At 45.1% G+C, this 288,358-nt stretch overlaps 1 protein-coding gene across 1 annotated transcript; it reads left to right on the top strand.

Annotated features, from left to right (window-relative positions):
* Positions 1–53,234: 53,234 nt before the first annotated feature.
* TFG (trafficking from ER to golgi regulator) lies at positions 53,235–208,135 on the top strand. The gene is made up of 8 exons (XM_085622404.1): positions 53,235–53,354; positions 72,504–72,704; positions 96,469–96,552; positions 107,986–108,132; positions 144,425–144,592; positions 145,919–146,050; positions 175,074–175,166; positions 207,326–208,135. Exons 2-8 carry the CDS (start codon positions 72,521–72,523, stop codon positions 207,712–207,714), a joined length of 1,197 nt encoding a protein of 398 aa, XP_085478530.1. The 5' UTR covers positions 53,235–53,354; positions 72,504–72,520; the 3' UTR covers positions 207,715–208,135.
* The last annotated feature ends 80,223 nt before the right edge of the window (positions 208,136–288,358 follow it).

Here is a 288,358-nt window from a genome sequence, read left to right as displayed (position 1 = left end):
TAAGTTTTAACTAAGTTAATTGCTAAAAATAATTTACAGATATTATATCTATTTATTTTTGGAGATTAAGGCATCTCTAATAATTTGAAAGACTGGTGCCCACTGTCTGATCCTATTCAGCCTTACCTTGGCTCGCAGAAGAAGTATTAAAGGATTTGATAATTTTTAAATATGCATTTGGGATTTGTTTATGGCCGAACTTGAGAGTTCATACAACTAAAACATGCCAGAATGATTGTCAGCTGTTCGCTCATGGAGCAACTGTCAGCGTTGCTCGAGCGAACAGCTGCGTGAAGTATGAAGGAGATTAGAGGAAAGATCCTTGGGCTACAACGCGAACCGCTACTTCATGCAGCTGTTCGCTAGAGCAACGCTGACAGTTGCTCCCTGAGCAAACAGCTGACAATCAGTTCTCATTTGGGACCTTGAAGAAGGAGGAGCTCCTGGAAATATTATGTTCTAGAACAATATACACTGTGATGTCATACTTTAACCCCTTCAGTGCCCGCCCCGTGCCGGCCGTTGCATTAGCGGGCGGGGTCTATGACGAGCTGGACTCATCATGGGCACAGCGCAACCGCGGCCCATGACGAGTCCAGCTCGTCATGGGCACTGAAGGGGTTAAAGTGGCTGTGTGGAGTTGGCATTAAAAGATTAACGCATAACGGTAGCCTCCGGTCTTGTAATGAAATCTGCTGAAGCTCTCATGAGTCTTTAAACTTTAAAAAGGAAAACAGTTATCCATTGGGGTTTGGCATGGCAATTTTCATGCTCATCCATCAGCTGAAAACAAAACAAATGAGGACGTGGTCCAAAAAATAAAAAATAGTGATGTTTCACATTTTAATTCTCACAGGAAGCTGTTGATTGAGATTTTTTTAAAAACAGAATGGAATTACACCAAACTTGGCATCAAAGTAGAATTTTGCTCAAGAAATACCTTTTCTTAGTATGGTGTAAATGTATTCAGTAGTTTTTGAAAAATTAGCGTTAGAAAAGTGGTTTTGTAGGCCTCAAATTGAGCCAGCCTGTTAATCAAGCTTTGGAGGAGAGACTTGTCTGGACTGTTAGTTCATGGCTGCTGTATGAACCTGGGTTCGCAAATTATCTGAAAGATTAAAATAAATAAAAAATCTAATCGGACAAGAAGCTTTTTCTTCCATAGTCAAATTTGGGCCTGCAATCCAAAACTTGGGTTCGCTGACCCAAAGCTGTCTGATCGCAATTTGAACAAAAATATTGCAGCTATCATTGCAGGCACTCTGTCCTGGCCCCCTGTAACAAAATGAAGGCGTATAAAGGGCAGAGGCAGCAACCTCTGACCAGTTGGCTATGGTAGAGGGCTCCAAAGTGGAACCTCTGTGAGAATTATCTATTAAAAAACTTACAATTTTGCCACCAGGTTTGCAGACCACAAGGCTGGGTTTGCCGTTGTCCTCAGAACAGCCCCTGTAGTCCACAACCAACAGAAAGAGCTCCCGTACCCTTGCTGAATGTTTGGTATGCATGTTATGGTGTGCATAGCTGTTATCCAGATTTTTTCCCATTTCAAGAGTGGTGCCAATTTAATCGCATCTTCGATGTGTGGAAGACCATCTTCAATATGGGTAGTGATGTTAGCGGTACTTTTAGGAACTGCCAGCAATCTGGGGTGAAATTTGTTTTGGGTGGCTTACAACCGCCCGCAGTAAGTGTACCTTCCAATGCCCACCTCAAAAGTGTCCAAGGAGAGGCATTTTGCTTTGTAAATGAAACTGAGGTCCGCAATAGGTTTTTGTTTGAGGTTCCTAGCAAATCACATAAGTGCCTTGGCTGCACTGTCCAGGGTGAACCCTATCTGTGCCAAGAGTTTATACCATTTTAAATTGGCATTCAGTAAGATCCCTAAATAATTAGAAGTTAGAACTTTCGAAATAAAATGTTATCCAGACTGAGCCTGTGTGAATGAGTATTTTTGGGACCAAAGGTCATTTTTCACTGCGAAATTGAGGTGTGACCATGTTGCGTTTTGCGCCGTTTCCTGTTGCGGGCACTAGGCTGACCCGCACAAGTGAGGTATCATTTTTCTCATAAGACTTTGGGGAACGCGGGGTGGGTGGAAATTTGTGGATCCACGCAGATTCAAGAACTTTCCACCACAGAAATGTGGGGAAAATGTGTTTTTTGTGACAATTTTTTAGGTTTGCAAGGGATTCTGGGTAACAGAACCTGGTGGTTGACAGTCAAGTCACCCCATCCTGGATTCCCCTGGGTGTCTAGTTTTCAAAAATGTATAGGTTTGCTACATTTCCCTAGGTGCCGGTAGAACTAGTGTTAAAAAACTACAGCTAGACACCGCAAAAAAAGGGTTAATTTTCATTGTGAAAATGTGGTGTGTTCACGTTGGGTTTTGAGCCATTTCCTGTCGTGGGCACTATGCCTACCTACACAAGTGAGGTACCATTTTTATCGGGAGACTTAGGGTAATTCAGATTTGTAAATCAACTGTTATTACCTATTGATTTTGTATGCATTTCTGCCTTCCAAATGAAAGACATTGTGTAAAAAATAAGCCATTTTGAAAAATGACCGATAATTCTCATGCTAGTATGAGTATTCCCAATTTCAAAAATGTGCAAATATGTACTGTTCCTAAACTCTATAATTTGTTCCCATTTCAGAAATACATAGGTGTCTTTCATACCGATTTTTCCATGTATACATTTTCCCACAATAATTGCTATATACCCGGAACATAATAAAAAACCATTGCAAATTGCTGCTCAGTTTTTGACTCTGCGTTCGTCGGGTTCTTGGTGAACCTACAAGTCCTATATATCCCCACAACCAGGAAGGTCCAGCAGATGCAACGGTATATTGCTTTCAAAGAGCTGTCATAATTAGAAGAAGGTACAGGTAAAAACATTGTCAAAAAAGGCTGTTTTTTTCAACTAATTTTCGATTTTTCCTATATTTAACTGTTAGTTTCTATAAAGAAACCTTGATGGATCTACACAAATGACCCCTTGCTGAATTCAGAATATTATCTACATTTCTAAAATGTATAGCTTTCCAGGATTGATTATTGCTTTCACACCCATTTCTACCATTAACTGGAAGGAGGTTGAAAGCACAAAAAATAGCAAAAAAAGCTATGTCCCAGAAAAATGCCAAAACTGTGTAAAAAATTTTGGTTTTCTGACAAAAGTCTGTCATTCCCTAAAAGCTGGAAAAATGGTGATTTCAGCCCCACAAACCCTTTTTTGATACCATTTGCAGAGAAAATCCCAGACGCTTTCATTTGCAGCCCGTTTTTCCCATTCCCCCCCCCCCAAAAAAAATGTAGCTGTATTTTGGCTAATTTCTGGGACCCCTCCAGGGAAATCCACAAACCCTGGGTACCTTTACAATCCCCATAATGTTGGAAGAAAAGGACGCAAATTTGGCGTGGATACCTTATGTGGTCAAAAAGTAACAGGGGCCTAAGCGCGCACTACCCCAAATAGCCCAAAAAAGGCTTAGCAGGGGGGGAAAAGGCCTAGCAGCGAAGGGGTTAACTCAGGTTCTGATTCATTGTCTGAGAGGATAGATCTTTTGTTGGACATTGTCTGTTGGTTGGTCTCTAGCACGCAAGAGCACATTTCCTGCTCAATCAATTTTTTAATTAGGTCCTCATCCAGGTTCTGAGGAGTTTGAGCTTTGACTGTCCTTGGACATTTTGGGTTAATATATTCTTAATTTGCGTAAGTCTGAGCAACTAGAAAGGAAGGTGCTCTAAGTTTTAACTAAGTTAATTGCTAAAAATAATTTACAGATATTATATCTATTTATTTTTGGAGATTAAGGCATCTCTAATAATTTGAACGACTGGTGCCCACTGTCTGATCCTATTCAGCCTTACCTTGGCTCGCAGAAGAAGTATTAAAGGATTTGATAATTTTTAAATATGCATTTGGGATTTGTTTATGGCCGAACTTGAGAGTTCATACAACTAAAACATGCCAGAATGATTGTCAGCTGTTCGCTCATGGAGCAACTGTCAGCGTTGCTCGAGCGAACAGCTGCGTGAAGTATGAAGGAGATTAGAGGAAAGATCCTTGGGCTACAACGCGAACCGCTACTTCATGCAGCTGTTCGCTAGAGCAACGCTGACAGTTGCTCCCTGAGCAAACAGCTGACAATCAGTTCTCATTTGGGACCTTGAAGAAGGAGGAGCTCCTGGAAATATTATGTTCTAGAACAATATACACTGTGATGTCATACTTTAACCCCTTCAGTGCCCGCCCCTTTCCCCGCCCTGTGCCGGCTGTTGCATTAGCGGGCGGGGTCTATGACGAGCTGGACTCGTCATGGGCACAGCGCAACCGCGGCCCATGACGAGTCCAGCTCGTCATGGGCACTGAAGGGGTTAAAGTGGCTGTGTGGAGTTGGCATTAAAAGATTAACGCATAACAGTAGCCTCCGGTCTTGTAATGAAATCTGCTGAAGCTCTCATGAGTCTTTAAACTTTAAAAAGGAAAACAGTTATCCATTGGGGTTTGGCATGGCAATTTTCATGCTCATCCATCAGCTGAAAACAAAACAAATGAGGACGTGGTCCAAAAAATTAAAAATAGTGATGTTTCACATTTTAATTCTCACAGGAAGCTGTTGATTGAGATTTTTTTAAAAACAGAATGGAATTACACCAAACTTGGCATCAAAGTAGAATTTTGCTCAAGAAATACCTTTTCTTAGTATGGTGTAAATGTATTCAGTAGTTTTTGAAAAATTAGCGTTAGAAAAGTGGTTTTGTAGGCCTCAAATTGAGCCAGCCTGTCAATCAAGCTTTGGAGGAGAGACTTGTCTGGACTGTTAGTTCATGGCTGCTGTATGAACCTGGGTTCGCAAATTATCTGAAAGATTAAAATAAATAAAAAATCTAATCGGACAAGAAGCTTTTTCTTCCATAGTCAAATTTGGGCCTGCAATCCAAAACTTGGGTTCGCTGACCCAAAGCTGTCTGATCGCAATTTGAACAAAAATATTGCAGCTATCATTGCAGGCACTCTGTCCTGGCCCCCTGTAACAAAATGAAGGCGTATAAAGGGCAGAGGCAGCAACCTCTGACCAGTTGGCTATGGTAGAGGGCTCCAAAGTGGAACCTCTGTGAGATTTATCTATTAAAAAACTTACAATTTTGCCACCAGGTTTGCAGACCACAAGGCTGGGTTTGCCGTTGTCCTCAGAACAGCCCCTGTAGTCCACAACCAACAGAAAGAGCTCCCGTACCCTTGCTGAATGTTTGGTATGCATGTTATGGTGTGCATAGCTGTTATCCAGATTTTTTCCCATTTCAAGAGTGGTGCCAATTTAATCGCATCTTCGATGTGTGGAAGACCATCTTCAATATGGGTAGTGATGTTAGCGGTACTTTTAGGAACTGCCAGCAATCTGGGGTGAAATTTGTTTTGGGTGGCTTACAACCGCCCGCAGTAAGTGTACCTTCCAATGCCCACCTCAAAAGTGTCCAAGGAGAGGCATTTTGCTTTGTAAATGAAACTGAGGTCCGCAATAGGTTTTTGTTTGAGGTTCCTAGCAAATCACATAAGTGCCTTGGCTGCACTGTCCAGGGTGAACCCTATCTGTGCCAAGAGTTTGTACCATTTTAAATTGGCATTCAGTAAGATCCCTAAATAATTAGAAGTTAGAACTTTCGAAATAAAATGTTATCCAGACTGAGCCTGTGTGAATGAGTATTTTTGGGACCAAAGGTCATTTTTCACTGCGAAATTGAGGTGTGACCATGTTGCGTTTTGCGCCGTTTCCTGTTGCGGGCACTAGGCTGACCCGCACAAGTGAGGTATCATTTTTCTCATAAGACTTTGGGGAACGCGGGGTGGGTGGAAATTTGTGGATCCACGCAGATTCAAGAACTTTCCACCACAGAAATGTGGGGAAAATGTGTTTTTTGTGACAATTTTTTAGGTTTGCAAGGGATTCTGGGTAACAGAACCTGGTGGTTGACAGTCAAGTCACCCCATCCTGGATTCCCCTGGGTGTCTAGTTTTCAAAAATGTATAGGTTTGCTACATTTCCCTAGGTGCCGGTAGAACTAGTGTTAAAAAACTACAGCTAGACACCGCAAAAAAAGGGTTAATTTTCATTGTGAAAATGTGGTGTGTTCACGTTGGGTTTTGAGCCATTTCCTGTCGTGGGCACTATGCCTACCTACACAAGTGAGGTACCATTTTTATCGGGAGACTTAGGGTAATTCAGATTTGTAAATCAACTGTTATTACCTATTGATTTTGTATGCATTTCTGCCTTCCAAATGAAAGACATTGTGTAAAAAATAAGCCATTTTGAAAAATGACCGATAATTCTCATGCTAGTATGAGTATTCCCAATTTCAAAAATGTGCAAATATGTACTGTTCCTAAACTCTATAATTTGTTCCCATTTCAGAAATACATAGGTGTCTTTCATACCGATTTTTCCATGTATACATTTTCCCACAATAATTGCTATATACCCGGAACATAATAAAAAACCATTGCAAATTGCTGCTCAGTTTTTGACTCTGCGTTCGTCGGGTTCTTGGTGAACCTACAAGTCCTATATATCCCCACAACCAGGAAGGTCCAGCAGATGCAACGGTATATTGCTTTCAAAGAGCTGTCATAATTAGAAGAAGGTACAGGTAAAAACATTGTCAAAAAAGGCTGTTTTTTTCAACTAATTTTCGATTTTTCCTATATTTAACTGTTAGTTTCTATAAAGAAACCTTGATGGATCTACACAAATGACCCCTTGCTGAATTCAGAATATTATCTACGTTTCTAAAATGTATAGCTTTCCAGGATTGATTATTGCTTTCACACCCATTTCTACCATTAACTGGAAGGAGGTTGAAAGCACAAAAAATAGCAAAAAAAGCTATGTCCCAGAAAAATGCCAAAACTGTGTAAAAAATGTTGGTTTTCTGACAAAAGTCTGTCATTCCCTAAAAGCTGGAAAAATGGTGATTTCAGCCCCACAAACCCTTTTTTGATACCATTTGCAGAGAAAATCCCAGACGCTTTCATTTGCAGCCCGTTTTTCCCATTCCCCCCCCCAAAAAAAATGTAGCTGTATTTTGGCTAATTTCTGGGACCCCTCCAGGGAAATCCACAAACCCTGGGTACCTTTACAATCCCCATAATGTTGGAAGAAAAGGACGCAAATTTGGCGTGGATACCTTATGTGGTCAAAAAGTTACAGGGGCCTAAGCGCGCACTACCCCAAATAGCCCAAAAAAGGCTTAGCACGGGGGGAAAAGGCCTAGCAGCGAAGGGGTTAACTCAGGTTCTGATTCATTGTCTGAGAGGATAGATCTTTTGTTGGACATTGTCTGTTGGTTGGTCTCTAGCACGCAAGAGCACATTTCCTGCTCAATCAATTTTTTAATTAGGTCCTCATCCAGGTTCTGAGGAGTTTGAGCTTTGACTGTCCTTGGACATTTTGGGTTAATATATTCTTAATTTGCGTAAGTCTGAGCAACTAGAAAGGAAGGTGCTCTAAGTTTTAACTAAGTTAATTGCTAAAAATAATTTACAGATATTATATCTATTTATTTTTGGAGATTAAGGCATCTCTAATAATTTGAAAGACTGGTGCCCACTGTCTGATCCTATTCAGCCTTACCTTGGCTCGCAGAAGAAGTATTAAAGGATTTGATAATTTTTAAATATGCATTTGGGATTTGTTTATGGCCGAACTTGAGAGTTCATACAACTAAAACATGCCAGAATGATTGTCAGCTGTTCGCTCAGGGAGCAACTGTCAGCGTTGCTCGAGCGAACAGCTGCGTGAAGTATGAAGGAGATTAGAGGAAAGATCCTTGGGCTACAACGCGAACCGCTACTTCATGCAGCTGTTCGCTAGAGCAACGCTGACAGTTGCTCCCTGAGCAAACAGCTGACAATCAGTTCTCATTTGGGACCTTGAAGAAGGAGGAGCTCCTGGAAATATTATGTTCTAGAACAATATACACTGTGATGTCATACTTTAACCCCTTCAGTGCCCGCCCCGTGCCGGCCGTTGCATTAGCGGGCGGGGTCTATGACGAGCTGGACTCATCATGGGCACAGCGCAACCGCGGCCCATGACGAGTCCAGCTCGTCATGGGCACTGAAGGGGTTAAAGTGGCTGTGTGGAGTTGGCATTAAAAGATTAACGCATAACGGTAGCCTCCGGTCTTGTAATGAAATCTGCTGAAGCTCTCATGAGTCTTTAAACTTTAAAAAGGAAAACAGTTATCCATTGGGGTTTGGCATGGCAATTTTCATGCTCATCCATCAGCTGAAAACAAAACAAATGAGGACGTGGTCCAAAAAATTAAAAATAGTGATGTTTCACATTTTAATTCTCACAGGAAGCTGTTGATTGAGATTTTTTTAAAAACAGAATGGAATTACACCAAACTTGGCATCAAAGTAGAATTTTGCTCAAGAAATACCTTTTCTTAGTATGGTGTAAATGTATTCAGTAGTTTTTGAAAAATTAGCGTTAGAAAAGTGGTTTTGTAGGCCTCAAATTGAGCCAGCCTGTCAATCAAGCTTTGGAGGAGAGACTTGTCTGGACTGTTAGTTCATGGCTGCTGTATGAACCTGGGTTCGCAAATTATCTGAAAGATTAAAATAAATAAAAAATCTAATCGGACAAGAAGCTTTTTCTTCCATAGTCAAATTTGGGCCTGCAATCCAAAACTTGGGTTCGCTGACCCAAAGCTGTCTGATCGCAATTTGAACAAAAATATTGCAGCTATCATTGCAGGCACTCTGTCCTGGCCCCCTGTAACAAAATGAAGGCGTATAAAGGGCAGAGGCAGCAACCTCTGACCAGTTGGCTATGGTAGAGGGCTCCAAAGTGGAACCTCTGTGAGATTTATCTATTAAAAAACTTACAATTTTGCCACCAGGTTTGCAGACCACAAGGCTGGGTTTGCCGTTGTCCTCAGAACAGCCCCTGTAGTCCACAACCAACAGAAAGAGCTCCCGTACCCTTGCTGAATGTTTGGTATGCATGTTATGGTGTGCATAGCTGTTATCCAGATTTTTTCCCATTTCAAGAGTGGTGCCAATTTAATCGCATCTTCGATGTGTGGAAGACCATCTTCAATATGGGTAGTGATGTTAGCGGTACTTTTAGGAACTGCCAGCAATCTGGGGTGAAATTTGTTTTGGGTGGCTTACAACCGCCCGCAGTAAGTGTACCTTCCAATGCCCACCTCAAAAGTGTCCAAGGAGAGGCATTTTGCTTTGTAAATGAAACTGAGGTCCGCAATAGGTTTTTGTTTGAGGTTCCTAGCAAATCACATAAGTGCCTTGGCTGCACTGTCCAGGGTGAACCCTATCTGTGCCAAGAGTTTGTACCATTTTAAATTGGCATTCAGTAAGATCCCTAAATAATTAGAAGTTAGAACTTTCGAAATAAAATGTTATCCAGACTGAGCCTGTGTGAATGAGTATTTTTGGGACCAAAGGTCATTTTTCACTGCGAAATTGAGGTGTGACCATGTTGCGTTTTGCGCCGTTTCCTGTTGCGGGCACTAGGCTGACCCGCACAAGTGAGGTATCATTTTTCTCATAAGACTTTGGGGAACGCGGGGTGGGTGGAAATTTGTGGATCCACGCAGATTCAAGAACTTTCCACCACAGAAATGTGGGGAAAATGTGTTTTTTGTGACAATTTTTTAGGTTTGCAAGGGATTCTGGGTAACAGAACCTGGTGGTTGACAGTCAAGTCACCCCATCCTGGATTCCCCTGGGTGTCTAGTTTTCAAAAATGTATAGGTTTGCTACATTTCCCTAGGTGCCGGTAGAACTAGTGTTAAAAAACTACAGCTAGACACCGCAAAAAAAGGGTTAATTTTCATTGTGAAAATGTGGTGTGTTCACGTTGGGTTTTGAGCCATTTCCTGTCGTGGGCACTATGCCTACCTACACAAGTGAGGTACCATTTTTATCGGGAGACTTAGGGTAATTCAGATTTGTAAATCAACTGTTATTACCTATTGATTTTGTATGCATTTCTGCCTTCCAAATGAAAGACATTGTGTAAAAAATAAGCCATTTTGAAAAATGACCGATAATTCTCATGCTAGTATGAGTATTCCCAATTTCAAAAATGTGCAAATATGTACTGTTCCTAAACTCTATAATTTGTTCCCATTTCAGAAATACATAGGTGTCTTTCATACCGATTTTTCCATGTATACATTTTCCCACAATAATTGCTATATACCCGGAACATAATAAAAAACCATTGCAAATTGCTGCTCAGTTTTTGACTCTGCGTTCGTCGGGTTCTTGGTGAACCTACAAGTCCTATATATCCCCACAACCAGGAAGGTCCAGCAGATGCAACGGTATATTGCTTTCAAAGAGCTGTCATAATTAGAAGAAGGTACAGGTAAAAACATTGTCAAAAAAGGCTGTTTTTTTCAACTAATTTTCGATTTTTCCTATATTTAACTGTTAGTTTCTATAAAGAAACCTTGATGGATCTACACAAATGACCCCTTGCTGAATTCAGAATATTATCTACGTTTCTAAAATGTATAGCTTTCCAGGATTGATTATTGCTTTCACACCCATTTCTACCATTAACTGGAAGGAGGTTGAAAGCACAAAAAATAGCAAAAAAAGCTATGTCCCAGAAAAATGCCAAAACTGTGTAAAAAATTTTGGTTTTCTGACAAAAGTCTGTCATTCCCTAAAAGCTGGAAAAATGGTGATTTCAGCCCCACAAACCCTTTTTTGATACCATTTGCAGAGAAAATCCCAGACGCTTTCATTTGCAGCCCGTTTTTCCCATTCCCCCCCCCCAAAAAAAAATGTAGCTGTATTTTGGCTAATTTCTGGGACCCCTCCAGGGAAATCCACAAACACTGGGTACCTTTACAATCCCCATAATGTTGGAAGAAAAGGACGCAAATTTGGCGTGGATACCTTATGTGGTCAAAAAGTAACAGGGGCCTAAGCGCGCACTACCCCAAATAGCCCAAAAAAGGCTTAGCAGGGGGGGAAAAGGCCTAGCAGCGAAGGGGTTAACTCAGGTTCTGATTCATTGTCTGAGAGGATAGATCTTTTGTTGGACATTGTCTGTTGGTTGGTCTCTAGCACGCAAGAGCACATTTCCTGCTCAATCAATTTTTTAATTAGGTCCTCATCCAGGTTCTGAGGAGTTTGAGCTTTGACTGTCCTTGGACATTTTGGGTTAATATATTCTTAATTTGCGTAAGTCTGAGCAACTAGAAAGGAAGGTGCTCTAAGTTTTAACTAAGTTAATTGCTAAAAATAATTTACAGATATTATATCTATTTATTTTTGGAGATTAAGGCATCTCTAATAATTTGAACGACTGGTGCCCACTGTCTGATCCTATTCAGCCTTACCTTGGCTCGCAGAAGAAGTATTAAAGGATTTGATAATTTTTAAATATGCATTTGGGATTTGTTTATGGCCGAACTTGAGAGTTCATACAACTAAAACATGCCAGAATGATTGTCAGCTGTTCGCTCATGGAGCAACTGTCAGCGTTGCTCGAGCGAACAGCTGCGTGAAGTATGAAGGAGATTAGAGGAAAGATCCTTGGGCTACAACGCGAACCGCTACTTCATGCAGCTGTTCGCTAGAGCAACGCTGACAGTTGCTCCCTGAGCAAACAGCTGACAATCAGTTCTCATTTGGGACCTTGAAGAAGGAGGAGCTCCTGGAAATATTATGTTCTAGAACAATATACACTGTGATGTCATACTTTAACCCCTTCAGTGCCCGCCCCTTTCCCCGCCCTGTGCCGGCCGTTGCATTAGCGGGCGGGGTCTATGACGAGCTGGACTCGTCATGGGCACAGCGCAACCGCGGCCCATGACGAGTCCAGCTCGTCATGGGCACTGAAGGGGTTAAAGTGGCTGTGTGGAGTTGGCATTAAAAGATTAACGCATAACGGTAGCCTCCGGTCTTGTAATGAAATCTGCTGAAGCTCTCATGAGTCTTTAAACTTTAAAAAGGAAAACAGTTATCCATTGGGGTTTGGCATGGCAATTTTCATGCTCATCCATCAGCTGAAAACAAAACAAATGAGGACGTGGTCCAAAAAATTAAAAATAGTGATGTTTCACATTTTAATTCTCACAGGAAGCTGTTGATTGAGATTTTTTTTAAAACAGAATGGAATTACACCAAACTTGGCATCAAAGTAGAATTTTGCTCAAGAAATACCTTTTCTTAGTATGGTGTAAATGTATTCAGTAGTTTTTGAAAAATTAGCGTTAGAAAAGTGGTTTTGTAGGCCTCAAATTGAGCCAGCCTGTCAATCAAGCTTTGGAGGAGAGACTTGTCTGGACTGTTAGTTCATGGCTGCTGTATGAACCTGGGTTCGCAAATTATCTGAAAGATTAAAATAAATAAAAAATCTAATCGGACAAGAAGCTTTTTCTTCCATAGTCAAATTTGGGCCTGCAATCCAAAACTTGGGTTCGCTGACCCAAAGCTGTCTGATCGCAATTTGAACAAAAATATTGCAGCTATCATTGCAGGCACTCTGTCCTGGCCCCCTGTAACAAAATGAAGGCGTATAAAGGGCAGAGGCAGCAACCTCTGACCAGTTGGCTATGGTAGAGGGCTCCAAAGTGGAACCTCTGTGAGATTTATCTATTAAAAAACTTACAATTTTGCCACCAGGTTTGCAGACCACAAGGCTGGGTTTGCCGTTGTCCTCAGAACAGCCCCTGTAGTCCACAACCAACAGAAAGAGCTCCCGTACCCTTGCTGAATGTTTGGTATGCATGTTATGGTGTGCATAGCTGTTATCCAGATTTTTTCCCATTTCAAGAGTGGTGCCAATTTAATCGCATCTTCGATGTGTGGAAGACCATCTTCAATATGGGTAGTGATGTTAGCGGTACTTTTAGGAACTGCCAGCAATCTGGGGTGAAATTTGATTTGGGTGGCTTACAACCGCCCGCAGTAAGTGTACCTTCCAATGCCCACCTCAAAAGTGTCCAAGGAGAGGCATTTTGCTTTGTAAATGAAACTGAGGTCCGCAATAGGTTTTTGTTTGAGGTTCCTAGCAAATCACATAAGTGCCTTGGCTGCACTGTCCAGGGTGAACCCTATCTGTGCCAAGAGTTTGTACCATTTTAAATTGGCATTCAGTAAGATCCCTAAATAATTAGAAGTTAGAACTTTCGAAATAAAATGTTATCCAGACTGAGCCTGTGTGAATGAGTATTTTTGGGACCAAAGGTCATTTTTCACTGCGAAATTGAGGTGTGACCATGTTGCGTTTTGCGCCGTTTCCTGTTGCGGGCACTAGGCTGACCCGCACAAGTGAGGTATCATTTTTCTCATAAGACTTTGGGGAACGCGGGGTGGGTGGAAATTTGTGGATCCACGCAGATTCAAGAACTTTCCACCACAGAAATGTGGGGAAAATGTGTTTTTTGTGACAATTTTTTAGGTTTGCAAGGGATTCTGGGTAACAGAACCTGGTGGTTGACAGTCAAGTCACCCCATCCTGGATTCCCCTGGGTGTCTAGTTTTCAAAAATGTATAGGTTTGCTACATTTCCCTAGGTGCCGGTAGAACTAGTGTTAAAAAACTACAGCTAGACACCGCAAAAAAAGGGTTAATTTTCATTGTGAAAATGTGGTGTGTTCACGTTGGGTTTTGAGCCATTTCCTGTCGTGGGCACTATGCCTACCTACACAAGTGAGGTACCATTTTTATCGGGAGACTTAGGGTAATTCAGATTTGTAAATCAACTGTTATTACCTATTGATTTTGTATGCATTTCTGCCTTCCAAATGAAAGACATTGTGTAAAAAATAAGCCATTTTGAAAAATGACCGATAATTCTCATGCTAGTATGAGTATTCCCAATTTCAAAAATGTGCAAATATGTACTGTTCCTAAACTCTATAATTTGTTCCCATTTCAGAAATACATAGGGGTCTTTCATACCGATTTTTCCATGTATACATTTTCCCACAATAATTGCTATATACCCGGAACATAATAAAAAACCATTGCAAATTGCTGCTCAGTTTTTGACTCTGCGTTCGTCGGGTTCTTGGTGAACCTACAAGTCCTATATATCCCCACAACCAGGAAGGTCCAGCAGATGCAACGGTATATTGCTTTCAAAGAGCTGTCATAATTAGAAGAAGGTACAGGTAAAAACATTGTCAAAAAAGGCTGTTTTTTTCAACTAATTTTCGATTTTTCCTATATTTAACTGTTAGTTTCTATAAAGAAACCTTGATGGATCTACACAAATGACCCCTTGCTGAATTCAGAATATTATCTACGTTTCTAAAATGTATAGCTTTCCAGGATTGATTATTGCTTTCACACCCATTTCTACCATTAACTGGAAGGAGGTTGAAAGCAAAAAAAGCTATGTCCCAGAAAAATGCCAAAACTGTGTAAAAAATGTTGGTTTTCTGACAAAAGTCTGTCATTCCCTAAAAGCTGGAAAAATGGTGATTTCAGCCCCACAAACCCTTTTTTGATACCATTTGCAGAGAAAATCCCAGACGCTTTCATTTGCAGCCCGTTTTTCCCATTCCCCCCCCCAAAAAAAATGTAGCTGTATTTTGGCTAATTTCTGGGACCCCTCCAGGGAAATCCACAAACCCTGGGTACCTTTACAATCCCCATAATGTTGGAAGAAAAGGGCGCAAATTTGGCGTGGATACCTTATGTGGTCAAAAAGTTACAGGGGCCTAAGCGCGCACTACCCCAAATAGCCCAAAAAAGGCTTAGCACGGGGGGAAAAGGCCTAGCAGCGAAGGGGTTAACTCAGGTTCTGATTCATTGTCTGAGAGGATAGATCTTTTGTTGGACATTGTCTGTTGGTTGGTCTCTAGCACGCAAGAGCACATTTCCTGCTCAATCAATTTTTTAATTAGGTCCTCATCCAGGTTCTGAGGAGTTTGAGCTTTGACTGTCCTTGGACATTTTGGGTTAATATATTCTTAATTTGCGTAAGTCTGAGCAACTAGAAAGGAAGGTGCTCTAAGTTTTAACTAAGTTAATTGCTAAAAATAATTTACAGATATTATATCTATTTATTTTTGGAGATTAAGGCATCTCTAATAATTTGAAAGACTGGTGCCCACTGTCTGATCCTATTCAGCCTTACCTTGGCTCGCAGAAGAAGTATTAAAGGATTTGATAATTTTTAAATATGCATTTGGGATTTGTTTATGGCCGAACTTGAGAGTTCATACAACTAAAACATGCCAGAATGATTGTCAGCTGTTCGCTCAGGGAGCAACTGTCAGCGTTGCTCGAGCGAACAGCTGCGTGAAGTATGAAGGAGATTAGAGGAAAGATCCTTGGGCTACAACGCGAACCGCTACTTCATGCAGCTGTTCGCTAGAGCAACGCTGACAGTTGCTCCCTGAGCAAACAGCTGACAATCAGTTCTCAATTGGGACCTTGAAGAAGGAGGAGCTCCTGGAAATATTATGTTCTAGAACAATATACACTGTGATGTCATACTTTAAAGTGGCTGTGTGGAGTTGGCATTAAAAGATTAACGCATAACGGTAGCCTCCGGTCTTGTAATGAAATCTGCTGAAGCTCTCATGAGTCTTTAAACTTTAAAAAGGAAAACAGTTATCCATTGGGGTTTGGCATGGCAATTTTCATGCTCATCCATCAGCTGAAAACAAAACAAATGAGGACGTGGTCCAAAAAATTAAAAATAGTGATGTTTCACATTTTAATTCTCACAGGAAGCTGTTGATTGAGATTTTTAAAAAAACAGAATGGAATTACACCAAACTTGGCATCAAAGTAGAATTTTGCTCAAGAAATACCTTTCCTTAGTATGGTGTAAATGTATTCAGTAGTTTTTGAAAAATTAGCGTTAGAAAAGTGGTTTTGTAGGCCTCAAATTGAGCCAGCCTGTCAATCAAGCTTTGGAGGAGAGACTTGTCTGGACTGTTAGTTCATGGCTGCTGTATGAACCTGGGTTCGCAAATTATCTGAAAGATTAAAATAAATAAAAAATCTAATCGGACAAGAAGCTTTTTCTTCCATAGTCAAATTTGGGCCTGCAATCCAAAACTTGGGTTCGCTGACCCAAAGCTGTCTGATCGCAATTTGAACAAAAATATTGCAGCTATCATTGCAGGCACTCTGTCCTGGCCCCCTGTAACAAAATGAAGGCGTATAAAGGGCAGAGGCAGCAACCTCTGACTAGTTGGCTATGGTAGAGGGCTCCAAAGTGGAACCTCTGTGAGATTTATCTATTAAAAAACTTACAATTTTGCCACCAGGTTTGCAGACCACAAGGCTGGGTTTGCCGTTGTCCTCAGAACAGCCCCTGTAGTCCACAACCAACAGAAAGAGCTCCCGTACCCTTGCTGAATGTTTGGTATGCATGTTATGGTGTGCATAGCTGTTATACAAGTTACGGATTGTAGTCCTAACTAAAACCTATGAATTTTAGGGAGTTCCAGTTTTCACCTATCTGTCTCTATGTCATTGTAACATATGCATAAAGATAGATATGGGGATTTAAACCCTGATTCTGAGTTGTGCAGAATTTGGTTGATTATTACAGCACCTGGTGTGTCTTATTTACCAGACAATGTCATTTTCTGAGTACCCCACCTAAGAATGAGGCATACTTCTCGTTGGGAGAAGCTGAAGCTCGCTGCTCTGTGAGAGTGCTTTAGATTGAGCGTGTTTGTCACACACTCTACAAAGGTAGTGTATATGTTGTGCTGATGTTCAGAGTTGTGCTCTTGCCATGTATTGTTGCTGCTGTTATGCATGAATTTAAAGTGAACAAGAATGAGAAATAGGTGAACTTGACTGAGTCTAATGTATATAAGGATGGATAGAAGAGTGTGAATGCATTGTGGCCTATTTTTGGAATGTTTTGGTATGAGAGGAAAGGTTCTATCCTTCAGAGCTGCAAAGTCAGTGATTCAAGCAGTTAAAGGGCATGCAAGTTTAACCAAATACCCCCAAAGTAGCTTCCAAAGATGTAAAATCACAGATACACTTGACAGTTCACCCAAACCTACTGCACTGTAGAAGAACGGAGGGACATGGAGGGCTAGGCCATTAATTAAAATCATTGATAGAACCTCATGACAGAATGCAATGTTTTTAATTCAAGATTCCATTTGAGTACATTTTTAACTCCTCTCTTTCAATACTGTTTTGGCACCGGGAACATACCAAAATCTTGCGAGGGAGTATTGTGGCCCCCCTTTTGAAAAAAGATTCTAGATTGTATCCAACTAATTACAGACAAATTGCTCTCCTTGACGCCACTGATAAGGTCTTTGCAGCAGGTGTACCACTTAAAAGACTGGGCATTCTCAAACACTGTGGTTCACGGACAACATCGCTATCCTTCAGACTGTCCTTGATAAGTACGTTGTCCTAAAATCACAGTCTATTGTGCATGTATTGACTTTTCAACCCCTTTTGACAGTGTAGATAGACCAAGGCTATGGAAAGAGCTAGAGAGTCTAGGGATACCCTAAGATTTCCTGACAATAATCCTATCTCTGCACACAGCAACATGGTGTAGAGTCAAAATGGGAGAAGAAAGGGGCCTAACTAGTCCAAGCCCCACGACGAATGGTCTAAAACAAGGTTGCCTCCTAGCTCCTTAGTTATTTTCCATCTATATAAGTGACCTACTGGGGTACTTCTCCCAAATTAATAATTTTCCTCCTAAATTAGCGCAAAGTGAAATCCACGCCTAATGTACGCAGATGATACTGTTATATTCGACAGCACCCCTATTGCCCTACAAAGAGATTTAGTCAAATTAAATAGATACTCAAAAGAGAATTTTATGGTCCCTAATATCTCCAAAACTAAAATTCTACCCTTTAGAGGAAGAAGGAACTTTTCGCCTTTTACCTGGTCACTATGAGGTTAACTGATAGAGATAGTGAAAGTATACGTTTATTTTGGGCGAATCTTTTCATATAACCTTCAAAATGCTTCCCATTTTCAGCACCTTAGGTGAAAGGCAGACTCCTATGTCGAGGCATTACAGTGATTCTATTGCTCAGCTGGGAATAGGCATTTTAAATCCATGCTGGAGGTTTACAGCATGAAAATTCCACCCATGTTGTCTTATGCCTTTGAATATATACAGATTAAAACCTGGCAACCAATAAAAGTGAAAGAAGGGACTATCCTTCGAAAACAGCTGAAAGTCTCCCAATCAGTCCCCGAAGAAGCCTTACGCCTCGAGCTTTCTTTAACAAGTATTTACGCTCATGCGATTTCTAATATTATACGGTGGGCCTTTAATCTTTTACATGCAACTCCTGGCTCTTTACGAGATATACTAAAACTCGAGACTTTTGGAGAAGATTCGGCACTTCACACTTTTAATTGGAATCTGAAAATAGCCCTTGAGGTATCTCAATGCACTGTTGCAGGCTTGGTCTCCAGCACATCTGAAGATTTTTTTTAAACGCATGACATCAAGAACAAGCTTTGAACTAGATAGGGAGCAGTGCACACAATTAAAGAACTTCAAAAAGTTTGCAGAAAATTCAGTATATAAAACTCCTGAGCATTATCTAGTTTCAGCTAGAATATAGAGTAAGGCGCTGTATTTTTCTTTTGCGATTAGGAATTCTTCCTTTAAAAGTTTGCTGTTCCAGATGGAAGCTGTAGGAGAGTAGGATATGCTTCACATGGGTACCCCCACTTTTTGCTGGTGTTTCACTGTTTTTCGACCTTAGTCTGGCTGTGGCCCTGCTAATCAGGACCCCAGCCTAGCTGCTTCCTCTATAAAATGGTGTGCATGTACATTAGGTACATATCTAATTGGATTCTGGAGTGCCTTATAAGCCCCTAGTATATGGTATACTATGTACCTAGGGCATAGGTACCTCAGAGGCCTACCAGGGGCTGAAGCATGTATTATGCCACCCCTGGGAAGCACTCCAAAATGGCACCACAGGTCTGCTACTGCAGCCTGGGTAAGGGTGTGCTTGCACCCCTTACAGTGGTATAGGCTACCTATATCACTACCATTGCACACACATATAAAACCTATAAGTCACTCCTATGGCAGGCCTTAACAATCCTGAAGGCAGAGTGCTTGGTTTTTATGTGAGAGGGTATCCCTGCATGAGCAGAGCCCCTCTGCAGCGTTCGGAGTACCTCCTCTGATGCGGTTTGTGGTGCAGCCTGACCATATACTCTTAAGTGCATTATAACCTCGCGGTAAATGCTAACTTTGGGATGGCTGCACAGAAACATGTCGTGTTTGGTGTCAAACGCTTTGGAATACTACCCCCCGCCAGTTCTGGCGGCGGGGGTAGCAATCCACCTTTCTAGAGAGAGAGTCATGTTCACACTGGTCTAACCCGGACTTTCTAGAGCACTGGCATCACAAAATGGATGCCTCTGCCACAGACACGGGTCTGGCCTCCTGCTGCTGACCGAAACTCCGGCAGGGGAGGCCTGGACAATAGGTTTCCTGTCCCAGGGAGGTGTTATAACCTTCCCAGACAGGCAGATGTGTATTGGGGCTGGGCAGGAGTACTCTCTGGTGCTTTGAAGTCCTGCACTGGGGGCACACTAGGTGTCCCTGGGCATAGTCCAGTTCAAACCGGTTCCAGGGGCTAGCTGCCCCTGCTCTGGCGCGAAACTGGACAAAGGAAATGGGTGTAACCACCCCTCTTTCCAAACTCTCCCATAGGTGGGTGCCTAGAGTATGTCCAACCCCCAAACTTGGTATAAGTATGGGAACCCAGTCCTTGCGTGTTTAGATTACCCTGGACGAAACTCTGCAACATATATCCTGAACCTTCAATGTCCTATCCTGACTAGAAGACTGAAGAAATCTCCCTTGGGGTCAAGGAGTGACTCCCCTGCTTGGCAGGCACCAAAGAAGCAACTGTCCGGTCTGCAATTCCGAAGCTCCCGTTGGACGCCGAAGTCTCTGCATCACCAGAGGTGGATTTCCTGACTTCCCCGAGGCTACCCTGAGTCCACAGCAAAGCTGAGGTCCGTGGCTATCGTGGGTGACGAGGAACCGTGACCCCTGGGCACCACGTGCTATTGCTGGTACATCAACTTCCTGTTTATCCTTGAAGTTCTGCTTTGGGCTCCGAGTAGCCCCAGCCTTGAGCACTGACTGCACCGACGATCTCTGGCCTCCACTCCACGCGTGACCCGTGGACTGGGTTCCAGTGCGACCACTCGAGGCTCCTTCGCGATCGCTAGCCCGTTGGCTAGTGGGTCCCCACGAAGGCAACTCCTCTTCTGCTTGGGCTTTCCTGGTTGCTCCAGACGTTCCCTGACTTACCCTTGCTGGGTGAGTCCCTCAGACCTTGCTGGTCTGCACCGACGTCCTTCTTCTCTTTCCACGAGACTTGCCGTTGCCAAGGCTTGTTGGGTCTATTCTGGTCGCCGACACCGCAGCACTCGACATACTTCGTGGGACAGTTCGAATCCGGCTCGTGGACTTCGTCGACGCCTCCTGGACCTCGTGGCTGAAGAGTCAAGACACTCGTCAACTCACCTGAAGCACCCGACATTTGTGGGCATTGGTCCATCCTGCCCTCGGTCACTGGCAAGTAACCCAGACTCTGTCCCCTCTGCTTTCAGGTTCCTTCCATCCTAGATCCAGGCTTGGATCTCTTCGGACTGTTCTTCTCTTCACAGCAGCAGCACTTCTTCACCAGCTTCCATTGATATCGACGACGCGACCCAACACCAAAAGACACCTATGCACCCGGCTTCCCTGGGTGAGGTAACACGAGTACTCCGGTGCTCCCGTGGGTGCTATCCCTAGAACTGCTTAAGTCCAAAAGGGTTTGGTCCTGACTCGATTCTAAGTGTCCCTAATCTTTAAATTTCCAACCGCGACATTGCCCATAGAAGCTAACGGGAACCCGTGGTTGTGTTTACACACTGCACACGGCCCCCGTGGGTCCCCTGTGTCACTACCTTGGCTGGTTCCTTGGGGTCCCAGCGATTCTACAGGCTCTAGGCCTTGTGTCTAGTTCAGTCATGGTTCTTTTACCACTTTATTCGTATATGGTTTGGTACGCCCCTAGGGACCAAACGTGTATTTGTGCTATTACTGTTGATTGCTAACTTGTAAATTAAGTACCTCGAACTCCAGTCTCATAAAGAGACTAGAGGGGTGTGTTTTATCTTAAATACATATATTTTAAATATATACCTGGTGTGGTTGTCCTTTCATTTAATCATTCAAGACATTATAGACTGGTAAAACAAGCTGCTTTACGTTCCTTCAAGACTTAGCCTGAAGGCTGCTCTCCATAGCTACCACTAGGATAGCTTTCAATAAAGGTAGTCTTTAACCTATCGCCATAAGGGGTTGTTTGGACTGATACAAGGTGCCCACTAGAACTAGTGGACAGCATATATCAGGCCAACATCTCACAGAAGCCCCCTGAACATTACTCAAGTATCTGTGATTTGTGCAATGGAGGAGTTCAAGATCTTTTCCACGTTCTTTTTGTTTGTCCTAATCAGACTTTAGTGGAGGCACAACAATGTTTTATAAACCATATACGTTTTAAATACGTCATTCTAACTCAAGATTTAATTACGTTGTGCAAGTCTCCTGCTAATAAATTTGTTTAAGTTTTTAAAGAGTTTCTTAGAATTGTTTTAAAAGTGCATATACTGAATAATTATAAACGTATGTCCTTTTATTCGTCAATTTTAACCTAAAAGGCCTATAATGAGTTTCAAAGCAAACCTAAAAGTTTAAATCCAGTTACTTCATATCATGTATTTGTTGATCTCAGTTGAGGTCTTAATCAAATAAAACAAGCATTGGCATAGCCAATAGGTCTCGCCTTTGGGACCTTATAAGTGTTTAGCCATGCAACAGTTGCATAACTAAATACTTATAAGGTCCCAAAAGCGAGACCTATTGGCTACGCAAAGCGGCCGTGCGGCCGTGAAAGTGAAAGCGATCGCAATCACGATCAAACATCAAAGCGGCCGCGCAAGTGAAAGCAATCGCGGTAAAGCGCGACGCGCGCGCCCGCGCACATGCACTGTAGCTCTAGGCTGGCCTGGTAGCACTTTTTGGAGCCCTCTCAATAAGTCTCGCAAGACCAGCGCATGCGCTGGGTCAGGCGAGACCTAAAAATTGAATATTTGAGTAGTGCGTAATTCGGAATGGTTTCAAGGCACTTAGAAAAAGAAAAAAAAGTTCAATAACATTCATAATCTATTATTATAAACATTTGTTTTAATCAGAATGCAAAATCTTCTTAAACTGTTTCTGACGTAAATGTGCCTTAGGCCTCACAAGCATTAGGAACGTGCTATAAGAATGACAATAGAGCTGGCTTGCTCATTTACCATTTTAAAGAAAAGATATGTATTGCCCCTTTTTAGAAATTAAGCTGTAACAAGGTACCACTGCAGTGTATTTGTCATTGGGGAGATATATGCTAATGTATTTGTCGGAGGGATGGGCGGAAACAGAAACACGGAGGCCGTATAGGGTTAATTATGGATCTCTTTATTTTCGTTATACACTTTTTTTTTTTAGTTGTCAAGTGAGGAGGAAAAGGGGTTATTTCAATATCGGAGTCCAATGTACTACTGTAGGGGTTTGTAAAGTAGACAGTTGTTTCTTCACTGTTCTTTCCCTTCTTGGTTTCTTCAAGGTGTTTCCACGTCTTCAAGGAGAGGTCCCAGGTAGCTTGCAGGGGAGTGGAATAACACAAAGAAAGGATGCGGTAAGTATGGTTGCTCTCTCGAAGGATATTCTGTCACCACACCCAAGTGGAGAAAGTTGTGCAATAGTGAGTGGGAAAAAATTACAAAACATAACATGCATATGCCGTTTGCTAGGCAGACGCTCTCTTATAGCTCCCTTTTCCTACAGCATCGTATAATAGTCTCCTATTACAGCATTGGAGACCCCATGGTTATGATAAAAAAATTTTTTTAAAGGGGGTGCCTTGAAGCGGTGAGTAAATAGTGCACAAAGAAGGTATAGAGAAGAGAAAACAAATAAACAAGCAGCAAACACTGAGGAAGTAAAAGCGGGGCACTAAATAAAATGTGTCCTAGGAGCAGGCTCTAGCTCACGCCCTCTAGTCTTGGCCCAACATCCTCCCTTCACCCCCTTCTCCCGGTACACCTAACGTGTGGTGCCGCAACTCTCCAGAGTTGCGGAGGACTCCTTGCTTCTTCCGGAACCCACCACTCCTCGGACCAGATGTCGGAACGCTCCTCGTCTTCGGTTGTGGTGGCGTCTTCTTGGTCGAGGTTCCTGTGGGTGGCTTCCTTCACCACAACCGCAACGTCCTCTTCCTTGCTTGCGTCCTCGTTCAGATCGGTCCTTTCCCCGACAGCGTCCTTTTCCTGGGCGTCTCCTTCCTCTTCCTGATTGTCTCTCATTGGTGGCTCCATCTCCTTTTCTCCTCCTCCCTTCACGTCAGATTGGCCCTGGGAGAACACACCCTTGGCGCGTGATTGGTCTGGCTTCAGGACCGCTGCGTCTCCACCCTGCAGAAGGGAACGAGAGTCCTTTTTCAGTGTTTGCACAAGTTCCTGGCTCTCGTTGTCGTCATTGGGTCGCGGGACATACGGCGACCATGGGGGTGGAGTGGTAGGGGGAACAGCCATTACAACGCGGTTTTTACCACGCAGTGCAGTTACATCGCATGCGTTACAAAGCATGCGATGTTACAACGCTATGCCATTACAACGCAAGTCTTTACATCGACTTGCGCTAGATGGCGTGCTAACATTACAAATAGTGTAGTTTACTATCCCAACACCTTCCCTACTGTTAAGTGGACTGGAGTTGGAATAGTAAATTACACTTTTTTAATGTTAGCACGCCATCTAGCGCAAGTCGATGTAAAGACTTGCGTTGTAATGGCATAGCGCTGTAACATCGCATGCGTTGTAACGCATGCGATGTAACTGCACGCGTTGTAAAAACCCGCGTTGTAATGTCATACATCCAGTGGTAGATGAGGTAAGCGGTACAGGGGGGTTCTTGGGACGATTCCTCACATTCCCCTCCCCTAACTGTCTTGTGCACAAGTCTTGGTATCAATTAAAAGACTTTCGATACAACCTTTGAGAACAAAGATCTGTAAGAGAAATCTGAAAATTGTCGGCGCCAACCTACTAGCAGCCTCTAATCCAAACATCCTAAGTCCCCCGGAAGACCTAGTCGATGTTCAAGGTCTGACCAACCACTACTTCCACTCCATGAACAGCCTACTAGACAAAATAACCCCTCTACAATGGAAAAGAACCACCTTAAAAGTCTCAAAACCCTGGTATGATGGTAGTTTAAATGAAGACAGACGCTCACTTAGAGTAATTGAACGACGTTGGAGATCTGCACCCTCAGTTGACCACCTCAAGCTATTAAGAATTACCAGAAACTCCTACTTCAGAAAGATCAAAAGATCCAAAACCGACTTCTTCAGGAATCAACTAAACCAAGCCAAAAACCGTCCCAAGAACCTATTCGATCTAATCAAAGCCCAAAACAAGAGTGCACCCAACCACTCCAAGACTATACCTGATAATCTACCCAATTGTGAGGAATTTGCCTCCTTTTTTACGAGAAAATGGGAATCCATAAAGACAGACTTGCACAATGACCTGTTGTTCCTTACGGACATGCAAAAGAATGCCACACTGCCCTTGACAGGTGTCCCAGGTAAATGCTCCACAAAACTCAACCTTAAAAACAAGGTAACCTGGTCATACTTCAACATTTACAGTGAAGATACTATACTAAAAACGCTAACCGCCCTGTCGGATCTGGAACTCAGAGCCGCAGAATAACCAGTGTCCACAGGAGCGAGGATAGTGTCTCAAATCTCCCACAAGGTATGTCCTCAGATCTGTACCATAGAAGTTATAGACCAAAGAGGAATACCCATAAGAAGAGAGGAGACGTCACCCGGACCACGCTATTTATGACATCAAAAGGAGGTTGAGGCGTCAAAAGAAAGCAGGACTGTAGCAAACAAAACAATAAACAGGAGAGAAAGAGAGAATGACAAGGTTAAATATATGAAGGGGAAAATATGTGTAATAGCACTGTCCTATATTAACAATGCTGGTTGTGTGCTCTCTCGAACTTACATAGCGTGCTAATTCGCCAAGCATGTAATAATATCTTCTAGATCAGGCACGTATCAGCAAGGAGTCCAATGTTCCTGAAAAGTCCGGTGTGTAAAGAAAGGGGGAGGAACCTTGACTCAGGTGAGGAAGAGTAACTGAAGTAATTACGGACTCCACAGTAAATTAATGAACACTGTTCGTTGTGCGTCTCTCTCTGAAAACATTAGGTGTGCAAATGGAACTCAAAGCAATCGGTGCTGACCAAAAACAGGTTAGTTCTCTGACCCCGAGTTTAACTGTCACTCAAGGAACACAACCCCTTCACATTAATAATGGGCCAGTCGTAAGCGTGTGCGCTAAACAAATGAACAATAAATAAAAAGTGTCTCTCTTACAGTTGTCGTTGTGGCGGGTCCTTCGCCATGACTCAGGGTAGCAGTGTTTCTCAGAGCTGGCGTGACTCTGAATTGGAGAGGGTTGGAAAATACCAGGAAGCGGGAAATCCTTTTCACAGAATGCGAGCTGTAAATCCTCCAAGGCAGCAAGTTCCGTGACGACTGGGAAAAGGGGAGGGCGGAAGTTCCTGCTCCGCACGGCTTGCTAACGACGAGCTGCGGAGAATCCAGGGTGCAAAGGAAAATAACGCCGAGCGGCTGAAGGCGTTCTTCACAGGAGTGGCGCGGCAGGAGCGTACCACAAAGTATTAAGCGCTGTCAGGTCTGGAACACTCTTGGGTGCATCTGGGGATCGGGTACACGGCGTGGTTAGCTGGAGCTGTGTAAGCCAAGCGCTGATCATAGGACAACGCTCCGTAAACTCTGCTCGCTAAGCAGCATGGGAAGGCACACAACCCCTCCCCCAGACTAAGGGCTTTATGGGACATGTAGTGTGTTGAACGGGTAGAAAGTCAGGAGACAAGAAGCGGGACGGGTAACAGTTCTCCCCCCTAAAGGTCTTCTCACTGGTCGGGGTTTGGAGGGATACAAGGCATGAAATCTCCTCACCAGTAACGGGGCATGAATGTTTTCGGCGGGTTCCCAAGACCTATCCTCTGGAGGTAACCCACCCAGTCTACTAGATACTGCAATTTACCTCTGTGTCTGCGGGAATCCATTATTCTTTTAACCTCAAATTCCTGTTCTCCTTCAATGATGATGGGAGGGGGAGGAGGTTCGGGACTGGAAGGGATGTCATATTTTTTGAGTAAGGAGGTGTGAAAAACAGGATGGATCTGGTATTCAGGGGGTAGATCTAATCTGATGGCCACAGGATTTATAAGACTTTTAACAGGGAAAGGTCCTATGTAACGAGGTTGCAGTTTTCGCGGTCCATCTAATCAGAGAGTTTTGGTGGATAGCCATACCATGTCGCCTTCAGCGTATTCAGGGGCTGGACATCTATGTCTGTCTGCTTGTTCTTTCATGTGCTTCTTAGCCTCTCTTAAGTGTACGGTAGCCTTATCCCATATATCATGGAGTTTCGCATGATGCTCTGATACTGCAGGCAGTTGAGTTAAGGCACGTGGCAATTGCAGTGGCAGCCAGTGAGGGTGGTACCCATATGAAAAGGAAAAGGGCGAAACCTGGGTAGATGAATGCTGTGAGTTATTATATGCAAATTCAGCCAGGGGCAGAGCTTGTACTCAATCACTGGTTACCGTAGATAACAAACAACGGAGATACGTTTCCAAAGTCTGGTTTGTTCTCTCGGTTTGCCCGTCTGTTTGGGGATGATAGGAGGAAGAGAGACGGTGGTCTATCTTCCAGACTTGACACATACCCTGCCAAAACCTGGAGATAAACTGAGGGCCTCTGTCCGACACTATAATAGAAGGCAATCCATGTGGCCTGACTATGTGTTGTATAAACACGTCTATGAACCCTTTTGCTGTTGGGAGTTTTTTCAATGGGACAAAGTGAGCCATTTTTGACAACGTGTCTACAACAACGAGGATGGTGTTGAACCCCTTGGCGACTGGTAAGTCTGTTATAAAATCCATGCTAATGGAGTACCATGGTGATGGGGGAATGGGCAAGGGTTGCAATAGACCTGCAGGAGCACAATGTTGGGCTTTCTGTCTGGCATATGTGGGACAGGTCTTGACGTAGTTACGGATGTCTTCATTCATCCCCTTCCACCAAAACCATTGTTGAAAGAGTCGTAAAGTCTTTTCGCTCCCTGGATGAGCGGCCATAGGGAGAGCATGACACCAGTTAATGAGCACAGATCGGAGTTTCTGGGAGGGGAGATACAGTTTTCCCTCGTGGTAGAAAAGGTGGTCTACTATCGTGTTCTGAGGGTTTGATATCCATTCCTCTTTGTTAAGCAAGTCATAGGCAGAGAGTAGCTCTTCTAAAAATGAGCCTCCTGTACTATCCTTTCTGGTTATTGCTATTTTATGTTGAGGGATGATGAGAGGGGGGGTTTCTCTGTTGCATTTGTCTTCTTTCCCTATCCGAGATAAGGCATCAGCTTTACCTTGTTTCACCCCTGGTCTAAATGTTATAACGAAATCATATTCACTAAAAAAGGACATCCATCTCATCTGTCTGGGGGTGAGTGCCTTTGCGGATTTAAAAAATTGTAGATTGCAGTGATCAGAAAAAATGGTAATGACATGTGGAGAACCCAACAAATAATGGCGCCAATCCTGAAAAGCCCTTTTTATGGCCAGCAACTCTCTTTCGTGTAGTTTTGTTCAGCTGCAGAGAGGGTTTTTGAAAAATACGCGATAGGATGTAGAGTACCGGTTGTGATGTCTCTTTGGGATAACAACCCTCCGACCGCGTACTGTGTGGCGTCAGCTTCGACATAGAAAGGTTGAGAGCTGTCTGCATGTCGTACAATGGGGGCTGACACAAACCTAGCCTTTAAGGTTTGAAAGGCTTGTTCAGTGGCTTCGTCCCATTCAAAGGAGACCCCCTTTTTTAACAACCTGGTGATGGGTGTGATGAGTTCTGAGAAGTGGTCTATAAACGTTCTATAAAAGTTGGAGAACCCCAGAAAGGATTGCACTTCTGGTACCGTGGAGGGACTAGGCCAGGTAGTTATGGCCGAGACTTTAGCGGGGTCCATATGAATTCCCTCAGGGGAAATCACGAACCCTAAGAAGGCCACTTTGTCTACATGAAAAAGACATTTGTCTAACTTAGCAAAGAGATGGTTGTCTTGAAGACGCTGCAGTATTTTCTTAACATGTATTTCATGTTCTTCTTCGGACTGAGAATATATTAAAATATCGTCGATATAGACAATAACAAAAAGATCAAGGTATTCTCGTAAAATATCATTAACAAAAAACTGAAAGGCAGCAGGTGCATTGCATAAGCCAAAAGGCATTACGCAATATTCATATAGTCCATATTTAGTGCGGAAGGCCGTCTTCCACTCATCTCCTTCTCTGACACGAATCAGGTGATATGCTCCTCGAAGGTCTAATTTAGTGAAGATGGTCGCTCTACTCACCTGATCCAGCAGGTTAGAGATGAGTGGAAGAGGGTACTTGTTTTTGACCGTAACTTTAATGAGGGCGTGGTAATCCAGACAGGCACGTAAACCTCCTTCACGTTTTGGTATAAAAAATAAAGGAGACGAGACAGGGGACGTGGAATGACGTATGAATCCTTTTTTGAGCATGTTTTGGAGGTACTCATATAGGTACTTGGTTTCGGGCTCCGTGAGAGCGTAAATTCTACTCACCGGAAGATCTGCTCCTGGAACTAGATCAATTCTACAATCGTATGTACGATGCGGTGGTAACGCGACCGCCTTAACTTCATCAAAGACATCTCGATACTGACTGTAAGTGTGAGGTAACTCGGCTGTGCTAGTCCTCTCAGTTGCACAACAAAGAGGAGAGAGTCCTAGAGCGTTGTCTTGATAGCAATGCAAGACACAAAATTGTGAACGCAAGGTCACTCTACGAGAGACCCAATCAATGTGGGGGTTATGTACCTGTAACCAAGGTACTCCTAGAATGGCACCAAAAGAAGGGGTATCAATAAGATCGAACGCAATGGTTTCTGCGTGACCATTATCGCAAACCATCGTGATTTCAGGGGTTTGATAAGCAAGTAATCCTGAAGACAGTTCAGTGCCATCAACAGCTCGTATTTTTTCAGGCTGAGGTTTTGGTAAGAAGGCTATGCCCAAGGTCCTGGCCAAAGATATGTCTAAAAAGTTTCCCGTTGCTCCGGAGTCTAAGAGTATGGGCAATGTCTTTCTATGTTGGGAAGGCAAGATCAAGACTACATTCAAAGTGAAGTGTTTAGGTACTAAACCCACAGTAGGGGCTACAAAGGATGAGATCTGTACAGGAAGAGGACTCGGAAGAACGATCTCTTTTTCGACCAAGTCTGTTAGTTTTCCCCCAGAGTATAGTATTTCCAGTCTTTGCCATAGGAGTCTTAAACGGCACTTTCATTCTAACCGAACACTCTCTAGCGAAGTGACCCCCTTTTCCACAGTATAAACAGAGGTAAAGTTTACGTCTTCGGTCTCGCTCCTCGTTTGTCAACGGAGATCTCACTCCCCCTATTTGCATGGGTTCAATACCGTCTTTTACTTCTTTTTTCTCTACTTTAGGCAACAGAAACCAAGGGTATTCTCCTTTAGTCTTTTCCCCTCTTCTTTCACTGTGGCGATGATCCAACTTCACCACCAGATCTATAAATGAGGCACAATCTTCGGGAGGATTAACAATTTGAGATAGTATATCCTTGAGTTCATCCTTAAGACCTCTGTAGAAAAGTGAGGTTCTCTTATCCTCGGGCCATTGCGTCTCAGCGATAAGCCTATTAAACGTTGTGATGTATGTCAAAAGGTCTTTGGACCCTTGTTTTAACCCCAACAACTCGTTATCGCTTGCCTGCATGTACAGATGTCGGGCAAAGAGACTTTTCATTCTTTCTTTGAAACGTGGCAAGTCATATAAGACAGGATCGTCCTGTTCCACCACCGGCACTGCCCATAAGGCCGCATTACCTGTCAGATATGAAATAATAAAAGCCACCTTGGCTGCGTCGTCGGGAAAGGAAGCAGCCCTGCATAGAAATTGCAAATTACATTGATTCATAACGATCCCGAATTTACTGCTATCCCCACTAAATCTTTCAGGCATAGCTAACAGGGTAGGAGTTGGGGATACAACCGTCACGTTTACAGGGAGAGTCCCACCCCCCACTGAAGTAGGAATGGAAGAAGAAGGCATAGGGACCTGGAAGTGAGCAGGTTGGATATAACTCCTTTTGAATTTAGGGGTTGTTTCATGTTGTTGTGTTTTCAGGGTGTCTAGTTCAGCTACTAACCGTTGATTTTCGGTTTTGAGTACTCTAAGCTCGGATTGTAAGGTCACAACTGCGGCCGTTAGTTCGTTCATAGTTGTCTCTGATGACACATCCATGAGCGGGACAAACGCCGCGGCTTTATCCATCCTCGCTCGGGGGATATCTACAACGTGGGCTTGGCATTCTGTCGGGTCTGGAACTCAGAGCCTCAGAATAACCAGTGTCCACAGGAGCGAGGATAGTGTCTCAAATTTTCCACAAGGTATGTCCTCAGATCTGTACCATAGAAGTTATAGACCAAAGAGGAATACCCATAAGAAGAGAGGAGACGTCACCAGGACCACGCTATTTATGACATCAACAGGAGGTTGAGGCGTCAAAAGAAAGCAGGACTGTAGCAAACAAAACAATAAACAGGAGAGAAAGAGAGAATGACAAGGTTAAATATATGAAGGGGAAAATATGTGTAATAGCACTGCCCTATATTAACAATGCTGGTTGTGTGCTCTCTCAAACTTACATAGCGTGCTAATTCGCCAAGCATGTAATAATATCTTCTAGATCAGGCACGTATCAGCAAGGAGTCCAATGTTCCTGAAAAGTCCAGTGTGTAAAGAAAGGGGGAGGAACCTTGACTCAGGTGAGGAAGAGTAACTGAAGTAATTACGGACTCCACAGTAAATCAATGAACACTGTTCGTTGTGCGTCTCTCTCTGAAAACGTTAGGTGTGCAAATGGAACTCAAAGCAATCGGTGCTGACCAAAAACGAGTTAGTTCTCTGACCCTGAGTTTAACTGTCACTCAAGGAACACAACCCCTTCACATTAATAATGGGCCAGTTGCATACAGGTGCTGGTCATATACGCCCAAGCTTCTTTTCGTAAGCGTGTGCGCTAAACAAATGAACAATAAATAAAAAGTGTCTCTCTTACAGTTGTCGTTGTGGCGGGTCCTTCGCCATGACTCAGGGTAGCAGTGTTTCTCAGAGCTGGCGTGACTCTGAATTGGAGAGGGTTGGAAAATACCAGGAAGCGGGAAATCCTTTTCACAGAATGCGAGCCGTAAATCCTCCAAGGCGGCAAGTTCCGTGACGACTGGGAAAAAGGGAGGGCAGACGTTCTGCTCCGCACGGCTTGCTAACGACGAGCTGCGGAGAATCCAGGGTGCAAAGGAAAATAACGCCGAGCGGCTGAAGGCGTTCTTCACAGGAGTGGCGCGGCAGGAGCGTACCACAAAGTATTAAGTGCTGTCAGGTCTGCAACACTCTTGGGTGCTTCTGGGGATCGGGTACACGGCGTGGTTTGCTGGAGCTCTGTAAGCCAAGCGCTGATCATAGGACAACGCACCGTTTAAACTCTGCTCGCTAAGCAGCATGGGAAGGCACATAACCCCTCCCCCAGACTAAGGGCTTTATGGGACATGTAGTGTGTTGAACGGGTAGAAAGTCAGGAGACAAGAAGCGGGACGGGTAACACCCTGAACCCCTCCAACCACTTCACAGACCCGCTCCCCGCTAATTACTTAAAAGACTTCATTTCATTGATACTACCCCTCTGGACCAAGATTATAAATAGCTCCCTACTTCAAGGAACCATCCCAGAAAGCTTGAAAACAGGGCAGGTATCCCCTATCCTAAAGAAACCTACAGCTGACCCAGCAGACTTAACTATCGCCCGATATCCAAAAACCCCACTCTAGCCAAGCTCTTAGAAAAATGTGTTCACAGCCAGATTTGCAACCACATATATCAATTCAACCTGCTTAACCAATACCAATCAGGCTTCCGTGCTGGTCACAGTACTGAATCAGCCATGACACACATAATTGACGATGCTCAAAAAATCCTGGACCAAAACGAAGCCTGTTTATTAATCTTACTTGATCTGTCATCAGCATTTGACACAGTTAAACACGACAACTTGCTAGAACTACTGAAACACAGAATGGGAATATCTGGATCTGTGCTTACCTGGTTTACCTCTTTCCTCCAAAATAGATTCAAGGTCAATCAATCCCTGTCCAACCTTGTACCAGTCACATTAGGAGTACCGCAAGGCTCTTCCCTTTAACCCATACTTTTCAACCTTTTCATGGAACCATTCACCGAAGTTCTCAGTCTCTCCGGGATACATTTCCATATGTACGCAGACGACACTCAACTCTACATCAAGATCCATTCACTTGAGGACATCAAGTCTCTCAACACAACGCTACAAAAAACTCAAACAAGGCTGGCTGAAAACCATTTGAAACTAAATTCCCTCAAAACGGAGTTCCTCCTAATCACCCCCCCCCCCAACAAATCATCCACCATCCTTGAATGGATGAAGCACCTAACTGCACTCAAAGGGTAACCTTTCATTGTGGAATCAGCTAAATCATTAGGTGTGACACTGGACAGAAACCTAAACATGCAGAAGCATATCAGCGCCTCCACAAAAGGAGCAAATTTCCACATGAACACCCTGCGAAAACTGAAACCCTTCCTACCAGCTAATGACTTCAAACAAGCAGTTCAAGCCTTAGTAATCCCAAGAGTGGCATATGGGGCGGTAGCCCTCGTCGGCCTCCCCAGGGCAACGACGGCTCCTCTAAAAGCAGCGATCAACTCCGCTGCGAGACTCATCGCATGTTCAAAAAAGAACATCGCACATCTCTCCTGACCTTAGGGCACTCAACTGGCTACCATTTGAAGCTAGAATACAGCTGAAGATCGCTTGTATGACGCACAAGGCACTACACTACAATTCCCCGAGCTATCTAGCTCAGAAATTGGTACTCTCAGCTTGGAACAGAGCCTCCAGAAGTTCCAAGAATCTTCTGCTGAAAGCACAACGTTTTGCCAAGAAAAAAACATACAACCGGTCCTTCTCTGGAACGGCTCCCAGGATCTGGAATGCTTTCCCTACAAAAACAAGACTGAACCCTTCCACTGCTTCCTTCAAAAAAGAAGTGAAAGCGTTTCTCATTGCGAAATTCACGTGAATTATTTACCTACGACTGGACGTTAATCACTAGTAGATATTAGTGAGCACTGTATTTAATTACTAGTTTGTATTATGGAGCACCCAATGTCTGAATCACCTACAACTGTACTTCTTTCTATGCTTATACTTGTCCAACATATGACATGTGAAGTGCTCTGATACTCGTAAGAGTCTTGTTCACGCTATATAAAACCTTCAAATAAATAAATAAAAGGGGTCTGTAGGATATCTGTACAAGTAGTCTACGTTAGCCTGCTCTTTTCCTTTCTTATTTAGAATGGTAAAATGAAATGGTTGTAATGTTAAAAACCATCGTAGGATTCTCTGGTTATGCCCCTTGTTTCGGGACAGCCATTCCAACGGGGCATGATCTGTACACAGGAGGAACTCTCTGCCTTCTAGGTAATAGCGAAGAGACTCAATAGCCCATTTGATGGCTAGGGCTTCTTTCTCTATCACCGCATACTTGGTTTCTAGCGGAAAAAGCTTTCGGCTAATGTATATAATTGGTCTCTTGTGGTTCGTGTCATCGGTCTGGGACAATGAGGCCCCAAGACCGTTTTCTGAGCATCAGTTTGTAATAAGAAGGGTTTTGTGTAGTCAGGACTCAAGAGGAATGGTTTTGAGGTAATGATTTGTTTAAACCGGTGGAAAGCCTGCTTTTCTTCTTGAGGGGGGCATTGGAGTTGTTTCACAGTCCGTACGTCTTTTTCAAGAGCTCGGTTAAAGGAGAGGCTATGTAGCAAAAATGCGGGATAAAGCGCCTGTAATATCCCAGCAGCCCGAAGAAGGCTCTTTGGGCGTTTCAGGATTTAGGAACGGGTATCTGTGTAATGGTGCAACTTTTTCCTCTTGAGGTTTTATATAGCCTTCTCCTAAGAGGTATCCCAGATACCTTACTGTTTTTGCAGCCATTCGGCTTTTGGTAGGATTAATGGTTAATCCGCTTTCGTCCAAAGCTTGGATGATTTGCGATAGGTGCTCTTTAGGTGTTCCTCCCAAGTAGCGCTATAAATTATTATGTCGTCTATGTAGGCCGCTGCAAAATCGGTATAGGGTTGTAGTATTATGTTCATTAGACTTTGAAACATGGCAGGTGCACAGTGTAACCCAAAGGGCAGTACCTTAAATGGAAATTTCCCTTTGGGGGTGGAAAATGCTGTTTTCTCCCTGTCCTTTTTCTCAATGGCACCTGCCAGTACCCTTTACAGAGGTCCAGCGTACTGACATATTGAGTCTTCCCTAGTCTTTCAATCATTTCATCAACCCTAGGGAGGGGGTAGGCATCGAACTGCGAGATTTTGTTTATTTCACGAATGTCGATGCAGAATCGAATTGTCCCATCTGTCTTTGGGACTATCACTATCGGGGAATTCCATTCGCTTTTGGACGGTTCTATAACCCCCAATTCCAACATGTGCTGGATTTCCTAATCTATGGCTTCCCTCCTGGCTTCTGGGATGCGGTATGGACGTAGCCTGACCTTTTTCCCGGGGAGGGTATGGATTTCATGTTCTATGATAGTGGTTCTGCCTGGGAGTACGGAAAACACTGCTTGTAACAGTTGTAGGGTATCTCGCAACTCCTGTTGTTGTGCACTAGGCAGTTCTGGGTCAATGCTTTGTTCTGCCAAAGAAACATAGCTAGTCCCCATCAAGACAGGCAGTGGGCCCTCCCATTTTTTAAACTGATTAATGTGATAGATTTTAGTGTTTTTCTTGTGAGGGTCTAATTTTAGTTTGTAAGTTACTGGGGTTACCTTCTCTATAATCGTAAACGGTCCCTGCCACTCACCCAACAGCTTCTGCTCTGAGGTGGGCATCATTATAAAAACCATGTCTCCTACCTCTAGGGTCCGTGCTCTCGCCTTCCTATAATATTGTCTTTTCTGGGAGGACTGTGCTTGTTCCATATTAGCCCGTACGATTGCGCTCACTTGGTTAAGATGGGTTCGCAAACTAATCACATAATCTAAGAGTGGCTTTGAGTCATCTTTCTCTTCTTCCCATTCTGCTCTAGCCATATCTAATTGTGTCCGGGGTGGTCTTCCATATAGTAATTCAAAGGGGGAGTAGCCCAAACGTTTTTGTTGCCCACAACGAATAACAAACACAGCTAAGGGAAGCATGTCTTCCCACTTTCGCATCTAGATTCCGCAGCTTTTTCAGGGTGGTTTTCAGAGTGTAATTATAGTGTTCCACCAATCCGTCTGTTTGAGGGTGGTATGCTGCTGTGCGGATTTAATGTTAAGCTGTTGACAGACTTGTTTCATTAGCCGAGAGGTAAAGGGGGTTCCTTGATCTGTGATAATTTCCCTCTGAAAACCCACTCGAGAAAAGATGGTAATCATGGCCTTAGCTATTTGTGTCGTGTTAGGATGTCGTAAAGCCACAGCCTCAGGAAACCTCATAGCATAGTCCACTAGGACCAATACATAATGGTACCCGCTACGGGAGGGAAGGAGAGGACCGAGTATATCCATTCCTACCCTAGAAAAGGGTTTGTTAATTACCGGTAGGGGCCGTAAAGAAACTCAAGGGGGTATGTAGGGGCTATTTTTTTGACAGACCGAACACTCTTTGCAATATTTGCGGATTTGTTTTAATATCCCTGGCCAATAGAACCTATCTAGGATAGCCTTCTCAGTTTTATCTGCCCCAAAATGCACCCCCCCCCCATGAGATGACTGTGTGCTAGGAATAGAACCTTTTCTCTAAAGGGTTGGGGTACTAGCAGTTGGACTGGCATGTTTTTCTGCCTTTTTCTGTACAGCAAGCCCTGTTGTATAAAAAACTGGGGACCTACTTGGTGGGAATCTTTCTGGTCTGTGGCTTGTCGCCAGGCTTCTTGGAGTGTGGAATCCTCTCGTTGGGCAGAATGGAAATTTCTATTGTGGTCCCATAGTTCATATTTGGCATTTGTTAGAACCGATGGTGACCAACCCTTCTTTTCTCTCCTTCTCTGTTTCTTGCTTTTTCGATCCTTACCGATGTTCAGTTTAGGGTCTGAGTCCTGGGAAAAAGGAGCTGTTTCTCTCCATTCAGTTCCTTCCCTCAATGTCTCATGGAGTAGTTCATCTAGGTGAGGGTAATCATTACCTAAGACTAGCGGTTCGGGAAGTTTATGGATTAGACCTACCCGTAAAGGAAGAGGGGGGTGGTATATTGATGTTGGATGGCTATGTCAGTCATGGGATATGTCTTACTGTCCCCATGGACGCATTGTATGTTAACCATCCGTGTTGTCTGCAGGCCCCCTGGTACAGTATGAGGTTGCATAACGCTTTGTAGACACCTGGTGTCGACTAGAGCGTTTCTTGGTGCTCCGTTAACCGTCACTCTCCTATGGAAATGGTGGGTGTCTCCTCCGTTGTTGCAATACAAGGCCTGGGTATATCTAACCCCGATGGGCTCTTCTTTTTGTGGACATGAGCTAGCAATGTGCCCAAAAGCTCCACAGTGAAAGCATTGGGGTCCAGGTTGGAATGGTGACCGGGGTGCTATGGGCACGGATCCAGGAATTACAGTTATTGTATCGGGTTTTCTGGTTTGTGGGTAAGCCCTAGGGGTTCTGGGTTGCACCCCACTGAGGTGTTTCCATGACTGTTTTTCCTCGACCCTTTTGCAACTCTTGTGCTGTTAAAAGCATTGGCTATTTCGACAGACCTTTCTAGGGTAAGTCCCACGTGTTGACTGACCCGGCGCTGTATAGGTGGGTGTAATGACGTCAGGAACTGTTCTAAATATATGCTTTCCAGTATTTCTTCCTTAGAGAAGGTTACCGGCTTGAGCCATCTTTCCGCCATGTCTCTTATTCTATAGTAAAGAGCCCTGGGGGTCTCCTGTGGTCCCTCCTAGATCTGTAGCAGTCTAATTCTATAAGTCTCCTTGTCTATATCTAGATGTTCCAAAACACTTCTTTTTATGTTGGGATACTGGGTGGTACCAAGGGGGTTAGCTGCCTGGTAGGTGGCGTGTACCTCTCCAGTCAATAGAGGTCCTGAGTATTGTCCCCATTTATCTTCTGGCCACATAGCAGCCATCCTTTGGAAGTTGGATAAGAAGTCGGGGTCTTCTCCTGAGGTATATTTCTGCAGGACTACTGAGGGTAAAGAGGCATGTTCTCGTGGCTGTCCTAGGGCTTTAGCCAATTTTCCTATTGCATTCCCCTGGGTTTGGCTTTGTTCCGTGAGTGTTCTCTGTAATATTGCTCGTCGGCTTCGGCTACCTCCAGGATTCGACCCATGATTTTTTTCAGTCTCTCTTGTCCATCCACCATTTTGTACACAACAGCCTCCATTTCCCCCAATCCCACTCCTGACATCACTTGTCAGAGTGATGGGCGGAAACAGAAACGCGGAGGCCGTATAGGGTTAATTATGGATCTCATTAGTGTGGTTATGCACTTTTTATTTAGTTGTCAAGTGGGGAGAAAAAGGGGTTGTTTCAATATTTGAGTCCAATGTACTACTGTAGGGGTTTGTAAGGTAGACAGTTGTTTCTTCACTGTTCATTCTCTTCTTGCTTTCTTCTAGGTGTTTCCACTTCTTCAAGGAGAGGTCCTGGGTAGCTTGCAAGGAAGTGGAATAACATGAAGAAAGTATGCGGTAAGTAGATTGCTCTCTTGAAGGATATTCTGTCACCACACCCAAGTGGAGAAAGTTGTGCAATAGTGAGTGGGAAAAAATACAAAACAAAACATGCATATGCCGTTTGCTAGGCAGACGCTCTCTTATGGCTTCTTTTTCCTACAGCATCGTATAACCCCTTCGATGCTTCTGTCGGCCAACGGCCATCGCGAGCACTACCTCTGTAGTGCTGCGCACGTCCGTTGGCCAACGTGGCCCCACCCATTTAATTAAACTGCCGCAGCGGAATTTGCACCACGGTTACGCGGTTAATAGTCTCCTATTACAGCATTGGAGACCCCATGGTTTTGATAAAGAGGAACATTTTTAAAAAGGGGGTGCCTTGAAGCGGTGAGTAAATGGTGCGCAAAGAAGGTATAGAGCAGAGGAAAAAAAAAAAAACAAGCAGCAAACACTGAGGAACTAAAAGGGGGGGGGGGAACACTAAATAAAATGCGCCCTAGGAGCAGGCTCTAGCTCACGCCCTCTTTTCTTGGCCCGACATCCTTCCTTCACCCCCTTCTCCCGGTTCACGTACCGCGTGGTGCTGCAACTCTCCAGAGTTGTGGGGGACTCCTCGCTTCCTCCGGGACCCACCACTCCTCGGACCAGATGTCGGAACGCTCCTTGTCTTCCGCATCTTCGGTGGTGACAGCGTCTTCTTGGTCGAGGTTCCTGTGGGCGGCTTCCTTCACCACGACCACAGAGTCCTCTTCTTTGCTCCCGTCCTCGTTCGGATCGGTCCTTTCCCCGACAGCGTCCTTTTCCTCGGCTTCTCCTTCCTCTTCCTGGTTGTCTCACATTGGTGGCTAACTCTCCTTTTCTCCTCCTCTCTTCACATCGGATTGGCCCAGGGAGAACGCAACCTTGGAGTGAGATTGGTCTAGCTTCAGGACCGCTGCGTCTCCACCCTGCAGAAGGGAACAAAAGTCTTTTTCAGTGTTTGCACAAGTTCCCAGCTCTCGTTGTCATCATCGGGTTCCCGGACATACGGCGACCATGGGGCAGAGTGGGAGATGAGGTAAGAGGTACCGGGGGGTCTTGGGACGATTCCGCACAGTATTGAATTGTAATTGCTGTAGCTTTTCATCCCCATTTATCTGTTCCAAGTCTGTGATGCCTTGAAGTGAGCTGACAAGATAAAGGGGCTGCAGGGGGCAGAAGAGAAAAATGTAAAAAGCAAAGGCTCATCCAGATTTCAAAGGCATTTGGATGGCCTGTGAAGTACACTAGCACAATGCATACTTCAACTAAAAGAACCTGTGTATCCTGGAAGCAGCAGCAGCACGACGGGGTGGGGGCTGAAGCACTTTCAGCCCAATGGGCATTGTGAGCCTGGCTGCATGTCCATTGCCATATTGAATGTCATGCTTTACACGTTTAGGGCTAATAAGCCTGCACATTTTATTTCCTGTATGTTTTTAACGTTATTTTTTTCCCACTGCAGATGCTCTTTTTCCAGATACCTTATGCTAGCTAGTGAATAGTTTATTGTAATTTATTAGATGACTGATAGTGAGGTTCTCATCTGAAGCATAAGATGCCAGAATGGTGCAGCGGCTTTTGGGAAGAACCGACTTTACCAAGCTGTCAGTCTCGAGTAACAACTTAAGGATATAGCCATGCTTGGACCATTGTTTTGCCCTGAGGAAGAGGATAGTTTACCTGCTCCCAGAGTCTACAGAAATATATTGGTTCCCAAGAGAGAGACAAGCTGAAATGTTGCAAATAGTGTTTTTATTGAATAATAATGTGTTTTCTTTAGATTAGAGAAGTGAGATGCTTGCTGACTTCGAACTGAGAAGTCCCTTCTCACCTCTGCTGATCTCCACTTCCGCAGCACAAAGGCTTTATGCCTTAACTATTGATATTTTCTCCTCAGACCCCAATTTAGTTTTCGGAAGAGGACACCTTACTTTATTTACCTAACCAAATGCCTTTTCTCAACGTATCCTTCTTAATTTAGATTAGGGGTTTTCCTATATGGAACCCACTTGTTACATATACTATTTGAAATTCTTGTTAATGTTCTATTTTACCTTATGTTGAAATATTGACTTCTAAACAATTTAAATTTGTAATAATTATGCTAAAGTTTGAATACTTGATGAATTAATCCTTTTAAACTTTCAACAATTCTGCTTGTGTTCCCTGCGGAGCCCCGTTGATCTTCTCTGTTTATGGAAATGAATGTAAATGATTGTTACTAACTGTAAAGATGAGTAGTCAGGTGTAATAATATAATAAGTAGTTTATTACTCTTAAGGACGACACACTCAACCGGAGGCTCAGTGCATAATGAATCTACAGTCAATAAACCAACTGTCAAAACTGTCACCCTAGAACGTCCAGCTGTCAACATTCCAGCTGATGGCTGCCACGCGCAGGAGGGGGGGGGGGCGCGCGAGGTGAGAGGAAGCAAGCTATGTGTAAACAAGGTTAAGTAAACGACACAACACATCTCCTTCCCTTAAGTGTAGAATTGATTGATTGATTGATTGATTGATTAGAAGGACCAAGGTAAGAAGAAGAAGAAAATGTAAACAGATGTCATACACAATTGTCTATTCACAAATAAAGTCCTTATATTTGCTGGGTTTCACCACGCTGCGACCACATTTACTGGTGGTGGCCACCTTTTCCAAAGTGTTTTTCTCCGGCCCCAGTTCATGACTCGGTACCTGACTGTCACTTGACTCTAAGGAACTACTTGTGGCACAAGTAACAGGATAACACTTTTCCTCACTGGGTTCCACAGTCTCTTGGACCTCCACAATCACAGTATCACTACAATTGCCTGGGGATCCCTCAGAGGCGCTTGTGCTCAGTTCTCTGATCCCCCCAATGGTTTCAGTAATCTCTACACCTTGACTGCCTCCACTGTTTTGTCTAATAGATTGTTGAAACATGCTATTATCATCTCCGTCCGAATCGGATGATTCTTGTTGTATCCAATCGTGCTTGTCTAGCACAACCCTTTCCTCTTCTGCTTCCTTTTGTTCTTGTCCAGTCCTGTCTTTTTGTACACCCTCCATTCTTTTACAGACAGACAATGCGGATGCGTGCCAAACTCTTCCATCACTGAGGAGTGCTGAGTTGCAGAACACTTTTTCCACCAATAGCGGATTAGTAAACCTACTTTGTCCTTTCACTACATTACCACTCCTTCTTACGCTCACCACATCCCCTACTCTTAGGTTGAAAGCCTTGCATTCATACTTGCTGTCAAATTTTCCTTTACTCAGGTCTTTTGCCTCCTGAATTCTCTTTCTGTTTCTACTGACCACTCTGACTTCTTTGCACTTTTGAGCCATCCGATATTATCCTTAGATACGGGAGTTCTGCCTCTCATAATCTCAAAAGGATTTACCAAAGTTTTTTCTCCAGGAGTAATCCTGTACCCCCAAACCATTTTGTTCAATTCCTTTCTCCAACACTTTCCATTGTTGTTGGCTAACTGGATGATGCCTTTTATAACCCTATTAAATCTCTCTACGGCTCCATTGCCGGCAGTGTGGTAAACGGAAGTAGTTTTGTGTGTAATGCCGTTCCTGTCCACAAATTTTTTGAAAATCTCAGATGTGAACTGACTACCATTATCACTGACAATTGTTTTTGGTATGCCCTCTCTAGTGAAAATTCCGTCCATAAATGTGATAATTGTAGTGTTCATGTTATCTGTGGTTATGTTCTAGTTTAGAATGTTATTGTTCTTCTAGGATTCTAGGTTCTAGGATGGGTGGTAGCTTATTAGCAGTTGGGTACTGTCTTGTGTGGTTGTATAAGCTGTCCTCTCTGATGGTAATAAATCTACCTGGAATCCACCTGATTTGAATCCTGTGCTTACTTCACACTGGCGACGACTGGGAGTCAGAGGAGGACAGCGTTCACTGATGAAGACAACACTGCCTTGAGACGTTTTAAGGTATTTTATATTTGTGCATGAATGCACCCGCGGCTGTTTAGGAATGATGTGCTCATGATTGCACCAGCGGCTGAGTCGTGCTTCTAATTAATTGTGACTGGCTGGTTATTGCTTAAATGGTCAAGAGCGTTCGACTACTGAGCGAAAAGAATATTTAAAATGTTGCTCGCGCTTTGATTGTGCCAGCGGCTGATTTGTAAAACTATGTATGCGCTGTGATTGCGCCTGCGGCAGATTTTGATGGCAAATGATGTCAGCGCATAATACTATTTCATATGCGCTATCGTGGTGGTAACGTTAAAAAAAAATTTTTTTTGAAAGATACACTCACCCGCTCGAGCCGCATGCCACGTTCTTCGAAGGGAATCATTCTCTGTGTTCACTAACGCGCCTCGCCTTCGCAGAAGATTCCATAAGGGGCAAAGCATCCTGGGAGCGTGATGATGTCACGCGCTTGGCGGCCATCTTAGATTGGTATAACTACACGGGAACTGAGATTGAATTTTCTTCAATTTTGAATCTAAGGCCTCGCGTGTCAAAAGTTATATGTGACACAATCATTTTTGTTTATTTCTCAATGACATCTTGCTTGGGGACTGTGTTACTGCCAATTAATTTAGTACAAAATTAATTTTTTTTTTCTTTCAATTAATATGAAATTTTATGGAAGAAGTCCTTAAGTAATCACAATTGCACCAGTGTGATTGTGGTGTCAGATACACTCGTGCTGTGTTCAAAGTATCCAGCTTATCTAGGGGGTTTCTACTATTAAAATGTCTAATATTTCAGCACCACCACATTTTTTGCCTACAGCCGGAGATCCAAAGATGGAATGGGACTTATGGTATCCCATGTTTTTAGCCTACGTTGAGGTTTTGGAGGAGGAAGGTTGCTCCCCTAAAAGGAAGTTAGACCTGTTGAGGCATTGCCTAGGAGGCCAAGGGATCAAAGAATTTGACAATCTGCCTCCTCTCGAAAGCACTGAAGGAATAAATGTGTTTGAAGTCGCAGTTAAGAAAATGAGCACCAGATTTGGGAAGAAAATAAACATTGTGATGGAAAGATTTACATTTTATTCTCGTGCTCAGAAAGAGGACGAATCCATAGAAAACTATGTGTCAGCTTTACGTTCCCTTGCTGGTTCATGTGCGTTTGATACCATTAATTACGAGCAAGTGCTTAGAGAAACCAAAAGAAACCAAAAGTAAAAAGATACAAGAGAGGTTATGGTTAGGTACTGAATCTTCTTTGAATGCTGTGGTGAATATTGCTAAAGGCATAGAACAATCTGAAAAATTTGTAAGTGAGATCAGAGGTCAACCTCCACCTGTCAATGTCAAAGTACAAGATCCTGTAGCTGAAGTTTCACTCGTAAAGACTCAGTTCACTCCTAAGAGAACTCCCTCTGCTTTCATCAAAAGAGATCCAAGCTTCAAGGATAATAAATTTAATAACAGAAGAAATCCGGTGATCTGCTATAGATGTGGCAGTTTTGAACATGTAGGAAACTATTAAGGATGCCCTGCATGGAGTAAAATATGTATAAAATGTAAAAAGCCAGGTCATTTTGGGAAGATGTGCAGATCTCTACAAAAAGTCAATTGTGTTACCTGTGATGAAGATGAAATTGCAACAGAGTTTAATGAATTTAATTGCATTTCTTGTGTTTCTGAAAATAATTGTAAAGGGTTTCCATCTGGTTCTATATTAATAGATGGAAAAGAAGTTATTATGATGATAGATTTGTGTGCTTGGTATTCCATTATAGGTAGAGATCTATTTACAAAATTGTGGGAGAATAGAAAACTATTACCCCCCGGACATTAGACCTGGTAGTTACTCAGGGCACAAAATCGATTTGGAAGGTTACTTGTGGACAGAGTTGACGTTCAAAGGAAAGACAATTAAGGGTAAATTATATGTAGCCACCAAAGGGGTATCTATACTTGGGTGGCCCCATCAACAAGAATTGGGTATAAAATTAGATCCGAATGCTTCACCACCTGTATACAGTATTTTCAGTGAGGATTGTGTTGACAATATAAAAAAGATGTTTCCTAGGGTATTTAGTGATGAGCTGGGGGAATATGCAAACTTTAAACACAAAATAATATTAAAGGATTCTGCTATTCCTGTGAGACATAAAGTTCGTAATGTTCCCTTAGCATATCGCAATAAATTGAAAGACATGATAGAAGATCTAGTTTCAAGGAACATTATCGAACCTATAGAGTCATCTCCATGGGTTTCTCCGGTGGTTCTTTCCCTTAAAGGCAACGGGGATCTTAGGCTGTGTGTTGATCTCCGTAGCTTAAATAAGGAAATCTGGATCGACAGGCATCCGTTACCAAACATACACAAATTGATCTCAACCTTATCTGGTGCCCGTGTGTTTTCCACTGTTGATTTGGCAAGTGCATACCATCAGATCATGCTACATGAACAATCCAAATGTCTAACAGCTTTCATTACACCAGAGGGTATGTATCAATTTAAAAGGATGCCATTTGGATTGACTAGTGCTGCCTCGGTCTTTCAGAGAATTATGAAAGACGTGTTGGAAGGTTGTCCGGGTGCTATAGCCTTTCAAGATGACATTCTAATTTTTGGGAAAGATTTTGATGACCATGATTGTAATTTAAAAAAGGTGTTGAATAATATACAGTGTAAAGGTCTAACACTTAAACTCTCAAAATGCAAGTTCAGAAAAGATAATGTGGAATATTTAGGCCACGAAATTTCAAGTGAGGGTATCAAACCAAAGTTGGACCATGTGGCTAGCATTGCAAAGGCTCCTGCTCCCACAACAAAAGATCAATTGTTATCATTCTTAGGTCTAACCGAATTTTACAGTAAGTTTGTTAAAAATTATGCTTCTAAAGTATTCCCTTTACGCAATCTACTAAAGAAAAACGCAAAATTTATCTGGGGAGATGAACAAAAACTAGCTTTCGAAGCACTTAAAAAAGAAATCTGTGTGGCTCCATTTTTGAGACCTTTTACTATTGGAGGGGAATGCATTGTAGCAGTGGATGCTAGCAATACTGGTTTAGGCGCTGTGCTTTTGCAAAAGAAATATGGGGAGGAGTATGTTGTATCATATGTTTCAAGAACCTTAAGAGGAGCGGAATTTAATTATTCCACTATTGAAAAGGAATTACTTGCGTGCACTTGGGCTGCTCAGCATTTTAGGCAATTTTTATGGGGGACAAAGTTTCAATTAAGAACTGACCATAAACCACTGATTAATATGTTAGCGGCTGGGGGTGGTAGAACTTTGACAGCTCGCTTAGCCAGGCTAGCTGCTAAGTTGCAAGAATACCAGTGTTCAGTTGTGTACATTCCTGGCCGTATGAACGTTCATGCTGATTGCATGTCTCGCTTGTCCTTAGATGTGGGTTCTGAGAGTACTAATATTTCAGAGGAGTGCGATATAGCATATACCATGGAAGATGTGAAGGACAGTGTAAGTTCGGACGCCATCTCGGAGGAGATATGGTCAAAGGCAATGTCTGAGGATGACATTTTACAAAATGTTGTAAAGTTTTTACAAGGAAAATGGCCGGAAGAGAGGAAGTTGAGCGGTGAGTTGAGCTCGTTTTGGAAAATTAATGATGAACTTATGTTTTTGCATGGGTTTGTAATGAGAGGTGATAAAATTGTTCCACCTCAGAGTATCAGGGAACAGTTAGTTAATTTGTCACATGAAGGACATTTGGGTATGTCCTCCACTAAACGACGTCTGAGAGAATTTTATTGGTGGCCTAGCATGGATGGTATGGTGGACAGGTGGGTTAGAGATTGTATTCAATGTTCAAGGAGTGACAAATCAGTTAAACCTTTATCAGTGGGGATTTCGCCTATTGAGTACTCGCAGGGCCCCTGGAGCAAGTTGGGCATTGATATTATTGGGCCTTTGAATTTTCCTTCTGCTAAACAGGTTTTCGCTGTGGTGTTAGTGGATTATTTTTCGAAATGGCCAGAAGTCAAAGTGTTGGACAAAATAACTTCTAATCATGTGATAGAATTCTTAGAAAACATCTTTAGCAGGGAAGGTATTCCTTCTGAGTTGATTTCTGACAATGGGCCACAATTTATCAGTAATGAATTTGAAATGTTTTTAAACAAATGTGGTATCACTCATAAAAGAGTTTCTAATTACAATCCAATGGCTAATGGCCAGGTTGAGCGCTTTAATAGGGTTGTGAAAGAATCCATACAGTTAGCTATTAAAAATAGTATTGATTGGAGGAAAGCTTTACGGGCTACTTTGCATACATACCGGATGTCTCCTAATTCGGTTACAGGTTGTTCTCCATTTGAGATGTTAAGAGGAAGGAGACTGTGTTCTAAACTCATGCCATGCTGGCTGAAGAAGAACAAGATTCATGATCCTATTTTGGATTTCAAAATAGTTAGAGAGCGTGTTCAAAGATATCAGGATAGGATGCAGAAGATAAAGAATAACAACTGTTCAAGGGATTGCAAAATCAAAGTGGGTGATTTAGTGCGAGTTAAACTGGGTGGCATTGACAAAAGATGGTCTAGATGGTCTGACCCAATGAAGGTAATTGAAGTTTTCAGCAAAGCTGTTAGGGTGCAAGGAGGTAAAGTATGGAATTTTAGACGGATATCTATGTTTAGATCCAAAGATTTTCGTGGTGATTCACTTGTACCTCCAATAACGGAACCTTTGGTTAAGGAGGAGAATGGGGATTTTCAAAAATTTTTAGACACTTTGAGTGGTTCTAATTTTGAATCTGAGGGAGGGTTGCCTTCAAACACTGACATTATGGATAAAGTTGGCAATGTTACTGAACCACTGTTAACTCAATGTACTGCTGCAACATCTAATGTAGATCCTGTTGGGAATCAACATGTTGGTTCTTCAGAGGAAGTGTCTACCTCAGTTGCTCCAAGGAAAAGTTCTCGTGTGAGAAAACCACCTGTTAAAATGAATGATTTTGTTACATTTTAGATATTATTATTTTTTTTTGTTGTTTTGGTTTTCAAAGGGGGAAGGTGTGTAGTGTTCATGTTATCTGTGGTTATGTTCTAGTTTAGAATGTTATTGTTCTTCTAGGGTTCTAGGATGGGTGGTAGCTTATTAGCAGTTGGGTACTGTCTTGTGTGGTTGTATAAGCTGTCCTCTCTGATGGTAATAAATCTACCTGGAATCCACCTGATTTGAATCCTGTGCTTACTTCAATAATGTCAGAGGCTTCGACCTTCCTACAAATCTTTATTTCCGGCCACTTTGAGAAGTGATCAACTAAGACCATTACGTGCACATGTTCTTCTTGCCATCTCACAGGACCCATTATGTCGATTCCCACCCTCTCCCACGCCATGTTGGGACACTTCAATGGATGGAGAGGGGGTCTAAGGGTCGTTTGGGACTTATCTGAATTTTCACATTGTATACAGTTTCTCACAGCTCTCTCAATTTGGATGTCGCATCCAGGCCACCAATACCAATTCTTAATTCTTTGTTTGGTTTTGTTTATGCCTAAATGTCCCTCATGGCAAAGGTCAATAAGTCTCTCTCTCAATGTTGTGGGAGGTATAACATTCCCCTGTCTTAAAACCAGTTCGTTTTCCACGGATAGCTCATTCGTCAATTCCCAGAAGGGCCTCAACTCATTTCTCAGGAATATCTTTTTAGGCCATCCTACCACAATAAGTTTCCTTACTTCGTCTAAGATTTCATCTTTTTTATATTCTTTTTTCCATACCTCCGTTGTAATGCTTGGGAATTCTTCATTGATGCTTGCGACACATAGTTCTTCCTCCTTCACTCCTTTTTCCTCATTCTGCAAAGGCAACCTGCTAAGAAAATCTGCTACTACATTCTTAGTACCAGGCAAATATTGAACTTCGTAGTTGTAATCCAACAGTTTTATAGATAACCTTGCCAACCTTGGTGATGCCTTATATAAACCCTTCACAGTGAGTACTTTTGTTAAAGGTTTGTGGTCACAGCGTAAGACATTTCTTTTCCCCCATATGTACTGTCTGAAATGTTCCAGACCCCACACACATGCTAACGCCTCACGCTCGATAACAGAGTACTTCTCCTCTGTTGGGGTTAAAGAACGGGAGGAAAAAGCAATCGTGACTTCCTTACCATCGCACTCCACTTGTGTAAGTACTGCACCAACACCTTTACCACTGGCATCCATGGTGACAACACATGTAAGATTGTCGTCAAACCCTTTAAGGGGTGGTGCGTCACAGATCTCTTTTTTTAGGCTTTTGAAACTGTCTTCACAGAAGAAGATGTACAGTACATCATGGATTCTAAGGAGCAATTTGAAGCCTGGGGAATCAAATTGCTAAAACCAGCGACCCCCCGTTATCCCGGCCCCCTAAACATTACTCTTAATCGTAGTAAAGGAAGAGCTCAAAGGCGAAATGTTAACATACCTAACACTCATACATTACTCAAAGGGGCAATTGGCGGTAACCCCTCTATAACACAGAAAGAGGGGCCACAATATGATCGGGTAAATGGAATGGATAGGTCTATGGTCAATTGGGGATGGTTGCCAGGAGCACTAACTTCGAAAACAAGTCTCTGACCAACGGAAAACAATTCATCAACTCAAGAGACAAGTAACATACAGGTGCTCTCGTGGAACACCGCGGGGGCAAAAAAATGGTTGGAGAACGGAGATCTCCCAAAAAAATTGGAAAATTACGACATAATAGCTCTACAGGAAACTTGGGCTCTAGAATCTCTCCCATTAGCAAATTATGTTCACTATACAGTTCCAGCAACCAAAACCAAAACCTTTGGTCGCCCAAAAGGGGGCTTGGCAGTCTATATCTCCTCGGAGCTAAAAATGGAAAGTGAACAAATGGATTCAGAAGGACCAAATATTCAATTGATCAAATTGACATTAGGGCCTGCTAACAGATTAAAAATCGTCCTCTTGATAAATACATACACACATCCCTCGGCCAGGAAAAAACTGGTCCATAATAAACAACTAGTCGGAATCATTACCAACATCCGGAGCACCTTTCCCTCGTGGGACTTGATACTCACAGGGGACTTTAATTCAAACCTGATTCATACTCCGGACGAGGACGATTCTACATCAGCAGACAACATATATTGGTCCGTTCCACATCAATTTCAGCCATTGAGGCCAAAAGTGGACCGCATAGGACAAGAGTTGGTAAATGCCTTAGAGTTTCTTGGGCTAAGAGTATTGAATGGTATAACTCCAGATGACTTCCCCCCTAAGTTTACATTCCATGGGGGGAGGATAAGGTCAAGACTGGATTACACAGCCATCTCAGTATCGTTGATTCCATCCCTATCGCATTTTTCGATAGAGTTTACAACCAGGAGTGACCATTCATATCAGCTGATACACTTTAGGTCAAAAATTACCAAACATCAGGTAAATACAACCATTGATGGTAACATACATACAGTGGACCTAAAACGTTTAAAATGGTCAAACGATACAATTGAAACATTACAGTTAAAAGTAAAAAACATGTTAATTACCAGCAAAATCGGTGCCGAGGACAAAATACAAGCATGGGAAAGCTTCACAGCTGAGCTAAAAACACTAATGCCGTCAGGACAAAAGCAGCCCAACGTTCGGGAAAAAACATCAACGTTAGGTCTGCAAATCCTGAAACGTAAACTCAAAAAATGTATTAGGATGCTAAAAAGAACAACTCCTGACACAGCAGCATGGGACAGTGTAAGACAGCTCAGGAAATGTTATAAAAAAGATCTCTGGAAAGAAAAAAGAAAGAGCAACGACAAATTCTGGGCCGAACTCCTCTGTAGTTCAAAGAATTCCAACTCAAAACAGTTCTGGACCATTATAAATAACCTGAATCGACCGGTTACAGTTTTATCCTCAAATATACAAGAATTGGAGTGGGTGAATTTCTATCTAGGAGGTTTTGGGAAGCTCCCTTGACAGAACTAATCGTGGGAAACACCTTTGATCAAGGGGCGGTTCATGTAAAGTCCACTGGGTTATTGAAAAGTACCAGCCCAGTAGGTGTCACCACTTCAAAGCAGAAGGAGCAATTGGACGTGATCATAAATCCAATAGAGGAAAATGTCCCCTTGTCAGAACCAATCGTGGGAAACACCTATGGTCAAGGGGCAGTTCAAGTAAAGTCCACTGGGTTATTGGAAAGCACCCGCCCAGAAGATGCCGCCACTTTAAAGCAGAAGGAGCAATTGAACGTGGTCATAATTCCAATGGAGGAAAATTTCTCCCAGAGATCAGCCACAAGTTACTCGTCCTCTTCGATTGAAGGAGTCAGACGTATAATTAAGAAAGGCAGAAATGATGGCGCACCAGGCCCCAACGGAATTCCTCAAGCAATCTTTAAATATGATATTCCATTTTGGGGCAATCACCTTTCCAACTTATATCAAGAAATAGAAAAACTAAACATCATACCAGTAAACTGGCAAGGTTCGATTTTGACACCTCTATTTAAAGGAGGAGACAGAGCAAATCCGGCGCACTACAGATTGATAGCATTGCTTGACGTAGAGGCCAAATATTATACCTCCCTGGTACTAGAAGAGCTTAAGGCATGGTCTGACGACCTAAACCTAATTCCGGAAAACCAGACGGGCTTCAGACAAGGCCTTGGCACGACGACGAATATTTTAGGTCTCTCGCTAATTACAAACAAGTGTAAGCAGAGGAAATTGCAACTTTACCTCTGCTTTATAGACCTAAAAGCCGCCTTTGACAGCGTTGACCGCGACCTTCTGTGGAAAAAGCTGCGAGCCTGGGGTATCCCTGAAAGGGTTTTAAAAGGCATCCTGTTATTCTACTCTAACACCTGGGTAAGGATTAAGATAGGTGACGGGTCCAGACTCTCAAGGAAGCTGACAACCACTAGAGGCTTGAAACAAGGGTGTGTTTTGGCCCCCCATCTTTTTAATTTGTTTTTATCTGACCTCTCTCCAAGGCTGGACTTTATCAATTCCCATCCACCAAAACTTGGCGAACTGAGAATTTCGCATCTCTCATACGCGGATGATGTGGTATTAATGAGCCAAACAAAGATCGGCCTGCAAAGATGCCTGAATGAAATGTCCGTTTACATTTCAGAAAACAAACTTGAAATAAATTCATCCAAAACAAAAACTATGGTGATTGGGAAAAAACAGTTAAGAAAACAGACAATCTGGCTTAATGGAATTCAACTCGAGGAGGTAAAAAAATACAAATATTTAGGCCTCTATATCGACAACTCAAGAAATCTTACGGAACACAAAAAATATATGTCCCAGAGATCAAGTGCACTAACATTTGCTTTTAGCCTATTAGCTAAAAAGCTGAAGGGCCCCTCTTACAAACCGTTGCTCGCCGTAATGAAGGCAAAAATCCTGCCTACTCTAACTTATGCCAGTGCGGCCTTCCACGGCGAGGATGGAGAGCTCCTAAACCAACTAATAGCTTCCATATACAAAAAAGTATTCCAGATTCCAAGGTCAGCTTCCCCAGCCCAGGTTCGGCTGGAATTTGGCCTTACAAATGAAGAAGTTGGCAGAATGTATGCGACGGTGAAAAACTGGTACCGCTTTAAGCTAAATGCTGCTACCTCAAAAATTAACGAGGCCATCTGGTCTGATCTAAATCAAGACAAATCCTCTCCGTTTAATCAATACCTTTGTAAATCCCTTTCGGCTACATGCACGACAGAAATATGGAATAAAAACTTGCCGTACCAAACGTTTAAACAAGTTGTAAATAAAGCGTCAAAAACTCACTCTCTGCTACTGGACAAAAATATTCTAAGATCAAGGTCGCACGCCTGGATGGTGATAAACCACTATAAGTCCCTCGTTCCGGCGGCTTATCTATGTGAAACTTACTCGATTAATATAAAAAAAGAACTTATGGCACTGCGTTTTGGATCATTACCATCCCTGGCTGAGCAGCCGGCCTGGCAGCATACAGGCCCTAAAACGTGCCGGCTGTGCAAACATCATAAAGAAGACTTTATTCATATAATTTGCACATGTAAAAAACTGCGGATCGAACGAGTAATCTTTCTAAAGACAAGTTTCAACGAAAGAGGTATTAGATCCTGCAGAGCCGCAATAATGGCGTGCCTAAGCCCCTCAGACCCCTCACTGCATAGCAGACTAATCAAATTTCTTAAAGCCTTTAAAAAGCATTGCTAAAAGGGTCTGAAGCTGGGCAAATGAGGTTTAATTTTCTGCATTGAACTTTTAAGAAACAAAATGATTTTATAATTAAATTTCTGTTTTAACTGCTTACTGTAATTTTGTGCTTTTGCTACCTGTTTTAAATTGTTATGGTTTTAACTAACTAAACAATAAACATTACTTTACACTGTCTTCACAGTCTTGTGACCATTCAAATTTGTTCTTATTCTTTAGAAGGGTCCTAATGCAGTAAGTTTTCATAGAAAAGTTCTGTACAAACTTTGAATAGTACTCCACCAGTCCCAAAAATGCTCTGAGCACTTCCTTATTTTGTGGAACTGGAGCATCCTTGATAGCCTTAATTAACTCCTTCTTGGGTTTTATACCATCTTTGAGAGGAAGCAAGCTATGTGTAAACAAGGTTAAGTAAACGACACACTAACGTACTCTAACCTACCAGAATAGGCGGTTTATAAAATGAATTATACTCCTAAGTTTGAGATTTATGAACCCCAGCTCTATCAATGTTGTCTGACGTAGTCAACTTATCAGCAGAGTGCGAATCGAACTGCAGTCACGTAACAAACTGAACACACAGTGCAAGTAAAACGACACGGGTAGACAGACCCCTGCCCGCCGCACACTATTGAGCAGTCAAAGCCCTCCCTGAGCACCAAGGACGTGAGCAGCAGACGCAGACCACATTGGACTGTCCCACCAGCCGGGTTTAGCAGTCGTACAAACATCCGAACATTACCCGTGCCCTCATCCATCCCTTACAGACTCTGGCCAGCTGGGGTCTGCCCCGCAGTGATCGCAGTCACCACCCACCAACACCAACACTTCCCTTCCCCTCAAGAACCCAAGACGATAGCCAGGAACGAGGCGACCAATCACTCTCGGGTCCGTAAATACCAAAAGAAAATTCGCCCATCGTTGCTGGCTCTATATTACGAGGCCGTGCCTGTTTACTGACAGTGTACTGTCTGAGAGAGCCTTGGACGAAACCGCTTAAATATTCAATCGGGACTTCAGCATTGTGTCTACTGCGCAAGGATTGGCTGAGGTGCCGAAAAATGCGCCAACCATATTTCCCCGTGCACATTTCCAGTTTCTCCCACTAGTAGAAAGTGTTCAACCTTAGGATTGGTTGTGAGGTTACCCGGAAGTGCTGAAATCACGGACAAATGACATCCGTTAAAAGACCTGCAACTGGCAACGGATCTTAGGCTGAGTTCACGGACGATTCCGTGTAAGTATCGGACGTTTTTCTGTACAGTTAATCGCTATAAGAAGTGGTTCTGAAACTGGGGTGTGGCCACTTCCCGGGGATTGAAGGGAATATGATTTGGCTAAGAACGGCCCAGGGAAACCAGCAATAGCTTAGTGAAAGGAATCCGGGCAGCCGGACCGCTGTAAGAAATGAATATCTCCATTCACTGGTGGTTTAAAGGAGTCCGTCAAGTGGAAGTTCTGATTAGGGCGGCGGTTCCTGCCACCGGTCTGTAGTGGATTTTATATGCCTCGCCCTTTGACGAGTGCCACGAACATGATTAGGGTAATGGGTGATCTGTGCGGATTGTGTTAGATTTGTGGCGGGTCAGGTTTCTAGTGACTGTCGGGAATATTTTAAGACCCCACTCCCCCCCCCCCCCCCCCCTTTTCCATGACATTCGGGAATAATTTAAGAATTCCTCTCCACCCCAATTGCCACCAGCTCATAATTTAAGACGAAAACTTCGATTTTTCTCTCCATGACTGTCGGGAATATTTTAAGAATCTCTCCACCCAATTGCCACTAGCTCACAACTTAAGACGAAGACTTCGCTTCTTACGTGGCGGGGACAGATTTCACTGAGTTCTTCTCGGTGGCCCCACCCATTGCCTGGATTGGCTCCCTTAAGCGGTGATTGGGTAAAGCCAGTCGTGCGTCACTCTGTGGACTTTAATGGCTGTTGGTCTACTGATGGCGGAAGGTTGGCCGTGCTATTCAGCGCAGCATGCGTTTGCGGTAACAACTGCCCAGTAGGTGTTGGGATGTGTACCCTGCATCGAAGGCATAGAGTGCAGATCGCGGTTTATTTCAAGTTGCGTCCGAGAGCAATATCTTGTCCGTAACGTGACGATCTCGGACCATGCAGCCTGACCGAGTTATGTTAGACGGCCCCTACAACCTACTTGACTTGTGTCCAGCAATCAGAGACGAGGCGGCCAGGTCATGGTCTCGTAGCGTTTGAGATAGGGTCACAAGGCGTCCCCGATCTGCCCGGACAGTCCGGGGGTTTGACCAGCTGCCCCGCCAGATTTCGTCATTTTTGTTCCATGTCCCGGTTGAGAGGCACTTATTGGGTGTTCTAAAGATGTGCTAGTTAGCAGCTGTTATAAGTAAAACATTTGATTAACGGGTATGATGCTGGTTTTTTTACATTTTATTTTCTTAGTGCTTCTGTGTTTCTATGTTATGTTATGTTATGTTACATACATTTGTAATGCGCACTGCTGCCCCAGCTAAGGGGCGTCCAGGCGCATGGCAGGTAAAAATGCAACACCACAGGAAACACAACAGAAAGGAGGAAAGTGAATTTATTAAAACAAAAAGGTTTTTAAGGCTTTACGAAAGACTAAAAGATCATCTAGCAGTCGCAACTCTACAGGAAGGGAGTTCCAGAGCTCGGCTGCTCTGACCCGGAAAGAACGGCCACCGACCCGACACAGCCTGTATCGGGGAATCACAGTGAGTGCATGACCCATGGATCTCAGGGGCCGAGTAGGCACATACCAAGACAAAAGGTCCGCAAGAATAGAGGGACCTACCCCCCTCAGAATCTTGAACGCCATACACAGCACTTTAAACTGAATTCTGGCCCTGATAGGCAGCCAGTGCAGTGATCTCAATGTGCTGGAGGCAGAACAAGTACGGGGTAGGCCAACAATAGCCCTCGCCGCAGCGTTCTGGACACGTTGGAAGCGGGAAACCTCAGCCACATTGGACCCTACCAGAAGAGAGCTGGCATAGTCCAGGCGAGATAACACTGTAGCCTGGACTATCAGCTGCCTGGTGCGATGGTCAAAGAACTTCAAAACAGGGCGAAGCGACCGTAAGATACCAAAGCAACAGGCCGCGATTTTCTTCGTATGGCCAACGTAGCTGAGGGAGGGATCCATCCATACTCCTAAGTTCTTTAATTCCGTGACCGGAAGGGGGGCCAGCCCCAGCTCCATAGGCCACCACCTGTCCCCCCATAGCTCCGATCTCTTACCTACGATCATGATCTCTGTTTTCTTGGCGTTGAGCTGGAGACAGTTGTTCTTCATCCAGCTCGCCACCGCCCTAAGTCCACTCTGAAACCTGGGGGCATCCCGGTCCGCATCCCCGCTGATCGTAACCGCTAGCTGAGTGTCGTCAGCATATGAGACCATAGTCATGCCCCATTGCTTGACGACCTCAGCCAGCGGTCTCACGTAGAGATTAAACAACGTGGGGCTCAGCGAGGATCCTTGCGGCACCCCCTGTTTCAAAGGATGGAATTGGGACTGGAACGGTGGGACGGCAACGCTAAAGAAACGATCGTCTAGAAAAGACCGGAACCACTGGAGGGCAGGTCCACCCAGCCCAATCTCCTCCAGGCGATGCAACAGGATAGGATGCGAAACAGTATCAAACGCGGCGCTCAAGTCCAATAAGACGAGCGCTGCTGTCTGTCCCGCATCCATCACCGTGCGAAGGTGTTCAGCCATGGAGAGGAGGGCGGTCTCCGTGCTGTGTCCAGCACGGAACCCATTCTGGGTGGGATCCAAGATGTTAGCATGGATAAGGTGAGCAGAAAGAACTTTGTTGACATGGGCCTCCAACACTTTGGTCGGCCACGGAAGTAAGGAGATGGGCCGGTAGTTTTCAGGTTTATCTGGATCCAGGGACGGCTTCTTCAAAATGGGAGAAACCACTGCCCGCTTCCAGCTAGCGGGTACCGTGCTTGATTCCAACGAGATGTTAATCAAGGAGTGAACCACGGCCCGTCCCACAAACGACTGCTCTCTAAAAAGAGTCGCTGTAAGCGGATCAGCGGGGGACCCTGATTTGACCTGCAGAGCCAGAAGGTCAAACCCCTCTGAAGTCAGCGGGGGCAGCACGTGCAAGGTGGAAACACCATAGATGTTGATCGGGGGCTCAACCGGAGGCCCTGTACAAGGGAACGTCCGATAGATGCTTTGGACCTGCCACCGTTGATGTAAAATCTGAGTCCTTCCTCTAATTTTGTAAAATGTTCCGGTTTTTGGTTCTCAAGGTCTGGTCATCCTAGTTTGAGAGGAAAAGCGTGGCATCTGCAGCTGTGAGTGTGTGCCAATTACCCATCACGATGGTAGAGTTGGTGTTACACCTGGGCTATTCAAAAATTGGGATGTATCGGTTTCAAGGTGGGGTGGGAGCAGGGCTGTGGCGTCAATTGTCAGTGGGATCTGCCAGCCTACAGAGCTATCTCTATGCTCAATGTAGAGTTATTGTGTAGGGTCCTGGCTTCCAGACTGTTGAGGGTGGTTGGTGCTCTGAGATCAGATGGGATTTATTCCCGGTCGCAGCACAATTTTTTAACATCTAGCTCCTCCAATGAGGAATATGTGCTGGAGGTTCTAGCTCTGAAGCGTGCATTCATCACAATCGGCTAGCAGTATATGTGAGCGATGGACTTTGAACCTACACTTATCCAATGGGTGCAACTGTAATACACAGATCAGGCGGCCAGAGCTGGGGTGTGGAATTCCTATAGCCCAAAGCATATTGTTTGGGGTCAAGGGCAACAAGATTTCATGAGTATTTTGTCCTTGGGACAAGTAGGCCCAATCCCCTGCAGCACAAACCCTTTAACTACCAGTTTATCATCCCGCATTATGGATCAGTAAAGGACACTGTCTGCAGTTAAGGTAATATTTTTGTCCATATGTTAATGCTGTTAAACTTGTATTTATGGTTCATTAATTCAAAGCCTTTATTATTAGTGTGAGCGGTCTAAGTACCTGTTGTAAGCCCCGACTGCACTACTGACAGTGGTTCCAGTATAAAAATGTACACACGTTTTCAAAGTTTGGCAATATGAGGCTATGTATAGTGGTCCCAGAATGCTCTCTGATTTGATGCAAATATTTGCAGAAGCTTGAAAGCAAGATTGATTCTTTGCTGTCAAAATAAAATGTTCATAACAAAACTGAAAGCAGGAAAAAAATAATTTAGTTAGACTACTGTAAAATTTCAGGTACCATTTTCTTTGCTGCATCTTTTAGTAACCTGTGTTGATAAATGCTAGTATTTCCCAAAAATATACATAATGGAAAATTATTGTAATCCGTTTCAAAGAGATTATGGGAAACAAAAATAAACCAGCATTGGCAAAGCCAGTAGGTCTGAAATTGGTGGTCAGCTTTTTAGTTTTATCAATGTGTCTTATTTTGGCGTGGTTTTTGTAAAACTTTATTGGTGTGGGAGCTGCCGGCCCTCACCATTATAACCAACATTGGCAAAAGTTGTTTTTGTTCTAAAAAAGCGCACACTGCCACAGTAGTTACTAGCACTGAACAAAACTACTTAGTGTGCCGATATGCTCCTTGTGAAAGAGCAGAATGTGGTTACTCACAGTGAAGCCAACCGATACAGAGGGAGAAAGAAAGACAGAAATAATTTTAACAAACACAAAAGGTAATGGTCAACAACGCCAGACCAAATTAGGGGCCCAATTATTAAAGAAAGTCTCCAATTTCACCCATGGTATATGTTCTTACATTAAGTGCAGCTTTACGGAGTTTGTGAATTCCCAGGAATTTACAGAAGTGGGACAAGAAATAGTACACCTAGAAAATATTAAACTGTATTTTAGCATGAGCAAATGCTCATTCGAGTGTTTGCAAGTTCATTTTCCCTTCAACCACTCTGGAAGAAGGTTTACATCTGCCATTGTCGAGAGTAAATTTCCAACATTTCTTAGTATGGGCAAAGATTAGAGTTGTTAAACCCTTAAAACATGCAAGACAGTAGGTTTGCACAGACTCAAAAGGGCATTCTAACCCTGGAACTATTGCTTACCACTACCTTCAGCCCCAGTATATAGATCTGCAGATACGTGGCAACATAAGAGGATTAAAAGTATTCAAACACTACAATGGTATGATATCCCTGGCATAATCAGAGAGGTTATGTTCGAGCTCTTATGGGATTTCTGCCATAATTTGTCGCCGCACTACATGGCACCAAAGGGACAAGTGGTTTCTGTTACAGGACAAGTAGATTTATGAAACCACCTACCCCATGGACAAGTAGATATTTGATTAAATTCCACACCCCTGCCGAGTGCGCACAGGAGACAAGGTCTCACACCTATAGAGACTGGGCAGAGGTGCCAGACAGGTTTGCCACTTTGCCCTACTACCAGCGCCTTATAGCAGGTGTTTGGGTCGGTATAGTTAGGAATGCTAAGAAAATATTAGTTTACTTTAAAAAAAATGTCCTGGAAAGTCACTGAAAAAAGGGTAAAGTGATGATATAGCCGGGTAGGGTAATAATGTCTTGCTTTAGATAAAAGAAGCTCACACGTTCACTGGAAAGACAAATAAAGTAGTGTTATAGTTTGGGTGAAAATGTCATTTAAAATGTAACCTTTCTAAACTCAAATGCTGAAAATCACCAGCTATAGTTTACTTAAGCAACTAACTTGCATCCTCACCATACACTGCTTATGATCTCACATATTACATCACTCATGACTTGTTCTGTAACATCATTTATAACATAACTGACATCTGAAGTGATGTCATTGATGACCTCACTATGCACGGTGAGAGCGCAAGTAAGTTACATCCGTAAACTGTAATTGGTTACATTTCCATAATAAGAGCTTCTTACAACCATACATCATTCACTGCACTCCAAATCACTCACTCATGCTTTTGACCCGTTCAGGTAGTTTGTGTTAATATTTTTCTGTTACTCTTCACTTTTTGATTCGCAACAAAAGTTGTACAGATCTTTCTGCCCCAGAAGCTATCTGTATAACCACACGTTCACAATGGCATACCAGAGAATAGCTTATGGGACTTTAACCTCTTTTCCAAAATATGAGACCTTTATTAGTGATCAACTTATACTTTCTGTTCACCCACAGTATATCTGTTTCATTAATAAACCTCAGAGCTTCTTTTTTTTGTCCTTTCCTTTTACTAGTCACAAATGTGAGGACTGTTTAATGAACCCAGTATATGTGAATATTCTTGTGCTTGTTCCATAATACTAGTGTTTCCTTGAGGTGGTGGGCCTTTGGCTTTAAGGGTTAGCGTGTTCTTGTAAGAAAATCTGTTGCGGCCTGTGAGTGGGTGGATATTGCAGATTTGTTGTGTTTGAAAAGATGGGTGGCAGGGTATGTGTGGCTGATAGTGGGCCATTCTGGAAAGGCGAGCTTGGCCTTAGAGTTGTGCCATAAGCTTGACAACGTTGAACTTACTGTCCCGTGACAGTCCCCACTATCAAGTTAACAGTCCCCACAGGGGTTCATTAGCCCCTCTCCCCATTTTGACAGTACAATGGTCGCTGATTTGAAGTAAGGTAACATCATACAGCCTGCCCCAGCCCTCACAACCATGCACAGGCAAGTGCTTCTCAGTAAATGGTAATCTAATACCATTGTCCCTTTTGTGTTTCTGCAGTACAATATGTGCGGTGCACCTCGACCTTCTTTAGTGCTGCAGCATCTTGGAGTGTTATCACTTTTTACTCTTTAATTTAGAATTCTAAAATGGCCATTCGCCATGTAAGAAATTCAAGTTAAAAATTGCTGCTGTGCATTATGATGCAGGCACACCTGTGCATCGCAACATACTTGTGTGCATGTTCTACAAATCACACGCATATGTATCAGTGTTTATGTTGGATTTAAAAAATAAAAAACCCATCACAAGGAGACATGCGTTGACTTGAGCTTTCACCTACTTTGCTAATCGACTCATTGGCAACGTCGCTAGCTCAGCCATTTAGAACAGACACCCATTGACAAAGGCAGTTGGCAGTGCTTAATTTGTAAAATAAGTGCCAGGGCTCTCGTCAGGAGGCCACTACAGCTTGCACCACACATTTTGCTAATGGTAGTAACAACGCAACTACTAACCATCACACTCCTGCAAGTATGACAGTTCAGACTATTTTAATTGCCCAAAGCTATAAGAATGGTTTGGACAGCTGGCAATAGTCACTATTAATGTATATTGAATAAATAATTAACTGTTGTTGTGGTCATCTTTAGGTGAGCAAGAGAGCGCTACCTTGTGGCAGTCTGTCACACGCACCAGGGGTTGACAATTAAGGTGCCGAGCACCGGAAACCGTTGGCTCAAATTATTCCCTGGGAGTAGGCTTGCTTTCTTGTTTTAACAAATGCAGCATTCATGCATTAGATCAAAAACCCATGGTAGGGAACCAGCTGGAGCACACAGGGAGGGTTGTAGTTGTAAAGTGATTCCTAGTGCAGATCAGTACAAGCACTGAAGTGGATGCGGATGGATTCACTAGAGCCACCTATGATTATGTGAGAGATCAGTACTCCACTGGGCTGAGCCAAGACATGATTAAGTACTTGAGCCAATGGCGAGGCTGGTCAAAGAAAGCCAGTGGTTGTAAAGGGAAACCCAATTCCCAAGCTGTTTGTTAGCAGTGGGTCTGTTTGACTGCTGTGCTTTCAAAACCTGTTGAGATGTTCTTGTAGGATCTTTAAGAGAGGAAAGAGTTTGGTGGGATAGGTATACTCTGTATTGGTACTATTATTATTAGGGTGCAAATGAGTACCACAGCCTGTTGTGTATTGCCTGCCTGGTGGGTTAGCATGGTTGAATGGTGTCTAGGTGAGACATAGGATAGGAGACCGATTGGAGACTGTTACAGTAGTGCAACATGCTTAAGAGGAACAACTTCATCAAGGTTTGAGGAAAGTCAATAATGAGCGTTGATCTTACAGATGTTAAGTAAAATCAGATGGTGGTAATAGTTGAGCTGGTAGGAAAAGAATTGCTCGACTGCCGAACTGAACTTTAAGAATAGATTGTCGGGGCAGTGGAAGAGGGGCATGAGTGGCAAGAATGTTACTAGCTCTCATAGTTGACACATTTATATTACTCTGTAGTAAGGTAAAATTACTTTAACAAAACGTGGTAAGGGACATGATCATCCAGTGCAGTGGTTCCCAAACTTTTGACTTCTGAGGACCCCCAGTGACTCGCCACTGGAAGGCGGGGACCCCCAGCAATTTGTATGATTTAAATTTCAAACATTAAAAGAGTAATTTGAAGGAAAAAAAACACACATGTGCACCGGAAACAAATACTCTAATTACTAAGGATTTTAGTATTTTATATTGAAAGAGTTTGCAAAAAAAGGGAATATGTAATGGGAAGGTTGGTGCTGCATCTCTGTGATTAACTTTTACATAGTTAGTTTTATTTCACAGTACAAGGCCCCCAAAGTGAGTGGAAACCCAAAGCAGCCCTGGCAAGTGTTTTCAGACCAGTCCCCATACAGTGCACGCTAAGTGCAGTGAGTGGCCTCTCCCCCCAAGAAAAGTTAGGAATCAATGGTGCATTCTACAACACATTTATCCTTATATATTGAATTGTATTAGCTTTTAAAGATTAGTAAATGATGACCTTAATATGCACCAGGATACAACAGTCTTTGTTGGGGTTTTTCAATGATTCCCTTATTGTCACCCTTCAACAGTGCCTCTCATCTCCCCATAGCACATCTGTCACATTTATTTCATTTGTTTTTATAGCATCTCTCATACCATTGTAGGATGCCAGAGCACTTTACATCACACACATATAGAGACAATGAATCATATGTGTAAATCAGTGTAGAGAAAATGTTACATAAGGCAAAGGGGACTACAAGGTGTAGGATTCACATGTCCTTCATACTGGTAGGCATTTTTAAAGAGTGCTTGTCTGGAAAAGCACAAACTCAGGATTCAGAACATAACACAGTGCTTAGCATCGACTTTAACAATAAAAATGTATTTCCACACAAATAAACCCGTTTAGCAGCATCAGGATAATGAAAGACTGAGAAATACATAAGTTACTAACTTGTACCTTGCAATGTGTAAGCAGCTCTTTTATGACAGTTTATACGTCACTGTGCTAGATTATGATTGTCTCTTATGAGCTGCAGAGAAACAAAAGTATCTCTGTGACAAAAGCAGTCTTATGCAGATAAAATACTGTTTTTAAAATGCATGATGTGCGTTCTTTGCAACAGGCATATTAACCCTCTCTGCTACATTAGATAAGTGAAACCTGCCACTGGACAAAACTTTCATCTCTCTCCAGCAGGTACATTAATCACTGGTGTTATCTTGACACTTTTATTGTTGCTCGAACTGCTAATTCTACAAGGAACTTGGCAGTGCTTTTAAAACTGCTGCCTAGGGACCCCCTGGGCATGTGTCACGGACCCCTGGGGGTCCACGGACCCCAGTTTGGGAAACACTGATCCAGTGCAATTAACATTTGTGGTCAACCCCTTCGCCGCCAGGCCTTTTCCCCCTCCTGTGCCACGCCCTTTTTTGGCTATTTGGGGTAGTGCGCGCTGAGGCCCCTGTAACTTTTTGACAACATAAGGTATCCACGCCAAATTTGCGTCCTTTTCTTCCAACATCATGGGAATTCTGAAGGTACTCAGGGTTTGTGGATTCCCCTGGAGGGGTCACAGAAATGAGCCAAAATACAGCAAAATTTAGGTTTTTTTGGGGGGGAAAATGGGAAAAACGGGCTGCAAATGAAAGCATCTGGGTTCTTCCCTGAAAATTTTATCAAAAAAGGGTTTGTGGGGCTGAAATCACAATTTTCCCAGCTTTTAGGGGATACCAAACTTTTGTCAGAAACCTAAAATGTTTTACAGTTTTTGCATTTTTCTGGGACATAGCCTATTTTTGTTATTTTTTGTGCTTTAAACCTCCTTCCAGTTAATGGTAGAAATGGGTACAAAAGCAATAATGGATCCTGGAAAGCTATACATTTTAGAGAAGTAGACAAAATCCTGAATTCAGCAAGGGGTCATTTGTGTAGATCCATCAAGGTTTCTTTATAGAAACTAACAGTTAAATATAGGATAAATTGAAAATTTGTTGAAAAAAAGCGCCTTTTGTGTCAACGTTTTCACCTGTAACTTCTTCTAATTTTGACAGCTCTTTGAAAGCATTATACCGTTACATCCGCTGGACATTACTGGTTGTGGGGATATATAGGACTTGTAGGTTCACCAAGAACCCGACGAACCCAGAGCCAAAAACTGAGCAGCAACTTGCAATGGTTTTTTATTATGTACCGGGTATATAGTAATTATTCTGTAAAAATGTGTACATGGAAAAATCGGTATGAAAGACACCTATGTATTTCTGAAATGGGAACAAAATATAGAGTTTAGAAACAGTAGATATTTGCACATTTCCGAAATTGGGATACTCGTACTAGCATGAGAATTATCAGTCATTTTTTAGAATGACTTCTTTTTTACACAATGTCTTTCATTTGGAAGGCAGAAATGCATCGAAAGTCAATAGGTAATAACAGTTCCTTTACAAATCTGAATTACCCTAAGTCTCCCGATAAAAATGGTACCTCACTTGTAGGGGTAGGCATAGTGCCCACGACAGGAAATGGTTCAAAACCCAACGTGAACACACCACATTTTCACAATGCAAAATTACCCTTTTTAGCAAAGTGCCTAGCTGTAGTTTTTTAACCCTAGCTCTGCCGGCACCTAGGGAAACCTAGCAAACCTATACATTTTTCAAAAACTAGACACCTAGGGGAGTCCAGGATGGGGTGACTTGACTGCCCCCCACCAGGTTCTGTTACCCAGAATCCCTTGCACACCTAAAAAATTGCCAAAAAAAACACCGTTTCCCCCCATTTCTCTGGTGGAAAGTTCTGGAATCTGCGTGGATCCACAAATTTCCACCCACCCCGCGTTCCCCAAAGTCTTCCGAGAAAAATGGTACATCACTTGTGTGGGTGAGCCTAGTGCCCGCGACAGGAAACGGCGCAAAACGTAACGTGGACCACCTCAATTTTGTAGCGAAAAATGACCCTTTTTAGGCAAAGTGCCTAGCTGTAGTTTTTGAACCATAGCTCTGCCGGCACCTAGGGAAACCTAGCAAACCTATACATTTTTAGGTCTCGCTCTCGAGACCTATTGTCGCCGAGATGCCTCTCAAAGGAGGCAGACCGGGGCACGCGCAGCGATAGCGATTGGGCTCGGGGTCTGTGGACGCGCTTTTGAGACGCGCAGACGCCCACTGCATCCGCGGCTGCCTAACGCGCGCGCACACACCTCGCCACTGCCGCCGCCCCCGCTGTACAACAAGCATTGGCAAAGCCAATAGGTCTCGCCTTTTTTCATTCTGTTTTCTACTGATCTTGTGCAAAATATTTTAATAGCTGAAAGCACCCGTTAATAAAATTCAAGTCATCTTTACATAGTTTTGAATGTGCAATAAAACTTGTAGTACAACGGATTCTCTACTCAGAAGACGCCTCACAAAAGGTAACTTTGCACGAGGCAACGAGTGCTGGTATCACATCTGGTACAGAGGCTCAAATTTCTCGCTCAATCCAACCAAAACGTTTACCATACAAACACCGTGAAGATCTGTTGTGGCGAGGAGGGATGCAAGAGAAGCAGATGCAGAGCACTCTCTTTAATGTGCCTCCTACCCACATAAATATCTTATATTGCATATGCACACTTGCGTTTCTGTTAACCATAAAAAGCAGACTGAGGAATAAATGTCTGGTGCCAAAAGCTCATGACTGAGTGGGAGGCAAGTGTAGGTATTAGAAAATGTTTATTGGTTTTTTAAGTTAAAAAAAAAAACGGTATCGGTCTCCTTTTCGGCCAGAAGGGGGGGGGGGGGCAGCAAGGGACACAGCTCTGCCCTTCCATGCATCTATAACCGGTGTCCCTGAATGATACAAACCACACCTTTGCTGTATAACCGGGACTGTAGTTCAAATAATACACCAGCGCTCACCTGTCAGGCGAATTTTGATGCTGGACCCGTTCCTTCTTGTCCTTGGATTCGACATCCCTCGCGTCTCCGCAAAACAGACAAAAACGACGTATAAAAAGACCCAAAACATATCAAATTCAGCCTGCACCCCGGGTGGGGCGCTGACCAGGGATTGCTGTCCGGCCCTACAGCAGAGCCGCGGATCAGGAAATAAAGGGGGTCACCGCACCCACAACATGTCCGGCCCGGGGCCGACGCGCCCCAGCCTTTGCCGCCGCCTCCAGCCAGCTGCGCTCGCGACACCTCCCCTCCTTCCTCAACAGCGGCGCGCACGTTCCCGCGATCCTGTACAAAACGAGTGGCCGCGCACGTCCTGCACTGTAATCTGCTGCGCGCACCTGAACCAACAAGTAGCGCGCTTGTCTCATGCTCCACCCTCCTTCCGTAGCCTGCAGGAGTCTCTAATGCACTAAGCCCTGTCCCTTCGGCGGCCATGTTAAGAGCAGGCATTTCTCTGCTCGTTTTATACCAATTCCATGCTAGCCAGAAAATGGATCAAACAGCCTTCATAACTTACGGAACTCTTGGTCTCTTAATGTCCTCATTTTGATAAGACACCTACCGCCGAGCTGCTAATACAGTTGTTTTCTTTGGCACACCTTTTCACGTGCGACATTTTCATTTTCCTTTGCAAAAATATTACAGACATAAAAGAAGGCCTTTGACACCAAACTCTTCTGGAAAACAGGCTAGGTTGGTTGTGAGCAAATGTGAAACCCACGCTCTGATGACTGTGAAACAGTGACAAAGCCGGTGGGTCCGGCAGTACGTATGGATGTGATGTGGTGTTGGCATTGTGCCATATGGTTGTTAACCAGATGTGGTGTTACTCTTCGAGCTGCCGACTTTGAAACAGGAGAGCCAAGTCCGAGGCTCGGCGTCGCACCACAGCCTGTGATCTTGGGCAAATCATTTAATCCCTTGGGGTCTGACATTGTGTACTATAACTTCTGCTTCTATAAAACGGTCCAATACTTGTCTAGTTCGTGCTATATAATACCAGTGTAATTTGTAAAAAGTAAAAAAAAAATACATGCCAGGGCTCTCGTTTTTGGACACTGCAGCTTGCACTATTCATTGCGGCTGTCAATGAAAATACCAACTCAACTACTAACCATCACACTATTAAAGAAAGAACAAACGGCAGACCAAGGTCAAGCACATCCAGTCCGTATGTACAGTCAAGTCAGAAGGTGGTGCAGTCACTTCCCACACCCGCCGTCCAGGGGTGTCAATAGTAGCCAAATTCACGAGAGGAAATGCAAGGTGCACTCGTTGCGAAGTCAATACACAAACGTCAAGATTTGTTCCAGAGTTACTTCCTTTTTATTCAGTACATCTTTTAAAACTGGCACACAGCCAACACGTTTTGTTCCCGATTCTTGCCAGAGGGAACTTCGTCATGGCTGCAGGGCTCCTATATGTTCAGCTGGTCAAGTAACAGAACAAGCATTTGCAATGCAATAGGTCTCGCAGTTACGTGAGTTTAAGCTATTGGCATTGTAAATTACAATGCCTTTTATTTAGAAAAGAAAACAAAAATAAAAGGCATTTTTATTTGCAATGCCAATAGCTCAAACTCGCGTCAATGCGAGACCTATTGCATTGTAAATGCTTGTTTAAAACTAGACACCCAGGGGAATCCAGGATGGGGTGACTTGACTGCCTCCCACCAGGTTCTATTACCCAGAATCCCTTGTAAACCTAAAAAATGGCAAAAAAACACATTTTCTCCACATTTCTCTGGTGGAAAGTTCTGGAATCTGCGTGGATCCACAAATTTCCACCCACCCCGCGTTCCCCAAAGTCTTCCGAGACAAATGGTACCTCACTTGTGTGGGTCGGCCTAGTGCCCGCGACACGAAACGGCGCAGAACGCAACGTGGACACACCTCAATTTCACTGTGAAAAATGACCCTTTTTTGGCAAAGTGCCCAGCTGTAGTTTTTGAGCCATAGCTCTGCCGGCACCTAGGGAAACCTAGCAAACCTATACATTTTTGAAAACTAGACACCAGGGGGATTCCAGGGAGGTATGGCTTGCGTGGATCCCCCAACGTTTTCCTTACCCAGAATGCTCTGCAAACCTCCAATTTAGCTGAAAAAACCACATTTTCCACACATTTTTGTGTGGGAAAGTTGTGGCATCACCGGGCTGACACAAATTTCCTACCACCCAGCGTTCCCCCGGGTCTCCCGATAAAAACGATGCCTCACTCGTATGGGAGGCCCAAGTACCCGCGACAGGCAAGGGCCCAAAACGTATTAAGGCAACATGAAAATTGCCTACCTCAAAACGTCCTGGTTTTGCAAGGGGGGTCACCTGGGTTTTTGGCCCGGTGCTCGGCGGCCACCTAGGGGAACCTACCAAACCCACACATTTCTGAAAACTAGACACCCGGGGGATTCCAGGGAGGTATGGCTTGTGTGGATCCCCTAACGTTTCCTTACCCAGAATGCCCTGCAAACCTCAAATCTAGCTGAAAAATTCACCTTTTTTCACACATTTTTGTGTGGGAAAGTTGTGGCATCACCGAGCTGACAAATTTCCGACCACCCAGCGTTCCCCCGGGTTTCCTGATAAAAACGGTGCCTTACTCGTGTGGGAGGCCTAAGGACCCGCCACGGGCAAGGGCCCAAAACTTAGTGAGGCGCACTACGTTTAGGACCCTTGCCTGTTGAGGCGCACTACGTTTTGGACCCTTGCCTGTCGCGGGTACTTGGGCCTCCCACACGAGTGAGGCACCGTTTTTATCAGGAGAGCCGGGGGAACGCTGGGTGGTAGGAAATTTGTGTCAGCCCCGTGATGCCACAACTTTCCCACACACAAATGTGTGAAAAAGGTGATTTTTTTTTTTCCAGCTAAATTTGAGGTTTGCAGGGCATTCTGGGTAAGGAAACGTTGGGGGATCCACGCAAGCCATACCTCCCTGGAATCCCCCGGGTGTCCAGTTTTCAGAAATGTGTGGGTTTGGTAGGTTTCCCTAGATGGCTGCCAAGCCCGGGGCCAAAAACTCATGGGACCCCCTTTGCAAAACCAGGTTGTTTTGTGATAGGTAATTTTGATGTCTCCTCAATAGGTTTTGGGCCCTTGCCTGACGCGGGCACTAGGCCTACCCACGCAAGTGAGGTACCATTTTTCTCTGAAGACTTTGGGGAACGCAGGGTGGGTGGAATTTTGTGGACCCACGCAGATTCCAGAACTTTCCACCACAGAAATGTGAGGAAAATGTGTTATTTTGGACACATTTTTAGGTTTGCAATGGATTCTGGGTAACAGAACCTGGTGAGATCCAAGGGGCCGCTCCCCCCTTCCTGGTGTCAAGTGGGTGGATCCCTGCTTGGGGGATCGCCCTCCTGTGGCGATCCCCAAGCAGGGATCCACTGGGGAGGGGTACCATTGGAAAGGGGAGATTCTCCCCTTTCCAACGATACCTCTCCAGTCTTTCTACGTGCTCAGGGGGCTGAGATAGCCCCCTGAGCACGTACAAAGTGAAACTGAAATGAGCCTCTTGGCTCATTTCAGTTTCAGAGCGACGTGCGCGCCGATCGTCATTACACTGAAAGCAGGGGGGGGGGGGGGGTCTCGGGAGCTGGGGAAGCTCTTCCCCCAGATCCCGAGGCTATTTTCAGTAAAAGGGAATCCCTCTGGTGCCCGCACCAGAGGGATACCCCAGGGAATGACTCATGACGAGCTGGACTCGTCATGGGCACAGCGCGACTGTGCTCCATGACGAGTCCAGTTCGTCATGGGCACAGAAGGGGTTAAAACTGTTTCCATGCTGAAGTTGGAAATGTTCAAGCGGGGGGTGCAGAAAAATTGCAAAAAAGATTGAAAAGTATTGGTGTTCTGAAAAATATGCACCCATAATGCAGGTGTAGAGTGAGTGTTGTAGAGGAGAAATTTGGGCCTTGCCCCTTTTGGAAATGCGGGCAATTTAGGCTAGTCCATTAAAACAAAGTATGTTTTTTTAGGTTTGTGTTTTTTGTTGTTGTTGTTTTTTTGTTAAACATTTGTAGTCACATAAGCCACATTTCCAGTTTTGGCTCTTCTTGGCTTGGGGCAATTAAGTTCTAGTCTGTAACCATTTGCAACAAGGCAACTTCTGTTGTAGACTTAAGGATTTAGGATGGATAACATTATTTGGTTGTTAGCGGGGATTTGACAGTGAGAAAACAAAGTAGACTCTGATTTGCATTAATGTGTAGAGGAAGGAGCACAGGATGAAACGTTTGGAGGTGCAGGGGAAGGCGGATGGTTAAATGGCAGCAGACTGGACTTCGAGTTTATTTTTTTTTATTTTTGGGATGATCATTGTGTTCTTTGTTTTCAATCCCCAGAACTACTGGTATAATGTATATTGTTTCGTATTACAGAAGATACATAAATGGAATGAGCTTCTAGGTAAGAAGCTAACCGTAGAATCCTCACTCCTCTATTGCCAATAGTTGCCTTGGTTATTCTCACAATGTTGTGATCACCATTAGGGGACTACAAGCTTGAGTAAGGAGAAATTATGGCTTTGTTGGGAAGTTGTGGGGACGTTTTAAAGCAGACTACACTTTTGTCAAAGTAGTGCATTTGGTAAAAGCCCGGAGATGTTGCATAGTTTTTGATAGAGAGATAATGGATTAATCTGAAGATTAGTCTCAACGATTTGGAGAATCCGGAGAGAAGGCAGAGCAGGTGTTAGGAAGCAAGACCCATCTTCTTAGTCGACAGCTTCTTGTACTGTTTTGAAGCTTTGATGGTATTGCCTACAATCTTCTGTCCCTGTTTTTTCAGAGTGGTGGCATTAAAGGGCTGCATTGAATGCTTTGTAACAATAGCTGGATTGATTGTTTGAAGAAGATTCTTTGATTACCACATTTGTGATAAGCAAAGTCTTCTGAAATGAATGTTAATGGTGCTGCTTCTGCTCTAAGTTGGGGAGCACAATGAGATATTTCAACATCCTTTTAAAAAAATTGAGCTCTCCAACTCCCCACAAACCTAAAGGCTTACTTGGTAACATTTGGAATAACTGTTTATGAATGTGTGCATTCTATTATACACTCACAAAATAACCATATTATCGTACTCTGGCATAAATCTGCAAGTTTAAAGCAGGCAGTCCATTGCTTTCAACCAAGGCGAGGTGGAATGAACTATAACATTTTTATATTGTCGCATTTGCCATCTGATCAAAGACAGAGGTTAAGTGTCAGTTTTACTTTTTTCACAAATTGTTGCTTATTTTATCCTGGAAAATCGTGTTTGCTTTCTTTTCACTTATTACAGTTGGGAGTTTTTGTTAAGTGAGCGGTCTGACATTCATTGTTGAACAAAAGGCTATTGGATATCATTTTGTTTCTAACACAACAATTAAACAGCTTGTAATTGTCTACTACAAGTATTTCACAATATATAAAGTTTTTTTGGGGGGGGAATTCAGAAGTATGGTGCAAAGCGATTTTAAATAGGAGCAAAACAAATCGGAACACTACTTTGTGATGAACAAATGACAAATATTTGCAGAAACTCCATTTCCAAACATTGTACACTTTGTTTGATCTGTAAAACCACGTCAGTGGGAAATTTTGTGACCATTTCAATGGAAAATCTGCTGATTGCAAATAAGTGTGCCACCACTTCATGATTCAGGTATGTATTTGTTAAAAGTTTTAAAACCTGATTTGTGAAACATTCCAGCCCCCACCCTGATGACAATGTGGTTAATGAACTAAAAGGGAAGTCAACGGTCTTGTGTATCCTATATGTGGCTAGATATGTATTATATGTGAAGCAAAAGTTTTTAGTCTATTAAATCAAAAGTGTTTTTGTACAGCAGACCTGCTGAGTCCACGTATTTGAAGATGCTTTGTATGTGTGCTAAAGAAGATAATGGTGGTTGAGTGAATTACAATATTTGCCCAGGATCACCTAATTTCTAACCAGTTTATGGGTCGAGCATTATAATTGGGTTGAGTAAATTATTTAAGTCGCTAGACCTGCAGGTCTTGTAACATTTTTATGATTTTTCTCAATGACTGTATTCTGCTGTTTGAGGAGCAGCACTTCTACATAGAAAATGGTTTCCTTTAATGCAAAGAAGTACGTTTTTGAGATCAAAACATATTTCTGCTTTTAGCCAATTTTTTTTTTTTTTTTTCTATCAGTGAGGACCCAGCGCCTCCCCAAACATAGCTTTTACAACAAAAATGACCAAGCATTGCCATACCCAAAAGGCTTGGATTCATCTCCAGACTGTGTGCTTTGCCAGTGCTTGTTTTCTTTCTCTTTCAACACTCAGTGAGAGCATGTTCACCTGCTCTCTGTATGCTTATTCTGAATCCTATACCCATTCTGTGCTCTCACTGTTGCCCCCCTCCTCCACACCCCAGAACATCAGTTGCTTCTCCTCCTACTAGTTTTTAAAAACAAAATGAATTTACCTCTCCAAGATGGGTGTTCTCCATCCTGAAACGGTAAATTTAAAAGTAGAAAAAAAATAACAGTAATAGCATCACGAATGTGCATATCACATACTTGAGTGACATGTGCATTCAGATCACGCTAGCTCCACATTCCCATCCAAATGCATAGGTGTGTATGCGTGCTGAAGCACGCACCCCGTCCCGTATAAGTATTGATGCCAAAACCATTGTTTTGCCAAAGCTGTTCAGAATTGCAATGCCATAAGGCCGGCTAACACAGTTCAAAGGCAAGCTTTATTGACTGTGCCAGTGGTTGTTGAAGGACCTACCTCCACAGCTTTAGCATGTGGAATAAAATTCTTGGGGGTTCAGCTTCACTTGGACTGGTGTTCCACCCCTCCCCCCCCCCCCCCCCCCCGTTTATCCTTTACAATGCATAAAATAACTTTTTGTATAAAACATTTGGTAAATTGGGTATTCAGCAAAGGTTGCACAGTGAGCAATAATGAAGATGGCAGCTTGTGCAAAGCTTTAGATCCTGTGGGTCAACTATAATTATTTAAGGACTGAAAAATGTTGCCTACCTTACAATGAAGAGCTCAGACAAGCATATCAACCTGTGGGTGACATTCACTTAATCATTTTATGCGAGTTGTGGATTTTTATTTTTCATTTCTTTCTCTTGGTGGTTAGAAAATTGTATATGGGCAATTGGTGGGTTATAAAAGAAACATATGCACTTTCTTTGTTCTGTGTTGATTTTGCACTTCCATTATTTTACTTGCATATAATGTGCAGTAAGGTTAGGCATTTATAAAAATATATATATTAACCTATTAATTATTTAATAATAGGGGTCTATATATTTTCATTCACTTTATTTCAGCTGGGTAAGACATCACCATGAACGGACAGTTGGACTTGAGCGGGAAACTCATCATTAAAGCCCAAATTGGAGAGGACATTCGGCGAATTCCAATTCACAATGAAGACATAACTTATGACGAGTTGGTGCTAATGATGCAGAGAGTTTTCAGAGGGAAACTGTTAAGCAATGATGAAGTCACAATTAAGTATAAAGATGAAGGTATGTGTATATTATTTGTTCAAGAGTTCAACGACTGGATACTTCCAGTTGAAGCATCAAGAATCGATGAACTGAAATCGTAGTCTATTGAAATCCATGGTTGCCAGCCAGTTATTTACCTGAAGCTTTTTGATGACCAAGCCCAGTGGGGAGCAGACTTGCTTTCCAGGGTCTCGTTTTGATCTTTCTTGTTCAAGGATTATGATGTGTTGCTATGAAACGGATAAGACTGGTTGCTCTGATTTGAAAGATGGCTGTGGTTTACTGAGACAAAATATTTTGTTGGCTGCAAATAAATGTCAAAGGGATTTGCAATCCCTTGTTTTACAATTGTACGAGAATACACAAATATACAAACAAAATGCTTATTTTGTGCGTGTGCGCATACTACTTTTTTTAGTACAGCAATTCAGACTGATTGTAATTTTTTTTTAAGTGGTCCTAAACTTGTCAACACTGAATCACTTATCAAATGATTAGATCACCATCACCCAATTTTGTCCCTATAGGGATACTGGCATTAGAACCCTGTTTTTTGTGTGGAGGGGGTTCAGGGGTGGGTACTTACTACTTTACTTCTGCATTCTCTTACCACCCTGTTCTGGAATTTCTTTTCCCTTTATTCAGGCCTTCTTTCTTCCTTAGCCTCAATCCTCTACTTGTTCTTTCTTCACTTACCTAAAAAAAAAAGAAATAATTATCGTGCAACACAGGGCATGTGCTGTCTGTTCCAATATGTTGTTAGCTTACAGTGGACTTGGAGCCCACCCTTTGCTTACAATTTATTGGCTTCAGTGTCACTCATTTACTGTCGTCTTATTATTATTTAGCTTCCGTAGGCTTTCCTTCCACTTGTTTTTGGCGGTCCCTTGGAGCATGAATGCATTACTTGTCCTTCCATTGCTCTTTTCAAGTGCTGCTTTTTAGATTGAGCCTAATAGTCCATGCATGTATTGTCTGTTGCAAGGCATATTGTGGCTTGTGAAGAACATACAAGTCTTTGGAGCTTGTTCATTTCTTACCATTGGTTGGCTCTCCTTGTCACTCATTTGCCGCTTCTTATTCATGCCCCAGCTCGTCAATCTTGGGCTTGTCTCTCCCAGCTAGCATTGCCTCTTTTCCATCGCTTTGATTGGCTGGCATCTCTGCTTCCACTGCTTGTTTTTCAGTTGCCCTTTTCGCACTCCATGAGAGTACATCTATTTTTGAGTCATATCTCCCATATACCTCTTGTAGGAAGCTGGCTCAGTATATACTATACCAAAGTGTGGTATAGTGTGCACAGAGTCCAGTGAACCCCCAAAGGTAGGCTGAGGTAAAAGTAGATAGCACGGTACTCTCTATTTCTGGTAGTGTGGTTGAGCATTAAAGCTGTATCGGAGGGTATTGTTAAGCATTTGTTGTACACACTCGATCAGCACATGATATCACACACTCCAAGACTGAACTTTTGACCAATTGGTTTTGTATAAAAATATCTTTTTAGTTTTTATTTTCTAGAACCAAGCAAGCCTGGCACTGGTAAGCCATAAATGCATCACAGTAGTAATGCAGATTGTAAACCGTTTGCATTGCAGTTGTATATGCACTTTGATTTGATTACAGTAGAGCCATTAGTAATACAATGCTTTTGATACACTGTACATATACTTTGTATTGGCTTTTTAGTGGAATGTTAAGTAGATTACTTTACAGAACTTTTCGTACACAGTGCAGTATACCTGAATACTGCACTGGGACATTTCCTGTAAACGGGAAAGTAAAAGCGTTTTTGTCTAGTTAGTTTTAAAGGGTTTCATAGATTTTCCAACTCCACACTTGGAAAAGTTTCACAGAAAAACAGTCCATGTTATCCTATGGATGAAAATAGGGTTATTGGTTCAAAGGAAAGTATTCGGTTGTGGGAGTTGGTATTCTGGGGGTAGACTCCGGGGTCCCCCAGGGTCAAGGATGCACTCTGGTTACACCCTCAGAGGCACTAAACTGAAACTGAAAAGATTTAATTACTTAGTTAATTAAAACAGAAACAATGTTCCAAAACATCAGTTACATTGTAGCGTTAAAAGTGTGTATGTATGTATGTATGTATATATATATTCACTGAAAAAACCATAGGTTTCACACATGTTATAGTTAGCTGGACATTTTACTGATAAAAAACCAATGAAATTCCCCCGTTATAGTTACTGCAGGCAACTATAACTCACGCGACCGCAATCCTCTGCTGATGCTAATACTGTATTTAGACACTTATTTGCCCATGTCTTCTTCCATTAAATTTTAGCTTTACATATATTACAAATATTTTTTTTTCATAAAGACACATATGTCATCAGCAGAAGATTGCGGTCGCGTGAGTTATAGTTGCCTGCAGTAACTATAACGGGGGAATTTCATTGGTTTTTTATCAGTAAAATGTCCAGCTAACTATAACATGTGTGAAACCTATGTTTTTTTCAGTGAATTTGCAAGGTTTTTTAAATGCTAAGTTACTTTACGCCATTCGTGGCGTGCGCGCCCAGTTAACGCAGTTCGTTCCGTGCGCGCACGGTGCGCTTCGCGCACGGTGCGCGCACAGTGAGCACGCGGTGCGCTTCGCGCACCGCGCGGCCACTTTACGCAGTTAGTGCCGTGCACGCACAGTGGTCACGCGGTGCGCTGCGCGCACCGCGTGCCCACGTTAAGCGGGATGGGCCATGTACGCACGATGCGCTTGGCGCACCGTGCGCACATGGGGGACATATTTTGCGCATCTTTGTGAAATGTTTTCTTTGTTAACTTCTTATGTTATATGCCATGCAAAAATGGTGCCCTTCGGGCACCATTTGCACACTGGGTGGGGAGAATGTGGATAATTTTTTTTTTTTTACAATTTTTTACCGTACGCGTACGGTAAGCGTAATCGGCGATTTTCCGAAAAAAAAAATTTTTTTTTTTTTGGGCTTGGGGGTGGTTTGGGAACCCCTGTATCAATGCTGGGTGGTTAGGATCTCATGAAACTGCCTCTTTACACATTTTTGGGGTTCGTTTTTGCTGCCCAACTCAGGAAGCGAGAGAGAAAATGGCGGCCGCCGCTTCCTGGTTTCGACCGATTCGAATGTTTACTAAGATCTAAGAGCCAATCAGAATCGCGCTCGCGCACGCCACCGTACGCGTACGGTAAGCTTACGGTAAGCGCACCGTAAGCGCACCATAAGCTGCCACAGATATATATATTGATTTAAAGGCTATTTTCTCAGAATCTACTGAACAGATTTACACCAAACCTACAAAAGGCACTTCCTTGACCTGGGGACTACCTCTCTGCCAAATTTCATTAAATTCTGTTCAGCCGTTCGGGCTGTAGCCCTGTCTAAAGGTCCTATGGAAAAATGCATGGGAAAAACGCGTTTTGGGACCCCCCTTTTATCTCAGCCCCCGCTTGACGAATCCCCCCCGAGACTTTCAGGGTAGGAGCGGAGCGTAGCGCCCCACCTATTTTGAAAAATTCGCGAGGATTCGTCGACCGACGCCAAAGTTATTCAAAATAGAATGTTGCGGATTTTCTATGGAAACGTGGTCCTAACTATAACTACCTACTGGCGACCACCAGTAGGTAATATATATATATATATATATATATATATATATATATATATATATATATATATATATATATATATTTCTCTCATAGTTACGTCCGTTTCTTTAGACCTTCAATTTGGAAGTATAAAATTGATCTGAGGGGGTAATGCACCACTTTTTTATTTTAACAATTCATTAAAATTAATTTATTTCTTTTTAAAGTACAATTGATGATGATAAGATAGACAATGGCCACTAAACGACTGTTACATATTTCATTGTGTCAAGACTTTCTTCTAACTGAAAACATTTTTTGTTACGTGGCAACTAAATTGCGGGTCATTCGAGTCGAGGCATTTTAATATGTCTGGTCATTCGCGGCACTAGGGCGGCCGGGTGCAGAGTGCTGAGGCCCAATGTTATCCAATTGGGGATAGGGGGCTTCCGGTTGGTGGCTGCTGACTAGCACTCCGCTGGGTTGTGGGAGCAAAGCTCCTGGACTTAAGCTCAGGGCGAATGGGGGTTCAAGCTAGCACAAAAGATGAACCCTCAGCGGCACGAGGGTGACCGGGTGCAGAGTGCTGTTTTGGCGTTGGGTGCCTTGTAGTTTTCAGTAGGGAGTCTCCGGTTAGCAAACACACTGCAGGCTCGGGGACGAAGGTCTTCTGGGTGCAACCACCACTCGGAGAGGTAAGTTGGGATGCTGGGGGTTGGTTAGGCAAAGTATGTTGGGCCATCCAAGGCCGTGGGGTGTCGGGTGCAGGGGTGCCTTTTAGGGTCGGGTCTTCTTACCAGGTCACGGTTGGGGGGACCTTAAAGTTTGAGATTGCCGGTGTCGGCTGGTGACTTGAGGCAGGTCACGGGTCACCGGATCTAGGGTCCGGATCGTGGGGGAAGACCTCCATGTGGTGTTGGACCACTCAAACTCTGGCTGTGGGCATCTGGTGCACAGTGGTGCAGACTCTCGGACTTTGCCGGACCTGGAGTCTGTTGGTGAACAAATCCGGTGTTCACGGGAGACAGTCTTGTCTTCTGAAGGCAGGGCAGGTCCTCTGGGTTCTTGAGGCTGCTGACTGCCGGACACACTGGAGTTTCGCTTCTGCAGGTTCGAAGTGGGGACATGCCGGTAGGGCCAGGTCAGTGGACGTCCTCCTTAGCTTCAGCAGGGCTTTCGGTCCTTCTTGTCTGAGGAAGCAAGGTTCAGGGGTGGCCCTAAATCCTAGATTTGGAGGCGATCCAGGTAGGTTAAAGGTTGGGACCAATGAGTCCCTTCCCTGGGGTGGGTACACCCCCTATTCCATCCTCTAGTGGGAGGGGGGCATAAGCCTCACCCTGGTTGTCTGGGTCCCCCATCTGCAAGATGGCGGGGTCTGGGAGTTGTGATTGCCAAGTCCACCCCTCTGGTAGGGGAGGAGAGGTAGAGGTGGGCACACCTCCCTTCCTCACTTGGTTTTTCTGCTGGTTCTCCCGCCCAAAGTGTGGGTCAGAACCAGTGGGGACCAGTTGCAGGAAGCAGCCTTTGACGCTTCTCCTTCGTGGACCCTGCCCATCCTGGGGGAGGAGGCTTGGAACCTCATCCCGGGATGTGCATTGTTTCAGACCCCCGAGAGCAGCAGGCTCTCGACCCAAGTAGGTCATTTTTCAGGGGGTATCTCTAAGATCATAAAATCCCACACTAGCATCAGTGTGGGTTTAATGTGCTGAGAAGTTTAATACCAAACTTCTCAGTTTTCATTGTAGCCATTATGGTGCTGTGAAGTTCATAATGACAAACTCCCAGCACCATATACTCTTAATGGCAGCACTGTACTTACTATGTCTAAGTATGGACTTGGACACTGTAGGGGTACAGGGCTCATGCACATGTACCCTCACCGCTGGTATGGAGCACCCAGCTAGAGGGGTGATTGATCTATGCCAGGGCAGTGGGTTATAGGCATTGCACACAGGGATGGGTGCCATGTTGACCCTTCACTTTATGTAGCACCAAAACAGGAGGGAGGGAGACACTCTCTCTCTCTGACTCCAAGGGTGGCACAATAAGTGCTGCAGCCCTTAGATGCTTTCCCTGATCACAGTGCCCTGGGTATCTGTGGTACTATTTACCAGGAGCTGACCTGTGGCCAAAGAGTGCCAATTGAGTTAGGTCTTCAATGCAGTTTTAGGGAAAGAACATAAGCCCTGGGCACCTGTTTGGCAGCAGCCCAGGGCACACTCAGTCAAAGCACATCAGCAGTTCAGCAGAAAGTGGGGCCAACCATGCAGAGGGCACTTTCTCTCACCTCTCTTCCTGTGTTGCTCTGTCATATACCCCACTCCATGGTGTGCTTACTTGTGACACTCCCTGTTGCATACCCCCTCAGACGCCCTGCATGTTACTTTCACGTCTCCCTCTGTTAGGGACCCATCTGTCATGCCCTCCCTGTTTTGCTTTCATGTGTGCCCCTTTATCCTCCCCTGTTACTTCACATTCATCCCCATTCCTCACTCATGTTACTTCCATGTTCCCACGTGTTTCGACCCCCCCCCCCCCACCCCGTCATTGCTTTGGCTCACCCACCCACCTCCACCCCCCTTTTGCTTCCTTTCCCACCCCTTCATCCACCAGGGCACTTTAATCACTTAAAAAACTAAACAAAGTCTTGTTTAGGTTGAGCCTAGGCAGAGCATGCGTTGTCTCTTTTGAGTTGCTGCATCTGTTATATGGGCTTTGAGCATGCCCACTGTTTTTCATTGGTCCTTTTATGTGTCGTTCCAGAAATCCTTGATTTTCTGTGGTGGATTGCTTACACTTGGACCCCCCCCCCCCCCCCCCCCCCCCCGTTGTGGTATGAACACCCATGGCTACTGGCCCTATTTCTTGTGGGCTTTCACCCCTGGCCATTTGTTTGATTTTTTTTTTTCCTCTGTTTGATTCTATTGCCTCTGCTCTGTTTTAGAGTTGTAATGTTATCTGGCCTTTCTAACCAAACTGGCTCAGCCGAGGCCTGTAAATCGTGTCCCTATCTATTTTCTTGTTTTTTTTCTTTACACTTTCGTCTGCCTCTTTGATGTTTCCCATCCTCAGACGTCCACCACGCCTGATTTAAAAACAAAAAAAATTATTTTGGTGTCTGCACTTCTTGAAAACAAGGAAACAAAAAACAAAGTAAAAATATTTTTGGGGGAGGGACAGTTTGAATGCAAGTAGGCATGGGCTTCAGTGCTCTATTACTGCCCTCCAGCACCGGGACTTTATGCCTCTTGTCGAAGATTCCCTGTTCATTTTGCAGAGCATGCTTGCTGCGCTCTCCTGTAAATCTTGTTTGGGACTTGTACCGTGTTTACAACTCATTCAGTTCTGCTTGTATCCAGCGTGCCTGATGGGGCTGTGTTATACAGCGCGATCAAGGACAAATCATATGATGTGTTTTTTTGTTGTTTTTTTTTTTTACTGAGGTCAGGTCTATAATTGTATCATTCACTCTATTTTTTTCAGTACTCTTCAGTTCAGTTCAAATTCTTTATTTCGATGGTTTAAAAAATCATCATAAAAAGTACATATTATAAAATACAGTAACACATATAATCTATACATTTCATTATTAAAAAATAACCATCGACCAAACTGTTTCAATTCCTATAAAATACAATATTGAATTAGAAAGATTAATCTCTAGTGTTCCTTAATCTTACTGCAATTTTTAAAAAAACTTATTATTGAGCACAAAGTATGCATATCATTAGCTCTTTGTAAAAACAGCAGGGCTACTTTCGTATGACGGAATTTTCCGTGTTTTAAAATATCGACCAGAAACATACGCCTAGGGGAACGATAAAATGGACACAATAATACAAAATGAAGGGTGTCCTGCGGAGACAAGTTGTCGCAGCCGCAGGCACCCTTCTGCTCAATAGTTGCAGTAAAACCAGACGGATAAGATAAAATATTATGCAACAAATCGAGCCTAAAACGACACATTAAAAATCTCTCCTGTTGGTTATACAGCAAGAATAGGTAGGGTTCCATACCCACTGTATCTTTAACTAGGCGATGCACTGCAACTGAACGTTTTAATGTTAAAGCTTTAGTTTCCCTGAGCATCTCCCATTTATCCAGCAGTAGTCTTTTAATTTGTAATTTGCTACTTCTTGAGATTAGTGCAGGGGTACTAAAAAGGGTGTACTGGCCTACAGATTCTAAGGAGATTTTGACATATTTCAGCCATGGGATTTGCATCCATTTGTCCCTTTGCAAACAGTCAGTGAGTATTTCCTTGCTTAGTACAGCATCCGGGTTGACCCAGATGCTAAGCCAAGCCAGAACTGGTCTAATCTTAACCCGACCTGCGATATATGGAATACAGAGTTCAGAATGTGCAATTTCAGCTGGTGTTGCGGGTGGGATCTTCAGGATTCTACGAATAAATTTGTCTTCTTCTAATTGTAACTGTTTAACATCCCTGAAGCCCCACACCTCAGCTCCATATACGGCTTTAGCTATGCTTATTGAGCTGTATAAGCTCATTACTTGCTCAGGGGACCAACGACCCAATCTTTTTGCAAAGTTCATAATTGCACCACATGACGAAACCAATTTGGTACAATGTTCTTCCAGCAATATGTCAAATTGGATTTTCCCGTCAAATAGTAGGCCTAGATACGGAAAGGAAGCTACAGTACCCATGGTATGTGTCCCAATGTTAAATACTGTTTTTTTTGGTTGGTTTCTTGCCTGCTATCAGCGCAAAGGATTTACTCAAATTTACGGAAAGATCAAGTTTTTCCATAAAATTTACGAATCCATTGATCAATGCTTGAAGACTTTATGGTGTCCGAGCGAGGAGGACCGTGTCGTCCGCATACAGGAGGACTGGTATTTGGCGCTGTCCTACCCTGGGACAATCAGTTGCCTGGGCTATGAGTGATGACTCCAGGTCATTGATATATAGTGAGAATAGGAAGGGGGCAAGGATGCACCCCCTGCCTTACTCCACTGGAACATGAGAAGGAATCAGTTTGCCCGCCCTCCATACTATAGCGAACTCTCGCTTAGTGTTCCAGTGTAGCTCTCTCAAGATGTTTATCAATCCCTGGTCAATCCCCAAGGCGTTCATCTTTTCCCAGAGCTTGCTTCTATTCACATTGTCAAAGGCCGCCGCCAGGTCCATAAACCCCATATAAATGGTACCATTACTTGCCTTAGTGTATTTGGCGACCAGTAGATATAAATTTAAACACTGATCACTGGTCGATTTTCCCGCTCTGAAGCCATACTGGGTGTCTACTATTGTGTGGTGCTCTTCCGTCCAGGCCATTAAACTATTTAAGACCACCCGCCCCAGTATTTTGTCGGAGACATCGATCAGTGATATGGGTCTGTAGCATTGGGGGTTATCCTTATTTCCTTTTTTGAAGATGGGTACAATTAGGGCAGTGGACCACGACCTCGGGAGTCCTGTTTTAATGGCTGCATTTATCACTCTCGTTAAGATTGGCGCCCACAGGTCGACATTACTTTTGTACAGATCTGGGGGAGTGCCGTCGGGCCCAGGGGCTTTGTTTGGTGTCAGCCGTTTAATTGCCTGCGTGATCTCCATAAGTGTAAAATCCTGCACCCGACTCCTATTTCCATCCCATTCCCCTTCTTGTTTAGAGTCTTTTGTGTGATTATAGAGACTCTCAAAGTGAGATACCCATTGCTGTGGGAGAATATTTGTACTAAGGACCGGGGTGCTACAATCATGAAAACAGGGTCTGTTCATGATCCTCCAGAATTCACTAAAGTCCCTGTTTTCACCAGCCTCTCTTAAATCGGCCCATAGTTCTGCTTTTAAAGTGGTCTTCCTTTCTCTGGTCTTAATTTTATAGATTTTTCTGTACTTTGCCACTTCCACTATGTCCCTTGGGTTTGCCTTAAGACTTGCTTTTAAGTTTCTTAATGCTCGTGCACAATTTACATCAAACCATCTTGGGTGTGTCCCTGGCTTCCTAGGCCCTTTTGCCACTAATAGTTTATCAGCGAGTTTAGTTAGTTCCCTAAAAGCGGCAACTAGGTCGACTCCCTCTTCTTGGAAATCTAAACATTCATTCACCCATCTTCTCCCCTTTACGGCCAATGTGATGTAAAATTCAGGGGCATTAATTTTTGCCCATTTTAAACGTCTTCCCTGGTCTGTAGGTTGTAAAATGATGTCCAACTGCTTAAACATTTTAGTGTAGCCCTTGTACAACATTTCCATGGACAAAGGGTTATGGTCGCTAAAGGGACTCCATTTAGTGTCCACCTTCCCAATCCAATGTTTGGCAAAGGTAGATATCAAAATGTAGTCTATAATAGACGAACATCCCCTTCCTTTAAAAGTCGGTGTCAAAGTGCCCTCTGGTCCTGGGGTTACCAAATCAATGGTATGTGCTAGTGAATGACTAGCCATTAATTTTGTTAATAGTGTGCCCTCAGAGCTATGCTCAAAATGTGGCCCTTTTCTGAGTGGGCAAAGATCCCAGTCTAAAGTTACCGGTATCAGGCGTGAGCAAAGATGGCAGTTTAGATCCCCCATTAAAAGGACAAATGAGTGTTCCCCACCTTTCCCATGGTCGGTTTCCTGATTTAGTCTAACCTCTAGTACCTCTAGCACAGTATTGGTGCCACTTCCTGAACCAGGGTTGTAGATATTAAATAATTGTACCCTCAACCCCTAGCCCTGAAAAGTTACTGCTTGCAAATTATCTGAGGTCCAAGATGGCTCAGTCACTCTCCCCTTTAAATTAACATCAACATATATTATTAGGCCTCCTCTTGCTCTACCAGCCCTACTCTCTTGTGCTGGGACAAAAAAGGACTTATAGCCCTCCAGATGATAGATATCGGGCTCAACTACCCAGGTCTCCTGAAGGGCTATTATTTGAGAGTCCCTTAGTTGGTTCCAGCACTCTGCGTTGGCTATTTTTCCAGCTAGTCCTGCTATGTTCCAAGACGTTATTTTCACATTTCCTCCCTGTATCTCGGTGGAACTTTTGTCATTGGAATCTAGTTTAGCTACCCCCCTCCCTTCAGGCAGGGGATCATTCCTCTTCCCAGGCTGTGTTTGCGGAGACATTTTTTGGGGATTCGGTATATGCCTTCCCTCAGGTGTTAATTCACTTGTATTCGTGGGCATCCTTAATTCCTTCCCTGCTGGGCATATCTCTACGTTAGTTAGTCATTCATTTTCATCTAGGGATAGGAGGGGAGTAAATCTGTTCTTCCACTGTGGACCGTCCAGACTTAATGATGATAGATGGCTATATTCATGATTCCTTATCAGGCGTCCATCTATCCCTCCTTCCATCCTAGCTAGGTTATGGGCCGAGGGGTACATAGTTCTACTTCTAGGATAAAAATAGCCCAATGGCATGGTCCTTATAGTGCTGGTCATATTTTTGTTATAATTGCCTAATATATACTCCACCAGATTTGGTTTTCTGAAATTTGCGATAATGCAATCCCCTTCAATATCCATCTCTCTGCTGCCCAACCAAGGTACTCTTCTCACATAGATGATTTCTCCCCTTTCCCTCCCTTGAAGGGGTCTATGTATGTTTAGCCAGTTAATGATCTTGTTTTTTAGCTCTTGATATGGTTCCCTTTGGCCCCCCCTGAGTTCTGGAACCCCGGCAAAGACCACAACATAGGGACTAGCTTGAGGAGGTAATTTTACTCCGGGGGGAGAAGGATAAATTTTATCCCTGCTAACAAGGGCTTTCTGCTGTACGTCAACCGGACAATGAGGCGTAACCTGTCCTTGCTGCATCTGGGGTCTTCTGAGCTCATCCTGATTTTTAGGGTAAGAACCTTGCATATGTACAACTGGGCATCTATCCTGTGAGTGGTCTGTACTTATGGGTGGTGCATGAACCTGAGCGGTAGTACATGGCTCGTTTCTTGTGCAAATATTACTTGAAAGGGGAGGCCTATGGGGGACATTCACAGTTGATGTTATACTTTCAGAAGCGATAGGATTAATGATTTCCTTCGGCCTTGTCTGTTTTTGAAGCTCATTGGTAATTCTGTCTAGTTTGCTAATCAGTGGTTTTAATTGGGCAATAATGGATTCCAGATGTTTTTGTAAATTAGTTATAACTGGTTGTAACCATACTGGCGGTCTTAAGGGGCTTGGTACAGCTATTTCTATGACCTCATCCTCTATTGTTTGTTTCTTCCCACCCTTCTTGACGAAATTTGGTTTCTTTAATTGCGTAAGCTTTGAGCCTCTTTTGGGCAACCGTGGCTTACTTAAATTTGGTCTTTTTGCTGCCTTACAGGCAGATGGTTCAGCCTCTGCTATCTGCTGTCCACACGGCAAATTCCCATATGAGATGTCCAAGCTATTATCCTGCAAGCTATCGCAAAGATTTACATCTAGGGCTTGTGGAGATCTGCTTTGCATGTGCATGTGAGTTATTTGTGGGGGGTCATTGACAGGCGTCTCTGGGTACGCTCAATTTCCCCATTCACTGCCCCAATTACCTTCCTTAACATTAAATCTATGGCCGTTGGGGGAGCCGAGTGGCCAGCTGCAATATCAGTATCGGATTGGCTATGTGTGGTAATCAACGGGGTATTTGCTTTACGCTTAGTTGACCTTGTTTTAGGTTTCGCAGCCATGGCGCCCTTTCAATTAGCAACCCCCTTTCTCCCAATATGGTCAGAGCAAGATGGCCAATTATTGATCAGTTTTTAACATTTAGTGCTTGGCTAACCAGACATCCAGGGCACGTCGTATGTAACAATTTGTAAAATGACCGATCATGCACCACAGTCTCAGTGTCCAGTTTATAGGTGCTATAGAGTCTGTACACAAATCCAATTTTAGCAGGTGGTAAAAAGAAGTCTTACATGTGTAGCGGGCCAAATACCTGGAATTTTCGCCAATAGGTGTGACCCTGCCCGGCCTCCTTGTGCCTCTGAGGGCCACAAAGGGCCCGCCCTTTGTCCGGGCTTCGTCCGGCGCGTCCCGCGACGCGGAGGGGGCACCGGACTTTTGAGCGCCTCCTGGCGCGTAACCTGCGTCCGCGGCTTCCCTTGCCGCACAGGATGACGGTAGGTGTGGTCCGCAGCCGCAGCAGGTAATGGCGGTGATGGTGGCAGCGGGAGACGAAGGGGGATCAGCCCAGCAAGGCGAGGGGCCAAAGTCACGAAGCTCCAGGTGAGTGAGGTGCGAGCTCTCCGGACGTGAGCACAGTCTGCATTATCAGTCTGAGGCAACAACTGGACGATGAGGTTGTTACCTTGTAGGTGACTTATTCTGAGCAGGAGTAGATATCTGACGTCTGATGTGTGTAGAATAAGTGATCCAAAATAAGATCTAAAGCGTTATTTTGACATAGTCCAATATCCAATTGTCGAAGGTTAATTAATAAACGATGTGGTATGATAGCCACTGTTAGACTGTGCTGGTAGTATTAAAGTCTGCACATCTTAAGGGAGACTTGTTGCACCAGCTGCCGTACCTTGTTGCGAGTATTCTTCTTCACCGTAGCGTGTCCAGGTCCGTATTCAAATCATGCTCGCGGCTCCTCTGCCAGTTTCACCAGTAACAATCTACGTCTTTGCAAAGCAAATAATGATTCCTGGGCATGTTAGTCTGACACTTTTGAAAACTAACTCAACAACTGACCACTGAAGTTACCAAACTCCTTCACCCACTAAACAGTCACTTAATTTACTTCTCCTCTTTCTACTTTGTAATTCCCCAGAACTGCACAAGAACAAATTGTCACTGAATACTAGGGTTCTTTTGAGGGGAAAATGGAGAAACCACGTTACTTGAAAAAACTGTGTGCCAATTGACCAGCACGCATAACGCTGCAGTGGTTTTTGGTGGTTGGGCAATTATATACCACACTTCGATTTGTGTTCCTTCCTGCCCGTCTGCCTCCCTCACATGCCTTCCCTCTGTCTGCTGTCCGTGTTCCCTTGTCCCCACCCTCCTCCCTGCTGTCCGTGTTCCCTTGTCCCCACCCTCCTCCCTGCTGTTCGTGTTGCCTTCCCTCCTCAGCAGCTCTGTTATGGGTGGTGGTAGCATTCTGTGTGTTCCTGGACAACTAGACAGGCTGCTGTCTCGGAAGAGCATCTCGCCCCCCCCCCCCCCCCCCTTTCACTTTTTGCCGGTTGCCAAGCAGGCAAGTTGTATCCCAGCCATCTTGATTGCATTAACGCTCCAAACAGCCCCCTCCTTCCCTGGGTTTAAAAGCATTTCCTTTTTCTTTGAAAGAAGGATCTTTGGGGCATGAATGTAAATGATGGCATGTTCTGTGAGCATCTATATTCGTTCTGGCATTTCATCACTTCTAAAATATTATTTAACTCTACAGCAGTCTTCTTTCTTGTTTAACGGCAGTTACAAAGTCCTTGTGGTCTGACTCTGAGCATGCTTTTGGAGATGAGCGCAATTAGTTTTATTTAGCCCAAAAATAGTTTTCAGGCTGATTCATTCTGTCTCCAACTCCTGTTATCATATATGTAAGTAAGCCTCACCACCATTCAGATATACAAGGCAAAGTGGAAAACCGTCTAGAAGTAGGCATTTTTTTTAGAGCGTGTGTTTGAGACTTTTGTCTAGCCCACCAGACAAAAAATATTCAATAAAAAATAGATTCACATACATAGTGGAGCTTTATTTGAGCCAGTCGTCATCCTTTTGTCTGTTAATTTGTTATATACATTTTTCTTCCACTGTACCTGATAACATTTTGATTGTGCTCAACATCCTTCAAAATAATCCCCTTTAGTGCCAGTTAGTTGAACTGGCTTAAATACAATAATGCAGTGCCAAAAGGAGTGGTCTGACAAGTCGGTGTGTAGGTCGTATTTTTGCTTGTTTGTGGGGCTTATTTACTGTTGATATCCCAGTTAATAAAACAAACCATGCCTGCAGCAAGCTCAAATCAATGAAGTCTTCCATTGTTTGCAAACAACTTGTATAGCATGTCTTTACCATTCAAAACTTTCCCTATTTACAAGCAGTGTCTACTTTTGTACTTATCTAATTCGCTAATGGGGTATACTTTATTTTGGCGCCACAGGCTTATTTCCTGTACCTGTGCTGGTGTAACAATTTTGTTTTTAATTTTAAAAATGTTTTCCTCTATAAAACTATTTTTTTGTGAGGACCAGTGCACCACCTCGACATCTGCACAGCCTGGCATCAGCACTATCTTGGCATTACCTCCGCATCAGTGCACCACCAACAGCTCAGCCTCCATAACAGCAATTCAGCATCACCTCCGGATCGGTACAGCAAAACCTCTGCATCAGTGCAGCAACGCCTCAGCACACCACCAACTTGGCATCACTTAGTATCACTTGACCACCTCAGCATCACTCTGCACCACCTCATCATCCCTCTGCACCACCTCAGTATCACTTTGCACCACCAGCACACCACCACCTCTGCATCACTGAGCACCACCTTAGTCTGCCCTCGGAATCTAGCATCTTTTAATTCTCCTCTAGGGTCTATCTGCTGCTGGTGTTGTAAATCGGGGACTATTTCCCCAACCCCCACCCTTTCCGTACTTCTTCATGGTTGCCCCCACCCTCTGTTGTGTCCATGTGCTTATTCAGCCCACCTTCAACTGTTTGTGCGCTTCTGCAGCCCTGGATGCCCATGCTCCTTTGTCTCCCTGCTTCTCCAGTCCCAAATGTTTGCCCACCCTCTGTTGTCCATCTTCTTCAGTATTCACGCTTCTGTGTGGTTCTCCAGCCCAGCATGCCAGCCCTCCATTTCCTGTTTTTCAGCAACGCGCACCCATTCTCTGTTGTCAGTTTGCTTCTTTAGCCCCTCCCACCCATACTCCGTTATCCCTGTGTTCCCAGCTCCTCCCTCCCTCTGTTAGCATGCTGGCCCCGCCGCTCCTGACCACCCTGCATTGTCAGCTTGATTCCCCAGCCCCTCTCGATCTCACTGCGCTGTCTGTTTGTTGTCCCAAAACTTCCCACTGTTATTTGTTTGCTTCTCCATGGTCCCCTCGCAGCATCCTCTCCTGCCACCCTCACTACATGTTGCCTCGTTCTTAAACACTTTCCTGCTTGGTAGTTTGGTCGCGTCATTGTTGCTTTCTGTTAACTTAAGTTATTCCAGATTTGTGAGTGTTAGGATCACACTTTGTCCCCTTCTGTTTTCATGCATCTCCTTTAGAGATTCATCTATTCTTGTCTGCCCTCATTTCTTCACTTTTTTTCTTTCACTTATTAGTTTTTCATTACTTACTTACTTTTATTCTTCGTTTCCTCATTTTTTTTAGTATACCTTCCGTTCTGTGTTTTTTTTTTTTTTTTTCCACTTTTCTTCCTTCGTTTATGCCTTCCTAGCTTACTTTTTTTTTTTTCTTTCATTGTTTCTTCACATGCTCCCAGTAGAGATGTGCAGCTTTCAAGAACTAAATGCTCATTATGATGCCTGCAAATCATGCATTTTGAATGTTCGATCCAGAGCTTATCCCCATATAGATCAACATGTTGAAAATTTTCTTGGATTGAGAATTATTTTATGTATTAACCTTATCAACCCCCCCGTGTGTTATGATTATCTTCCTATGCTTTTGTTCTCAAATGTGGGCATAAGTGACAATGGACCCTCAACATGTTTCCACTCTCAATAGTTAGTGGGAAATTGACATGGTGACAACTTGTATCTGAAATGTACTGGACTATTGACCTGTGTTACACAATGAGCAAGATTTATGAATGAAAGAGCTCTTGCACTTAAATTGTTTGAAAGGAGAATAAATTGCACGATGGATTGTGTATCTGTAGAGGGCATGGCTCATGTATGACTATCCTGAGAATCTAAAATATTCACTGCATCTATGCCATTCAAGGGATAAACCATAACCATGGATGCTATTGGTTCTATTCCATCTTTTAGCAAATGTTCTCATTTATAATTCAGTTGTCTTTCATTACAGAGAGGTGCTGCAGAATGTTAAAATGTCACTGTAGGGCACAGTGACTATTTTTGCCAGTTACTTTGTATGCGATAGAGCAACCTGCTGTGCCTTTTTGTTGCATAAATCACTAAATGTTTTGAGAAATTTACAAGGCACCATGCAGAATGCCTGGTCAGAAATTAACTTTTAACTTGGAAAGTTAAAAAAATTCGCTGTAGAAACATAGCTCACAACCATTGTTTTGCAGCATGAAACCTATTATCAATCTGCATCATCGATTTTGCCATCCAGTGGTTGGGTGTGGAATAGTGTCTTGTTTTTTTAAAAATAATTCCTCAATTTAAACCCTCCCCCTCTCAACAGTATGGGTGTTGTCTATCTCCCTTGTCATGTCAGATGATGCCCCAGAAGTTCCTGTGTGTGGCCCCCATCTTCAGATTCTTTTTTCTGCCGTTTGGTCTGGAAGCACACCGGAGGAGCTCTAAGGAATCTTTCAAGATTTGCAGAGAGGAAAGAGAAAAAGTTGACCAAACATCATAAGAGGCCACAGAGAAACACAGAGGAGTGGAGCCTTCTCGACCTCCGACAGGAGACCCCATTAGTTATGGCTACGTGGACATAAAATGCAGAGGAGAGGGGCAGCTAAGGCATATGTAGAATGCCACATTTAAATTCTGCCCCAACTGCCACGACAAGTTCCCACCGAGGGATCTAAACTAGGTCTGTAATCTGTGCCTCTCAAAGGATCAAAACACCAAAGCCTGCACCAGTTTCATACCAAAGCTTTCAGAGATTGAAGCAGAGACTAGTGCAATATGCCATGGCTGGTGCCCACAGACCAAAAGAATCTGAAGGACATAGGCGTCTCCGGTGACGCTGAAGAAAACATCGAAGAAGCAGAGCCAACATAAGGGGAGTCGGACACCGAATGGAGCATTTTCAACACTGAAAGAACAGAGGCTGCAAAGAAGGCAGTGAGGGATGCTGAAAAGACCAAACATCGGAAGGTAACAAAAGATACAAAAGCTCCGAGAGGCACATCTATGTTGAAAAATGACAACTGAAGGTCGGCACAAACCTAAAGAGCTGCACAGGCCCAACCAGAGGACACTATGGAGCAAACTTTCGAACCAACCGTCAACGCCAGCAAAAAGAGGGAGTGCAAGAAAAGGACATTGAGGCAAAGGACAATGAACTGACTGTCGCAGAGACACAGAACGCTCGCTCGAGATGAAAAGACGTGGAAAGGCCAGAAGGAATTTGACTCCCTGTAGGCGTTCTGCATCCCCACTAAACCCTTAAAGACGACCTACCGAACAACTGAACATCAAGGTGCACTTGGCTCTGGATCAGCACTAAGAGGGGCAGGAAGACTTCTTCGGTTAGGAGGATGAACTGATCAAGATGGAGAGGCACGGCCAGCTCGAATGGCAGAATCTTGACGCCACTATCCCTCAGTCTTTGTCCCTGAACGACCTGTCCACATACAATGGGCTTGCCATGAGGACAGCAGACCCGTATGGGGTCCAGATCGAGGAAGAGTGGTAGGAATCATTCCTCTTTCTGGCTGACGCCATTATAATGCAGTCTACCAGTACGTTCCCTTTACTGTATTGGGGATCTCGAGTGGAATGCTTATATTTTTTTCCCCCTCACGGAGTAATTGCTGTCGCAGGTTCCTTGAAAGCTTCCTTACGCATGGATAGATTCAGGTTCGCCTTCTGTGATGGCATTAGGGTTGAGGAGGAAGCCTACCATCAGGCTAACTAGATTTACAGGAGAGGATAGCCTGTTCAGATTCCTTCAATAAAAGTCTAGAAAACTCTCTCAAATTGTCCGTCGGACCTGAGCAACTATTTTAATTATCTTTATTCTCCAAAAAATAGGGATAACTTCTCACATAAAACGGCAGTTGCAGATAAAGGCTGCGTATCAGGGAAATGCTTTACTATCTTAGAGATTTTACAAGAGATGTTATTGATACCTGATATTTTATGATCAGAAAAAGTCAGACTGGGATCCCTTAATCATCCTGTGATTTATTGAAAGCCATTTATATAGTTCTTTATCCTCTTGGAGGTAATGCCTTTTCCACCTTGTCTATAATTTCTTACAATATGAGGCAACATCTTCCAGCTCGGCATTAAAGTACAGACCAAACTCGATTTGTGTAGAATTGAGTAAAGAATTGTTTTTAATCTGGACTATTGTGCCATATTCCGTAGTTCGGAATGAACTGCTGAAGCATCTGACTACATCCCCACTAATGTATGGGATTGAGTTTTCTTAGAAGGTCTCAATATCTGACACCTTGACTCTAGACAAGTTCCAATAAGGGTTAGGTTTCACTAAATGTCTCCTGAGAAAAATGCTCAACACCCCTTGTAAAATAAATAACAAAATGATCAGACCTGTTAATGCTTTTGTTTAATCTGCTTGAAACTACAGTTGGAAAAGATAGGATCTAAGATGTGGCCAGTTTTTGTGGCACGGTCTATATATTGCTTCAGATTTAAATAGTTCAACTTCTCTAAAAGAGTCATATTCTGGGCATCAGCAGCATTATCATTATTCAGGTCTCCCACAGGTGTAAAATTCTAAATAAATATTTGGCCATAACATCTAAAGAATTGTGGAAATCCCTGCATATCCAGGGGGATTTGTGCTGATAACGAAATACAGAAACCTAACGTATCTGTGCCTTTCAGCTCGGTCAGCTTAAATATACAGCATTTAAAGCAATTTTTTAAAGAGCATAACCATGCCCCCACCGCTATAGCCTGGTCTGTATGAATTTACCAGAGACTAACCATCAGATGGGGCAAGAGCAACGTCTGAGGCAGAGTACTGATTTCATCCATATCTATTAGAAATAGTATATCAGTCTCTGCAGGAAGCTGGCTTTTTATGTAGTGTACCAAAACGAGGTCAACTATGTAAAAAGTCCAGACAACCCTTATTGGTTTACAGGGCTTAAATTAATAATCCCAAAAGCTCTTTTGTGGTAGTGTGGGTGAGCAGTTTAGGCTTATCAGAGGGTTGTGTTAAGCATTTGTTGAACACACACACAGTCCATCAATGAGACCCACTTTGAAGACCAATTTAGAAAAATAACATGTTTCTTTATAGAACTTTTAACACAAAACTTTGTCAATAGGTGAGTACTTTTCGAGTTATCAATTTTCAACTCTAAGCACTGTTGTCACAATGTTTTTTCATGCTGTAATGCTTTTCTATGGAGAGGCACATATACTGCATACATGTAGTTGCAAACAAGTTTCGGGGTGTTTTTTAGGACTTTGGTGCTAAGGGGTCAAGGTCATAAGATCCACCAGCAGTTTGGATTTACCTACCTAGTGTCTGGGTGCAGAGGTGTTGGACGGGTTGGTAGCCTTATGCGATACACTGTAGGCAAAGAAGAGGGGCCACCCAGAAACAGGCTGCAGAGGGGAACAAGTCCGGGAGCTCCTAACGTTGGGCTCAGTTTATGAGGGTCTTGGGAGCAAGGGGGTCCTGTCGGTGTTCTTGGGGCTGGGGAGCTCGGGTGCAGTGTGTTTTGGTTGACCGTTCCCATGCATCAAGAGCACTCCTGGTTCTTGGTCAAATTTGTAAAGGAGAACCAAACAGGACAGCGGGGCCACTCTCGATGCCTACGTTCCTCATCAGCTGGTTGGTCTCGCTGGGTTGGAGTCTGGATTGGACTTCAATCAAGCTTTGGTTGCTGCAGGGGGGGTCCAGTACCCCAGTTATTGAAGCAGGTTGGCTCCTGTGGTTCCTGGCATTCCCAAACTTGGTGGGGAGATTGATTTGACCCCTGATAGCATGGTGACCTCATCCTGGGAGGGTGCTGCGTCGGTGGACCCGTTGGCCAGCAGAACACTACGTGCTGCAGCTCTTAGGGATCCTCTTTAGTACCCATGCCCTATGTACCAGTAGTACAATCTGCTAGGGACTTACAGGGTTGCTAAAGGTCTTGCCAATTGGTGATCAAGTGAGCAGTTACCTTGTTTTAGGGAAAGAGCACTGGTTAGTGTGAACCCAGTGCACTTCAGTCAAATTTGCATCAAATACCATGTGAAAAGTTGGGGTGACCATGTCAACAAGCATTGGATAGCCAATAGGTCTCGCCTTTGGGACCTTATAAGTGTTTAGCCATGCAACAGTTGCATAACTAAATACTTATAAGGTCCCAAAAGCGAGACCTATCGGCCGCGAAAGGGAAAGTGATCACGATCAAACATCAAAAGTGAAAGTAATTGCGGTAAAGCGCGGCGCGTGCACCCGCGCACATGCACTGTAGCGCTAGGCTGGCCTGGTAGCACTTTTTGGAGCCCTCTCACGAAGTCTCGCCAGACCAGCGCATGCGCTGACATGCATGCTGATGGTCTCTGCATTTAACGGGGGAGCCCTTTCATAGGGAAACCCAGAGGGAGAGGACAACCAGCAAACTGGGACCAAGCAAGTGACCCTACCGGCCCACAACCCTGCCACAATTTGGGAGGAAAATAGGACGATTGCTCTTGGAGTGGCAGTCAATCACCTAAGATAATTGGATCTCTTACATAGTAAGACTGTTACTGCTTAGAACTCGCTGCCTCCAGGCTCCTCCAAAGACCAAAACCTTAAGAGAACAGGAACTTGCACAGTTGAGAAAAGAGGTCTAGTAACTTAGCAAAAAACAGGCCAAAGAGATGGTCCTTTCAACGGAGGCAGACAGGCAGAGGATTCTACTCTGTGTACTCCCTAGTACCAAAACAAGACTTGACACGTAAACAGATTCTAGACCTCAGATACCTAAATAAGTTCATGCAGACTCAGCACTTCAAAAGAACAGTGCTACAAGAAGTAGTCCTAGTCCTAACAAAGGGAGACTACATGGCCACCTTAGACCTAAAAGATGCCTGCCTACACATGCCAATGAACCAGAGCCACAAGAATGACCTCCGATTCATCCTGGACAAGGTACATTACCAGTTCACTCCTACCCTTTGCCATAAAATCATGAGAAAACTGGGTATACATGTGTACTCATACCTGGACGATTGCATGTCTTGGTGGTATTTGTTTAGAGTTTGCCCTTTCTAGGCAAACCGTAATCGCCATATTACAACTCCTCTGGTTCACCATAAACCACAAGAAATCATCACCACTGCCAGATCAGGTGGCATTGTTTCTGAGCGTGACCCTGGACTTCAGAACACCACACCCATATCCAATCCCTAAGAAAGTGACAGCAATAGCAGAGCAAACTTGCAGGGGCAGCCTGACCGTGAGGAACTGTCATGGAATTGTTGGGCATGATGGCAGCCTGCATTCCCCCCCCCTCCTTCCCCCATACAGGAATGGCTCTGTAACAGATGGTTACAGGCCAAGGGGCGCTGGGAGGATCTAGTGGTTGTCATAGCTAAGGTTCCGAAGGAAGTGAAATGGTAGAACCTGACAAATGTGAGGCTAAGGAGATCTTTCAAATTGCTAGAACCCACGGTGACCATAACAGATGCATCCCGCAAGGTTTGAGGAGCACACATGGACAGTCTGAAGGTCAGAGGACTCTGGAGTCCTACGAACTCAGTGAAGCACATAACTACTTGGGAAGTAAAGCTGGTCCTCCAAGCTCTGAAAGCATTTGAGGCGCACTTGAGGGGATTCAGTGCTTATACAAACAGACAACACGCCTATTTTCTACCTCCGACACTGAGGCACACCAAGTATAGACCTATTCGCGAGTCCAGAAAACATAAAATGCCAAAACTTTGTGTCCAGGTTCTTACCCTACCAGTCCGAGGGAAATTCCCTGTCGATAGACTGGTCAGTGAGATTTGCATTCACTTTTCCATCGGTCTTTTGTCTGGATTCAGAGTCCCAGACCAAAAGAGCTCTACACACCTTAGTCGTGCAAAGTGCACACATGTAGTACCTACATGAGACAAAAGCAATTCGGAAAGGGAACCTACTCTTCTCATTTGCCTTGGCACAATGGATAGTGGAAATTATCCAAACATGCTACACAAAGGCAGGAAGAACTCTACCCACATGCCCCAGGGCACTCAACCAGGACGAAGGCTCCTACCCTAGCCTTCCTATCAGATGCACCCCATGGCGAAATCTGCATGCCACAATATGGTCATCCTCACTCACCTTTATGAACATCCAGTTAAACAATGAAACAGAGGTGGGACAGAGTGCTGCAACACCTGTTGCAATCCTCCATGTTTCAACCCATTCTTCCCAAGGAAACAAATACTGCTAAGTAATCAGATGCACAGTATGTGAACCCCGAAGAGAATTCATGCTGCAAAAAGAAATTACTTGCCAGTAGGAGTAGTTTTGCAGCCTGAAAAGTTAAAGCAAGAGGTGAGCAACACTTCAAAACAAGGAAAGTTCCAAAAAGAACCGGCACCAAGAAACAAAAGAATCTGAAGGTGCTGACCTCGAAATGAAAATTCCAGGGCGCTGTCTGACATAACATGGAGGATGGACCTAATACCAAATCGCACCATGCCCACACTGTTTTTTTTTGTTGTTTTTGAGATGTATATAAGAATGACGAGACACTATTCCAGACCCATCCACTGAATCCAGTACGCCCGGACACATGCCCACGATGCGGGTCACTGGAGGCTCATTTTATCCATATGAATTGAGCTTGTTCATCCTTAACTCCCTACTGGGAGACCATATTTGCTCGCCTAGGGGAGGCTTCAGGTTTGGTGGTTCCCATGGAGATCCGACCGGTATGGCTCGGTCTACTTCCCGCCCCAAAAAACAAGAAATCTAAGTATTTGTTCTTCTAGGATTGGTACTAGCAAAGAGACCCATTGCTATTGCATGGCTTCGTCTTGCCCCATGACCCACCTCCTGCTTGTTGAAGCATGGTTGAGAGCCATGTGCGAATGGGCCACTGCAGAAGCTGTGTGAATGAGCAGTCTGGAAAGATGCAAAACTTGAGGATGATTTTCGGGCATGGTCTTTTATGTTGGATATCATGAATTAGAGTTTGCCCCGTCCTGTTAATTTGTATTTATGTAGGGCTGGTGGGTGGGGATAGATGGATATTTTTTACAGTGAACCCTACGGGAAAATGCTGTCTGTGATTCTCAAAATGTAATTTATTTAAAATTATAAACCCTGAATCCAGTAAACTGTTCAGGCTGCAAAACTATTCCTACTGGTAAGTAACCATTTTTACTTTCTCTTCTAATACCATAGAGGATTTTGTGTACATTGGCACGTTCCACTTAATTTGATTGTATCCCATTTTTCTTGTTTGTCTTTCTTTACATTTCAGATGGTGATCTTATAACAATTTTTGACAGCTCAGATTTGTCGTTTGCTATCCAGTGCAGTAGAATACTTAAACTGACTTTATTTGGTAAGTTAAGTCTTGTACTCTTAAGACCAATAGTGTGGTAATATGTTGCTGTGTCATACCTGTACTGCTGTCTACTTCTTGAAAGTGTCATGCGATATGTCTCACATATTTGTATGACTTCTGCTTGTAAAAAGAATCGCTGTGTAGAGGCAAAGAGCAAAATTAAGTTCATACCTCTAAAATTATCTCCACATATGTATTGTGTTTAAAATAGTGCTATAAAAATAGCTTTTAGTCAATCCACAATTGCTGTGTATTCCAAGTTTACTTCATGTGAACATCCATTGGAAGGGTCCAGCTTAAGAGACTCTGTTCTTTTGCAAGGTGACTTAGTTTGGATAAAGACTTAAATACAATTTATCAGCAGTTAGGCATTGTATTTCGTGATTAGTTTTTATAATTGTAATGAGGTTTTTCTCTGAATGCAACATTTGTTTCGGGAACTGTGTTTTAAAATAGTATTCTTTTGGTAAGTTGTGGATCGTAGTTAAACTCTAAATATTTTTTATGGATCCCTGTAAGCTTTAGATCTATACCTATTGTACTCCATGGACCAGATTGCATAACCTTTTTAGCACAAGTGTTCTTCATTTGTAAGCAGATTACATTTGAGGGACCGCAAAGCAATACATAATGCATGCTTATTTACAAAAACACATCGCAATAGCATAACAAAACATGCCAACAAAGGACCCCACACAACCAGCTCCACAAAATAGAACAGTCTGGCACAACAGGAAAAGCCTCAACACATGAATAGGACCTTATGACAAATAACAAATTCCAGCACAAAAATAAAACGAAGCCACAATGCAGTGACACAAAAAAACAAACCTAATACACCACAAAACTAAGCAACGCTCCGAAACGAGTATGACACCTGATATAACAAAATAACAGCACAGTAACACCAATATCGAAACGATACACTTTCATAACCATGCAACTGTGACTTTATGGTTTGCTGTTTTTTTGTGTCTTTGTTATTCACTGTTTTTTCACTGGTATGGTTGTTTTGTGATCTTATGATTCTGTTGTGTAGAGTTTCTTTACATCAACAAATGATGCCATACTTCCAGCCAAAAATAGCGCATTCTTTTAGAGCTCCAGTCAGTGAGCTAATTAGGAATATGCTTGGATGAAGGGGATGATAGTAGACGGCTATGTGGAAGACATCACTGCCTGCAGACTATGTGTAGGTATTTTGTTTTCTCAAACAATGAGCAGCATGTTCTTGAAGCACTCCTCCAGATGTCTTGACAGCTCACTTATTGCGATGGCTGCAAATGATGGAGTGACCCGAATTGGGCCACCCGGGTCACTCGCGACCACCTCTCAGCCTTTCACAAGAAATGAAGAGTCGGTGAACAGTAGACCATACAAATCAAGTTATTTATTCGTAATTGCGCTCGAGCGGAGTCCAGTCAGACTAGCCTCTTTGGATGCTACAGAGGGGACGGACTTCAGAACACTTGGTAAAACATAAGCATTTCCAACACCCCTAAAGACCTGCCCAGACCGGAGTTTTCCATCTCTGGCACTGATGAACAAAGTAGGTACAGGAGGATGAGCAACCACCTTCAAAACGGGTACATATCACATTTTCAAGGTGGTCTTGTTCAAGCTCAATGCTCTCTAGTGTGGGAGCAGGGTTACGGAAGAGGAAAGGCATGCGAAGGCAGAATAAGCTATTCATTGGTACATTAGGATTCAACCTTGAATACGATAAGCAGCAACTCGAAGCAGCTTTTTGCTGAGGCAGAAAATTGAATGAGACAAAAACGTACTTTCGATCATAGAACAAAATGGCAGCTAAAGATAAAATGGTGCCACAAATGCTAACTTAACTCGCACAATGCTAGGAGTCGGCTAGACGCATTTGCAGTCCAACAATCATCCCAATATTCATTCCACCACAGTTGCACCACAGGCTGGGTTTGATTCTGAAAATCCTAGACTACACTGGCAGCATTAACTTCATCTGTTATTTCTAGAATAGTTTTAGGCAAAGGACTGGAAGATATGTAGCAATGTTGAAAATACAGGGTTCGAAAAATGTACTCGCCCGCTCGCAAATGCGAGTCAATTTCTTCCAGGGCGAGACAGTTTTCAGGCCTACTTGACCGGCCTGGTGAGTGAGCTTTGTGCTAAAGAGCAGTGCCCGTTGAAGGCTCTAGAGGGCAGCTGGGTGAAATGTTCAGGAACTGCCGTGACAAAATGCGGGAAAAGAAAAGGTGTCGATTGGCTGATTGCCACGCGGGCTCGGTCTGCTGAGGCCTAGTTGCAATCAACCAATCAGATCGTAGCTAATCTCCGCACAGTAAAGTGTACACGCTTCTCATTGGCTGATTACAATGAGCCGCAGCAGGATATACTGAAGGAGAAGCGTGTAAACTGTCTTTGCCAACCCCTGTACCCAATTCCCTTGACCGGAGTCAGGCCATGAACGACATTGGTGCCCTAGCGAAGCAGAAGTTCTCCTCCTGCACCGTGGGTGTTTTAACCATGTTTCTGGGAGCCCTGCGAGTGGAGCTCTGCCCGTGATGTAAGCCTGCGCCTTTAGGACAGCTCGATAGCTCTGCGGGGGACCCTACGGTAGGTGCGCTTGGATAGGAACACCGCCGCGGGTCAGGGGTTTTTGCTCCGATTGTTGGGGAGAGTGGCTTTGAAGGGAATTGATGCACAGCGGGTTTATTGTTACACTTGTTATTGTTTCAGACTTCAAGTCTTCTATCCTGGAAAAGCACAAACTTACCGGCAACGTAAATAAACCTAGTTGACTAGAAATTAGACATTAGACCTAATTATAATTACCGTTTGCGATCACATTAGCACTGCGAACTGCCTGTGATCAGAAGGTTGATAGTGCTCGGAGAACCACAGCTAGATGAGGCACATGAAAAAGGTTTGAGATTTCAAAACTGCAAAGCATTCATGGACTCTAATAGAGGGAGGCCAGAGGGCACTCACTGCACGTGCCTCATCCAATGGTAGCTCGCGAGGTGCCAACAAACTGCCTGCGGTGCCCATCAAGGCGCCAGATGGAAGTGCAGGAAATTTTTTATTTTCTCACAGCTTAGATGTTGGATTACCCAGCTCTACAAGGCGGGTGCACCGGCGGGATGCAGAGGGTAAACAGCGCCCCACGATTCCCTTTGTTATCTTAATTACAAAAATATTTAGCTGCATAATACGATCTATAGTAAGGAAGGAGTGAATGGGTGGGTTGGCAAAGATAAAGTCAAAATATAAGGAGGCTGGAGAAAAGTGGACAAGAACGAAAATGTATGTCCACTCCAAATTGTACAACCAATCGCGTCAAATGCCTATCTTTTTATTTCCCTGAGTGATTTTTAATTAATTGTATATGAAGCACGGCTGTTCACAAGGACGATCTGGCTGGCGCAGACTTGATAAAGTTGAAAGGTCAGGCCGTGGAGCCCACCAGGAAGTGCAACAGATGTATGAGCAGGTTGTAATCACTATCTATGGTGTGAAATCGCACTGAAAGGCTTCACCGTCGCTTGACAGACGGGTCCCCACGTCAGCGACCTGAATGACGATATCATGTCACGTTCAAGCAGGGAAGTTTTGTTTATGTGGCCCTAGTTGTGCTTACACAGCATGCCTGGTCTGATAGCTGGGACATAAAATACAAATGCAAGAGCCCGTAAAAACGTTCCAGTCATACAGTTACTTCTGTCCCAAGCCATGGTGCGATCTGCCCTTTCCTAGGCTGTGCTCTAGTATGTTTAAGGTACAGCAGTGTACAGGGTACTGGGAAGAGTGTTTATCCGTGGCCATACTCTAATATGTTTAAGGTACAGCGGTGTACCAGAGTACAGCTAAGTTTTTTTGTTTTGCAGATTTATATAGCGCTTATTCGACCTGAAGGTATTGGAGTGCTTTACATGAGCACCAGTTACGTTACACAAAGACACTCATTTTTGTTAGGCACGGGGAGATTAAGTGATTTGCTCGGAATCACAGGATGCTGAGCCACCGGAGTATGTTTAAGGTACAGCGGTGAACTTGAGTTCTGCTAAGGGTATTCATCCAGGGGCCACGCTCTAGTATGTGTAATGTACAGTAGTGTACCCGAGTACTGCTAAGAGTGTTTATCTGAGGCCGCACTCTAGTATGTTTAACCCCTTCCCTGCTCATGACGGAACCGTTCCGTCATGAGCCACGGTTGTCGTGTGCTCATGACGGAACGGTTCCGTCATGACAATCCTGCCGGCGGCCGCTCCGCCTGCGCGGCGCTGTTTCCCCGCCTGTGCGGGGCGACCGCAAATGGGCGGAGTCATGACGGAACCGTTCCGTCATGAGCACAGCTCAACTGTGGCTCATGACGGAGCGGCTCCGTCATGAGCACAGGCCCGCCGCGCTGCCCCCCTGCCCCCCCCAGCGCTGCAGCGGAATGTCCGCAGCAGCGAAGGGGTTAAGGTTCAGTGGTGTACCCGAGTACTGATCAGAGTGTTTATCCAAGGCCATGCTCGTATCTTTGAAAACATTGCAGTGAGAATGGTAATTAAGCTAAAAAATGTGATCATGTCTTACTGGTCATAGATCAACTGCGCTTCAAATGTTTTGAAGAAAATGTGTATGCAACCAATTTGTGGGTCGAGTACATTGATGTTGGGTCGAGTAGAAAATTCTAGTCACTAGACCTGCAGGTCAAGTACGATTTTTAAGTTTGTCGAGCCCTGAAATACGTAGCTACCGTAGCTGAAAGCCTAGATAAACCTGCACATTAATAGATGCTAAATAGCTTATTTAGAGCCCTTATCATAAGTAGCTTGCTCTACTGCATTGTCCGCACCCCTCCGAGAATAAAGCAGGTGTATGCATTGGGATAAAGGGTGTGCCAAAGGACCTTGTTGTGTGTGAGAATTGTAAGTCATACCCCTACTTCTCCATTTCCAACTGTCCCATTCTAGTGGACACTAGTGTAGTCAACAAAGATGAGTGTATTTAACAAACAAATGCACAAGGTTTCTGCACAGCTTCAAAGAAAACTGTCCCTTCTCCATTATTTTATGGGTAGTCTTTTTACTTGCAGCTTTCTACCTTTTGAAATATATTTACTTCTATGGCATTTTTCACTGTGAGGATTATCTCCCTTTCTTGTCTACCATCGCCTCAGACACTGCTATTTGTCGGCATATAGAATGATGAGCATCACTTACTGAAATCTTACATTTATGCAACTCAAGAGATGGCTCTAGGTCTTGAAGAGCATCATACATGATGCCAGAGTTACTGCGAACCTGAATAAATAACTCCCTATTTAGGCCTTTGCACTTAATTTGTTTTGTTTGGTGACAGGAACCATCATCAACTCTTAACAGAAATGTTCTTGACGAGTGCTAGAGGAGGATTCCGGACAGTCTCTAGCATTAACCACCTGACTAGGACCCTCTGTTCCTTATAACACACTCGTTCGGATTTGGTGATTGTAACAAAGTCCTATACTAGCGTTCCTCCTTAAACTGTACCACGGGATAAATAGAGTAAGCAGATTCACAATGGACAAAGATGTGTGCAACATTGGCGTCTGCAATTAAAGCTGCGAGTGCTACTGCCCTTTTGGGTAGATATGATGAATCCCTTTGGGATTCTCGACAAAGAATAATGAAAGTCACAACCGAGAACACTCAATACTTCCAAGAAATTCTTAATGAGGGTTGCCTGGTATCTAACCCAATAATAAGTGAAGCAGCTGACACATCAGACTCATGGCTATTGTCATGGAAATTGTGCAAGAAGTACTTTGCTCAGACTGACTGGACTCCAACCAGATGCAAAACATTGGATCCCAAATTTGTTATTTTTGGGGAGGATGGGGGGTTTATTGTCTGGCAACTGGAAGTGTGGTGTTCATTACCAGAAGACAAATGGGTCTTGAATATTGTTCAGAATAGATGTTCTCTTCATTTCAAGTTCCCTCCTGCTTCTAGTCCACCAGGCAAAACATTTAACTTATGAAGATCGGCTGCTAAAGGAAGTCTATACTTTAGTTCAGAAAAATGTTGTAGAGGGGAGACCTCTCCAAAAAGAATTGGGAAATGTGTTCCTGATTAGTTTTTGGTTTGGGACAAAAGGAAAACCAAAGAGGAGGATGGACGGAGTGTTGAACATTGCAAGCACACACCCCCAGGCAACTGATCTGGGTTTAATCCATCATTCTTTAGCTCACTCCGCAACCCCAGTTCAGACATAGCCATATGCACATCAGTCTGACCCTGTACCTCGTGGGAACGGTCCCGGACTGCCAAGCCATGTCTTCCCTGGACCGGAATCCAGCATCCTGGGACTGGTTTCAGGCTAACAGCCCTCATCAGCCAGGCTAGCTTGAATCCAGTGGCAAAGTGAGCAAGGTATTCACGTCTGGGCATACCCTGCCAGCTTAGGGCGAACAAAGCAAAACCAAAGGGGATGATGGACGGAGTGTTGAACATTGCAAGCACTTGCCCCCATGAGGCACAGGGTCAAGACTGATTTGCATATGACGGGGTTCAAACTGGAATGGCATGGTGAGTAAAAAAAGGATGGATTTAGACCCAGATCTCTGTACAGGAGTGAATGTATGACATTGTTCTGCATTCTGGCCAACTGTTTTTGCTTTTGTCACCCCGAGTGGGACGGGGTATGCCCAGACGTGGGTCCTGTGCTCTCCATGCCACTGGAATCAAGCTAACCTGGCTGAAGAGGGCTGATACCCCGAAACTGGTCCTAGGATGCTTTTTTCCAGTCCAGGGAGGACCTAGCTTGGCAGTTTGGGCTGGACTGTTCCCATGAGGCACAGGGTCAAGACTGAGTTGCATATGGCTGGGTTCAAGCTGGAATGGCATGGTGAGCAAAACGATGGATTTAGGCCCAGATCTCTGTACTTGGGTGAATGTATGACATTGTTCTGCATTCTGTCCAACTGTTTTTGCAATTTGGAACAAAAGGACCAAAAGATGAAATCGGACCCATAATTTATCTTGGAATGCTGAACAAGTACACAAAGAGTGAAAAAAATCTGACCTGGCACTGCAAGAAAGCAAAGCAAAGCAAAAGTGCCTAAATGGTGTTGACCCTGATGTCACAGGAAACGTGCACAGTACTAAAAGATGCATAGTAATTTGCACTAAAGAAATCCCTATTCTACAGGTGCCTGCCTTCGCCTGACTCGGGCAGATCTAATCTTTGCTACCCTTTTTATTGTTTAAATGCCTCTAACATGATGCTAATATCCCGGTTTGAGCATCACTGACCTAGATGTACAAACATCACACACATGGATGGTCGAATTGTCTATGTGCACCATGCAAGCAAGCTGTACCGCATAAACGATGCTTCATCTTCAGTTGCCAGTCACTGTTTTCACCATAACCAGGGTGGTATCTGCACCACTTTGTTTCCTAATTGGAATTTGGTCGCAAATAACTTTGCCCCCATTGGATGAATCTCCACAAAACTTTCCAGACCTATATCTTTTTCTACAATGGCGGCAGATGGAAAGTTTCCCGGTTATTGGTCAAGGGTGTGCAAAAATAAAACGGGGGTCCTAAAATTAGTCTTTACACCAATGCATAGACTTTTGTATGTTGTGTAGTGCGAAAACTGCTGAACAGATTTTCATGAAATGTGCCAGGATTACATATTATGGTGCGCAGGTGACTTCAAATATATGCCATCCCATGCTACTCCACTATACGCTATTTCAGTGTATGCTACTATACTGAATGCTATTTCACAGTATGCAACTCCACTTTACACTATTCCACTCTATGCTACTCCACCCAACTTCACAACACTATGCCCCTCCACTGTACCACACTATACTCCACTGTATAGCACTACACTGTACAACTCACTTCTCAATGCTACTTTACAGCCCTCTGACAGTCTACACAACTCCGTGTACGCCGCACCACCTCAGTTAATATACTCTATTCTGAGACACTACTGCACTCCACTGCTGCTGTATGCCACTCAACTCGACAAGTCTATCCCACGCCACCCTCCCATAACTTACTCCACAGCATTTTAATCCACTCTGACACACTACTCCACCTTACAACCCTTCCCACACGCTACAATACACAGTGCACTCCTGTGTTACACACACCACCCCACTCTACAACACTTCACTGTATACTACTACCACTCTACGTCACTGTACTCTAGAACACGCTACCCCACTGTACAACACTCCACTCCACTGTGCTACACACTACTCTAGTCTATGCATCACCACTCTGCTACACTCTGCCACTATACAACATTGTACTCCACTCTATGGCCGTACACTACACTGTGCATCCCTCTACTCACTGTATGCTCCTACACCCCAATGTATAGCACTCTACTCTACAACACTTTCCAACACTCTTCGACATACCACTCCACTGTACTGTACAAAATGCCACTCCAATATAGAACAATTTTCTCAACTCTACACTACGCCTGTCCACTCCACGTCACTGTAATGTACAACCTGCCACTCCACTATATAACAACCCTACTCTATCCCACTCCAATGTACCCCACTCAATGTACTCCACTGTGCGCTATTCCACTCTACGTTACTCCATTGTACCTCATTCCACTCTACTCCACGACCCTATACTCTACGACAGTACACTATACCACACACTCCTCTACCACACTCCCCTTAACTCTCCACTCAACGACAGTTAACCATATGATTTCAAACAAATCTTTGTAAAAAATAAAAAAACATTGAAATTCAATCGAAAAAGCAAAGATTGAAGTTTAGTTATAGTTAGGAAAATGTTATTTATTCTTTCTATACAAACCAAACAAACTTTAGAAATGCTCAAGTTATAGTTCTAATTTAAATGTATAATTTATGCACCGCCTTTAAAGTACTCTATTTGTTCTTTCTTAACAAAACAAATTTATTACACAAAGTAGAAATTCTAAATGTATACTTATACCTTTAATTTATAATTTACGCGACACCTTCAAAATAGTATAAATCGTGTACCTCCATACGCTCTGTATTCAACTCCAACCCACAAAGCATTAACTAGAACTTGAACCTTCTCCATGCACTGCTCATATCATTTCATATTATATTAATTATGCCATCTAAAATTATAGCATTTGCAACAACACTTATGAAATTGCAAATCACATCATTTGTGACAACAGAGTAGTGAGTTATAGTTAATGTATACATTAACTGATATAGTCATTTAAAGGCTGTGCATAAATGATAAATTTAGGGTAGAACTATTACTTTAGCATTCCTAATGTTTTTATTGATTATGTGTGTGTATATGTATATGTGTATGTGTGTGTGTATATATATATATATATATATATATAATCTACTGGCGGTCGCCAGTAGATAGTTATAGTTAGGACCGTGTTTCCATAGGAAATCCGCAACATTCTATTTGGAATAATTTTGGCGCCGATTGACGAATCCTCGCGAAATTTTCAAAATAGGTGGGGCGCTCCGCTCCTTCCCTGAAAGTCTCGGGGGGGGGGGGGATTCGTCAAGCGGGGGCTGAGAGAAAGGGGGGGTCCCAAAACACGTTTTTCCCATGCATTTTTCCATAGGACCTTTAGTCCAAGCTACAGCCCGAACGGCTGAACAGAATTACTTGAAATTTGGCAGAGGGGTAGTCCTCAGGTCAGGGATGTGCCTTTTGCAGGTCTGGTGTAAATCGGTTCAGTATTTCCTGAGAAAATAGCATTTAAATCAATATATATATATATATATATCTATAGGCGCGCACCGTGCGCGTACGGTAAAACTTAGCGTACGCTGCCGTGCGCGAGCACGATTCTGATTGGTTGTTAGATCTTAGTAAACATTCGAATCGGTGGAAACCAGGAAGTGTCGGCCGCCATTTTGTCTCTCGCAGTCTTAGGGGGTGAAAAACAAAGGTGGAGAACGTGAAAAGGGGGCAGGGTGGACAGTTCCTGACCCCCTAGCCTTTGTCAGGGGGTCCCAAAAGGACCCCCAAGGGCCAAAATATCAATTTTTTTACGAAAACTCTCGGAGTACGCGTAGCGTGCGCGTACGGTAGAAACTGAAAAATTCCGCGAACTGCGTAACGTGGGCGCGCTGTGCGCGAAGCTCACCGCACGCCCACAGCGCGTGCACGGTGCGCACACGGTGAAAAACCTTTTAAAAAAAAAAAATACACAACTTAGCATTTAAAAAACCTTGCAAATTCACTTAAACCATAGGTTTCACACATGTTAGCTGGACATTTCACTCGTGAAAAACCATTGAAATTCCCCCGTTATAGTTAGTGCAGGCAACTATAACTCACGCGACCGCAATCCTCTGATGACGTCAGATATTACATCACTGATGACATATGGGTCTTTCTGGAAAAAAAAAAAATTGTAATATATGTATAGCTAAAAATTAATGGAAGAAGACATAGGTAAATAAGTGTCTAAATACAGTGATGTAATATCTGACGTCATCAGCAGAGGATTGCGGTCGCGTGAGTTATAGTTGCCTGCACTAACTATAACGGGGGAATTTCAATGGTTTTTCACGAGTGAAATGCCCAGCTAACTATAACGTGTGAAACCTATGGTTTTTTTAAGTGAATTTGCAAGGTTTTTTAAATGCGAATTCCGAACTATAACGTGTGTGAAACCTATGGTTTTTTCAGTGAATATATATATATATATATATATATATATATATATATATATATATATATATATATATATATAATATTGCAATATCCAGATTTCCTCTACAACTAGACACCCTAGAATAGGCAAAATGTATCTAGACCACTAGAAGTATGACGAGGCGCCTGTGGTATAGTACCATGTGTAAAGAAATAGTTTTCGTATAGACATATGGTTGACCGGTGGTCCTAAAACGTTTCACCAGAATTCGTATAGTATAGACTTCATTGGTAACATACAAACCAAAGGCATTTGTTGAGATGATCTTAGGGAAACTAGTATTGACGTATTTGGTATTTGCACTGCTGCACTCTGGCCTTGAATTTTTAGCACTGCTGCACTCTGGCCTAGAATGCCAGGCAAGATATGTATTTCCAGTGGGCATCTTTGAGAATCTTATTCAGGAGTCCGTTGGTGCAACCCCTCTATCCTAAGTTGTACTGCTAAATGTTCCACATGCAACCTGTGCATCTGTAGCAGATGCTCTATGCACCGATTACTATATGGCAGGGTTATGCATGGTATGTGGACTCCAAACTTGAGCCAAATTACAGAACTATTGTTTCCGGCAAGTAAAGTTTTTCTTTTGATCTCATGTTAAGTATTTTAGTTTGATACTCGCACAATTCAGAAATAAAACTAGTTTATGGCTAGATGTCATTCTGTCTTTGCCTGTAAAAATTTGATCATGCCAAAGCATATTTATTGCTTGAATTTCGTTTTTTAAACTTGATTTAACATTTTTTGCAGTTAATGGTCAGCCAAGACCTCTAGAATCCAGCCAAGTGAAATATCTCCGACGAGAGCTAATAGAACTTCGCAACAAAGTGAATAGATTGCTTGATACCTTAGAACCGCCTGCTGAACCTGGATTTTCTGCCAGCCTTCCTGAGAATGGTAAGTCTTTGCTTTTGAGTATTTGTATTCCCGATTGTCATACCAAAGTGCAAGTTGGGAGCATGTGTACATAATTTTAATTCTACATACTTGTTAACGTTAACAAACTTGCTTTTTTTCCCCCTGAAATGCATAGTTATTTAGTGGCCCCGTTTTTGTATTTTTTTAGGTCTCGGCTGGCGTTGGAGCGCATGCTTATAGTAATCAGCTAAGTTTTGAGAAGGGGACTCTAGGAACGCCCCACATTTTCATTGGGTAGCGTTTGTTAAACGCTGGCTTCCCATTGAAAAGGAGGGTTTTAGGTTGCCTCCCTTTGGCTTTTTGTGCCGGCCCACTTGGACTGGCTCTCCTGCTTTCCTTCTGGCGTAAAAGATTTCTTATCTTTATGGGGCCAGAAGCCTTGAACGAACTAGCATGACAAGTACATTTAGCACAGACCAGGGGGCATTTAAGTCTTAGTCGACTCCAAAAATGAAGGCGTCGAACGACCAAAACTATCTGTAAGTAGCTCCCGATTTTAACTCTCTGTCCGTCGTGGTTTTTGAGTGCATATTCACAATGCAGTGCAGTGATTTACTATAAAAAAGCCATTTCCTGCCCTCTTGTGGCGGTTCAAAATGTACTTACTGAAAAAGGTATGCCAGGTTGCAGCACAAAGCTTGATTTTGAAAAGGGAACATATATTTATTTTGCATGTTAATAAGTACGAGTTCATTCTTTATGCGCTTCTGCATTTTTATTTTCCTCTTCTAAATATTAAAAACAAGTAAAGTGTTTGGGATACTCTACCTTTCTAGTGAAGGAGAGAACTCCGGTTTTCTCTCTTGAAATTACAGTTGTAAAAATACGGAGAGGAATATTCCACCCAAATTTTTATTTGTAACTACAACGAAAGTTGAAGATTTCACTGCCTCTTAGCACTTTGACCAGAACAGCTTAGTTTTCGGAGTGCTGCTCTGATGGCTGTAGAGAGGCAGGCCATGTCCCAAATAGGTTATTTGGCACTAAGGTACTGGAATACATAACTTAAGGAGGATACAAAGGGGCATTTTCTGCAGACAGATAGCAACATCGTTAAGAGTTGCTGCGCAAAGCAGAAGGATCGAGTCACCTTGACCCTCCTCCTGTCGCCCCTCGCCTCCTCAATAACCCTCTGAGGTGAAGGCGGCCCATCCATCCGCCTTCCTGGAAAGCATTGATTACACCGAGAACACCAATCCTGCCGCTGTTCGCCATTAAACATTAGACAAAGACAAAACGAAAAAACTGCTCATTTTCTGCACAATAAATGGATTTGAAAAGATCGGCCGCGGGGCCGTCATCAGCGCGTCTTCCCGTGAGATGAAGAACGAAGCGACGAGGCTTTTAAAATGGCCGAAACTTGGTGTTACAGTCCAAAAGTCAGGACATGTATGCGCAGTACAAAGTTGTGTTCACTCTGTACAGAGCCACAGCATCTGTGCCACTGCACTGGCTGCCGCGTGCCTATCCGTGCACAGTATATGCTTGTGTTCACTCCATTCAGAGCCACACGACCTGTGGCACTCCACTGTCTGGGGTGTGCTTGTTAGAGCACAGTATTTTAGTGTGTTCTCACCTGGTGCAGATTCAGTGGCTATGTCACTGCACTGGCTGCTGTATGCTTGTCATAGCACATTATTTTAGTGTGTTTACTTGGTGCAGAGTCACAGCTATGGCACTGCACGGTCTGTCGCGTGCTTGTCACAGCACAGTATTTGTGTGTGCTCACCTGGTGTACTGTCACGGTGGCTATGGCACTGCACGGTCTGCAGCGTTTCTTGTGAGGGCACGGTATTTTAGTGTCACTTGGAGCAGAGTCACAGTATCTCTTCCACTGTACGGGTTGCTATTTTCTCGCCAATGCACATAGCATAGCTGCTGCTTCCTTGCCAGTGCACAGTATTTATTCTCACCCAGTGCAGAGCCACAGTGGCTATGGCACTGCACTGTCTGCAGCGTCTTGTGAGAGCACAGTATTTTAGTGTGTCACTTGGAGCAGAGTCACAGTGGCTATGGCACAGCACTGGCTGCAGTTTGCTTGTCACTGTGTACAGTATTTAAGTGTGTGTACACCTCGTTCAGAACCAGAGTGTATGACACTGCACTGGCTGCCCTGTGCCTGTCAGTGCACAATATTTTAAGTTTGTGTTCAACTGCACAGCCACACTGCCTGAGTCACTGCTCTGGCTGCAGTTTGCTTGACATTAATCTGTATTTAAGTGTGCGTTCACCCACTGCTCAGACATGCGACACTGCACTGGCTGCAGTATGCTCGCCACTGTATGGTACAGTTTAAGTGCGTATTCGCCTGGTGCAGAGTAACAATGGCCGTTACACCGCACTGGCTGCTGTATGCTAGTCCGTGCACTGCATTGTGCTTGTGTGCAGTCTGTGCAGGGGCATCGTTGTGACCTCCGACCCCGGGTCCTCTTGCACACATCTAATGTTTTTTTCTATGAAATAAGTCTAAATGCTATTTTGAAATGCACTTTAATGGCCTTAAATGTATGTATTCATTCTTTCCTGCACATGTCACATCGCAGTGCACTGTAGATGTGAGCTCAATGGCAGCTGGGTGGTGAGTGAGCACTACTGCTTTGCCAGTGGGCACCAGTTCCCTGAAAAACACACCCCCTCCAAACCGCAGGCGTCCTGTTTTTCACAGTAGTCTCTTTATCTCGCTAAGTGTTGTACCCATCTGCCAGACCCATTATCTCGTGTGTGTGTGTGTGTGTGTGTGTGTGTGTGTGTGTGTGTGTGTGTGTGTGTGTGTGTGTGTGTGTGTGTGTGGTTTCTTTTTTTGTTTTTACCTTTTCTGGCTTAACATCAAACAGAATCTATTAGGCTTAACTGCAAATTCAAGCAGATGGATCGAGCACTGACTCGCGGAAAGGCGCGGGAGTTTTCCTGCCACCTAATCTTCCACGCAGCAATTGTTGTTCGCTACTTTGGTCACACAACAACTTGCCTTCTATTGACCCCTTGTACGTGCTCGTACACATGTAAAGGGGCTGACGCTCAAGTTCCCAAATATGTATCCTTGCAAAGAACTGCTCGTGCAACTGAAGACTAGGGGATATTGTGCACAAAGTGTAAAACAGACAAGCCGTGCATGCGAACACACATGTACTTTGCGCTCGCACACACAATGATGTGCACATCGATATACATATGCTACCATAATACACGCAATCGCCAAGAAGCATGCACTTCTTTATCCATACGTGTGGAAGGGAGGTCAAGTGGGAGCTGCACGCGCACAAACACAGACCACTCATAAGATGCAATGGCATCTCCACAACTCCCGTGGGACCTTGCAGCCTCTCGTTTTACCTCAGGGGTGATGCGCCGACTCACATCTTGTCTGCATCGATGGTCTTACATTTCAGAAGTTCTAGTGAATATCATACGTGCACAAGGCATACCCACTTGATTTTGTAGTGTGAATCCTTTCTCTTGACACATAGTGGAGGATGGTGCACGTACACCACACACGGCAAGCACTACGTGCACTTATTGCAAAGTGGTGTAGTTCTTGCTCGGGGTAAGGAGGCCACAGTTACCCCAACACCCTAGTGTGTCCTGCCCTTTACCTGGTACATACAGTATGCAGCCAAGGCTTTTACTACACAACTCGTGCACTTATTTCATCAACCTCTGAAGGATGAAAGACTGTACTGGCCTTGTTAAGAATCAGGCCTGTGACTCGTGGGCTCCACATGAATATCTGAGCACTTATGGAGTTTTCCTCTTACTGTTTACGTGAAATAGAGTTGGTGTGCTGTTCTTACTGTAGTTTGTGTTTGTTTGACTCCTCTGTCTAACACAGGTAACGTGTCCAGGACTGATACATAGTATATAGTATTGTAAACTTTTAATACAACTTTATCCCAGTGAAGAGGCTGCAAAGCGCTTAATTTGTGGAATATTGTTAAATAAAATGTCACTTGTAACAGCAGGAAAAGCATTATTCAAAAAATGATTTATTCCCTTTACCTACCCCCTCCCTCTCTTTGGCTTGACTATCTGACTACCCCCCCTCCCCCGAGAGCATGTTTGCATTATATACTGTTGTGTTGTATACCTAGGCATCCCCCTATTGGACCAGCTGTCTACTAGGCTTAAGGTCCTTATCCTGGTCACCTATCTACATGCTGGTGCTGAAGACCCATCTCTTCTGGGAACATGACCTACTTATGAATTCAGAACTTGCTTATTAATTGCCTCTTTGTATATGATCGCAGTAGCACCACTGTGCAGCACTTTTGACACACGATAAGAAACAAGCATTGAAAATGCAATAGGTCTCGCCTTTGATTAATTTAAAGTCATTAGCTTTGCTAATGGCATTGTATATCCAAGCAAATGGCTTTAACTTAATGAAAGGCGAGACCTATTGCATTTTCAATGCTTGTGTTTAATGCTTTCAAAGAGAAACTGTACACAATCTTCCACTATTTTAACCGGTTATTACTGTTGAGGAAACTGGGACTTTCCTTACGATGTAGTGAAGACATCTGCATTAAGATTCAGCATACCTTCTCAAATGTCATGTTGGGCATGTCGTCAGAGGATCAATCCTATACAAAAGAAGACTTTTAGCTCTGATAAAATGTGCCAAAAAGAGCTAAGATCAAAAGAATCGCCCGCATCTGAGCTCTTGCAGGTAAAATTTGCATCTTATCCATGCATTGTGTTCTGTTTGAGGCATGCACAATTATTTGGACGGTAGGCAGCTTCTAGGACATCTGCATGACATGGCAGAGTGCTACTGTGATTTCCCCCGCCAACCAGAGAAGGTAACATGGGAAATCACTTCTCAAAACACTTTGGTAGAGTTGTGAGAGCTGGATAAACATTGATGATAACTGTACTCAAGTGCCCTTTCTCCACTGCTACTACCAGAGGATGGCATGCTGAGCCATTAAAGAGTAATTACTCTGTGGTTCTACATCGGTCTTATTTCTTTACCCACGTTATGCCAGATATGGTGTTGGAAGAGAGTGGGCATCTTCGTCATTAAAAGTACATATCCTGTACCGGTCTAGGAGACACCAGGAAGTACCTATGTTTAAGGTCAAGCCAACATTAAAAGTACAGGATGCTGCCATTTGATCTCCATACCGCCTCTTACTAAGGTCCTGGCCATTGAATTGGCCTATGTGCGAAAACCAAATGTCCATATCTAGAACGTAGCAGGATAGCATTAAAAAAAGATGGAGACCTGATACCAAGATCAGTTTGTGTGATTCTGGGTGACCGCTTCCAAAGAGGGTAACTGCAATCTCCCTGGTAGTGGATCATTTTCTGTTGAGTATGGCCAGGACAACCCGGGGAGTGCAAATGATCCTTGGACTGCGACGTGTTTCTTAGTTGTCCTGAACCATGTAAAAGACTAGCAACTCCATCTTGTGGCACAGTGGGACACACTACAGGAAGACCTGTCCAAGTGCACTGGTTCCTTCTTTTCTAGGTTCAGACCGTGATATAATGGGAACACCCTCCCAGCAGTATGCTAGGATGCCTCGTCCACAACCTGTGGTCCCTATCGCAGGGCTGAGGAATTTGTATCACCAGATGCTCGAAAAACATTTTCTGTTGAGGATAAGACGTTTTAATGTCAGTTTTCCAACTGACTGCTAGAAGCCCTTACTTGGAGTCTAGATTGATTAGGATTGGCGGGGGATTCCTGATCCCGCCCCCACGTAAAGCATTTCAGCTGGAGGTTTGTGTACTCTTCAGAGAGCTAAGGGTAACTGTCTGCAGGGTGTGTACATCATTTCATTATGTGCATTGCCATTTGTGCTATCTGTTCTGTGTGAACATTCCTTGTGTGATCTATTGTGCAGAAAATGTGTCTGCAGCATCTTTGTGTGTTTAATGGGATATCTGTCTGTATGCTGTGTCTGTGTATATAGTTCAGTTTTTACATTCCAGTTTGTGCTTACCTGTCTTGCATTCTGGACCGTCCTTTGGTGATCTAGTGTAAGTTTGTCACTGCAAGCTTTATTTTTTGTGTATGTATGCCTTTCTGTCACGCTGTAGCTGGAGATATTTTTGCCAGTGCCTAAAGCCTTCCTACTAGTAATGTGGTCCAAGGGAGTTATGATCACACAGAGAACAGTGTATGTTTCTTTTTGAGAAAACGAAGGGACTTCTGCTCCCCACAGGAAGTGCAGTGCAACATTTTCATGCCAGTCACTTGACTTACGAGACCTCAGCGGAGCAAGAGTTTGAGGAGGCGTTTGCACTCTGCTTGCAAGTGGGACAATCCATCCTTGATGTCCACCAATGGATTCCTTAACAAATATGGTTCTTTCATTTCTTGATCGAGCGTGAGGCCTGACTACTTGAGGGGTGACCTGACCTACTACTGGATCGGGTGTTTCTATGCATTTCTCCCCACCAAACTACTCGGATACAGAAATTGCATCAAAAAATCATTGAGAGCCTGAGAGTCATCCAGGTGGCTACAGCTTGACTTTGCTAAGTCGGGTTCTCAGATCTGCTTGATCTACTTTTAAAGTAACACGTCTTTCTCCTCACCAACTGCAAAGCTTCATGAGGGGAATCCTAGTTCAATCCCTTCATCTCATCACATACCTTTAAGGCATTGTTCCTAAATAGATGGCCTTTTAAATATTTAGGTATCTCCACCGACAACTTTTTTTCTTGGCAGCAACCTGAAGTATTCTGCCCTACAGTATAAAACAAAATGGCTGTGGTTCGGTCACTGGTGATCAACATTAACCTATTTACTTACTTTGTGGGTGATGTCACCTGAGATTGAAGTGCTGATGAGCACTTGCAATACCTATCTCGTGGCCTTTGGTGTCCACTGGAACCAGTCTGCTGAACCATATCGGTAGTCTGATATCTGATGGGTCTGATGCACTTTTTCCTTGGTACCAGAACCTGTCCCTGGCTAGGTTGATGCACAAAACACTTGAACCTGTATCCCCCTGTAACATGAAGCTTCTTTCCAGGAAGACTACATTCTTTGTGGCCATGCAATTGAACAGGTGCATAGGTGAGCTTTCGGTTATTTGCTAGTTATAATCGTTCACCACTTTCTAAAGGTGTAGGGTCGTTCTTAGGCCATACCCTTCCTTTATTCCAGAAGCGCTGTTGGAATTCTTGTCCAAATTAAGAATACAATTGTTCGATTTACATTCTTTCCATACCTGTATGCTTCCTCTGCTGAGGAGACTTTGTACATTCAGTATGCCCAGTATGGCTTGTGCTTTTAACTGAACTGAGCCAGGTTCGTCATTCGTCAGACCAAGATATTGTAAGAAGAAATGTTACCACAATATTGACTGTTAGGGTTACAATTGCCAGACAATTTTATGCAATTTAATGTTGGCATGCGTAACTGTTCCCAAATTAATCGGTTGTGGAATAGTGAGCACACACTGAAAAACAAACCTTATAGAGTCTGCGTGTGAAATAGTGAAACTAAAAATTGCAACCTGTGGTTTAGAACATTGAGATATTAGTCCCACAGTATTCAGTTTACACACCATAAATGCTACGGAAGATGCAGCGATTAATGGCCGCAGTTGTTAACGTCCATGATGGTGAAGGGTCAATATGCTCCATGCGGAGAGGTAAAGATTTTAGTATTCTGAGAATTGTATGTCTTCCGTTTTTTTTTTTTTTGTTTTTTTTTTACGAGGGCAACTGTTTGGACTTCACCAAAAGCACGTAACGTTTGGTGGACTTCACTAGCCATGGTAGGAGACTGCTTCACTGGGGCCATTCAGTGGAGAAGTCTGAGCTTGCATATTGAATCTGCATGCATGAAAAAAGAGTAGACCAAAGGAATTAACATGACTTCATCAGATCTCGTCAGAAGCAAGTTTGTGCAAATCCTTCTACTGCTTCTAGTATATTAGTGGAGCAAGATGCATTTTTGGAAAACTGAGCAGGAGAGTATGCATACTGCTGGAGCTGTGCGGTAAGTGGAGCCATAGGGCTGCCTGTGGGGCGAGCTCCGTGCCATCCCGAGGCTGTCAGCTGCACCTCCCTTAACCCTTCCCGGGGAACAAGCATGAAGACGAACCCTGAACACCCTCGTTCGTGTGACGAATCGGTGAAAAGAAAAGCCGTAGCTCGGATCCTCCAGAGAATTACCCTGCTCGGGCTAGTTTTTTTTTTTTTTTCCAGGCGTCTCGAGGAACACGAATTAGAGGGCTGACTTCAAAACGTAATACAATCCTGTACAACCTGTTTTCCTGCCTTTCGGGCACTCTCGAATTAACTTGTTTTGTCTATCCCAGGAAACATTTGCCAGATCGGTTTGGAATGGAACTCAGTAACCCACTGATTCACAAATGCCTCGTTGTTTAACCACTACTGCTTACAAAATAGACACAGTACAACACTGTCCGGGTCATTGAAAAACCTACAAAAGTAGAATATCGGCAGACCTGCTGATCATTCAAACATCAACTTCTCATTATGAAAGTGTATTTTTAAGGCTCTTGGCGTTGAACGTTTTAGGTCTTTTCATTCTTTGTAATTCTAATATTGTACTCTGCTGCCCCCTTGTGGAATTGAACAATTGCACAGTAACTGCAAAAAGCGTATTTTGTTATCTTGTTAGTACTGCTGTATTACATATTGGTGCCTTTCGTATTTTACTCTGATACTAACCAATTAAATCTACATTGCATCCCCCTGGCTTGAACACATGAAAGCTAGCTCTTTACCTACGGCTTAAGAGATCTCTTCCACCTCCATTTGTGCCCCAAGAGCGATACAAATTCTAGTTACTGGCCAGGGTCTAGATGGTGATTCCCTTATCCAACTCCAATGCACGCTGCCACAAATAGAACCACTGCCCAGAACACGCTCCCCGTACACAATCGTCGACAGTTTATCCTATATTGCACTTTCAGCCTCCTTTCAGATTACCTTTTTCTTTTCCTGTTATACTTCCTTGCTCTTATGCTTTCTTTCTACCCAGTTCACTTTTCACTTTCCCCTCCCTTTTACGGTTTCCCCTCCCTTTTACGGTTTCCCCTCCCTTTTACGGTTTCCCCTCCCTTTTACGGTTTCCCCTCCCTTTTACGGTTTCCCCTCCCTTTTACGGTTTCCCCTCCCTTTTACGGTTTCCCCTCCCTTTTACGGTTTCCCCTCCCTTTTACGGTTTCCCCTCCCTTTTACGGTTTCCCCTCCTTTTTAGGTCTCGCCTGACACAGCGCATGCGCTGGTCTGGCGAGACTTATTGAGAGGGCTCCAAAAAGTGCTACCAGGCCAGCCTAGAGCTACAGTGCATGTGCGGGGGCGCGCGCGCCGCGATTTACCTCGATTACTTTCACTTTCGCGGCCGCTTTGATGTTTGATCCCGATCACTTTCATAGCCAATAGGTCTCGCTTTTGGGACCTTTATAAGTCTTTAGTTATGCAACTGTTGCATGGCTAAACACTTATAAGGTCCCAAAGGCGAGACCTATTGGCTATGCCAATGCTTGTTTAGTTTGGTGCACTCGACCCTGCCCATCATCTACCAGAGCTTTGAACACCACCAACACTGACTAATCAATGCACGTTCAACAGTTAAACACATACACTCCTTATAGAGCTCCATAATATTGCATTCTAGCTATTGCAAAAACATGGCTCTGATTAAACACTGAAGTTACGATCAACGCAGTCCTGCCACCCACCGTCCTTGCTCTATGCTGCAACAGATAGCAGGGTAAAGGAGTAACTGTCATTTACAACTCCCAGTACAAGTTCCCAGAATTCATGGATCTTCTGAATACCTGTCTGTGACATGCAGTACAACATGAACATTATCAGCGTTTATAACAGTTCCCCATCAACCATCAAAACTGTCTACCTTCCTGTCAGAATTTCACAGCTTTTGTGAACATCTACGAGATACTGCTAAAAAAAAAAAATCCTATTAATTGGTGACTTAAGCATTCAACTTGACAAAGTTAATTTTCTCACAAAAGACTTCCTTTTACTAATCGACTCCTTCAGCTTCACCCAGCATTCCAAAGGTCCAACCCTCCAAACCTGGCACCCAGTCCCCCTCGTTCTAGAGCACAATCGACCCTCATCAAACCACTCTTTCACTCCAATTTCTTGGACTAACCACGCGCTAATAAGATGCTCTCCTTTCACATCCACATCCCGGGTGAAACTCGAAACAAACTCATGACATTTCTATGGGGAAACTACAAGAACATTCCTTCAAATGCTCTAACTTCAGTGTATTACACATGTCTTAGCAATTAGACAACTAACAATCTTGAACACATCGTTGGCCAATTTTACTTCAAATACTAGTTGGTTCTTGATCTCCTAGCACTTCTGAAGCCTAAAGTCTCAATAAAAAACACACACAGGGCCCGGGTCAATCAACGCCTCACCCCGCTAAAACCAGAAGGCTTGAATGAAGATGGATAAAAACAGCAAAGAATTGGACAAACCAGCCTGTAAACCACATCACACCAAATATAAGAGAAATGCGTGCTGTCAAGAGATCCTTCTACACTGATCTCGGCAGAACATTGCCACACAACTCCTTTAAATCTACACATGGCGATCATCCCTTAAAACACTTCACCTTAAACTCTCTAGCAATGTGCAATAAACTAACTTCATACTTGCCGCAAAAATCCCAAGATGTCCCAAAATAATTTCCAATTATTCCTTTGACTGGTAAATATCCTGCTCCACCTGCCACTTCCACTGCAATTCTAATTCCTTGGAGCTAATCTCAACCAAAGATCTTATCAAGAGAGGATCAAAACTAGACCATCTGGATCATTGCTAAATGCATTGTCTGCCAGACTCTAGAAAATGAACATTGCAGCCATAGCCAAAGATATTGCCTACATCGCTACGGTTTCCCTACGAAGTGGTCACTTCCATAACACTAAAACGCACCATTGCCTTAACCCCCCCCACCCCCCCCCACTCTAAAAAGCTATTGTAGACTCCAACTCCAAGCAACTACCAACACATCCTTTCCTGACAAGATCATTGAAGCAGAGGTAGGCACCCAATTGCTGAACAATGTATAATTCAACAATCTGCTTGTCTGCATTCCGCCTGCTAAGTGCTACTGACTCCACGGTGACGAACACCAGAGAAGGCTGTAACCTGAAGAAACCAACAACTGGCGGACTCATCCTACTGGCCCCATCAGCTGCATTCAACACTGTAGATCACAAAACGCTCCTAAACCACATGAAACATTTAACATTCTAAGAAAAGCTTGAGAATGGCATAAATATTTCCTGCTAGAACCAAAGCAGCAAATAAAACTCTTTTCTACATGTTTTGAAATCTGCTACCATGGTATGTGGAGACCCCAATGGTCAACACTTTCCCCACTCCTCTTCAACTTGTACATGGTCCCTCTAGCCTACTTGATCAAATTGAAAGGCCTTAAATGCCAGTTATATGCAGATGTCACACAGCTATAGTAGACCTAAGCAACAATTCCAAGACTGATGCACTCGCAGAACATCTTCACTTGGTCAAACACTGGATGAGTCTTGGCGACCTTTGTCTAAAGTGACGAGAGAAAGCAACCTAATTACTAAATAATAAACCCTCTCTTCCAAACATCTCTGCCTACTTCACTTGACTAACCACATCCGCCACTAGAAAGGATGGGCAACCTTGTAGTTCTTTTCGATGCACAACTATCTTCAGTGCTTCAAATTAAAGTGATCATCACATCACCTAACTGCTGCTTAAATGCCATCCAAAGTCAGCCCTGTCTAACACTTAAGACAATTGGTCCAAGCAATTGCCCTATCAAGACTATACTATTGCAGCGTCCTGTACCTAAAGCTCTCAAAGAAGGACATTGCAAAACTTCAACATGTTCAATATCGCATTAGAAGGATAATTTTCGGACTGAAGGGAAACTACCATATTTTGTCCTTCGGGCACAGTTATCTTGGTTAACAATTTAACACGGAATACAACACAGAGTATCTTATGTGGAAGCCATCAACCTAAAAACTCCTGGGTATGTATGAGACCTCTTCAAGTTCCATCAAACATCAGCAGTGCTACGTTCCACCTTTGAGCACATGCTGATCATCCCAAAATGGAGACTAAAGTGTTCCCAAAACTTGGAAAAAACTGCACATCAAAATACAATAATGTCGTATGGAATCAGTTAATGGCGTATTAGGTTCGTATTTGCTATTAGTATAGCGGGGTGCTGAAGAAGCTGTAGGCCCTCACTACCCAAGAGTGCCGTTGGTAAGTTGAAGAAACCACTTATCCATATAATCATTAAAAGAAAAACCAGCTAATAACGCACACCCATATTGTAAGTACAAACAGTTCTATATCAAACTTTTGTCTTAGGACCAATATTTGTAATAATTAGACCAGCAATCTCAAAGTCCTTCAAGAATCTGGAGTGTTCCAAAGTTCCATAAAATAGGTTGGAAACGTCAAATCTTCAAAAACCTATTCTTTTTAATGATTTTCAAACTCCTATCCAAATTCGCAACAGCCAACACGTGTTTCGTCCGTATTTTAGAAGTACTTTGACTTTCTCAAGACTGTAGACATAAAAATGCATATATAATCAATCAGCTAATATAAGATACTTACAAATTATAATATTAAAAGGCTGCTAGAAACAGAATCTCTCCGATTGCAGAAATCACCCAAAATGTAAATAGTGCTTAAATACAGATCCAAAGAGAAAGCAAGATAGTGTCAAAGTCACTGAAGTGAAACCTAATGTTATAGAAAAGGAGAAAGATATCCACCGAAAAGATATAGAAATATTAGACCCTTGAGCCTATGTTCTAAGGTATATAATTGAGGTTCTCATAGACTCCCTAAAAATTATCTAAAACGTGTGATTGTGCCATACTCTCACGCCCGTGCTACTAGGACAAACTACACAAAATCATGTGCGATACTGATAAAAGAAAAAATCATATCAATACTCCAAAAGGACAAAATAGCCAATAGCACCCACCTAATGGTTGAATAGTCCAATCCTGACTTGAATAAGCGACATACAGCTAAGGTAATGGTTCAATGAGATGTATCCACGATGTATATGCAAAGATGCCGTCAGTTCTAATCACAAGCAAAAAAAGAATGGCTATATAAATCTACTAATGTGGTCTCCTTATAGATATCAAAAGTTAATGTATTCTAAACTACTGGTGTGTATAAAAGTACTCCTAAAAGGAGAACACCACTATAGAAGGATAAATTGATAATATATATTGGGGATTCATTCTCTCCCTCGTTTGCGAATATTTATATGGGGTACTATGAACAACATCACATTTGGCGATCATGTCCATCTGATCTTACCAACCATATTTTGTATTGGGGTCGTTTCATTGACGACTTCATACTTCTATGGGGGGAGATACAACAACCCTGGATGATTTCATCTGTCATTTGAATATTAATGAGTACAATCGTAGTTTCACTCACAACTACAGCAAAAAAGAAATTGACTTTTTAGATGTTACTTTGTTGTTTGAGAATGGGACATTGGAAACTAAACTTTTTCGGAAAAGTACTGCGTGTAATTCAGTTTTACATGCTAGCAGTGCACATCCCACCTCCCAGATTCGTGCCATCCCATTCGGTGAAATGACCCGATTGAGGAGAAACTGCAGTACTTAACAGATTTTTCATAAAGAGTTAACTAATCTGAAAGCACGATTTATACTTGGGGGGTGGTGGTGGGGGGGGGGGGGGGGGTTATGATCGAACAACGCTTGAGAAAGCACATACTTGAATAAATAAAACAAAACGCACTAAGCTTCACAAATCCAATAAGTCAAACAGCAAGTTATCATCGCCAAAAGAAGTTGCTGTTATTACACACTTCCATTCGTACAGTAATGAGATATATCGAACAATTCATAAACACTGGCATCTTTTAAAACTTGACCATGATCTTGACCCATACCTCAGAAATAAACCCAACATTACATACACCAGAGGGAGGACTCTTGCCATTCTAAACTCTAAGCATACAATACAGACAGCAAATCAACCAACAAGTACCTGGTTACCTCCTAAACCTTAGGTGTTTTTTTTAAATGCACTATGTGCAATGTGTGTCAATTTGCACACGATAAGATGACAAGCTTCAGTTGTAATACTGGTCAAGTATACAACATTAACAATTTTATTAATTGCAACACCAAATATGTTGTATATTGTATTGTGTGTCAATGCAATTTGATCTATGTTGGTAGCACGGTAAGACCGCTTAAAGATCGCATTCAAGAACACATTAGAGCGATCAGGAACAACAATGGAAATTATCCGCTGGCAGTTCACTATAACTTAGAACACAAACTATCAGAAGTACTACATATCCAATTTCATGCTATAGATACTATTGCTGATGATCCTCGTGGTGGTAAAACCTTGGTTCTGAGGAAATTGGAGTCTAAATGGCTTATTAAATTAAGATGTGTGGCTCATTGACTCAATACCGACAGGGAATTGCATGTTTTCCTGAAAGATTGATTACACTACATAGTAATAATATATGATAATGATAATTGATGTATATTGTTGGATTTGTCTGATAAGTTCAAATTACTTCAGAACAATTGAACATATTTGTCAGGAGATATGTCCAGTGTCATCTAATACAACTCACTTGATGTTTGGCCTGTCTTAATATTCATGTATGCATTATGATTTCATATAGAAGGTCTTTTATATATCAATTAAATCATTTTTTTCTACAATTGTTAAATATGTGATGGTGTCCAATATGACCTATGCTTATGATTTGGGACCATTCACTTATTCACGTGGTTTGGTGGGGGTACATACATGGTTGTATATTGACATTTCAAGTTTTTGATTAGTGTAATCTATTTCTTACACTTCATTGGGATGTGCAATTGACTACACAAACAGAGCTAACATCCTTTTATCTGTATTAGGAGTGAACAATCTCTCAGAGAATTTGATATTTTTTCCGGTTTTTTATTCTTCTTGCTCTCTGCTTTCCTCCTCCTTTTTCTTTCTATTTTGGCAACAAACGAATAGTGGTGTACGAAGAATATAACATCACGTATTGTCTGCTTCTTAAATGACGCATGTGACACTGGTGTCCGTTTGTGTTAATTTTAGATTTATTAAGTTGATTACCGTCATTATGTACTTTTTAAGGCGTCTTTTTCAGTATACATGACTGGGGTCTGACTTGGTACCTCATTTAGAATTCTACCGCCATTCTATACGTACAGACTATATATGCGTCTAGCACTTCCAAAGGTACATGACATATTGGGTAGGAATTGCCGATTATACCAACATGGCGCGTGGTGTTCTTTTGGGGAGTCCTGTTTTTATTTCACTGATTTTCACTTGAGCGTAATCGAATTCTCGCGTTAGTGATCTCTTACCTTTAAAGATGGTGGATTTGAATTACGGTTGCTACTTCTTTTTAGCGTTATCAAGCGCTTTTCGATATATTACGACTCATCCCCACGGTAAGGATTCTGGGATAAGCGCCGATTCCGTTCGCGCGTAATTGAATCCTCGTATTATTGATTACTCGCTTTGAAATAGGGTGGGTTTTTAGTATTTGTCTATAGGGTCATTATACGTTTTTGTATATACGATTAATTATTCCTACAACAAGACGGGGATAATTCACAACCGTGTTCGAGTTAACTTATGGGCTTGGCTATGCAGAATGGTTTCTACTTAATGTAAGTTATGGTTTGAGCACCTCATTGACGGCACGATTTATTTTTCGTATGATAGAAAACACTTATATCGTTACATATACAATTAGTTATACATTCTATCTACCTGATTATTGGTGGTCGATTTACACTCAGTTTGCATACTTAGACCCCCTTCTGGCTGTTTGTTTATTTTTGGTGTGTCCAGGATCGTTGCATATTATCCACTCGTCACTTTTGTGTGCTTTGGGACCTAGATTGATCAACATGGACGGCTATAGATCTACGTTGGCATATTCTTGGTGAGTGTCCATGTTTATAACTTCTGCTCACTTTTTTGAGTTTATTATTTTCAATTGTGCCGGATATTGATGCATGGTAATTGCTCACGCTAATTGACAATTAGCGTGTTTTCTTCATTTCATTTACGATTGATTTGTGTATCATACCAATTTCGTTTTGTGCACTCTTGTAGGAGAGAGGTTACGTTGCTACACTATTTGGATTACAGCTTATTAGGATTTTCACATATAGGGATATTAATTTATCCTTGTATAGTTGTGTTCTCCTTTTAGGAGTACTTTTATACACACCAGTAGTTTATAATACATTAACTTTTGATATCTATAAGGAGACCACATTAGTAGAATAATATAGCTATTCTTTTTTTTTGCTTGTGATTAGACCTGACGGCATCTTTGCATATACATCGTGGATACATCTCATTGAACCATTACCTTATCTTGATGTCGCTTATTCAAGTCAGGATTGGACTATTCAACCATTAGGTGGGTGCTATTGGCTATTTTGTCCTTTTGGAGTATTGATATGATTTTTTCTTTTATCAGTATCGCACATGATTTTGTGTAGTTTGTCCTAGTAGCACGGGCGTGAGAGTATGGCACAATCACACGTTTTAGATAATTTTTAGGGAGTCTATATGATAACCTCACTTATATATCTTAGAACATAGGCTCAAGGGTCTAATATTTCTATATCTTTTCGGTGGATTTCTTTCTCCTTTTCTATAACATTAGGTTTCACTTCGGTGACTTTGACACACAATCTTTTTTTCTCTTTGGATCTGTATTTGAGCACCATTTACATTTCGGGTGATTTCTGCAATCGGAGAGATTATGTTTCTAGCAGCCTTTTAATATTCTAATTTGTAAGCATTATCTTATATTATCTGATTGATATATGCATTTTTATGTCTACAGCCTTGAGAAAGACAAAGTACTTTTCAAATTCGGACGAAACACGTGTTGGCTGTTGCGAATTTGGATATGAGTTGGAAAATCATTAAAAAGAATACTTTTTTTGAAGATTTGACGTCTATGCAACCTATTTTATGGAACTTTGGAACACTCCAGATTCTTGAAGGACTTTTAGAGTGCTGGTCTAATTATTACAAATTTTGGTCCCAAGACAAAAGTTTGATACAGAACTGTTTGTACTTAAAATATGGGTGTGCGTTATTAGCTGGTTTTTCTTTTAACCAAAATGGAGACTAGCGAGATTAGGAGGCCAAACCCTAAATGGATTAAGGAAAATTTGAACAACCTTCTTCTAGAAATCAGGCCATTGAATGACTATTCGTCTTCAAAATCCCTCTAGAAAACTGCTACTCAAGACCATTATTCGCCAGTGCTACTTCAGAAGTAGAATAACATCCATTACACCAATCAACAATATCTCACGATCACCTTCCCACTGTCGGTATGTCCCAACGCTCCCCTCATTCCCCGTAAACATTCATGGTCTACTGTTGTCAGTGTTCATCTTGTTACCATAAATCTTGTCAAATATGTAAATTAAAATCAATTTTGCACATACTGATTAAGTGTTACAAAGAATGTAAATCGGGATTTAGAGCATACGATCAATGGACCTGTCGAAGGGGGAGGGGAGGCCTATTTTGTATGTTGTCGAAGAAGTAAGGAGACCATGAGCAACTGCCTAAACCAAAGACAATCCATTTGTTACCCAACTTTTTTACAAGAGGCTTTATCTGAAAGAAACAAGTTAGTTAGATTCCTTACCTTAGAATATCCCCAGGCGTCAAGCTGGATCCGGAAAGATTCTTCGTCAACAGTACCCCTGCACGTCGGTAGGTGTCGTCTGCAGCTCCGCGTCCGTTGTCGGCGTCGTGATCACCGGGATGACGTCGTCGGAGTACTTAGACCCCGCCCTCGCGCGCTGACGTCAGTTCTTCCTTTTTCCGCGCCAGCAAGCACAGATCCGGGAAGACCGTACCCGTAGTAATTTTTGACTAACTTTTGGGACTTTTTGTCTATCTTTTTCGAGTCGACTTCGACTCCTGGTGCCGGTAGGGATGTCCGGGTTCAAGCCGTGTGACGTCTGTCGGTTACCGACCCCCACCATCGGTGTCTCTACTGTCTTGGGGCCAACCACAATGACAAGTCGTGCCCCGACTAGCGGGCCTTGACGTCGAAAGCTAGGCGGGAGCGGACCCGCAAGCTCCTCGATCCGGCAGTCGGCTCCGCGCCGCTCGGAGGAAGTCGAGGGGCCGGTTGCGGAGCCGCAGTCAGCACCGCTCGTCTGGATCCAAGTCCTCACACTCAGGTAAGTCGAGGCATGGCAAAAAAGTTGAAGAAGCGACATTACTCTGCTGACTCCCCTCGCCGGTTGCGCGACTCGGCCGAGGGTGGCACCACCCACACGGCTCCGCAGGAGTCTCATCCGGCCCCACACCCTCCGGTCCCTGGGCTTCATGCAACTCCGAGCGAGATTCAAGACTTCCTCGTAGCCATGAGGACTCTATTCCCAACGCGCAGGCCCACGTGGGATCCCGGTCGATGCCAGTTGACCTCGCGATGACGCCGTCCCTGGTTTCAGCCCCGGTCTGGCGTCGGAGCTGCGCCACTCTGCGCCGTCTCCGGCGTCGATGGGTGAGCCTTTCGCCGATGACCCGGCTGTCATTTCTGCCTGATTACAAGGACACGGATGAAGGGGATGACTGGATGGGGTCTGAGGACCCTCTGGCACAACAGTGCCAGTTAAGTCAGGACTCTGCAGATGAGCTGGGGAGGCCAGTGGTCTAGACACTTCGCCTGACACTGGTTTCGTCTCTCCTCCTTCCGTGGCAACGGAGGAGGGCGCTACTTATGCTGAGGTGCTGCGCAAGGTGGCCAAGGCCTTGCGCCTGGAGCTCCCTGCAGCGGCCGTGAGGACTAACCTCACTGAGGTGCTTCAACCGCCAGTAAGCTCTTCAGAGCCTCTGTTGCAGTTTAATGAGGCCCTCACCGATGTTCTGATGGGCACTTGGTCGAAGTCCTCCACAGTCTCTCCTGTGGATCGGAACGTGGCCCGGCGCCACCGCCCTGCTCTGGGCGACCCCCTGCTTTCTGTCCGTACACCCCACCCCTGAGAGTCTGGTTATCCAGGCCTCCACGTCTCAAACCGCCTTCCCGTCCGCACCTCCGGACCGGGAATCCAAAAGGATGGATCAGTTTCGCAAGAAACTGTTTTCCCTCTCTGTCTTGGGTTGCGGTCCATTAATACTGCATGTCTTTTGGACCATTACACCCACTCTCTGTGGGATACAGTGGCGGACGTGCTGCCCCAGTGTCCAGAGGAGGCTAGGACACGGCTCACCCAGGCTCTTGCTGAGGGGCGTGATGCAGCACGGTATTCCATTAGATGTGGACTTGACACCACGGACTCGCTGGGCAGAGCGATTGCAACGCCGGTGGCGATTCGTCGTCACCCCTGGCTGAGGTCCACGAAATTTTCAGGGGATGTCCAGAGCACTCTCATGGACATGCCCTTTGATGGCCGTTGCCTTTTTGGCGACAAAGCAGATAGCAAGCTGGAGCGCTTTAAGGACTACAGGGCTGCGGTCAAGTCATTGGGTCTGTCGGCCAAGCGCCAGCAAACGTCTGCTTTTTGCCCCTTTCGTGGCCAAGGAAGGGGCGCCCCTGCAAGTTTGTCCAGCCACAGGCCGCAGAACCAGCCTCCACGCGGACGTGGATTCCGCCGTGGCAGAGCAGGGGGACAGAGCCGGTCAGTCCACATCCGCTCCCGCAGCATCTGCCTCAAAGCCTTCCTAGTCCGAGCTTTCAGGCCCATTCCACGCCAGTGGGAGGCAGAGTTCGCCATCACATGCTCCACTAGCGTGCCATCACTTCGGACAGGTGGGTGCTGCAAATCGTTTGTCGGGGCTACTCCCTCCCATTCGAGGTGACCGCAGTACCACCGCATGTCGGGGGATCACTTGCAACTTCTGCAGGAGGTAGTTATGGCCCTCTTGGCCAAGGGGGCCATCGAGTGCGTTCCTGGCCCAGAAATAGGACGGGGTTGTTACTCCCACTACTTTCCGGTTCCCAAGAAGGGCCAAGGGGGCCTACGCCCTATCTTGGACCTCAGGAGCGTCAACGCCTTCCTCCGGAAGGAGAAGTTCAAGATGCTGACATTAGCTCAGGTTCTGGAGACTGGATGGTAGCGTTGGACTTGCAGGACGCTTATTTCCGCATCCCCGTCCTGCCGGCCCACTGGCGTTACCTGTGGTTCATGGTAGGCAACAAGCACTTTCAGTTTACCGTGCTCCCCTTCGGCCTCACCAGTGCCCCTCGGGTGTTCACAAAAGTGATTGCGGCGGTCGCAGCTCATCTGTGCAGATTAGGGGTTCCAGTCTTCCCCTATCTCGACGACTGGTTGTTGAAGGCGGGCTTGCCCCAAAGAGTCGTCTCCCATCTCCAGACAACGGCCGACCTCCTGCATTCGCTGGGATTCTCGATCAACGTGCCAAAGTCGCATCTGAGTCCCTCCCAGAAGCTCCTCTTCATTGGAGCGGCTCTGGACTCGGTGCAGTTTCGGGTCTATCCTCCCAAACGTCGGATTCGGGATATTCAGGCTCTGATTCCGATCTTTCAGCCATTATCCCGAGTTTCGGTGAGGATGGCCCTACGGCTGCTGGGTCTGATGGCCTCCTGCATCCTGCTGGTTCATCACGCCAGGTGGCGGATGTAGGCTCTGCAGTGGGACCTGAAGTTCCAGTGGGCTCAAAATCAGGGCAACCTGTCCGACCACGTCCTGATCTCGGAGGGCACTGCAAGACAGTTGCAGTGGTGGCTCACGGACCGCGATTGGGTCAGTGGCAGATCCCTCTCCCTACCCCAACAGGAGCACCTAGTGTTAACGGATGCGTCCCTCCTGGGATGGGGTGGGGTGACATGGGAGAGGCGGAGATCAGAGGCCTCTGATCTCCGGCGGAGTGCTGGCTCCATATCAACCTATTGGAGCTGCGGGCGATCCGGCTTGCACTGAAGGCATTCCTTCCCTCTGTCCGGGAAAGTGTAGTGCAGGTGTTCACGGACAACGCCATGTGGTATTGCAACAAACAGGGCGGGGTGGGGTCGTGGACCCTTTGTCAGGAGACTCTGCGCCTCTGGACATGGCTGGAACATCAGGGCATCACCCTGGTGGGTCAACACCTGGCTGGCTCTCTGAACGCTAGGACGGATGAGCTTAGCCGTTGGTGCATGATGGATCACGAGTGGCGTCTGAACTCAGATGTGGCGCAAGGCCTCTTTCGGCAGTGGGGAGAGCCTTGGTTAGAGCTATTCACCACCGAAGAGGACGCGCAATGTCATCAGTTCTGCACATTGGAATTTCCAAGGCGGCACTCGCTCGGAGACTCTTTTAGTTGCGGTCTGTTATACGCCTTTCCGCCTATACCACTTCTACCCAGAGTGCTGAAGACCAGGCCCAAGTCATCCTTGTGGCTCCGGATTGGGCACGAAGATACTGGTATCCTGAGCTACTCAGTCTGTCAATCGATCCTCTGATTCGACTGCCTCTTCAGGAGGACCTTCTGTCGCAGCAGCAGGGGACGGTCCTCCACCCGAACCTGTCCAGCCTCCACCTCCATGCATGGAGATTGAGCGGCGGCAGTTGATGACATTTAACTTGCCTCCTGAAGTCTGTGATGTCATTCTGGCAGCCAGGCGTCCCTCCACTAAAACTGCATACGCCTGCAGGTGGAACAAATTTGTGGCATGGTGCACAGCGAAGGCTGTGAATCCCCTTTCTGCCCCTCTTTCTGAGGTTCTCCTCTTTCTTCTTTCCCTGGCCCAGCAGGGCTCTGCTCTGGGCACCATCAAGGGATATCTTTCAGCCGTTTCAGCCTTCTTGAGGCTTCCTGATAAGCCTTCTCTTTTCAAGTCGCCTGTTGTGAATAGATTTTTGAAAGGCATTGCTCACATGTTTCCTCATGTTCCCTTTGTAAGGCCTCAGTGGGACTTGAATCTGGTGTTAACTTATCTGATGTGCGCTCCCTTTGTGCCACTTCATAACTGTCCTCTTCGTCTTCTGACTCTCAAGACTGCTCTCATGGTTGCCAGGAGAGTGAGTGAGCTCCAGGCTCTTTCTTCTAAACCTCCTTTCCTCTGTCCATTAGGACTAGGTTGTTCTGAGGACCCTTTTCTTCCTAAGGTGGTTACTGCCTTTCACATCGGGCAGTCCGTTACCTTAACCACCTTCTTTCCGCATCCCTCGAAAGAGGAAGAGAGGCTCCACCGTCTGGACCCAAAACGTGCGCTCTCGTTTTATCTGGATCGCACAAAACCGTTCCGGGTGGACGACCAACTCTTCGTTGGCTACGTGGGCGCTAAGAAGGGGCAGGCAGTGCACAAGCGAACCATCTCTCGTGGGTCGTTTTGTGCATTAAGGTCTGTTATTCCTTGGCTAGGAAGGATCCTCCTGTGGGGCTGAGGGCCCATTCCACTTGGGTCACAGCAGCTACTACTGCCTTACGACGGGGAGTCCCTCTGCAGGACATTTGTCATGCAGCAACGTGAGCCTCGCTGCACACGTTTGCCAAGCATTACTGCTTGGACAGCAAAGTCCGGAGAGACGACTTCTTTGGCCGTTCCGTTCTCCAGGACTTCCTGGTGTGATTTTGGTTCGCAGACCCACCACAGGGGTCGGTATTGCTGAGGTATCTATTCTAAGGTAAGGAATCTAACGTGTTTCTTTCAGATGAACAAGTTACTTACCTTCGGTAACGATATATCTGTAAGAAACATTAGTTAGATTCCTTACCGCCCCACCCATCCTCCCCGTTCTGCGAACCGATATCTAGGGTTAAGGTTATCCCTTTCAGGGCCCTAGTTTCATGGCACCAGTGTCGGTTTCTTGCATGGCTCTGCGTTCCTGGCGCGGAAAGCTATGTACAGAACTGGCGTCAGCACGCGAGGGCGGCGTCTAAGTACTCCGTCACCCCGTGACTGACACGGAGCCTCAGGCTACGCCTACTGACGCGCAGGGGTAATGCTGATGAAAAATCTTTCCGGATCCAGCCTGACGCCTGGGGATATTCTAAGGTAAGGAATCTAACTAATGTTTCTTACAGATATATCGTTACCGAAGGTAAGTAACTTGTTCGATAAGGTAAGTAAACCTCTGGACAGTTTTGTCTCCTGCCAAAATCCGCAGACCCAGAATGACTCCATATTGTAACCACCCATACTTTACCCCCACCCCGCCAATAGGTAGGAGTGATGGGGTGAAGGTTTTATTTCTAAGTGGCAAAAGTTAAGTATGTTCCTTTGTGCTGAATACTGTGGCACTTTGTTTGTCTCCAGAATGCATGCACCAAATAACACCTCCCTGTTGCGGCATGCCTTCCTTATTTAATCTGGAAAGGTCTCTTTGCAACATCGGGAGGGTCTACTCCAGATGCCTCTTTGTAGAAAAGGATACAGGCTAGAGGAGGAAAGTTATTTGAGTGATATAATACTTCACCTGTGAGATTACCCTTCCCAGATTCATATCTACTTTTATCCAGCTGTTCGCATATCTGACAATAAAATGGATGTAAGGTGGCTTCTGGGCTAAGTTATTCTTACTTAAGGTATGTTCTGCTCACCCTTAAAACAGCTAAAGGGGCGCCGAGCCTCTTCTGCGTGCTGTGGTTTAAAGATGTATTTCCCAGTTTGTATAATTGGTAAAGGTTTTAAAAAATATTTTGTTTTTTATATGAATCTTGCGAGTGTACCCTAGATGCAGGATTATTGGTACAGGTTAATATTTTTTTAACTTTTCAATACCTGGAAACTTTGCAATTGGATAAAAACATTTTTAGATCTGAAATGGAGGTGTGCAGAACAAGTGTACAACCAACTCAAATGTGAGCGGCATGGCGTATAAGCAACCCCTAAAATTGCATCTGATCAGAAATGCAGACTATCAAATGCCTCCTGCACAGCTATTCTTAGGTCGAGCCTAGACAGCGCTTGCGCTGTCTGCAAGACATGTTTTGTATTCTGTGTATTAAAAAAAATAACTGCTTTCTATTGGCTGTTGGCTGTGTCATTCACAAATGTAGCCTTTGTATTGGTGTTGGGTTGTAAAAGCCCCTCCCTTCTCTCCTTCTGGTGATTTCACTTAGTGAGTATTTAGTTTGGCCATCACACTGTGTAGCGTGTGATGGCCCCTGTTTACAGAGACGTGCATCTGTTAGCGGTTATCCTTATCTTAACTGCAGTTTCACTTAAATTCCGACCTAAAAAAAGCCCTGTGCCTTTGTTTGTTTTAACGTGCATCTGTTATGAATCATCCTGATAGTAACTACAGTATGACTTTTATTCCAACAGTCAAACTTAAAAGTGATATTAAAAACCATGGAGCATTTTATTTTACTAATGTTAAACATTACGTGTTAATTAAATAATACGGTAGAGCGTTTTTAGTTTCCTTTTCTGTTGAAGTTTTTGGGGTTTGTTTTCCGTTTTGCTAGTGTACATGGGCAGAGATGCTGGAGTCATGCAAGGTGTGGCTGGAAGTAAATAGCAGTGCATATGCGCTTTTTAGAGCTAGGACCCGGGCCAATTAAAGCTAGTGTTATTAAAAAATAAGTTAGAGCATTTTTAGTTTCTTGTTCTGTTGACCTTGTCGGGGTTTGTTTTCCGTTTTGCCAGCGGACATGGTCCGAGAGGCTGGCGTCGTGCAAGGTGGGGCTGGAAGTAAATCGCAGTGCATATGGACTTGTTTCGGCACCAGCTTTTTAGAACTAACAATGGTGAGCACTGGCAGGACCCGGGCCAATTAAAGCGGTTTCTTTTGGGCTCATTAATACAACTATATCAAATACTCAAACTTAAAAATGATATTAAACTACAGAGCATTTTATTTTAGTAATATTAAGCATTGCGTGTTATTAAATGCTGTTTTTTGTTTTTTTTTCTCCTTTTCTGTTCACGTTATCTGGTTTTGTTTTGCGAGCGGACATGGGCAGAGATGCCAGTCATATAAGGTGTGGCTGGAAGTAAATCGCAGTGCATAGGCAGTAGTTTCGGCGCCAGTTTTTTAGAGTTCACAATGGTGAGCACCAGCAGGACCCGGCCCAATTGAAGCGGTCTGTTGGTGTGATTAATACAACCATACCAAACTGTCAAACTTAAAAATATTTAAAAAAACACTGAGCATTTTATTTGACTAATATTAAGCATTGGGTGTTATTAACCCCTTCTGTGCCCATGACGAGCTGGACTCATCATGGAGCACAGTCGCGCTGTGCCCATGACGAGTCTAGCTCGTCATGAGGCATTCCCTAGGGAATCCCTCTGGTGCGGGCACCAGAGGGATTCCCTTTAAACCAAAATAGCCTCGGGAGCTGGGGAAGAGCTTCCCCCAACTCCCGAGGCCTCACTCGTGTGGGAGGCCTAAGGACCCGCCACGGGCAAGGGTCCAAAACGTAGTGAGGCGCACTACGTTTTGGACCCTTGCCTGTCGCTGGTACTTGGGCCTCCCACATGAGTGAGGCACCGTTTTTATCGGGAGACCCGGGGGAACGCTGGGTGGTAGGAAATTTGTGTCAGCCCGGTGATGCCACAACTTTCCCACACAAAAATGTGTGAAAAAGGTGATTTTTTTTTTTTTTTCCCCCCCAGCTAAATTTGAGGTTTGCAGGGCATTCTGGGTAAGGAAAAGTTGGGGGATCCACGCAAGCCATACCTCCCTGGAATCCCCAGGGGGTCTAGTTTTCAGAAATGTGTGGGTTTAGTAGGTTTCCCTAGGTGCCGGCAGAGCTAGGGTTCAAAAACTACAGCTAGGCACTTTGCCAAAAAAAGTTCATTTTTCACAGCGAAATTGAGGTGTCCACGATGCATTTTGCGCAGTTACCTGTCACGTGCACTAGGCCGACCCACACAAGTGAGGTACCATTTTTCTCGGAAGACTTTGGGGAACACTGGGTGGGTGGAAATTTGTGGATCCACGCAGATTCCAGAACTTTCCACCACAGAAATGTGGGGAAAATGTGTATTTTTTGGCAATTATTTTAGGTTTGCAAGGGATTCTGGGTAATAGAACCTGGTGGGAGGCAGTCAAGTCACCCCATCCTGGATTCCCCTGGGTGTCTAGTTTGAAAAAATGTATAGGTTTGTTAGGTTTCCCTAGGTGCCGGCAGAGCTAGGGTTAAAAAACTACAGCTAGGCACTTTGCTAACAAGCATTTACAATGCAATGGTCTCGGCATTGGTAAAGTTAGAGCTATTGGCATTGCTCATGACATTATTTTTGTTTGTTTTATTAAAACATTTAAAGAAACGGCATGGTTTACAATGTCAATAGCTTAATCTCAAATGCGAGACCTATTGCATTTGCACCCACACACGGAGCCACTGAGTGCTGACCGGACAGAAGCAGTGACTGTGCAGGAGCGGTGACTGTGCAGGAGCGGTGACTGTGCAGGAGCGGTGACTGGGACAGGAGCGGTGACTGGGACAGGAGCGGTGACTGGGACAGGAGCGGTGACTGGGACAGGAGCGGTGACTGGGACAGGAGCGGTGACTGGGACAGGAGCGGTGACTGGGACAGGAGCGGTGTCTAGGCATGAGCAGGAGCGGTGACTGGGGCAGGAGCGGTGTCTAGGCATGAGCAGGAGCGCTGATGGGGCAGGAGCGGTGTCTAGGCATGAGCAGGAGCGCTGACGGGGCAGGAGCGGTGTCTAGGCATGAGCAGGAGCGCTGACGGGGCAGGAGCGGTGTCTAGGCACGAGCGCTGACGGGGCCGGAGCGGTGTCTAGGCACGAGCGCTGATGGGGCCGGAGCGGTGTCTAGGCATGAGCAGGAGCGCTGACGGGGCCGGAGCGGTGTCTAGGCATGAGCGCTGACTGGGCAGGAGCGGTGTCTAGGCATGAGCGCTGACGGGGCAGGAGCGGTGTCTAGGCATGAGCGCTGACGGGGCAGGAGCGGTGTCTAGGCATGAGCGCTGACGGGGCAGGAGCGGTGTCTAGGCATGAGCGGGAGTGCTGACGGGGCAGGAGCGGTGTCTAGGCATGAGCGCTGACGGGGCAGGAGCGGTGTCTAGGCATGAGCGCTGACGGGGCAGGAGCGGTGTCTAGGCATGAGCAGGAGTGCTGACGGGGCAGGAGCGGTGTCTAGGCATGAGCAGGAGTGCTGACGGGGCAGGAGCGGTGTCTAGGCATGAGCAGGAGTGCTGACGGGGCAGGAGCAGTTAACGGGGCAGGAGCAGTTAACGGGGCAGGAGCAGTTAACGGGGCAGGAGCAGTTAACGGGGCAGGAGCAGTTAACGGGGCAGGAGCAGTTGACGGGGCAGGAGCAGTTGACGGGGCAGGAGAAGTGACGGGGCAGGAGTGGTGTTCAGGCAGGAGCAGTGAACGGGCAGGAGCGGTGAAAGGGCAGCAGAAAACGCTTGAGGCACCCAAGGAAGTGTAGGTTTAAAGGTTCAATGTCTGTGACTAGAGTAGGTGCACCTTCTTTCTTCCAAAGAACCAACCCTGAACATAAACATGGGCAGAATTGTCTGATGGGAGGGATGCAGTTAATTTAGAGTACCTGGGACAGGTCCCACAGAGTCACTTTGATCATAAAAGAACTGCACAATCCACACACCCCAAACGGAGGGGCTCGGGGTCAGAGGGCGATGTTTAGAACCAAAATAGGCTCTGGATGGAAAGTGCAGAGCCTGTGGTGGGTGGAAAGGCCCTGCATGGGGCACTGCTCGGCAATAACATTGACTGGGAGCAACTGTTGGGTGGAGGGAGCAGTATCTGTGCGGGAGATCATATGTCCTACTTGATCACGGAGGGGACTTCGTGGGTAAATATCTGAGGTGGCAGGGGCACATAATGGCAGTGGAATGACTGGATGGGACAAAATCATACCTACGGTGGTGACAATTTCTGGAGGGTGCAATCTCTGGAAGGTACAATAATCAAGGGGTGTCATAAGACCCCTTCCCCCTCCCCGGGTGCCTACAAGGAGGGGGGGGGGGGGGGGAATTCTCCCTGGCGGGGTGTTTGGGGGGGGGGGGGTTGTCTGGAGTTTACACCCTGCTATACTCTAGTGGTGCTGGGGGGCGCAATGCATGAGACTATATGTTGAGTGAGGGGGGTGGGTGCTAACTCTGGCGCTCTGTCACCCCTCCCCCCGAGCTCCCACAGTGCCCCGCACGCACGACCCCAGCTCACCCCGGCTGTCTCCCATCCCGGGGGGGCGGGGTCGCTCGCTGTTGCTGGGTGCCCCCCTCCCCGGTGTGAGCCGCTCCTTGCGGGCTGCTGCCGGGTCGTCCGCACTCCTTTCCTGCCGCTATCTCCCAGGGCTCCGTCAGCCGGGCCCCGCAGATGCCACTGCGTTCCCTGCCAGAAACGTACAATTTGACGAAGGAAACGTCCCCCAAACCTCCTGCAACGCTAAGCACCTTAAACCTAGAGGCGGTGACGACGCCCTACCTCTCATTCCCCATCACAACCTTGGCTATACACACACTAAAGTTTCAGTGTTTGAATAACCTCCAGTGCGCATGCGTGGAAAAACCAAAACAAGGAAGGCTGTGGGCGTGTGGCACCTCCAGGGACCGAAACAGCAAGGGCTGTGGGTGAAGCGTGAAGACGGGCATACGGTCACTATGGCAACCAGCTTTTATTACAATAACGAAGATGTGGGGAGGAGAAGGAGAGGATTGGGAGGGGCTTCTCGTGTGGTGGCAGTAATCGAATTTGGGGGTCGTGCTGTGAGTGATCTTCAATAACAAATTCGGAGGATTGCAGACACTTTACACATTACTTCTTAAATCCGCTACACACTTGCATACTTGGGTTCCTTAACATTATTAGTAAAAACAAAATTAATTCGTTGGACCCTCAATGTCAAACAGACATGACCTTCCTTCAAAGCATTTTGATCAACAAATTCTAACAGGAACGAACAACACGGGAGCCAGCAAGGTGAGAGGACGCCATTAACGCCGCCGCCTTTCTCCGAGGCGAAGCAGAAATGCCTCTGAGAAAGGCAGCGGCGTTTTCGGATTCGGGGGCGTGTTTTTCTTTTCTCTCCTCTAGCCATTGGCTGGTGGAGATCATCAGAAAAGTTGAGAAAAACACGCCCCCGAATCCGAAAAGGACGGGCCTGTTCGGAGTGACGAAGGTCTTCTCCAATGGCTGGCCAGCATTCAAGAGGCCAGCCAATGGAGAAGAGGGGAGGGTGCAAGCCCCTCTTCTCCAAAACATTAATTCTCCGACTTCCGGTTCTGCCTTCGGCAGACCAGATGGTCCTCGACCTAAAAACGACCGCCTGTACCAGGGCACAAAACAAAGCCCGATACAAACCCATTTCGAGACAGCAGACACATCATGTGCGCGTGCTCACTCCACTCACTTCTCGCTAGAGGAGAAGTTACGCCATGACGTCATGCCAGGTGAGCGTTGGAGGGGGAAGGGAAATCCTTTAAAGAGTAATTTTCTCTCAGGATTTCCCCTCTCTTTTTGAAACTCAGGAGCAACATTGTGGTGGTGTCACCAGGGCTTTAAGTAGAAGCTTTATCTATATTATATAGATGCCATAGTTGCTGCTTATTTATCTTATGCAACTAACAACCATTGACAAAGCCAATAGTCCTGACTTGTTGTAGGCATGATGCTACTTGTATATACTCCTATATCTGGATGCAATTATAGAAATCGCAAAATACCAGTCTGGTGGCACCCTATGCTAACCACAGATTTTTACCTTACATGTTTTAAAGCCACGCCCTAATTACATTGGCCACGCCCCTTTGAGAGGACCCCCCCCAGTTTGTTCATCCCACTTAAAGCCCTGATCGATCCCAAAACGATACAAGCTTTCATGTGGCTTCTGCCTGCCATCGATGACCTAACATCTTGCAACAAGAACTAAACACAAACATTAACCTTTCATATAAAATGAGAGCGAAATAAATACCCATCTACTAGCCGAACTGTGCAATGTGAAACCAGAAACCCTGCAATAAACCCAGGCTTCCACACTTCCTAGGCAAATGTTTTAATCCGCTGGGCTTCTTGTTTTTTATTATCACCTATGACAGCATCTTCAAATATGTGAGTTCAGGAAGTGCAATTAACAAATACCTCTTGTATTGTTCTGTGTACAATAAGAATCTCTACCACATATAAATTGTACATTCCGCTAAATAAAGCGACATAATCTAATGCACTAAGGTGAACTGCTTCTGCAGGTTAAAGAAATGCACTTTCCTGAATTTTGAAACGAAATACTATTTTTACATGTTTGTTGCATGGGTTACATGCTAAATCTTTTCATGGCTTGGCTTGTGCACGGGCTCTTGGAGCCAAGTCAGACCCCTGACTCCGCTCCCTTTGTTAATAACTTGGCTCGTCCACCAGTAAGATAAACTAATATATGAAAGAGTCTAATTTCTAAAGGTCTGTATGAATGTACAATAGTAAGTTTTGCTTATTACACGCAGAGATTTGCAGCAGACGCATAACCCACTGAGCTATGGCACCAGGTTTGAAACTAGCGAACTTCACACTAATTTGCAATTAGCACGCTGAGCTGTCATACTAGGATATAAACAATTGGCATGCAATGAGCAGATGTGGTCTGTAACAAGCCCATCAACTCTGTTCTTCGACCAATGAGAGCTGCTCTGAGAAAGCGCGAGGGTGTGAACGAAGGCGAGAGACCGAGCATGTCGAGCGAGCTTCTTGAAAACATACCCTACACCTTACACTGGAACCCTGGATGATGCCCCGCCCTGGACAAATAACTTCTAGTAACAATCACTTCCCCCACAGCTCTCCACCCCCTGTCAGACCTGCGCTTCTCCACAGGTAGCAGTCCTTCTTCTGTTCTGCCCTCCATGCCTGGACTCTGTTCAGCCTCCTCCGCTTCCTGCTGCAGCCTCTTCACCCGTCACACGCAGAGAGCTTGGGCTGGCTTTGCTGCATTATCCCGCCTCCATTAGCACTGCAGACGCCACCCCCGGGCCTGCAGACTCCCCCTCCCTGCAACACGCCTTCCAGCGGGCTGCATACTTACCCTCTAGGGTTGAACCTCGCCACAGGGTGGCACACTCCCTTTTCCGGCAGCCCCTCCCAGCCCGGCACGCTCCTCCCCTCGGGGTACTCCCTCCCACAAGTCGATCCCGTGGCAGTCTGAACACTTTCTTCCTAAACTCCGCCATAGATTCCGTGATGAGCCAGACGAGAACTGCTTAAATGCTAAAATGCGAACTTGTCCCTCTGCTTTTCTCAGGCTACGACATTGGTTGGGCACATTAGTCATACTTTTACTTTCTTGCACCCACCCCCACGTGGCTCAACTCAGGACCTTCAAAACAAGGCAGAGCAAAAGGCAAGCACACCACTGCCTTTCTCCGAGGCAGAGCAGAAATGCCTCGGAGAAAGGCAGCGGCATTTTCGGATTCGGGGGCGTGTTTGTCTTTTCTCTCCTCCAGCCATTGGCTGGAGGAGATAATTAGACTTCTTGCAAGCGCCCCCCCGATCCGAAAAGGACGGGGCCTAATCGGAATGACTGACCTCTTCTCCAATGGCTGGCCAGCATTCAAGAGGCCAGCCAATGGAGAACAGGGGAGAAGAGGGGCGGGTTCAAGCCCCTCTTCTCCAAGTCATTAAATCTCCGACTTCCGGTTCTGCCTTCGGCAGACCGGCGGTCCTCAACCTAAAAAGGGTAATTTTGCATTGTGAAAATGTGGTGTGTTCACGTTGGGTTTTGAACCATTTCCTGTCGTGGGCACTATGCCTACCCCTACAAGTGAGGTACCATTTTTATTGGGAGACTTTGGGTAATTCAGATTTGTAAAGAAACTGTTATTTCCTATTGACTTTCGATGCATTTCTGCCTTCCAAATGAAAGACATTGTGTAAGAAAGAAGTCATTCTAAAAAATGACTGATTCTCATGTTAGTATGAGTATTCCCAATTTCGGAAATGTGCAAATATCTACTGTTTCTAAACTCTATATTGTTCCCATTTCAGAAATACATACGCGTCTTTCATACCGATTTTTTCCATGTACACATTTTTACAGAATAATTACTATATACCCGGTACATAATAAACAACCATTGCAAGTTGCTGCTCAGTTTTTGGCTCTGGGTTCGTCGGGTTCTTGGTGAACCTACAAGTGCTATATATCCCCAAAACCAGAAATGTCCAGCGGATGTAACTGTATATTGCTTTCAAAGAGCTGTCGTAATTAGAAGAAGTTACAGGTGAAAACGTTGACACAAGTCTTTTTTTTATTCAACAAATTTTCCATTTATCCTATATTTAACTGTTAGTTTCTATAAAAAAACCTTGATGGATCTACACAAATGACCCCTTGCTGAATTCAGAATTTTGTCTACTTCTCTCAAATGTATAGCTTTCCAGGATCAATTATTGCTTTTGTACCCATTTCTACCATTAACTGGAAGGAGGTCGAAAGCACAAAAAATAGCAAAAATAGGCTATGTCCCAGAAAAATGCCAAAATTGTGTAAAATTTTTGGGTTTCTGACAAGTCTGGTATCCCCTAAAAGCTGGGAAAATGGTGATTTCAGCCCCACAAACCCTTTTTTGATAACACTCGCAGGGAAAAACCCAGAAGCTTTCATTTGCTGCCAGTTTTTCCCATTTCCCCCCCAAAAAACTAAATTTTGCTGTATTTTGGCTCATTTCTGTGACCCCTCCAGGGGAATCCACAAACCCGGAGTACCTTCAGAATCCCCATAATGTTGGAAGAAAAGGACGCAAATTTGGTGTGGATACCTTATGTGGTCAAAAAGTTACAGGGGCCTCAGCGCGCACTACCCCCAAATAGCCAAAAAAGGGCGTGTCACAGGAGGGGAAAAGGCCTGGCAGCGAAGGGGTTAAAAAAATACGGTAGATCATTTATTTTTTTCCTTTTCTGTTGACGTTGTCGGTTTGTTTTCGTTTTGCTACCACTGCTCTTTAATACTTTCAGTGCTCTTTAATACTTTTTATATACTAAACTCCAATATATGGCGAGACCTATTGGCACTGCCAATGCTTGTTTTTATTTGGTTTGTAACACCTTGAAGATTTACTCAGTTATTCCTTTTACACATTTAATACTGTGTAAAAAAATTAAATTTTTTTTTTACATATACATAAAACTACCCAGAGTTCTCTGCTTTTTTGCATAATTTATTCGTCACGCTATGCCTGAAGGGGTATTTTATTTATATATATATATATATATATATATATATATATATATATATATATATATATATATTCACTGAAAAAACCATAGGTTTCACACGTTAGTTAGCTGGACATTTTACTGATAAAAAAACCAATGAAATTCCCCCGTTATAGTTAGTGCAGGCAACTATAACTCACGCAACCGCAATCCTCTGCTGATGCTAATACTGTATTTAGACACTTATTTGCCCATGTCTTCTTCCATTAAATTTTAGCTATACATATATTACAAATATTTTTTTTTCATAAAGACACATATGTCATCAGCAGAGGATTGCGGTTGCGTGAGTTATAGTTGCCTGCACTAACTATAACGGGGGAATTTCATTGGTTTTTTATCAGTAAAATGTCCAGCTAACTATAACATGTGTGAAACCTATGGTTTTTTCAGTGAATTTGCAAGGTTTTTTAAATGCTAATTCCTAACTATAACGTGTGTGAAACCTATGGTTTTTTTCAGTGAATTTGTACGTTTTTTTAAATGCTAAGTTACTTTACGCCATTCGTGGCATGCGCGCCCAGTTAACGCAGTTCGTTCCGTGCGCGCACGGTGCGCTTCGCGCACCGCGCGCCCACTTTACGCAGTTAGTGCCGTCCACGCACGGTGGTCATGCGGTGCGCTGCGCGCACCGCGTGCCCACATTACGCGGGATGGGCCATGTACGCACGATGCGCTTCGCGCACCGTGCGCACATGGAGGACATATTATGCGCTTCGTTGAGAAAGGTAATCTTTCATATTGTCAGATGCCATGCACAAATGGTGCCTTTCGGGCACCATTTGCGCACGGGGTGGGGATAGTGTGGATAGTTTGTGTTTTTTTAAATTATTTTTTACTGTACGCGTACGGTAAGCGTAATCGGCGATTTTTCGAAAAAAAATAAAATTGCATTTTTGGCCTTGGGGGTTCTTTGGGGACACCTACATCAATACTAGGTGGTTAGGAACTGAATACACTGCCCCTTTAGATGTTTTTTGCCTTTGTTTTTGCTGCCCCACTCAGAGTGGGAGAGAGAAAATGGCAGCCGCCGCTTCCTGGTTTCGACCGATTCGAATGTTTACTTAGATCTAACAGCCAATCAGAATCGCGCTCGCGCACGGCACCGTACGCGTACGGTAAGCTTACCGTAAGCGCACGGTAAGTGCACCGTAAGCTGGCTCAGATATATATATATATTGATTTAAATGCTATTTTCTCAGGATCTACTGAACTGATTTACACCAAACCTACAAAAGGCACTTCCTTGACCTGAGGACTACCTCTCTGCCAAATTTCAAGTAACTCTGTTCAGCCGTTCGGGCTGTAGCTGTGTCTAAAGGTCCTATGGAAAAATGCATGGGAAAAACGCGTTTTGGGACCCCCCTTTTTTCTCAGCCCCCGCTTGACGAATCCCCCCCGAGACTTTCAGGGTAGGAGCGGAGCGTAGCGCCCCACCTATTTTGAAAATTTCGCGAGGATTCGTCGACCGGCGCCAAAGTTATTCCAAATAGAATGTTGCGGATTTCCTATGGAAACAGGGTCCTAACTATAACTATCTACTGGCGACCGCCAGTAGATAAAATATATATATATATATATATATATCGATTCCGCTTTTCCCTAGTGCATCATCGCACCGAAGATAGGAACACGAACACTTTGCTCTGCTGTTGCCAGGATTTTCTTTATTTCATATATACAAAAAGGTGCTGCCTCAGACGCGTTTCGGACACTGGGCTGTGTCCTTGTTCACTTAAAAAACGGGGAGGCTTAAACTGAATTTAAAGGCACAGTGTGGGCACAAATGCGTGACGTGCATCGTCATAGTCACAAACATAGAAACAGTACCGACAAAGCATTATATTCTTTCTACATTTCTTCGTCAAACGCGGAGGTGCATTTATCAATCACGATTATGTATCATTAAACTGTATCAATTCATATTATTAAAAGTGCCGATACATGCTCGTTTCACAGTGTTTCTCAGCCAAAGAGCACAAATACTAATGCGTCCACATTTTTTGGTTTTTTACAATGCATCAATGTTATGCAGGACATGAAGCTTTACAAATGTGATGCAATAACAATTCCTACTATTTGTGCAAAGGAGCGCATATGTGCAAACTGGCAAATGAAGTGCAAAAAACAGCATAGGATGAAGTAAAAACGGGTTCAAATACCAGCTAGTATACATAAGTTAACAAAATGCATTAATAAAAAACCGTCATATTCTAGTGCAATTGGTGACTTTCAGGTACAAATACCCCTTCATTTCTGAAGTTCAAAACCTGAGTACGAATATATTCAACTTACTATGTAAATAATCTAAATCGGGTATTTCAAATAATAACAACCTGTACCTATGTACTTATAATATGATATAATGGGGGGAAAAAATGTACATCAATAAAAGCAAAACAGTACTGTTTAAAGTGCAAAATATGCATAATTTATTCGTCACTATGCTTGAAAGGGAAATTTTTTATATATATATATATATATATATATATATATATATATAATTTCCCTTTCAAGCATAGTGACGAATAAATTATGCATAAAAGCAGACCACTCTGGGTAGTTGTATGTGTATATATATATATATATATTCTACTGTTCCACAATTGCCCAAAGAGTGGACGCACTCCCTGTTGACACACTCCAATTGGGGGAAGACACCCATGCAACAAGCGCCATATACTTTTTTGTTTACTCTTTCCTTGCATCACTCCTCATTGAAATCCCACAACTTACTGATACAGCCAACACTGGTTTCTTGGTATCTACTGCTTCCCCAGGGCTCCGAAAAGATTGATTAACTTATTATTTTTTTTTTTTCCTCGCATCTCTTTGATTAATTTTCCATTAAATACAGAATCTCATAATTGCATATGCATACTGAGTACTATTCTTGTCAATGAGAAAGTCCTATACTAGAATAGCAAGTACTCTGTACACAAGTGCAGGCCATATCATAGTGCTATTCAAGGCTCATTGTTTCATAAAATTAAACTGGCAAGTTATTTGGTATATGTAAAGCTCTCGCATAGATATGTTTGCATTAAATTAACACAAAACCAATATACAAATGTCTATCTTGTACTTGACAGATGAGGTGGAGGGTAGAGAAGAAAAGCCAACTGCACCTGACTCTGCTGGCAAACAATCTACCCAAGTTATAGCAGCAAGCATGTCTGCTTTTGATCCCTTAAAAAATCCAGATGAAATCAACAAAAATGTCATGTCCTCATTTGGAATTGCAGAAGACCAGGTGTCAGGTAAGTTATTCTATTTATATGTACACACTTTCTCAAGGTATTCCTGCCTCTGTCTGAACAATACAGAGATGGTAGTGGAAGAATCGGTGCTGTGTAGCCGGTTTCAGTAAAGCCACGCTTATAGCAGCTTCATGTATCTGGGTGCTCTTTGTACTGCTCTGGTTATCTTTGTTTGTTTATGCATGCAAATCTATCAACTATCCAGTGCTGGGGAAATACAAATTATTTCGAAATTTGCATGCAGTGCTCCCTCTTCCTCGGTTTTGAGGCTTCTGTGGTTATCTTATTGCTGGCTCAGGAAATCAGAGCAGCTTGACCCTCGGTCCATCTACCTAACTGGCCAAAGTTTGGGTCATAAAATGAGGCGGAGAGATCGTAAATGGTCTCTGGCTGTTTCAGTGTTATTTGAGTTAAATTAAACACTCCTGTATTAATGGACTACAGTGATTCCCGGCCTGACGATGGGGAATATTCATGCATGTGAATTAATGAAAGATACCAAAGTTGGGATAACTGTAGTTACTGGTATGTAACTTTCTTACTTTCGGATGCATGCTGCAACATCTACAATGCCTAGTATTCAGTTCAGTAGTATCACGTTCAAGCGTTGGTGAATATAAGGACAGTTCTATGATGGAGAGGAAGAGGTTATTTAACAGAGGTTTTAGTAAAAAAGAACTGAACATTTAAGACTAATTCAGTATTAGAACACAGGATCGAAGACCAATATCTTGAGGGTAAAAAATGTAGATTACCAACTACAGACCCTAAAGAGGTTGGGACATGGAACTGGGTAGGCTAAATGTTCAGAAGCACAGTCTCATACCCTTACAGCTGTTAAAAAAAAAAAAAACTTCTATGAATAATTGCATTTTTTTTTTTTAAAGGACAAAAGTAGGCGTTGAGAATACAGTGATAGTTTAGAAAAGTAAGTTAAAATATGTAACAGAAAATTGTACATACTTAATTTTCTTTCTACTAACTTTCATCCTAATGAGGCTAGCTGACATGCAACAGAGTACCTGAATTATTTCCCAAACTTGTAATTCTGGGAGTCCTGTGCAGAGCTGCTGATCTATAAAGTTCTCTGTTTAGCTTTTAAACAGTTTGGTTTCTGATTTTTTAGTGTTGAGAATTTTCTAAGTACAGGTGATAACTCAAAATGCTTTTAGTATGAGGAAGTTTCTTATGATGGACAAAAGTTATCAAAGGTATTTGCTTTTTTCGCCTACATTTTTATTTCAGAGTATGAATACTAGTTTTATCATTTGCTTATATCTGTTTTGCTACTTTCATGTATCATTCTCAAGGTTCTATTTCTTTTAGGACCCCCAAGTGCTCCTGTTGAAGAACGCTCAACCACACCTGACAGCATTGCATCCTCTTCATCTGCTGCTCACACATCAGGAGGCCAATCACAACAGCCACCCTCTTATGCAGGGGCACAGCAGCAAGCAGGTCAGATATGTCAGAAATCTATCATTTGCTAGCACTTTTGAAAAGTACTTCATACTTAGACGTTGGCTCTTCCAAGATGTTATGGGTTCATTTGCCTTTTTAATTGAGCTCAGTTGAGAATAGTATTACCGAACGTTTAACAGAAGCATTCCTGTAATCCATCTAGCTGAATTTTCGTCTTGTCCTGGTGCATTCTCCCATTTCAAATGGCTGAGTAGTATTTCAAATATAAAGTAGTAGTTTCTGCTGGCCTATACTTATGCTTACAAAGAAAGTATCCTTGTAATCTCTATAAATGCAGTAGTATTCAGACTTTATTTTAAATATTGCAACGTTTGGCTTTCACAAATTTGGATAAAGGAAGATTGACTAAGATGAAAAGACCAGTTTGTCAGAATTTACACTATTGTCCCAAGAATCCATCTATTATATCCTACCTTAATTATAAAAGTGGAGTATCATTCTTTCTGAATCAAGTGGATCTTCATAATAGTTTAGAAGAACTGTTGCTGGCTCTGGAGATTCTTGAGCACTGTTAAATTGAACATTAGAATGCAAAAACAGAAGAGCCAGGAGTATGACTGCTGCTACTTCATTACTCTACCTTCAGTCTGGATTTGTGGATCTTGCTTGATAAAGCAGCGGAGAAAGGAAAGCTTATCTGCCTACTTAAGTGACCGTGCTAGGATGATTTCCTTGCAACAGAGACCACTAAAGCCCAGCTGTGGGGAAAATCCTGCATGAGAGAGCCATAATGGACTGTTACTGCCTTCGACCTGAGCAGTCTCCCAACAAGCTGCCTAGATGAAGCGATATGGAACACAACATCTGGGTCCAAGAAAGGCTCTGTCGAACTAGTATCCCTGAGGTGTCCGTACACAAATTCTCAGCCTGTGGAGTTGAAGGAATTCCAACATTGATCCATTGTTTGAAATCCTGTGCCATCAGCTACAGAAGATCAGACTCTGGTACAGTTGGATTATTCATCCTAGGCTCTTATCCTGCTGGGGATATCACAAGTTAAAACCACTGGCACTACTCCTAGCAAAGGTGAGTAGTCCGGTGTCTACCAGACTCCCAAGTGCCCCTGCATTAATGCATTTCAGGTTACAGGCTGCTACCCCTTCTAAATTTATGGGACATCTAGCCTGAACTGGCACCCTAGCCTACCATAGTCTCCAAGTAGTCTGGACACAAGCCCCTCCCTGCGCACACACCCTAAAAGATATGCTTACCACAAAGAATGAACTCTCGTTCTTTAGGGTAGTGGATCCATCAGGCACCCTGAAACAGTTTTTCTTGGGTTTTGTAGTAGTGCAACTGGGTGAATTCCAGAGCACTTTACTTTGGATCATCAGCACTAAATATTTTCATCCCCAGACCTTAAGAGTGGCTAATTTTTCCTTTTAAGACAACTCTTGCTTAAATCTCAGTCTTCCATTTTAGTGCAAAGCATACCGTGAGGACCCAGGAAAATAAGAACAGTTTTGCGGTTGTATAACATGGGCTACGGGCTCATGTTAAACAAAATTAAAGCACCTACTGAGCTGAATCTTTAAATAATGATGTGGTCCTAACGTTGGCTCAGAAGGTACTATGCAATTGATCTGCAAGATGCATACTTTCACGTCCCAGTCAACCGTCATCCGAAGTTCCTGCGTTTTCTGGTGGGAGCCAAGCATTCAGTTCAGAGTTCTACCTTTCGGGTTGAAGTCAGCTCCCTGAGTGTTTACCAAATGCATGGCAGTAGTAGCAGCTGCTCTAAGGCGCCAGGGAATGTTTGTATACCCATACCTCAACGACTGGCTTCTGAAGGGCCATTTCCCCAGTTTGTGAGGACTTACTACCAACGATGTCTAGCCCTTTGCCAACGGCTGTGCCTTCATGTCAATTTCGAAAGATAAGTTCAACATCCTACTCAAAGGATACATTATCTGGGTGCAACATCAGACTCCGCTATAGGAATAGTGTTTCCTTCGGAGGTAAGACTATCTGTCACTCTGAAGTGCAAGCAAATCCTTCACACTACCTTTCCTTTGGTCCGACAGGTTGCCTCTCTCCTAGGGTGGATGGCATCCTACATTTTTTTATCGTCCCCAACACCAGGCTGAGTATGCGTCCTTTACAGCAGGATCTGGAGGACAAGTGCGATCAACTGATTGCTCGATGGGACGACAAGATCCATCTGTAGAGAGCAGCCAGATCATCTATACCATGGTGGATCTGGTTGGAAAACCTCTTTATGGGAGTTTCCTTCCAACAGCCTCCTCCGACACAATTGTTAATCACAGATGCCTTCCTCCAGGTGTGGGAGAGCACATGGGGTCCCTCCAGGCCAGTGGTCGTCCAAAGAACAGTCGTACCACATCAATATGCTGGAGTGAAGGGCTGTTCATCTAGCCATTAAGGCTTTTTTTACTCTATTCAGACCAGCGCCATGCTAGTCCAGACGGACAATATGACCACCATGTACTATCTAAGCAAACCGGGACAAACTCAATCACATTCTCTTTCCCTGGAGTCTCAAGCACTCTGGCATTGGCTCCTAGCAAGGAAACTTTCGGAATCTTTCGAGAATGGTGTCGCTCAAGCATCTATCTTTTCGGGGACGAGACAAACAAAAAAAATGCAGTGACTTCGTGTCAAGTTTCTACCGGCCAGGGTCTAGCGGGAATACCCTTTTGATCAAGTGGTCAGGGGCCTTGTTTACGCTTTCCCATCCCTCTCATCCTGAAAGTCTTAACTAAGCTCTCCCTTCCAAGGCGAGAATGATTCTAATTGTTCAAGACTGGCCACAGCAGTGGTGGTACCTGGACTTCCAATACCTATCGGAATGTCCACACAAGAGGCTGCCGTGCAGACCGGACCTGCTGTCTAAGATAAACGGGAGCATTCATCACTCCAACCTTCCCTCGCTGAACTTGGCTGCATGGCTCCTGAGGCCCTCCAGTATGGGCACTTAGGACTTCCTCAGGACTGCATGGTGTAGGAAGCTGGCTTTGTATATACTATACCAAAGTGAGGTATAGTGTGCACAGAGTAGGCAGAGGTAAAGGTAGATAGCACCTCACTCCATTTGTGGTAGTGTGGTCGAGCAGTAAGGCAGTATCGGAGGACAGTGTTAAGTATTTGTTGTGCACACTCAGTTAGCAAATGAATTCACACACTCAAAGACTGAATTTCAGACCAATTGTTTTTGTATAAAAAAATATTCTTTTAGTTATTTTATTTTCTAAAACTCTAGTTACACCCTCAGCGGCACTAGGGTGGCCGGGTGCAGAGTGCTGTGGCCCAACTTTATCCAATGGGGGGATAGGGGCCCTCCGGTTGGTGGCTGCTGAAGAGCAGGCCACTTGGTTGTGGGAGCCAAGCTCCTAGACTTTAGCTCAGGGCAAATGGGTAAACAAAATAGTACCAAAGGTGCACCCTCAGCGGCACTAGGGCGGACGGGTGCAGGGTGCTGTTTCAACGTCTGGCGCCCTGTTTGCAATGGGAAACCTCCGGTTTGCAAAGGCACTGCAGGCTTGGGGATACAGGTCTTCTGGGTGCGACCACCACTTCGAGAGGGAAGTTGGGGGTTGGTTAGGCACTGTCGGTTTGGCCACCCAAGGCCGTGGGGCCTCGGGTGCATGGGTGCCTTTTGGGGTCGGATCTTCTTACCAGCTCTTGGTCGCGGCTGGGGGACCTTCCGGATTTAGGCTGCAGGCATCTGCTTGAGGCAGGTCAGGGGTCGCTGGATCTCTGGTTAGTATTGCCGGGGGGGGGGACCTCCTCCTGGTCTTTGCCCGCTCGGGCTGTGGACGGCTGGTGCAGAGTGGTGCAGATTCGCGGTGTCCGGCCGGAGCCAGCGGTTGCAGATGAACCAATCCGGTGTTCACGGGAGACAGTCTTTGTGGTTGAAAACAGGCAGGTCCTCCGGGGTTTTCGAGGTTGCAGGCTGCAGGACACACCGGTGTTTCGCAGGAGCAGGTTCGAGGTGGAGACAGGCCGGTAGGGCTGGGGGCCAAGTCAGTGAGCGTCTTCCCCTTGTTAGCTTCTGCACGGCTGTTCGGTCCTTCTCAGTCTTTTCTTGTCATTTCTTCTGGTTTGAGGAAGCAAGGTTCAGGGTGCCCCTGAATACTAGATTAAGGGGCGTTACAGGTTGGTATAAAAGTTGGGACCAATGGGTCCCTTCTCTGGGGTGGGTACACCCCCCATTATGCTACAGTGGGAGGTGGGCATAAGCCTGTCGCTTGTTTTCCCACTGGTTCTCCCACCCAAAATGGGGTTCAGAACCAGTGAGGACCAGTTCCTGAAAGCAGCAAGTGGCCTGGGGAAGCTCACAAAGCCTTTGAAGCTTCCCCTTCATGAACCCTGCCCATCCTGCGGGAGGAGGCTTGGCTCCTCATCCCAGGATGTGCATTGTTTCAGATCCCACAGAGCAGCAGGCTCTCAACCCAGTGGTCCAGAAACCTGTCTTTTGGTGGCAGCTGAAAGCAGCCGCTCAGCCTGAACACTAGTGGTAGGTTAGTTTTCAGGGGGCATCTCTAAGATGCCCTCTGTGTGCATTTTTCATTAAACCCACACGGATGCCAGTGTGGGATTTAATGTGCTGAGAAGTTTGATACCAAACTTCTCAGTTTTCAGTGCAGCCATTGTGGTCCTGTGGAGTTCGTAATGACAAACTCCCAGCCCCATATACTCTTAATGGCAGCACTGCACTTACAATGTCTAAGTATGGACTTGGACACTGTAGGGGTACACGGCTCATGCACATGTACCCTCACCACTGCTATAGTGCACCCAGCTAGACAGGACCTCTAAGGGTGGCACAGTAAGTGCTACAGCCCTTAGAGGCCTTCTCTGGTCACAGTCCCCTGGGTACCTTTGGTACCATTTACCAGGGACTCACCTGTGGCCAGAGATGTCGATTGGGTTTAGGCTTTAATGCAGTTTTAGGGAAAGCACATGGGCCCCGAGTATCTGATTAGCTGGAGCCCAGGGCACACTCGGTCAAAGCACATCAGCAAATCAGCAATTCGGCAAAAACCGGGGGCACCATGCAGAGAGAGGGCTCTTTCTCACACATGGGCATTTTGAAAGAAGCGAGAAGGTCTTCTACAAGTCACTCTTGTGCATTTAAATGGAAGCGTTTCTATTTGTGGTGTGTACACAATGGCTTCCAACCTACCAAGAGGCAAGCGGAGGTAATTATTCAGTATTGGGGGTGTCTTTCATAGATTCACATGCTTGAATATTCCCCGTCGTCGAAGTGGGAGTCCCACGGTACATAACGTTGCAATGTAGTAATAACAGAAGCCGAATAGGCATAAAATAAAGTAAAACCATAGTTTTTATGGATAGACAGCTTGTCACATCTATAACATTACTCTCATTCTGTTTTAGTCCAAAATCCAGCCAATCAGGCGTCCGCACCCTCTAGAACCCTCTCCCCAGAGGCTCAGGCCCTCAAATTTTCTACTGCACATCGTGTGAAGGGAGTCTATCTGAATCCTTTATGCCCCCGAGAACTGATTCTCAGGCATCAAAGACTCCATCTGCGCAGTTTTTACCTCAAACTCCTTCTCTCGTCGGCGAACTCACCAACGCTTCCTCTGTCGACGAGAGCTGCCGTCGTCGCATCTACGTCGACCTCTGTCCATGAAGCCGGCTATGATCCTGTAGTCGGCGTCTTCACCGTCGACGTTGGTATCTGTTAAGGTGAGACCCATTTCATCTACACTGCCTTTAACTTCGTCGATGGCAAGCAAGCATAGAAAGAAGCATACGTCGGCGGCGGTGGCTTCGTCGGCGGCGGTGGCTTCGTCGGCGGCGGTGGCTTCGTCGGCGGCGGTGGCTCAACGACGACTTTCATCGTCGGCAACAACGGCTACGACTCCATCTCAAGATCTGATACCGTTAAAGGCTTCAAGCTCTTTGCTTCAACGACGACATTCCTCTTTGGATACTCTGATGCCAATTAAAGCTCCTTCTCGGCCTCCAGAGGTGCTTTTTTCATCTTACGATGAGGAATCCGAGGATGAGAGATTTCGGGCTGCTCGCAGTCCCTCTGAACTTTTAATAAAATGTCAGGAATCGGATGATGATAACGATTTACAAGAGGACGATTTCTCTACTTGTGACACACACCCAACTCCAGAACTTCCTATGGCACAACTGCCAAGTCTTATTTCCAACCTTCAATATATGTTGGATGATTACAACCGCCGTTTTCCATGTTCTGTGCAGACTTCTCCTACGCCGCAGATACCTCCGCAACCTTTTTCAAATAAGGAAACTGTGGTCACACCTACGTCGGCGACAAGAGTGCAACATCTTGCAGTTCCTCAAATCATAGAAGATGTTGTCGAGGAGCAGGATGATGAGGGTGACAAAGAAGGTGAGCTGGATGACTGTTCCTTTCTTTCTGAATGGGACAACTATCAAATACAAACGCCATCTCCTGCTGATCTAGCTCGTTTGGATTCTCCACCGGTTGACGGTGGTGGTTTTCATTTGCTCATGGAAAGAGCCGCTAAAAGATTCCACCTTCCTATGACCACCAGGGAGGATTGTTTCCTATAAGATTTTAAGGATCAACCTCAAAAGCAAGTCCATTGTATACCAATTATCGATTTTTATCTGGCAAGAAGGCCTCAAGCTGATGCAGACTCCTAACTCCATTCCATCTATCCTTCCTAGGATAGATAAAAAATACAAAGGCCCTCCAAATTCTCCTGCATGTTTAATTTCGTAAACCAAGCCTGATTACATCATTACTCTGGCAGCTCAGCGTCGATCCAGAAACCCATAGTCTCCTTTGTCTGCACCACCAGATCGGGAAGGTCGACGCCTGGATGGTATAGGAAATAAATTTTCTACTATGGTGGCAACTACAGTATGTGCGGCCAGTTCTTTGGCGATCCTGGCCCGTTAAGACTGCCAAATGTGGTCAGACATTTCATCTCTAATAGACCTTATCCCTGAGGCATCTAGGCCAGAGGCTTTAAAGATTCTCCAAGAGGGGGAAAGGATTTCCTCGGAAATTATAGATTGCGCCATTGATGTATCCTTAGCTGGTGCAGCAGTCCTCAGGCGTCGGGGCTGGTTACGGGCCACGTCTTTTCGTCAGGTGGTGCAAACAAAAATACTGGACATACCTTACGACGGTGAATCATTGTTTGGCCAGCATATAGACGATGCCCTTCAAACAATTAAAAAGGACACTGACACGGCTTGTGCTCTTGGGTCGTTACAATTCAAAAAACAGCTTTTTTTGAGGTGCAAGAGGTCGTGGTTCCTCTTCCTTTCGAGGAAATTCTAATCCGTACAGACAAACTCAAAACCGCTACTCGTCCCAGAATCTAGTCCTACAGGCAACAACGTTCTTCCAACTACAGGCAATACAGAGGAAAATCCTCTTGTAGAGGAAAGGATTCCTCCAAGAAACAATGACTCTGACCGCACACCGTCGCCAAATCCTCCTGCTTTTTCGAAACTTGGAGGTCGAATCTCCCACTTCTACTCCAAATGGTCACAAATTACTACCGATCAATGGGTTCTAGATATTGTGCGCAGGGGACATGCATTGGAATTCGTAAAGATTCCTCCCAATACTCCACCAAGAGGTCCCCCTCCTGCTCACCTAAACTCTTCAATCAGCTGAAAATTATATTGAAAAAGGGCGCGATCGAAGTGGTGCCAAAACTACAGCAGGGCAGGGGGTTTTATTCAAGGTTTTTCCTCCTACAGAAAAAGTCGGGAGAATGGCGTCACATTTTGGATCTACGTTCTCTAAACAAGTACATCAAGGCACAAACTTTTTGTATGTTGTCTCTTCAAGAAGTACTCCCTTTTCTATCCCAAGGAGAGTTTATGACAACTTTAGATCTTCAAGATGTTTATTTTCATCTTCCCATACTGCAGAGACACAGAAAATTTCTCGGATTCAGAGTGGCCGGAAAGGATTTCCAATTCAAAGTTCTGCCATTCGGCCTTCGTTCTGCTCCCGAGTGTTTACAAAGGTCCTTGCACCGGTGGCAGCTTACCTTCGTCTTCAAGGAGTGTGAGAAAGTAGCTCTGTATATACTGTTCCCTAATAGGTACAGGGTGTACAGAGTCCACAGTCCCCAAGGGTTTGGCAGATATAACCTTACTCTCTAAAGTGGTAGCTTGGTCGAGCAGTAAGGCAGTATCGGAGGACAGTGTAAAGCATTTGTTGTACACACTCAGTCAGCAAATGGTCTCACACACTCAATAACTGAACTCTAGGCCAATGGTTTATATATAACAAATATATGCTTGTTTTATTTTAGAACCAACAATTGGCATTAAAATATACTTTCTCAGAATGAGATGCTTTATATAAATACTTTTGCAATATGCAATTGACTTTTGTAAACAGTTACAAGTGGTTGCAATAGGCAACACTATTTTAAACACAACAATGCATTGAGCTCAATGGAAATTTCAAGTTATTTGCGACAGATTACTTTTAGGATTACTTTTGGAATTCCAGGACTAGATCCTAGATTCAGTCCTGGGTCAGTACTTAGAATCAAGTGATGAAAGTCGACTTAATTACTGTGATGATTTTTAAACAATATTTAGCTGTTTTAAAAGTTGACACTTAGAAAATATTTCATAGAAAACAGTTGCGATTCTCCTATTAACATGACCAGAGAATCTGGATTTCATTAAAGACACGGAGGCTATCATTATGCATTAATCCTTTTAATGCGTCACACAGACAGCCGCACTACATCATAAACAAGAAGGTTCTAGAATGTAGAGAGTAGGGTACAAGTGGCATGAGGCACAAACAGACTGCCTCTTTTAAATGCAAACGAGTAGATAAAGTCCAGAGATGAGATCCAGGATGAACCAGAAGATGAAGGCAACAAGAGTTCCGGAGCGAAGAAGGCTAGAGAATGGAGATTATCCAGAATTATCTAAAAAAGAAAATAAATGTTAAAATGCTAAGTAGAAAGCAAACGAAAAATTGCAAAGCATCAACTGATATTAACATATCAAAATGCAGATTATAAACATACAAATCGTAAATGAAACCTCAAAGGGTATGGCTAAGGGCGGGATAATGATATCCTCCGTGTCTTTAATGAAATCCAGATTCTCTGGTCATGTTAATAGGAGAATCGCAATTTCATTACAAGACCGGAGGCTACATTATGCATGTTGGTAGCCACGAAGTACCACATCAGACATATGTTCCACAGGTTTACAGTAATGATGAGCAAAGGTTGAAGCATTAGACCAATCAGCAGCTTTAAGAATATCATCCAATTTGCCACCGGACCAGAAGGATTTGCTTGCCATAGCGCCTCTGAGAGAATGAGCTTGGAATTTAGAGAGATCAATGCCGGCCAGATTCATAACGGACTTGACCCATCTAGCTATGGAGGAGGAAGAAACTGGTCTAAAGGGTTTAACAAAAGATAAAAGGAGTTGCTTGGCATCTAAAGGACGAAGGTCTTTCATTCTCAAGTCATATTCTCTCACGCACAATTTCTTACAAAGGTCGAAACGAGGATAATAAATCGAATCGGACATAGTTTTAGTCCTTCTGAACAAGTCAAATTTAACTCCAAACATATCATAGGATCTATAAGAAATATCAAGGCATCTCACATCTGAAACCCTACGACAAGAGATTAAACAGAGAAGGGTAGCGAGCTTAAGCGAGCGATATTTCCTGTTTAGGTAGGTGTTATCTGGCCAAGAGGAAAAAAGGTCTAGGATAGCTTTCACGTCCCACATGTATTGGTATTTAGGTCTGGGAGGTCTTTTAAGTCTAATACTTTTCATAACTCTACAAACAATATTGTTCTTACCTACCGTTGACAAGGGAATGTCCAGCAGAGATGGCTGAACTGTAGCAGTTAATGGACCTATAGGCTAATCCTCTATCGAATTGTTCGACAAGGAAATTAACTATTTTGACCATAGGAGCCTCCAGGGGATCCAAATTCCTTTCCATGCACCAACAAACCCATTTTTTCCAGATGTTATACCTGTAGTGTGTTCCGGGAGCCCAAGATTCCCCGAGGAGAGAAAAAGCTGACGTCGAAAGGCCAGACAGTTCGTTAGATTGCCTGACACTTTCCAAGCAAGAAGGTTCAAATTCCCTAAAAGGATTAGGTGGTGATCTTCTCCGTCCGCGTTGGTGAGCAGACCTTTGTTCGCAGGAATGAGGAAGGGAACGTCGCAAGAAAGTTCGAGGGTGGTCGGGAACCATGCTTGAGACGGCCAGAATGGAGTTATCAGAATCGGGGAACACTGGTCCGATCTGACTTTCTGAAGGACTCTTTGAATCATGGCAAAGGGAGGAAATGCGTAACCCCGAAGGTTCGACCAGCATTGAAGAAAGGCGTTTACTGCCAGAGCACCCGGGTCTGGCATCCAACTGAAATATTTTGGGAGTTGGAACGAAAGTCTGCTGGCGAACAAATCCACATCTAGAGGACCCCAAAAGAGAGAGAGAATTGAAGATGTTCGCATTGAGTTTCCAGTCGGTCCTGTCTGAGAGGAATCTTGAGTTCCAGTCTGCTCAGAGATTCAACTTCCCAGGGAGATATTCTGCCTTCAGAGAAATCTTGTGTTCTAAACAGAACATCCAGAGTTTTTTGGCTAAAGCCGACAAGTCTGCTGATTTCGTACCGCCGAGGCGATTGATATAAGATACTGCGGAAACGTTGTCCATTTTGAGGAGAACTGACCTGCCCTGAAGAGATTGTTTGTTTGAAGCTCATTAGGGCGTATAAACCGGCTGTAAGTTCTAGGAAATTTATGTGGTGGGAAGATTCCGCAAGCGACCATGCGCCACCAGTGTCTTGATCGAGGAGACGAGCGCCCCAACCGTAGAGGCTTGCATCTGATTCCAGGATGAATTCCGGGGCAGAGCCAAAAATCACTCTCCCGTTCCAGGCGTCGAGGTTCTCTAGCCACCATGACAGTTCTGATCTGCCTTCTTCGTCCAAGGTCACAAAGTCCTCGTACCAGAGAAGAGAATTGAGAGCTTTCCCTTTTAATCTCTGAAGTGCACGGTAGTTCAGAGGGCCCGGGAAGATAGCTTGAATGCTGGAGGAGAGGAGGCCTATAAGGCGGGCTAACTCTCTCGGGGTTAAAGAATCTTTCTTTAGGACATACCTGATTTCCTTCCTGATTTTGGCGATTTTCTTGGTAGGGAGAAGGAGACAGCTGGAGGTATCCACCGTGAATCCAAGAAATTCTAGGGATTTTGAGGGAGTAAGGATAGATTTCTCTCTGTTTAGAATAAAACCGAGGCTCTCGATGAGATGTATGGAGACATTTAGGTCTTTCTGAATTTGGGAAAAGGATTGGGACATTATGAGGATGTCGTCTAGGTAAATAATAAGACGAATACCTCTCTCTCTGAGGATAGAAACGCTAGTCCTCATAATTTTGGTAAAGCACCAGGGGGCGGAGGAAAGTCCGAAGGGAAGAGCTTGGAATTGATGGAGAAGATCTTTCCAGCTGAATTGGAGAAAACACTGGTGTTCCGGTGCCATAGGAATCGTAAAGTAAGCGTCCTTGAGATCTAGTTTCACTAACCAATCTCCTTCTAGAAGAAGATCCCTTAAGAGGTGAATACCCTCCATTTTGAAATGTCTGTAAATTAAGTATTTGTTCACCTCTCGGAGGTTTATTACTGGTCTCCAACCTTTGTCCTTCTTTTGAACTAAGAAAAGGGTACTGATAAAGGTTTTTAAGGACCAGGGTACCTGTATAATAGCTCCCTTCGTGAGCATTGAGGAGATTTCCTCTTCGACAATTTATTCGTGATCGAGCAAAAGAGATAGGGGTTTTGGAGGATGAGATTGGAAGGGAGTCTCTATGAAGTCGATTTTGAAACCCTGGACGGTTTCGAGAACCCAGGGGTCTTGAGTTAGTGACGCCCAAACGTGGTAGAAGAGTTTCAATCTGCCCCCAACTTGGGAAGAAGAGGAAAGAGGAAGAGGGGGGGGAAGACTTACTTGGAAGGTTGGAGGAGTTTGGGTTTCCTCGGGACCTGAAGCCTCTGTTGCGTGGTCCTCTTGCTCGATGAGGGAAGAATTGCTGATTTGAGGGGTAGAAGCCTCTACCGGAACCTCTGTAGGACGAGAAGGGCCGCTGGTTACTGCGGCCGGAAGAACGGCCCCTTCTTCCGGCCTGTCCAAAAAGGTTTGTGTTAAAAACACGCCTCGTATTCGATTGAGCCCTATCAAGGGCGGTAAAGGTGGCAACATATTTCCCAATTGATTTGATGACGTCCTCGCCAAAGAGAAGGCCTTTAGGATTCTCTGAAGGTTCTTTAGCCGCCAAGTCACTAAGCTTTGGGTTGATCTTAGAAATGATAGTCCTCCTCCTTTCAGTGTTTAAGCTCGAATTGGCATTCCCGAGGAAGACGATAGCTCTTTGACTATGAGACTCCTCAGCCAGGTCAAGGATTCTGGTGAGGGGACCTAGGACATCCAGAAGGCGGTCCTGGCAGCCCTTAAGTGTTCTCTCCAGACCTCTTCTGGGGTCTTTGCCTAGCTTAAATAGGAATTTAATCCAGTCCGGATCAAGGTTGGGGGTTTGGGAGACCTTTTCGTGAATGGTAGGTCTCGGACACTCTGATCCGAGTGTGTTCCTTGTCTCCCTTTCAAGAGAATTTCTTAACCATCTTTTAATAAACTTTGAAACTTGTTCCTGAGGGAACCATTTAGAACTATTAGGGTGGAAAAGAGTTAGGGGAGAGAACATTTCTTCTCCCAGAGGGTTCAGTATAATATTGTCAGAGGAGGAGGGAGATTCTCCTTCACCGGGAAAGTTAGTCTATGTCTTGGTTAGGATCATCTAAGTCCAAGACTAATTCGTCAAGGGGGTTATCAAACTGTTCTTCCTCTGAATCAGAGTCTGTGTCTGCGACATCCTTAGTAACATAGCGGCTTGAAACGCGGAGGGTATTAGTCAAAGTTGTGCCGCCATGGACACCGGTCAGATTCGTGCCGCGACGGGCAACGTTCTCAATCGAAGCGCGAGGGCCTCCCAACGTAAATGAGGTGCTAGGACCTCCTATGTCAACTGAGGTGCCACGACCTCCCATAGATAAGGAATGTTCGCAGTTTTTGGTTTTTTTTACTTTTTTTACCCTCGGTTACAATGTCGATGGAACGACCATCTAGGTCAGAGGGAAAGGGTCTTTTAGTAGACATCACCTCTTTAAGAGTTAAAAGCATGCAGGAACGCATCTCTTTCTGCAGGAATTCTTTAAAGTTGTCATTGTTATGGAGGGGGAGCTAGCTGTGGCATCGTCAGTCAAGGTCTGACATTGTGTAGGAAGTGAATAAATAAATAAATAAATACATTTAAATTTAGATAATATATATTAAAATAAGTCAATCAGTATAGATAAAGATTCTATTTCCCATATATATATATATATATATATATATATCAGCTTCCAAAATGCGGAGCACTCACGGGAGGTATTCAAAAGTTCTTTATTCGAGCATCATTCACAGAGCAAATGCATTTCGGCGTTTAGCCTTCCTCAGTGCTCATCAACCCAGCTCTAAACACAAGGCACGTTTAAATAAAACCACAAATGAGTTCATTGGGGAAACACTTTGTCATGGCCTGCTCGAATTTCATGGTGTAATGCTAAACTTTATGGCTGCCATGTCTGCGTGTGATTTGCAGCCTAATGGTAGATAACGAATGATGTTTAAAAGGCTGCATTGCATTTTAGATAAAGGGAAAGTCATGTTTGCCAAATGTCACTTACACGCAGCATGATTGATGCCATCCTTCGTGAAGCCAGCCTCTGTGCCTCCTTTTCAATTGCTTGTGCCTTGTAACCATCCCTCGCCGTGCTATATATATATATATATATATATATATATATATATATATAGATATATTAGGGGATACCAGGGCTTGATTGGGGCAAGCTAACTAAAAGACTTTGAGATTTGACTAAAAAGCTCAATTGAATAAAATGGTGAGGGTTTTGTTAGAAAAAAACAGTACGGACGCGATCTCCGGCAACAGCTGACCGAGCGGAGTAACTGACTCACTCCCTCGAGCTCAGCTGATGCCGGGGAAGCGTCAGATTAGAGGAAGAAGCCCTGGGGGATGCCATTGACGCGTGCACCGTTGCCAGGGTGCATTCTTTGAAGTTCGTAGCGCGCTCGCACGGGCTAGGCGAGCGCGACTAACAGACACAAGGGGCAGAAAAGTGAAAAACGAAATGAAAGAGGTAACGGGGAATTAATTAAATAAATTCGGAAGCAGAAGTTATAAAAATTTGCAAGTTCGCACGAGTGGTGTTGAAATTCGACAACCTTAATAGGAAGTCTGTGTGAGGGGTGAAAATGAAGGGGGGGGGGGCGGGAGGGGGGGAAGGCCCATATACAGACACCCGACAGTACAAGAGTACGAAGAAGCGTTAAATTAAAAGCTGTGACAAGGGATACGTTGAAACAAGGAATAGAACAGTATAAGTAGAAGAAGGAGAGCAATAGAATGTTAAGAACAAGGCAATAATATCAAGCTTTCTCCTTCTTAAGGCTAAACATTAAGAAAAAACGACCTTAAGACGGTGAATAAGGACATAATAAAATGTTACTTATCTGCCTGTGAGCCGCATTTAAAAGAGGCAGTCTGTTTGTGCCTCATGCCACTTGTACCCTACTCTCTACATTCTAGAACCTTCTTGTTTATGGTGTAGTGCGGCTGTCTGTGTGACGCATTAAAAGGATTAATGCGTAATGTAGCCTCCGGTCTTGTAATGAAATCAATGATTCCCTATGGAAGAAAATTCAAGTTGCAGGTACAGTATGTTCTCGTTACTTTTGTAATCCAGTACTGGGTACCTAGACTCAGTACTGGGACCTTTATCCAAAACGGGTAAGTAATTACGTTTTCAGATATTATACGATTTTTAAAGAATATTTAAATATTGCAGAAGTTGACACTTAGAAGAAATTTCACAGAAAAACATTCAATGATTTCCTATGGGAGAAAATTGGGTTACGGGTAAGTACAGTTGTAAGTATTTTTCCGAGTCAGTGCTCGGCACCAAGATCCAGCACTGGGAGCTCACCTAAGAGCAGGTGAGTATTTTCGTTTTCGTTACTCAGCTGATTTTTGGTGAATATTTTAAGATTTGAAAAGTCCACACTTAGAAGAAATTTCAGGAAAAAGCCAGTCAATGTTACCCTATGAAGAAAATAGTTATCGGTTTAAAGGTAAGTACTCGACTGGCAGAGTTGAGGTTCTGGGCATAGACTCACGGGTCCCCCAGGGTCAGGTAGGTACAGTTGGTTCACCCTCAGCGGCACTAGGGCGGCCGGGTGCAGATAGTTAGGCCCAATGTTATCCTATGAGGGATAGGGGGGGGCCTTGGTTGGTGGCTGTTGACTAGCAAGCCACGCGGCTGTGGGAGCTGGGATCCTGGTCACTTACTCAGGGCAAGTGGGGAAGTAGCTAGGTGTAGAGGTTGCGCTGCCAGGGCCACTCGGGCGGCTGGGTGCAGGGTGCTTTTGAGCCTTCGGGCGCTCAATTGATTTCAATGGGAAATCTCCGGTTTAGAAAGACTGCAAGCTCGGGGACGAGGATTCTTCAGGTGCCACCACCACTTCGAGAGGTAAGTTGGGTAGTTGGAGGATAGGTAGGTACCCCGGGATTTGGCATAGGGGGCAGCGGGGCGCCGCGTGCAGGGGGGCCTTTTGGTGTCGGGAAATCTTACCCTCTGTTGATCGCGATAGGGGGGGCATCTTGTTCTGAGGCTGCAGGCTTCTTCAGGAGTGTCGAGGGAGGTCCTTTGGTGCCAGACTCGGGGGTCACAGTCGCCGTGGGGTCATCCTCGTGGTCTTTGTTCACTCCGGTCAGGCTTGGCTGGTGCAGAGAGTGCTGGGTTCGCGGTTCCGGGCTGCTGCCAGGGATTAGAAGTAGGTTTTGAGTAGAGCCTCTACTCATGGGAGTCCCAGGGATTTAGAGCCAAAAGGTAGCCAGGTCCTCCGGGGTTTGTGAGGTTGCTGGCCACAAGAGATGCCGGGTTGGAGCAGGTTCGAGGGTCGACAGGCCGGTAGGGCTGGGGCCAAAGCAGTTGGTGTCTTCCTCTTCTTAGCAGCTGCAGGGCAGGTCTTCTTTCTTCTTGCTCTTCTTTGTATTTCGGAATCTAGAATCTGGGGAAGGAAGGTTCAGGGTGCCCCTAAATACTAGATTTAGGTGTGTTACAGGTAGGTGAAGGGCAGGGACCAATGGGTCCCTGTCCTGGGGTGGGTACACCCTCTATCCTGCCTCTCTCCTGTGGGAGGGGGGCAGTAGCCTAGTCCTGATTGGGTAGGGCTTCCCATCTTCAAGATGGCGAGAGCCCGGGGATGTGCTTCACCTAGTCTCCCCCACCTGAGGGGTGGGGTTGGCAGGCTGGCACATCCCCTGTCCTTATTTGGGGTTACCGGCCAAGCTTTCCGCTAGAGTGAAGGGTTGCAGTGGCCTGGGGAAGCTCACAGAGGCGGCATGCCTTTGAAGCTTCCCCCTGCCCATCCTGGGGAAGGAGATTTAGCACCTCGCCCAGGATGTGCATTGTTGCAGGCCCAGGAGAGCAGGGGCTCTCCTACCCAGGGGTCCCGCAACATGTCTGCTGTGTGGCAGCCTCAGAGCAGACGTAGATTGTAGGTTAGGTTTTAGGGGGCATCTCTAAGATGCCCTCTGGGGTGCTTGGTACATTAAATCCCACACTGGCATCAGTGTGGGTTTAATGTGCGGAGAAGTTTGATATCAAACTTCTCAGTCTTCAGTGCTGCCTTTATGGTGCTGTGGAGTTCATGTTTGACGAGCTCTCAGCACCATGTACTCTTAAATGGCAGCACTGCACTTACAGTGCCCAGGAATGGACCTGGGTACTGTAGGGGCACAGGGCTCCTGTTCCTGTGCCCACACCATTGGCATAGGGCACCCAGCTAGAGGGGTGGCTGATGTATGCCATAGCAGTGTAGGTGATGGGCATGGCACACAGGGATGTGCCTAGTCGACTCTTTGCCTTGTCTTGCACCCAGACACCCAGCCTGCAAGGGCAGTGTGTGTGTGTGTGTGTGTGTGTGTGTGTGTGTGTGTAAGGGTACAGGGTCTCTAAGGGTGGCACAATGAGTGCTGCAGCCCTTAGAGGCCTTCCCTGGTCACAAGGCCCTGAGTACCTAGGGTACCATTTACCAGGGGCTGACATGTGGCCAGGGTTTGCCAATTTGGGTTTTTAGGGAAGGAACATAGGCCCTGGGCACCTGATTGGCAAGGGTCCAGGGCACACTCAGTCAAAGTACATTCAGCAAAAAGTGGGGGCATACCATGCAAGAAAGATGGCACTTTCTCACAAGGAGTGCAAATCTTTCCATACTTAGACGACTGCCTACTGAAGGCAAGGTTGTTCGAACTAGCGTCCAAACAAACTGTTATGCAGGTCCCTCTTCCAATCTCTGGGCCTCACATTAAACATGGAAAAATCTCAGTTTCTCCCAGCTCAAAACAGACTGTTCTTGGGAGCCATTCTAGATACCAGGCAAGGGAAAGCTTTTGTCGCACGAAAGGCATCAACGTCTTCGCAATCTAGCGACTTCTATCCATCTAAAAGAGTTAGTTTCTGTCCGACAGTGGAAATCTTTCCTAGGGATGTTGTCCTCATGCATTCCTCTAGTCCCTCACTGCCGCTTGAAAATGAGACCTGTCCAGGAAGAAGTGGACAAACAGTGGGCTCAAGTCTCAGGAACTTTCAACGACTTAGTCAGAGTCACACATCGACTAAAAAGAGCTCTTTTATGGTGGACTCACGAAGAAAATATCTCATCAGGACATCCGTTTGTGGCGGACACTCCACTATTCACCCTCACGACCAATGCATCTCTAGAGGGTTGGGGCACCCACTTACAAGGACTGACCGTGAAAGGCAAGTGGTCCGTTCAACAAAAGACAAGACACATCAACCTTTTAGAGTTACTGGCCATTTTTCTGGCTCTGAAGGCCTTCCGAACCATCATTCAAGGAAGCACGGTGTTGACCCGTACGGACAACACAACGTACATGCACTACATCAACAAACAGGAAGGCACAAGGTCAGTCTTGTTGTCCCTTCAGGCTCCACAATTTTGGAATTGGGCGATTCAACATCACATCGTCCTCACAGCAGTTCATGTTCCGGGAGCGTCAAATCTTGTGGATTCCCTAAGCAGATCATCCACTACCAATCACGAATGGGAATTACACCAACCCACTCTGGATCACATTTTTCAACTATGGGGTCCCCCCAAATCTGGATCTGTTCGCAACATATCCGAACCTCCAATGCCTGTTCTTCTCAAGTTGGCTTCCCCAACCAAAGTCATGCGGGAATGCCTTTTTGATGAACTGGTCAAAAATATGCCTACGCTTTTCCACCAATACCTCTAGTCCCCAAGGTTCTGCAGAAAATGAGGAAAGAACCCTGTCGCATTATTCTTATAGCTACCCCGGTGGCCTCGACAAATCTGGTTCACGGAACTACTGCTCCTGTCTCAGTGCGACCCGATCATTCTTCGCCCTCTTCCGAATCTTTTGACCATGGAACACAGCCAAATCTGTCATCCCAATCCTACATCTCTTCATTTAGCGGCTTGGAACCTGAGCACAATGAGTTTGTAAATTTGGACATTCCTTTAGATTGCAGAGAAGTCTTGGCTAAGGCTAGAGCACCTTCAACGGTGAAAACATATAAACTCAAATAGAAAAGATTCTGTCTATGGTGCAATGAAACGCAAGTACATCCTATACATTCCAAGCCAGAACAACTTTTGCCTTTCTTTTTGCACCTAGCGAATCAGGCCTCTCATACTCTACCCTTAAGGTTTTCCTAGCAGCAATCTCACTATTCCGACAAGATGGCTCTAACTCACTTTACTTGTCAAGAGTAATTCAACAATTTTTCAAAGGTCTTTTTCGAATGTTTCCTCCGATACGTCGGCCACCTCCACCTTGGCATCTAAACATTGTATTGGCACAGCTCATGAAACCACCATTTGAGCCAATCCATAAAGTCAGTTTAAAATATGTTACTTGGAAGACTTATCTACTCCTGGCTCTGACTTCCTCCCGCCGGGTTTGTGACTTGCAGGCGTTTACTACTAAACCACCTTTTCTCCAATTTACTAAAGACTCTGTCCTGCTCCGCACCAATCCGGCCTTTATCCCCAAGGTTCCATCGGATTTCCACCTCAATGAGCCGGATGTTTTAAAAACATTTTTTCCAAATCCTCAAACTCCCGCAGAGAAACCGCTTCATTCTTTGGATGTCAAAAGATGTCTCAAATTTTACCTTCAGAGAACAGCTACTATTTGTAAGAATGACCAACTCTTTGTGGCTTACGGGCGGATGCGAAAGGGTCATCCGGTCACCAAACAAACTATAGCACGCTGGATATCTTCTACTATTGCCTTTTGCCATCAACAAGCGGGAAAACCACTTGCATCAAACTTTCTAGTGCATTCCACCAGGAAGGTTTCTTCTTCTACTGCGCTATTTGCTGGGGTACCTCTTCAATACATCTGCAGAGCTGCAACATGGTCCAGCAGACACACCTTTACGAGACACTACTGGCTGGATGCTGTAGACAACACGGACGCGGCTGTGGGACAGGCAGTCCTTCGTAATCTTTTTAAATAAAGATGAGCCTCTGATGCTTCCCTCCTCGTGTGTGCGTGTGTGTGTGTATTCCTATAGTCTTTTGCACTGGCGGTGTACAGGCAGCTGAGGGGGGTAGCGATGGGAGCTTGCTTCTCTCCCAGCTATGCCTGTTTGATGGTTGGTTGGTGGGAGGAGCGGGCTCTCGGGGCTGCCCACTCAGACATGTATGATAAACACGTGAAACATTATTTCAGATATATCGATGACGTATTCATTGTATGGCAGGGTGATATGGATAGTGCGACCTCTTTTGTTAACTTTATGAATACTAATGATGTCAATCTCATATTGACAAAGTGTGGATTTTTTAGATGTAAAAGTATACATCGAGGATGGGGTTATAGCAACCACTTTACACAGGAAAAAGTTGGCAGGGAATTCTACACTTCATGCAAATAGTGCACATCCACATCACCTCATTAAAAGTATCCCCTATGGGGAATTTCTTCACCTAAAAAGAATATGCAGCACTCAGGAAGACTTGGATGTGTGCATAAAGGATTCAGCAACAAGGTTCAGAAACGGGGGCTATAGTGAGGCCATTCTTACAGAAGCAATAGCCAAAACATCTGCTAGACCAAGGAATTCATTGCTGAAACCCGACACTCAAAAGAATCGCGAGAAAAAAATCTGAGAATACTGAGATCACTACTTTTAACCGACAGGAGAGAAAAATACGATCAATCGTCAAACAAAATCGGCCAATAATGCGCACAGACGCAGTATTAGCGCCTACACTAACTAAGGATCCAACTATAACTTTCAGAAAAGGAATATCCATGAGAGCCCAAATAGTCAGGAGTAATCCGGAGTCTAATTTGAAAAAGAAAAAAACGTGGTTACAATCTAGACAAGGGTTTTTTAAATGTTCAACCTGCAGGGCGTGCAAATTTGGGGAAAATAAATCCAAATACAGCACTCCCTTTCAAGATAACGAGATCACTATTAAAGGCAACTACAATTGCAGGACAGAATTTGCTGTCTATGTTCTGACATGCACCTGCGGCTTACAATATGTGGGAAGTACTAAGCTGCAGGTGCATGTCAGAATTTTGCAACATCTCAGAGCAATAGTTAATAACGATACAGCGTATCCAGTTGCCAGACATTTCAAGGCATGTCATGATAACTTGAATTGCCTTAAGTATTTTGTTATCTCAGCAGTGCCACCTCTATCAAGGGGAGGTAATAGGGAAAAACTCCTTCGTCAGTTAGAATCACGCATGATTCTTGAACTTGACTGTAAAGCTCCAAACGGATTGAACAATACGGAGGATCTTCATAATTTTCTATGACAATATCTCAATATGTCCAATTCTCCATATATATATATTACTATAAAGTTTTACTTAATAACCAAAATGACAATGCAGGGCATATTACAGGCTGAAGGGATACACACATGCACATAATGAAAATACGTGCATGTCATTACAAACTCTCTCTTCACATTGCTGAATAAACCTCAGGCAGCTATGTATATATATTTTTTATCCACACTTATCTATATTTATCTACACTTTTTTACCACGTAAAGAAAATATTCATAGACGTATGCATTAAGGCTCTAGGCTCCAGCACTTTACATTGTATGTTAGGGACGGCTGTCCCACTACATGCACTGAGCAAAAATAAAGAGAAAAAAAGTAAATGCAACATTGAATACAGCCTTTGCACACTATCATGTATTTGTATTTATATTTTTAAATAAAGCAACAATGGTAGATACAAATGCCCTGTATCAGCAAACACTGTTCAAACATGTGGGATTGACCAAACCAGGATATTCTACATTATGTTAATAGCATTAACGCAGTCATATAAATAGGATATATTGAGATGTAATGGGCCAATATTTATCCATATGAAATATCCTGGCTTCAAATAATACACATTGGTCAAAGTTTGGTATAATAATTTTATCGGATTTTTAGTATATCTGATTTTATTGATTATAAAAACGAATGCATTAAGGCAGAAATAAGTCACCATTAAATTGTGGTTTTTTTAATGTATTTTTTTTATAAATGGAGAGAAATATTTATTTATTCATATTTATTGAAACAAAAATATCCATATGATGAACGTTGCAAATGTGGATTATACCGATTGCTGTGAAAAAGAATATTGACAATATGCATGATTACGATGTTTTCTATGTATCACGTGATGCATCACATGACTGGGGAGGTGGCATCACAAAATATAAAAAGAAAGTGGACTAAGTTTTCCGTATGTGAACAAGAGCACGGAGGTGCTCGAAACGCGTCATAACGGCTTGACAAAATAAAGAACCCACTTTGCCACGCATTTTGGAGTCCGGGTCTCTTATCGCCGCAGTGGAAGTTTGGGAGATCGAGTATGTGTGTGTGTATGTATGTATGTATGTATATATATATATATATAATATATATTCACTGAAAAAACCATAGGTTTCACACATGTTATAGTTAGCGGAAATTTTAATCATAAAAAACCATTGAAATTCCCCCGTTATAGTTAGTGCAGGCAACTATAACTCACGCAACCGCAATCCTCTGCTGATGACATATGTGTCTTTATGAAAAAAAAATATTTGCAATATATGTATAGCTAAAATTTAATGGAAGAAGACATGGGCAAATAAGTGTCTAAATACAGTATTAGCATCAGCAGAGGATTGCGGTTTGCGTGAGTTATAGTTGCCTGCACTAACTATAACGGGGGAATTTCAATGGTTTTTTATGATTAAAATTTCCGCTAACTATAACATGTGTGAAACCTATGGTTTTTTTCAGTGAATTTGCAAGGTTTTTTAAATGCTAATTCCTAACTATAACGTGTGTGAAACCTATGGTTTTTTCAGTGAATTTGTACGGTTTTTTAAATGCTAAGTTACTTTACGCCATTCGTGGCGTGCGCGCCCAGTTAACGCAGTTCGTTCGGTGCGCGTATAACGTGGAATTTCAATGGTTTTTTATCAGTAAAATGTCCGCTAACTATAACTTGTGTGAAACCTATGTTTTTTTCAGTGAATTTGCAAGGTTTTTTAAAAGCTAATTCCTAAATATAACGTGTGTGAAACCTATGGTTTTTTTCAGTGAATTTGTACGTTTTTTTAAATGCTAAGTTACGTTACGCCGTTCGTGGCGTGCGCGCCCACTTTACGCAGTTTGTTCCGTGCACGCACCGTGCGCGCACAGTGAGCACGCGGTGCGCTTCGCGCACCGCACGCCCACTTTACGCAGTTAGTGCCGTTCACGCACGGTGGGCACGCGGTGCGCTAAGCGCGCCGCGTGCCCACGTTACGCTGAATGGGCTATGTACGCACGGTGCGCTTCGCGCACCGTCCGCACACAGAGGCCGTATTAGGCACATCGTTGTTAATGGTTATCTACAGATTGTCTTTTAAAAAATAAATAAACACTTGAAGAAAAAAACCATGCACAAAAGGTTCCCTCCGGGCACCTTTTGCACACGGGGTGAAGAAAGCGTGGATATTGGTTTTTTTTTTCTATTTTTTTTACCGTACGCGTACGGAAAGCGTAATCTGCGATTTTTCGAAAATAAACATTTTTACATTTTTTGCCATTTGGGTTCTTTGGGGACATCATAACGATGACTGGGTGGTTGGGAGCTGTCTATCTAGCCGCTTTTACTGTTTTCGGACTTTGTTTTTCCTCCACTCCCCTCAGAGTGCGAGAGAGAAAATGGCGGCCGACACTTCCTGGTTTCGACCGATTCGAATGTTTACTAAGATCTAACAGCCAATCAGAATCGCGCTCGCGCACGTCACCGTACGCGTACGGTAAGCGCACCGTAAGCTGGCTCAGATATATATATTGATTTAAATGCTATTTTCTCAGGAACTACTGAACAGATTTACACCAGACCTACAAAAGGCACTTCCTTGACCTGAGGACTACCTCTCTGCGAAATTTCAAGTAACTCTGTTCAGCCGTTCGGGCTGTAGCTGTGTCTAAAGGTCCTATGGAAAAATGCATGGGAAAAACGCGTTTTGGGACCCCCCTTTTTTCTCAGCCCCCGCTTGACGAATCCGCCCGAGACTTTCAGGGTAGGAGCGGAGCGTAGCGCCCCACCTATTTTGAAAATTTCGCGAGGATTCGTCGACCGGCGCCAAAGTTATTCCAAATAGAATGTTGCGGATTTCCTATGGAAACGTGGTCCTAACTATAACTATCTACTGGCGACCGCCAGTAGATAATATATATCTATATATATATATCTATATCTTTCTTTTGCACTGGGTATTGCTTTGATTCTTGTGTACCTTTTATTATTCTGATATCACTGCTCACTACTCTTATTCAAGCATGCAAATCTATGAAAGACACCCCAATACTGGAGAAGAACAAAAGTTACTTACCTGTAAACTGTGGTTCTCCAGTATTGGTGTCTTTCATAGATTCAAAGGCGACCCACCCACCTCCCCTCAGAGGCTCCCATCATGTATTTGACTTTTATGTCACACTTGTGCTACGAAAATCTGAGGGCCTGAGCCTCTGGGGAGAGGGTTCTAGAGGGTGCGGACGCCTGAGTGGCTGGATTTTGGACTAAAACATAATGAGAGTAATATGTTATAGATGTGACAAGCTGTCTAGCCAGAAAAACTCTATGGTTTTACTTTATTTTATGCCTATTAGGCTTATGTTATTACTACATTGCTATGTTATGTACCATGGGACTCCCACTTCGACGGGGAATATTCAAGCATCTGAATCTATGAAAGACACCAATACTGGAGAACCACAGTTTACAGGTAAGTAACTTTTGTTCTTTTGCCTTGTCTCCTCCACTTAGCCAGGTCAGGCCTAAAATTATCTTCCATAAAGGTACACCTGGCAGCCATTACGGCATACAGGGGGGGGGTCACCTTCTCAACCTTCTTTCTTTCAATTGCAAGTGGTGAAGGATTTCTTGCAAAGCTTAAAGAAGGTTTACCCTCCTATCCGAACTCCTTACCCTCCCTGGGTGCTAAATCTGGTTCTGTCCAAACTCGTGGCTCCCCCTTTTGAGCCTATTCACAAAGCATCCCTCCAATACCTTACATGGAAGGCCGCTTTTGTGATAGCATTCACTTCAGCCCGCAGGGTGAGCGGGATACACGCGCTCGGTTTTAAGGAACCGTACACTTTTTATTCACCACAACAGTCGTTCTGAGGACCCACCCCTCATTCCTTCCGACGGTGTTGGACTTCCACGTTAACCAAGCCATCTCGCTGCCTACCTTTCTTCGTAATCCCTCTACACCAGCTGAGAGGTTGCTTCATTCTCTAAACCAGAAAAGGGTTTTGAAATTCTACTTGGACAAGTCTAAAGCTATTAGGAAATCTGATCAACTGTTTGTAAATTATTGCTCCATCAGAACCGGTTACCCAACCTCGAAGCGTTCCATCTCCAGATGGATAGTTTCATGTATCAAGCTGTCTTATCAGTTGGCACAGAAACCGCTTGGTTCTATTCCCAAGGCTCATGCCACTAGAGGGAAGGCAGCGACTGTAGCTTTTCTGAACAATGTACTGATTGCTGAGCTCTGCAAAGCAGCTACTTGGAGATCGATACATACATTGACGAGGCACTATTGTCTCGACTCGGATACCAGAGCAGGCACTCAAGTAGGCCAAGCCTCATTGAGATTTGTTTCAATGCTTATTCATCTGATAGCTTGATTCACCTCTCATTTGTCTGCAGGCGGAGGATGGGCTTGCTATTCGATTCAGTGTTTGACTATTAATGAGGATCCCCTGGAAGAGAATGATGAGTTACTTACCTGGAATCCTATTTTTCTTCCAGGGGTATCCTCCTCAGTCATAAGCAACCCACCCACCACCCCAGGCAAATGAGATTTTCTGTAAACCATATCTTTTTACCCTGACCCATGGGTCTCTGCAAAGAACTCACCTAACTGTCACCCCTGAGGCATGATGGGAAGCTGGTGGCCATGGCTGCCTTAAAGGCTCTCTGCCAGTTTTTTTATGTTTACAGTTGCTTTCATTTTCTATGCTAGTTTTTTTTTTTTCAATGCAGCCTATAGGCCAATGACTGCTGTTTTGCGGATGGAGTTTTTTGGATTCTACTCATGAACGAGAGCAAGTGATACTTTTCCTCCTGTTGTCTATGTTCTATATTATATGGTAGCAAAAACGGTTTTGTCAGTACATTGATTAGCCTTTTTGTCTTATTGGAGGCTGCATTGATATGTGGAAAAATGATATTTGTGTATATATAGATATAGAGCTGTGTATATGTGTTCATATATAATTTTTTATAGTTTTCCGGGGTCCACGCGCATGGGCGGGAATATTCAGTGCTTATGACTTTGATGAAGATACCCCTGCAAGAGAACTAGGATTACAGCTAAGTGATTTATCCATTATGCCTGTCATTGGGGAAAATTTGTGGCATGGTGTACCGAAAGGCAAATCCAACCCCTTTCTGCCCCACTTTCTCGGGTTCTCCTTCTCATCCTTTCCATCGCTTAGCAGGGCTCTGGACTGGATTCTAGAAAGGGCTATCTAGCCGCCAACTCAGCTTTTCTTCAGTTGGTTGACCAGTCATCCCTCTTCAAATCCCCTATTGTAAATAGGTTTCTGAAAGGTTTACAACGTTTGTTTCCACCTTCTCCCTTTATTGGACCCTACTGGGACCTCAGTCTCCATCACTTTTCTTATGTGCGCACTCTGAGCTCCTGTACAATTGTCCACTCAGGCTCCTTACCATCAAGACTGCCTTCCTGGTGGCGATAACATCTACCCGGGTCAGTGAGCTTCAGGCCTAGTAATCCAAGTCTCCTTATCTTAACATCTACCCAGACAAACTGGTACTTCATACCATAACTTCCTTTCTTCTGAACGTTGTTACTGCATTTCATGTAGGCCAGTCCATTACTCTGCCTACAAAAAGTAACAAGCATTTACAATGCAATAGGTTTCGCAATGACATTATTTTGAGCTATTGGCATTGTAAATGTCTTCTTTTTTTTTTTGTTTGTTTTTTTTCCCCTTCGTGAAGCATTAATCAAATGGTGTAATGCAAAATGGCAATAGCTCACTTTGTTGTAATTGCGAAATAAATAGCATTGCATTTGTAAGTGTGAGTTTTGTATCGTAAATGGTACTGGCTTTTATTAATGTGATATTTTTTTAATCACATTAATCTAATTTAATAAAAATGTTAATACCTACTAATTTTCGCTTCCAGATTAAATTTGAAAGATTTTGACATTTGCAGATTTAGGCCCATGTAAATTTCGACATTCACTAAAATCGTTGTGTTGAGATCATTTTAACCCCCCCCCCCCCCCCCCCCCCTTCAGACACGTGCGGGGATTCCCTTCGCAGCGCTTTAAAGGAGGTGGAGTGTTTCGTATTTCGCAATAAATGAGGGGTCGCACGCCCCCCGCAGCCGAGGGATGCTCTTTACTCTCATGGTCCGGACACAGGCTGAACTTGAGAAAGGCTCTCTCCTAGTTCTTTCAACGGGCCCAATTAGACTGTCGGAAGCAATCAACAGCCGAGCCCTGTTGGGGAGCTCCTGGCCTCTCGCCTTACTGATTGGGGATTAGGTGGTGGGCGGGGAGCAGAGTGCGTCCATCTGATCGAGTTACAGATGAACTGGTGCCTGGTTTGTAGCGCATGTGCCAGGTGCAGCCGTCTGGCTGTGCGGGGGGGCTAAAGCAAGGAGAGGCTCAATGAGCGGATGTGTGCTCCGAGGGGGTGGCGGGGAACGCTGAAGCGAGGAGACCTCAGTGTGCAGGGTAGTGCCTGCAGCCTTTCTTATCTTTAGGGGGGCCATCTGTTTCTAATTAGCATGGCTGTGCTAAGACCATGCAATTAGAAACAGATGGCCCCCCTCTAAAGATAAGAAAACGCTTTGAGACTGCTGCAAAGCAGATGACCTTGTCCAGATCGGCCAGACTAAAGGGAGGAAGGGCAGTGGCCTAAAAACCTCATTTCCAATGGCAGGCCACCGTTTAGCCTAAATGGTGATGCCAGCCAATGAAAATGAGGGGTGGGGCTTCAAGTCCCCTACTGAGATCTCCTTGCTCACGAGAGGTCTCGCAGAGCGAGCAACACGTTGGGCTGCAACACCACGCGAGACCTAAAAAACACTACGCCTCATCTCCAAAGAGGAGTAGCAACTTCACCATCTGGACCCAAAAAGAGCATTGTCGTTCTACCTTGACGCACAAAAGAGTTCCTGGTGGACGACCAATTCTTTGTGGGGTATGTTGGAGCGCAGAAAGGCCTGGCTGTACAGAAGAGGACAATCTCACGATGGATCACACTCTGTATCAAAATCTGCTACGCATTGGCTAAGACGCAACCTCCTTAGGGTTTGCATGCTCAATCCACCAGAGCTACAGCTGCAACCACTGGGTTAGCACGTGTAGTTCCAGTCCTGGACATCTGCCAGGCTGTGACATGGGCTTCTTGTCACACGTTTACCAAACATTACTGTCTGGGCAGTCCAGTCCGCAGAGATGGGCACATTGCCTGTTCGGACCTGCAGGACTTCTTCGTGTGAAATTGGTCTGCAGACCCACCTCTGGGGAGGTATTTCTTTGGTATCTATTCTAAGGTAAAGAGTCAACAGCTAAAATTCTCTATCGGATAAGCAAATTACTTGCCTTCGGTAACTCCTTATTTGGTAGAGACTCTCTTTAACTGCAGATTCCTTACCGACCCACCCAACCTCCCCGCTCTGAACTAATTTCTAGGGACAATGCTTTCTCCTTTCAGGTCCCTAGCTGTTCTTACCAGTGGTCCATGTAATTTGTGGCTTCGCCCTCCTGGCATGGAAAGTCGCAAAAGTAACTGATGTCAGCACGCTGGGGCGACTCTTATATAGGCACCCCGCCTGTCGCTTCTGGCTTGTATGACTCCGATGACGCCACCTACCAGCTCACTGGGGTGCCGCTCAAGAAAAACTTGCGGATTATGGAATATTCTGGAAACTGAGCACTTTTATGTAGTGGGCTTATACCCTCCTGGCTGTAGTGAATGTGTTGCCCCAGTGATGCATACGGATATCCTTAAAGTGTGCCATGACCACTTTTTGAGTTGGGCAATGTTCTGTAACTTGGTTACATGGAAGAATACAATAGCATTTGACAAGTTATATTTGCTTTTATTTTGTGGTCTGGTCTCTCTCCAGTTGGTGTTTTTGAAATTTCGAAAGGACCAGATTTGTTGGGCTAGTTTGTCACATGATGTGCAATTGACTTCTGTAACAAGTAGAGCAAAATAATACATGTTTGGATACACTTCAGTCTCATTCAGTTTGAAAGAGTTCCTTATTAACGTTTTCTTTAATCTCATTTATTAGGCCAGATGTATCAACAGTACCCGCAGCAAGCTGGCTACCCTCCTCAGCCACCACAGGCCCAGCCTCAGCAACAGTATGGCATGCAGTATGCTGGTAAGAATCGTATATGGTCTCTATGTAACTGAAAAGTTAGGATGTCCTTTTGTAATTTGTTAGATGAAATCTGCTGCAGGTACAACAATACTCTAGACTATTGATTCTTAAACTTTGGCTCCTGTGGAACCCTACGAAATCGTGGCTGGAATCCAAGGACCCCCACTGAGACATAACCGGAAGCCAGGGACTCTGGTCTAAGCAATTTCAATTATTTGAATCTGAAGCAGTAGCCAAAAATTCAGCAACAAGCAATCGAATTTTATGGAAAGGGTGGAGCTTTTCTAAATTCAATTAAGGCCACCAATCATCCATACTATACTCTGATGTATTTGCACTTTTCCCATGAATTTATTGGAGGATTCCAACTTCATTTTTAGCTCCATTTCAAATTCCTTCATACGTATAGTGTTTTCAAATTTTGAGTTTTACTTTATGCTTTATTTATAGATGCTTTAGTAATCTGTTAAAATGTAATTTTCTAAGCGGTTCTCGACTCCTTGAGTAAGCATTGCATACCCCTGCACTCCACACCTTCCAGCATCCTTGAATCTCCTGTTAAGAATTGCTGCTCTAGTCAATTACACGTGCAGAAGTGTTTTTTTTCCTTTAAACTTTAAACCTGCAGAAACCTGGATGTGACCATGCCAAGTTCTGCGTGCTGACACCAGTGAGGGCGGGGGTAATCGGGCTCTCGGTTCATACACTTTGTTGGTGCTGTTCCAACCTTCAAGTTTTTTATTTGTTTTTTATTATTTTTTTTTCTTCTTCTTCTTATTTGAAGACCGTGTGGTAGGGATTTCTCCCTCAAAAAACTAAAAGCTTCTAGCTGTGCCATATCTGCTCAATGCCGATGTCAGTCAGACGCACTCATATTCTGTCTTTGATGTCTTGGATTCAAGCAGGTTTTAAAGTTGTGCGATAAGTGGAGCACCTTCGAGTCACACAGATCTGTTGGGGCCCATTCAACTTTCACTGATGGGGTTCTTTCCCAGCACTTGCTGTCCCCCGCTTCTCCTTAGTCTGGACTCATGTTAGTGCCAGGCCATAACTCCACTCCCATGCAAAGGCCATGTCGGTCCCACTGTTGCTGGCTTCGGAGATGCTTGTTCCAGATCCAACACTGATATTTGATCCAGAGCAGAGTTTTTCTAGTTCATCACCAGGGTTTGCCAGTAGTGCTTGAGGATCCACCAGTAATGCCTTTGTCGCGCTTCTGGTATTTTCAGCATCTTGAGTCTTTATTCTGCTCTGACTCAGAATTACTGCAGATTCATTAAATTATTGACTCATAATTTTTGAAAGTGTCCCTCAAGGTTGAGTTTCATAAAGGGCTTGTTCGAGGCATGTGTGCTTTGCATACTCCTGCCATCTAGTGTTGGGTCCGGATATTTGCAAGTTGTTTTTCTTCGTAGTCTTTCCTTTTCACAAGGTCAGACGATGACTCCTTATGTTGATAATGCGCATGGTCATCGACTCCACTGTTAGATTGTGTTTTTCTGCCATCAGGTTTGGGCGTGTATTGTTGCGCTCCGGTTCGAAACTGTTCTTCAGGTTCCCCTCGAAGCGCAATCCTCTCTACGGTATTGTTTCTGGATGTGTTCCCACTTCTCCGCGTACTGTTTCGACAACTGAATCGACCTTCCATCGGAAAGCTTTGTGTCCTGCCTTCGAGGCCTGTGAGAAGTTGGCCTGGCATATGCTGTCTCCTAGTTATAGGGGACACCTTGCACCAGTCCAATTCGACTCTTACTGATGATAGGTTTAAGACAACCTTTAAAGAAAGCTATCCTAGTGGTAGCTGTGGAGAGCAGCCTTCAGGCTAAGTCTTGAAGGAGTGTTAAGCTTATTGTTTTACCATAAATAACCTCTTGAATGACCAAATGAAAGAGTAGCCCACACAGGTATATATATAAAATATATGTATTTATTCTAGACAGAATCCCACAGTCTCTTTATGAGGCTAGTGGCAAAGTTACAATTCAAACAAGCATTTATAAACACAATAAATAGCACTGGAATCACAGGGCCCCAAGGGGGGACCAAACCATATATTAAAGTGGTATAAGAACCACGACAATTCTACAGACGATGCCTAGGGCATTTAGGATCGCTGGCACCTTAAGAATCCACCCCAGGTTATGAGGAAGGGGACCCATGGGAGGCGCGTGCAGTGGAAATAGCTGCTATCGGGATCTCTATTAAAGCCTATGGAGAATGTCGCGGTTTGATTTAAACAGATTAAAGTCACTTCTAGCAGGAGTACAAAGTTTAAACTTTAGACTTAAGCTTTTGAGGAGCCCACTACCACGAGAGTACCGAGGTACCACTGTTACCTGCCCCAGGGAAGCCAGGTGCATAGGTCGTTTTTGATGTTGGGTCGCGGGCTGATTTTCAATGGGAAAATGTACAAAACTGCTGGTAGCCAAAAGCGTCGATGCTGTGAAGATTGAAGTTGTAGAACTTGCAGAGAAGAACCTGAAAGCAGAGGGGACAGAGTCTGGGTCACGGCACAGTGACCAGGGAGCTCAAAGGAAAGAGCCCTTTAATGTCGGGTGCTTCAAGTGGAAAGAGGTGTAGCTTGGATCTGCAGCCACGGGCTCCGGGAGGCTTCAAGGAAGGCCAGCTTCTGGAGGGCGACTGTCCCACGTCGGATGAGGGTCGCTGCGGTGTTAGTGTCCGGATTGGATCCACTAAGCCTTGGCAGCCACAACCCACGCAAGATGAACAAATCAGCTACTGGTGCAGACCCACGAGGTCTGTGAGGTCTCCTTTGGAGAGACTGCAGAGCAGGCCTGGAGCAACCAGGGGAACTCTTAAATGTCGAGATTGTCCTCTGCTCGGGCCCACAAGTCGAGAGACAAGGTACCGCGGAAGGCAGCAAAATGGAGTGCGTAAAAGGGAGCCCACGGACCACCGGAGGGGGCTAGGGCGCTGATCTTTGGCACAAATGCTGCTGGGTGGTTGGCTCAAAAATGGGCCAAAGCACAACTTCCCCACTGGTCAGGGTCGTGTGCTATGCAAGAGGTGGCCGGTGTCCTGGGGTATTGGGAATCTCGGCACCAACGCGGTCCACAGTGCTCAGACTTGCTGTGCACGCTCACTGGCCTCTGGGATGCTCAGGAAACCCACCTCGAGGTTGCTGGAAGTCGTCGAAGTCCGTAGGAGCAGTGCAGTTCCAACCGGGTCACTTGCAGTGTATCAGGTGCCTGCCAAGCAGGGGGGTAACTCCTTTACCCCAAGGGAGATTTCTTCAGTTAGCTGGCCAGCAGCTCGTCGAAGGTCAAGTCTGTGAAGTCCAAGATTAATCTGAGGCTCTGGGGCCACGTTATTCACCTTTATCCCCAAGATTAGGGGAGTGTCCAGAGTAGTGTCCACCAATGAGTGGTGAGGCGGGAAAGGGTGGCTACACCCTCTCCCCTTTGTGTGTTTCCCGCCTGGGCGAGGGGCAGGATGCCCCTGAACCGGTTCCAAGCGGTGTATGCAGAATGTAGGCGCTGTAGCTGCCTACGTGCAACTCTGAAAGGCGACATCTGGTGCACCCACCCTGTTCCAATCCACATATCCTGTCTGGGGAGATGCTAGCACCTCCCTGCCACAGGAGCCCTATTGTCTAGCTGGCGTGGCTGGGATTTTCCCCAGCAACAGCCAGCCAGAGTTGTGTGGGTGGCGGGTAGTAGCCATTTTGTACTACTTGTGCACTTTTAAATTGGTGTCTAAATTCTGCCGCTTTTCCCATATCGCCCCTCTAGCAGGGGGGAAATCGTGCCCTCATGCCCATGGCTGGACTGGGGGTATGATTCCTACATGTTTGACACCAAACACGATATGGTTCTGTGTAGCCATTCTCAAGTTATCGCGTTGTCGCGATAGACTTATAATGCGGTTAAGAGTATATGGTATGGCTACACTACAAACAACCCAGCAATGGTTTTACGAAGGTTGCAGAGGGGCCCTACTCAGGTAGGGGTCCCCCCTCAGACATACCTCAGCACCCTGCCTTGTAGGGTTACCAAGGCCTGCTATAGGGGTGACCTATGAGAGTATATGTGTTGTAATGGGGTGGGATATAGGGTACCTATATCCCTGTAAGGGGTGCTAGCACCACCGTACCCAGACTACAGTAGTGGTCTGGTGGTATCCGTTTGTATGGCTGTCCCAGGGTGGCACAATAAGTGCTGCAGCCCTGGTAGGCCTACTGAGGGACCCATGCCCTGGGTACCTAGGGTACCATCTACAAGGGACTGTCAGGGTATCCTCAGTATCCAATTGGTTTGTACCTAGGGTACTCGCATCAGTTTTAGGGAGAAAGCAGATAGGCTGGGGGCCTGGATAGCAGGATCCCATCCAGACTAGTCAAAAACCACTCAAATACCAGGCAAAAAGTTGGGGGCAACCATTAGTCAGATTCCACCTTCCTACAAGGCCTAACCGCGCTCTGTCAGCCCGCCATCGATGGATCGGACTCCGTTTAAATTCTGTCCTCGGTGCTACGCGAAGTATCCGTGCACCGACTCAGAGTGTGCAACTTGCACTTGTGTGTGTCCCGAGCACAAGGAAGAAAATTGTGATGCTTGCAGATCGTTCCGATCAAAAAAGACTCTTCGAGATAGTCTAGCTCTACGTCGGAAGATGCAGGGTAAAAGCATTGAAGACACGCCATAATCTTCGCTGAAGACTCCAGCCAAGAAGATATTGAGGCATCAGCAGCAGATGAGGAGGAAGCCTTCTCCAAACTAGACTCCGAGCTCGAGAGAGACCTTGACACTGAAGAACTGCTGCAGGGACAAGGTGACGTGAGTACCGAAGACCCCTTGTCCCCACAAACTGACAAAACACAAAGCTTCGGCACCACCCCTGCCTCCAAGCCAAGGTCAGGTCAGAGATGACGTTTCGGTGCCGGTATCTTCGGTGCAGACGGAGGCTGGCCTTTCGGCACGGAAGGTTGCTTGGATTTTGGCAGAGGATTTAGGCTCAGAGTAGGATTTGTGCTTGGAACCGGAGGGTTTCGGCTCAGAGGAGGTCTTTTGACGACTCGGTACCGAGCCGGAAGGCTTTACTGGTTGTTTTGGAGCCGGGCCCGTTAACACCTGATCAGAAGCAAAAGAGGCTACATATTGACCCAGAAACTGGCCATATTCACATACAACCACCTGAAAACGCAAGCCTCTGGTTAAGGACACTTCTTACAAGATCCCCTTGAAGAAAAAATCTGTAGCTACAAGTCCTTTCCATCGATCATCACCTCTATCTCCAGCACCTCCGTCTCCACCTGAGAATCCTTTGCAGATTACCCCTCAGGATCCCCCATAATCTCACCATGATAACGATGCAGAATATTTTTTTGGGGGGGAATGAATCTCCCAATAGATCCAAGGACAAATTATACAATTGATTTCTCTCTCTCGTCCCCGTCGAACCCCCCCCCCCCCAGCACCCCCACCCCCCTTCTGCCGCCAGGTGATACTGAGCCAGACCTTTACCCAGCCAACCCTTCTCCAGACTATGCATCACACCAAGAACTCCTTGCCAAGGTTTCACATTACCATGGTGTAGAACTGCACAATTACTAGAAGATTTTTTGTTTGAGACTTTAGCATCCACGCATAGGTCATCAGACACTTCCCATGCTTAAAGGCATGATGCAACATGCTGATATTTAAAAAAAAGACTCGGTCAGAGTGGACAAAAATATAAAGCCTCTACTACAGACCCTATATTTATCAAGGGACAGTTGCCATTAGATTCCCTAGTAGTATCTAATGCTCGAAAGTGGGCAAATTCTCATACATCAGGAGATGCTCCTCCACCAAATGGAGTCCAAATTAATTGATGCTACTGGCAAGTGCATAGTTGCAAATCAATGGTGCATTGCAAATTTGCAAGGCCTTTTAGCCAGGTATGACAGGGCACACTGCAACGAAATGAAGCGGTTGCTCCAATATCTCCCAGATGAGCATACATACGGCTAAGGCACAGGACTTACTAAATGAGGGTAAGTGCATTTCTAATTCCACTGTATGATGTGCCATAGATGCTGCAGATAAAGAGGTTAACACCAGCATCCTTGTCAGGAGACACACCTGGTTAAGGAGTTCGGCTTTAAACCCGAGGTCCAACAGTCAATCCTTAACACACCCTTTGATAAGGACCACCTCTTTGGTCCTAATGTAGACCAGGCGTTCTAGAAATTGAAAAAGGACACTGAAGTAGCTAAGTCTATAGGAGCACTGCAGACTAGTTCCAACAGAGGCTCTTTTCGTTGCTCCTTTCACAGAGTAGGGTCAAAAACCCCATCCCCAGATCGAAATACCTCCACGTACAAGGGTAACAACCAGTCCGCTCCCTCCAGAGGTTTTTTCGCGGAGGTTATAGGGGCAACAACTTCAAGGGTAGGGATAAGGGTAACACACCCCGTAACTCCCCTTCCCCAACAAACAGTGACTTGCCCGCGCTCTCCGCGTGCTTCCCTTTAGAGTGACTACAGGGCCCAGAGTTTTTACCAAATGCCTGGCAGTAATCACTGCTCATCTCCGAAGGCGGCAAATTCACGTCTTCCCCCCTATCTGGACTACTGGCTTATCAAAGCCAGCACAGTCTACAGCACACACATCACAATACATCTACTTCATCAACTGGAGTTCACCAACAATGCTCAAAAATCTTACCTGCATCCGTCACAACTGCAATCCTACTTAGGCACCAGTCTAGACAGTCAAAGCTCTAGCCGCTCCCAATGTAGCCACAATACGCAATATTCAGGCTATGCTTCTACAGTTTTAACCCAACCAAGCTTTACCAGCAAGAGTGCTTTACCAGCAAGAGTGTTCATGCAATTTTTTGGGAATGATGGCGTCTTACATCGCAATTGTACCCCATGCAAATCTCCCCTTACACGGCTCCAGCACGGTTACCTGCTCGGACAGCGGCTGGTAACTACATATGCGAAAGGCAGTATATGTGAGTGTTGGACTATTGAAATGACTGAGAGAGTGATTGTGAGAGTGGCTGTATGGATGAGTGTGTGCTTGTTTCTGTGATTGTGTAAGAGAGGAAGTATGTGTTAGTATCTGTATGAATAAGTGAGGTGGTGTGTGTATAATTGTGTAGGTGAGTAAATGGGAGTGTGATTGATTCTTTGCATGGCTGACTGTGTGTGAGTAACTATGGGTGAATGGCGGTGTGTGTGTCTCTGTATAGGTGTATGAGTGCATATGATAGTGCTGTATTGATGAGTGACTGCATGTAAGAGTGACTGTATGAGTGAATGAGTGTGTGTGTGTAGACCTAGGAATCAGTGAGTAGGTATGTAGTAACTGATATTGGTGTCTTTGGTTTTGAAAATGGTAGTCTGTATTTTAGAGTGGGTGCATCAAAGGTTATATTAGGGTGTGAAGAGGTGCATCAGATTATCATGTAGATGACATAACTGATGACATCATTTGAAATGTCATAAGTGATGGTTCGAGGCATGTGGGCTGCTGAATTTATATCTGTGCATAGATCGCCGCCTAGTGTTGGGTCCGGATGTTTGCACGTTGTTGTCCTGGAAGAGTCTTCGAAGTATCCTTGGATAGGTGACTCCTCCCCTGGACTACAGTGCGCATGGGCATCCTCTCCATCCTCAGATTGTTTTTTTCCGCCATTGGGTTCGGATGTGCTATCTTAGCTCAAGTTAGGAAAATATTTTTTCGAGGCCAAAAGGCCTTTAGTTTGCGTCGGTACTGTTTATCGATCGGGTTTCGATACAATTCTGTTAGTTTACTAACTTTCAGCACCAACTTTTTTCGCATTTACCTGTCCATCGACTACTTCGACGATGGAATCGAGGACGCCATTCAAAAGGTGTCCGGTATGCAATGCGAAGTACCCACACATCGACGTCCATCCGGTGTGCAACAAATGCCTTTCGCCGGACCACGACGAATCGACATGCATGGCCTGTGCCCGGTTCCGTTCCAAGAAGACTCTGCGGAATCGACGAGCGGCGAGACTCGAGGCGCAGCACGCGGCACCGGCCCCAACAGACATCTTCGAGGCCGAAGACGTCGAGGAATTAGAAGTCTTGCCCTCCAGTCCCGTTTCCGAACACGAACCCGGATCGGACGAGGTAGACGAGTCACTCTTCCACAGAGGTGAAGACGACACCGAGGTAGGAGACGACGAGGAGGCCTTAGGGGCCGAAGAGAGTAGCTCCAATGATGAACAAGGCCTACCTGTTCAAACCGTTGAAACACCAGTGCCACAGCCTATGGCTCCGGTCGAGGGATCGCCTTCGGGCCTTACCCGAGACCCATCCCGCAGTTCTTCGGCCCCGCCCTCGGGCCCGGCCTCGGACGATCAGCGGCAGCCATTACTACATAAACAGGCTGGTTTCCCTACCACAAAACCGAAACCGAAAGCTGCTCCGGTTCCACCGAAACCGAAACTGGCGCTGGTCGGATCGAGGCCTTCGACGCCAGCGCACCGCGTCGGCACCGACCGCACCAAGAGGGACTTCGGTGCCGAACTTGAAGCGGGCGACGTTGGAGTCGACAAACGGAAAAAAGCCATCGGCACCGACAAACCTGCTCGGCTACCGGCACCAACGACACCAAGGGCCGTACCGCCTGCTGTGTCTCGCATCGCTCCCTCGACGACACCTAAGCCTCAGGTATCGAAGACTTCGGTGATCTCTGCACCTCGACTCGATGAACCGCCGGCGCCGAAAAAATCCACGGCCGCCTCTACCAGCCTGGCCGGTGCCAAGGCTTCGAAGACGCCCCAAGTACGACCTGGTGCGACGCAAGGCAGCAAAACCACAGCTGTCCTCCAGGACACGTCGGGTTCCGGTTCGATCGGAGCTCCAGCAGCCTCTTCGGTGCCGGCCAGCATTACATTCGGCTTGCCTCCGTCGACCATCCCAAAAATGTTCCAACTCAGGACACGGGTCACCCAACCTACGGTCACACCTGCTGAGACGTCTCCGGCACGTATCATCGACGCCGACACTGGCAGGATGATTCTCCACGACCGAAGGATAACTTCGGAGCCGCCGTTGGACCCTTTCAGGATCCCACTAAAAAGGAAGTTGCCTGCAGAATCGGAACCTCTCCTTTATGAACCCTTCCATTCATCCTACCAGGATCCACACCGGTTCTCCCCCACACGCTCCGATACGGATGCATTGGAGGACTACATGGATGACCAAGTCCCCTACCATGTAGACACGGACCCTGATGACCAGCAGGACCCTGATCAAACTTGGGGCGACCCTGCAGACCCCAGTGCACCTCTCGATGCACAGGACCAACAACTCTATGGGGCAAAAACATCTCCTACGGAGGATACTGCGGCGTTCAACGCTCTTATTGAACGTGCTGCAAATAACCATGGGGTACAGCTTCACTCTGATACCATCGAAGATGACTTTCTAATGGACACCTTTGCATCCTCAGAAAGACATGTAAAGACTCTGCCAATGTTGAAGGGGGTCCTCAAACCAGCCAAGGACATTTTCAAAGAACCCACCAGGGCACGAGTGATAAACCCCAGGATTGATAAAAAATACAGATCAGCACCTGGGGATCCTACTTACATCAGAGGACAATTACCACTCGACTCCATCGTCGTAGCGAATGCACGCAAGAGGGCACACTCGCAAACGACAGGTGACGCTCCTCCCCCGGACAAAGAGTCCAAGGTGTTAGAAACATCTGGCAAGCGAGTTGCCGCCCAAGCTGCCAACATATGGCGCATAGCCAACACTCAAGCGCTCCTTGCTCGCTATGATAGAGCGCACTATGACACACTGGAGCAAATATTCCAACATCTCCCTGACCAGTTCAAGGAAGGCGCAGAAATGCTCATCAGAGAAGGACAGCTACTAACGAACGCTTCCATCAAATGCGCACTAGATGCTGCAGACACGGCTGCCAGAGCCATAAACACAAGCGTCATGCTGCGACGGCATGCCTGGCTACGGATCTCAGGATTCAAGCCTGAGGTACAAAACAATATACTGAACCAGCCTGTCAACCCCGACTCTTTATTCGGGCCGGAGGTTGACACCACCCTCAAAGATAAAAAAGGACACGGACACTGCAAAGTCCATGGGCGCCCTACAAACTCAGTCCTTTCGGAGCGGCTCCTTTCGTCGCCCCGGAAACAAGGGAGCAGGTAGAGGACAGGGGTCACAACAAACATATAACAAAGGCAATACACAGACCACCTATGATAAAAACACCCGAGGTGGCTATCGTGGCTCCAGCACAAAGGGCAGAGGACGCGGCTACGGCAACACCAGGTCCTCCCCCAAGAACAAGCAGTGACGCCCTCTCCCTTCCTCCCGACCACATAACACCTGTCGGGGGAAGGCTACAAAGGTTCCTGTCCACGTGGAATTCCATCACCACGGACAGGTGGGTCAAAGATATTGTAAAATTCGGTTACTGTCTGGAGTTAACCTCCACTCCACCCACAATACCACCAAGAAGCCGTCCTATGTCCTCAGAGCACTTAACGCTCTTACAGCAAGAAGTGCAAAGTATGCTTCTAAAAGGCGCTATAGAGGTCGTACCCATCCACGAGCAGGGTGCGGGAGTGTACTCCCTCTACTTCTTAATTCCAAAAAAGGACGGGTCGCTCAGACCTATATTAGACCTGAGACCCCTGAACCAGTACATTCTTTCAGAGCACTTTCACATGCTCACTCTACAGCAAGTCCTTCCGCTTCTCAAGCAGGGAGACTTCCTAGCCACACTGGACCTCAAGGATGCGTACTTTCACATACCCATCCACCCCTCACACAAAAAATACCTCAGGTTCACTGTTCAGGGGCAGCACTATCAGTTCAAAGTCCTTCCCTTCGGCGTGACAACAGCGCCCAGGGTTTTCACGAAGTGCCTAGCTACGGTGGCAGCACATCTACGGAGGCAGCATATACACGTCTACCCCTACCTAGACGACTGGCTCGTTCAAGCGAAGTCAGCCCAGCAATGTGCAAGCCACATGTCCCGCACCATTCACCTTCTTCACAGTCTGGGATTCTCACTAAATTACCCAAAGTCCCATCTCCAGCCCGCACACGTACAACAGTACCTAGGTGCGACTATAGACACTCTGGCGGCCACAACTCAGCCAAATTTAGTGAGGATCAACAGCATACAACTGCTGATCTCCAAGTTCAAACCCAATCACTCACTTCCAGCGCGAGTGTTTATGCAGTTGATAGGCATGATGGCCTCCTGCATCTTCATAGTCCCGCACGCGAGATTACATATGCGCCCACTTCAGGAGTGCCTAGCACGTCAGTGGAATCAGGCTCAAGGACAGTTAAAGGACCTAGTGTTGGTGAGCGGTCGGGCATACAACTCTCTGCATTGGTGGAATCCACAAAACCTTTGCAAGGGCCGACCATTCCAAGAGCCTGTCCCACAGATAGTACTGACGGCGGACGCGTCTCTCCAGGGATGGGGAGCTCGTACTCCACTACACAGTGCAAGGACTATGGACAACACAACAAAAGTTGCACATCAACCTTCTGGAATTGATGGCAATCTTCCTGGCCATGAAGGCATTCAAAGTACATCTATGCAACAAGGTCGTGTTGATCCGGACGGACAACATGACCGCAATGTACTATATACAGAAACAGGGAGGAACACACTCTCCACAGTTGTCTCATCTGGCTCAGAGCATGTGGAAGTGGGCCATTCAAAGGAACATGTTCCTCATGGCGGAACACCTCCCTGGCAAGGACAACCAGATGGCGGATCTGCTCAGCAGACACAGCCACCAGATGCACGAGTGGGAGTTACACCCATCAGTACTCCAACCGTACTTCCAGCAGTGGGGTCATCCGGAGATAGACCTATTCGCGACAAGCGAAAACGCAAAATGCCAAAGCTTCGCCGCCAGATTCCCACATCCGCAGTCGCAGGGCAATGCGATATGGATGAACTGGTCCGGCAGATTTGCGTACGCTTTTCCCCCAGCGCCATTGATACCGCTAGTGGCCCGCAAACTCCGACAACACTCCCTGACACTCGTTCTAGTTGCTCCCACGTGGGCACGCCAGCCGTGGTACACCACCTTCCTCGAACTTTCCGTGGTGCCGCATCAAAGGCTGCGGATCAAACCCGCGCATTTGACGCAGAACCATGGAGAAGTTCAGCACCCAGATCCGCAACAGCTGAATCTGGCGATCTGGCTCCTGAAGTCCTAGAGTTTGGCTATCTCAACCTGCCACCTGACTGTATGGACATCATCAAGGAGGCCAGGAGACCCACTACCAGAGCTTGCTATGCAGCCAAATGGAAAAGGTTTGTCATTTATTGCGGTAATAATGACATCAACCCGCTGGACGCATCCATCCAAAACATCATCTGTTATCTCTTACACCTATATCGATGCAATCTGGCGTACACCTCTATACGTGTCCATTTGACCGCAATCTCAGCCTATCTGCAAACCAGGCAGCACCTCTCTCTATTCAGAGTGCCTGCCATCAAAGCATTCTTGGAAGGACTCAAACGAGTCATTCCACCAAGCCACCCACCGGCTCCAATGTGGAACCTCAACTTGGTCCTCACACGCCTGATGGGTCCACCCTTTGAACCTCTACACTCATGCGAGATTCAATTCCTTACCTGGAAAGTGGCCTTCCTTGTAGCGATCACTTCCCTAAGGAGAGTTAGTGAACTCCAGGCACTAACCGTTCAAGAGCCATTTATACAGGTTCACACCAACAGGGTCGTACTACGTACCAACCCCAAATTCATGCCCAAAGTAATATCGCAGTTCCACATGAATCAGACTATTGAACTGCCAGTTTTCTTCCAAAACCCACAAACTGTTGCAGAAAGGGCACTACATACACTAGATGTACGGAGGGCCCTCATGTACTACATCGATAGGACTAAACCCTTCAGGAAGACAAAACAACTGTTCGTTGCCTTTGCCCCACACCACAAAGGTAACGCCATCTCCAAAGCAGGGATAGCCAGATGGATAGTTAAGTGTATTCAAATCTGTTATCAAAAAGCAAAACGCACCTTAACTATTCCACCACGAGCCCACTCAACACGTAAGTTGGGGGCTTCCATGGCCTTCCTAGGAAATATTCCCCTGCATGATATATGCAAAACACTATTGCGTAGATGTGCAGTCAAAACAGCAGGCAGCTGTAGGACAGGCTGTTCTCAAAACACTTTTTCAGACCGCTGCAGCTGGCACGGGTAGCCGCCGCCAATAGAGGGCACTGCTATATATTCTATGCACAGATATGAATTCAGCAGCCCACATGCCTCGAACTGAATATGCTACTTACCAGTATGCATCTGTTCTTGGCATGTAGGGCTGCTGACATTCATATCGCCCTCCCTCCTCCCCGGCGCCTGTCGCAGCTGCAGCTCTCAGAATTACTGCAAGCATGGTCATCACTTTCTGTATCTACTCCATCACTGCCACAATGGCGAAAAACAATCTGAGGATGGAGAGGATGCCCATGCGCACTGTAGTCCAGGGGAGGAGTCACCTATCCAAGGATACTTCGAAGACTCTTCCAGGACAACAACGTGCAAACATCCGGACCCAACACTAGGCGGCGATCTATGCACAGATATGAATGTCGGCAGCCCTACATGCCAAGAACAGATGCATACTGGTAAGTAGCATATTCATTACTGACCATGTCATGACTGATGTAATCTGTAATGTCATCAGCAGTGCATTGCGGGGGCGCAAGTTATAGTTACCACAACTAACTATAACGGCTGAATTTCTCTGGTTTTGTACAAGTGAAATGTTCAACTAACTAGAACTTCCCTGAAACCTGTTTTTTTCTTCTTCAATGAGTTTCTAAGGTTTTTTAAATGCTAATTTCTAACTATAACGTCCCTGAAACTTATGTTTTTTTTCTGTGTGTGTGTGTGTGTGTGTGTGTGTGTGTGTGTGTGTGTGTGTGTGTGTGTGTGTGTGTGTGTGTATGCATGTGTGTGTGTGTATATATAGATATAGAGATAGATAGTGTGTATGCTCTGGGATCCTGCACGTGGGCGGGGAGAATTCACTGCTTATAACTTTGAGTATACCCCTGGAAGAGTATTGGGAATACAGGTAAGTAACTTATCCTTATATACTGCAATAACTACAAAATCTGACCTTTTAGATTCTTCTATACACATTATTTCTTACCTCTTACATTTACAACAAACTGCGCTAGTTTACTCAAGTGTTCGTTTGCACCTGGCAGCAGTAGCTGCGTACTTACAGAATAGACAACATCTTTCACTACTCAGAGTTCCAGTAATCAAGGCTTTCATGGAAGGATTAAAAATGGTAATACCACCAAGGATTCCTCCTGCCCCAGTATGGAATCTCAACATCGTTCTCACAAGGTTCATGGGGCCACCTTTTGAACCATTACACAAGTGCCCTTTGCAATTTCTCTCTTGGAAGATTGCTCTCCTCCATGCCATCACATCACTAAGGAGAGTTGGTGAGCTACAGGCATGAACCTTAGAAGAACCCTCCTTTCAGCTACACAAAGACAGGATAGTTCTCGGCACCAACCCTAAATTCCTTCCCAAAGTATTTTCTGCTTTTCATATAAGCCAATCGGTTGAGTTACCAATCTTCTTTCCTCAACCTGATTCTGTAGCAGAACGCGCTCTTCATACGCTTGACGTCAAAAGGGCTTTATTGTATTACATAGATAGGTCAAAATACTTTTGCAAAATAAAACTGTTGCAGTTGCTCCACCTCACAAAGGCAATCCCATTTCTGAATCTGGAATTGCAAGATGGCTTGTCAAATGCATTCAAACATGTTACATTAAAGCTAAACGAACTTTAACAATACGCCCTAGAGCGCATTCTACCTGCAAAATAGGGGCAGCATTCCCTAGCTGACATATGTAAGGCAGCTACATGGTCTACACCACACACATTTACCAAACACTATTGTGTAGATGTGTTAGCACGTCAACAGGCTAATGTAGGCCAAGCAGTACTTAAAACACTGTTCCAAACGACTGCAACATCTACAGGTTAGCCACCACTTTGGGAGTATGCTGCTTTGTAGTCTATGCAAAGCATGTGTATCTAGAGCACACATGCCTCGAACGGATAATGTTACCTACCCAGTAAGCATTTGTTCTTGGCATGTAGAGCTTTAGATTCTAATGCGCCCACCCACCTCCCTGAACCTGTAGTTGTTGCAGTTATTCATTGTACAGTTATACACGTGGACATCTCTAAAATACCCTTACTTACTCCATTTTCACCCTCTTGCGGGAAAACAATGGAGTCGATGACCATGCGCACTATCACTGAAAGGAGAAATCGCCTTACCTCGTGACTGTGAAAGTCCTCTTCAAAGTAAAACAACTTTCAAACATCCGGAGCCAACACTAAATGGAAGGAGTATGCAAAGCATGTGAATCTACAGCTCTATATGCCAAGAACAGATGCTTACTGGGTAAGTAACATTATCCTTACTTGGCGGTGGTTCCCAAACTGTGCGCCGCAGCACCCCGGTGTGCCGTTAGCAGCAGCCAGGGGCGCCGCACACGTCTTTGGAAAGTGCACATCATGTGAGCAATTTAAAAATGTTGCGTCTTTTGGCGCCCTACCCGTCAGCCGGCATCAGGAATTGTGGTATGGCCCAGTGTTCTATTATTATCAGACTTATCGCAATGAATCTAATATAAATGCATTTTATTGCTTATTTATACCGCCAGCCTTGGCTTTTTCATCAGCCTTTCAGCAAGTGAACCTCATTTAAATACACCCTGCTGCGTCGCAACATAGTGGGGAGTTAAAAGTGACACCTGTAAAATCCGGAATCATGGTTTGGCCCAAGAGCGTTCAGCCGCCTTTCGCACGTACGTGTTCACGTAGCCTCCGCATACGCAGGATGACTAGCGAGTGTTCTTGCTGCCCGTGTTTTGCCGCGCCTCTGGAGACCCTCTTCACGAGTTACATCAAGTAGGTTGCTAGAATAACTGCAAAGACAAACTCGTGATCACCAAGCCCGTGTATTTTTAAAGAGGCAATCCGGTTTACCGCTTTCCAGGGGAGAGACATTAAAAATGAATATGTAACTAGGTAAATAGGTTAACTGCAAAAATATCAAAAATGTTGAGCATATACTAACACTTCTATTTCTCTACCTTTTGTTAGGAAGTACTAGTTATTGGGGCGAAAAGGCAGCACCCATAAGATCACGGGTGCCATATGCCTATTTTGTTTTGAATGTTTAACATACAAATGATATATAAAAAAGCGGAAGGAAAGGATGCTGATGCAGTATTTCTGCTCCCAAATAAATTTATTTTTGTTGCAAATAATTATTTGTAATTTTTGGAAATACTGTTATTTTGACATTGACCTTGAAAAATGGGGATTTACTTCAGGCATTGCTATTACCGCGGTGCACACATTTTGTGTGGCAATGCTCCATTTTCATCCGATTTCTCAACCAGAGATTTCACCATTTTTAGTGCGTAATCATGCTGGGGGATGGGTTAACACCAACAGGAGGTTATTCTGTGGAAATTGTAATCCCCATACAGCCGGTAACTTGTGATGGCTGAATCCTGATTACCTCAGCAGAGAAACAGGAGCGTCTTTTACCTGTCCATGCACAGACATGAAGACGGGCACAGCAGCCTCTGCTCTGCAGCACTCTGAGCCCTCACCCACCCAGCACCTCTCTGGCGTTGCAGGACTTCATGCCCTCACCCACCCAGCTTCTGTCTGGGCCTCTGGTCCTGCAGCACTTGTCTGACTGGCGCTATGGCACCCCTAGCTCTCACCCCAGCCGTCATCTCTCTACCGCTGGAGCAACCTAACCAGACCTAAAACCGGACACTTATCACTAGCGTTGCAGCACCCCTGATAAACACCCACCCAGGCCGGCACCTCTCAAACTGCTACATCCTGACCTGATCTTTCAACCGGGCCAGCACTTCTCTAGCGCTGCAGCCCCCCAGAAATCGCCTTGTGCAGCACCTCCCTGGCACTACAGCACCCTGAACTTTCACCCAATCCAGCTGCTCCCTTTATTACTTTAGCAAGCCTAATCGTCACCTTATCCGGGTCCTCTCTAGCACTGCAGACCCCAAACCCTCACCCAGATCGGCATTTCTAAGGCACTGCAGCATCCAAAACCCTCACCTAAGCTTACACCGCTCTACACAGCCTCAGCACTCTGAGGTCCCACCTAATCCAGAACAGCAGAATCTCTCTTCTCTAGTATTGCAACAGCCATGGCCACCATCAAGGGTGCACCTTTCTGGCATGGCAGTATCCTGAGGCCTCGCCATCTAACACCCCTCTAGTGCCCCTGCCCTTCAGGCAGAAAACTGGAATTACTCCCGAGGTCGGCCATACATCCCTCGTACCGGTAAAAAAGTGACCTGATGGGGAGCCACGGCCAACTGGCAATTATGTCAAGGGAGCCACAGATCAAAAAAGTTTGGGGACCACTGCTTACTTGATATCTGCTGCACTGTTGGCTCACTTTGATGGAGCGTTCTGCTGAGGCCTCTGTTCTTGTGGTCCTCCTGGCCCCTGCTTTTCCTGCACACCTCGATGGGCAAGTTTAGTGATCAAGGTCAGCAGCTGTCCCCTTCCTGAACAACAGAAGAGCCCACTTGGAAATTGCTCAAAGGGAAAGCTCCACAAACTGGGGAAGTGTGAGTATGTAGGTGTATGATACTGTACGTGGATTAGTTTTTCCGTGGCGCATGTACACTACATATGTAAAGTCCTGGAAAGCCCCCAGCAGTGGCTTCTGTTTCAGAAGTGCACTGTACTTTGGAGGAAGTTCCATAGAACCACTGTGCTCTTAGCATGCTGCACCATCACAGGACTCCCAAGGACATAGTCCTCTCCAAGTGTCCGCAAATGCAAAACACTGCTGTGGGGGATGGGTTTAACAACTTCAGAACTGCCAACTGTAAGGAAACAGGCTTTTTGCCGTTTATCCTGGCTTTTTGCCCCCTATTTTGACCACTAGGTACTAGTGTAATGTCTCTGAAATGCCTGGGGCACTGCTAAACAGGATTTCATGCATGTGCTCTGACCCTTAAATGGTGCATGTTTCCCCAGTTGGCATAGCCTAAGTTGCTTGAAAGTCCCTAGTATATGGTATCGGGGGTACCCAGGACCTGTAAGTAGTCTCTCGTGGTCAGTGTGAGAAAGTGCGCTCTTTCTGCATGGTTGCCCCCACTTTTTGCTGAATTGCTGATGTGCTTTGACTGAGAGCGCCCTATGCACCTGCTAATCGTGTACCCAGGGCCTATGTTCTTTCCCTAAACCTGCATTAAAAACAAAACCCAATTGGCCTCTCTGGCCACAGGTCGGCCCCTGGTAAATGGTACCACAGGTACCCAGGGCACTGACTAGGGAGGACCTCTAAGGGATGCAGCACTTATTGTGACACCCTTAGACCCTGTACCTTTACACTCGCACACAGCCTTTTTAGGCTGCATGTTCTGGTGCAGAACAAAGTGAAGAATCGACATCCCTGTGTGCCATGCCTACAACCCACTGCTCTGGCATAGATCAGTCACCCCTCTAGCTGGGTGCACTATACCAGTGGTGAGCGTGCAGATGCATGAGCCCTGTACCCGTACTGTGTCTAAGTCCATTCTTAGACATTGTAAGTGCAGTGCTACCCTAGTGATATTGTGCTGGGAGTTGTCATTAAGAACTCCACAGCACCATAATGGCTGCACTGGAAACTGGGAAAGTTGGTATCAAACTTCTCGGCACATTAAACCCACACGGATGCCAGTATGGGATTTAATAAAAAATGCACACAGAGGGCATCTTAGAGCTGCCCCCTGGAGAAACGACCTACCACTAGTGTCCAGGCTGAGTGGATACTTTCAGCTGCCACTACCACACATTTTTCTGGACCCCTGGGTCAGGAGCCTGCTGCTCTTGGGGGCCTGAAACAATGCACATTGTGGGACGAGGTGCCAAGCCTCACCCCCCCCCCCCTGTATGGGCGTGGTTCACGAAGGGGAAGCTTCAAAGTCTTGCCGCCTTTGTGAGCCTCCCCAGGTTCTGACCCCCACTGTAGGCAGGAGAACCGGTGGGAAAAACAAGTGAGGAAGAGCGGTGTGCCCACCCCTGCCAACTCCACCCCTACGGTGGGGGAGGCGATATTAAGCGCAACTCAGTCCCCGCAATCTTGCAGATGGTGGGGACCCAGCCAACCAGGGAAATGCGCATGCCCCTCTCCCATTGGAGGGTGACATAATAGGTGGTGTATCCACCCCAGGGAAGAGGCCCATTGATCCCAACCTTTTACCTACCTGTAATGCCCCTTAATCTAGTATTTAGGGGCGCCCCTGAACCTTGCTTCCTCAGACAAACTACAGGAAGAAAAGAAGAGGAAAGACCGAACAGCCATGCCAAAGCTAACAAGAGAAGGACGCCCACTGACTTGGCCCCAGTCCTGCTGGCCTGTCCCCACCTCGAACCTGCTCCAGCAAAATCCCAGTGTGTTCTGCAGCCAGCAACCTCGAGAAACCCGCAGGTCCTGCCTGTCTTCAATCCCAAAGACTGTCTTCCGTGAACACCAAATTTGTACAAACAGACTCCATCTCCGCAAGGATCCATGGGTCTGCTCCCCACCGCCCGAGTTCGAATGGCCCAACACCTACGGCAGGTCTCCCTGGTGATCCTGACCCAAGATCTGGTGACCCTTGACCTGCCTCCAGCTGACGCCTGCAGCCTCAAACCGGAAGGTCCCCCCAACCGCGACCAGGAGCTAGTAAGATCTGACCCTAAAAGGCATCCTTGCACCCGGCGGCCCTCCGCCTTGGGGTGCCTAACCATCCACCAACTTACCTCTCCAAGTGGTGGTCGCACCCAGATGACCTTCGTCCCGAGCCTGCAGTTTGTTTGCAAACCGGAGACTCCCCATTGAAAGCTTTAGGGCTTCCGACGCCAAAACAGCACTCTTCACCCGGCCGCCCCAGTGCCACTGAGGCTGCATCTTTTGTGCTGGCTTAAACCCCTATTTGCCCTGAGCTTAAGTCCAGGAGCTTTGCTCCCACAACCCAGTGGCCTTCTCGTCAGCAGCCACCAACCGGAGGCCCCCTGTCCCCCATTGGATAACATTGAGCCTCAGCACTCTGCACCCGGCCGCCCTAGTGCCGCTGAAGGTGTAACAAGTGCATTCTTGACCCTGTCGGACCCCTGAATCTAACCCAGAATACCAACTCCCACAACAAAGTACTTACCTTTGAACTGATAACACTTATTTTCCTCCATAGGATAACATTGACTGTTTTTCTGTGAAAATTTTCTAAGTGTGGAGTTGGAAAATCTAAAATCTTTTTAAAACAGTACTAAATGACAAACGCTTTTACTTACCTGTCTACAGGAGATGTCCCAGTGTAGTATCCAGGTATACTACACTCTGTAAGAAAAGTAATCAAAGTAAAGGACTGGTTATTTTTACTAAAGTCCATTCAAAGTATATGTACTGAATTTCCACAGCATTGCATTTCTCAGTAACAGTACTGTAAATCAAAAACAAAGTGCATATACAATTACAATCCAAACTGTTACAACTGTATATTTACTGCAAAGTATATATCACTTACCTGTGCCAGGCTTGCTTGGTTTTAGGAAATAAAAAACCTAAAAATATTTTTATACAAAAACAATTGGTCTGAAGTTGTCTGAGTGTGTGAATTCATTTGCTGACTGAGTGTGTACAACAAATGCTTAACACTGTCCTCTGATAAAGCCTCACTGCTTGACCACACTACCACAAATAGAGAGCGAGGTGCTATCTACTTTAACTCTGCCTACCTTTTGGGTTCCACTGTACTCTGCACACTATACCTCACTTTGTTATAGTATATACAGAGCCAGCTTCCTACAGTCTGTAGCACTAATTGTGCCCCATGGGTGTGACAAGGTAAAACATGACTCCCAGCCGGCCACTGCAGACGATGGGCATTTTAAAACTGCTATCTCTACTTTGTCATTTGAAGTAATGGCAAAGGCCAAACCTCCTTTTTTAATGTAAGTCACCCCCATGGCAGGCCTCATGACCCAAAGGAAGGGTGATTTATGTTAGACAGTGGAACATGTACTTTTGCATGTTGCAGCAGTAAAACACCCTGAATTGTCATTTTTAATGTGGGAGAGGATAGTAACCACAATGGCAGCTACAGAGTTGGAGGCTGGCACCCCAGCTCTGCTGACGTCTAAATGGAACTACTAAGGTGGATACTGTTTGGTATCAAACGAAATCAGTGCATTAAATCCTATTTAATGGTTAAATCAAATGTAATGGCACTGGTGGGCAAAGTGCACCTTTTAGATATTGCCACTCTAGCTGACCAAGGTTTCCAGTGCCCATTTAATGTCCTGCAGAACACTTTCTGCCCTCATGGGTGGATATGCTAATGACTCCCAGGAAAGGACCCAATAGGGGCCTGCATAGGAGAGAGGTGTTACCTCCCTCTTGCACAAAGGCACACAGGTATTAGGCCAAAAGGTGGGGCTTCAAATGAAAAGCTGCCTTTGAAGGGCAAATGGGTAACTCTTGGGAAGAGAGGCTGCTCTATTGTTTAGGCAGACAGGCTGGCACTGCGTACAGGAAAGGAGAAGCCAGATTTTCCAGGGACGAGTAGCCCCTTGGTAGCTACACCTCTGGGGGTAGGCTAAGGAGTTCTTAGTGTCAAGGGTGGGGTCTTGTCACTGTGAGAGTGGGCAGAATAGTGTATCCAGGGGCCACACTTCACAGGAAGTGGTTATCAGGAGGGGAGGTGGGGCTGATAGCCCATTTGTTATCAACCGCATCGTACCCTTAGGGTATTTTCTGACGATAAATAGGAAACCCAGAACTCCGATCTCAACCGACTTGGAAGAAGAACCGCCCTGCTGCACCGAGGGACCAACAGAGAGGCTGCACCTATGAGAACTTCACCTGGTGGCTAGTGAAGAGAGGAACTGTGCCTGCCATGTCCTGCTCAAGGAGAAGTTGTCTCCAGAGCCCAGTCAAGACAAGAGTACTCCAAGGGCCAGCTGACTGGCCTTCTGTTCGCAGCACAGGAACACAACAGCTGAAGTTGGTGGGGGTAGCGACTTGAAGACTTTGGGCTACCAATGTGCTGCACCGAGGACCAAGAACCGACACCCAGAGTTCCACCCAGGTTTGCTGAGCCCGGGAGTGCCGTCGGAGAGTTGCTGGGACCCTCTGAAGGCAAGTTATCGCCCCATGAATCATTGGCCTTTGACCGCCACAACGGGTGACTAGTGTCCAGTGACAACTGGACTTCAGCCAGACCGATTCGTGGGAAGTCGACCCTGCAATCAGGACCCCTCGCAATCTTCGTGGACTGAGGAATCCTTCCAAGAAGACCCCTCAACCCCCGACACTGTTCACGGTCTCATCCACCGCATCTTCAGCATCCTTCATCCCTTGCATCAGGATTACTCAATAGGAATCCATTGCAAAGCGCATAATGTACCTGGAACTGCTGAAGGACTGCTTCTGTGAAGGTAACTGTTGGTCGCCCCAAGTACTTGTAGCCAACCTCATTTGCACTTGCCTAAGTTTCCTTCAAGTTTCTAAGTTTCCATTTTGTTGACTTTGCCAAGGTTTGTTCGAGGTTGAAAAAAATTGCTTTGATTTTATTATTGCTTGTTAAATCTAGATCTCCTGAACCCTTCGGTGTATCTCTTCTGTCCTAGTGCCAAAATTCTTAGACAAATACAGTATATTATAAATTGGTGCCGGATTTCTCGAATGTTGTGACTATTTCTTTCTCAATTGTTTTGGTGCTGTTTTAAATGCTGAATACATTTTCCTCTGTGTAAGCCTTGCTACCCAGGACTGAGCTGAGGGTTTTACGGACTATATCAACTGAACCTAAAGGGGTTGGTAAGTGTATTCTACAGTGAGTTTGCACAACCACACCATGTAATGCATCCCATTTCCTCGCAGCAACCCTCTCTAAACACTCTTGTTTCTGGGAGGAGAGCCAAGTCAAACTTGAGGTCCATTTGTGGACAATGAGGGACATGTACATTGAAAGAATGGGTGCAGTAACTCAACAGTTTCTCATAGTGCTTATCATCCCCAATTGGTTGCCCATTCACCCCTCCCCATCTCAAATGCTCAACAGTGCACATGGGGGTTATTGTCTATTCAGTCCTCCCTCTGATCAGATCCTTTTCTGCTGGACTGCTATGCTCTCATCTCCTTGATGTAGCCTCCTTCTGCAACAGGACCCTCATTACTTTTCTTGCCAGCATCAAGGACTGCCACCTCCATTGAATATTCATGACACTCCCAATAGTATCTCCTGCTATCCACGTTGGGTCTCATAAGCTGGCTGAGAAAGAAACCTGTTAGATTGCTTACCTTAGAATATCCCCAGGCGTCAGGCTGGATCCGGAAAGATTTTTCATCAGCAGTACCCTTGCGTGTCGGTAGGCATCGTCTGCGACTGTCGTGATCGCCGGGATGACGTTGTCGTAGTACTTGGACTCAGCCCTTGCGCGCTGACGTCCCATATTTTTTTTTTTCCGCGCCAGTAAGCGCAGATCCGGGAAGAGCATACCCGTAGTCACTTTTTGACAAAACTTTTTGGGACTATTATGGTCTATTCTTTCGAGTAGACTTCGACTCCTGGTGCCAGTAGGGATGCCTGGGTTCAACCCGTGTGATTCCTGTCACCGACTCATGTCGGTTACCGACCCCCACCATCGGTGTCTCTACTGCCTGGGGGCCAACCATGATGACAAGTCGTGCCCCAACTGCCGAGCCTTGACCTCGAAGGCTAGGCGGGATCGGTCCCGCAAGCTCCTCGAGATCCGGCAGTCGGCTCTGCGCCGCTCGAGGTCCCGGTCGAGGAGGAGGTCGAGGGACCGGTTGCGGAGCCGAAGTCATCACTGCTCGTCTGGTTTGAAGTCCTCTCATTCAGGTAAGTCTAGGCACAGTAAGCAGTCGAAGAAGCGACACCGCTCTTCTGACTCCCCTCGCGCGACTCGGCCGAGGGTGGCACCACCTGCATTGCGCTGCGTCCGGCCCCATACCCTCAGGTCCCTGGGCCTCCCGCGACTCCGGCCGAGATTCGGGACTTCTTCGTGGCCATGAAGAGTCTCGCTCCGCCGTCTAGGCCTGCCGGCTCGCCTCCAGGCCCCGCAGGTCCAACTTGTGGGGGGCGGGGGGGGGGCTTAGCGAGCCAGTGGCTTCAGCCCCGTCGCAGTCGTCGGTCCAGACATCGCAGGTCCCCATGGGATCCAGGCCTGGATCCGGGTCGACTCCGATTGACCTTATGACCCCTCCGCTGGCGCCGACCCCTATGGTGCAGTCTGTGGACGACGCCGCCCCTAGTTTCAGTCCGGGTCTGGCATCGGAACGGCGCCACCAGGCGCCGTCTCCGGCGCCGATGGATGAGCATTTCATCTATAACCCGTCTCCGTCCTTTCTACCTGTATACCAGGAGACTGATGAAGGGGAGGACTGGGAGGGGTCTGAAGACCCTCTGGCACAGCAGTGCCAGTTAAGTCAGGACTGGACAGACTAGCTGGGGGATGCCAGTGGTCTCGACACTTCGCCTGACACTGGCTTCATCTCTCCTCCTTCTGTGGCTACGGAGCCGGGTGCGACTTATTCTGTGGTGCTGCGCAGGGCTGCCAAGGCCCTTCACCTGGAGCTCTCTGCAGCGGCCGTGAGGACTAATCTGTCCACTGAGGTGCTTTAACCGCCAGTAAGCTCTTCGGAGCCTCTACTGCAGTTCAATGAGGCCCTTACCGATGTTCTGATGGGCACTTGGTCCAAGCCCTCCACAGTCTCTCCTGTGGATCGGAACGTGGCCCGGTGCCACCGCCCTGCTCCGGGCGACCCCAGCTTTGTCGGTACACCCCACCCCTGAGAGTCTGGTTATCCAGGCCTCTACGTCCCAGACCGCCTTCCCATCCACTCCTCCGGATCGATAATCCAAAAGGTTGGAGCAGTTTGGGAAGAAACTGTTTTCCTCCCTCAGTTTGGGGTTGCGGTCCATTAATACCGCGTGCCTTTTGGACCGTTATACCCACTCCTTGTGGGATACAGTGGCGGGCGTGCTGCCCCAGTGTCTGGAGGAGGCCAGTACACGGTTGCCCAGGCTCTTGCTGAGGGGTGGAACGCAGCACGGTACTCCATTCGATGTGGACTTGACACCATGGACTCGCTGGGTAGAGCGATTGCGACGACTGTGGCGATTCGTCATCACACCTGGCTGAGGTCCACGAAATTTTTAGAGGGATGTCCAGAGCACACTCATGGACATGCCCTAAGTTGGCCGTCGCCTTTTTGGCCACAAAGCGGATAGTGCGCTGGAGCACTTTAAGGACTCCAGGGCTACGGCCCAGTCCTTGGGCCTCTCGGCCCGCGCCCGCAAACTTCCACTTTTCGCCCCTTTCGTGGCCAAGGGAGGGGCGCCCCCGCACGTTTGTTCAGCCACAGGCTGCAGAACCAGCCTCAACGCGGTCGCAGACGTGGATTCCGCCGTGGCGGAGCAGGGGGACATAGAGCCGGTCAGTCCACATCTGCTCCCGCAGCATCTGCATCAAAGCCTTCCTAGTCCGAGCTTTCAGGCCCATTCAATGCCAGTGGAAGGCGCAGTTCGCCATCACCTGCTCCACTGGCATACCATCACGTCGGACAGGTGGGTGCTACAAATCGTCCGAAGGGGCTACTCCCTCCCCTTCGAGGCGACCCCTCCAGCCATGCCACCGCAGTACCACCGCATGTCGGGGGATCACTTGCAACTTCTGCAGGAGGAAGTTACGGCCCTCTTGGCCAAGGGGGCCATCGAGCGCGTTCCTGGCCCAGAAATAGGACTAGGTTGTTACTCCCACTACTTTCTGGTTCCCAAGAAGGGCAAGGGGGGGCCTACGCCCTATCTTGGACCTCAGGAGCGTCAACTCCTTCCTCTGGAAGGAGAAGTTCAAGATGCTGACTTTAACTCAGGTTCTGGCTGCCGTAGACCCTGGAGACTGGATGGTAGCGTTGGACTTGCAGGATGCAAATTTCCACATCCCCGTCCTGCCGGCCCACCGGCGTTTCCTGCGGTTCACGGTAGGCCACAAGCACTTTCAGTTTACCATGCTCCCCTTCGGCCTCACCAGTGCCCCGCGGGTGTTCGCGGAAGTGATAGCGGTGGTCGCAGCTCATCTGTGCAGATTAGGGGTTCCAGTCTTCCCCCATCTCGACGACTGGTTGTTGAAGGCGGGCTCGCCCCAAGCAGCCGTCTCACACCTCCAGACTACGGCCGACCTCCTGCATTTGCTGGGGTTCTCCAACGTGCCGAAGTCGCATCGGAGTCCATCCCAGGAGTTCCTTTTCATCGAAGCGGCTCTGGACTCGGCGCAGTTTCGGGTCTATCCTCCCAAACAGCGGGTTCGGGATATTCAGTCTCTGATTCCAATCTTTCAGCCTTTGTCCCGATTTTCGGTCAGGATGGTCCTACGGCTGCCGGGTCTGATGGCCTCCTGCATCCTGCTGGTACATCACGCCAGGTGGCGGATGCGGGCTCTGCAGTGGGGCCTGAAGTTCCAGTGGGCTCAACATCGGGGCGACCTGTCCGACCACATCCTGATCTTGGAGGGCACTGCGAGACAGTTGCAGTGGTGGCTCATGGACCGTGATTGGGTCTGCAGCAGATCCCCCAACCGGAGCACGTAGTGGTGACGGATACGTCCCTCCAGGGATGGGGGGGGCCACATGGGAGCGGCGGAGATCAGAGGCCTTTGGTCTCCGGCGGAGTCCCGGTTCCATATCAACCTATTGGAGCTGCAGGCGATCTGGCTTGCACTGAAGGCATTCCTTCCCTCTGTCCGGGGAAGTGTAGTGCAGGTATTCACGGACAACACCACCGCCATGTGGTATTGCAACAAACAGGGCGGGGTGGGGTCGTGGACCCTTTGTCTCTCTGCGCCTCTGGACATGGCTGGAACATCAGTGCATCACCCTGGTGGTTCAACATCTGGCGGGTTCTCTGAACGCCTGGGTGGACGAACTTTGTTGCCGGTGCATGATTGATCCCGAATGGCGTCTGAACTCGGACGTGGCGCAAGGCCTCTTTCGGCAATGGGGAGAACCTTGGTTAGATCTATTCACCACCGAAGAGAACGCGCAATGTCATCAGTTCTGCGCATTGGAATTTCCAAGGCGGCACTCGCTCGGAGACTCTCTTCGTCGCGAGTAGAGTTGCGGTCTGTTATACGCCTTTCCGCCTATACCACTTCTGCCCAGAGTGTCTGAAGAAGATCAGGCGCGACCGGGCCCAAGTCATCCTTGGGGCTCCGGATTGGGCACGAAGATACTGGTGTCCCGAGCTACTCAGTCTGTCAATTGATCCCCCCCCCGATTCAACTGCCTCTTCAGGAGGACCTTCTGTCGCAGCAGCAGGGGACGGTCCTCCACCCGAACCTGTCCAGCCTCCACCTCCATGTGTGGAGATTGAGCAGCGGCAGTTGATGCCATTTAACTTGCCTCCTGAAGTCTGACACGTCATTCTGGCAGCCAGGCGTCCCTCCATTAAAACGGTGTACGCCTGCAGGTGGAAGAAATTTGTGGCATGGTGCACAGCGAAGGCTGTGGATCCCCTTTCCGACCCTCTTTCTGAAGTTCTCCTCTTTCCCTGGCCCAGCAGGGCTCTGCTCTGGGCACCGTCAAGGGATATCTTTCAGCTGTTACGGCTTCCTGATCAGCCTTCTCTTTTCAAGTCCCCTGTTAATAGATTCTTAAAAGGCATTACTCACCTGTTTCCTCCTGTCCTCTTTGTAATGCCTCAGTGGGTCTTGAATCTGGTGTTAACCTATCTGATGTGTGCTCCTTTTGAGCCACTTCATAACTGTCATGTTTGTCTTCAGTCTCTGAAGACTGCTTTCCTGGTTGCCGTAACCCCTGCCAGAAGAGTGAGTGAGCTCCAGGCTTTCTTCTAAACCTCCTTTCATTTCTGTCCATCCGGACAAGGTTGTTCTCAGGACTAGCCCTCCTAAGGTGGTTACTACCTTTCACATCCGGCAGTCTGTTACCTTGCCCGCCTTCTTTCTGCCTCCGCATCCTTCGAAAGAGGGAGAGGCTCCACCGTCTGGACCCAAAACGTGTGCTCTCCTTGTATCTGGACTGCACCAAACAGTTTCGGATGGACGACCAACTCTTCGTTGGCTATGTGGGCGCTAAGAAGGGGCGGGCAGTGCACAAGCGAACCATCTCTCGGTGGGTCGTTTTGAGCATTAAGGTCTGTTATTCCTTGGCTAAGAAGGATCCTCCTGTGGGGCTGAGGGCCCATTCCACTCGGGCCACAGCAGCTACTACTGCCTTGGGACGGGGAGTCCCTCTGCAGGACATTTGTCAGGCAGCAATGTGGGCTTTGCTGCACACGTTTGCCAAGCATTACTGCCTGGACAGCCAAGTCCGGAGAGACTATTTCTTTGGCCGTTCTGTGCTCCAGGACTTCCTGGTGTGATCTTGGTTCGCAGACCCACCTCCGGGTTTGGTATTGCTGGGGTATCTATTCTAAGGTAAGGAATCTAACTAACGTGTTTTTTTCAGATGAACAAGTTATTTACCTTCGGTAACGATATATCTGTAAGAAACATTAGTTAGATTCCTCACCGCTCCACCCATCCTCCCCGTTCTGCGAACTGATATCTAGGGTTAAGGTCATCCCTTTCAGGGCCCTAGTTTCATGGCACCAGTGTCGGTTTCTTGCATGGCTCTGCGTTCCTGGCGCGGAAAGCTATGTACAGAACTGATGTCCGTGCGTGAGGGCGGAGTCTAATTACTCCGACGTCATCCCGGCGATCACAACGACAGACGCGGAGTCGCAGACTACGCCTACTGACGTGCAAGGGTACTGCTGACGAAAAATCTTTACGGATCCAGCCTGACGCCTAGGGATATTCTAAGGTAAGGAATCTAACTAATGTTTCTTACAAATATATCGTTACCAACGGTAAGTAACTTGTTCTTCTTTCACACCAAAGTCTTCAACACCATGGCGGTGTCGCCTGGTCACTGTTCAGCGAACATTCCTTTGAACAGTGACTTCAGAGGTGGGTGGGGGCAGTTCATCCTTTTACTCTGTTGTAAGCAGTGGCGGCTCCTCCGTGAAGGTGGAGGAGCGTCGCCTCACTGCTTTAGCTGCAAGCTGAACACAAAAAATTATGCTGACATTAGTTATCATTTTGTTTTTTGTAGTCTGCTTGCAGCTGAACCCAGGGCTGGGCTCCCCACGTCTCACAGGGTTGGTTGAGGTGGTAGCACCTAAAGTGCGCATGATGCTTTGGCTGGCCCTCTCGGTCTGGCCAAAGCGTCCTGCGCACTCTGCATGGTCTGCACCCAGGCTGCATTACAACTTTAATGGAGAACATGCAGTCTGCCAGACCCTGTCCGAGTGCCAAACCACGGCGTTCTGCCCAATCACAACGCTACTAAGGCAGCATTGTGATTGGTAAGGGGATTCTGGGAGGCTGTGTGCTTCCTGACATGCAGAGAACAGGACTGAGGAAGAAGGCGACGGGCAAAAGGTAAGGGCACATAAAAAAAAAAAAATCCCCCCCCCCCCCCCCCCCCCCCCAGTAGGTTGCAGCCGCTACGGGTTTTCAGGCAGAACTTGCAGTTTCCACCAGCACAGCTCTTGGACTGCACAAATGGGTGGAGCAAAGGACACTGTTGAAGGAGACTATTTTGCCAGTAGGCATTTGTTAGTGCATTTTCTAAATTACAGTTGACTATCGCCCAATGAGGGTTTCCTGGTGGGGAGAAAGCGGAAAAAGGCATGCTGAAAGACTGGAAAAAAACACGGAAATGCTGTGACCTAAGAATGCAGTGGGGCGAGAATGTTTTCAAAGCTTCACTGAAGAGGAGATGATGGTCCTTCAGATATTAATGCAGTGGTAGGTTGGTAGGTGTTAGCCAGTAAGAAAAAAAAAAAAGTAACTGCTGACAAAATTACTATGCCAAACCTTTGTATTTGCAAGAAGAATTAAGATCCAAGGCAGGTAAACGTTGAATGAAAGCATTTCTGTTGAAGATCTAAAATGCCAGTAATGTGGAAGACTCCATACACTAAACAATAGGCCTTGACCTTTGAAAAAAGGAATAGTAAGTCAATGCAGTGATATGAGGTGAGAAGAAATTAGATCTATGGAGGAGATAAACTCGTTCTGTGAAGACCTAGGTAAAAAGGCCTGTCCTGCTACCACAATTAGTCACTGCCACCACTGTCAGTCCTCTGCAGTGTGGTGAACTGGCTGTAGTCTGACTAAAGGAGGGCTGCACATGCTACTCCTCTTCAGACGGTAAATCCAAGCTCTTGGTTTTATTGCTGGTCAGTGTGCCCACTGCATACAGGCTAACCAATAACCAGATACTAATATTTGTGTTTGCTCTCTAGAGCCATGTAGGGGATGCTCCTGTACCAATAGGTTGTCATCTGCCTGCAGCATCTATCCTGTGTTGCAACTAATGTTCTTAGAAAATAAATGTCTGCATGCTGCTTTGGATAACCAGAATGACTGGAGCAACAGTATTTTCAAAGTATTTACAGTGCGCACACATTCAAGTGATCTCCATCCCTATTCTAGATGTTATGCTCAGATTGTGTATGAGCGTCTCAAAAATGGAGTTGCTGTTTGTCAGTAGGCTGCTACCTGGGGTGCACTTCAGAAAATTACCAATACCCTGCCACCAGTTAGATCTTCTGCAAAGGTGGTCAATGTGGATTCAAGGCGAGGACTCATTGGTGCTACTTAGGCTCATCCTACCCTAGGCCAGTTAGCTGTTTCAGGGGTCCCTTCAGATCAGGGAATGAAGAGGCTAATGAGAAAAAGCTGTTATTTTTAGGAAGAAAGGTACAATAGTGGGGTTGGCACAACCACATCGTGCCATTGACCAAATTATTCACATGAGCTCTTGTTGTTTTCTTTAATTATCATAATTGGTGCTAAGAGTGCAAGTTGGGTCGCTACCGTTTTCTAAGTGAGTCTGGTTATTGGACATAATGTTTCTTGTGGGTGTTGGAAAGTTTATTAGGTTGGGTATGTTAATTTGTCCCGCACATGGTATCAATCGTCAAACCTATCCATGCCGGAGATTTTAATATTAGATCTCAACGTTTCCCGGACTATAAATCCCCTTAATGAAGGCACTGGAACTAGGGACAAGAAGATCGTGTACAAACAAAAATAATTTGGTTACCTATTTTAAAAAAGGACCACCTTTTGGTGGATCCATAACCTTGTCTAGAAAGAGTAAATGGAGGCAAACCCATTTCGGTTATTTCTGATCCTTGGTAAAGACTGCAAGCTACTTGAAGACTGTATCTCTCCTGTTTGTTTCTGGCTAATTGAACATGTGTACATAGGCATTTCAAACTATTACATTTGTCATTGCCATTGATGGTAACACACAATCAAAAGCTTTGATATATTTGTATGAAATCAGTCAGGTTCATTAATCAGTTTCTCCCCCTTAAATTCCAAACCTCCATGTGGAATAAAAATATTGACAATTTTGTGTTTAATATGAAGGAAACGCTGTTTAATATTCAACCAGGTGGATTTAAATTTCAAAATTTAGCCAGTCTTATTTAGAGGGTTTCCCATGTAAACTATTTTCTGTAAACCAGAGGAGCCTTTTTAACAAATTAGTAAACCTGCTTAAGTGCACGGTCTATAACTGCTGTATGCCACCATACTTAAAAACATTTCTTCCACCATTGAACTAGGCTCGGCAAAGTCCCCTGAAGACGGCTGGTTAGAATTAGCCAGCAGGCCCTTATCAGACCTGGATGGCCTTAGGAGGGCTCTGTATTTTCTGGTTTCCCTAAATCTAAGACCCAAGGACTTAGTTGTGTAAAATCTATCTGGAAACTCTAGCGCCTGAATAACAGAGGGTATTTCACGCAGCTTGGCATGTTCATTTTTGTTACCAATTCATCCAAACTAGCAGACTTTAGGTTTATTCAAGATAAGATTTAAATTTTGTTTTGTTATATCAATATGTTTGCTTCATATAGTGTTTGATGTATTTGTGCTTGTTTAATTATTACGTTTGCCTGTTTGAGAGATACTGATTTGTAAGGCTTCCCTTCATTTTCACTAAACCTGGTTCTGCTCTTTCTTTGCTTTTTACTACAGGCTACAACCAACAGGCCACCCCGCAACAAGCACAGCAGTTTCAAGGATACAATCAGCCAGGTTCCCAGGTTCCAGCACCTGGATTTCCTGCTCAGTCTCAGCAGGCTCAGTCTCAGCAGCATCCATCTCAGCCTCAACAGTATCAAGCAGGCACCTTCCCACCACAGAATTATACAACACAAGCCTCCCAGCCAGCTAATTACAATGTTCCTCCTGCTTCCCAACCTGGAATGGCTCCTAGCCAGCCAGGTGCCTATCAAGCTAGGCCTACTTTCACACCTCCTCCAGGCAGTACTGTTACCCCTCCTCCAACTGGTTCCAATCCCTATGCACGCAACCGTCCTGCATTTGGTCAGGGCTATGCCCAGCCTGGCCCAGGTTACCGATAAAGCTCAATGCGTAACCTGTGGTACAGGCTAGACACTTTCCATCCAAACAGACTCAATATTAACTTTTTAAATTGTGTTGAAGTTAAAGCATAAACCGTTCTTCATGGCATCACTTGCTTTTAAATAAATGCAATTTCATTTGCGGGGGCAAAAGACCAAATTCCTATTTTCCTGCTCTAAATTGTAAAAGCTTCCTAGTTTCTTTTTTAAAAACTACCTTCATATGTGTAAAGTGGTTGCCATCCTAGCTTGCGTTGTGTGAAGGGTATATAAAAAGTGCTAACTTGAAGTTTAGCCCCTGTATATCTGCCTTGTTTTTACCATGAATGCGGTGTACTAAATTTGATCTGTGCTAGAGTAAAAACTAGCTATTATGTACAAATGTATGATTCACACTAATTAAACAATGACCTCAATTGTTTTTTGTTCATATTTATTGGGATAGCTCAAAATAAGTACACGAATGACAATGCTTCAGAAGACTTGGCGCTTTACATTTGATTTATGTATATGCATGGATTTGCTTATGATACAGCTTACATAAAGTGAAGGCAATTTGCTCAGATCAAGATCCGAAAGCAGCCCCAATCCAACAAATGTCTTATTACAACACATCAAAGCTTCCCTTTATTGCTCTTAAAAAAAAGTGTCCACTGCCCCTCTCCAGTGTGAATGCAGCAGCGGGATTCTAAAAGAAGGCTTGTCTGGGAATGTTCAGGCCCAGGGACGAACCATTTTGCTTTTAACACTTGGGACTGCAGTCCATCAGAACAGGAATTGCTTGCTCTCCTGAACTAATAAAGGAAGGGGGGTAATGTCCAAGCTCCAGACTATGGTTGTTTATTCGATGAAATAATGGTAGTAGGAATAGACTTAAATGTGTGCCAAGGATGCTAGTAAAAAAACTTTGAATCAATCTGTCTCTTTCATGGTATGTACAGGAATTCTGTTCTTTCACTAAAACTATTCCACAATTGGCCCTTTGCCCTGTAAGTCCATAGTAAGTGGTTCATGTGTAACTAGGGCAATCGGACTGAATAGGATCTCCCAGGGACCCCTCATCTTGGCCAGGCAGACTGCCACTGCAGCATGCATGGAGGAATGGTGCAGATACAGTGCAGTCTACATGGCACACTGCCCTTGAGCCATACCAGCCAGTTCTGCCTAAAGGTAAGGTAAGTCACCCCTCTAGCAGGCCTTACAGCCCTAAGGTAGGCTGCACTATACCACCGGTAAGGGCATATGTGCATGAGTAGATATGCCCCTACACTACTAAAGTCAATTCTTAAATATTGTAAGTGCCAGGGAAGCCATTAGTAGGGGCTGGAAACATGACCACTCTAGTTCCCCAGTACCATGATAGCTTCACTGAAACCAGGAGTGTTTGGTACCTTGTACTCAGAGGTGCCCCCTTGAAAACCTACTGACCCTGGTGTGGTCACTAACTGGCTTTAGGCAGCCTGCAACACAGACATGTTTCTGGACCCCTGGATTAAGAGCCTCTGTTCTCTGGGTCCAGAAAAAATGCACATGCTGGGTGGAGGTGTCTCGCCTCCTTCCCCCTAGGATGGGCACAGTGTTCGAAGTGGAAGCTTTAAAGGCCTTGAGTAGTACCTTTGAAATGACTAGAATGTCAGCCTACCTTTGCCCACTCCACCCCTCAGATGGAAGTGAAGTTAAGCACACTTTTCAGTCCCCTCCATCTTGAAGATGAGGGGACTCCTCTAATCAGGGCTAGGACTATGCCCCCCCTCCCCAGGAAGGTGGTATATTAGAGGGTGTAGTCACCTGAGGTGAGGTGCCCATTAGTTCTACCTGTTACCCCCTTAAAACTCCTCTATTGGGGCATATGTCCGCTGTTGTAGCCTCATACCTTTTCATACACCACACACAACTTTGGGGAATCTGGAAAAGAAGGCTAAGAGACATCACATGAATTACATTTGGTATGTCAAGAAATATGGAAAGTAACTCCCTCCATAGTAAATACCCATAATATCCAGTGCTTCGACATCCGATTCCCTTCAACATGAGATGGTAGTCAGCTTGGCTGATAACTCCTTCCTTGAAAGCTATTTCTTGGTTCGCCATGCCAAAAAAAGATTGAGCACATTGTTGACATCTCAAAGCGTTGAATACCTAGGTCCAGAGAAAGGGCTAAGGGGATACCCTGCAGGAGTTTCCTCACCCCGGGATGTTCCTTACCAGGTGGTCACTCATTGATGTATGGCCCGCCAATATCACAGACCTGAAGGTGTTGCTGGATCTACAGGCCAGACCCTCTGAGGCCAACGAATGAAAATGTTACTTGTGCAGCGTGAATCCCTTTCTAGATTCACATGCTGTGCATTAGTCCGCCATCTAGTGGTTGGGTCCAGAATTGTCTGTTATTTTTTATTTTTTTTGTCTGTCGACCACCATTTGGTGCTGGGTAAGTCCCCTGTGTGACGTCAGACGGTATCCTGGAGGTCGACGTGCATGGTAGCCATCTTCAGATTCTTTTTTTCTGCCGTTGGGCCTGGAAGCAAGACTGGAAGCTCCGAAGATTTTTCAGATTTTCCTAAAAGAAAACTTCAAGAATATCGGAAAGGCTACCGCGAATCTCATCTTTCAACGATGCCATAACCGGGGACAAGAGTAGAACTCTGGCGACGACATTACAGAGGACCTCGTCGGTCCACAAATCGGGAGGTAGGGGACATGGAAAATACCCACTTCAAGTTTTGTCCCAAGTGCCACCACAAGTACGCTCAACGCGACCCACACAACTTCTGCAACCTGTGCCTGCCCAAGGATCATCAGGACAAGGACTGTGCGTCATTCCTGTCAAACACTCCGAAGCTGCCGAAACCAAAGAGAGGCCCACTAACGCTACGGCATCGCAGGGCGCAAAGAAAACGTCCCAGACCAGGGTTTCTCCCGCAACGAGGAAGAACATGGAGTACCAGCAGAATCGACACACAAGGCATCGGACGTCAAAATTCTAGAAGGGGACTCCGAAAAAATCCCCGCCCACAAGAAGGCGAGCGAAAAAATGAAGAAAACTGACAAGGTTAAACATAACATACATCTGTCGGATGCCGCTATTAAAAGAACACCACGGAACCAAACCAAAGGTTACAGAGGAGGGAAAATCGCCGAAGCAAAGGGTCAAACAAGAATCCGTGAAGAAAAGCACGATGCTGTCGAACTGGACGTGGCTGCTAGTATTTTTTAAATATTTAAAAAAATATATTTTTTACGTTTCCAGCCGTACAAAGTCATAATACCATCGTGACAACATTTGCATATCACATACATTTGTTTGCAAGTAATAGAGGTAGATAATACAGTTCAGTCTGGTATGGATATATTCGCATCTAGAATCTGGTGTTAAGTCACTAGGTACTGCATTCAGCAATAAACAGGTATATCTCCTGAAGACAAATCTCAACAAGTTAACTTTGAAATCGTCCACCCCTCTTGGGTCACACTTGGGAAACACCCCTCTGCACCATGTATCATAAATTGGTAATCACACCCTAGGCTTTTTAATATGTACGAGTTCTGGGAATGCTCTGGCAAAGGCCCTGCCTCTGGTCCCCCTCCAGCTGCTTGCGTTTCTTCAGTGTCTTGGGAAAGGGGGGGTCCCTCCAATGGGCATCTCAAAAATCATAACATACCACGACCTTGTGTCCTTTAACTTTTCGTCTCTTCGAACTCACCTCATTCAAGTGAGTTCTGCTGTGGGTCCCAATGGCTTAAGTCTTTGGCCCAGTTTTCCACCTGGGGGGGGGGGGGCAGCAAGCTCATCCAACTAATTGCAATCCTTCTTTTAGCTAGCACCAGTCCCAACTGTAGGAACCTCCGTGTAAGCTTCCTCCCTTTAGGTCTGGGAGGAAGTCCCAAAAGTACCTCCCTAATGGAGTAAGGCAGCGTCCACCCCGTGACTAACCTCAATCGTTCTAGTATCAACCCCCAGTTTGATTTCAATTCCGAACATTCCCATGTCATGTGTAGGAACTGGGCATCGGCATAACCACACTTGGGGCAATGAGCAGAGCGGTCCGGGTATATTGTGTGTAATACGTGTGGAGTCGGGTATGTTTGATCAATATTAAATTGAGTAAGCTTAAATCTCACATTGCAACTAATTTGTTTAACCCTTTCATGTACTGGTTTCCATTCTGATTCAGTCAAAGGCTCCTCTAGTAACCTGTCCCATTTGTCCTGAACCGGGATAGGGTCTGCGACAAGATCCTCTCAACACCCTATAGATATGGGACACCAGTCTGCGGCCCCTGGCTAGTGATGTAAGGACCTGAAGAGTGGCAGTTATGGGTGTCTCCTCCGGAAGCATTGGCCACAGCTCGCGTGCTATCGATGAGATCTTCGCATATTGGAGGCACTGGGCCCTGTCCAGCTCAAACATCGATTCTGCTTCCTCCCTTGTGAGGAACCGCTGCCCGAATACAGGTCCCCCATCCTACAGCAGCCTCCCTCCGTCTATCTAGTAATGGCCATAGTTCGACTTATTTGTTTGAGTGATACCACTGCCCACAGCGGGGCCTCCGGAGCACATATGGCTAGTTTCACCACCGTTTTTATTGCGGTTTCCAGGTTGCAGCCATATGTTTAATAATATAGGGGAAATGTGTGGGTACCCTCGATCCCATCATTAGTAGGTCAGATAAAGGAGTCCCCCGATGAATACCATCCAGCAGCCGTTTCTCCCAGTTGTCATACTCTTCTAGCTACTGTACTGCATGTTGAAGCTGTGTCACAATATAATAAAGGCTCAACCTAGGAACCTCCAACCCCCCCCCCCTCCCCTTGCTCCCACGTCCTCTGTATTGTATCCAGTTTCACCCTCTTCCTTTTAGATTCCCATAAGGTCAACCATCAAACGTTCTCCAGTATTGGGGTATCTTTCATAGAATCACATGCTTGAATCATTCCCCGTCATCTGAGTGCGAGTCCCACGGTACATAAAAATAGCAATAAATATGCATAACCTAGCCATACCATAGGTAAATTAGAACCAGGAAGTAAAATAGCTAGAAGTTAATAGGAAAAAATCTTCCACTTTCATGACTCGTCCACTTCATTATATATATATATATATATAGTCCAAACTACAGCCAATCAGGCGACCGCACCCTCCAGAATGTTCTCCCTAGAGGCTCAGGCTCTCATTTTCTATTGCACGTCATGGGAAGGGAGTCTCCCTGAGCTCTGCTCAGTACTTCTCAGGTTTTTCTTCAGAATATCTTCATTCATGTCTTCTAAGAAATCTCTTTAAACCTTGTGAGTCTTGTGGGAAGCCCCGGTTGTTTTCTGAAGGCCCCCACAAGAAGTGCATTTACTGCTTATATCCGGATCACCAGGTGAGAGAATGCAAAATCTGCAGAACTTTCCCTCAAAACTCAGAGGGACAGAGAGGGACGTCTACTTCTGTGGCTACAGAAGATTAAGGCTCAAGACAACAAGTTGGCAGTGTTTCATCTGTTAGGTCTGCTTCCTCTAGGAAGAGGACTAGCGACACGGATTTGACCTCTCCTGGGGCTAAGGTGTTTAAAAAAAAAAAAAAAAAGCGCTCCTCTGAGAGTGTTGAGTTGCCTTCCACTTCCAAAAAGGCTCCTCCACCTACTAAGGGAAAAACTTTGCCTTCTACGCCCCGAGAAAGACTGTGAAGTCTCAGGCTTCTAAACCTATTTCTGACAGAGATTTACCTCAGAAACGGGTTCCATCGACTAGCTCGACGACGACGTCTTTGTTGACGAAGCCTGCCATCGCTGCGAGGACGTAGTCTACTGCAACCTTCTTGTCTCCAAAGCCTCCGATGATACTGTTGTCTGCTTCCTCGCCGTCAACGCTGGTTTCTGTCTCCGTGAGACCAACCACGTCAGTCACTGCCCTCTCATCGACTAAGAGATTGAAGTCTATCGTTGACGCTCCTCCATCGACTAAGAATAATAGAACCTCGTCGACAATTGCCTAGTCGACGGTTGCTTCGTCAATGCCCACCTCATCGACGACTGCCTCGTCGACGGCTGCTTCGACGCTGCTATCTTCCTGCACTGATCTTCAAGTTTGGTCGTCTTCAGCCACTGCATCCTCAAGGACATCTGCGGTGCCGCCTACACTATTGCCACCGCCGACAACGGTGCCTACCTTGCTTCAAAGGCGCGGATCTTCTTTAGAGGTTCTCTCTCCAGTTCACACATCACCCAGTAGAGTGCCTCTTGCGTTGCCTAAGCAGTTGCTGGATTATGGGGCAGATGAGGATGAATCTGAGGAAGATAACATTTCGTACTGCCAGGAGCCCTTCAGAACTCTTCATTAAATACCAAGATGTAGATCAAGAGGAGTACTATCCAGACACTGCTCCTCCAGCTCTAGAGTCAAACCCTACGGCACAATTGCCTCTATCGCTTCTAAACAATCTCCTGTACATGCTTGATTATTACCGCCGATTTCCTCCATCTGAATCTGCTTCTTCTGTACCACCTACACCCGTTCCTCAAACTTCAACAGTGTTTAGGTCGCCCAGACCAGTTTCTCCGGTGCCTTCGATGTCTTATCAGGAAGCCCACACCACGGATGACCGAGAGGAAGGAGAATTGGATGACAGATCACTCCTTACAGAATGGGAGGACTATCAAATACAAACGCTGTCTCATTTGACACCTGCTCCTGTTGACTCGCCTCCAGTTGACATCGGAGGTTTTCATGTTCTAATGGAACGAGCAGCACAACGGTTCCTTCTTCCCATGGAAACGAAGAAGGATGATTTGTTTCCTTTACGGTTTTAAAGACCAGCCGAGGAAACTAGTGCGCAGTGTTCCTATTATTGACTTTATTTGGCAGGAAGGACTGAAATTCATGCAAACTCCTGCATCCATTCCGGCGGTCCTGCCTCGCCTTGAAAAGAAATATAAGGCACCGGATAACTCACCAGCATGCCTGATAGGTCAGCCTAAGGCAGATTCTGTCATTGCCCAAGCAGCGCAATGCCGAGCACGGAATCCCTCCTCTCCATTGTCTGCTCCCCCAGATCGGGATGGGAGACGTCTGGACGCAATTGGGAAAAAGGTTTCGACCAAAGCGGCCACTACTGTTCGTGCAGCTAGCTCACTGGCCATCTTGGGCCACTATGATCGACAGATGTGGTCAGACATCTCTCCTTACATCGAGATGTTACCTGAGCCCTCCAAGGCAGAAGCGCTAAAAATCCTTCAGGAGGGAGAACGAATCTCTGCTGAGATTATCGATTCTGCTGTGGATGTTGCGTCTACTGTTTTTCGGCAACTGGCGGGTGCGGCTGTCCTGAGGCGACAGGGCTGGTTGAAATCCACAATTCGTCAGGAAGTTCAGACGAAAATAATCGACATGCCTTTTGACGGCGAGTCTCTTTTTGGTCAGCTTGTTGATGAAGCCCTACAAGCCATTAAAAAGGATACCGAGACAGCGAGATCTCTCGATACTCTTCAGTTTCGAAAAACGCCTTTTCGTGGCGCTAGAGGTTGTGGATCCTTCTCCAGTCGAGGAGGCTATAATCAGTCAAGGCAATACCAGTCCTATCAGGGTAACCAACGTTACTCCTCATGACAACAATCCTTCAGGCAGCAACCAACTACGTCTTATGCACAAAACAGGAATAAGTCATCTTATCGTGGACGGAATACGTCTAAGAAGCAGTGACAACTGCCACCCGCTCTACTGCTCAATCCTACAAAAGTTGGAGGAAGGATCTCCTCTTTTTACTCAACCTGGGCTGATATAACAGACAAATGGGTCTTGGACATTGTGGCCAGGGGCCACGTTCTGGAGTTTATCGAACTTCCTCTACATTCTCCTCCCAAGGGCCCGCCTCCAGCTCATCTCAGAGCTTTTCTCTCAAATCAACTTGATGTTAATAAAAGGAGCAGTCTAACTGGTTCCGAAATAAAAAAGAGGCACCGGTTTCTATTCCAGATTTTTTTCTAATAAAAAAGAAATGGGGAGAATGGCGCCCCATCCTGGATCTTCGTTCCCTCAACAAATATCTCATAAAACTCCCTCAACAAATATCTCATAAAACAATCCTCCTGGATGTTAACTTTACAAGAAGTCCTTCAACTCCTCTCTGCGGGGGGGATTACATGACCACCCTCAACCTCCAAGACGCTTATTTTCATATACCGATTTTACCCAGACACAGAAAGTTCTTGAGATTCAGAGTGGCTGGCAGGGACTTCCAGTTCAAAGTCCTTCCCTTTTGCACTACGCCCCGTGTCTTCACCATAATTTTGGCACCGGTGGCTGCACACCTTCGGTTGGAAGGAATCCAATTTTTTCCTTATTTAGACGACTGCCTTATCAAGGCGAAGTCCGTCGCAGTCGCAAAGGTCCATACTCAGAAATGTCGGTCACTCTTCCAGTCTCTGGGTCTCTCCATCAATCTAGACAAGTCTCGACTCAACTCATCCCATCACAAACAAGAACATTCTTAGGAGCCACCAAAGACACTCTACGGACACAAGCCTTTGTCTCAAAAGACAACAAAAGCTGTGCAAGCTTGCTCAACTACTCGATCAAAAAAGTATGTTTGTCTGACAGTTCGTCACTTCTAGGGATGCTCTCATCCTGCATTCCCTTGGTCCCCAACTGTTGCCTCAAAATGAGACCCCTGCAAGAGGAGCTCAACTACCAATGGCTACAGGTCTCGGGGTCCTTCAACGATCTCATCACTCCTCGGATGCGGAAGGCATTGCTCTGATGGACTCGCAAGCAGAATGTGGCAGCAGGCCACTCATTCCTAGTGGAAGTTCCAAGTTTCGTCATCACCACGGACGCCTCCCTCGAAGGGTGGGGAGCGCACCCTCAAGGACTAACAGTCAACGGCAAATGGGATGCTCAACAAAGGACTTGGCATATCAACCTTTTAGAGTTACTAGCGATCTTCCTGGCCCTAAATTTTTTTTGCACCGTCATTCTAGGCGCATCAGTGTTGATCCGGACGGACAACACAACAAGTATGCACTACCTAAACAAACAGGGAGGGACAAGATCCATTCTGCTGTCCCAGCAAGCCCAGCAAATTTGGGATTGGGCGATCCGACATCAAATAACTGTCAGCAGTCCATGTTCCGGGAGTATCCAACATCCTGGCGGACTCCCTCAGAAGGTCGACAGTGTCAAATCACAAGTGGGAGCTCCATCAACCAACTTTGGATCGTATATTTCAGAAGTGGGGTCGACCCCGATCTGGGCTTGTTCGCGACCAATCTGAACTGCAAATGCCCATTCTACGCAAGTTGGCTTCCCCAACGAGACTCGTGCGGGAATGCGTTTTTGATGAATTGGTCGCAGATCTATGCCTACGCTTTTCCACCGATACCATTGGTTCCCAGGGTTCTCCTGAAAATGAAGAAGCCTTGTCGCCTACTCCTAATAGCTCCCAGGTGGCCTCGCCAGTTCTGGTTTACCAAACTCCTCCTTCTATCCGAATGTGATCCCATTCAGTTGCCACCAATACCGAATCTCCTATCCATCCACAACAGGCAGATCTGCCATCCGGATCCTGCATCTCTGCGCTTAGCAGCCTGGTGCCTGAACACTTTCAGTTTGCCTACTTAGACATTCCTTCGGCGTGTAGGGAGGTCATAGCTAATGCTAGAGTGCCCTCTAAAATAAAAACCTACATGCTCAAACGGAAGTGTTTTTGCCTCTGGTGTCAAGCTGCCAACATTCACCAAGTACATGCAAAACCGGAACCACTATTGCCTTTCTTTTTACATTTGGCAGAATCATGCCTTAACCATTCTACTCTTAAAGTATTCTTAGCGGCTATCTCAAGATTCCGACAAGATGGTTCACATTCTCTTTACTCATCTCGGATCATTCAACAATTCTTCAAAAGATTGTTTCGTAGGTTCTTCCCATCCGCAGTCTGCCTCCCCCCTGGCATCTTAACATTGTTCTGTCACAACTCATGCGACACCCCTTTGAACCTATTTATAGAGCTGTCTTGAAGTTTGTGTCGTGGAAGATGTCTCTGCTGTTGGCTCTTACGTCAGCCAGATGGGTCAGTGACATTCAAGCCTTCACTATTAAACCGCCTTTCCTTCAATTCACCAGGGACTCTGTAGAGCTCCGCACTAACCCCATTTTTGTGCCTAAAGTGCCTTCTGATTTTCACCTCAATGAACCAGTTATTTTAAAGACTTTCTTTCCTGATCCTCAATCACCTGCGGAAAGGGCGTTACATACCCTTGATGTCAAGAGATGTCTAAAATTTTACTTGCAAAGGACCTCCTCAATACGAAAATCTGATCAACTTTTCATTGCATATGGAAAAATGCGCAAAGGGCACCCGATAACTAAACCGACCATAGGTCGTTGGATCTCTGCTGCAATCTTTGTCATCAGCAAGCGGGTAGACCGATGCAGGCACCTCCGAGAGCACATTCTACTAGAGCAATCTCTTCTTCTACTGCTCTCTTTGCTGGTGTGTCTCTTCATCAAATCTGCAGAGCTGCAACTTGGTCCAACAGGCACACCTTTACCAAGCACTATTGTCTAGAAGCTGCCAGCAATGCAGACATGTCTGTGGGACAAGCGGTTCTCCGTAATCTTTTTAAATAAGGTGAGCCTCTGTTCTTCCCTCCTCCTCTTTGATGCATTCCTATGTACATATCTTTTGTGATTTTATATATATATATATATATTCACTGAAATAAACCGCAGGTTTCAGGCACGTTACAGTTAGGAATTAGCATTTTAAAAAACCTTAGCAATTCACTGAAAAAACCATAGGTTTCAGGGGCGTTGTAGTTAGCTGGACTTCTCACTCGTACAAAACCATTGAAATTCCCCCGTTATAGTTAGTTCAGCTAACTATAACTCGCGCGCCCACAATGCACTGCTGATGACGTTACATATTACATCATTCATGACATGGTCAGTGACCTCACTCATGACATCTCAAATGACATCACTGATGACATCATCCAGTGAATGTGTGTTTTTCTGACAATTACATGTTTTATATATGTATATCTCAAGGTCGATGGAAGAATAAATGGGTATATAAGTGTCTAAATGGATAATTTGTTTTTGAAAAATTGATTGTATTAAGTGTATCTTAGTGAATACAAGGCTTGGTGAGTAATGTTTAAATATGTAAATATCTGTATCAGTCTCTCACTTTGTGTATAAGTGGCTGCATGGGTTGGTGAGTAGCTACATGGGTGTCTATATAGGTTATTAGTTGGTTTTTTGAGTATCCGTATGAGTGTCTGTATGGTTCGGTGGGGGGTATTACGTAGTGCATAGGTGCAAGAATGAGTGACTCACTGTTTGTATGTGTTGAAGACAGCATGTGTGCAGGACTGTATGGGTGGATGAGTGTGTGCATGGGTGTGTTAGTGAGTGAATGACTGTCTCAATAGTGTCTTTATGAGTAACTACATATGTTTTAAACTAGTATATGTGACTATTGGTGTATATAAGTGAGTATATGTGAGAGATTGAAAGAGTTCCTGTATGAATTAGTATGTGTTTCTATAAGTGATTGTTTAAAAGACTAAGTATGTGTAAGTTTCTGTAGAAGTAAGTGTGGTGGTGTGTGTATAACTGTATATGCAAGTAAATGGATGTTTGATTCTTTATTAGCATGAGTGACTGTGTGTGAGTAACTCCATTGATGAGTGGTGTTGTGTAACAGGATGTATAGGTGTATGAGTACATATGACGAGTGAGTACATGTATGAGTGACTGTATAGGACTGTTGGTGAATAAGTGGATGTGGATCTTAGAATTACTGAATAGGTTGTTGTAACTGATATTGGTATGTCCATTGTTTTGAAAATTTTAGTTTCTAGTTTTGAATGTGTGTATCAAAGGTTATATTAGGGAGAGAGGAGGTCTGCCACTCTATCACAAGGATGATGTCATCAGTGATGTCACTGACCATGTCATGAGTGATGTTATATGTGACGTCATCAGCAGTGCATTGCGGGCGCGTGAGTTATAGTTAGCTGAACTAACTATAACGGGTGAATTTCAATGGTTTTGTACGAGTGAAAAGTCCAGCTAACTATAACGCCTCTGAAACCTATGTTTTTTTCAGTGAATTTCTAAGGTTTTTTAAATACTAATTCCTAACTATAAAGTGCCTGAAACCTATGGTTTTTTCAGTGAATTTCAAAGGTTTTTTAAATGCTAATTTCGAACTATGCCTACAGAGATGGGACATATGAAGAAAGAAGAAAAAACGCACAGAAAGAAAAAAAATAAATGCAGAAAGAAGCAACAGAAGTCCTCAAAGACGAAGAAAAGTGCAGGAAGAAGGATGACGTGCAGAAAGAACAAACAGAAGAGCAGAAAGAAGCCTTGTTGCAAAATCATCCTGTATCCTCAACTTTTTCAGACGGATACTGGTGGTAACTGAGTCTGACTAACCAGTCCTAGAGCCAGTGCTATGTTAAGACACTCAGAATACAGTGAAAACACCTACATACACTAGGGAACACTATGTGTTGGGGTCCCCCTGTGATCAGCATGACCTCCTCTGTAAGCCCCTAGTATATAATAGGGCAGGGGATTAAAACTACCGCTTAAAACGTGCCACAGGGCGTGTTTGCACACGTCACCTCAGGCCCCGTCCCCTCACTTCCCCACTGTGTAAACACACCCTGTGGCCGTTTTGTAAGTTGGGAGATTAAGTCCCCATGAATCCTGAGGATCCCTAGGGGCAAAATAGCCCAATAGGTACGTCCAGTAAGCGCCATTGCAGAGAGGTGTAAAAAGGGGCACGGCCTGCACCACCCCTCTGCAACGCAGAGCAGTGGCGCTTACTGGAAGCACCTGGTGGGCTAGTTGGTTCCCATGATTGAAAGGGAATTATTTCCCCAACTTAAAACGCGCCGCAGGGCGTGTTTGCACACGTCACCTCAGGTCCCGTCCCCTCCCTTCACCACTGTGTAAACGCACCCTGTGGCCGTTCTAAGTTGAGAGATTAAATCCCCTTGAATCCTAAGGGTCCCTAGGGTCAAACTAGCCCACTAGGTACCTCCAGTAAGCGCCACAGAGCTGCGTTGCATAGAGGTGTAAAAAGGGGCGTGGCCTCAGAACACCTGTCTGCAACGCAGCTCCCTGGCGCATACTGGAGATACCTGTTGGGCTAGTTGGCCCTCAGGGACCCTCCGTATTGAAGGGGAATTAATTCCCCAACTTACAACTGGCCAGGGGGCGTGTTTGCAGAGTACTGTAAGGAGGGGGCATGGCCTAATTTACTGGCCCTGGGGACCCCATCACCCAGGGCCTGCACCCTAATTTTTTTTGTAGAAAAAAATTTATTTGGCCCTCCCAAGGACTTAATCGGCCCCGGGGACCCCAACCACCGGGTCATGGCTTTTTTTTTTTTTTAATTCTTTAGGAGGGGGCTACGCTGCCCCCCTCCTCAGGCCACTTATGGCCCGGGGACCCTAATCCCCCGGGGCCGGCCTTTGTTTGTTTTTTATTATTTTTAAAAAATATATATTTATAGAAACACCTAGGACATGCTGGACAAACCGTATGTACCTATCACCATGAAGATATGTGTGATATTCATTAAAAGGCGACTATGCATAGAATGAATCCACATGGAATGTATTTACACCGCTAGTGAAGCTCTGACGTGTCTGACGCCCTACCGTGCCTAATCCCGGCGCCCCCGCCGGTGGGTACTCTCCAAGTAGACACCCTTGTCGTTTATTTATACAGACATGGGTAGCTTTTGACGGGCACATTTAATATACACGCACACCAAGCCATTCAAAGAGGATTCGACAAAAATTCGACCAAATTATGCAAGAAACCCCCCTCATGGTTAATAAAACACACATCGACCGCCGGATGTGTAATACTTTTTATTTTACTCTCTGGAAAGGAGACAAACCTCACTTGAGAGTCGAAGCGTGCTCCTGGCTGAGCCCAATGCTGTGTTACACCCACCAGTGCCCGCCGAGTGTCTCACACCTCTGTGTTGTATTCCACCAGCTAGTGCGTATGCTATGACACTCTCTAGCCCATGTGCACTGTAACACCACCCTGTGAATATGTCATGCCACATTTGCCTTCGCACGGGTTATATTGCCCCATCTAACGTGCCTTCCTCGATGCCTATGTTATAACGCACAACGCTATGCCATACATATTACAATCTGAGATCCATATCTTTGTCACAGTGCATATGCAACGTTACACTCTCCAGCACATATTTTATATTACAACTTTAGAGACTAGTTAGGTTACACAACACTGCCCTGTGCATATTACACTCCAAGGTGCATATCGCATAGCACGCGCTAGTGCCTGTGCTATCTCGCGTTCTCCAATGAATCTGTCATTGCGCACAATGTATTGCATATTATATTTCACGCCCCGGTTCATCTTATATCACACTTTTTGGTGCATAGTTTATACCATATACTATATCTAGTTTTCATTTTCAATCGTGCTCTCAGGACTATGTTCTATATAACACTGCGTCCACCTACCCTTTTCACGGGCATTACATTTTGCGATGGGGGGTGGAGGGTCAGGGGGTGTTTCTGCCAAGTGAGCCCGGAGTCACAGTCACAAACGTCCTCTTCTTCCTGAATAAAAGTGAGATTATGCTGCATACTTGTTCATATTTTAAGTAGTTCGCACAGACACACATTTTAAAAACAATAAAGTTCCTAATACCCACCTTCTCTTAACAGTTAGCTTGCTGCCCCATCCACCTCCTCCCTATCCTCTGTTGTCTGAATCCATGGACTAGCCTCCTCCCTCCTGCCATGCATGGTCTAATGTGCTGCCACTGCCCTCCATTTAGCATGATGTACCAGTCCACTCCTCCTGCCCTCCATTGCCCAATTCTATGGCCCATCATTGACCTCCTGCTTAGCCTCTGTGCATAGCTTGTTGCCCCTATTCTCCTTCCCCCTGCCCTCCGATGTCTTTGTGCATGCCCCTGCTCCATCATTTTTGCCCACCATGTTCCATGGACCTGCCACTCCTATCTACTCTGAGTGTTCTGTTGAGCTGCCACTCCCCTCCCACCTGCCTAGCATTGTCAGATGACTGTAACCTGTCCCTGCCACCTCCACCCTGCCTGTCCACATGCCATGCCCCTATCCCCTTCCTCCTGTCCTCCATGGTCCATTTTACTGCCACACCCTTCTGCCCTCCCTGGTCTGTTGTGCTGCAACTGCTCCTCTTGCCTGCCCCGCGCGGTCTGTTGTGAGGCCCCTTCCCCTGAACTCTCTTGTCTGTGCCCAGGTCCTGACCCTCCTTTCTATCCTCCATGGTCCTTTGTGCATGCCCCTGCACCCTCCTTCTTGCCCATCATAGCCATTGTGCTGCCACTAACCCTCCCGCTTGCCATGCATGGTCTTCTGTGCTGCCATGGCCCCTCCCACCTTCCCTGTGTGGTCAGCTAGCTGCCCCTGACCCTCTCCCACCTTCCCTCCATGGTCTGTGTGTATGCCATCACAGTCTCATTGTTGCTCTCCATGGTGTGTCTTGTTTCTAGTGCCCATCCTGCCTGACCTCCATGGTCATCTTGCTGCTCCTGCCCTGCCCCCTTGCCCCCAGCCCTCTGTTTCCATGTGCAGACCCCTATTCCCTCCCTCCTGGCTTGTCTGTTCCATTGTAATGCCCCTGATCCATCCCTCCTGCCCTTTATGGTCTGTTATGCTGCAGCTTTCTCTCCTGTCTGTCCACTATGGTCAGCTAGCTACCATTGCCTCTTTCCCCTCTGTTCTCTGTTGTCCATGGGCATGGTCCTGTCCCCTCCCTATTGCTTTCTATGGATTGTTGTGCTGCACTCCCGTCCCGCATGCGCTGTGTGGTGTATTGTGCTGCTGCAAACCCTGATGCCTGCCCTGTAGGGTCAGTTTGGTGCACCTCTCCATGTCCCTCCTGTCCTCTGTTATCCGAGTCCATGTCCCTACCCCAATTCCTCCTGCCTACCATGATCCAATGTACCATACTTGCGAACATTTTGACCTTGGTAAGAGGGAGATTTAAAAAAAAAATGGGGTATTGATTTTCCCCTTTGAGTTGCATTGAAAAAGAGGAGCTTGTAGACAGATCAAATAAAGCCCATTTGAGCTTAAAAACATTGGATGTTTCCTGGCTGAAACTGGTCTGTTGGCATGTATGGTTGTACTACCACTGCCTCTTCCTTCTGCCCACAATGGTCTATTATATTGCCACAGCCTCTCTTGCCAGTCCTGTATTGTTGGTTTGTTGCCCCTGCCCCCCTTTCCACTGCCCTCCATAGTCTGTTGTGCTGCCACTGCCCTTCCTGCCTGCCCAGTGTGGTCAAATTGTTGCCTCTGCACTCTCCTACCTGCCTTCAATTTTCAGAGTCCGTGCCCCTGGCCTCTGCCTCTCAACAGTATCCCAATGAACAACTAGATTGCTAACTTTCTATATTTATTACAAAAGTGTGGAACGCATGACGTCATCTTGATGTAATCAAAACTGTAATACCTAGAGTATTTCCTTTAGAAATTACATATATGAGGGTCTTATTTGCTTCAAAATTATGGTTAGTGCTCTAAAAAACTAAAATGAGGACATATTTTCTGAGTTTTCAAATAGCGACAAAGAACTTTTAAATTATTTGTAATCTTTGTTTTTTTATCCAGTTGACACTACACTTGATTAAATGTTGCACCTAGGAGAGAGGATGTGGTGTTACTTCCAGAGCTGCAGACTTTGCAACTGGGGAACCAGGTTGAAGTTTCTGCTTCAGCTCAACATTCTGTGATTCTGGTCAAATCACTTAATCTCCCCATGTCTACAACCAAAATGAATTTGATCTTTAGTGATGTAACCAATGCTCATGTAAAGCACTCCAATACCTGACAAGTCTGCACTATATAAAACTGCAAAAACACCTCTGTCATTGGGCTACATGTGGGCTACATCTGGGTGATATTGGGGCTGCATTTGGGCTCTTTTGTCTCTGGTGGCCATCTTGGGAGATTTATTTGTTATGAAGTTTTCTAATTTCCTCATTTACTGCAGTCTCCTCAGTGGGAATACTTTCAGTTTTTTATTTTGGTTCCATCAAGAAGGCATTCAGATGTGTCACACATTTGCCATAAATTCTGAATGTTAGCACTCTAGTTGCTCATTAGATCACTGTAATAAAACTACTGCTCACCAGGGAAGTCTGCTGCTGGTTTTCAAAGTGCATGTTTCAGTCTGCATGTCAGAATTTTTTTATGAAATAGAAGAGGATTTGAGAAGTCAAAATGTGCCCTAATTTTTCTTTCTGCAGCACTTATCATAATTTCTATGGCAAAATGAACCCCCTCATTTTGTTCCTTTGTAAATTAAATGTTTTAAGTGTTACCACTTTATTCCATTCAAGATGGCTTCAGGTGTGCCATACTTTTGTCATAAGTAAGACTGTTAGCGCTCTAGTTGTTCGTTAGAACACTCTGGGACATTCTGTCATTGGGCTATACTTGGGCTACATCTGGGTGATATTTGGGCTACATTTGGGCTCTTTTGGTTCTGGAGGGTCATTTTGGGAGACTTATTTGTTATGATGTTTCCTAATTTCCTCATTTACTACAGTCTCCTCAGTAGGAAATACTTTCAGTTTTTTACTTTGATTCCATAAAGAAGGCATTCAGATGTGTCACACATTTGCCATAAATTCAGAATGTTAGCACTCTAGTTGCTTATTAGATCACTGTAGTAAAGCTACTGCTCACCAGGGAAGTATGCTGCTGGTATTGAAAGTGCATGTTTCAGTCTGCATGTCAGAATTTTTTTATGAAATAGAAGAGGATTTGAGAAGTCACTCAAAATGTGCCCTAATTTTTCTTTCTGCAGCACTAATCATACTTTCTATGGCAAAATGAACCCCCTCATTTTGTTCCTTTTTAAATTAAATGTTTTAAGAGTTACCACTTTATTCCAACCAAGATGGCTTCAGGGGTGCCATACGTTTGTCATAAGTAGGACGGTTAGCGCTCTAGTTGTTCTTTAGAACACTCTGGGAAGCTGCAGTAGAACACAAAGGAATCAACTGACAGTCTCTGCCCTTGTTGGATGTACATGTTTTACTGAGAATGTCAGACTTCATTCTCACATGACTGAGAAAGATAATGTGAATTTACAGAAAATATGCTCACAGTTTAGCTTATAGATCACCTTCCAAACCTCTGTGGGAAAAGCATGAGAAAATAGTTTTCTCTCAAACATGATTCATGATATCACAGCAGAAGGCTTTTTCACATGGTAAAATCACCTTAGAACACACCACAATTCCTAAAATGAGTATGGTACCATCAACAAATGATTTATAATGTAACTAAAGTCTTAAAACCTTCTATTAACTGCAATGCTTTTTAATGAGGTGCTATCATGTATATTGGTCCCAAGATGGCTGCCAACACTTGTTGGAAGAAGTGCTGACAGCCAATCAGATCTCACGATGTGATGTGTGGTTAAGCTCCGCCCAGATATATATGTGATTTTACTTTTGATTTTCTCAGGAACTACTGAACGGATTTACACCATTTAAGCAAAAGGCACGAGTCTGAACTGAGGACTACCTCTTTGCCAAATTTGGTGTAATTCCGTTCAGCACTTCGGGCTGTAGCTGCGTCAAAAGGTCCTACGGGAAAATGCATGGGGAAAACGCGTTTTGGGACCCCCCCTTTTTTCTCGGCCCCCGCTTGACGAATCACTGTGAAATTATCAGGATAGGAGCGGACCGGAGCTGGCCAAAAGTTTGGAAAATTTTGCGACGATTCATCAATCAACGCCAACGTTATTCCAAATAGAATGTTGCGGATTTCCTATGGAAAATAGGTCCTAATTATAACTACCTACTGGCGACTGCCAGTAGGTAATATATATATATATATATATATATCTCATAGATTTATGTTGATGCATGTATACATATGTGTAATTTATCTGGTGTGATATGTATTTGTAGATACAGATATGTATATATTTTTTCATATATATATATATATATATATATATATACACTCTATATTTCTTCAGCCATCTTCCCAATTCTCGGAGCTTCGGCGAAGGATCACAGCACCACAACCGGCAAGTAGTTCCAAAGAGTGCTTTTATTTAAACCAAAGTGAATAAAGGGTAGAGGACGGTCTATGCGTTTCGGCTCCCAGCCTTCTACTGGACCATAGATACATTTCTTTGATGATCTCACAAGCATCATTATGGAATTACTGCTTTCTACTCTGATTCAAGCATGTGCATCTATGAAAGATACCCCAATACTGTAGAAGAACAAAAGTTACTTACCTGTAAACTGTGGTTCTCCAGTATTGGTATCTTTAATAGATTCACATGCGACCCACCCACCTCCCCTCAGAGGCTCTCTTGGCTCTTTTACTCTTATATCACACTTGTGCTGGAAAATCTGAGAGCCTGAGCCTCTGGGGAGAACATTCTGGAGGGTGCTGTCGCCTGATTGGCTGTAGTTTGGACTATATATAATGACTTGGACGAGTCATGAAAGTGGAAGATTTTTTCCTATTAACTTCTAGATATTTTACTTCCTGGTTCTAATTTACCTATGGTATGGCTATGTTATGCATATTTATTGGTATTTTTATGTACCAAAGGACTCAAGCCTGTGAATCTATGGAAGATACCAATACTGGAGAACCCCAGTTTACAGGTAAGTAACTTTTGTTCATCTAGTCTATGGAAATACGCCCAAGGGATGCGATAGAGGTAATTTTGTAAAACGTATAGACTGCGTGGAAGGACCACCATTTTTTATTAAGGCCACCCGTCTCCTCAAAGATGAGGGAGGTCTCACCAGAACTCAATGGATCGTTGGACCCCCTACACACCTCTCCCCACAGTGCATTCTAGATAGTCTTCTGATATGTGTGCCAGCCTGACCCCCCAGGTAGCGAACCGTGTCTGTGACCTCATTGTCACCATAGGTAGTTCTCCCGCCGCTGTATCCCGCAGGCTTCCCATGGGGAAAAGTTTAGATTTCCCTGGGTTAAGACAAAGTCCTGAGATTTCCCCAAATCTGGTCAGCTCCCGAAGGAGTTTTGGAACTGTCGTCCCAGGGTGTCGGAGGTATACCATTGTATCATCTGCATACATTGACACCACGTGAACCATTGTCCCCAGCTGGATTCCCCAACGATCCATCCAATGTCTCAGAGTGCTCGCCAGAGGCTCCATCGTAAGGGCCAAAAGGAGTGGTGACCGGGGGCAGCCCTGCCGGGTACTCCGCTGGAGTGCCAGACTATCCAATAGGAGACATAGTGCCCATTCTGATTCTTGAAGATCCGGAGCATGCAATATTTGTGCACGTCTGTGCAAATTATGTGTGGTATTCCATCCTGAGAGAAACCCAGACTGGTCTGGGTGGACCAGTCAAGTCGGGTATGGCAAAAGACGTGCCGCTAACACACCACTTAATATTTTCTCATCCATGTTCAGGAGAAAAATGGGCTGTAGGAGCTTGGAGAGGGGATCTCTATCAGGCTTGAGAATCATGGAGACTAATGCTTCCATCATGGTGTTAGAAAGTTGCCCCTTGTCTAGAGCTTCGGTATATAACTCAAGGAGGTGATCCACCAGCTGCTGGGCAAACGTCTTTTAGAACTCAGCTGGTAGACCGTTGCTCCCGGGGCATTTGCCAGGCTTCAGCTGTTTTATGGAAATCAGTATTTCCTCCCTAGTGAGTGGTGCCCCAAGGGCCCCAGCCTCGTAGTCCCCAAGGGTAGGGTGCACTGTATCGTCCCAAAACAAAAAAAACACTAAATGTGAGAGGTCTAGTCTGGGCGGCATTCGAACGGGTCTGACGTAGTTTGGTTGCAAATTCTTTTATAATCGCGTCCTGTGTGTATATTATGTGCCCCATATTATTATGGAGCTGGAACACCGGTATGTGTTCTGTCTCCGTCCTAATAGGACAAGCTAACAACGCTCCTGACCAGTCGCCCTCCATATAAAGTCTCTGCCTATAGGTGGAATATTTGTGTTTCTCCAGTCGCGACCAAGCTTCAAGTAAATTCCCCCTTAACCCACGTCCTCTCAGTTCTATCAGTAGGGGACTGGTATAGTGAGGTCTCTAGGATCTGTAAGCGTTTTCCTAGAGAATCGATATCAGCACTGAGCTGGTGGTGGACCCCATAGGTAGGCTTCATGCAGACTCCTCTGATAACCTTCATGGCCTCCCATTCCGTGGATCTAGCAGCAGTGGACCCCCAATTTTCCCCAAAGTAATGTCGGAGGGCTTCTGTCAGTCTGTACGTATTGGGGATCTGTAAGGGTCTCCGCTCAGAGCTGCCATAAAGGAATGGGAGGTCGTCCCGGTCCGGTGGTCAGAGGCAGCAACAATGGCGCATGGTCAGATAAATATCATGGTAGGTAAGAGATGGCCGCTGTTGTGGCAGAGAGGCCAGTAGTGAGGCAGCAATGATCGATCAGTGAGAAGGTGTTGGCTGCGGGAGTAAAACAGGAGAACTCCCTATCAGGGTTACACGCCCTCCACTCATCGCGTAGCTGCATCCCCTGTAAAATACCTATGAGGGATCTCACCATACAGGGTTTAGTATTTTTCTCTGGGGGGTTCCCCATCTTATGTCCCGTCAAATATACAATTGAAATCCCCAAAGAGAAGGATTTCAGCACACATGTACGGTGTTGCTGTCTTCAGTACTGCTGGGTAGAAATCGGGGCACTCCAAGGTGGTCGCATACACATTAATAATGCACAGTTCCCTCCCCTCCCACCTCCAGAACAGGATAACACATCTCCCTTCAGGGTCCAGAACATGGTGAAGATGTTGAGACTGGACCCCTGGTGCCACCCACACCATTGCCCCCCCTCGCAAAACTAGAATAAGATGTGGTATATATCTGTTCCCTCCATCTTTTATGTAAGCACTTAATAGTATTCCCCCATATAAGCGTCTCCTGTAGTACCGCAATCGCTACTCCATATCTCTTCTGGAAAGCATGCACTCTACGGCCTGTGTCCAAGCATGCCATCCCTCGAACGTTCCAGTTAAGGAACTTCAGCGTTTGTACTGTCATGACATTGCATTGATAAATTCCAGACTTGCAGCTCTCCCTGCCCTGGGTGTTCTTCCTGTCCTCCCCTGTGCCCGTGCGTCATGATGTAATCCTGTGTAACCCCCAAAATTCCCCTACAAACAAACGAGCTTCCAAGAACCGAACATTCACGTTCCCTTCCCCCTCCGATGAGCAGTACTGTAAATTTGAATACACATTTCCTTATTAGCAACCATACATACCGCCCCCCCCCCCCCCCCACAAATGGCAATCAAGCACTGTGCAAGAGAGTTGGTTACACCAGTGCGCGAGATTACTCTCCAGCTTCCCCAGTGGACCTAGTCTCTCGTGGGGGGCGTTGCTACTCCGGCGGCAGCCCACTTCTTTAACTTATTCAACAGTCAACACAACCTTCAACCAGCATTACGGTCTGAGTAAAGGGGATAAAAGGAGAAACACTACTACATGGGTCGAAGGACCGCTTCCTTATTCACAGAAAGTACATCCCCTGAGGACCCCACAATTATTATACAGACCAGGCTGTCTAAGCCTCTGTTCATCTCAAACACAACGTAGACTTATCTGTACAGTTCAACAGTTGATGTACAACTCTTTGGACTCAGTCATGCCCACTGTCTGGGCTGCCTGCTCCATGATCAAGTTCCGATGTCGCCTTCATTGAGTCCGGGACAACCTCCGAATACGAGGCCTGTAGTGTGCCATCTCGGAGGACCGTGATTCGGCCCAAGCTCATAATTCTCTTTTTGGGTGCCTGTTGCGTAGGCTGTCGAAGGCTCTTCACGGGGGACTGTGAGGAATGTGACCTGGCAGAACTCGTGGAGGGGACCAGGCGTCTCCCCTCCGGAGCCTTGGCATCCCACCAGTCTCCCGCCTCCTCTGCCGAAAAAACAGAACAAGGCTCGACCTTCACTTTCCATTTGCAATTTTGCAGGGAACATGAGGCTATATTTGAAGTTCAAGTCTCTGAGCTGTCGTTTGATTGCGATGAAAGTCTTTCTCTGTTCTTGGACCCTCTGGGTGTAGTCGGGATATATTGCTATGGAATGAACCTCAAATAAAGAATCGCTGTCCACTGCGAGAGCGCTGAAGCAGAAGATCCCTGTCTCTGAAATTAAACAATTTTGCGATGCTAGCTCGAGAAGGGTTCTCCAGGTCTGTGGGGCGGGGCCACCAGCGCCCTGTGTGCTCGTTCAACACAAAAAAAATTCGACAGCTGTTTAGGAGCCATTTCCTGGGTGATCCACTCCTCCAGAAACCGGTCCATCGCATTGCCCTCCGCCTTTTCAGGGAACCCCACAAATCTTAGATTCCCCCTTCTTGACCGACCTCCTGAATCTTCAGCCTGGTCTTCGAGCTTAATCACTTGGCGTTTCAGCTCCAGTATCGTGGCGCTAAGGTAATCCAGTATTTGGGTATCTTTCATATTCACATGCCTGAATCATTCCCCGTCGTCGTAGTGGGAGTCCCACGGTACATATAACAAAGTAGTAAATAGTAAAAAACCATAAGCTATCATGGAGGTAACCATGCATTCCATAGTCTATTAATCTCCTTTTACAAAAAAGACCAAACTCAAAACCCTACCAATCAGAAGCAGGCACCCTCTAGAACCTTCCCAAGGGTGGTTGAAGCCCTCAGATTTTCACCGCACATCGTGTTTAACAGTCTCCCTGAGCTCTGCTCAGTTTCTTCAACTTTTCCAGATAAGTTTATTCCTTAAACCTTTGATAAGAATGTCTGACAACAAAGGATTGTTTAGAGCTTGCACATCCTGTGGAAAGAAAAGGGTGCATGTGGATGATCTCCACAAAATTGCATTTATTGTCTCTATCCCAAAGTTGAGACAAGGCAATGTAAAATATGCCGCACTTTCTCTACCAAGACCTTAAGAGAGAGAGAAGGAAGACTTCTATTGTGGCTAAAAAAGAGGCAGAGTGCTGCTTTGGATGTTGAGAGCGACACGTCCTCCAAATCTCAAAGAGACCCAGGTCGCCTGAGAGTCAACCTGAGGAGAAAAAGAAGCATGCCAAGGGCCCTCACCTGACTAGAGAATCTCAAAAGCAGGAGAAACTGCCTAAGGTCTCCTCAGAGACTGGGTCCCCTCATTCTTCAGGGACATCAAAAGGAAAACGGGACTCTTCTAGTCAGTCTGAAGGAAAAATCAGTCACAAATCTTCTTCGGCGTCAAATTCACCGACGCCTATTACTTCCTCATTGACGACAGTGACCCTATTGTGGTCGAGACCGTCGACGGCATTGACTACATCTATGGCGAGTGTCCAGGGTTCCATTCTGTCGACTTTGCCTCTATCGTCGACGATGACCCCGTCGGTGAAGACCCCACAGATGAAGAGTTCATCGTTGACGAGACCGTCGACGAAAATCTCATCGGCGAAGACCCCAACGACTACTCCATCATTGATGACCCCTCCATCTTCGACACTCCCTCCGTCGTCGACGACCACTCCGTCTATGACCGCTGCATCGTCGTCGACAATTCCACAGTCTACGGCTATACCGCCGCCGACGACAATAATTCTACCGTCGACAGCTTTGTCGATGAAAATTTAAATTTTGTCTGAAGGTCCTTCAACTCCATACCTGCAATCTACGCAGCTGGAATTTAGGACTCCAAAGATTTCACCATTACCTCCCAGTCATCTTTTTGATTTAGAGGATTCAGAGGAGGACAAGGGCCAGTTTGGGACTGCACATAGCCCTTCTGAGCTTAACGTCAAATATCAATAAGAGGACGATGACGATGAGGGTCAGTATTATCAACACTACCCAGTCCCTCCTGTACAGTATCACCAATACGGATACTTTGAACACCACAGACAATAGCCTGCTCAGTTTCCACCGACACTTGTAGTGGACCTGCAAAATAAGTTGGTGGATTATAAAAGGAGGATTCCTCCTCATGAGGGTAGTGTCGGTGCCTCCTCCTGTAGCACCTCCAACACTGCTACCACCACCTCCTGCTACACCCAGGTTAATACCACGACCAGTGATTACTATGCCTTCCAGAGACGATCCTACCACCTCTGAGGAACAGCCTGAGAAGGGAGAGATCCATGATCCTCCTCGGCCCACTGGGCCGATTATATAGCACCAACACCGTCCCCACCCACCTCCTCGTCCTTCAGACTCCCCTCCAGAGGGTATTGGAGGTTTCCACAATATTATGGACAGAGCCACTACCAGATTCCACTTGCCCAAAATTGTGCTGCAATCAGGCTGTTTTCTATACGATTTTAAACAAGAATCGAGGAAGACAGTCAGGTCAATACCAATAATTGATCACATTTGGCAAGAGTTTTTAAAAGTGATGAACGCCAGCTTCTGTGGTTCCTGTGCTTCCGAGACTTGATAAAAAAAAATATTGGACCCCAGAAGACTCTCCTGCGTGTCTCACGGTGTGGAAATCGACAGAAATTGCCGTTAGCATGAGCTGAATCCATCTTAGTTGTGGCAGCCATTTTTGTTAAGCCACGTGATTCTACAATCTTCACTGTTACTTGTTTTTCTATTCTGCTTGAGTCAACTATAGTTAACTCCTTTAGTACTGAGCCAGAGCTATGTATATATTCGGAAAGGCCTGTAGCTGTTAGAATGCACCTGTCTTAGAGTGTAACTGTCAGGCTATTTCAACTGATGTAAGCAGTGCTGTTTCTCCTCCCACCCTGCTGACTAACTGATTTGTATATGTCCATGTTAGTCAATAGCTATTCCTGTGTATGCCTGTACCTCCCATTTGAGTCCCCATGCTTACTTCGCAACAAAGCCTGTATAAAAGGCCCATGGTTTCTGTATTCCATGTACTACCTCCTACAGTGGCCTAAGGGTACTGTATTGATGTAGTCCCACTCATGAGTGATTAATAAACTTGTTCTTTGATATTCCAGCTTCCGAGCCAATCTCTAATTTGTTGGTTTAAGAACCTATGGACAGATGAGGGTGAACCCCTGCACCGGTGGGCCCCTAAAAAGGCTCATTTCCACAACGGGTCAGCCAAAGCCTGACTGTGATTTCTCAGGCAGCCTAGAGGCATTCAAAGAATCCTTCTACTCCCATCACATCTCCACCGGATAAGGATGGTCAACGTCTCGACTCCATCGGAAAACGTTTTTCCTCAATGGCAGCAATCTCTGTAAGAGCTTCTAAGGCTCTAGCCATACTGGGAAGATATGATAGACAAATGTGGTCCGATATGGGGACAATGATAGACCATCTTCCGGATGAAAACAAAGGCAAATTCAATTAGATACAGGCGCAGGGCGAAAGAGCAGCTTCAGAAATAATAGACCTTGCAATGGAAATTGCCACTACCAGCTTCCGGCAGCTAGCGGGTGCTGCTGTCCTCAGGCGCCAGGGATGGCTAAGGGCAACAAGCTTCCGGACACAAGTATAGTAAAAAATTCTGGACATATCCTATGATGGTGATAGCCTCTTTGGTGCTTAGATTGATGAGGCTCTTACCGCAATTAAAAGGGATATGGATACAGCCAAAGCGCTTGGTACTCTGTATACTGTAAGGTTCCCTTTCGGGGAGCTCGAGGCCGCGGTTTTTCAGGATACAGGGGAAATTACCAACGTGCCCAGACTTATCAGTCCTACCAGCCTCAATATAGACAAGGATATCAGCACCAGTCTTACTGCCAACCTACTATGGCTGGTTTCTCTAGACACGGCTCCAGACGAAAGACAGGGGCACAGGCCCGCGACTCCAATCGCAAACAGTGATTTCAACAGGGTACCAGTTGCATCTCCTTTCTACCTAACTAGTGCGAAAATTTCAAAGCATATTCAGCAGTGGCGCAACATCATGTCCGATAAGTGGGTCCTAGATCTTATCTCTTATAGCCACACTTCGGAGTTTACCCAAAGACCTCCCAATTCCCCCCCCCCCCCCGAGGATCGCACCCCCCTCATTTTCACTTACTCAAAAAGGAAGCAACGATCATGCTCCAGAAACGGGCAATAGGAAAGGTCCCTTTTCCTCATAGGAGGAAGGGTTTCTACTCCCGCTTTTTTTCTTATTCGCAAAAAATCAGGGGAGTGGAGGCTTACCGTAGGCCTCAGGAAACTAAACAAATTAATAAAAAGTCAAACATTCAGGATGGTAACGCTATCAGACATCCTACGATGCCTCAACAGTGGCGATTTCATGACTTCATTGGATCTAGAAGACGCATATTTTCATGTCCCAATACATCCAAAGCACAGAAAATTCCTACGGTTCACAGTGGCTGGTACCCACTATCAATTCAGAGTCCTTCCATTTGGCCTCAAATCGGCCCCAAGAACTTTCACAAAGTTTGTGGCTCCGGTGGCAGCAGCTCTACGAAACAAAGGTCATCAGGTATTCCCCTACCTAGACGACTGGCTGCTGAAGGCCCCATCAGCTCGTCTAGTAAAAGCTGCAACAGAAGATTCTTTAACCCTGTTCCACAATCTAGGGCTCTCAATAAATTTCCAAAAATCATCTGGTCTTAAACACCATTCAAAACAAAGCCTTCTTCTCTCAGGAAAGACAACGACTTCAAGCATTGGCACTCAAACTTTCCAGAAAAAAGTGCCTTTCTGTGAGTATATAAGTCTCTGCTGGGAATGCTCTCTTCCGCAATCTATTTGGTGCCGCTAGCTTGCTTACATATGAGGCCACTCTAAGAGGAATTACAATGCCAATGGATTTAACCAACCGGATCGTTCGACGATGTGGTAAATGTCACACCACCTATGAAGGAGGCTTTCCAATGGTGGGTGCAAGAAACGCATCTCCCGCTTACTCCAGACTACATAGTAACCGATGCCTCTATGGAAGGCTGTGGAGGGCACTTGCAAGTTCAAGGAAAGTGTTCTACTGCTCATCGTCAAATGCACATAAACCGGTTGAAATTGGAAGCCATTTTTCTCTCCCTTCAGGCTTTCCTGCCTCGAATCCAGGGATCATCGGTGTTGATCTGCACAGACAAACACCACAAGCATGTTCTATATCAACAAGCAGGGAGGCACCAAGTCCATATCTCTCTCTCTCTCTGGACGCCCAACAATTATGGAACTGGTTGACGCTACACCAAATTTCCCTAATTGCGGAGCATGTTCCAGGTCTCCGGAACCTTGGCGGACGCTTTGAGCAGGACGAACAGCAGTTGCCACGAGTGGAAACTGGAACAGAGCCAACTGGACAGAATATTTGCACTCTGGGGAAAACCAGTGCTAGACCTGTTTGCAACCCAGATCAGTTCAAAATGCAGATTCTTTGCAAGCAGATTCCCTCTCCCAAACTCTCGGGGGAATGCTTTTTTAAAGCGCTGGTCAGGGATCTATGCATACACTTCCCCACTCCATTCCTCTGATACCCAGGTTCCTCACGAAAATGAAATGGGAGTACTGTCTCATTCTACTGATATCCCCAAGTGGCCCAGACAGCATTGGTACACGGAACTTCTCCTGTTGTCGAAAGCTCAACCCATCCGCCTCTTTCCAACACTGTTGACCAAGAGTCAAGGCCAAATATGACACCCAGAACCAGCTACTCTGCAATTACATGTGTGGCTCCTGAATTCTTTGAATTCAAAGATTTAAACTTTGCACAGGAGTGCAAAGATAGAATTGCTAGATCCCGTGCTGACGGCACCAATAAGACTTACAGACGAAAATGGAAGTGTTTTTTGTCTTTGGTGCGAGCGTAATAACGTACATCCTTTCCGCTGCAGAAGAGGTTTTTCCTTATTTGCTTTCCCTAGTGAAATCTGGAATGGCACACTCTTCAGTCAAAGTACATCTCGTGGCTATATCTAGATACAGGCGATCACCTAAATCTCCGTCTTTATGGTCCTCAAGAATTGTGCAGCAATTTATGAAAGGACTGTTTCGAACTTTCCCACCCATCAAAGCGCCACCCCCAGAATGGCATTTAAATGTGGTATCTCAACTGCTAAAGCAACCCTTTGAGCCCATCCATAAGGCAGACATTAAGTAATTAACATGGAAAGTAGCCCTTCTCTTGGCACTCACGTCGGCAAGAAGGGTTAGTTAGATACAGGCTTTCACTATATCCTATCCTTTCCTGCGCTTCACGGAGGAAAGGGTCAGTCTTAGAACGAACCATAAGTTCATCCCTAAGGTTCCCTCTCAGTTCCATTTGAATGAACCTGTCCTGTTGAGAACTTTCTTTCCTAATCCTTCAACGCCTGCAGAAAGAACGCTCCACACTGGACGTAAAGAGATACCTTAAGTTCTACTTGCAAAGGACTAAAGCTTTATGCAAGTCTGATCTGTTATTCGTAGCTTTTGGACAAAGCTGTTGCAGTTTCTAAAGCGACTATCGTCAAATGGATAGCGAGCGCAATTCAATTTTGCCACAACAAGGCTGGTAAGCCTTTATCAAGAACTGTAAAGGCGCACTCCACCAGAGCAGTTTCTACATCAGCTGCGCTATTTGCCGGAGTGTCACTTGAACAGATCTGTAGAGCTGCAACGTGGAAAACAACACACACGTTTACGCAGCATTACTGCCTGGAGCCTTCATAGTGTGCCAACGCATCGTGGGGCAGGCAGTGCTACGAAACCGGTTTAAACAAAGGTAAGCCTCCTTAAATGGAGGACTTATTAAAAAAATGATTGTTACAGATTAAGTTATATATATGTATAGATATATGTATCCATTTATGGTTTTTTTCTTAGCTAATACTAGTAATGTATGCACTGTTTAGTATTCAACCTTTTGCTGTTAAAATTAGCCTTACTTTTAAGATAATTATTATTATTCTGGCACTACCCACGTCCTCTTAAGTGCTAGAAAGTTGTATATGTAGTCATATATACGCATGTGCTTATGTGTGTATATATATGCATACATGAACGAGACTGCTTACTATTCTGATTCAGGCATGTGAATCAATGAAAGATACCCCAATACTGGATAAGAAATAAGTTACTTACCTGTAACTGCAGTTATCCAGTATTGGTATCTTTCATATATTCACATGCAACCCACCCTCCTCCCCAGAGAGGCTCCTCTGTACTACAGTACTAATCACACTTGTGCTGGGAAATCTGAGGGATTCAGCCTCTCTTGGGAAGGTTCTTGAGGGTGCCGGCTTCTGATTTGTTTTGTTCTGAGTTTGGTCCTTTTTGTAAAAGGAGGCTAATATGCTATGGAATGGATGGTTACCTCCATGATAGCCTCTGTTTTTTTAATATTAACTACTTTGTTATATGTATCGTGGGACTCCCACTACGACGACTGGGAATGATTCAGGCATGTGAATCTAAGAAAGATATCAATACTGGATAACTGCAGTTACAGATAAGTAACTTATTTTTTCTTGACCTCTGCCTGCAGGACCTCTGTGTCTGTTTCTGTGATTGTCACTCTGTCCGAGACTTTCTGAGGTCACATATCAGCAGATTGACATCAATAGCCCCTACGTCGATCTTACGAATCATATCGTCTCTAGTCGACTGCACGGCACTGATAACATCCATCAGCGTCGGAGAGTCCTCGCCAGCCCCCTCCAGAGCACCCTTTTCCGGTATTCGATCTTCTTTTCTGTCCTCCGGGCTGTGGGATATGGGTTGGGCATAGTTCAGTATTTTGTTAGATTGTGGTTTTGCCATTTTGTCTTTACCCATATTGGCAGGCTACTCGCACAGACTGTGTCTTATATGACCCTTCCTGTTGGGGGAGGTGTGAGCTACATCTCTTCTTAGAGGGTGCAACTCCAGCCGGAGTTCCATTCTTATGTGCACTCAATGGTCTTCTTTTGGGCCCCAATATATGTGGGATGCCAAGGGTGACCCCGGATTTCTCAACAACTGTGTAACCCTTCGCCAATCCCTGGGGTACCAGGTCTTCCGTGCCAAAGGTACCTGACGCTTCTCGGTGTACTTAGTCCAATCCACCCCCCCGCAGGCCTTTTGATCTTGCCTTAAGGAGAGACCCCCTGCAATCCCAGTCTCTCTCATCTGGTCTGGGCCAGGGCCTTGGGTCGCCATCTCTCTCCACTAGCACACTGCCTGTAATTAGAACGAGTCTCAACTGGGCACATTCAGTCCCTATTTCACCACCTTATCCGCTCCCCAGTGGGCTGTCCTGCTGTATTCTTTACCCCCGGCTGCCCACTACAGGTAGTTGATTTCTTTTCAATCGTTGGCGGGGTCTCCGCTTGAGAATGCTCTCCAATGACCAGGGATTTCAGGAGCAGCGGGTAACCCGTGTACCGGCAGAGCGGTCTCAATCACAAGGTCACCTCCCAGCTGTCCTCACCGTTAGGATTGGCCACCCCACAGACACTGTAGAGCGCCCTGTCAGTCTGTCTTGACTCCACTACCGGGTGGTCCAGCCGTCGGGTGGGACTCCGATTCCTTGCGCATCAGAAAGCATGTGCCCGGCCCCGGCTTAATCAAAAGGGTAGCCGATCACTTCGGAGTCGCTCTTGAGGAAGAAAAGGGAGACACATGTTTTCTCCTGGAAACCCTAGCCCCTGCCATCAAGGGAACCCAATACCTCCCAATGCTTCCTAGCATACTGGCTCAAGGAAAAGAAGCCTTCAAGGAACCAGCTTCAAGCAAGGGTGTAACAACCAGGGTAGAGAAGAAATATAAGGCTTCCTCAAAGGACCTTAAGTACATTCAAGGAAACACGGTGCCAGATTAAATTATTGTCACCACAGCCAAAAGAAGAGCTAATCCAGTCTCCAATACCGGCCCTCCACCAAAAAAGGAGAGTAAGAGAATAGACATGGTGGGGTGAAGAGTCGCAAAGGAAACCGCATCATAATGGCGCATCACAAATTCCAGCGCCCTATTAAATAGATACGGACATGGGACGAAATTGAGGAGACCCTCAAGCTGCGAGAAGAGGACAAGAAAAGAGCAAGGTCTATTGTCCAGGAAGGTAAAAACGTGTCCAATACATGCCTTAAGTCAGCCCTTGATGCTGTAGACACTGCCAGTAGGCAAATGCGCACTGGCACCATCCTCAGAAGACATGCCTTCCTCAGAAGACATGCCTGGCTCAGAATATCAGGATTCAAACAGGAGGTTCAAACCTCTATCATTAATAGACCATTCACTGGGGACGCAGTATTTGGGAAATAAGTGGATGAATCCCTCCAGCAGATTAAAAAGGACAATGAGACTGCTAAGGCGATGGGAGCCCTAAAGAAGAGAGGTTCCTTTTAAAGAGGTTGTCAACAACAGAAAAACCACAGAAAGAGGTGCATTTGGCCAGGGACAGCAAATGTCACAGCAGCTGCAAGGTCAAATCCCTGGGCAACAATCGATTCAACAGGAAAGCTACCCGGGCTGGCAACAACAGCAGAAGCAGCCCTTTCAGAGCGAAAGGCAGAGGCCAATCTCCCAGAGGAAGAGTCTTACTGACTCACTCACAGAAAGGAACCCACACAAAAGACCAGTGGGGGGAAGAATATCCTTCTACTTCAAACAGTGGGAAAATATCACAACGGATATTTCGATACTAAATTTGGTAAAGTATGGGTATTGCATAGAGCTAACAAAAACACCACCTGCAAACTCACCGTAAACAAGAACATTTCTGAGTTCAGAACTAACACGGCTAAATTCAGAGACCAAGGAACTATTCCAAAAACAGGCAATAGAATTAGTACCAAAACAGGATTGTTTCAAAGGAAACTACTCACCGTACTTTCTAGTACCGAAACAGGACCTAACTATAAGGCCAATTCTAGACCTAGGGTTCATAAACCGGTTCATACTAACACAACGCTTCAAAATGTGTACTCTTCAAGAGATAATCCCACAAATTCAAAAGGGACTCTACATGGCAACAATAGACCTCGAGGACGCCTACTTGCATATCCTTCTGAACAAAGGACACAAAGTACCTCTGGATCCTACACAACGGAACACATTATTAATTCAAAGTACTTACCTTTGGGATAAAATCAGCTCCCCGTGTCTTCACAAAGTGCCTAGCAGCAGTGGCGGCACATCTAAGAAGGGAAGGAATCCACGTCTACCCTTTTCTCGATGACTGGCTCATAAGGGTACACTCAAAGCAAGCATGCTGCAATCATGTTCAAATGACCATCCAAACCCTACAGAAACTGGGTTTCTCAAACTACAAAAAATCTTCAACAAATCCAGAAAGGGAAAAAACCTTCCTAGAAGCAAGATTAAACTGAAGGAGTGCGAGAGCGTACCCCACGCAAAAAATTATACAGGCTATCCATCCAGAAGCGACCTTCTACCTGAGGGGACAATCTGACAGTGAGGAGGGTCATAAACTGATGGGCATGATGACATCATGTATCCCACTTATCCCTCACGCCTGCCTGTACATGCGACATTTGCAGGAATGGCTTACCAACAGCTGGTCTCAAGCCACAGGGAGTTGGATCTAGTTGTTGTTATACAAAAGGTACAAGCAGAGATACAATGGTGGACATCCAACAACATAGCACAGGGGAGACCTTTCAGGAACCCAACTCCATCTGTGACGATCACCACGGACACATTCCTCAATGGTTGGGGAGCACATTACAACCAGCTCAAAGTATGTGGTCAATGGACCGAACAGGATTCCATAAAACACATCAACTTCCTGGAGATGAAAGCAGTCTTTCTTGCACTGAAAGGATTCCAGAAGCACATCCAGGGGAAGACTATCCTAATCCAAACAGACACTACAACAACAATGTTCTATCTGAACAAGCAGGGAGGTACAAAGTCCTTTCCCCTGAGCAAACTTGCACAAGAAATCTGGAAATGGGCAATAGCTCAAAGAATCAACCTACAAACGCTACATCTACCAGGAGTAGACATTACAGCGGACCAGCTGAGCAGACAGAACTGCTCTCACGAATGGGAGTTGAAGCAGAAAACTGTAAAATACCTTTTCAGCCTCTGGGGTACACCAGTGATCTGTTTACAACAGTGCAGAACAAGAAATGCCAACTCTTTGCCTCGAGGTTTCCACACCACCTGTCAAAGGGGAATGCACTTTCACTCAACTGGTCACAGACATTTATTTACGCCTTTCCACCAACACCCCTGATGCAAAGAGTGCTAGAAAAAGCAAACCAACCAGGAACAAACATGATCCTCATTGCCCCTCAATGGCCAAGGCAAACATGGTACTCAACCCTGCTGCAATTATCCGATGGGAGGATGATCAAAATCAAAGCAGACGAGGACCTGCTTACAATGCAACATGGCCAATCTTTCACCCGGAACCAGCAACGCTGCATCTGGCAGCTTGGCACTTGAGTACATAGAATTTTGCTAACTCAAGCTGCCTCTACAAACAATGGAAATTCTTAAAGAGGCGAGGAAACAGTCAACAAGACAATGCTATGCAGCAAAATGGAAGCGATTTTTTTCTTTGGGGCACCGCTAGGAATAAAACCAATTCCATCAACACACAAGAGACAGTCATCACATACCTAACTGACCTCTTGGACAGCAACATATCAACTACTCAAGCATAAAGTTGCATCTGGCTGCAATAGTAGCATACACAAGAGGAAAAACATGCAAATGTTTCTTCACAAGACCTGTAATTAAAAGGTTTTTAGAAGGATCAAAAAGAATTGCCCTACCCAGAGCAACCCAAGAAGGGAGTGAAGAGGTCATGCTCAAAAGAGCATAAGAGGTGGATACGTCCTCCTTAAGTTATATTGTCAAAAAATAAAGGGATCCACTCCTACACCACACATAGTATTGTTTTTCATAACCAGTGCTACCACGCAGTTGTAGGTCGCAGCACGCCCCGTCCCACAGCGGGGCGGGACGGGAAGACCCTGATGCCACCAATGGTCCTTTTGGTGGGTGAGGGGTATTTAAACAAAGCTGTGTGCTTTCCACCATTGTAGGAGACACACGTAGTCTGGAGGAACACTTCTATACTTTCCCACCTAGGGCAACACCAGTTCCCGCATGGAGCCTAAATACAGTACTTGATCAACTATTTGCAAAGCCCTTTGAGCCCATGCATGCAGAAGAACTCAAGTACATTACTCTAAAGACCACTTTTCTCATCACTATTACTTCCCTACGGAGCGTAAGTGAATTACAGCCTTGAACAATACTAGAGCCATACTTGCAAATCCACCAGGATAAAGTAATCTTAAAAACAAACCCACATTTCTTACCAAAAATGTTATCAAAATATCACTTAAATCAAAACCTTATTCTACCAGTCTTCTTCAAAAACCCAAAAGGAGAAAGAAGCCTCCATACCCTAGATGTAAGGAGGGTGTTGCTGTATTATCTGCTAAAGACAGAATACGCAAAACAAAACAGTTGTTTGTCGCCTACGCACATACCAACACAGGATCAACGGTCACAAAGGCTACAATTGCACGTTGGATAGTAAAAACCATCCAATCATGTTATGCCTATGCCAAAAAAGAACTAACAATGGGACCAACAGCTCACTCCACCAGAAAGGAGGGAGCAACCCTAGCTTTCATGGCCAATGTACTCATTGACAATATTTGTGCAGCAGCAACATGGGCCTCACCACACACTTTTACAAAACATTACTGTGAGGACATACAAATGAGTAAGGAAGCTCAAATAGGATTGAAGGTGCTTCAACACCTGTTTGATGGTCTTCCTCTAACCACAGTCTCCCAAGCAAGGAAGAAATTACTATGTAATCTAATACAAAGCATGTGAATCCAGAAAAGGATTCACGCTGCAAAACTAAATGGTTACTTACCAGTAGGTGTAATTTTGCAGCTTGAAGAAGTTTCTGGATTCACATGCGACCCACTTGGCCTCCCCTACAAGGAAAACAAACAGGTGTGGAAGCAAATGATTACATCAGTTATTTAATGACCATCTCAAGGACTACAAGATAGAAATAGGAACAGAATAAAGAATCCGAAGATGGCTACCATGCACGTCGACCTCCAGGATACCGTCTGACGTCACACAGGGGACGTGTCTGGCACCAAATGGTGGTCGACAGCGACCAAAAAAAACAAAACAAAGACCATTCCGGACCCAACCACTAGATGGCGGAATAATGCACAGCATGTGAATCGAGAAAATTCTTCAAGCTGCAAAACTACTCCTACTGGTAAGTAACCATTTTGATGTGGACAACATCTGCCCCCCTTAGATGATTTATGGAGCGTACCGCCGCTACCTTGTCCATCTTGAGCAGGACACAGCATTTCACCTGGTCCCTGGTCCAACACTTGACCGTGAACGAGCCTGCCTGGAGCTTGAGGTAGTTGATTTGCATAGAATTTTCTTGAGTACCATCTTCCTCCAGTGTAGAAGTCCCCACATGTCATGCCCCAGCTCGTACTACTGGCGTTAGATTCTATGATTAGATCGGGAAGAGATCTGAATATTGCCTGGCCATTCGATGCCTCCATCTGGGCTAGCCACCCCTGGATTTCGCCCTAGGCTTCCTCCGTTAGCAGGACCATCTGAGAATAGTTGAGTCCCTTCCGGAGTTGAAAAGCTTTGAGCTGTTGCAGGGATTGGTAGTGGAGAGGTCCTGGAAAGCTAGCCTGTATCGAGGATGACAAAAGTCCCACCACCCTCGCGATCTGACGTAGGGAGGTGGACGGTTTGGCCTCCATCTTGTGCAGTTCATTTCTGATCTTGTTCATTTTCCTTGAGGGTAGTCTGAGGGTGGCTCGTACAGATTCCACCACAAAACCCAGGGACACCAGACACTGCGAGGGCGTAAGGACCGACTTCGATCCGTTGATGATGAAGCCAAGAGACTCCAAGAGAGATACCGCCATCTGTAGATTCAGCGAGAGGTTCTGGGGGCACTGGTCCATTAGGAGAGTGTCATCTAGATAGACTATGAGATGGACATCCCAAGCCCAGAGAAACTCGCCCACTGAGCACATTACCTTGGTTAAACACCACACGGCGGATGACAGGCCAAATAGAAGAGTGGTGATTTTAAACATCTGTCTCCTCCAAGAGGTGAATGCCCTTCGTCTGAAGTGGCGATAAAACCAGCCACTCTTTGAACTCCTTCAGGTTGATGACCAGACGTTGGCCGCAATCTCTTTTGTCTACTACGAAAAGATTGCTGAGGAACCCCGCAGGGTGGGGAGAGGTTTGTACAATCACCCCTTTGCAGAGTAGTTCTGTCACCATTTCTGTGTCTACCAATTCTGCATCAGCAACTGAGAGAACCAGCAGGATAGGAGGCTGAGGTGATAGCTACCCAGTTGTGAATAAACTTTTGGAACCTGCCCCCAAGTGTTGACGTGAAAAAGGGATATACACTCACCTTGAGTGGAGCATTGAGTGCCACTGCCTCGGAGGTTGCTTCTTGAGCCCCGGTGTAAGGGGCAACTCCTGGAAGGGTAGAAATTCCCAAATTTTTGGACACCTTGGTATTCTCTTCTATGACTGTCTCTGCTGAGGGCAGAAGGGTGCGAGCGTCCCCTGCCATGGCCAGCCTTGGTAAAAACCTGGAATGTGAAGATGCGCTTTATAGATGCCTGTGCTTTAGCCAGGGAATTAAACCTCTGTATGAACTTGCCCAGTTCGTGGATAAATGGGTCACTGAAGAACACCCTACTCCACCTGATGGGGCCTGCTTCTTACATGGTGAGGTCCCCTTTTTTGTATCAATCTTGATGAACGAACGGCGCCTCTGTTGAAGAGTTAGTGGTCCAGATATATCTAAAAGTTTGTCCTGGCAAGCCCGCCATGATCTGTTGAATCCCCTTTTTGGCATCCCACTAGGTAGGTGGCCATGAGTTAATGAGTCCCTGGGGTCAGCGCCACCTTGTTGCCCAGAGACAGACAGTGGCGCTCCACCCAAAGGTGGTTGTGGATCTCCTTATCTAGCGGCGTGTGCAGCTATCCTGTGACGTAGGTTGTGACCTTGTCCGGAGGGACCCACCCTGCTGAACGAGGTGGAGCAGTTGCTCCAGTTCCAACATGTTGGGGGGCATTGCCTGCTGGCGCAGTATTACTGGGCCGTTGGGGTGGGAGCGCCATGGCAGGATCCCGTCTTTTGCTCTGTGTCAGATCCAGATGAGTATCAGTCCCCGATTGGGGGGTGAGTGGGCCAGAAAGGGGAGTTGTCCCCGAGGGTTGGAGCCCAGAAGGTCTGAGCACCTGGAGATCCATTCCCAAAGGCTGGGCATGGTCCATGAAGGCCCTCTTCAGTCGGTCAAAGGCTTCTATGTCAGCGCCGGGGTTGGGCGTCCCTTTTCCGGTTAGGGAGCGGCATAGGTAGGGTGGGTGTCCCCGAAGGTAATGGGAGCATGAGCCCAAGGGTATCTTCCCTCCCAGGGAGAGGTTTAAAGCAGCGCTATGCATTCTACAAGACTTTCTGCTCCAGATGAGCCACTGCCTGCGTAACTACTTTCATGATAAAGGCATCCATGACCTCGCAAAAGTGATAGTTGATGGGAAGGTAAGTCATTCTGCCCTCCTCCATATAGGTCTCATCAACATCATTCATCTTGGGTAAGTGCCTACTTCGGACACCAGTGTCAGATTGTAAGGCTCTGGGATCACCAGGCAAATGTAGTGGGAATCAAACCAGGAGCGGAGTTCTCCCAACCAAATAATAGGCAACCCAGTGACCGAGTGAAACCATGCAGGACACCACTACACCGACCATAATATGAAGGGTTCATCTTGCGCTTGGGCTGGTGTTTGTGTGACTGTCACAAACCTGTCACTCAAGTATGTGCTGTTGAAATGTACAGACCCTGGTGTGGGGCGTAGTGCTCCAGGCATGAGGAGGCAAGAAACAATTATTGACAGTAAATCGGGCACCAAAGCAGGCTATAAATCCTGCACCTGGCTGGCCGCGCAGTCGCTTTCTAAGTGATACAAATGAAAATGAGCGTGCAGGCACAGGAGACCTGCCAACAAAACATGCTACTTGTGATGCCCTCTAGAGGCCGGTGGACCACACCGCGTCTGGCCCTGAACGCCTTAGCATCAATCCCTGTGGGAAAGCGGCAATGGAGGAGCGACACGCGTTCTCGCGCTGAAAAGGAAACACACACAAGAAATATGAGGCACACAAATGGCCTTTTAAATAAAGTATATATTACCACAATAATAGTGTAAATCAGAAAAATAATAGCCAAGAAGCTGAAGGCCCTCAGCTCGGCTGCTGGAGCAGCAAAGAAAGAGGTGGCAACAGTGACGAAGGGCTATGAAAGGGGTCTTGGACTGCTGATTGGACTCTTTTACTGTTTGACATGAATTCTAAGGTGTTATAAAGGAAGTATTCGTTGTGTTTACTTGGCTCCTGTAATAGAGAGTAAAGAAAGTACAGCATACAATTCTTGCCTCCGGTCCAGACAGAATTGAAATGAATTCTTAACACCATCGACCATTTTCATCTAATTCAGTTCCCCTCTGACTCGGCCTGCTTTGTAGTGGCATCTTAATCTCGAGTACTGTAAAACCTAATTGATTAATTTGAAACTATACAATTTTAACTTTTTGATTGTTTCACTCCTTATAATCCTAATTAATTTGCTTGCTCATTTGGATAACGCCGTGGGTGATAAAATACCAGTCATATTAATTAAGTACATTCCATTGTACATTGAAGTTACTGGTCACAGTTGCAATAACGCTATATACTTGGAGCAAAAGCAAACTATAATCAGGGCCACTGGAATTATGTGACAAAAGAGGACCAAATTATGCGGCAAGAAAAGGAAAATTATTCAACCTAATGTGGTACATTTTCTGCTAGTATTACTTCATAATTTTGAAATGTTTCACGTTAACACTGTCTGAGCAAAGGCTTCACTTCATTAGTATCAGTTTAACATACAAATACAGTAAAGTGCGCCTGAAACATGACCATCCAATTTTTGCATAGACCCTTACATTTTGTGGTTGAACTTGTTGCCACAATTTTAGTTACATTTGATCCGTTAGAGCAAGAAACAATTGTATTTGTTAAAATCTGCAGATTGTGGATAGTGGGTCAAATCCATAACTATGCGCAGAACGCTGCGGCTCCAGAATACCATAATTCCATTGGCTTTGCTTATAATGTCAATCTTTCGATTATGTCAAGTGGGACTACCGTTAGGCATTGAATGAAGGGGGGGGTTCTTTTACTTCTCCTTGTAGATTTATTGCACCTGTCTGTGCTGTGCGCAAGACTAGTTTCCTATCCGATAGTTTTGAACAGAATGTTTTTTTTCTATCTGCTCTGTTCAATTTTGCTGCACTATTGCAAGAAAATGTCTAATGTTCTTATTTTGGCAGCCCATACAGATATACAGTTGGTGAATATGAGACTTGTTGGAAGTCCAGATGTACATTAACCCTGCCCCTGTTATATGAGATTCTGGGTGTTTAGCCAGACTAATGATGGCTAACTACTGAAATGGTGGCCAAGGTACACTTTCCATACCTGGCTGGCTGAGTTGAAAACGTTTTTTCAATTGAAATTAAATTGACTCATTTGGTGAAGGGCACCTAAGGTGAGAGGTTGCAGCTTCTTGACACACTTATTTGCGTGTCTTTATGGTTACCTGCATTGCGTTTTGCTACATGCCAATTTACTTCGATTGATACAGTTTCCTTTTACTCCAGAGATTTTCAATGATGTGGGGCTTGGGACCTGGTGCCTTTTGGTGCCGCTGTTTCTTTTGGCCTAGGATTCAAAGCCCTGCTGAATCATGTCACTAAACAGCAGCCGTGGGTGAGTTCCCTGTCAATGGTGTCTCCATTTTGGTTCATGGCTTTCTCAGTGATATCACAAAAAGTGAAGTAAAGAAAAATAAATAAACAATCTAATAGCTAAGCTGTGCATGCTGAATCACCAGTGATGGAGCAGGATTTCGCAAAAAGAAACCTGCTCGGATTGACACCCGCATAATACATACTAACAGTGTGCAGTGATAATTTAACATACAAATCACATAAACACGAGGGAGTACGATTTGCACTTGCGTGCTCTAATGTGAAGAACTAGGCCGCATTTTACAATTGCGTTTCAAAAGAAACAGAATTAATGCACGTTTAGGCCGCATTTTGCATTTTTGCATCCTGCTTTAAAAATAATAATAAATATAATGCTGCTTTTGCTTTAAGCTTATGCTAAGTAAACATTAACAGGAGATAGTGCAAAGGTGGGTGGTAAACAGTGAAAAGTGCATTTCCAGGTAATTAATGAGTGCTTATGTTCTATTTACCATAGTGGGCTGAATGGGCCTCCGTATTTCTTAAATTGTCCGGATAGATGAGGGGCTGGGAAATGAACGAGAGTGAACACACGACCTAGCAGACAGAAGTGCTGATCACTGCAGAGCAAGTGTAAAGGTTCACGGCTATGCAGCACAGAGAACATTGTATGTGTGCCAAGCGGATGAAACTGGCTGTGGGATCCAAGACTTCTTCCGCAGACGTAGTTGTGAAATACATGAGAATTTGAGAAAGTATCGAGTATTGAATTAAACGAACGAGTAAAAATTAATGTAATGGGAAATTATGTAATACAATGAGCATATACAATTTGTGAATGAAGTCACAGTGGTGTGACAGACCACCTCCCAAATCCCCCAATGGCTTGTCGTATTTCATAAATTGTTTCAACTGATGTGAGATGGACATGTAGGTTTTAGGGTATAACTGGGGTGCTTTTAGGGGTGTGGTAAGCGCCTTAGCCGTTAGCTGTTCGAGAGGGGTGATGCGTCGCTGCCTGTCGGTTTGCAGAGAGGCCTAGCTGTTCCTATCCCTGTTCCGTTCCTGTCTATGAAATCTTTGTTCCCTGACTATTTCAGGGGACCCCCACCATCTCCGCGGCCAAAGGGGTGGTATTTCACAGATCCTTTGGGTTTGTATTAACCTTCTGACTCGTACTTTGCATAATTATTTGCAAATATATATTTGTCTCTGAAACTTTTGTCTCTTCATCTATCCACTCCTTCATACGTATATTGTTTCGCATTTCGATGAAATGTTTGTCTCTCCATCTAGCCACTCCCTCATATGTATATCGTTTATTGATGATAAGTTTGACACTGTTTGCATTTGCTGATGTTTTTCTCTCTCTTTGGTGAAATTCATTGTTTGCATTTTGTAACCTGTATGCAATGAGCATAAATTCATTTGAGATAAACTTTATAAATCTTACTGATAGTCTGTGATTATTTAGCTGACTAGATAGATAGATAGTAATATTACTACCATTAACTTCTCAACTAATTGGTCCGTCGACCGAGAGTTAAGAGAGTTGATATACAGGTTTAGTTATGTATTTAGAAAGTCTAGATATGAACCTGTATTAACGTCATTAAAACTTGACCCCCAACGCATCAGGGATTTGGGTGAATGTGTATGGTATGATGAAATTGAGTATTGATCCCTGATTAAGTGTTGCGCTGGATCAGTTTTCTGGTAGCAGAGTACGGTTTAATTATTGATTAGTTTGGTAATAATGATTGATTATATGTTTTAACAAGAAAAGTTAGTGTCCTCTTCTATGTTGTCTAGAAGTACAGGTACGGAGTTAACTGAGGAATCCCTGGAATGGAAATTTAGCCTGAAGTAGGCAGAAGAGTGTGGATGAAGAAATCACACTGCAGAAGTACTTTGTCTGTTGAAATAATACCGAAGCTACGCAGAGCTGTAGGTGTTATATTTAGGGACAATTTTGTATGTGAGAAGAGTGTCTGAAATAGCAAAGGGTCCACTTCCGAAACTCTGACCTTATCCCCAGAGGAGTACCAAGGCCTCTTTTACTCCAAAAAGTCCTCTTGAGAAACTTTGGCCTTATCCCTAGAGGAGTACTGAGTCCACCTGTAGCTTGTTTGAAAAGTAAAATAACGCTGGTCGTTGTCTTATTTAAAGTGAAAGAATTTCTCATTTTGAATTAAAGACTATCTCTTTATTTAGCGGAACAGACAAGGTAGCATTGTTTTCTGTTGTTACTAACAAGAATTTTGATTTAGAGAACTTAGAAATACATTGCCGTATTATTTTATAAAGGGAGGGTCAGTAATAGGAGTAATACTGATATCAGAAAAAGCTGCGCGGATATTGGTCAGGCAGCGAGCGAGAAGTAAGCTCTGTCCGGTTGGTGTGAGCCGCGCTGGTATTGGTTGAGCTAGTGGATACGTCGAGAGCCGTGATTGGATGGTTGGTGTGAGTTGCGCTGGTATTGGACGAGAACTGACAAATAGAATAAGTAGAATTACGGAAAGGTTTCCTTGTTTGTTTTGTCAAGGCACATTAGCGTATAGAGCCAGAGAATTAAGTTGCTTAAGAAAATAAAGAATTTCTTTAAGAAAGACAAACCAATAGTGACTAGACAGGGAATTCTTATTCCACCTCCAGGAACGCCAGCTGCTTATATGTTAGATCGAGGATAACATACGTGTACTTGGTTAGAGAATTGGGTGAAACACACAAAGGATGATGGTGTTGTAGCTTTCCAACCGCATGGTTCGTTTAATATAAGGATTTTGCAGAATTTGAGAAATCGAATGAGTTCACTAGAGCCAAATCCTATACCTACACAGTATGAAGCGTTGGAGGAATGGGAAGTAGAAGCATTTAAAAAGAGAGAAATATTAAGGCAGTAGGAGGAAGAGAAGATAAAATGAAAAGATGGAGGAGGCTGTGATAACTGACGGTTTGTACCCAGTTTTAGTTGCTGAGGATCAGATAGGAGGCAAATCTAAAGACAAAAATAAAAATATAGAGACTTCAAGTTTGAGAGATGATCCGAACGATTCTGATGATGAGTTGTTAGAGGACATTATGACTAAAAGACCTCTGCCATAGGAAGAAAATTAAGGGGAGGTGACTCAAAGTGCGCCACAAATGGGAACTCCATTAGCTCCACAAGTTACGCAACTAGCTTGGGTAGTACGAGAAAATGAAATACATTTGTTGAAGAAGGCAAGAGTAGAGCAGGTTCAGAAATTAAATCAGTTAAGTTTAAATTCAGAAGCATTAACGGTACCGGTAACAATTGGTCCCGTTGTCCCATTGTATGGAGAAAACCAGAATGTATCAAAAGTACATACGTAATCACTTCCAAAGAGTAACGTCGGGAGTGGAATGGTGACGGTAGCTGATGAGGATGGACAGGCTGACACGAATACTACTTTGTTAGATCTTTCCATTTGTGAGATAACAGAGACCCCTAGAAGAACAGGAAGTTTAGCAGGTCCTTCACCTGAGGAATTAAATGACTGGATAAAGGGAATGGAAAGGCGAAAACCGCAACCACAGAGTATAAATGTAAGACAATTGAAAGTAGATTTGAAAGAGATGATTATTGGTACAATAAGTCCAGACAGATTAGGGACTTACCGAGATGAAGAGCTGTTGTTTTTGTGTAAAAGTATTACTTGGAGAGCGAGGAATCTTCATGAGAAAATAGCAGAGGCTGCAAGTGAATATGGAATAGACATAGAGAAGTCAAAGGTGTTGCAGAAATCATACAGATTGGCCTTCACTGAAAAGGATTTGGAGAATTCGAATGCATCTGGAAAAAGGTTGCAGATAAAGGAGTTGATGAATATTTTGAAAAAAATGGGAGATGTAGAACGGTGGAAAGGTATATGGACGAAAAAGGAAGAAGTGGCAGCTGGAAAAGGAGCATCGATGTTTCCGATGAGAGAGACAGAACAAGTTGAAAAGGCGTGTCCGATCAGAGAAATTGCAGGTGGTGGAAATGTTCACGTTCCTTGTACAAGACAGGATATATTATCCTTTACGAATGATTTTCCCAGGTTAAGGGAGAAACCAGTTGAGTGGTACAAACGGGTAGAAAGGTCTGTGAAGGTTTCAAAGGTTTTGTTGAAGGATCTAGATGGTTTGTTTGAGATTGTTGTTCCAGCAGATTTATGGACAGAGTGTAAGATCACTGCAGATTGGCCAAAAGAGGAATAGCCTAGAGATCCTAAAACAGGTGCACCGTCTGAAGAGGTAATGACAGTGGCGGCTGGTGTCACTGTGAGACCCCCATCCCATAGAAACAGGGAGCATAGAATGACAAAGGCCTGCCAGAAATGCTCCACGAGGCCATCAGAGCGCTTAACATGCGAACCAGACTCTATGGAGTCTTAGCCTTAGGCACAGGGAGGTGAGGGGATGTGTATAAAATCACACTCTGTTGAGCTGTGTCCAGGACACGAACGGGGCTCCCCCGTCCACGGCCACTTTGCCCCGGTCCTCACCTTTGTACATTTCCATGGCAGACGCTGGCCACACAGTTCAAGTGCACAGTGACCTACTTATTTTAATAAAGAAAACAGTTTCCTGAAGAATTCCAAAGACCCGAGGATGCAGGGGCGTCAGAAGTTGTACCCACAATCTGTGAAACTCCAGGCAGATGGGGCAAGTGACGTCGGAAGTTAGACTGTGCAGGGGGCTTGCAGCAGCCATGGTGCCTCGGGAAGCGAGAAATGAAACTAGAGGGTCACTTCACAGCAAACGAGTTTCAGGAATTGCACAACTGCCATGTGATCTAACCCTGATGAATGCCAAGCACCACCCAAAACAATGCGTGTGAACCATGTGAAATGTGACTCCAGTGAACTGGAACAGTGGAAAATACAGCAAGTTCATGTGCAATCTGGCAACGAGGAAGTGACTGGACGGACAAGTTTTACAGTTGTTTGAGTTCACGTTGTGAGGCAGCATTCACAGCAGTATAAAAGGGGGTGGTGATGGACGGAGCATCAGAACCAATCAAACACTCACACCCAGTCAACAGATCTGGGTTTGATCCATCACCGTTCTTTAGCCCACTCTGCCACCCCAGTTCAGACATGGCCATATGCAAATCAGTCTGACCCTGTGCCTCATGGGAGCAGTCGAGCCCGAACTGCCAAGCCATGCCTTCCCTGGACCGGAAACAAGCTTCCTAGGACCGGTTTCTGGCATTTCAGCCAGGCTTGCTTGAATCCAGTGGTAAAGTGAGCAAGGGACTCAACAGCATTCACAGCAGCAGCGGGTTGTGCTAAAAATATATTTTACTAGAATCAGAACAAAGCTTTATTTCGATTGTGATGCAACAATCATAAAAAGCACAGATAAAATACATAGATAATACAATCAAATTTCATCATAGAATTTAATACAATATTCAGATAAAAAAATATTTCGTTTAAAATGTATCTCATATTTAAAAGCAGATGAGTTAATGGAGAATGCATATGAAGAGGGCCACCACCTTAATCCTAAATAACAATACTCTTTCTCTGATAGACAATTAAAAAAGAAAAAAGAAAAACATTGATAGCCTCCAGGCAACATGTTCGTTTTCTAGGAACTGGAGCTTCATAAAAGCAGGGCGACATTGTCTTAGACCCCAGTTCTGTAAAATCGATAAGAACCAGATCTTTCTTGCCTCCAAATAAAATTTGCAGAATAAGACAATATGTAAAGACGATTGAGGCGACGAGTTGTCACATGGACATGGTTGTAACTCGCTTGCCCAATCGTTCAAATTGGGGAAAGAGACAAGTCTGTGTATTGTCCCCAGTCTGAATCTTAGTAATAAAAACCTATCATAGACACCTGGTACAAAAACTAAATATGGCTGCAAGCTAAAGATTGTAAGAACCATCTGGTGCTGCAAAACACTAGGCTTGGTGATTTCCCCCAATAGTCTTAGGCGTTCCAGGAATAAAAGGGCCTCTTTTCTAAGGTTTTTCCTGGAGACCCGGATAATTGTACTAGGGTTAGTAAAATATTCCGGGTTGCCCATATCTTTAGCGAAATCTTGAATAAACTTAACTCAGGGTATCCTTTGTACACCATCCAGACTGAGACAATTCTGTAATAAGTCCCTATTAAATGTAGTCTCATCACATGACCAAATCCTGTGCCACGGGAGGATTGGCTCTACTTTTATGAGGTCGGATATGTATGGAAGACCCAATTCAGCATGGGTAACATAAGTGGAGGTACTAGAAGATGCTGACAAAATATATTTAAAAAAATAATTTTCAACAAATTGAATTGAGTTAGTGTTCGCAAAACCCCAAATCCCAGCCCCATAAGTACCAGTTGTAACGCATTTTGCTTTATAAATTTTTTAAAGTTCCAGAGGTGGTTTACGTCCCAATTTTTTAGCAAAGCTGGCTAAGGCGGTCGTTGTTCTAGTTAGTGCCAGCTTTTTAGCTGCAACAGCTTGGGCCCAGGTGTCATTATGGCTAAACAAAATGCCTAAATATGAAAAGCTGTTAGTTGAGGCAATCAGATTTCCCTCCACAAAAATATCCCTGTGCTTCTGGATCCCACGGTCACATCTCATTACGTAGGTTTTTGAAATATTAATTCTAAGATCCAACTCTTTCATAAAATTATAGAAATGATTTAGGGACTTTTGTAGGCCAATCTGCGTGCGAGACGTGATCACGGCATCGTCCGCGTATAACAATGCTGCGATGGGCCGATTACCTATTTGCGGAAAGTCATGGGCATCTTTAAGGAGTGCCTGTCCTAGCCCATTAATGTAAAGATTAAAAAGGAATGGGGCTAGGACACAGCCTTGCCTAACCCCCCTTCCAATGGGGAAAGAGGCAGTGCGCTCACCTCCCAAACCAAATAGCACGCGTGATTTTTCGCCGTTGTAAAGGCGGCGGATAAAGTGAATAATGTTTCTGTCGACCCCCAGCGATGCTAAAATTTCCCAAAGCTTTGAGTGCCTTACACAGTCAAAAGGGCTGTGAGGTTGACAAAAGCTAAATACAAATTTCCCTTTTTAGCCCTGGTGTACTTCCCCATGAGGATCGCTAAATTTAACTTCTGATCCACAGTCCCTAATCCTTCTCAGAAACCATATTGAAAGTCTGATAAAATATGGTTTTCCTCTGCCCAAAGTTGTAGGCGTTCCAGAATGATACATCCCACAACCTTGGCCATGGAATCTAATAAAGAAATGGGCCTGTAGCAGGTGGGGTCCTGGTGGTCCCCCTTTTTAAATATGGGGACGATGGTGGATTCCACCCAAGTTGGTGGAAAAGCAGCCTCACAGCTGGCATTGATTATTTGTGTGATGATAGGTACCCACAAGGTGACATTGGACTTGTACAAGTCTACGGGGATCCTATTGGGACCTGAGACCTTCCCGCCTGCACTTAGGGAAAGTGCCCTGCTCACTTCATCAATACCAAAGTGTAAATCTAGTGGCTGGTTAGTAAATCCTGGATTTTCTCCATCCTGATCCTTACCGGTACTTGTACCATTGTATATATTAGAAAAATGTTCGACCCATTGACCCTCTGAGATGGCTACTTCGATGGTTGGTCCCCCGGCCGGAGTCAAGAACGGTGTTTTGATCGCTTTCCAAAAGGCGGCACTGTCTTTGGAATGTGAAGCCAGTGTAAGCATCTCCCAGGCTTCTCTTCCAAGGGCATTCTTCCTTTCTTGAATAGCTGATTTATAGTTCTTTCTAGCCTGTCTAATAATGATGATATTCCTTGGAGTGCTATGCAACTCCTGTTTCAGGTGAGAGTGGGCGCGAGTGCAGATCAAATCAAACCACCGCTGGGGGGCAGATTTTTTACCCCCTCGTTTAAACATTACATCCCGTACCGCAGCTGCTACTTCTTGGAATGAGGTTAATATACTGTCCGGGGATGCTAGTTCATTCAGGCAAGTGTCAAAGGCCGATCTACACCTTGTAAGTAAAGATTTGTTTGCTGCATCACAGTCCATCATGTTCCAACAAAGCGTATACCCATTAACTTTGGTGAGTTTTAGGTTAGCCAAGGCCTCGTCTGCCACCTGTTTATTTCTTCCCTGACCACTCTCAGGAAGTGTCCACGTGATACATAAAGGAAAGTGATCGCTCACTGAGTTGGTATCAACTGAAAAGGTGAGTAGTCTAGAGGCAGATATATTTGATAACAAAATATAATATATTGTGGAACAAAGGCCTCTGCCATTTAGTCTGCGGCATCAGACCGGGTCTAATACATATATCATTGGCAAAACCTAGGTCTAAGTTAAACACCAGTTCATTAAAAAGTTCCCCTGTGCTTTGATGACAGAAATGAGTGTTATGTATGCCTTCTTCCACATTAAAACCACATATCTTGTCGTCCTCAAAGGGACAGAGGGCACAATTAAAATATCCGCACACAATAAGCATATTTTCAGAGCCCTTTGCATTACACATAGTTCTTAACTCATTAAAAAGTGTATTGACCACCTTAGGGGCGCTATCAGGTGGAATATTGTTGTAGAAGTTAACCAATATCATTGAATAAGAGACAGTTGAATACAGAGTTAGTAGTTGGTAATAGTCGGACACAAGCTGAGACTCCGTCTTAATAAAATGTAGCTTGTTGGATACATATATACAAAGCCCACCTTTGCCTCTGCCGTGAGATCCCCCTATCGCTTGGGTGTTAAATGTTCTATAGCCATTCAAGTGGATGGGGCCCTTCAACCATGTTTCCGGTAGACAAATGATTTCGTATTTTAATATATATTCAAACCATAGGGAATTGCTAATCTTGGAGCGTAGACCAGCTGTGTTCCAAGATACGAGGCTACACCCAGTATTCGTGTTAGCATTGGAGGGGCTGGCTACCCCTGTGTCAGGCGAATTGCCTGATTCATAACTTCTCTGCCGCCACGCTTTAGGCCGTAAATTAGGTAAAGATTGTAATGATATCTGATCCCAAAGCGTGGGACCATTAAGTTTAACCCCATCCCCGATAGTATGCGCACTTAAAGAGTCCATGGGTGGAATCACTGTCCCAGGGGAAAACACCTTCTCATGCGCTTCAGCCACTTTACATTTCCCAGGTGATATAAGATTATACTCCTCTGCTAAGATATAAGGCCTGTGTGCATGCGTTATCACCCTGTCACCCAGCTGCCTTACTTGTCCACCAGTAAAACTACAAAGCTTCCACACGTGTGGTTGTCAATCAATATCGTCCAGGGTTTTGAAAATGTCAAAACGATTACTAGTTGGGACAGTGTATCTTGGGTGGCTGCCGTAGGTACGCTTCTTCTCCCTAGAGACATGCCATAGATTATTGGATGGAGGATAAGGAGGTGGCGGATAGAAGTGCCCCAAGGGTAATATAGCTGGCTCATCTGATCTAACTGGCCCATTGCCCGCCCTTTCCAGGATTAGATTAACAAAATCCGGGGACCTAAACGATAAAACAATACAATCCCCTTTAAGTAGCTTCCTAGAATGGCCCACCCAGCCAATTCTGCGTGCCATCTTATATTCTGAATATAAAAGATTTGTATTAATCCCTGTCCTGACACTAAGAAAATGGAGAGATTTATTCCGCAAAGTAGACCAATGCTCAGTATTACTGTCTGGCAGCATAGGGATGTTAGCCAGCACCACAGTGTATGGCGTTGCTTCTGGGGGTAGGCGTAAATTTGAAACTCCGTTCTGGGTGACCTCGCGAACGGGGGACTTTCTCTGCGCCAGGTTTAAGGGCGGGCCGTTCCCAGGTTGTGTACGGTTATCCCTGCTTGCATTATTGCTAGGTGGTCCCTGTAAGGGTAAGACATGACCTTGTGAAACACCACCCATAGAAGTAGAGGGCACTACATTTCCACTCTCCTTATTACAAAGACCTATCTTAGGCCTGACAAAGGAGCCTGAATTGAAGTTTTGATTGACACTTGTCAGATTGACACTTATCAGGGCCGCTGCACCCTGGCTGATTATTGGCTGAAATAACCTCGCTCCTCCTCCCCGGGTTCAACAAGGGTAATTGCGAGGGGGTCAATAAAGTAGTTTCAAGGTTAGCTAGCCTGGCTTCGATTAGGGTAAGTTTTTGGATTATGGTATAAGGAGAAGAGATAACATTAATTCCAGTTTATGAGGAGAGTCCTCTTTTGTTGGATTATTTAAGGATTCCACGATGACCTCCTCATTCTGGGCCGGTGTTTTACCTTGAGTATACTCAATGAGGGACTGGGAGGATTTCCGGCCTGTATGTTTCTGCATAGGCTGAGCTGTTTTATGGCCACCCTTTCCTTTTCTTGGATGGAGGTGCATGGATATGGACCCTGCGCAGTCTTGGCCTTCTGACCTCTGGTTGTGACTGAAGGCCCAGGCGTAGTCTCACTAATTACCGGTACCATCAGAGCTACTGGCCCTGAACCCATAACAGCTAATCCATTTGAAAGGGACGAAGTCTCCCCGATCTTCACAGTCTCCACCACACTGGGGGATGGCAGGATAGAGGGCAGGGATTTTTGCTTAGAAGGGCACTGGGATCCAAGGATAGCCTCCTTTCAGTAAGTTTGATCTCGTGTGATAGGACAGATTCAGTCCTTAGGAGGAAGGTATCCAGTGTGCCTACAACCCCCTGCCCAGTCATTACCTTTTTACTCATGTTAGTCATATTAGAGTCCTGTATTACAGTACAGTAACCACCCCCCCCCCGAATGAATCAGGGGAACTCTTCAACAGTACCTTATCGTTTATAGTTCCAGCGATAGATTTTCCAGCTATCCCAATCAGTGGTGTGGCCCTGCCCGGCCTCCTTTGGCCTCTGATGGGTGCAGACGGGCCTGCCCTTGGCCCGGGCAGTGCCTGGGCACGGCCACGCGTGTTCCGCACTGCGGGAGGGCTGCTCGCTAGAAATCGTGCCTGCTGGCGCCGCGATGACATCCTCAGTGTGTGTCCGGCAGTGCCTGCTGTGAGTTGCAGTCCTTTGCCTGGTGCCGTTCCCCTCACGGCAGGATCTGCGGCCATTTGCCCGGAGAGCCGTTCCCCTCACGGCTGGTATCAAGCTGCTGACAGGAAAAGAGGATGGTAGGAGTGAGGAGGAGCCGTTCCCCTCACGGCGGTATCAGCAAGCAGGTAAGCGCATTTTACTAATATTACTCAGAGCTGCTGCCTTATGTCCCTGATAATGTTCAAGTTCATAGAAAAAGCTGTTTTCTACCCCGCCCCGGCAGACACTGCCACAGAAGATTGTACACTGTCAGCTGGTTGATACGATAATTAATTAATGAGCTGTAGCGTCCAGGAGCAGCTTACTTTCATTCGCGGCTGGCATGACGGACCGATGGGGGGCCCCCCTCCCTCTTTGCCCTCGAGCAGGACCGACCGCCCGCCCACAACCAGGCACTCCTGCTTTCTCGCAGTGCAAGAACCAGAAACATAAAATGGTAGTGGGGCGACGGCCCAATGGAGGAGCCACCACTGGATAATGAAAAAGTATAACCAGGTAATCACATTTTTGAAAGGGAAAATTTCCCCTAAGGAAACAGATTGGGTTAAAATTGACAGAACAACCCAAGAACCAAAAGAATCAGTGCATGCTTAGTATTAAAGATTGTTGAAGGTATTTAAACAGTACAGCAGGTTTGAGAATATTGGAGACAAGGATATGGGACATTTTGTTTATCGATTTGCGTTTGGTCTAAAACCGGAAATTAGTAACTTGATTCAGCAGCATTTGATTTGTTGGCAGAGCAAAACAATTGACGAAATTCTGAGATATGCAAAGTATTGTAGTGATGAATTGAGACATAAAAAGGTAGGAGAAAATGATATGGGCACAAGTGAAGGTAGCAGTACAGCAAGAAGTGAACAATGTTTCTCAAACAGGTTATCAGATGAATGGTCAGGGGGGCGTGGCCAAGCAGGCTACGATGGCGGACATGTCGTGATGAGGCTTCCCAATCGGGCACGAAACTCGCCATTTACTCCGCGCCAAACCGGCTAAAAAGCGGACCTAAGGGTGTCCAAAAGCTAGGAGAACCTAGTGCTAGGTGTTCGATCCTACTCCCGTGAAGATTTCCAGCGATTTAGTGACTTTATCTGAAGAGACTCTGAAAACAAGATGGTGACCGCAGACGACCGGAGCCCGCTCCTTATCAGTTGAGCCTGCGAGCTAATGCTGGGCTCCCGAAACGGTGACCGCAGGGACTAGACCTCACCTCCAAGCGGGGGCGTAGCAGCTGACACCCCAGAAACGGCTGTGAAAAAAGGCACCAGTGCGAACCGGACCGGGCTGGCTGCCTGGCCTCTTCCTTCCCCGCCAGAAAGCAACAGAGGCAGCCGACAGTCACCATCTGACGAGGGTCTGGGCTAAGTGATGAGGAGATACCCAGTACCATAAAGCAAAGGTTAGCGGGCCCCCTCTAAAGGAACTGGTAGGACCACGGTGGCGCTAAAACATTGGACATGCCTGGCTCCAAAATGGCATCTGCCGGAGCCTGGAGCTAGCATCGGAGGGAGAGCGCACGGAGACCCAGCAACGGACCCCATAACGATACGGGAGGAGTGCGCTGGCATAGTGCGGGAAAACCATTGATGAGCTGGTGTAGGCGGGGGGAGTTGGACAACCATGCACTGAATGGGACATGCCGTCCCCATCTCCCCCACAACCACCAGCGGATCCATGCTGAAGAGGAGACTGCCATGGAGAGGGGGCCCACATGACACACCCCGAGAATTGGGAACGCCCAGAGAAAGTTGAGTGGGAGTCTCAAAGCGCCACGAGGCAGAGAACGCCTGACCCCAAGAGTGTGGCCGGTAACTTCCCTTAAACTACTCCAGCACTGAGCAAGTACTGAGACAACCGTGAAGCAGGGCCCCAACAGTGGGAGTCTCAGAGCCTGGGGAAACATGTGGCAGCCTGGAAAAGAAGCTGGACATTAGGTGAGACGAGCATTCGCGGAACCTGCTCGTAGCCACAGCGGCCCCCTCTTTTCCCCCTCTGCCATTTCAAGAGCATCGCAAGGGCAAACGCATCTAGTTGGCCACCCGCCCAGTAAGCCAATAGCCTCAGGGAAGCGATGGTGTGTCTCGCAGAGCAACGTGCGCCAATAATAAGGGCGCACGGAGGCAGAACCACAAGGCGTATAGGAGTTGGTATGAACCAGAAAACCCAATAACAGCAATAGCGCTGAATGTACAACCCCAGCACTAGACATGCACCACGGCAGCCACGGGACAGGAGTTGCAGCTTCTTAGGCAGATGATCAACTGGCCGCCAACCACAGAAGGCGGTACCAATACAATTCTGGAGACAAGAGGGGGGTTAGAAGATATACAGACAACCTGCGCCCGAAGCCAGAGTGCCCTGAAGCCGGCCCCCGGGAGTGCCACGAACATCGCGAACAACCGGCTCCCGAGGGACCCCTTCCCCTCAAAGGTATCCCACTAAAATAGACGTCTACAATTCCCGTGTAACTACCCGGAAAACCAACAGAACACCGCGCAGGTCAGTGGTCTGGAGCACATCATCACGCCAGTTGACTGCACAAAAGACACCCTGAGTACTGCACAATTCCCAAGTCAGCAAAATGGGAAAACAGCGGACTATGGCGAGCATAGTAGTGTCGGGGACTACACAAGACAACCCCACGAGTACCAGATCACCATCCAAAGAAGCTACAGCTCCACCAGATCAATCCCATCGGAAAAGTTGGACAAAGTGCTTGCAGCAATCGAACACTCCAGGGTATCCATGGAAGAAAGGCTGAGCACTCTGACAACAGACATCAGCCTACTCAGGGATGACCACCACAAAATGACACAGAGTGTCGGACGGAGAGAAACTGATAGCCACCATGCAGCCATCAACCAATACGCACCAAGAGACCTTGCAAACCCTACTAGGCCGCATGGCCACCATGGAGAAGCGCATAGATGACCTGGAAGGCCGTTTGCGGTGCTGCAACATTCGAGTGCTGGGGCTCCCGGAGGGCATTGAAGGCACCAACCCCGTAGAGTACATGGAAACATGGACGAAATCCTTCACTTCAAATACGGACTATACAGCATTCTTCTCCATTGAAAGAGCCCATTGAGTCCCAGCCCGCAGGCACCCGCCCGGTGCTCCACCCCGACTGATGTTAGCAAAATTTCTGCATTTCAGAGACTGCGACACGGTACTCAGAGCAGCCAGGCAATTTGGCCCCATTCACGTCGAGAATAAACAAATAATGCTCTTCCCAGATTACTCCCGGGCAGTACAATGACTGAGATCTTCGTTCCTGGAGGTGAAGCGCCATCTACGGTTGGAGAACATACAATGCTCCCTGCTTTTCCCGGCTCATCTCAAAATCATACACGAAGGCTCCACCATCTTCTTCACGGATGCAGAAGAAGCCCACAATTGGGCAGACCAACATTGAAAACAACACCCCAGCGCAAAGGCCAAATACATACGGCACCCAAAGACACAGTGCTCCAACAGACGTCGTCCAAGGCAACAAAACAAATGGAAAGACACAGTGGTGCTCCCCCACTTCGTGGGGTCACTCGACCTGGTACAAATCATACGGGAACGCAGCAATGCCTTGCAGGCCGCAGCGGGCTCAGAACCTCCTACCCCACAATGGACATAGATAGAGGTCCACACATCTTTTCGTCTGACGGGGAAGATGGAAGTGAGGAGAAGCAATCAAGAGTGGACTCTGTGACACCACCACTGGTCACACCACAGACAGCCGACACTGATATGAACTGGACACCAGCAGACCATGTAAGCAGGGCTTCCCTGCAAGTTGAACTGTGATGTAATTTACGGTGTGAGAGTTATAGCGTTACCAGTTCAGCAGCCACATGTTCTACACAGGTCAGTAGGTGCACAGTGATTATACAAATGCCCCCGCGGAGAACTACCTCACTGGCATGTGATGCCACCCCCACACTATGTTACAGCTCTCTTCTTATAAAAGAGTACATTTGGACATATCGCATGTTGCGATGGGTCCCCAGCATTGGGGCTGTTCCCCTAACCCAGTTATCCCTCCCCATGGTGTCACACAACATTACACTGTACCATCATATTTCCATCATCAGAGGGCTGTAGCTGAATCAGACAAGCAAAGGCGGTTTGGGAGAGTGAGACGGGTTAAACCTCGGCGCTGTACTCCACCGCGCCCCTACCCCCAAAAAACCCCTATCCCCAATGGCATATAAGGGAACCATTACCATCCTCACACTAAACGTGCGAGGTATGCACACAGCACACAAGCGATACTCAATCTACACCTACATAAAGCGGCAGAATGCACAGATCGTGTTGCTGCAGGAAACCCACCTGACCACAGGAGAATTGGCAAAATTGTGCAAATGCTTGCGCAGTATATTCTGCGCTACCACATATTCGGCCTACGCATGAGGGACCCTTAAATGGGTAGGTCCAGGGGTCCCATTCCAAGAACTATCTAGAACAATAGACCCAAATGGCCGATACGCCCTTATGCAAGGTCTCCTAGATGGTCAGCCGATAGTCCTAGGAAGCATTTATGCACCTAATACGGGCCAGAGTAAATGTTGGGACGCGCTCTCACTCCCATTAAGCTCACACTCTCAAGCACCATGGATCCTGGGAGGGGACTATAATTGTTTGCAAAACACGGTATTGGATAGATCCTATCCCCTCCACCTGGCCTCCGCAATAATAGTGCAAGCAAAACGCTTTGCAGCATGGCAGCTCACTGGTCACTGACACACGGCTCTATTCATTCCACTCAATTCCACGCCATCTCAAGGTCTGACTAGATAGCTTCCCCTGCTCCCCCCATCCTGCCCACAATAAAGGAGGTCTGAGTACTTAGATAGGGTCCTGTCAGATCATGACGCTCATATGGTCAATCTCACGTGGCACCCAACCCAGACCATCAGTCCCCACCTGGCGCCTACCCAAGGAATGTCTAGATGATCCGATATTTAGGGAAACCCAAGATCCATGTCTACTCAAGACACTGTATCTATATCATGTTCTCAATGAGCACCCCTTTCAACATGTTATTTGACCTGGTTCAACCTGCTAATATGGGACTTCCTGCCTACAACCCCCCCCCCTTTTTTACTCATCATTCATTTGACCTTTTGATTCAACTTTCGCGCGTACCCTATGAGGGATTCTATTATTCCTTTTTTGATAGCTTATTCTGATTACTATAAATATCTAGCTCCTTTAAACTGATAATTTCCCTTATGGATGTCCCCCCTTAACTCTGTTTTATCCTTGACTTCTCTTTTTTTGATACGCCTATTCTTCACGAGGGGCCCTTTAACCTAGGCCTGCATTATTTTCTAAGGGCATTGCTTGTAGTGTATCGAGGAAAACACTACTTTCCCATTACCATCGTTGTAGTGCATCGAGGAAATCACTACTTCCCCATTACCATCGTTGATCCGTCTGCCTTATACGCATGTTTTATTACATTTCCCAAGGATGGCGCCAACAGGCTTGGTGCCCTTTGCGGTTTATACCAGATATATCCATGGTCTGGTAATTCACCATACTAGATCCAAACGCTACGATGATGCACTTTATTCTGTAAAATATGTCAATTACACTTATTTTCCATTGACAGATTGACGTTATATCGATTTTTTTTTTTGTCCCAGTTTGCAACATTGGTCATGTAGGGTTAGGTCTTTTAACACGCCTTAACTTAGACCCTCCCGGTTGGTACATAAGCTCCTTGCCACCCTATGTCGGGAACTATATTCGTCCCGACAATGGCCACTCTATTTCGTTCATTAGAACGGTTTATGGATATTGGTTCTCTTTCATTGGCAATACAAAGTACGGTATTATGGAATCCCTTTCATCCATATATGACCGCACACATTAGAATTTAACCGTTGAGGAGGGACCACTCCTCTTACACACTTTTCGCCACTCAATGATGGCGTTTTTTATTCTGTGATAATGGCCACTATAATTCTGTTTATTAGAACGTTCCGGATATAGGCTTCTTTTTTGGGGTATTTTTAAATACGCTCTCAGCTTTTTTTGCGGCCCCAAAATGATTGTATTTGTTGGGATTTATGTGTTGAGGAGTGGCAACTTAATGTATATAATACATTACCTTTACGGGCTTTTTTACCATTTAAAGATGGCGGCTATAGTACCGGTGATTATTGAGTCCCTCGTCTTTTCGTATTACTTCTCAGCTCTCCTCAAACAAGGTGTGATCACTTTCACCCTGTTAAATAGACTATAAATACAGGACTTTCTTTTCAGAGGTCCTGCGGCTGCTCGACAGGACAGGTGGATTTTGACCTCTCCTCCGGGATACGGACTCGGGTAAGTGATTGTTCAGTATTAAGTACCCTGCTTTAGAGGTTGTGAGCCCTGTACCTTTGGCTAAATGGCACTAAGGTATTTGCCTTGTCATTTATAGACTTTTATTTTTTGTAGACACGACCGAGCTTGTACTTAGGATTTGAAATGTTATGAGCTACCGCATCCAGCACTCAGACAGTACTGTGTGCCGCACCGGCGCATTAGATCGTTTTTAATACATTTGTTATCAATCCATACTTGAGATTGCATTTTGGTGTGGTTACTCATTATAGCTGGGTTGATCGCCATAGCAGCTCTTCAAATTTTTACCTGTTGTCACCCTTTGGTTTGTAGATGGGTGATTAGCATATAACAATAGGTCATTTTTACTTCGCAAACTTTTCCATTATGTAGCAGTAGTACACTTTCTTATTATCATGATCACTATTATGATTATATTTGGACATATATATTTTTTGTCTTCCGCGATAGGTATCTCTACTATGTTATAGCTGCCCTACAATTTGAATGAAGTTTCGATACAGACCACTTTTACTCTTGTCAAAGCCTGATTTGGGTTCTCCATTTTAATACTTCACCACTCTGATTTTTGGCTGTCTACTAGACGTAAAGTGAGTATTATCTTATTCACTATCACTTTTCTTTAATTAGGTCCTTGATACAATCATGGACGATATATGTTATCTTTGTTTTCTTAGAAACATGCACTTCTAACTGCGACATTTTGGATACCTGAAACTGTCAGGGAACCGAAACAAGATAACTAGGACGTGAAGACATCATTTATCCCTCATTATTTTTCCTTGGTGTGTATACATCCTTTCTTCTCCTTTTTTCTCCTTTTTCCTGTAGTCACTATGGCGTTATTTGCTTTACCGGTTTTTTTTCTCCCTCCCTCCCCCCCCTTTTTTTCAGTTGTTACTTAAAACATTTACTTCACTTTTTGCCATTTCGTTTCACATTAGATGTTATTTCTGATACCTTTTTTGTTTTTAGTTATCCATTCCCTTGGTCACCCTTTTCTTGTTCTTTTAGTTGGAACTAGCCGAATCAGGCTCTGGTTGGGACATTTCGAGAGGAGTGCTCTAATATTTGGTTGAAAAACTTATTGACCATAGGCATTATTTAACTAGTTATATTTATATTGTTTGATGTAGTAAATTCGATTATATGAATTTATGTCTCTTTCTGGAAATTTATGAATTGTGTTTCAATTGCTTCAGTTGGAACATGACAAAATTTTGTTTGCGTGGGTCCCGTATAACCTTTTTGGGTATCAAGTATGCGTCTGTATATACTTGGCATATATATAGAATTTTTAGTATTATTATATTGTATCTGTTTGTGCCTTGTCCTTATGTTAAATATTTACAATGCGCTTTTGTATATATCTGTTGCAGCCCTGAAGAAGTCCAGAGGTGGACGAAACGCGTCGGCTGCTTTGGCTGTTTTGGAAAATTGTTTTTTAATTGCAAAACTGACTGTAAAATAAAGAAGAATCTTTTTTGAGAAAACGAATAACAACTTAAGAACTCGGACTTTATTTAATTTACATTGTTCAAGTGGTGCATTTGGTGTTGTTTTTGCCCAAGTAGAACACATACAAAACTATTTCTGTGAAAATGCATGCATGGCCACCACCCGAGCTGTGGAATGGAATGCATTCAAGGTTGTTGTTAGGGCCACATGTATACAACGCATCACAGGAGTACATAAAACCCTTGAGTGCAGCATCCACGAAAAAGAACATGCAATGGCTACACTGACACAAGCAGCCGAAAAAAATGAAGCCACGCCAGCCCAAGTAGCGGAAGCCAAAATCGCATACACAGAGGCACTAGCGGATCTCCACAGATATAATTTTAGGGCGACGCGGCTAGGGTGCATAGAGAAGGAGATAGAGTGGGTGCGCTGCTGGCATGGTTGGTGAAGCAGGACACAACCCTCCCGCCGATAACTGCGATACCGAAATGGGCACTTTAGTGCATTCACAAGCCTCCATCCTAGACGCATTTTGACACTATAGACAGCTCTATGCAGCCCCTGCCCCAGTAGATGCAGAGTGACTCACCAGGTTCCTGAATAGGAATCCCTTACCTCGCATAGCGTGCAGCGACAGACGTGCACTAGACGAGCCAATAACCACGACCAAGACCAAACAGGCGCTGCAGGCATTGGCCACATGTAAGGCCCCCGGGCTAGATGGCCTTCTACTAAAATTCTTCCGTACCTTTGCAGCCCAGCTAGTTCCCCAATTAGTAAAGCAGTTCCAGGTAGCTCTGGATGAGGGTGGGCTACCACAATCCATGTGTGTCGGTTATAGTCTCGTTCCTCAAACCGGACTGAGATCTGCAGCACGTGGGCTCATACCGGCCCACAGCTTTATTACCAGCGGACTATAAAATACACTGGGAAATATTGGCGGACAGGTACGCCACAGTCCTCCCAAAGCTGATTCACCCAGACCAGTGTGGGTTCATGCCGGGCAGAAACACCTCCTACAACATAACACTTCTTTTCCATGTCCAGGGCCGGATCTGGAATAGCTTTCCTTGGGCGGCGTGTCTGGTCCTGGAGAAGGCCTTTGATACCCTCCTTTGGCCCTACCTACTTCAGGTCATACAGCGGATGGGAGTGGGACCCCGCTTACTTGCATACACCAACTTAATATACTCCACACCAACATCTAGGGTAGAACTCGGGCACCCTATGTCGCCATTGTTTCCAATACTTAGGGGTACACGCCAGGGCTGCCTGCTCTCCCCTCTGCTTTTCGCAATGGCGTTGGAGCCGCTGGCGATCCATCGCCACAGAGAAGGCGAGAGCTGGGGTATCCCAATTGCAGATACTACGCATGTAGTGTCACTATGCGCGGATGATGTGCTCATCTACATCCTCATTATCACGTCGGATCTCACCCCCATACTTAATGCTCTACAAGAATTCGAAGCAGTGGCAGGCCTCAGAGTAAATTGGTCTAAGTCAACAATATATTCTCTTGCAGGTGATCTCCCCCCTTGGGCAGTACAACTGGGCGGAGTAAGTGTATTATGGAGCTCCCAAGCAGTACGATACCTAGGTGTTCGCTTGTATCACACGCCGCAAGACATGTATGAAGGGAATTATCGCAGGGCAATGGCCGGAATCAGATCTTCTGTGAGCTTCTGGAAGGATCTCCCCATGGCTATCATTGTTAAAATTGCAGTTGCCAAGGTGATATTAGTCCCGAGATTACTATACTTTTTCGCTAACCTCCCGGTGGTCCCCCCACGCTCCTTCTTCTGGGAGTTGGACACCATTCTCGGAACCCTTATCTAATTGGGTGAAGACTAATTGCCCTCGCCAAACTGCAGCTGCCCATGGATTGGGGGGGTGGGTGCCACTTCATTTGAGGCATACTTTCTAGCGGCTCGGCTTCAATGGGTGTCAAGATGGACAGCGGGCCGCACGCTAGGAGATACAGCCACAGATACAAGTTAATTCTGACCCCTGCCATACTCTGCATGTTGTTACCCGGGGAAGAACCAATACAGGAGTGTCCACTCCAGGTGACGGTGGTGCATACCTGCCTGAAACGTGTGCACAGAATGAACCGTTAAGCCCCCATATATTCCCCCCTCGTGCCGCTGGTGGGATTCCCCAGGGGTCGCACTCACTATACAGAGCGGGCGCTACGAGAGTGGACGGAACACTCAGTCACGGAGGTAGGCTCCCTTTATGCGAATGGGCAATTACAGACATTTGCAGGACTTGCAGCCGACATGGATCTCCCCAGGGGGCAATTTCTTCTACATAGGCAACTGATGGAAAACTGCCATCGTATGTGGCACACAATCGACACTGAGCCCCCCACACATCCGGTGATACACACAATACTACAGATGGCCCAGGGCGCCATCTGATAACTTGGATATACAAAGCAGTGTGAGCGCTGAACCCAATCTCTCTCGCGCCCCTCCGGGAGAAATGGGAGGCTGAGATCCAGAGACCACTCCATGACAAAGAGTGGGAACGTGCACTGAAGTTCCCTAAAAAAAGTGTCCCGCAACTATCGTTTTAAGAACATACAACTACACACATTACACCGCGCCTACCTGACCCCCAGGAAGTTCCAACATTACTATCCAGACACACCCTTTACTTGTCCAAGATGCCCAGAACCCAAAGCATTCTTTCTTCATATGTTTTCGGACTGCCCAACACCCCGAGCTTGCTGGACCAAAATCCACCCCACCTTTCTAACAGTCACAGGGCTTACTGATATTAACACATGGGAGGCCTGTGCATTGGGCATAACCAAACGCCGTAAGCACCAAAAAGTAGAGACACGTTTTTTGTCCCTAGTGCTCCTTTTAGCTAAACGATGCATAGCAATGCACTGGAGGGCACCCAAGGGGCTGCCGTTAGCGGCCTGGATGGGGCGGTCAACAAATGGGGCGCCTCGGAGGAAGAGATGCTTCGATTGGAAGAAATTATGGGTATCCGCTAACACCCCATATCCATGCTATGGGCTACCCTACTGTATTCCTTTAAGTAGGAAACAATAGACGCACCGTTGTCGCAGAGCACTCGATGCCCCATAGCAGAGGTGCACCACGAAACTGCCCGACATAGTGCCCCCGCAGAGTAGATGCACAGTGAGGCATGGCTGACAGCCGAGGATATACAGTACATATAGTACCCCCAGATTGATACTCCCGCCTCCCCCCAACGTACCCACAGTCCAGTTAGAACGCATCAGCTTACCGGTCCCTATCGAGGGGTATTACCTCAGATACAGTGTACCCCAGTTACAGTCACCCTGGTTGAGGAGTTCAGTTTGTTATCTCAGACATAGCAAGATTGTTAATCACGGTGCTAGTGCCGCAGGCTAGCGCTAAGCTCACAGTTCATACTATAGGCAATCTCCTACAGACTCATGCTTCGTACTCATGCTTCGTACCAGTATGCCTTCCCATGCCCACAGAGACAATTAAGTAAATTATGAATATGTCACATACTGATGTAAGGCTTTACAAAATGACATGATGTACAATTTGAATGATGTTTATTCCTGAAGCAAATGCAATGTATGTACTGTGCAGAAATAAGGAATGCCAATAAAAATGATTTTACACAAAAAAAATCAGAATAATGGTCAGAATCAAAATGGGCAGGTACCCAGCGGAAGTAGAGGAAGAGAGAAAATGAGCAAAGAGGAGGCTAGGAAAAAATTTCCTTGTCATGCGTGCGGAAAGTATGGACATTGGAAGAACGAGTGTAGATCTTCTCAAAAGAATAATGGGGTAAATCAAAATTTAAATCCACGGATGCAGAATGAGGTGTGTGTGAATCAACAGCAGCAGCAGGTAGTTGCTCCACAGTTACAGGTGCCACAAGCTCCTATGCCAAATAATGTGAATGCTCAAGTGCATAGGTACAGTGTGAACACTGGATTTCACAGAGGTGATCAAGTTGGTAAGAATCAAAATGTGAAAATGGTTCCGCAATACTGGTTGCTGTGCAATGAGTGATTCAGACTCATCTCAATGACGGTGCCTGAGGGGAGAGAAAGAGTGCGCACTTGGCGCATCCTTAGCGGTAGATCAGTCAGGTCCATTTGTTGACGGAAAAGTGGAAGGTAATTTTTTTTTTGGATGGTTTTGTATAGCGCGAATATAGGTAATGACATATACATATAAATACAATGAATTATGTGAATACAGTACTGGTAACTATTAGAGATTAGCACATATATACAAGAGTGTATAGGACAAGTTCAAGTGAATTTGGACATGAGTATCAATTTCACCTCTTTTTTTAAAAAAGCAGCGGATGGATTAAGTCTCGTTTCTGGGGGTAAGGCGTTCCAGATCCTGAGGGCCATTCCTGAGAAGGTACGATTGTATGTTATCATCTTGGACAAATGTTGTGATGTAAGTAGAAGATTATTAGAACTCCTGGTAGATCTGTTACCACCTGATAGTACTAGTTTCTCCGCTAGGTACCTCAGGGTTTTGTGATGTAATGCCTTATGTAACTAGGACGGACCTGTCTAGCAGTTTGTCCGACACTGCAGTGCCCGGCACCGCAAGGGTTTATTAGAAGAACCCTCACACACCAACCTAGTTGGTGTCATGCTTCATCATCGGGTACTCAGCTGGGAACCCGATGATGAGCATGACACCAACTAAGTTGGTGTGTAAGGGTTCTTCTAATAAACCCTTGCGGTGCTGGGCACTGCAGTGTCGGACAAACTGTTAGACAAGTCTGTCTTAGTTGTTTTCCAGTATTTACCAAGGGACAAGGACAGCCCACAAATAGTCCTAGGTCTCCCATTTGTTTATCGTTGTAATGCCTTATGTGTCATACAGGAGATTTTTAACTGGATTCTGGCCTCAAAAGGTAGCCAGTTGAGGGCATGAAGGTCAGGGGAAATGTGGCAGTTTCTTTTGGTGCCTCTGATGGGTCTGGCGGCTGTATTGATTGAGGCTCTGAGCGGAGCGGTCGTTGATTTGGGAAGACCACAGAGAGTGACACTCCCATAGTCAACTCTGGGAATTACTAGAGTTTGAACTGCCTGTTTAAAGTCATTTGCGGATATGAAGGGTTTCAATTTTCTCAGTGTGTTTATCTGAAAATGTGCTCCTTTTGTTGCAGCGCTGATGTGCTTCTTCATGTTTAGCTTATTATCCAAGGTTATTCTTAGAGATTTAGCAGAATCAATGATGAGAGGTTGACCGTCTAGTGCAGCTAGGTGCTTCATCCACTCGCGGATGATGGTTGTTTGGTTGGGGGGAGCGATTAAGAGGAATTCTGTCTTTAGTGTGTTTAGTTTTAAATGGTTCTTAACTAGCCAGGTCTGTGTTTTTTGGAGTGTTAAGTTAAGGGACTTGGGGCCATATGTAGGTAACATACCATTTACCGATTCATAAATACCGAATTTTACCGATTCGGTATTTATGAATCGGTAAATAGTATGTAGGAAAATAATCGGTAATTATTACCGATTCGGTAAAAATCGGTATTTATGAATCGGTATTTACCGAATCGGTAATAATGCATCCCTTCCCATTCATTCCTATGGGCCTGGAGGCCCATAGGAATGAATGGGAAGCTAGTTACTATTACCGATTCGGTAAATACCGAATCGGTAATAGGGGAGGCATTATCATGGGTGGCAGGGTGTCACATTGACACCCTGTTGCACCCCTGGTTCGTGCATGTGTGCACATGTGGCGCACATACATGCCCTAAGGGCATGTATGTCTGCCACATGGCACTTTTCAAATAGCACAAAAATGCTTTTTGAAAGGAATTCTTCATTTACCATCAACTTGTAGTTGGTGGTAAATAACGAATCCAGACACCAATAATGCACTCACTTGAGTGCCCCCTACATAGCATTTCTGGATTCGGTAATTTACCGAATCGGTATTTTACCGATTTCTTACAATTCCGATTCGGTAAATACCGAATCCAGAAAATCAGCCACCTACATCTCAAGTGCCTCAATACCGGTCGGTAACGAGATATTTACCGAATTTCGGCCGTTACCAACCGGTATTTGCCTACTTACATGAGGCCCTTGATGTCTTCAAAAGAGTGGACCTTAATGTAGAGTTGTGTGTCGTCGGCGTACATGTGATATTGGATATTTGCGAAGTTGAGAAGCTCAGTGAGTGGTTTCTTAAACAGATTGAATAATGTTGTGGAGAGGGAAGATCCCTGGGGTACTCCCAAAGTGACTGGGGTGGGGTTAGATAAAGATTGGTTGATCTTGAATATTTGTGTTCTATTTTGGAGGATGGAAGTGAACCAGTTTAACACTGTTCCAGATAACCCCATTCTATGCTTCAAGAGGTCAAGTAGGTTGTCGTGTTTGACTGTATCGAAGGCTGAAGATAGGTCAAGTAGGATTAGCAAGTAGGCTTTGTTTTGAACCAGTATTTGTAATGCGTTATCTATTATGTGGGTCATGGCTGCTTTGGTACTGTGCCCTGATCGAAAGCCTGATTGGAATTGGTCGAGTAGGTTGAAGTGGTCTATGTGGTTACTAAGGTGCATGTGGACACATTTTTCGAGTAGTTTGGTCAGAGTCGAGATGTTGGATATTGGGCGATTGTTATTCAGGTCTGATGGGTCTGCTGATACTTTCTTTAGGATGGGGGATACCTGACCAGCTTTGAGGATGTCAGGGTTGGCTCCTTGCAGAAGAGAGGTATTTATGATCCTAGTCCATAGGGGCACTAGCAGTGGAATGAAAGTCTTTAAGTGGGATGCTGGGAGGGGGTCTGTGAAATGATTGAAGGGATTCAGAGTAGTGAGCGTGTTTAGGATAGTTTCTTCACTGTAGAGGTTGTAGGCAGTCCAGGAGGCGTTGTTCTTGAGGTCGAGCATTGTGGAGCAGTTAAGTGGGGTCCCTGGTGTGGTCAGTGAGGAGATTGTGTGTGTATCGGTGAGGGAAAATAGAGCCATATTATCAAGGAACGGCGATAACATTATCGCCGCTTTAGCGGCAGGAAACTGCTGCTAAAGCGGCGATAATGGGCTTGTTAACATGCCCTTGTGAATTCCCATAGAAGCCCAGGTTCACACTAGACCCTGGGCTTCTATGGGAATTCACAAGGGCATATTATCAAGCCCATTATCGCCGCTTTAGGGGCAGGAAACTGCCGCTAAAGTGGCGATAATTTTATCGCCGTTCCTTGATAATATGGCCCTAGATCGTTAAGTAGGTCTGTTTTTTAATTTTTCAGACTTTGTTGTGAAAAAGGAGGCAAGATTCTCACAATTGGGGAGTGTATGAGGATTGACTTGGGGGGTAGTGGGAGACACCCTTAGATTGAGTTTTGATTATTTACAACAATTTTTTGGGGCGATTCTTGGCTTGGTCTAATTGTTTGCATATGAAATCAGCTTTTGAGCGTCTAATCCTTCTGTAGTAGGCATTTCTGGTGCTTCTTAGTAGTTTGAGATGGGCAGTGGATGGGGCGGCTCTCCATTGTCTTTCAATTGCTCTCAATGATCTTCTGTCTTCATTTAGTCTACCATCATACCAGGGGTTTGAGTTCTTTGTGGTGACTCTTTTTAATTGTAGGGGGGCTAAGGTGTCAAGTACCCTGTTCATAGAGTGGAAGTAGTGATTGGTCATATCCTGTACATCCTTTGATCCATCCGGTGGGGGTGTGAGGATGTGACTCTTGGATGCGAGATCGACCGGATTGATGTTTTCTAGGTTCCTCTTCCAGATTTTCGTTCTCGTGGGTTGGACAGAGAGTAGTTTAACTACTTCCTTGAAATGGAAAGTGATAATGTAATGTTCGGACCAATCGCAAGGGAGAATCGATCGAGTCTATCTAGTCTTGTGATGTAGTAGTTTGGGGGAACTAATATGTCTAAGATGAGCGTAGATGATTCATTTAGCCAAGTTTCTGTTAAAATTATAAGGTCGGGTTCATTGGTCATAATGAGGTCAGCTATATCAGTGGCATGACGTGCTGCCGATCTACAGTTTAGTAGGATACATTTTATCTGGGCCGTGGTCGGGGTGGTGTTCTGGTCGTGGGAGATGGGTACTCTTTTGCGGTTGTTTTCAACAATACCTCTGGGAGTGTGTCTTGTAAATCTTGAGGCATTGGAATGGATGGGTTGGATTAAGGACCGTTTCTGTGTATTCTCCAAGTGCACAGGTCCAGAGGGTAGGGATGGGGGTTTGCAGGAGTGAAGTAGGGAAGTAAGATCATTTGGTGATAGGGTTTTCTTTTCCCTGATCGGCCAGGATGATGCATTGGGGTAAGGTACGGTTTTCCATTTGGGGAGCAACTGCGACGAGGGGCTAGTGCAAGGCTGCTGAATGGGTTTCGCTTGAAGCTTGGGTTGTCGTCGGATCAGCTCATGAAGAGTTTGGATGTCCCCTTTTATTTGTTGTAGGGATAGTAGTATCTCGTCTAGTCTGAGGTCAGGTGTAGGAGTTGTCATATTGATGGCCTGGACTGAGGTTAAGTGAGGAGGTGTTGTAGCTTGTGTGGTGTCCCGGGGTGTGACGTTAGTTGGTTTGAAGAGTGGTGGATTTTCAGTGTGGTACTCCATGGGGAAGGGAGGGGTGGAGAGGGTGTGGGATTCAAATGTCTTATTCTGTTTGTTCGTACAATGTAATATTAGCACAATGTATCTATGATGTTTAATCAATATGAAGTCGCAGTTTGTTATTCATGTGCTGCAACCCACTGATCTATATTTGTAATGTGCAAGCTTCAGGTGTATAGAATTGTTCCTGTAATAAGGAAGCTTTTATCTTATTCTTGCCTTCTCAGTAAAAGACCTGTTATGCTACATTGCTTTCCTTCAGTTAGGTTCATAATAATGGATGTTTCTGTATGTTTCTGTTATAAGAAATAGAGGCTTGTTAATGGCAGAAAGACCTCTGATGCAGACATTTGTTCTGCAGCTCCGTGCATGGCACAGTCCCCCCTCCCTCTTGGAGTTTGATTTACTGAGAGCAGCTGAAAGTGAACTGTCTCTGAGGCCCAAGGCCGTGTCTGGCCTTGAGCCTATGATAAGCACATTCTTGTAGTCCCTGTTCCTGTACTCCCATGCCTGAGATAGAACGGGAGGCACCTTCCTGACCTTCCCAGCTCTGAGCTAATTATGTTTGCCATATATGGACCTTCCTTTCTCTCTGAGCCAACTTGTAGATTTCCATGTGCTGACTTCATGTGTTCACTTAAAATATATCTGTCTGGTTTTGACTGTCAGTCTTCAGTCTTCCTCGGCGCACCTGATGGGTGAGGGTCGATGAGGCTCCTCTATGTAGAGTTCTGTTATGGCCAATAAATGCTTGAACCTTCTACGTTGCCAACTGCTTATTATTGACCTGATATTGCGGGCCACTGGTAAGTGTGGCCCTTGGGATTACTATTAGATTACTTCAGTTGGCGACCACGAAGGGACCCCGTGATAGGGCCTTCCTCCCCCGTAACCGGGTGGTTAGGATTGGGGGTGTTCTGGTCAAGTGAGTGAGAGAAGAAAAAAAATTGAAAATCTACCATTTTTGGTCTGCACCCACGACCAGAGTGCCCTCTACTGCTAGTGGCCCTTCACCGGGGTCCTACGAGCTTAACCCAGGAACTGACCGTGTTGGTTGTAAGAAGTTGGCAGCGGAGAACGAACATTCGAACCTGGGTGCACCCGGTGAGTAATTTGTTTGTTTGAAGCATGCGCTGTTGAGCGGTGCATTTGTTTGAAGCACGCACTGTTGAGCGGTGCATTTGTTTGAAGCACGCGCTGTTAAGCGGTGCATTTGGAACAGTTAACTGTTTTTGATTTGAGGGTCGTGAGTACCCTAGGAGAATTACGGAGGTCTTGCAGGGTGGTTCGGTAGGGACTGACTGTAGAGACTCCGCGGATCTTTTGTGATTTTGAGACACTGATCAGATGCCTAGTTGTTACCTGTGAGTAATACACGGCCGGATTGCACTCGGAAAAGACTGTGGCTGTAACTGGGTAGCCATGAGACATATCTGAAGTGGGGCTTGGACCACATCAGAACAGTCTCAGTGGTGAACCAGGGAGGTCATGGGATGGTCCGTAGTCCAGTTCGTGGTTACCCCTGTCTGACAGCCTCTTGCCAGTCTGTTGAAAGACTGCTTGTTGTGATTCTGTCGGTCCTTTTTGAATAATTCTCCACGAACGGGAGTCGACGGGCTCGGTTTGTTGGTTTGGATGCATCAAGTTTGGATAGGTTGAACTGCAGAAAACGTTATTTAAGAAATGGACATGTCATTTTGGTATTTGGAATTGTTGATAAAAAGCGCCGGCATGCTTTCAATCACGTGTTGAAAAATGTGTGTGAGTGGCGAATATATGCCTGCAGTATAAAATATGGGAGTGTGTGTAACATGGCCATGTAGATGTGAGATTGTATGTTGGTAAGATTGCTCATTTGAATGTAAGTAAGCTATTAGTGAATAAGAATGTTGTGGTATGGTAAATTGTGTTTTGGATGTTGCTAGAACTGGAAAGAGCGTGTGATTGAATGACTATGAATATGTGAAAGAATTCTGAGAAAAGCGTGTGATTGAATGACTGTGAATATGTGAAAGAATTCTGAGAAGTGAGATTGTTGAGGAGTAAGTTTAATTTGGTCTCATCACCGCCAATGCGTCGCAAAAGGAAATTGAGAGGGGTGTAGCTAGAGAAACAGCAACCCCTGTGATTTGACGACACCCCGAATGTACAAACGTATTAATGAAAAGTAATTAGGGACCGGTTAAAAGTTTAGCTTGAGGAAAATTGTGGGTATTTCGAATTTGCAAATTGTTCATATGCGGCTTTGTGTTCTTGGTGGTTCAGTGAGCCAATGTGCTGGGTCCAGACGGTTGTAGGTTCTGATTCAAGCTGAACCTGCTGAGACTCCCATCCATTAGAGGTTGATAAAATAAGTACCATTGTGTGAAGTAATAGCCAATTATCTGCTCTGTGCTAGTATGTTATGTGCTGTACATTATTCACAGTGAGCGTTTTACTAATCTGAGATTAGAAAATAAAATTATGATCCCCTGAAAAGAAATTGTATATCAAAATTAATTTTTCAATAGGGCGAATTATTGCAGTTTAGATAGAATTGGGAAGACTTTTTGTCTTTGACAGCTTCAGAGTGAGGAGAAGGTGGGGGCTAAAGAGCGCAGAATGCGATGCAGAAATTGAAGGCAGATTTTGACCTTGAAGCCTGTAAGGTGGGGGCTAGAAATAGGAGCGAGTAAACCAGGAGGTGAAATCACTACTTGGAAAGCTTCTCTGACATGAAAATGTGTAATGCTTGCAGCAGGAGAGCCTTGGAAGGAGGTGGGGGCCAGGAGTGCTCGCAGTGGCTGGCTCTGCGCTTAGGTGCTATTTTTAGCTTCTCTGATAAGACAGGGCAGGTGAGAAATGAAACTCAGGGAGCCGTGCAGTCCCTTCGGAAAATAAATATCCATGGAAGACTGTTTTATTTTAAAAAAATGTTGCATTAATCCTAGACAAAAGGTAAAATGATGCTCTTGCTTGAAATTTTAAGGGCTATATGCCTATATCAAAACGATTTTTAAATTAAGAATTAATGGCACAGTGGAAATTGTGGCCCAAAGCTAACATGGAATATCAGTGAAGTAATTTTACTTTTTAGAAAGTTAAACTAAGGTAGCCTAGTGTCACCAGCTGACTGACAAGATGATAACAGTTAAGTAATGGAAATGTATTTTTGTGCATTATGTTTTGTCTTTTGATTAAAAGTTATAAGTGTTATTTTGTCTGTTATGGGACATCTCTCTCTTTTGTGTGTACTGTATTTTTCTGCTTCGGCCCACAGATCATTCATGGATTTTTCTGGGTGGTTTTAAGGCTGACAAGACACGTGAGTTGGATTGGCAAAGTGATCAAAAGGTTATAACTATGAGAGGAAAAATGAGATCTGCACCTTCAAATGGGAAATCAGGGTACATTGTGTTGAAATAAATGTATTTTTGTCATAACACCTTTCCAAAAAGAAATGTTCGTGTGTTTTTTCATTTTTGATTAGTTTTGCTGGTCCTGTGTGTCAGAAGCGACACAGTCAGTTCAGCTGACAGCTGGTCATCATTAAGATGACCTGCTGTCAGATGGGGGTGAGTAAGGCAGGAAAATCAGTTATTGATTTTAAGCCTGACAAATTAAGCAGGCCAGAATGTTCGACTCTGAGCTGTAGGTACAGTAATTGCGCATCACTGCTCATTTATATATGCTACTGTAATTTGTCTATGCTTTCTGTGCTTGGTATACTGATGGCTTGGCATATGTATTTTTTATTTTATATATGTTTTGTTTTTGTGTCATATTGACAATTCTATTTTAACACTAATACAGGTTCTCCTGTGCGGTACAGAGATGGTCGTGACAACGTCAATCTCTGCGCAGCAGTTGGCTGGAACTTGTTCAAAAATACTAAATTCCACAGTCATGATATTATCATTATCATGCTGTCAAAATAGCAGACAACTCGTTATCAGTGTATGTCTAATTGGTATTGGAAATGAATAAAACAAAAAGTTATGCAAGACTAAAATATGTGTCACCTGTGGTTAGCCATGACTGCCCTTCTCTTATAGACAGGCAGCCGTCGGTCATATGTTTCCAGATTGGATATTATGGAACCATTATGATTTGTAGCCCCTGCAAAAAGGTGACCTGAATTTCTCTACTATCGCACTAGCTAAATCCTGTTCTGTTTCCTTGGAAGTGTATAAGCATGCCTTTGATTCCTTAAAGGAAATCAGGTTTCTTTTTCATATTCTTTATATGGGGATAAAAGGCCTTATAAAACTAAATTGCGTGTTCTATAATAAAATAGATAATTATAAAGAATTTTCTTTAGATACATTGTATTCGATATTAATGGGTAAACACATCATCTGAATACATTGGATTTTGCTGTATTACACCCGCATCTTAACACTTGAAATGTCTGTTTTAAATAAGACTGCCACCATGATCATGTTGCAACCCTGAGAAGCGCCTTTACTGCTGATGAGCAAAACAGCTGTTGCCGTTGTTTTTTTTAGGCCACAAATGGAACGGAATGTTTACTTAGCTAAGACTTCCTCAGAGTGAAAACTCTGCATTTTAGAATGCTATAAAGGGTTTCCACAAATGAGGTTCAGTATTTTGGGTAATGAGAAAATATCTGACAGGATTTCCTTTTCTTAAAAGTTTTCTTTTAATAGGCTCATTCTTGTAAATGATGGCGCAAGCTAAGGCAATGAGATTTGTACATTTGCTAGAAGGATTTCTCGCCATTTCAAAAGTGCTATGTATCTCCTATAATTTGGCTTATGCCCAGTTGCTACACACAGGGATTGATAGTGTTGACAGCATTGAAATCTGTTTCAGATTTCCTCCTGTCAAACCGGGGGGAGGGAGGAGGAGGTTAGCTTCCCGAGGTAATATGTATGTTGCTCTTCCCTTTTCTCATGTTTTATTGTGATCTTTAAGAGGAATTAGTTGTGGGTAGTTTTTGTTCTACTAATCTTAGGCGACATGGCTAGTTCTTCAGTAACTAGTCTGTGTGAATACACTCAGGGCCTCATGTAGGTAGCATACCAGTTACCACTTCTTAAATACCGAGCCGTACCGAATCGGTATTTAAGAAGTGGTAACTCGTATGTAGGTAATGAGTCGGTAATTGTTACCGATTCGTTACAATTCGGTAATTACCGAATCGGTATTTACCGATTCGGTAATGAGGCATACTTTCCCATTGAGGGGAAGGTATGCCTCATTACCGAATCGGTAAATACCGATTCGGTAATGGTGGAGAACATGCAAGGGTGGCAGGGTGTCACATTGACACCCTGTTGCACCCCTGATTCGGCCATGTGTGCACATGTGGCACACATACATGCCCTAAGGGCATGTATGTCTGCCACATTGCACACTGCTAAGCGCTGAAAAATGCTGATACACATACATTAATTATTTACCACCAACTATTAGTTGGTGGTAAATACCGACTCCTAAACACACCCACACACTCCCCCTACATCTCATTTTTGGATTCGGAATTTACCGAATCGGTATAATTACCGAATCGGAAAAATTACCGATTCGGTAACATTACCGATTCGGTAATTTTCCCGATTCGGTAATTTTACCGATTCGGTAAATTCCGAATCCAAAAATTGTCCCCCTACATACCAATAGCCAAAATACCGGTCGGTAATGGTATAATTACCGAAAATCGGCCGTTACCGACCGGTATTTGGCGACCTACATGAGGCCCTCAGTCTTTACTAGAAGCTGATGTTGAGTAATTTGGATTAGGGAAAAGCAGTTTTGTCTTCTTGCAGCCCTTGGTACGTTGTTCAAGTACGCATTCCCAGGCTATGTACCATGGACCCCCATATCATGTATGATTATTTTTGTATGACCAGATGGGTTTATGTCCACTTGGACTATAGTAGACAAGTTCTTCACCTCAATAGAGAATACCTTACGCTTATTTCTGGAACATGGCATAATTACAATGCCTATTTCAGTTGATTCTTACCTGTATGTTCCTGCTGTTTTGAATGTTGGTGGGATCAGATGGGTTTCAATAGTGGAAATACCAGGACTCTCTAGTCATTGTCTTTTGTCCCCACATTTCTGATCATCAGCCTGCATTACATTATGCACCTAATACACTATTATTTAAGGAAGGTATCTGTATGCCTCTGATAAGTCGTCTCATACGTTTCCTTTTTGATAGGTTCCAGATAAGAACTATAGGAGCACATAGATGTAGTATTTCAGGACATGTTTACCCCATTATATGATGCTATTATGTGTGAAGACATACATACAGATAGAATTCCCCTGTAGCTATCTACCCCTAGATGACAGAAGATGATAGAAAGTGCCCAATTGAAAAACAGTACATTTTAGAGTAGTCCCATGGAGTATGGCCACTCCCTCAAAGATTGCAGGCCACCTACTTGCAGTCACCTTGTTAAATACTAGGAATTGTTTTTCTGTACTTGGAAGAAAATTAACAACTATGTTACATTTCCTGCATCACTAGGTTCTGCGGGATCTTCCAGAGTAAAAGGGAGAATGATACCCTGCAGAACGGTGATAAAAATGAGTCCTAATTTTCCATCAGTGTCAGCTACAGATGAGGGCTACATGTCCTGGCCCTACAGTCTCAACACCCAGAAAGTAGTAAAATTGGACCGTGATTGCCAATGCTTCATCAACTGCAGCATCGTGCTTGCTTCATTGGATGGCGTCGGACATCAGAGAAGGAGGAGGCCTGTTGGCCGCAGAATTTCAGTGCAAAAGTACGAAGCAGAGGGATCCCTGTTGTTGATGGCAGGGCCGTCGTTCAGTTTCTTCAGTTTTCTACCTGTCATGTGCTAGTAACCTCTGACAGTGCGCGGTCCCCTGACCCCCTTGGCCTGAGTTTTGGCCAACCCCCTTTTCCTTTGTATCAACGGAAAGGCAGTGCACCGGAGAAGCTACGATTGGCAAAAGGCACTATATTTGTGGTACCCATGAAACAGCAGCCCGAATGTCCTCTGACACTGAATGACGAGTGTTGGAGCCTGAGGGTGTAGCTGAACTTGAAACTTTCTGCACGATATGATCTGTGTCCATGATAGTGCCTGCCACAGAGGAAAGATGTTGGTGCACTGCCTAGAGACATTAAGACTTTCGAGTGAGCTGTGAGTGTTTGCCAGGAGGGCACTCCAACGGATACTACGAAGAACTATTTTTAAGGAGGGCCTGATCAAGAGGCCAAATATGACGATGGAAGCAGACTTGATGAACAATAGAAGCCTGCCAGAGAGGCTTCGAACGGACTCTGGGCATAGTCGTATTTGCACGAGCAGTTGGATGTTATGAGACTGATTCTTACTGTTTTTGCTGGCACTGTTTTAGAATAGTGTTCTGATTAGTGGAAGTAGCGTTAAACTCATCCTATGATGAAACGTACCCCCTTTTTCACTTGAAAGTAGTAATGAGGAATGTCACTGCCTCACTGGAGTATGTCTATGACTTGTTTGATCCCACACAAAGACTGCCACAGAGGGGGTAATGATAGTATCTATTAGTTGTAGGGTCCACGGATTGCTGCCCACTCTATCTAGTAAAGGATGATCTGGTTTTGTCCCTAATCTTGTTATAGGTATATAGGCCTAATCATGGTAATACAAATATTTATCGCGCTCCAAAGTGAAGTAAATTGGGTTATGAAGATGTCCTGAGGTACAGTGTATTGCATCAGAGATAGATCTTGAGAGAACAGTAACAAGGTACTATGCATCTAAATGCCTGTCCAAATGTAATGAGGGAAGCATGAATTTTCCTTAACAGATAAGAAAATGAGGTGTAGGATTTCAATGGTTCGACCTCACTGAGTATGCTAGTTCTTTCCCTTGAGCAGAATGTTTCATTATTAGAAAATGTATCTGAGTACCTGTGTATAATAATGCAGAACCTATCATTCCATATATGTCATTCAAGAGTATAGGTTGACCTAGGCTTTAGGCCTCAATTTGAATTTTCCTCATGCCATCTCTTTGGCTTTCAGAGACATGATTAATTAAATGAATGTTGGTTTAGTGCAAAGTAGTGGTGATCTCACCCTCTGCAGACAGTGGAATGTCCGATTCTTAGTTTCAGTGGCACTTACGGATGAGGGAGTGTTCTCTGTTTAGTTTTTGTTTGAATATTGGCTACATCATGCCAAAAAGGGCCGATCCCATTCAAAGGCTGCACTGACTAGCATCTGAAATTCATGCAGATACAGGTACCTGGTCTATTTCTGGTTGGTTTTGGGGTCTCCTTACCACTTGGGGATGGAAAATATTCATGACTCTCTTAGAAATAACAGGTGTCCTTTTCACCCGTTGTGTCTGCATACAATGTGGACCTGCCTGCTGTTCTTATTGTGCTGATCGAATTTGTCTTGCCCTCCCTGAACCTAAAATAAACCCAGCAGAGATAGGTACTCAATTAGCACAGAAGGAAATATACGACATGATGCAGATAGATGAAGGTATCTTTGAAGATTAATTTGGTATGTTAGCTACATTGTGCTAAAAGGGCCGTTCTGTGGGATTCAAATGTCTTATTCTGTTTGTTCGTACAATGTAATATTAGCACAATGTATCTATGATGTTTAATCAATATGAAGTCGCAGTTTGTTATTCATGTGCTGCAACCCACTGAGCTATATTTGTAATGTGCAAGCTTCAGGTGTATAGAATTGTTCCTGTAATAAGGACGCTTTTATCTTATTCTTGCCTTCTCAGTAAAAGACCTGTTATGCTACATTGCTTTCCTTCAGTTGGGTTTATAATAATGGATGCTTCTGTATGTTTCTGTTATAAGAAATAGAGGCTTGTTAATGGCAGAAAGACCTCTGATGCAGACATTTGTTCTGCAGCTCCGTGCATGGCACAGTCCCCCCTCCCTCTTGGAGTTTGATTTACTGAGAGCAGCTGAAAGTGAACTGTCTCTGAGGCCCAAGGCCGTGTCTGGCCTTGAGCCTATGATAAGCACATTCTTGTAGTCCCTGTTCCTGTACTCCCATGCCTGAGATAGAACGGGAGGCACCTTCTTGACCTTCCCAGCTCTGAGCTAATTATGTTTGCCATATATGGACCTTCCTTTCTCCCTTAGCCAACTTGTAGATTTCCATGTGCTGACTTCATGTATTCCCTGAAAGTATATCTGTCTGGTTTTGACTGTAAGTCTTCAGTCTTCCTCGGCGCACCTGGTGGGTGAGGGTCGATGAGGCTCCTCTATGTAGAGTTCTGTTATGGCCAATAAATGCTTGAACCTTCTACGTTGCCAACTGCTTATTATTGACCTGATATTGCGGGCCACTGGTAAGTGTGGCCCTTGGGATTACTATTAGATTACTTCAAGGGGATGTGAAGGGGTATTGATGAGTGCTTTAGGAGTATCTGATTTGTTGTGTGGCATTGTTGTGGAGTGGAAGTCACTGGGAAGGAGGTGAATAGAGCGGGGACGTGAGGGTGTATTGGTGTGGGCTGTAGGAGGAGGGACAGTGAGATTCGTATTGCAGGGAGAGGGTGGGACTGCGGACTGAACGGGAGTAGCTATGTAGGGAGAGATTGGAGTAGAATCTGGAATGGAGGTAATGGGGGAGGTGGGGAGGGGTGAGCTATCTAAAGAGGTGACGAAGATGTGGTTGTGGAGATGGGGAGTGGTAGGTGGGAGGGAAAGGGTGCTTGTTACATTCCTAATGGACACTGGTGCTACCTGTTCTACTGTGAGAGCAGCAGAAATTCCAAACCTACCCCTCTCGGGAGAAACTATCCAAGTTGTAGGAGTCTCGAATAAGCATATTAGAACCCCAGTCACAAACCAAATAGAAGTTCATATTGGGAGTTTCAGAGACATGCATTGTTTTGTGATATGTGATTTGAGTTCAGTAAATCTCTTTAGAAGAGATTTATTGTGCAAAATGAATTGTACCATCTATTGTTAGCCAGATGGTATTGCATTTCAGACACCTGAAGAGGACGTCTGATTCCAGATGATATTAGCGAAGCAAGGGACTGAAGTGGATGAATTGTTTTCACTTCTCACCGAGGAGAATTTGCCTGAAGAATTAAAAAGTGCAGTAAGGTTGGATGTATGGGATTTTGCAGGAAAGGAGATTGGCCTAATTACAAATGTAGATCCGATTCAGGTCACGGTGAAAGAGTGTGCTGTGTATCCAAACACACCTCAGTCCAAAATGAGTCCGGAAGTAATTGCAGGAGTCACTCCTGTGATTGATCAAATGATTGAACAGGGAATACTAAAGGAAATAATGAGTAGTCCTTGTAATTCGCCTATCATAGGAATTAAGAAGCCCAACGGAAAATATAGAATAGTGCAGGAATTGAGAAAAATAAATAAGATTGTAGTACCCTGTTGTCCAGTAGTTCAGAGACCGTGTTTCGGCATGGTGCCAAGTTCCTCAAGGGTACACAGAGTCCTTCAATTTTTGACATAGAGGACATTCCTTTAGATGAATTAGACTGTGAGATGTTTGTTGATGGATCATGTTTAAGAAATGAGAAAGGAACTGTGTCCTGCCTATGCTGTTTGCACCATAGCGGGAGTTCTAGAGGCATCCTGTCTAAAAGGGGTAAACTCTGCCCAAATTGCTGAATTGGTAGCTCTGATTAGAGCGTGCAAAATTGCCAAAAGCCTGAGGGTAACCATATTCACTGATAGTCAATATGGTTTTAGGGTTGTCCATGATTTTGGACAGCTATGGATGCAAAGGGGATTTCTGACTTCTTCAGGTTCCCCTATCAGAAACAGCAAAACTGTAAAAGATGTATTGGATGCTTTACAATTGCCCAAAAGAATTGCAGTGGTAAAATGTTCCGCACATAAGTCAGGAGATGACTATGGGACGAGGGGCAACAGATACGCCGACAAAGTAGTGCGTTTCTGTGCACAAAATTTAATTGCCTTAAACAGAGGGATTGAAAAGGAAAATACCAATTGCCATCTTATGTTCACTTCTTCATTTGAAACTTGGGAGGAAATTAGACAGTAGCAGGAGGAAGCAAGCGATGAGGAAAAGGAAATTTGGAAAAATTCAGGCTGCAGAAAGAGAGCAGAGGACAGTGTGGGTCTATATAGACGAAAGACCAGTCATGCCAGACAGTTTACTATCCCATATGGCAAGGGTATACCATGGAATTGCACATGTTGGAAGAGATGCAATGATCAGACTCTTCAAGCAGACATGGTATAACCCAAAGTTCAGGGTCATTGCAGAGAGCCTTTGCCAAAGGTGTGTCACATGCCAGCAGTAGAATCCAGGCAGGAAGACAGGCGTTAGTTGGGGACGAACTGGAAAGGCAGCAGGTCCATTCACCCGACTCCAGTTGGTCTTTATAGAGCTTCCCCTGTGCAATGGGCTGAAATATGTGATGGTCATTGTTTGTTTGTTCTCTCGCTGGGTGGAAGCCTATCCAATGAGAAGGAACAACAGTCTAACTGTCTCAAAGCTGCTTCTAAGAGAACTGATTCCTAGATTTGGATTTCCAGTCACTTTAGAAACAGAGGAACCCATTTCAATAATGAGATAATTCGGATGATTTGTGCAGCATTACAAATTGAACAGAAGCTGCATTGTGCCTATAGACCTGAAGCATCTGGAGTGGTTGAGCAGATCAATGGCACAATAAAATCTAGGTTGGGAAAGGTGTGTGCATCCACAACACTGAAATGGCCTGATGCTTTACCCCTTGTATTGATGAGTCTTATAAGCATCCCTGACAAAAAGACAGGTTTGAGTCCTCATGAAATCCTAATGGGAAGAGCAATGAGACCAGCATTTATACCAGCAAAGAAACTGATGAATATTTCTGATGATCTGGTACTTGATTATTGCAGAGGATTGGCTGATCTGGTGTGTTCTGTGTCTCACCAGGTCTGAGAAAACGCCACAACAACACAGCCAAATCAAGCTCACGATCTGAGTCCTTGTGAGTGGGTGCTCGTCAAGAAACACGTGAGGAAATCGTGTTTAGAACCCAGGTGGAACGGACCTCCTCAAATCATTCTGGTGATGACAACAGCAGTGAAGTGTTGTGGTTTGCCAAATTGGATCCATGCCAGCCGTACCAGACGAGTCCCAAGTCCACTTGAAAGACAAGAAGAGCACCATCTGGTAAACAAAAGCCAAAGACCAGAGGCTGAAGTGTGTGAAGCTGAAGAATATAGAGTGACAGATTCTGAAGAACAAACTGATGATGAACAGCTAAGCACAAGTCAAGTAGAGTGGGCAACAGCTACTGGGTCTCGTGAGTCTGCTGTTGAACCAGAAGAAAGTGGGTTTGCTGTTGAACCAGAGGAAGGTGAGATTACTGTTGAATCAGAAGAAAGAGAAGTTACTGAAAATCAAGAAGAAGAACAGATAGAAGAAAGGCCAAATAAAAGAACCTGTGAAGCAGATGAAGAAGGTGAAAAAGTAGTTCAAGTTAAAAGGCCAAGAAAAGGTGACTATTGGCTAATTGGAGTGAAAAGACTGAAATACACTCTTGTGAAGGGAAAGTCAACTGAAATGCAATCTTG

The sequence above is a fragment of the Triturus cristatus genome, chromosome 8, assembly GCF_964204655.1.
Source record: "Triturus cristatus chromosome 8, aTriCri1.1, whole genome shotgun sequence".
Classification (NCBI taxonomy): domain Eukaryota; kingdom Metazoa; phylum Chordata; class Amphibia; order Caudata; family Salamandridae; genus Triturus; species Triturus cristatus.
This window is presented reverse-complemented; position numbering and strand designations above follow the sequence as displayed.

What these genes read in the sequence shown, in the direction of transcription:
- TFG (XM_085622404.1), top strand. Translation starts at nt 72,521, where the DNA reads ATGAACGGACAGTTGGACTTGAGCGGGAAACTCATCATTAAAGCCCAA. An exon ending in TGCAGAAGACCAGGTGTCAG is followed by an intron (nt 144,593 to 145,918) that starts GTAAGTTATTCT and finishes TATTTCTTTTAG; the next exon opens with GACCCCCAAGTGCTCCTGTT. An exon ending in AGGGGCACAGCAGCAAGCAG is followed by an intron (nt 146,051 to 175,073) that starts GTCAGATATGTC and finishes CTCATTTATTAG; the next exon opens with GCCAGATGTATCAACAGTAC.